General features: G+C 34.7%; 3 protein-coding genes across 27 annotated transcripts; 1 reads left to right on the forward strand and 2 right to left on the reverse strand.

Moving 5' to 3' along the window:
- Window positions 1–5,645: 5,645 nt before the first annotated feature.
- On the reverse strand, window positions 5,646–27,575 carry NAF1 (nuclear assembly factor 1 ribonucleoprotein). 2 transcript variants are annotated; one of them, XM_051965203.1, is made up of 9 exons: window positions 27,476–27,575; window positions 26,163–27,094; window positions 22,534–22,684; window positions 17,300–17,393; window positions 15,650–15,732; window positions 15,176–15,333; window positions 14,956–15,007; window positions 13,627–14,425; window positions 5,646–13,305 (listed from the first exon to the last, which is right to left on the reverse strand). In XM_051965203.1, exons 2-9 carry the CDS (start codon window positions 26,666–26,668, stop codon window positions 12,893–12,895), a joined length of 2,256 nt encoding a protein of 751 aa, XP_051821163.1. In that variant the 5' UTR covers window positions 26,669–27,094; window positions 27,476–27,575; the 3' UTR covers window positions 5,646–12,892. The 2 variants fall into 2 exon arrangements, with proteins under 2 accessions (XP_051821163.1, XP_051821162.1); XM_051965202.1 differs by lacking the exon at window positions 27,476–27,575 and adding an exon at window positions 27,268–27,366.
- NPY5R (neuropeptide Y receptor Y5) lies at window positions 27,316–191,913 on the forward strand. 24 transcript variants are annotated; one of them, XM_051965191.1, is made up of 10 exons: window positions 27,316–27,414; window positions 27,946–28,171; window positions 33,001–33,070; window positions 36,230–36,328; window positions 68,580–68,637; window positions 91,969–92,100; window positions 168,320–169,632; window positions 175,702–175,778; window positions 177,420–177,535; window positions 188,750–191,913. In XM_051965191.1, exons 8-10 carry the CDS (start codon window positions 175,760–175,762, stop codon window positions 190,973–190,975), a joined length of 2,361 nt encoding a protein of 786 aa, XP_051821151.1. In that variant the 5' UTR covers window positions 27,316–27,414; window positions 27,946–28,171; window positions 33,001–33,070; window positions 36,230–36,328; window positions 68,580–68,637; window positions 91,969–92,100; window positions 168,320–169,632; window positions 175,702–175,759; the 3' UTR covers window positions 190,976–191,913. The 24 variants fall into 24 exon arrangements, 10 of the variants coding, with proteins under 10 accessions (XP_051821151.1, XP_051821154.1, XP_051821150.1 ...); XM_051965194.1 differs by lacking the exon at window positions 27,316–27,414 and adding an exon at window positions 40,559–40,584 and having other exon boundaries at window positions 27,800–28,171; XM_051965190.1 differs by lacking the exon at window positions 27,316–27,414 and having other exon boundaries at window positions 27,800–28,171; window positions 168,320–168,531; window positions 169,452–169,632.
- On the reverse strand, window positions 162,707–177,493 carry NPY1R (neuropeptide Y receptor Y1). The gene is made up of 7 exons (XM_051965204.1): window positions 177,396–177,493; window positions 167,868–167,968; window positions 167,581–167,662; window positions 166,907–167,026; window positions 166,008–166,146; window positions 164,602–165,405; window positions 162,707–164,479 (listed from the first exon to the last, which is right to left on the reverse strand). Exons 6-7 carry the CDS (start codon window positions 165,295–165,297, stop codon window positions 164,033–164,035), a joined length of 1,143 nt encoding a protein of 380 aa, XP_051821164.1. The 5' UTR covers window positions 165,298–165,405; window positions 166,008–166,146; window positions 166,907–167,026; window positions 167,581–167,662; window positions 167,868–167,968; window positions 177,396–177,493; the 3' UTR covers window positions 162,707–164,032.
- Window positions 191,914–288,358: the final 96,445 nt, after the last annotated feature.

Genomic DNA, 288,358 nt, shown 5'->3' on the forward strand with positions numbered 1-288,358 from the left:
AAAAATGTTTCTAGGTAGTACTAGCCATTTCTCCCTCCCTTGTTTTGTTTCTTCTCCCTTTATTAGAATGTTGGCCCTATACTAATTGCTCAAATAAATTTACCTTACTAGGTTTCTATGGACTCTTGTGTTTGTATTTCTAAGTTCTTTTATTGAAAATATTTAGAAAACATTTTTAAAATAAGCTTTTATTTTTCCCATGTAAAATTATACTCAGGTTTGCTAGGTATTATTTTTGGTTATAAGTCTTCAATATTAAAAACATTTTTAAGTACCTACTATATACCAGAAAGTGTGCTAAGCACTGAAAATATAAAGAAAAGTCAAAACAAACAAACTTGTCCTTGATGTTAAGGAGCTTACAATCTAATGGGACAAACAATCCATAAACAACTCTACTAAATGTATAAACAAGATGTAATGAAGGATAAATTAGCTATAATCTTAGAGAGAAAACATTAACATTAAGGAGTGGTGGTGTCAAGGAAAACTTTTTTTAAATTTTAATATCTATATTTTCTTGTTGTGTAAGAAAAATCAGACCAAAAAGGGAAAAATAACATGAGAAAGAAAATAAACAACAAGATGAAAATACTATGCTTCAATCCATATTCAGTCTCCATAGTTCCTCTAGATGCAGATGGCACTTTTGAAGTCAAATCTATTGGAATTGCCTTGAACCATCTCATTGTTGAAAAGAGCCAAGTCCATCATAGTTGATCATCACATATTTTTGTTGCCATGTACAATGTTCTCTTAGTTCTACTCACTTCATTCAGTATCAGTTCATGTAAGTCTCTCCAAGCCTCTCTGAAATCATGCTGCTGGTCATTTCTTACAGAACAATACATTCCATAATATTCATGTACCATAATTTACCCAGCCATTCTCCAACTGATGGGCATCCACTTAATTTCCAGTTCCTTGCCATTAGAAAAAGGGCTGCTACAAATATTTTTGCACATATGGGTCCCTTTCCTTCTTTTATGCTCTTTTCGGAAAATAGAGCCGGTAGAGACATTGCTAGATTAAAGGATATAGCACTTTAGATGCAGTTTCAAAATGTTCTCCAGAATGGCTAGACTAGTTCACAACTCCACCAACAATGCATCAGTGTCCCAGTTTTCCCATATCCCCTCCAACATTCATCTTTGGTTTTTTCCTAACATCTTAGCCAATCTGAGAGGTATGAAATGGTGCTTCAGTTGTCTTAATTTGCATTTCTCTAAACAATCGTGATATAGAGCATTTTTTTCATGTCACTAGAAAGGGCTTTAATTTCTTCATCTGAAAATTTTATGTTCATCTCCTTTGACATTTATCAATTGGGAGATGATTTGTATTCTTATAAATTTGAGTCAGTTCTCTATATATTTTAGAGGTGAATAAACAGCATTAGCCTTAAGGTCACCTTATTACCAACCCTTTATTTGTGAATTCTGTGACCCAGCTTTCAAGAAAGAACATGAGAACTTCTGGACAGAAAAAACTTCTTGGAATGAAGGGGGTGGTAGAAGACAACAGGATCATAATTCTGACTCCAAAAAGAGCAAAAAACCTAAGCCATAGCATGGGGAACTAAAGTACTTGAACTTTTTCTCTGCTATTTCTGTTTGAACCTTGCAGAAACAATAGGAAACAAAAGTGACTCTAGCACATTCACGATTTATTTCCTTTTTAGGAAAGTCCAAATCCTCAGGGCTAGGTGGGTTTCTGGGGTGAAATGGGACTTTTTAATGTCCATTTTACAGTTGAAGAAATTAAGGCAGAGGTTACACAGCTATTTAGCAGCTGAGGAAAAAATTGGATTTCTTGATTTCCCTAGTGTTCTATCAACTGCACTACCTATCAACTGTCTCTGGTTCCTAGGGAGGTACCCCTTTATCAAGTTTGAATCACATTCTTTCCATCTACAGAGTGTTTTTGAGTAAGGATAAGTTTATTATGTCTGGAGGAAAAATGCAGAATTCCATTGATTGTGAGTTCCTTAAGATACTATATGCCTCTTCCACCTTTTCTGTGGAATGGAATAAAGAACATACTACATCCAATATGCATTAATATGATGAGTGCTTTTATAGAAGCTATAAACCCTCTATAGGAGCTGAGTTTCCATCTATGGAGGGTTAAACATGAGATATATTCAAGCAATATTCTGATACTTCACAGAGACAATTCTGGTCACTCTTGAGATTAAACTCCAGCTATATATGAGAAAAGGCTTGGAGAACTTTTTGATGGGTTATATTATATTTTGGTTTTTATGATAAAAATACTATTCTTCTTTTTTTCTATTATAGCTTTTTTTTTTTTTTTACAAAACATATGTATAGGTAATTTTCCAACATTGACCTTTGCTAAACCTTCTGTTCCAATCTTTCCTCTCCTCCCCCCTACCCACTTCCCTAGATGGCAGGTAGTCCAATACATGTTAAATATGTTAAAGTATATGTTAAATCCAATATGTGTATACATATTTATAGAGTTATCTTGCTGCACAAGAAAAATCAAATCTAGAAGGAAAAACAAAACCTGAGAAGGAAAACTACAATGCAAGCAAACAATAATAGAAAAAGTGGAAATACTATGTTATGGTCCACACTCATTCCCCATAGTTCTCTCTGGGTGTATGGCTCCCTCTCTTCATTACTAAACAACTGGAATTGCCAATTGTTGAAGAGAGCCACATCATGAGTTATAAATTAAAGGGTCATCATAGGATCCCTATGATTAATAGAAGAGGGGTTGATTTATTCTTTAGCCATTGAATCCCTTCCTTCTTTTGAAGAAAGCTTAAAAAATTATTTCTGTTATTCATTTCTGTTTTCATATATCCAACCTTATTCTCCCAGGTTTGGAATAGTCTTAGCAAGAACTGAGGTATAAATGATCCTAAAGAAACTTTACAGAATAATGTGTTGAGCAAGATCCACCCATTTATAGAAGCTCTGGATCTGCACATGAGATTGTTAATTTGGAGATCATTTAAGAACTGTGCATTGGAGACACTGATGAAAACTCTTTGGGAGGGGGATATACTTGGAACTGGAGAAGGCAATCAGGAAAGAGGTCAACTATTTCATTTTGTGAACTGCCAGAGAACATGGAGCTTTCTTTCTAGGTTCTCGGAGATGGAAACATATAGACTGAATAGCCCTGAGAAAATCTGGTTTGATTTTTAAGACATGCAAATTATAGGAAGCTGATAGGTGAAAGAGTTAATCAGAAGAGTTCTTTCATCATCTTGATGTGGTTATGGGGTAGTAAGCCCAATTTTCAAGCTTTGCTTTCCCTCATTAAGAGAGCACAAATATCTATTTAGTCCAATTGAAACTTACTGGGATTTATTGGACATGTTTTGTTTAACTTTCCTATTGTGAAGCAGAGATATCCCTTCATACTGAGCTCATAAACAGATATAGTCATCTAAACCACAGTATTTTGTCTTTTCTCTTTTAAGAGGACACATCTGAATATACCAAAACTAAGTTAGAAGTGGGAGCTTTCATACTCTGACAGCTGTTAATTCCTGCCCTGGGGAAGAGAGATTTGCCTCAATCATAAGACTTAAGTGAGTTCTTCTACTCTAAATGTCTAGCCATAGAGGACAGAAGCATGATTCTTTCAATTATGTTGTACGAGCAGAAGGAAACCACATTGCCAGGTGGTAAGAGTTCCAGACATACAGTCTTCTGTTTTTGGTTTTTGAGAGAACCAGTTTTTTATTGTCTCATTGGCTTAAGTATGAGTTCTAGAGTTCAGCCTTCCAGGGAGAGAAGAAGCTCTCTGGGTAGTATTATCCAGTTGGAAACAAAAGAATAAAGTATGTGGGTCCACAAAATGAGGAGTATCAAGGAACTAAAACCATCACAAAGGAGCCAAAGATTTGGACTTTTGCTTACAATAGAGAATCTTTTGGATTCTGGGGTCAAATAGGGAAGGGAACTGTCAGGCTAAATGCCTATACAGGTATCTGGAGTGAAGTGGGATTCACTGGCCATTACTTGTCTAGAGATGCAGGTGTATTTCCCCTCTCAGAAATCAAATCTCTCGGAGAATTATCATGAGGATAGAAGCCTGATATATTCATCAGGCAAAAAAAGGACTCAGTAATGTAGAAGTTCCTCTAGCAAGCAACTCTAAGTTTATTTCCCTTTTGAGGTGAGGCTAATTCACAGAATGGCATTGAGTCCAGAGAACAATAAGAGCTCTAGAGAAAGTGGACTCTTCTGGGAGGGGCTAGAATTCTACTGACTTTTTCATGACCAACAAAAATGGTCATTTTCTGTGGGGAATAAAAGTTATACTGTACCCAAAATATACTATTACCTCGAGTGCTTTTATGGGAGCCAGGGACCAGGTGGAGATGTACCCAAGAGCCAAATTTCTTATGTTGTGATTTCCTAAGAGTACCTAGCAACTCTGAGTACAGCTATAAGCCAAGGAGCTATGATTTTGAAAAATGCTCCCAAGATTGGATCTGGACCATGTGTACCTAGAGAATAGGATTCTAGAATAAAGGAAATATTAACCACCAAAGTTTTGCAGTGGGCAAAATATAAAATGACAAAGATAAGGGAAAGAGTAAAGCTACAGCTGTTTCCTAAGAAGGAAAAGGTGTGTAAAGAGGCAATAGGGATGGCAGCTGACAAGCCATCGTCATCTTTGCTACTGATTTTCCAGGCTAGGCAGTGGGTGTGAGCAATCAATACACCTCACCGCAAATGTTGATATTTGATTTAGGTAATGGCCACTGTATCCTGGGTATGCTTCCATTCATGTCAGCCCTTGGGTCAAAACTGATTGCACCAAACTATGGCTCTATGTCTAACTCACAGGATAGTAACAGTATTTGCCATTGAACACGAACAAGACAATTTGGTGATCCTTAGATGAACTGGATTAAGTTCATTGCTCCATTCTCTAATGTTAGGTTCTTATGGAGGAAGCTTTATTAATGTGTTGTTTTGTTCTTTTTTAATCTACCTACATACTAAACTATAGGTTAGTCTCAGATTCTTTTTCTCTCCCACTAAGGAAATGAGACAAAGTAGAAAATGATGTTCCCATTATGCTTCCCAGGTCCCCAGTGAGAAATCAACCTAATATGCATGAGCCCTTACCTGTTCACAAAAAACCATTTCTTCCCACAGCCTCTACTTGAACATCTCACTGTGATTTCCATGAGTAAACATTGTACTGTCTGAAACTGAACTGTACTAAGTATGACTTCAATGATGCAATCAAACATTTTGGGACAGATACCTATACCATGTTAGCCATGACCTCCTTTTGTAGATTTGGAATTAAGAACATTAACCAGAGACAGATGTAAAATAATGTTTCAAAATTTATGGAATTTTCAACAAAAAAAAAAAGTTCTAATAACACTAAAGGTCATATTGTGTGGTATGAGAGTGGGAATGAGATATTCTTTGTTCAGAGAATTTTTATTCATGACCTTTCTAGGGATCAGTTTTTAACTAGTATTTTAAAAATTTGAAATTAAATGAAAGTATCTGAGTAACATTAAACTGAAAAAAAAACTTGATAGTTATATTGGAAAACTCTCCATTCAACTGAAGATGAACCAATTTGGACAAATGAGAGAGAAATCAAAAAAGCATATAAATGACTCTACTCCATTTCATTGATTTTGTGAACATTTATTTGAACATTTATTTAACATTTAAACATTGATAAACATTTAAGATCTCAACATATACATGCATAATATAATTGTGTTACGGCACGCCACAACAGATTTACGGGGACGATAACTTAGTTGGATAACTAAGTCGTTTACGGCACAAATTTCACCAGCACCAATCGCGATGTAGCCCTTAGCCCCAAATGATTTTTAACTCTAGAGTTTCATAGAGTTTTACTCTATAGTTTTACTCTACAGTTACTTATTCTATAATTAAAAAGAGAAATAACATCAAATAGAGAAAGATACATTTAACATAGGTATTAGTATCAGTTTAAAGATTTATGTAGCGCCAAAAATGTATTAAGTAGCTACTGACGATCTAGAAAGACAATCTAAGAATCACTTAAAACTACTGGCGCTTAACAAGAACATTGAAGGTAAAGATATAGAGGGTTTGGGGGTTGTTTTTTTTTTTTGTTTGTTTTTTATTTTTTGTTTTTTTTTGGGCATACTTAAAGAACTACATTTACTCACAGTTTTTTTTTTTTTGTTTGTTTGTTTTTGGCATTTTTACAGTATTACACATCACAGAAATACACATTATTATCACATGAAGGGACCATAGACCCTTCTTTTACAGATACACAATTTACATTTGACACATTAACATTGTGCCAATTTCATAGGACCCTGAGGCCCTGAGAGGTGCTAAGTGATTTGAGAGAGCTTTTGCTTCACTCAGCGATCTTCACTCTTTGCTCCTCTACAAGGACCTCCACTTCAGTATGTTCCCAAAGGAAATTCTTAGACATGATGCTAAGGAAAATTGAATGTCTAAGACTTGACACCCACTGATCTCATTTAGTTATGAGAATGGGACATCTGAAAATTGATTTGAAGTCTTTGGGGAAAAGGACACTCCATAATTATTTGAAAATTACAAAAAAAAAAAAAAACAAACATATTTCAGAGCTCTAATTTGGACTAGCAGTATATGAGACATAGGCCCGAGTTACTCTGCCTCAAATCAACTGCTAGAGGTTCCATAAAATAGGAAAATGGTTTAAAATATAATTCAACTCAATTTTTTTCTTTTGTATTCAAGACACTAACCATGTTTCCTTTAAATGCATCCCTCTACTTCAGAGAATCTTGTTGTCAGAAAATTCTAGTCCAGCCCACTACTTCACTTTCCCATTCAACAGGACAAGTAGACTCCATTAAAAAATGAAGTAAGCAATCTGCATCTGGGATCCTAGTTGCCTAGCAATGTTGTTAGAAGGAGCAAAACGGCCCAAAGGGAGCACCCAGGAAGATACTCACTGATTCTCTCTCTCACAATCTCTTGCACACAGCCACCTTCTGTGAATGGATGATTATAAAGCCTTTGTACAACCTCTCAGCACCAATGCAAATCTTTTAGAGTTTGAGATCACAAAAATGTTAGAATTAGCCAATAAATTTCATGGAAGGGTTAGTATATTTAGTACCAATTTAGGTGCTGTGAGGTTATATAGAGAAGTACATGTCTGGTCCTGACCCTCAAGTAGTTTAAAATCTAGTTGGGGAAAAAAGATACACACATACATAAAAGATTAAATTACAACTCAGAACAATGAATAAATCCTTGTGAAGCAGCATACCCTTAAGTAAAAGAGGAACAGTGTGAAAAGTGTATTATGAGTTTGCATAATTGTCCTTTTTTAATAGTTAGAAAAGGCCTGATAAAGAAAGTAGGTTTGGGGCGGGCCTTGACAAAATGTAGATTCGAAGGGGAAAAAAACTTACTGTAAAATATTTCTGAGGTAAATAGTTTTGATATATATTCAAACATTTTATTTGACAGGCAAATTCCTAAGAATAACTTTTTATGCATGTGACATTTGTCTAACATCAGATTTAAAGGACAAGAAAGGAGGAATGAGGAAAAAACCCAATAGCTGTGTCAGTGTTACATCTACTTAAGAATATAATTTATCAGGATTCAGAAAAGCTTTTTGATCAGCAGACTTTTAAACAAAATTTGGATTTCTTTATTTGTATATTTTTTTCTTTGGGCGTAAACTTAATTTTACAGATAATGCTTTCATTTTAGAATTCTTAACATTTTTTATTTGTTCTAGAGATCTAAATCTGTGCAATCTTTGGCAATAAAGTAAGACAATACCTATAAATATTTTTCTAAGTATGATGTAGAATAATTACATAAGTAGAACATTAATTTGCTTCTCGATTTAAAGTCTCCCCTTTTATAATCATCAAACTAATGAAATTAAGACACCACAGATGCTAGGAAACTGAATATGTCGATGAATATTAAAGAATACTTCTAAAATTGGTACAGTGAGGCATTAGATTCATTGCTATATAATTGATTGGCTTTGACTGTGGGTACGTATTAAGAATATGGAAAGTTTACACTAACAATAAGATATTGGGTCCAAGCATTCAACTGAACTCTATTCCTCAGCAGCAGACTGATGTTTCATCTGAACTAGAGGCATCTGTATACTTACATGCAAAGTTTTCCTGACCACTTTAGAAATCACACAGCCAGTCACTTAAAAGCTTCTAATCAAGTGGATATAAGTCACACTAACTGAATATGGCTGAGTGGCTGCCATCTATGAAAAAAACGACTGTACCCGGGATTGTGGTATTATGCATTTTTCTGATTCAATATATTTACAAACATACAAAACTTGACAGTATTGATCAAATTAATGCCTAGCTATTTTCTTTAACTTTTAAATATTATTAAAATTCATTTGATTACATATACTCTACAACATACTTAATATTGTAATGTTGGTATTTACATTTGGCCAAAAAGAAAATTATACGTTAAATAAAAATCGCTTAGCTTTGAATGGGTAGCAACATTCATCACAATCTGTATATGTGAACTTAACGATGTCAAACCATCTCTTAGAAGTGATATTGTTCGACAGTGCAGGCAAGTCTATCTTAACAATAGCAGTGGGATGTAGAATAAAGCACATTCATGCCAGAGGACTATTAAGAACCCTTTAGAGTTTTCTTTCCCCAAACTTGTTAGAGACCACCTTCACCTATCTATCACTCTTTAATTGGGGTTCTATGCTAACAAGCAGATTTTTTGCTTTGGGCTTGTTTTTTGTATGTTTTTCTCCATTAGTATCTGACTTGCCTATGATCCTAAGATCATCTTTCTGTTTGGTATGGCATCTGTCTCCACAAAACAAATAAACAAACAAACAAACAACAACAAAAAAAAAACAGTGTTATGAGAGAGGTTATCACATAAGCAACAGAATAACTTGGTTTTTATTCTTCTGAGTTCACACATGTCACATTTACTTCAAAAGAAAATTTGATCATGGAATACTATTCTGATTTTGTATTTCCTTTTCCCTCTGGTATGCGCATCTACATCTCTAGTACTTGCTCATACTTAGTATTTTGTTCTAATATTATATGCAACCAAATCTCAACTATCCTGATTCTGCTAAGATTTGTTCACAGTGTAAACATTTCTAAGGTCATTTTATTTATCTTAGAGTTTGGAATCAGAGCCCCCTTTCAGGAATAAGGGACCTGCTGGTTAGATTAACTTTTGATAGGTTTTGTTTGTTTGTTTGAACCAGATAAAATATTGTTTTTCCAATACAGATATTTCTGATCCAGCATCCACTCAACCTCATAAACAGTCAAAAAGTTGGCAGCTATGATACTCAACACATAAACCAAGATGCCCCTAATTCTATAACATGCAAGAGTATAGTTGCTAAGAAGTTCAACTGACCATCCATTTTAAAAGGCGTTAAATAAACTGGTACAGGTTAGGAAATACACTTAATTAGATTAAATTGAAGTTATATATTGATATGATTTCAATCATTAAGGGAGAGTATTGAGGAAATCACTGTTAAGTCTCAATTTGTTTTGCTGTGATTTTAAAGGTTTTTCAATTTTACTGGAAAATAATCATACATGGTAGTGTTCAAAAAAAAATACATGAACTAAACTAGAAGAGTGATGGAGTGGTATGCATTTGATTAAAATTAGAACTGATAATTATTAATAAAATTTTATTCTAACTGCTTAGGAATCAACGGAACTATAGGACCTCCTTACATTTTAGGGAATTACAATTGGAAATATGTATGCATGGCATGCCATTTAACTGTCTTCCCACTGCAGCGTGAAGAATATTTAATATAGACTTTTAGTTAATTAGCCATTGTGTAACACTTTATGATAGTAAGATTTTAATTGCGCTTATGTAATCTTTGGACCCTCACAACAACCCTGTGAGGTAAGTACTACAGGTATTAGTATCCCCATCTTAAGGATGAGGAAACTAGAGGCTTAGAGAGGTACAAGATGACTTGCCTCGCCTCTCACAATGCTCTGATGACATTAAGCATTTAGCACGCTGTAGTACCACCTTAAGGATATACTCTTTCCCATGGCATGTTCTAAAAAAAATTTTTTTAATGATGGTACAGTGAATAGAAAAGAATCCAAAAAGGATAAAAGCCTTTTAAAATAAACAATATATAATATTTGTGAATTTCTCAAAGGGAGGGGATGTCTAAGAAGTATTACTTGTGAATTGTCAGATTTTAAATTTAATCATAGACCTTGAGCTCTCCTGTTAGATTTTTTAAAATTCATGTCCCATGTGCATATGGGTTCTTAAATGATTTCGTTTGATTCATTAAATGTTGGATCCTGTAAAGTATGATTAATTCCATAAAGACTCAACCAACAATTTGATTTGCCTCAGGATAATCTCACCTCATCAAGTTTTCTCTTAAAGATGGGACTTGGTAGGAGTAAGAAGGTCTCTTTTTAATTAATAGAATACAAATGAAAGTATCTTACATGGTTAACCTCTAACTATCCAAGATCAATCCACTAATTTTTTTTAACTTTTACATTTTTCTTGTTTATTCCTTTTCACCTGTGCTATAGACCAAGTTGTGAAGTAAATTCTATTAGGAATGCCAAGTGAAATGTTGTATACTTGTAAATGAAGATGCACTGTACATCTGGGATTAGGGGAGAAGTAGTTGAATGGGGAAAAAATCTTGCATCAAATTTTTCTGATAAGAGTTTGGTATCCAAGATATATAAACAATTAACAGATATATATACATATATATATATATGTTTTGTAGATCAATGTATGGAAAAACAACATTCACCTGAAAGCACAATTCGGCTACTACTTTGCTGCCTTCACGGATAATGTAAAAAATGATTTACTTACCTTTATAGCTGTGCATTTACCCTGCAAGGATTCAAACTGGCTACATTCAGCCACTTTCAGCATAAATTTTCCAGATCTATGAACCCATAACTCATGTTTTAAAAGAAAATATTTGCCAGATTTTATTTGACTAACATTTTAGTAATATGGTCTTGTACAGGGTTTTCAAAAATTCCTTGTGGAACTTTTAAATTTCATTATCATAGAAATGGTCTGTAAAAACTGATTTAAAACAAGTCTATTCAAATTTAGGACAATGGCATTACATGGCTGGACTCATTATAAGAAAAAGTATTCTTATTTCAGATCCAATGATGAAAGAAAAAAAAGGTTACCGTAGATAAGCTATGCCAAATTTTAGTCTGTCTTTTTAGTATCCAATGGTTCCAATGAATGGAGTATCTACATACACTGTGAATGAATGGCAGATCTCGAGTTATTTTTCCCCAAGATAAATTATTTGGTAGAAGATCAACTGTACTATGCTCTAATCATTTCCTTTCAATTGGGGGTGGATGGAGATAAAAGTAATTCTGCTAAGAACACATTTTTTTCCCATAGAATTTAGAATTAGAATTGCTAATGCAATGAACCTTCAAGAAAGCACTAGTCACAGCCTGTCTGGGTTACAGATTCTTCAACTCTAAAATGAGAGGACTAGACCAGATAGATAATTCATGAAGCTCCATTAGGATCTCGGATCTAGAGCTGGCCAGAAACTACCTATCTGCAATCTCATTTCACAAATGAGACTCAGAAAAATTAACTGACTTGTCCAAAGTCACATAGGTAGTACTATTTGGACTGTGGTTTCTTGTCAGATTTAATTTTTGTTTGTAAGTTTGTTTGCATAGATGTTGTACTACCTGTGTGACCTTGGGCAAGTCATTTAACCTTCCAGAGCCAGTTTTAACATTGGTAAAATGAGAGCATGTCCTAGATGGTCCTGTGAGGGCTCTCACAAATCTTGAGGGGCCTTATCAATTACCTCTCAAGTCTGACTGTCATTTTCAGTCTGAGGAACCTGAAGCCCAGACTGGTTCTGACTACTATTAAAGCCTCTGATTTTATACCTCACATGTGTGGTAAAGTAATATTTATCATAAGAATGCTTAATGAATGGAAGATAGCCAAATAAGTAAATTTTATAAAGATTCTCACTGACGAATGGATATTACACAATTTCACACTTAGAAGTTTTTTTTTTTTATTTTTTATTTTATTTTATTTTTTTTTTTTTAAGACTGGCCAACTTAGTAAAGATGAAGATTCTTGTACTTATCCTAAAATCAAGTTATGTCGGCCACTGTATTTGAGCCATAATACCTAGTTATCTTTAATTGCCAAAGAATGCATGGTTTTTCTTCTGTCATCTTCATTTGCTAAATTTTAAAAATCAATGTGGTTCAGGATTTTTGAAAATTTTATGATCGATCTACAAAAGCCATTTCCAAATACGTATATTTAGTTTAAAATACACAAACAAACTTTATTTATTTTCCCACATATCCTCAATGGGACTTCAAAATCTTATTTTGCTGAATTTAACACAATTGTTCCAAGTCAATCAATGGTTCAACATGATGAAAATCTGTTTAATCTCTGATGAAAGGTAGTCTATTTCTGCTATTTAGATCTATACTTTGGGGGGAGAGGAAGGAAAAAAACTCTTTAGGATTATAATCAAAGGGTTAAGTGACACATAATAACACATAACTTAAAAGTTTAAGTTGTTAGAGAGTTTTGTTTTGGATTTTATTTTTAGTTTTCTTTTCAATCTGAGATATAATTTTTTGTTAGGAGAGCATATGTCACTATCATTACAGTTCACAAATATTTGCCAATTGAATAATGAATTATTTTACAGTAAGTGTTTTAATCTTTATCAAGTTTGCTTTCTTTAGTAACTAGACTAAGGAATCACGTTTTTTTAAGGAGCTCTGTCATCTGTTTCTGTAGTGAGCTCATGAAACATGATCTGTCTAGTAGTAGGGTCTATAGTGGGAGCAGTGCCCACCACCCCTAGCGTGATGGCCCTGGAAGTGCTGATAATGTGCATTGTGCACATGCTGAGACAGCCCAGACCAAGCCACAGGCTGAGAGGGGTGAGCCTGGTAATGGGGCATGTCAAAGTACTGAGGGGCCAACTGATAGGAAGGCTGCATGAGAGAATTGTCTTGCCTGGGCTGAGGAGCAAACAGAGAGGGAGGGGCATCCTGGGCCAACCTGTGCTCAGCATTGTAAAACTGCCCCGCTGCCTGGGACCTGGAGTGGCTGGACTTGTGGTGTCTGCCCCGGGAGAATTCTCGGTGGTACTCGCGTTTGCTGTAGCAGCTCCTTCCAGCCTCTCGAGGCTGGGGGCACCAATGAACAGGTGCCTCTCCTCCATAAGCACCTAGCAAGGGAAAAACAGCCATATACAGAAAAGCAAAAACAAAACAAAATTCTAATACAACTAAGATACATATAAATATATAGGCATATCTTTTCTCCCCAGTGGACCTTCTGTACTTACTCAAAAGGCAACAACATTCCAACAATTCGTTGCTATCATTTCCCATATCCAGCAGTTACAGAATAGAAAGCATATGGGTTTAAAACATTTGAATGAAAAAGAATTCAAGATAGCTCTGGATTTTTCGTATTACTTTTTTAAATTGCTGTGAAATCCATTTTCTGGACTAAGCAATTCCCAAGTAATGTTACATTTACACACCGAAATTCTGATAGTCAGGCCGGTACTCAGCAGCAGGTCTGTACTCCTGGTTGTACTCAGCAGCAGCGGTGGCAGCTGTGGCGGCAGCGGCAGCGGCAGCAGCATGATATTCCTGTGGGTATTCCTGAGGGAATTCCTGGTATTCCTGGGGGAATTCCTGCTGCCCATACTCTACCTGCCCAAATTCTGCCTGGCCATATTCCTGACCCCCAAACTCCTGGCAGTATTCCCGTCGGAACTCCTGCTGGAGAAGCTGCCTATGATCATGCTGGACCATCTGCCTGCGATCCTGCCTGCGATCATGGCGGTTGGAGTGCCTGTGATCATGTCTGCTAGATTTCCTCTGATCCTGTCGGCCACCTTTCCTCTGATCTCTGTGTGCACCCTGTCTGCTTTCCTGGGTAGTTGTTCGTTCCCGGGCACCCAATCTGGTGTCCTGGCGGGAAGTCTGCCTACCCTCCTGGCGAGAAGCCTGCCTAGTCTCCTGGCGAGAAGCCTGCCTGGTCTCCTGCTTCTCCTCCTGCTTCTCCTCCTGCTTCTCCTCCTGCTTCTCCTCCTGAACTTCCTCCTGAGCCTCCTCCTGAGCCTCCTCCTGAGCCTCCTCCTGAGCCTCCTCCTGCCTAACATCCTGGATGGCAAGATGCCTGGATTCTGATCTGAAACCCTTGCGACCATCTCTGCTGTAGCTGGATCTGCTCTTTGACCTATGCTCTGCCCTCTGCTTCTTCCGATTCCGTCCGTAGTACTTCTTCTTGCTCTTAGCTGCTTTTTCTTTTTCATCGTCACTGAAATCAACAGCCTGTAGAGTGAAAAAGTACATTACCCTAAACTACATGATAATCCCATTGATTCCTGAAGCAATTAATGCATATTAGGGATTCCAGATCTACATTAAAAAAATGCTTCATTTTAATTAAATACACAAAATTCAAGTTCACCAAGTTCAGGAATGTTCATTTTGGTTTCAGTAACAAAAACTATTAGTTTGTTGATGTTGTGATACTTGTGCTAACATTTCATAATGTTTGGTGATGAACTGGCAAGATAAGTTTCAAACCATCTTGGAAATCCATTAACCTACCTACGTTGCATAGAAACATGACCTTAAAGTCAGGAACACTTGGCTCCACTTTCTGCCCCTCACACATACTAGTTATGTTACTCCTGCCAAGATTCTTAGACTCTCTTGTTGCTTTAAGGCAACTTTTCGAGGTCATGAAGTATCAGAGAAAGTGCTGACTCTCATGTTTATTCATAAGTTGTTAACATCAATGAAATCACTGGTCTGGTTCCCTAAAAGTGTGATAAATCAGAAAAAAATGGACTTACTTCAGGTGGTGGTTCTAGGTCATTCTTCCAAGAAGCATCAGAACCCCTATCCCTAGAAAGGGAAAAAAAAAAAAAAAAAGCAATGCTTATTGTGTAACGATATACCCTCAAGGAAGAGAGAAAATAGAAATAAAACAAACAGCAAACATTATAAAAAATGCAATCACTAAAACCATGAAATGTACTTATGTCAATTAAAATTATGCTAAGAAATACTTACCTAATCCTGTCTGTGAATATGTAGCGAGTGAAGTGTTGGATCGAGGGGGCAAAATACATGATGTCCCGGATTTTGATATCCTTTCTCTTGATATGTTCCATGCAAGTGAACCGCAGAACATAGAAGGGATGTGCAACAGGCCCAAAGATTTCAAAAATCTGGAGGGTAGGGCATTAGAAGAGGAGTGAACATCAGAATGTACAACAACAACAAACATGAGAGTCAGCTTAGCTTTAAACTCAATTTGATAATATTTCTAGAAGGAAGATTTAAAGGTAATTGTTAATATTAACATAATTCAAATAGAGTGTTCAAGGAAGTAGGTATGTTATTGAAGAGACCTGTATCCTTACTGCTATTCACTCTGAAAATTACAATGTCTTTTTTCAGTTATAGGAGGAGGGGAAAAAATCTGTCAATATGACACTGTCAAATACACTGGGCAAAATTTTCTTTTTAAAAATCCATACAAACCTTTCCAGCAGCATGTCGATTGCTCTTAAAGATCATGCTATCTTCACAAACTGGTGGTAGGTCAGTCACAGATTCAATTATCACTGAAAAACCAGACCAAAGAAATAATTAGCTATATTTAAAAGAACCTTTAGTCAAAGGTAGTTTAGATGTAAATGTAAATGTAATGTTAAAGCTGATAATTTCAATGCAAGTTAAAACAACAATTGAAGGCAGGATCTTATACCTTAAAACCTATTCTTGGATATGGGAAGTATACTATTAGCTAAGAAGAGGTCTTGCTGTTTAGAAGGCATAGCCAACCCTACAAATCACAAAATTTTTAGAGGTATGAATTCAAGCATATTACATATCAACAAATGTTAGCTTTGGACATTTACAAAAGCAAGAAGAAAAACCAAAAAAACCAAAAAACCAAACAAACCTGAAACATTTTAGAATATCAAAAAACCCTTCATTTTTAGAAATTCTTCCTACATTTAAGACTTTTGCCATTCCTATCCTCATCCTCATCCCCATTCCCTCAAGTATTTCCTTTTATCCTGCCCTCAGGCATTATTTGATGACACATGAAAAGCTTTTACAGGATTCTTCTGCTGGCACAGGTGGTAGAGTAGGTATGAGTTGCACAATAATATGGTCTTTTTCATCACAGCCATCTCTTTGAACTTCCCAGATTCTATTGATCACATTGTACTTTTTTTTCTTTAAAAAAAAAAAAATTAATCTAGACCCACTGGAATCTCTCATTGATCTAATACATCCTAATACTGATCTAATAAAATCCTAACAAGAAAATGCAAAGAAGAAATAATACCTTTACATACATATTTGGAATAAGTTAATCCATTTGAAAATGCAATTAATTTTGTTAGATGAAATACAATTAATTTTGTTAGATGAAATATTTATGTGTGGTAATGTACCCAATTTATTCACAGGCAATAAAATCAGCCAATTAACAAATTTAGGGTTGGGTCTCATGGAGCCAGAAATAAAATTGAGGATGAGGAAAGAAGCATTTTGTCTTATATGACAAATCCAATGTTTTTATATTTCTTAATTTGGAGGACTCTAGATATTTATCACATCCAAATATGTAAAGAAATCACTAGGTACCGAAAGCCAACTTGTGATCCAAGACTGGTTTGAGCCTATGCTTTTCATCTTGTAAATAGTCTTTTTTCTAATGACAAGGAACATAAAAGGGAGAACTCCAATTCTTGAGATCTGAATTCTATTAACTCTGATTTTACGACATGATTTTATTTAAGTTTCTATGCTTCAACATCAATGTAATTATGCACTTCTTACCTGACTCACAGGTAACTGTGATGACAAATCACTTCATTTAGTATTTTTCTTCATCATATTTTGGGCTAAATGGTATATTAAATTCTTACGTATTTTGAAATATTGAAAATCGTGTAACTTTATGTAAAGTACTGATAAAACCAAGAGAATCCAAGAATTTCACGATTCCTAAAGAGCAGTACAAAAATCACAGTACTTAAATATAAAGAAAATCCTTTTTACCTTTTCCTTAATTGTTTGCAAGATAAAATAACAAAGAAAATATAGATCACTAAGAAAATGTGTCAAATAGTTAAGTATAAATAGTGAATATAATTAACAAAATATTTTACATACCTAGTTTTTCGATAATACCTGAAACCCTCCCAAAGGGCTGTAGGTCAACACTTTCAGGCAGAATGAGAGTCATATCATCTGCTGGAGCGGGTGCCTACAAATAAAAGTATTAATTTAGCAACTAACAAAAAAGGGAAATCTACTACTCACACTTATAACAACACTTTGATGTTTACAAGACTTGTATACATGATCTCATAGGAATTCATATGAATAACCCTAACAAAGTAGCAATTCAAGTCATGCCTCCTCTTTTTACAGACATTTTCCTAATGACATGATGAGAACTTTCCTACTAGAGATAGAGTTGGATCCATATGACCCTGGAGAATGCATGGAGCTATGGGTCAATGACTTGTTCCCATCCTATCACACCCAAAAACTGGTTTTAAAAAAAACCCACATTGAAGAAAGAAAGAATTAAGTCTGGACTTTGTATTTCAACTTTAACTACACAATTAATCTTAATTTATCAACAATTCTAGAGAGCACTTTAATAAACTCCCTTGGAAAATCCCTTGATTGTCTAGACACCATCATCAAAAAACATTAATTAATTAAATGTTTAATTGTGCATGACACTGTTAGGCAGTGTGCCAATAGAAACATACTAAGCCATTAAATTTTCCTCTGAAAAGACAATGCTTATTATTTAACTTTTATTACCTCTCTCAAGAGTTCTCACTCTGCATTTTCCAAAATTACTGTCACTGGTCAAAAGGCCATGAGAATGTATTTACGAATTAGCTCACAAAAATTCAAAACAAATGTAAAAGTCCCATCTCAACAACAACAAAAGTAGTGTAACAAAAATAATTTAAAAGATAAAAAACAATTTTCTGTAATTCATTGATTTATACAATGTTTCTGAAAAACAACTTTTTCCAAATGGAATCATATTTTAAATGCAAAAATTTACTTTAGTAAATTAGGAAAATTATTGCTTTTGGACCACAGAGAATTATTGTCTAAATAATCCATTAAGAAAAATATTTTCACTGAGCAAGGCATGTCTGCATTTTTATTTTAAGTGGGACATACAAGGAAAATGTTTTCCCCTCTCCAAGTCTTTCTCCATTTAAGAGAGAATACCTTATAATAATAAGATATTATTATACCTTATAATGGACTGCCTAACTCTGGGTAGCAGGTAGAAAAATTTTAATCATCCAACCTGCTTGTTTCAATTGCAAAGACTACAAAATGTATAACTCTGATTAGGGCATTGTTTATATACCCATAATGAGTCGAATATATTTTTATACAAACACATCTCATAATTAATTAGGTCTTTTAAGACTTGTGCAGCATGTATCATTTCTATAGATCAGTTATTTCATGTTTAAAAAATATGCTTGCCCCAGAATATGGTTTGCAATAAACTAAGAAAATTGAGATTTGCTCCCCATTTCAGTGGGGAAAAAACTAACAATTAGCATTATTAGAAATGACATGGCAGCCACATGAAATGACTATAGCTGATTATGATTCAAACGACCAATAAATGTTAAACAAGTATAATCCTAGCACTAACTAAAAAAAGTTCCATTCTGTTTTAGTTGCTAGGTTTTAGAGGAATATGTGCATTTCAGTGTTATTTTTCTTAGGTCACTTTTAATTTACCAGAGTTGCTTAACTCAAATCTGACCCCATTTTAAAACACACAAAAGCCAGAATATTAAGCAAGTAAGGGTTATCCTATATCAAATGTTATGATCAATTATCCACTAGGGCTAATTTTCATTTTCCTATGAGGAATGGAATTTGTTCTTTTCTCTGCTAAGGGTACAAGATGTTCATGAAAGCTTTTGGTTAGAGATAAAATCTCATAGTATATTAAGCAATGTGATACTGGAAAAAAAAAAGACAGCAAGAATACAAGTTATATTAAGGTCACTCAAATGAACCACACCCTGAAAAATGATACCTGTCATTTAATCCCGATCTTTGTATTGTTTTGACAATTCACCAAAAACCATTTCCACATATATATATTATAATGAAATCCACATTTCTATTGTGTTTTTAAGTTTTCCAAGTGCTTTTCTCATAATAAAGATGAAACGTAAATATTATAACTTTTTCAGATATGAGACACCCGAAGCCCAAGTCAAAAGCTAATCAATGCCAGGTCAAGTGTCCTGACTTCATGTCCAAAGTCTTTTCACCATCAAAAATGCAATTTCCCACATTTAATCCTAGAACCTCATTAAGCAGGTAGGACAAGTACTATTATTGAGATTTTAAATATCAAAGTGTTAATGCTGATGCAAAACGTAATTTTTTTTTTACAGAATAAGGTGAATATGTACTTAGACCTTCATAAAAATTAAGATGCTTTTTTCATATAGAAAGGTGATGTTATTGACCTACCATAGGACTTATGCCCCATATTGATTTTGGGTTTTTTTTTTTGTAAGAATCATATTTGTTTTTTATTAAGAAATGCTGCTTCAATTCCATGGTCTAGTAGCTAATGAAATCAAGGGACTTGTGGGAAGGTCATTGCTATTTATGACATCATCTCAAGATCTAAAGGATGTAGTCTAAATATATGTTTTTTTACATTATAGAATTATAAGTTAGGCTATGAAGAGTGTGTAAAGGCAAAAATGTCTGGCTAAGCCATCTGAATTTTAATTTTAATTAGATCATCTAGAGACATTTAAGATTTCTAAGTAGGAATGTGATATTCATTTATGATAGGCACCCCACCCCCCCAATATCATTTCTAAAGATGGTCAAAATTTTGTTGATTTTGGGGAATAAAACACAATAGGCTTTATGGAATGATCTCCATTCAAAACAGATCCTACAGAGTAGAATTTTTGTTTGTTTCTTTTTGATCTGAATCCCCATGTCCTCATTTGTGAAATGGGGGAAATATCACATATTTAAAACTATATAATTTTTAGTGTTGTGGTGAGGAAAACAGTTTGCAAACTAAATGAACGCACCATCATTTTAATCATTCTTTCAACGCAACTGATATGCCCAGAAATGCAATTAAACATAAGTCAACAATGCTATCGCCCCTTCACCCTCACAGATGGGTAAGACCTGAAAAAATCATTAAAACACCTTTTCCCCCAAATAACCTAATTTTATCTTTCTGCTTAGCTCTCCTTTCTTTTACATGCACTGGTTTCTACAAATTTTGTTTTAAAGATCTTCCTCAGAAACCTCATTTGAATCCCAGACATTTACTTGTAGAACTCTCGCAAAGACACAAGCTAATTTACAATGTTACTATCTGGCCCTTCTACACATCATTTGTTTGTTTGGATTTCTTTAGATCAGTCCTTCCATCTTGGCTACTTATATCAGGAATTATCCAGTTCTCTTATGGGAAAATTCCCTTTCTTCCTTAGTGAGTACACAGCTCTTTTCCTCTTGCCTAAGATGGCCAAGTAAGTCAACCATCACCTCAAGGGTGGAAGGCATAGTTGGGAGGACATTCACTCTTCAGAACAAATAAGGATTTTATTAATTTAGTGACCAGAGAAATAGCCATAGTTAACTTTTTTCCAAAATTAAATCCATTTAAAAGACTTAAGTTTAAAGTTTAATAAAAACAAAATATGTTAAACAAAAAGGCAAAAACTCATCTTAACTTCTGATAGATTAAAGTGCACCTGAAATTAATATATAATTTAATTCAACAAGGATTCATTAAACAAATACAAGGTGCAAGTAGCAACCATGCCAGTAGCGATATAACAAGATAACAATCGAGATAACTAAATCATCCTCCATCACAATCATAAAAAAAATAAGAGCAAATAATCCTTAAAAGCAGGCTTTGAAATACTATCCCTAATCACACCCTGAACACCCCTTCTCCAACCACGGCACCAAAAAACAAGGTTCCAGATTCTCCCAAATTAAAAAAAACAAACAAACCATCAGGGACTTTATTAAACCATAATCCATTCCACTTCATTCAAGTAAACTCTCCATTAAGCAGTTAAGTAGCCTAATGGTTAGATTTTGCCACAGCCTCAGTGGCAGTGTACCCTGTGCAACAAATTTACTACTATCTTTCAAGTAACCCTGTTCTCCAAGGCAAAAAAAAAAATAGGAAACAGACCTAAGAAGATGAAATTAAGTTGCACTTATTTAAATAGAATTCCTTAAATAAACATTCCCCTTGTGAAGCTTTTTTTTTTTAATTAGCTGCTTATGTCATGTGTTCTGCTTGTATTTTTAAATACATTGAAGGAAAATAATGACAATCACATTAAAAATGCAAACAGTCTATCAGAAGCTTGGCTATAAAACTTTAAGGATATTATAGTAAAAACTATCTTGATAAGAAAATTCTAACTGGAAAAGGCTAGTCACATATGACAAAGACTGCTGTTTTTTTTCTCTTTTCAATCTGTTACTTTATGAAAGAAAAGGCAAACTTGAGATTTTTTTTTGGTTACATGGTGACTAATGCCTTTTTAGGACTAGTACAAGGCAGTCACAGATTAAGGTTGCTATTCAACCAAATTTTACGTATCAGTAAGGTCTGTAAGAGCCTAGATGTTTTTAACACCCCAAATTTCTTTAAATAAAAGAACCAGTTAAAGGTCTCTATGATTGCTTTTAAAAGATATACATTTTTATCTGGAAGTGTAATTGCAAACAGAGGCAGAGAGGAAATAAACAGCTTCATTGATGCTAGTTTTAATACTCCCAAAACAAAGAAGTAAAAGCCAGGACCACACTCTTGCAATTATATTGAGTCCTAGTCATCTCTAGACATATTCCAAGTCTCTTAAAAGACACTAGTGAAGTTTTGAAAAAAAGATAAATATGAACATCTAATCAATTTTCTGTTTGTTTCTTGAACTGTCTTAACTAAAAAAAAAAAAAAAAAAAAAAAAAGAATTTCCCATTATTATTGAGCCCAATTTCCCTACCTATGGATCAGAACGCATAGTGTGTTGCATGTAAATCTGTATGGGAAAGAGTCAGTAACAGTTAAGAGGCAGGAAGGATACATTTCTTTGCCTCAGCACTGGGAAATTTAGAATAAGAAGTATAGAATATCTGAACAGAATGGTCCTTAGAGATTCCCAGTCTAAATCAAGCCTCAATTTCAAAGATTAGGAAACTAAGGCAAATTCGGGGATATCAACACCTTTAAAAGGCTTATTTTTGAGCCTTTTAAGGTAAAAAGGTGGGAAATGGGCTCAGTGTGTTTGGGAAATTATGTTAAGAAATAAAGGGAACTCAGATCTTACATCAGCAGCAGGTATGTCTTTCTTTTTAAAGCAGAAGATGCTCTTCTGCTTTGGTGCACAAGCCTGGCCATCTTCTTCCTCATCATCATCATCTGGGCCATGAAGTTCTTGAATTCTACAGGAGGCTGCTGAGGTTTCAGAATCCGAGTCGCTGTCCGGAAAAAAAAAGTCACAAATTTAGTAAACTCTTTCCACAACACTAATATCAGAATATACTTTACCCAAATCCAAACTGGAAAATCCTTACTATTTCAAAAGTCCTGTTTTACTTCTTTTTCTTACCTTAAGAAGATTCCCTGAATTAAACCTCCTCTTAAAAAATGTACCTCCGGTGGCTATTCTAACAAACAGACTGGTATTCTCAGTCAAGAGAAATTATCTCTTGCCCAGACAGTCTTTGAAGTTTTTCTCCAATTTGCTGGGCACTTAATTAACACCTACCTTCCATCTCCTTTTTGCAGTCTTTCAGTTCTCTTTTCAACAATGTTAACTTCAACTAAATATAGTAAAAAAACAGAACTATGAGAGTATTTTCTCCCCTGACAAATACTGAGCCCCTTTCTGACGTATTTTTTCCTTATAGAGTTTTTAAAGGACCTTAACTCACCTGCTCTCTTCAGGGACTCGGATTCTTAAATAAGCATATGCACACCCCATCCCGAGAAAAGCAAAGGCTGTTGAAATTTCATAGACTTTACAAGGTACCATCGGTAGCATACAGAAATGCTTAAAAGGTCAGGGCTAGCCTAGTGAAACCTCACTTTTTTTCGGGTACCATCACATCGGCTAAGTTTCTGCGAAGTATTTTTGAATTTGCTAAGATCGAATTCAGAGCTAGAGGGAGCGTTAGAATTCATCTAGCCCAAGAATGAGGGAGGGATAGAGAAGGAAAGTTTCCTTCTCTTTCCCAAGAAGTGGAGTATGCTGCAGTATTGCACTGGCAATATATACTATCTCTAGCCCAGCCCCCTCAGCACGCCCAGCCCCCTCATCCTGCCCACCCTCCTCCTTGCACCCAGTCCGCTAGTCAATCAGGGTAAAGTGCCAATCCTGGACCACGCCCCCTAACCTACACAAAAAATCTATCTCTTCTGTGGTGTCAAGAGCACGGCACTTGGGAATAATAAAAAGAAAAATAAAAGGAAAAAACCAAAAATCTTGGGGTTCCGCCTCCATTATACAACACTTTTTATCAGGAAAAACTAAAAACAAATCACTTAGCTTCTCTGAGATAAATTTCCTCATCAAATGAGGAAACTGGAATCTAGAGGAATTATTATTATAATTATCAAAATAACAATCCTTTCCGGTAAGAGGAAAATGAAAATACATATGCAAAGCATTTTGAAAAAATAACTAAGTACTAAATAAGTACTAAGTACTAAATATGAATGCTGTCCGAAGACACTAAATCAGTGAAATTTTGCAGAAAAAAATATATTAACTTTCACCATCCAATATAAATTTCCAAGTAAAATTCAACTAATTTAGCAAAGGAGGAATGCTCCAGGTACTCAAGCACCGAAGGTTTCAATAGGGTTGGGCGCAATGTAAGGTTTCTGAAATAAGCTGCAAAAAAAAAATAAGTATCAATATCTTGGTTCCAGACTAGATTCCTCTCTCCCTCCTTTTCAATCCGCTCAAAGTATCTGCTACCATATAAATGTACAGCTCTGACTGAAGCTTAACCAATAACTAAGGGGAAAAGGGGAGGAGTTAACGATTAAGGATCAAAGAGCACTTTTTTTGGTGGAGGTAGAATCCGTTAGGAGAGTGCAAAATGACTAATTATCTTCCACTTTAGAGAAGAGGGGCAAATAGTCCCTCAGATTAAGCACTCCCCAATACCTTTTTTTTAGGGGTGGGGTAGAGTTGCTGCAGGAGAGAAAAGATTCATGATTGGGAGAGCTATGTAGGAATGATTTCCCCACTAAGAATCTATAACCCCCCTTCAATGAGACTTAAGAAGGGAGGGTCAAACATTATTGCTACATACACAAAACTTGGGGTGAGGGAAGATGAAATGCCTAATAACCCCACCACTTTTTATAATGGGAAATTAAAAGTCAAGAATTTGGGAGGAGCAAAGCGACATCTAGATACCCCAATAAAACATCACAGAGCAATTTTGGGGAGGGATAAAAGCACAGAAAAAAGGTTAATAATGAGTTGTAACTAAAAATGAGTACTGATCATTTAATTAAGAATTGAAAAGCAAGTTTCAAGAGAGGAATTAAATCAGGAGAGTAAAATACTGCTAAATACTCAAGACTTGGGAAAGAATAATTGCCCCAATTTAGGGTTGCAAAGCATTTTTGGGGAAGGAAGTACAGAGTATAATTAAATATCCCCAATTTGGAAGAAAGAAGAACCAACAGGTCATTCTGATCAAAGATCGCAAAACATTTTTGGAATAAGAGAAATGAAAAAAAAAAAGTTATAATTTGGTGAGAAAATGAGAAGATTTATCAGCCCAATTTAGGATTATTACAATGCATTTTTTTTGGTGGGTTAGATTGCAAACGCTGCAGGAAGGCAAAACAACATGTATTACAAAACAGTTATGCTGGTGAACAGAGGAAGAGTAATCACCCCATTAAAAATTGAAAAGCACTTTTGGTGTTGGGGCCAGTTAGGCAGAAACATAAACAATTATTGGTAAATTCCTGTGACTTTGAGAGGAAGATAAATTTCCCCAGACTAATTATGCCCTAAACTACGGGGTTTTTTCCCCCCTGGAAGGAATGGGTGTCAACCAATATTGCTAACATGTTAGGGGGAGAATAAGACTTTTTAACAGTAAAAAGCGCAACATTCTGACAAGAGAAGAGAGACTCAATTGTTCCAATTAAGGATTTACTGTACTTGGAGAAGAGAATTTTTGAAGGGGGAGTTAAAAACCTACTGCTAAATATTTATGTCATGGGGGAAAAAAAGTAGAGGACTCTTCACCCCAAAAGACAAGTATTTTTTGTTAATATAATGCAATCAAAACTAAGTTTTTCCTACATACTCAACCCTTGGAGGAGAAACATGCCAGACATCACCTCGATTTACAAATATGAAGCATTTTTAGCCGTGTAGTTGGGAAGGAAAAACTCGCCCCATCCGTTAATTTGTGACCTGGGCAAAGAGGTGTCTGGGCACAGTAATCCTGGGGAGAACAACAGCTTTGGAGGGAGAAATAAGTGTGGCAGGAGCCATTCAAAGCTTCTCCTCAAGACTGATGGTTTTGCGGGCAAGTCATTGAGTTTTAAAGCCTGCAAAGCCCTTTTTTCAAAAGTTACTGCTCAAGCCCAACAATTTAAGTAGGGAAAGAGTACAAGATGCTTTTTTTTCCCCCTGGAGACACAGAGATACTCAGAAACGCAAAAAGTTACAGAAGATCCTGCGCACTCGGAGACAAAGCGAGGTTCATCTGACACTTTTTAACCGGGGTTTGGAAGAGATGTCAACAGGTTGAAGGGGAGCCCGGCCTTGGGGAGAGGAGCCCTAGTGAGGAGCTCGCACCGGGACACTTTGCAGCATGCACCCCATGCCCCAACCCGCAGTCCCGCCCAGTCCTCTTCCCACCCCCCCCAGGCACACACGCCCATGCCTCAGGGGCTGGGGGGGCCTCTTTTTCATACCTGGCTGAGTCCCAATTGTGCAGGGGCTTGCCTCGGCTGGGTCCGGGCATGCAGTCATCATCGTAGTCCATGGGCTCTTCCTTGCCCACTTTGAGGGGCTGCTCCCAGACTACCAGGGACAAGTTGGCATCATCCTCATCCTCATCCTCATCCTCATCTTCATCCTCATCATCGCTGTCATCTTCGTCATCGTCAATGATCTTATGGCTCGGTCCCGGTTTAGGTTCACTCATTCCTGCCTTGGGGTCTCGGATTAGGGAGGACGGTCCCTCTCCGGGGTCGGGGTCGGGGTCGTCATAAGGGTCAGTTTCGGGGTGCTTGTCACTGGCATGGGTCTCACCAGATTCGGTGGACTCTACTTTAATGCTTTTGTTGTCCACCTCGGGCTCAGAGTTCTCCGTCCCTTTCTTCCCGTCCACCTCCTTCCCCTCTGTCCCGTCCACCTCCTTCCCCTCTGTCCCGTCCACCTCCTTCCCTTCTGTATCCTCCATCTCCTTCCCTTCCATCCCGTGCCCAAGTTGGGCCACTTTGCTTATGTTTCCCTTACTTTTTTGCCTATGCTTATACCCCACCCCCTTTAACTTTCTTATCCCCCCTTCTCCTTTCCTGGGTCCGGAGGACCCACCTGCTTGCCCTCGGACACAGACGCCCCAAAGTGGAACGTCTGCGCCAAGAACAAGGGGAGGAGGACTCTTTTAAAAGCTCAGGAGCTCACGCGTTCACCCGGTAACAGCCACGCGGGCAGGCGGGAGGGCGCTGGGGAGGAGGGAGGGCGGGAGAACAGGCGGGTGCACGCCGAGCTGGACCATGGGAGCCGAGCGCCCTCTGCCGGTCGCACATGCACACGCACGCCACGCGCCACACGCCTCACAGAAAGCAGCTCCACTTCCGGGCGGGGCTCAGAAGAGCCGAGAGATCAAACCGCTAGGAGCCTGAAGATAGGGAGGAGGAAAGAGGAAAAAGGGGGAAAGAGTTAGGAGGATGAAGTCAGGTGGGCTAGAACTTGGGCCCCGATGGCCTCAGGCTAAAAGAGTAAATGACCAAAATGCTCCCAAAAGAGGAGAAAGAATGAGAGAGGTAAACTAAGGAAAGCGGTTAGACTCACGAGGGCAGCAGGGTGGCCAGAGTCTCCTACACACCGCCTGAAGGAATGGAACCAGCCTCAACCAGCTCAAACCGGCCTAAGCACTAGGGGTAGGGAGGGGAGTTAAAGAAGGCGGAAGCGGAAACCTGAGAACCGGAAAGCATTCAAGTAGGTCATTTCAAGGAGTATTACAGGCAATTAATGGGTTAAAAGTAACCCGTAATGGTACCATAAAACACCAGTGTGATCTTAGGCACCAAAGAATGGCACTCGCTATCGTCGACTTTACTTCCTCTAAAAGTTTATGGCACCCAAGTTGCTAAGTTGTCCTGCCAGAAAAGTTTCCGGAAAAGATGACGTAGTGCATGACCTGGCGCAATATGGCTGGCCAGGCTGTTGCTGGGGAAATTTTGTATATAGAATACGCAGTACGCTGCCGCAATACGGCAATGCGTTGCGGTAGAACGTGGTGACGTAATGCCTGCTGAGCTGGCAGCACGTTACTGCTGTCCCCAGCGTAAGGTCACGTTGAAGAACGGAATGGCGTCATCATGCCAGAAGCTGGCGCTTCTGGGAAAGCGGGCAATGAGTCGGTGGATTTTTAGAGGCCTGATCGCTATGCTGTAAAACGTTTTTGTAGCTTATTTCATCAAAATTTTTGTGATGCCGCTATATTCACAGTGTGTACCTTTCTTTCAGAATCTATAAGAGAGGAGCAGCGGTGTCCGATGGATTGTTGGAAGCTTGCCGGGAGTGTGGAGAACAGTAGGCCGCTTTTTTCCAACGACCCCTCTTACGCAGAATGGGTGGGATGCCATTGCCTAGGAAACGTAAATATGGACGCTTAGCTGGGGAAGCTGAGAAGTGCTTACGTGGTGAGGGCAGCACTTTCTGGTTCCCTGTCAGGGCATCATTCCGGCCACAGGTATGTCAGCGACCACAAAATGAATACTTATTGAGCGCTTATTCTGTGCCCAGCTTTGCACTGCTGAGGGGAGGGGGAAATTGAGGAGACGCATAAAGACGTGATTCTTGGGTAAATTAAGTAATGATATGGGGAAAGAGAAAATTTTGCGATGTAGACTATAACGGTGTGGGGGTCTTGAGGAACTAAGGAAAGGGGCTTCCAAGAGCTTCATGGAATAGTAAAGAGTTGTGTTTTTGTTTTGCTTTGCGTAGAAAAATTGCTTCTCAGTCAAAAGACTTTAAAGAATGACTAGAATTGGAAAAGATGGGGAGAGTCGGGTTATTTTGGGTGAAGAAAAATATCCTAAGTAAAGGCAGGACCAAATATAGCACATTCATGAAATAATGAGAACAAGCCAACTGGAGTGAAGGCTTCCTGTTGGGAAATAGTAGTAAATAAAGCTGTCCTCCCATCAAAGGATGGGTTGGGCAAGGTTATTTAAAAAAAAAAAAAACCCTAGAAAGTTATGAAAGGGAGGTTAGACTTGATGCATTTTCAGTAGGTTATTATAAATTATTGCACAGGTGAGTGAATGTTTCTTTCAATTAAAATTTCGGTTTTACCAAAATGTATGAAATCTTTAGGAACTGAGGGGAATATAAGCTGATGAAGTAATAGGAATATGATGTGTGATTTTGTAAGAATAAAGTGAAAATAAAGTGCTCTAAGGAAATTATTGTTTGCATGAGTTAATGAAATGACGGATTGGAAAATTGTGTCTGGCAAAAGATTTTTTTCTGGATTAGAGGAGATGGGATGGTGGATAATTCTAAGGTTGGTGATGAAATCAAATAGGATTTCTTAAGATTTGAGGAAATTGAGACTCAAACAGACAACTATGGAATGAAAAAGAAAATTTGAATTTTAAAAAGTAACTATTCATATTTATTGTTAAGGTATTGGATTTGTATATGCTGGAACTGCTGTTCAGTGACTATAAATGTTTATCAAAAATAAGAGCAATAATTAAGAGATTTATATGTGACAAAATTGGCATTTGTAATCCTTGAGGAAGAATATTCTTAGTGGCAAAGATTTTTTTACATTGCACCTGCATTAAGTTTAACTCTATATTTGCCTTTGTTGTGTGTGTCTTGGATTTCTAGTTAAATCTTTTGAATGCCACCCATTGAAAAGCATAAATAAATCAACATCATAATTGGCTTCTTAAAACCTCTAGAATCTCTGGTATTTTGTTCCTCATTCATTAGCAAACACAATTTGAACGCAATCAATTAATCAATCAGTGATTGATTAGCATAGATAATTTAAAAGATTTAGTAGATTTGAGTGGGAAACATGAGTATAAAATAATTCTAATGTTTATCTAGCATGTATTAAGCATTTGTAAGAAAAAAATGCTTTTTACAATTAAGAACTTAAATGGAGGCTTGCTGTTTATGTGTTAAGGCAAAAAAAAAAAAAAATCTATTGTATCCTCCTTTGGGTCCTGTACTCTAAAGAATATATGAAATTTGCCATTCTTACTATTCAGCTTACCTTTAAAGGTAAAAGGAGGTTTGATATTTGGGAGTATTTAGTAAGAGGGAGGTGAGGTTTGTATTGTTTGTGATGCTTATATAAAAATAAACGTAAAGCAACAGGTAATTCATCAAGTACTTGTTGCTGAGTCTTGGGAAACATAAAAAAGATATGATAGTTCCTACCCTCAAAGAATTTATAGCTTAGTAATGGGATAAAACAATATATATAGTTATAATTCATATTGTTACTTGATATGTCCTGCATTTTTTTAAAAAGTGCATGTTTTACAAAACAAATGTGTGTGATATGAGGGGGGAAATGTTTAAAAAAAAAAAAAGGCTATTTTGGATAAAATGATATTTGAGTTCAGTCTCAAAATATGTTAAAAAGTGTAATTAGGCAAAGAAAAAGAGAATATGCTTTGATGAAGAATAGAATAAGGTTATATTTAAATTTAAAGCCATGACTGTAAAGGAGACTTGTTCAAGGTCAGAAAACTGATATATGATAGGGCCTTGAAGGCCAGGCTAAGGAGTTTAAACAATGGAAACCATAAAAAGGTTTTCAAATATAAGAATAGACTGAGCAGAAATCTTAAAATACATCTGGCAACCAGGTATTCATATGGATTGGAGTAAAGCAAACCAGTTCAGAGACTGTTATACTCATTAGGGTCTGAAAAATGGTGGGGGAAGTGAAAAGGAAGAGATGAATTTCAAGAATTATTTCAGTAGTACAATTAGTTGGACTTTTTAGAAAGGAAGAATCAAGAATTGCTCAGTATTGAAGTATAAGGGTTGAATTAGAAACCAAACTTTGCCCCACCCTGATTTTCCTCTCTTTTTGGCATTTTATGGTTTTTGAGGATGATATGTGCTAAAATAGTTCTATATTTTTTAAACTGAATATTCATTGAAAACTGCTTATGAATCATGTTACTATAATTCTAGAACTCTTTAACAGTAATAAAGGTGATAATACAAGATTTCTTAATAGGAAGAGATTTAAGTCTCTTAGAAACCCCACCTAGATCATTGATCCTTATATAACTCAGTCGTTTGGACAGAGCTCCACTAGAGTGTACCCTAGTTCCGTTAGCTCCCTTTGGTAGGAACAACTGATTTACTCTTTGGCGTTGAATACTACAAAATGTTGTGCAACATTTGCTAGACATATATTTCTGTAATAATATCTTGTCCATGTGTAGAGAAAATGGTGGTTGGTTAATCACATTGTAGCCTTAAATAAATTGTACAGTTTTTTTTACTTCAAATGGACATTGTATTTGTTGGAGATAATTGTAGATGAGGTTACCATTCAGGTAGGGTTGGTTTATATAGCCACTGAAGTCCTTTACTACTATGAAGGTCTGAAATTCTATATTAAATAAGTCATTATTTGTATCTTTTAAAGCTTTGTATATTAAATATTGAGAGGAAATGAATATATGAAATCAAGGTATCCAAGATGGAGGCAGGGATGAAGACTGTGGGGGCGTTAGACTGAGTGTTTACCAACCGTCTGCATGAAATTCAGGAGAGGGCGACATGAGAACCTGACATGCATATATATGTGCTTATGTAACCAACTGCAGTGCCACTTGTTTCTCACCAGCAAGTCCTTACCTAACCCTTTACCTGTTCCCCCCAACCCAAAATCCTCACCCCAAAAGTTACCAAAGCAGATAAATACCTTAAATTATATTTCATAGTTTGTAGAGACTTTAAAAATAAAATACTTCCAACCTTTTATTGCAAGCTATGTCATCTTATTACCATTTAAGCAACTGCATAGCGCAGAATGAAAATTGCCACATGTGACAGTTATTTTTCTGGATACTGTACTTTGCTATGATTAAATGCAACAAGTTTATAAATGAAGGTTTTGTTTAATTTAATTTATTTACAGTCATATCTGAAATAAATATTTCCCTTCCTCTTTTCCAAATGTGTTAACAGATCTGTCTCTTAGAATTAGCCTTTCCATTATTGTCCATATTTCATATTTGCAGTTATATAAATGGAACTTTAAAAAAAAAAGATTTTATTTTTAATGAGATGGAAGTTGTATGAAGCTGAGCCAATAGTGTGAAATCTTCAAAAATTAGGTGATTATTATACAGATGTCAACATTTGTTGCCCGTGAAAGAAATATTTTAAAGCAAATGCTTTGTTCTTGTCAAAGACGACCATTTTGAAAGCATTTGCTCAAATTTGTAAGGAAGACCAAAGAAGAGAAGGATTTCTTCATAAATACCTTGCCTTTCTGTAGTTGTCCAATAAAATAAATTCATTAGCTTAATACAATTCTTTGCACATAGTGGGCATTTGAAAATGCTTATTTTATTTAAATGTCTAAATCTAAGTAAATTGACAAATGTGTTCCAGTAATTATTTTTTTATATAATTTGCATCCATTTACTACTGGATTAATCTTTCACATTTGATGAATACAATGTTTTTAATCACTTCTTATGATAATATATTGTTTTTTAGTTTTGAATTTTGACCTCTACAAGATTGTTTCAGTTTGGATTAACACTGTTAATCCCTATTACTCCCTATTACTATAAATGTATTTAAACTCATTTTCAGGGAAACTATAATTGTAAATAACTAGATTAGCTAGTTATTTCCATGCTTCCATTAAACATGGAAGAGATGACGATCTCTTTGTTATTTGTAAACAGATAATATGAAAGAGTACATATTTTACAATCCCATTGGATTCATACATGAAGTAAACAAATCTACATCTTTAAGATTATATGCAATATATATATATGTGTGTGTGTGTGTGTGTGTGTATATATGTATATACACACACATATAATCCAAATAACTCATTTTAGTGTTTATAGGAAATATTTGCAAAAGGAACTAATGTTGACAATACTGTGCTTTTTAATCTGAACAGTTTTGCTTTTATCCAAATGTTATATTATAGTTTCTGCAAAAGATCTTCATTCAAAGATTTGAATTGCCTACCTTATACAATCACATATAAAGCCAGTCATAACAATCTGTATGACATAAACTTCTAAACACACCTTCTCAGATTTATGTCATAACATTTTAGTCTATGCCTAAAGCTTAATATTTTAAAAATGGCTTCCCTAATTGCCAGAGGAGGAAAATTAGTTGCCCAAGGAAATATTTTTGCCAGTTTCTTTTCTTCAGCTGCTTATTAAAAGAGCTAAATCTCTGAATTATCAATATCTTAAGTTTCACAATATTTTTCAAAACTTAACAAAAGCGAGGATAATTATATATATGTGTGTGTGTTTTTTTTTTTCTTTTTAGGCAATTGCACTTTAATACAGACATAGGAAATCATTCAGGAGGAATACTTCGGGAAATTGTTCTCATTTAGGTAGGTGTTTTCTACCCATCTGCAAATAACCACAACCAAGTTTGGGGAAGAAATTGTATATTTACTGATAGAATTTATATTTATATTTATATGTTTATGATTAACAGTATCACTTAATTGTTATTATGGAGCTATGAGTGTATGAAGAATTGAGGACTCGAAGACAATCACACACACATAGAATCTGAATTCAGTGGTCTTTTTAGGCTTAGTCTAGCCATTCCATATTGGAATTCGGTTAATTATATTTTTCTTGCAAGCAAAAGTCATGGGCTATGGTGCTGTCTGGATGATTAGAGTTGGAGAATAAATTGGTTCTTTCATTTGTGTAATCTGACGTATTCCTTGGTGATGTAATTTTATATATATATATAAATATATATATTTATACACACACACACACATATAATATACATATGGATATATATATATCACTTTAAAGTTAGAACACTTAAAGATATAACAACACTATATGTTACTCCTAGCTTATGTAATGTAACATTGAGTACTTGCTATAGTATAGTTGTTTCACAACATTATATCAAAATGTAGAGACTAAGAAATTCTGGAATTCTTGATAGCCACACTGAAAGGTACCGTTTGATGCCCTCAAATACGCTTTACAACTCTTAAATCCTGTGGCCTTGGCTTTTATTTGGCTGACCTTGTAGACCAGCACTGATCAATTTAGCCTCATCATTTGACAGCTTACAAAGCAGAGACCCAGAGAGATGAAATAAGTTATTCAGTGTCCCCAACTGGTAAAACTTATGCCAGATGCTCTTAATTCCCAGCACAATAGTCATTCCACTCTTATCATTATTGTAGTTTTGAATATGCTCTTTTGAGTCTCCCCCCAAATCTTTTGAAATGTTCTGTGCATGAAAATCATAAGTTTTATCATATTTTAGTTGTTAAAGTTATTTTATACCTAATGAATACTGTCTTAATTTCCTATAAATGTTTTACAGAAATCGACCTATTTGTCTTTGTGTTACTACCAATTAATATTTTACATGTATTAAGTATTCATACACATAGGTCATGCAACACTTTGATAGTTGTTGGGAACATGAAAATGAATAATAGAGTCCTTGATCTCAAAAGACTTAAAATGTAGTAGGGAACATGAAATACACACAAATAATTGTAATACAAGTCTTTTTTTTTCTTTTCTTTTTTGCGGGGGAGATATGGGTTCAGTAGGGAATTACTTGTGAGGAAACTTCCTCGACTCACACATATGCTCAACACCTCTTCAGTTATTTATTGTCTTTGAGTGTTGCTTGGTGATACTAAAAGCCTACATGAATTGTCCAGGGTCATACAGCTGGTATGGATCAGAGTAGAACTTGAAGTCAGGTCTTTCTGACTCCAAGGTTAGCACTTGAATACATAGGGGAGAGGTAAGTGTGGCATGAAAAAAAAATAGAAGAACTTACTGCATCTTGTTTAGAAGGGATCAGTATCAAAGAAGATATGATATTTGAACCACATTTTATGGGAAAAGAAATATTTTAAAAGATGGGATTGTATTGTACATTCTGGGTTCAAGAGAGGGATGGAGATCCATTTCAAACATGGAGGCACTTTGTGGGAGAATATAGAATAAGATCTGAGAATAGCAAATAATCCAGTTTGTTGGATCCATAGAAAAGAAGGGGAGTAGTATAGGAAAAAGCCAAGTTGGGAGTCAGATTGTGGAGGGATTTGAATCCTAAGGAGAACATAATAGTGTTCTGAAGACCCTGAGAAACCAACAGTAGTTAAGAAGGTTATAGACTGAGAAAGAAGAAATGAAGACTTAAAGGAAGATGGTAGTAGTAATAGAAGTCAAAAAGATGGGATGGACAAGAGAGAGATGTGAGAAAGAATCATTAAGACTTAGCAAATGATTATATGGTTTGGGTAGGAAAGGAAGTGGTAAGGAAGATGAGAAAGTCCAAATTTATTCAGAGGTCTGTTCTTACCCCACAAGCAATTAGCAGTGTAGAAGCACAAAACAAAGTTTCCCAAGGCTGAAATTATGAGAAAGTGAACAATGAAATGTTAAAAGAGGTAGGGATTTAAGAATGAAATAGAGTCATAAGCAAAATACATTAAGCATAGTTAGAACAATGGTAATGACCAGGAAAATAGAGAGGGAACCGATAGTCCTAAGGAAGGCACAATGAGTTCAAGAGGAATACGGGTGTGAAAGTTGGAGAATAAGACACTGATTAGTCAGTCAAAAAAAGAAAAGAAAAGTAATTCGGAGATTCAGTAGTTTTAAGTGTTACCCCATTAAATAACTGGAATACAGTAAAGATGGAAGTCAGTAAAATTGAAGAGGTTGGGGAACAGAGACTGAAGTATTTGAAGGTTTACTTATATGATTAGTGAAGTCACCTAGGATGATAGTGTATAGCACAAGAAAAAGTGTATTAAAAGTGAGAAAGTGATTTGCAGGTTAGTTGGTGGCTGTGACAAAGATCAGTATGGTTTAGTTGAATAGTTTGAAGAAAAAGAAGGTTTTGAGTGTTGGTCTAAACCAATAAAAGTCTGAAAATAGCAGTAAGAGAATAATTCCTTTTTCTGGCACAATGGGGCAAGGGAAATAGGAAAGTGGTCAGCACTGGACAGTCTGTTAAAGGATATTGGGGGGGAGGAGATCCTATCTGTGTGACCCTGGGCAAGTCACTTAATCCCAATTGCCTCAGCAAAAAATAAAAAATGATTTTCCTTATGAAAAAGCCAGAATTTGGCTAAAAAAAAAAAGTCTGAGAATAAAATGGAGTCTGTTATTAACAATAGAATAGGTGTTGCAGAGGGCAATAGGGAATTTGGAGGAGTTTGCTAAGATGGTTCATGGTATACTATTGGAAAAAGCAAAGAGGGAAGTAAATATTTTGGATAAGATAAGTAATGGGGAGTAATCTTTTGGAAAAGCTGTACATTTTGAATAAGAGTTTAAGAGGAATAGAAGCTAAGTAATGGGGAGTAATGTTTTGGAAAAGCTATACATTTTGGATAAGAATTTGAGAGGAATAGGAAATTAGGAAGTAAGCTGGAGAAATTCCTTAGCCATAAAAAAATGAAGAACAGTGGGTAGACAGTAACAGCTTCACAGTTCTAATTAGATTGTCTGTATGATGGAGCCTTCACTAATCAATTCCCCAGGTGATTGCCAATGGTTTGATCGCAACCAAGAGAGCCAGTGATTTGGGCTCTGGAGCAGGAGCTGAATTGGTCCTATACCTTCAGGAATGGCTTCTCCAGGTAATTGTTATTGATTGTAACTAGGCAGGACTAAAGGTTTTGACTCCTAAAGAAGTGTATTTATACATATTTTTAAGAGACTTAAAAGAAGCATTATTTAAGAACTTGAATAACTTGATATTATTATATTTGTCTACCCAGATAATTAAACAGCAGCTCAAAATATTGAATCTTGATCAATGCAGATACTATCACATGATTTGGATCTAGATCTATCACCTATTCCATAGATTTTTGGGGGTTTAAAACCAAACCAAGGGCAGGCAAATTAGATGGGATCTAGAGCACATCAAACAATATAAAGTATAATATGAGAGGAATTTTAAAGTAATTCAAAAGATCTGTAATGTCATCGGTATATATGGGTACTCCCTCTAGTGATGTGAGTTATAATGCTAGCCATACTTTAATAGATGGCTTGATGAGCTAATGTGGCTCCATCCCCTACAAAAGCAACTGGCAGCCATCTTTTCAAGGAGCTTTTCTGAACTTAATTCATTCTCAAAAAGGAAGACATGGTGTCCATCATTAGCTCATATTCAAAGCCTGTTTATCTTGCTAGAACCTGCCTGAGCTTTTGTTCCCTGGATGATCTTCAAGAATCCAGGGTCTGGTATTTAATGAAGGGTTTAAATATTAATGTTTGTAAATGCTCATACTTTTTAATACCTCCAAATTTCATATTCCATCTCATGTGTTACAGTGAAGACTAAAAGTCTCCAAACAAAAGCATATAGGTTTTGAAATTTTGTTTGGAGTATTTGTATGTCTTGTCATCTTTGTTAAGAATCCATGCTTTTGCCTGTAAACCTACCCTTTCTTTTCAAAGACTTGAATGAATTCAATTCCTGGTCCATGCTCATATGAGAAGATTTTTTATTATTTCCCAGCCCATTTAAAATAACCACAATGATCTATTGTGATTCATACTGTGATCAGCACTTAAATTATCCAGAATTCTGCCATTTAAAAGAGATATTTTAAAATAAGGAACAGCATGGTATAATACATAAAGAACTGGCCTTGGAAACTAGAAGTCCTGATTTCATGTCCTGGTACATATTGGCTTAGTGGCTCTGGGCAAGTCCCTTAACCTCTCAGTGCTCCAGGGAATTATCTAAGACCAATAAGTTCCAGTGAATGGAGCTGATTGTATTATTAGAGGAGTTTTCTCATTACCAATGTAGTCTTGGCATGTTCCCTATATAACATAGTATAAAATTGATCTTATATTAAGGGATCATTGAAAGTTGATGGTAAGAAGCAATGGTTTTACAAACCTTTTTTTCTAGAAAATTAAGTAAATAATCTTGAACCATTAAACAATTGCTTTTAATGACCAAATACAAAATTGATAGACGAATATCAATTGTACACATTGACAAAAGGAAGAAATAATTTTAAGATTTTTTTTCAGTCTCATTATCATTGATCATATTTAGGAAAATTCGTTCAGGTATTAATAATAGAGTTAGAATAAAAGAAGGGTTAGTAATTGGATTAAAAGAGGAGTATCAATTAGTTTTATTTATGCCTTAAAAAGTATGTTGGTATTCTGGCAATCAGTAAATATTTAAGGTTTAAAATAATTTCCATAGGTTGCAATAACTTGCTTTAATATTATACCAAGTCAAATATTCTAATATTCTAAAATATTATTCTCTATTTCTCTGGAATTATGACCAACCTATACAATTATTATCTTGCTAAAGCGTAGCTATGGAAACATGCCATGCAACAACAACAACAAAAAAAAAAAAGTGGAGAGTAAATCTAGCTAAATTGGAGAAAGGCTTTGGAAATTTGGAAGTACACATTTCTTAATTTCTTAAGAATAGCTTAACTGTTTGTATGCTGACAAGTGCCCGATTTACTCCTTTCTGACATTCCTATGTAATTCAGTAAAAGGATGATCAATAATTTAAAAAAAAATTTATAGATTATATATAGGTGCCTTGTTGCTGCTTACAGGCAGTTCTAAAATAAGTACTTCCTCTCCCCCTCAGTAAATCTGTATATTGTCATTACACTTAAATTATGTAAATTATACTTAAAATTAATATATTTTAGTAACTTTAAATCAGCACAAAAGAATTACAAATAATTTCTTTTCACCAATATACTTCTCCAATTTTCTTAATGTCACTAATATCCTAGTCACCAAGATTAGATATAAGGAAATCATTCTTGACTCTTCCCTCTCCCTCAGTCTTACATTTTATTTGCTCTTTATCTTATAGCTTCACTGACACTACCCTAATTTAGATTTTCAAAACCTTTCACTTACATTATTATAGTAGCCACTTCACTAGTTTCTCTATCACCAACTTTTATCCTTTGCAATCCATCCTTTTTGCCATGTTAATTTTCCTAATGTAGAATTATGAAAAGATCATATCCCTGTTCATAGAGCTGGATAGTTAATTCCTCTCCCTCCCACCCCCCAGTAGTCAGTCTCTGGCCTTGTTTTCTATATTTTCTATTGCATATTCCAACCAATATCTTTTCTCAGATCTCAATTAATTCTTTTCTATGTCTATTTCTTCATCCATATAATGCTCTAGGCCTGGTACATCTCCCATCCAATAAAATCATTTTCTATTATTACTCTAGATATACTTCAGGTACCACTCCCTTCCTATATTTCTGTAGTCAGAAATGATTCCTCTCTGTCTCTTTCTTCTCCTATTTACTAACCACCTTCATCAAATTCTCATATATATCTTAATAAATTTAAAACTTTTCTAATTTATGCTATATTTATTAAAATACAGATCTTATCTACATAATGAGATTATAAGATCCTTAAAGGTGGGAACTATGTCATTTTTAATATATGTGCCTTGCACATAACAGGTATTTAATAAATTAGTGTTGCTTTGAATCAAAACAAATGTAAAGAATTAACAAGTACTTCTTGATACTTATAGCTTACAAAAAACTTTCTAAGGATGCTAACTAAAAAGTTGAGTGTTTTGTTAGTGTGCCTCTTTATAAATGTTCATCTTTTCATTTAATAATTATTCATGTATTACTAATTTTTTCTTTAATTTTTAAAAGCAGCTATTTGATGGCTCAGGAATACTAACTCCATTTTCTAGAAAAATTTTATAATATAAGGCCATTGCTTTGTCCTTTATGCTTACCAACTGTTTACTTTGCTAATGACTTTGCTAACCAACCTTAAAGAAGAAAAGAAGCATTCCTGGTCTCTAATATGATATGGAGTCTATATGTTATTAAATAATCTGTATTAATTGGAAAAGTTCTGGGTAGTTTGAGTACTGTTTACAATAATCACTAAAATTCATTAAAAAGCCTGAGGTTGGTTCAAATGGAATGGGCAGTATTAAAAAAATTTTTTTAAGTCTGCAGCTATTCAGGACATGGTTCCATATCTTTTCAAGGAAAAAGTGCTAGTTTATGGGTTAAAAAAATGAATTCCTAGTAGAGCTGGAAAGCAAAATTATATTGCCCTGTATGTTCCTGTCCTGAAACATGGAAGGTTTTTATTTGATTTGACTTATCACAAATAATACCCACATGCTATAGAGTATGAAATAACGCCTACACACATATATTGCTGGGTCATTTTATTAATCATCTTTGTTGAAAAATCATGAATATTTCTACTGTATAGATATAGAAACTCAAAATGTATTCAAAATTCAGATAAATAAAGGTGGATATTATAGCACCTGTAAACATGAGGTCAGCAATTACTATTAATATAGTTAAGTTCATTAATTCAAAAGATATATTTGTAAATTTTATCTGATAAATCTAATGGTAGCAGTACATGATCAATGGCAATCTCATACAAAACTAGAACATAGTTTATCATGCTTAAATAGTGAGTTTGCTAATTGTACCAATGAGAAGAGAGTAAAATGCTAAAATATTCAAGGTAAATTATCATTTTAGGTCATCTGAATATCATAGAGTTAAGGTAAAGTTCATCTCTAAATAGGATCCTACTTGGTTGAGAGCAAAAAAAAATTCAATTATACACTGAAGCACTTTTTTTTAAGCTTTTACAAACACATAGAACTACACAAACAGATCAGGTCATTATTACTTCCACACAAGTCTGTTTTCAAGCACTTCATATGAGGGCTTATGGTAGATAAAGGTGAAAACTTAATGGGGCTCCTACCATCCTCTAACTACCATTTGACTTTCCCTTCTTGCACTCGCTCCAAACCATCCACTACTTCAAACTATGTGGAGGGAGAAGAGGAGTGAAGGATGAAAAGGTAAGGTGGGAAAGTAGGGTCAAGGGAGGGAAAAGTAGAAAATGGGTTTTCTTGAGGGGTTTACTCTAATAAATGGAAGAATAGAATAAAGAATAACAGAAGAAACTGAAGAACCCTGTGTCATTTGTCATCTCTTCCTTTGTTCCAGTCTGAGATGAAGAAGTGGCCCTACTCTTTGCCAAGGCTTAAGCCAGACATTTATTGCCTTGATCCCATCCCTTCTTTTCCCTTCTGGGGTCTTGCTATATCAGTGATTCATTCTCATCTCAATTTCATCCTCTCTTAGCTCTTTCCTGCAAATAATTATACTCAAATTTCTTTTATCCTTTAAAGCAAACAACAATCTTCCCTTGATCCTGTCATTCCCTCAAGATATTGTCCTACATCTCTCCCCTACTTTGCCATTCACTGCTAATCATAAAGAAAAATTAATATTCACTTGCTGCTTCCACTGCCTTGCTACCCACTTAATACTCAGTCCCTTAAAATCTGACTCCTGACTTGACCTAATACTGAAACTGCTTTCTCCGACATCACCAAAAACTTTCTAATTGGCAAATCCAATGACCTTTCCTCAGTCTTCATCCTTAACTGTTCTGCAGCATTTGACAGTCCTTTCCTCTTTTTTCCCCTTAATTTTCTATAATACTGCTTTCTTTTGATTCTCCAACTAGCCTGATTACACTCCTTGGTTACCAAAGTGACTTTTATTGTCTTTTTTCTGAACTCTTGAGTATGGGTGTCCCTCAAGAGTCTGTCCTTATCTCATTTCTTTTAATTGTCACCAATTTTGAACTTATTTGTTCACCTATCAGCTCTATATCAAAATCTCTATATTCAGCTCTAGTTCTTACTGAAATCCTATTCCAGCATCACCATTTGCCTGCTGTACATCTATAGCATAGATATCTGAGTTGTATCTCAGCCTGTTTAAGATAACTTATCTTTCCCTCAAAACTGTCATCCTTCCCAGCTTATTTCAAGACATCCCTATTTTCTTGGTCAACCAGGCTTAAAACCTCCCAGTTTTATTTTTGACTGTTTCCTACTTAGTTACTACTCATAATCATTTAGATTCCCCTTTCTATGTAAGTGAACATCACAGTACTGGGGAAATAGCAATGAATTTTGAGTCATATAACCTAATTTCAACTCTGGCTCTGGTCCTTACTAGATATGTGACCACAGAAAAAATTAACCAACCTCTAATCCTTAGTTTCCTTACCCATGACATGAAATTATTAGACTAGTTTATCTGTTATATATTTAAGGTTGTTGATCATTTTGGTCATGTAAGTCTTGGATTTGAACCATAAGAACATAGATCTAGAGTGAGAAGGAGCTCAGGGTCCATCTAGTTTAATTAACTTTCTCATGTGACACATAAAGATAAATAGCCAGAAAGATTAAGGCTTGACTTGTCCAGGTTTATACAGATAATATGTATGTTATCTGAAGCTTACTATCCATGTAATTTTATACAGTTCTCAATGTATTCTTTGTAAAATAAGGGAGATGGACTAGAGCACATCCAAGAGTACTTCCAAGTTCTATATCTTGTGATTTCTTCTATAGCTCCTTGTTAGACCCTCATCTCTACTGACCTACTGTAATAAATTCTTATTTCTTATAGTCCTTGTCTCCAACCATCATTGACACTACTTTCAAAATAATTTTCCTAATGGATATCTCTAAAAATATTGTCTGGTTCTGACCATTTTCTTCCCATGTGGAAAAATCTTCTATGTTTTAGGAGAGGTAGTAGACTACTGATGCATACTGATGCATGTTGTTGGTTTGTTTTCATTAATTGCTTGTCTTTGTTACAAGGGAAGGTTTTCTGGGGGTGGGGTTTTTGGAAAGTGACAGCAATGTAAAATAAAGCTTCAATAAAACATTAAAAAACAACTTTCATTGTTTCCCTATTGCCTGTAGAATTAAATAAAAATTATGTATCTTGACATGTAAGGCTTACTTCAATTTGGCTCCAGTCTCCAAACTTCCTTTTTCATCATACCAGTTGCACATTTCAGTTAGCTTGAATAGCTAGCTGATCCTTGATTTCATTCTCTACTTTACCACATTTCACACATTTTTTTTTGTGATCCTCCCTTACACCTCAATTGCACTTGCTCATTTTAATTCAATTCATTTTAAGTATCATAAGTACTATTCTAGCATTTGGCCATGTGCTGAGAATATGAAGACAAAAATTAAGCCCTGTCTTCAAAGAGCTTGTATCTATTACATTTCTAATATTGAAATCTTTATCTTTAAGAAGGCAGGTCAGGTTATACCTCCATGAAGATTTCCCTTCAAATAAAGTCAATCTCTATCCTTCAATTTCCCAATGGCATTTTGTCAAGACTTCTCCTTTACCCTTTTGACAAAGTTAACATTTTCAAGTTTATCTGTTCCCTCTTAATCAACTCCCTTATCTTGAGAGATTAATGCTAATTCATAGACTGACAAACATTCAGAGTTGGAAAGAACCTCAAGAGTCCATCTGGTCTATAATCCATATAGGAACCATTCTCAACAGTTGAATTATTTAGCTAACTTAGTTTGAAGACTTTAACTGACCGTGAAAACTATTACATCTCCCAAAATAGTTCATTCTACTTTTGGATATTACTAATCAGTAGGAAAATCTTTCTTAAAGTGAGCCAAAATTTGCCTATACAACTAATAGCCATTGCTCCTATTTCTTACTCCTCTTTAATTTCATTTTACTAGATTTGGCTCATTGTACTAGACAATCAAGATCTTTTTGAATTCTGACTTTCTTGTACAGTGTTATTTCCCTGAAATAGAGCCACTCACTAAAGCAATCTGAATAGACACTATTTTTGTGAAATCGTTTTATTTAAGAGTATATTTGATGTTTCCCCAGTCACATTTGATAGAAGCATTTCCATGTGAAAAATTAACATTCACATTCAGGAAGGAAAAATGAGAAAATGCACATAAGATTTTCTTGTCCAAGTAAGATTTAGGAAAGGGATTTTTCAGTGGATGAAGGCCTCCATAGGGGTTTGTAAGCTTATATAGATCTAAAGTTGGAATGGGGACCTCAGACTATCTAGTCCAATCACTTCCTCACTTTGCAGGTGAAAAAAAAAAAAAACAGCTTCAGAATGGTTAAATAGCTTGCTTAGGATCATATAACATGCTGAGGACCAGAGGTAGGATTTGAATTTAAACTTTCTGACTCTACAACCAATGCTTTTATTTTTACCATTTGTAAAAAGGTGGTGTGAATCTTAAATCTTTGGCTAAACAAGATAGCTTTCCAGCTTTTCTCTTTTGTATTATAAAAGCCCTACCTAACATACATGGTCTTGTGCCCAGGGGCTTTAGGGTGCTAATTGGTGGAGAAGATGTCATCTGTTATTACCCTTCCAGCTATGTTCTTTGTGATCTTGGAGCATTTGGATGATTGATGGAAATGAGATATGATTGGAAAACTACCCAATTCCCCTACTACTTGATCTCTTCTAACAATAGTGAAGGAATAACTCAGATCCCTTTTCCCAGATGCTAAATGGTCACTGAGACCCTCATACAACATCTATGAAATTATAATTAAGGAGACAAGGTGGGTATAGGCAGGGCATCTCAGATGATTATATAAGTACAAGCAATAGAACTAGAAGTAATTGTAACTACATATGTATCAATAATATTGTAACCAGTCATTATGGATATGAGTATGCCCAGAAACTTTTTTCCCTCTTTTTTAATTGCCTACCAGCTGCCAGAGAGATAGCCTTAGATTCCTTAAGATAAAAGGAATCTGATAAAGGCACTTACAGATTTTTTTTTTTGAACCAATTCAAATTCTACAAGAATAGGTAATAGGCTTCCAGTTCACCAAAGCTCTGAGCACAGGTGAAAAACATTTATGCATTTTCTAGCAAACACTATCAATGTATTTGAATTTTAAGAGGAAGAATGACTGAAAAAAATTCTAGGAAGGAAACAATTACACATAATAAAAATCATGACAACTACCAAACAAATTATGGCAATTATTTTAAGGGATCCTACAATATTCTAACTTCATATCTAAAATTTTTAAAAGCTTAACATGCTTTCATTCAGGTCTTCTAAAAATATTAACTGTAGTAAAATAAAATTAAAGAAATGAACTGGCAGGAAAGGCATGGATTCTCTCTATTTGCAGATGTTGGTTTACCTAGAAAATCTACAAATTATTGAATAGAATAGAAATTGGAATTTTATTTAGGATTTTATATCAATAATTTTATTTAGGATTAATAAAAACTAAGCAAACACTGAATTAAAATATATCTGTAAATTAACATAAACAAGGTTTATGTTTAAAAAAAAAGACAATTGGAAAAGATATTGTTGGAATCCTTACAAACTGATAACTAATTAGATTTGATCTAATCTTACAAGAAGATGTTTTGGGCAGAACCTGAAACAAGGTACTAAGTAGAACTAATTAATACAAGGCTTGTGTTCACACCTTTACTCATTGGAGTTCACAAGTATGCCAGCTTCACAAAGTAAACTTTGTAACTTTGAGTTCACACCTCCCTTGAAGCTCTTAGGGCCAGAGAGCACTATGGGAGAAAACCCATAATCCCTCTCTCGTATCCCACAATTCCTCCCTCTTGCATAAAAGAAACAGACAGAGGCTCTTGGAGAGATTTCTCCAGAATGACATGAAGAGTGGAGCTGGCTGGAGGCTGAAGAAAGCAGAGGCAGAGGCTGAAGGACATTCAGAGGGAGCTCTTGGAACCAAGCAGAGAGATAGGCCTCTAAGCTAACTGGGCTATATTGGAGATAATAAAAGATCTGAACTTTTATCACCTGGCTGTGTTTTGAGAAGAAAAAGCTCACCACATTTTGGCGCCCAACGTGGGGCTAACAGACACCCCCCCCCCCCCCCCTCAGTGGATTTCAGTGGAAAAGCTACGATCCTGATTCAAGTGGAAAAGCCTCTGATCCTGATCCAGTGGAAAAGACTCTTCAACCCAGAAATTAGGGTGAGTGCAACAAAGAAATTTTGTTAGAAGAGTTAAAGTAGAATTTCATCTAAGATGGGACAGATATTTAGAAAACAGCCTGTTTCTGTTCAAGGAAAATGTTTAGAGAGCATTGTCAAAGTTATGGAAAGTCAAGGTTTAATTATAAGTTTACAGCAAATCACTGAACTTTTACAAACTGTAAAGGACATATGTCCTTGTTTCTCTCTTGATAAGGAATTAAATCTAAATGAATGGAAATTGGTTGGAGAGGATCTTTGTCAATTCTATGATAAAAGTGGGCCTAACTCAATAATTAATACATGTAATGTAATACAATTGGCTATAAGAAGTTATTTAAGTGATAGAATGATGAAAAGGAAAGTACAGGAGGAAGAAGTGCCAACTTTACTAGGTGAAAAGGAGGACGAATCAGATGAGAATGGAGTTAATTACAATTCTGAGTATGATACTTCACAACAGGAGGAATTAGGTGATTCCACATCTCATGACCCTCCCCCCGCAGTTAACCCTTCATGGGTGGAACAAGGGGGAGGGAGAGAGACAGAAACACAGTCAGCTTTTCCTGTAAAGCAGAATTTGACAAGATTAGAAAAAGCATTAATTAAAGCAAAAAATGAAGGAGAAGATATATCTGATTTTATAAACGCATATCCTGTGATTGAAAAGATTGACTCTTCAGGTCAAAAAGAGAGAAGATACACTCCTTTTAATTTGGGAAAAATTAAAGATTTGAAAAAGGGTTGCACTCTTTATGGGGCTACATCATCTTATGTGAAGATGTTACTGGATAATTTTTCTTATGAAATCTTAACCCCGAATGACTGGAAATCCATCGCTAAAACATGTCTTGAACCAGGACAAAATTTAAACAAAGATGCTCCTTTGGAGGAGATTATAAGACGCTGTGCCACAGTGGGCACAAATGCTTATTATGCCCAAACTATGATGAACATGGAAAGACAAGGTCCTTCTTGGCAAAGGAATTCTAGAGAAACTCGTCGATGTTTTCAATGTGGAAAAATTGGACATCTAAGAGCCCAATGTAGATACAGAGATACAATGAGAAGATAGGGTGAGAAAAAACCCAAAACCCCATGTCCAAAATGTAACCGAGGCTTTCACTGGGCCTCTAAATGTATATTGACCCAGAGGAAGGAGAGGCAAGGCCCAGCTCCAAAGTATCAATCAAAGGACAGGTGGGGCATGATAGCAGCTGAGGTTACACCCAGAGAGACTTTAGAAATTCAGAACTCTGATGTCATCAACCAACAGAAAAGCAATCAGCATTACAGTTGGGAAGAATACAGGCCTTTTAAGACAACAAGGCAATATCCAGTGCAAACAGCTCCAATGTAATTACCAGGTGATGAGGAGATCTGAACTTTTATCACCTGGCGGTGTTTTGAGAAGAAGCAGCTCACCACAAGATATTAACTCTTTGGTTAGATTGCTCATATAAAAATAACAATAGTATTTAAAATGTATATGTGTGGTGCTATATTGACCAAATTACAAAGGAAGTACTTGATAGAGAAGCCACACAAAAGCTTGGAAGAAAAAATTTCTGTACTCGAAGAAAATGGGAAATACTAAGAAAGATGGTGAATCATTAATTTCAAATTACATTAAAGCAGTATGTATTAGGGTAGGAATAGTCTAAGCAAGAATCAAAAAGAGTTGCCCAGTATTTGACAACCAAGAGCTCATTCAAAGCTTAACCAAGGAGCATGAATTACTTAGACCCAAGAATTTCTTTTTGAAAAGAACTGTTGGGAAAATTGAAAATAATCATATGTAGACCTATATCTTGCACTCAAGCTCAAAATGGTTGTGACCTGACTTAAAATGCTAAAACTCTATTTAGAAAATTAGAGAAAGAGATCAGGGACCTTTCACAACTAAAGAAAAGGGTATCATAAAAGATAAAATGCATGATTTTTATTATGAAGACAAAACTAAGGGCTCTTGACCCAAACATCAACTCTAGTTTAAGAAAAAAAGAATTTCAAACTATAAATGATCATCTGAAATGCTACAAAATAATAATTTAATTATTCAATGCCATTTTCCAAACAGTATATTAAAGGATTATTTTATGAAGAAGCAGATAGATAGTATTGTAGATAAAATGTTGAACCTGGAGTTAAAAAGACGGGAATTCAAATGTGACTACAGATATTGTCCTTTTCAGTTTCCTCATTCTGTAAATTGGGAAAAATAATAGCACCAATTCCAAAGGTGGTTGTGATGATGGAGTGAACTAAAAGTTGTAAAGCATTTTGGAAACTTTAAGGTACTATTTAAATCCTAGTTAATAAAACAAGAAAAAAAATGAAATTTAGGGGTATAAAAAGTCAAGAATCTTTAGGAAAAAATTGGGCCCAGCAATATCTCAAATTAACAACAAAGTAGCAATCATCATTTGATGATCATCATCTATCAGGGCCTGGTTAATAAATAGGCTGATAAATGGAACAAATTAATTGCATGGTATGCAGAAGCATATTAACTCAGTAGTAAAATGTTCAGTAATTCCAAAGACTCAATGTCCTGTGGTAAGCACTCAATCTTTAGAAAAAATTATAGAAAGGCTAGAAAGCAGCCTTGTAGAAATTATGTATGGACCAATATATCACACCATGTTAAGCACCAAATGAATATATAACTTAGGGGAAAAAAAAGATATAGACAATTAGAGGGAAAAGGATAAACTTTTTCAGATTTATGGATAGGAGTAGAGTTCTTCACCATACAAGGGATAGAGATGATAGAAGATAAACAGACTTTTCATTACTCGATATTAAAAAAAATCTACAAAGAAAACCAATGTAATTAGAAAAAAAAATCTTTGTAGGTAAGTTCCTTTGATAACTATCTCCCAACACGATATATAAGGAACTATTTCAAAATTTTCGATTCCAAAGCCATTCCCCAAAGAAATGGTCAAAGGATATGAAGAAACAACTTTCAAAAGACTAAATTTAAGCTATGAACAACCATATTAAAAAAAGTTCCAAATCACTAATAAAGAAATGTAAATTAAAGCAAATGAGATTACACCTCATAGTCATCAGATCAATCAAATGTGGCTTCTCCTAAAAAGTTAGTTGTTGCCATGGGTATGGGAAAAAAGGCACAGTAATTCATTTGGAGTTAGGAATTAACCTGATCATTTTGGAAAACAATCTGGAACTATACTCCCTTCCTTTATACTCCCTTCCTTTCTCCAAGTCACTAAACTCTACATGTCCTTTGGCCCAGCAGTACCCCTACTAGGCTTATAACTGATGATATACTAGAACCAGTTTAAATTAGCTCATGAGAACCAGTTGCTAAATTTTGTGTGAGCAAATTGCCAAGTGCTAATAGATCAGACTTTGCTTTATTGTTTAAGGGGGTGGAAAAATGTTAATGCAGATTAAACTTTAAAATGTGTCATGCATGCATATAGTTTGAGAGCCAAGTGTTAAACCGGGCATATCCCTGCCTAGATAGCTCATAGAGATAAAGGAAAATAAAGACCCATAGATACATTGCTTTATAGCAATTCCATTTGTTATAGTAAAGAATGGGAAACTAAGGAGAATGGAGATGTCAGTTTGGATATGCGTGGCTAACAAATTATATGTGAATCTATTAGAATTATCATGCATTATAAGAAATAGTGTAATAGATCATTTTAAGAGACAGGAGAAGACTTGCATAAAGAAATAAAGAGCAAGGTGAACCGAACCAGGAGAACATTTCATAAAATAATAACACCGATATAAAGAACAATTTTCAAAGGCTTAAGAATGCTAATAATTGCAATCACCAATCATTCCAGAAGACTAATGATCAAGTACAAAATGACGAAAATAATGATGATTTTTGGACAAAACTAATGTGAGAATTTCTTTTGATTAACTATGCTATAAGTTTCTCTTCATCACCCTCCATGAGAATTGATGGGAAGGGCTGTAAAGGATAGAGATGGAGTGGCAAAATTGGGGGGGGGGGGAGTTTCTTTGCAAGTATATAATAATTCTAGAGTTTCATATATGTTATATATGTAGAAATGCCCATTTTATTTTATGCTTAAATTACAAATTTACACAAATATATACTAGTAATAAACTCAGATAAAACAGCTTTGAGATTTTACCTCAGATAATGTAAACTTGCAGATATAACAAAAGATAAGAATAGTAAATGTTGAAGGAACTGGGGGAAGATAAACATATATATAAATGCATTTCTGATTGAGCTATGAAGTAGTCTTACTATTCTGGAAAGTAATTTGGATCTATGCAATAAAAGCAATGAAATGAGCTGTTCTTTTGGGCCCAAGAAATCCTACTATTATAACATACAACAGAAGGAAATAAAAAAACAAAGTTAACCACATGCATAAAATCAACATATGCACACTCTTGTAGCTCAGAAATAGACAAAGTAGGTACCCATTAATTGGATAATGACTGAAAAAGATAATTAATAATATGAATGTTAGAATATTGCCATGCAGTAAGAATTGAAGATCTGAAGAAGTCAGAGAAATATGAAGAATTGTACAAACTGATGCAGAACAAACAAGTCAAATGAAAAGAATATGTGACTATTAACAATGTAAATGAAGATATTGCTAAAAGAAAAATCAGACTTTAGCTAAAAACCTGTTAGAGGTACTGGAGACTAGGCAATGAAACATATTGCTTTACAAATAGCTTTTTTGGTGGCGATGTGATTTGGCCAAATCATTCTTCAAAATAATTGGAATTGTACAAATAAAATGAGCAAAATTACCATATCCTTTGACCCAGAAACTATTGCTAGGCATATAATTAGAGGCACTCATTTAAAAAATAGGTCCTACATATATGAAATATTTGTAGCAGCCTTTTTTGGTAGCAAAAAAAAAAAAGTGGAAGCAAAATAGATATCCATCAACTGGGAAGATAAATTGTGGTACAAAAGTAGAAATATTACCATGTTATAAGAAACAAATAATGATGAATACAAAGAAGAATTTATGGAAAGATTTATATGAACTGATATATCTTGAAGTAAGCAGGGCAAGGAAAATTATATACATAATGATCACAACAGAAATAAAAAGAATAGTAGCCACAAAACAATTAAAACTGAATGTTGTAAAAAATAAAGAATAGGTCCCAAAAAAGAGATGTAAGAAGATACCTCTCCCCATTCCTTTATAGAGTTCAAATCTGAGGCTGCTGAACAATGCATATATTATCAGATTTATTTCAGTGTTTTGATGGATTTTACTGTTTTTTTTTTTTTTTTTAAACATTCTTTCCCTTTTAGAAAAAATCTTGGTTATAAAGATTTTCTAGGAGGAAAGGGGAAATTCTGGGCAGGGGGAGATCGAGGCAAGGTCCAAAGAATTTAAATAAATCAAAATTATCTTAAGAATCATTTTGCCCTCTTTGTGGCAGAAAGACTAGAACTAAGGACAGTTTATAATATATAAACTTTGTTTTTGATTATTTTGTTACAAGAAAAGATTCATTCTAGAGAAATGAGATAAAATAACTAACGTAAAAAGATACCAATAAAACTTTTTTAAAAGAAAGGTGTTTTCTCTGGAATGTCATTTTCTAAATGAAACTATGTTGGTTTTTAAGGATCACTACTTCCTTTTAAAGTATTCACAAACAATCCTTATAATAATATATTCCACAATTTCACTTAGAATGTAAGCTCACTTTCTCTGTGGTTTATAGACTCTTCCCCTGTGAGCAAAGATATTGTTTTTTTATGTTTATATGTCAATTGTCTAAGCTATTGCTTACACATAGTAGGCTTTTAATAAATGTTTATTGAATTGAATTCTTCTGAATTGAAAATATTGCCCTTTTCTCTCCTCTGCTGCAAAAACTTTCTCAACCTCATTATTGTATTGTAATTATAAAAGAAGAAATGTTTCCAGGAGCACAGCATACTCCTGAATGCACATTTCTAAAAACAGGAATAATGTATGAATAACAATTATATATATGATGAGTAATAACAAGTACTTGAACAGTAGTTTATTTTGCCACTTTTAAAAATAGTTCCTTTGCTAGGGTTATGTAGGACCCTGATTGCCTGGTATAATATAAAAGGGAATAAAGAGAACACTGTTTTCTCTTCTTTAACAGCACAGCATAGCTTAGCCTTCCACTAAAAAGGGTCTTACTGGTAATAATTAGAAATGCATGGTAACAGCTTTTCAGTATCTCAAGTGGCTTGGTTTATATAAAGTCTATCATCTCCTATTGCTTAGGACCATACATAGTTTCAGAAGTGGGGGAAAGTACTATGCTGAAGAGTCAGAAAACCTGAATCTTATTCCAGATAGTGACTAGTTAAGTAAATAATTTTAGATTCAGTTTTCTCATTTATTAATGAGGGAAACCAAATCATCTCCTAAATTCCTTCTGTGTATCACATCCTCTATGAGAAAAGATCTCATCTAATCAATTGTACCATTGTATCAATATAGAAGTTATCAGGGCTATGCCACTGGAGCAGAAACTTTTTTTATACTAAACTAGGAAGGCCTCCATTACTGGCAAGAAACAAAAATGTACAATTTGTCCAAGAATCAGCCTAGCTAACTTTTGAAAGACCAATCACTAGAACGTTGCCACTAGGTTTTTCTAGCCATATAATTTATGACAACTATTAGGTCATAAAGAGATTATGATATTGTAGAAGTACTGCCCACATAGTATTGAGTACTGAAATAATAATGTCACAAATGCCTACTAAAAACAAAAGAAAAAAAAATCAACCTTCCATGCCTGTAATGGCTTCTGACTTTCATCAGTTGAATATTCCCTTATTCCCTTATTTAGGATGCTAATTTGTTTTTTTAATCCCTAACTTTAAATAGAACAGGTGTTTGAAAAGGATCTTCTATATTTTTAAAATTTTTCAAAACTTAGAAATGTAAAAATTCTTTTCCAAAAGCAAATTTTCTAGTTTTGCAAAAATTTTTATAGTGACACATCTAAAATTTTTTTTAATTTCTGTCATTCCACCCTGGTCCATAATACATACACACCACACTCTGATTTATTATTATAATTTTTATGAACAAAAAACCAAATATTTATCACAAATGGCTGGATCCAAATAGAAGAAGAAATTTAGACAGTCCTCATCTTATTTGATAATTCACATTTGGTATATAGCCAGTTATTCCCATTATCTAATTTTACAGCAAGCATTCAGCACACAGTGACTTTAGGTCACTTAAAATGTTCCTAACGTGTTATGCTTCAGACTCCCCCTGGCTATCAGACTGAATATGGCACCACGGTTTCTCTTTTATACTGAATAATTCCTCTCCAAGAATATGTTCAGCAATACATTCTGTGGTCTTTTTTGCCTATTTGCTCAAGTGGAAGAGGAAGGTAGAAGGGGGGTGGAGGGGTATAAAGGTAAGCTGAATTAAATGAATCAAGTAGAGATTTATTGAGGATATTGAAGAAAGGAAGATACTATTAGTTACTTATTTCTGATATTGGGAAATTCTAAAGGCAATTCTAAAAAATGCATTAAAATGTTTTGAGCAATGATAGCAACATTTGAATAATTAGCACCTCCCAAAGGGGAATTTAGATTTATGAGTTTTCATTTATTTGTTTTTACAACATCCTTGTCATTTCATCATTTTACAGCCACACAACTTCTTCTTTAAAATGATTGATAAAAGAAAAATAGTCTTCTAGTGAAAGTTACAATTCAATATTAGATGATAAAGCGCAATACTTGAGAAATATTAACATTGGATTTCAAAAATCAGTCAGTGTTGGGGCTTTGTTTGGTCGTCATTTAAACACAAACCATGAGACTTATGAAGCCAAAAAGTAGTGATTGAATATATAAAAGGATAAGAACTTCAGAATAAAATAAGGATTATTCCATGCATTTTAGAGACTGGTATTCTTGTTTAACATCTGAGTAAAAGCCAAAGAGTAACTCAAGAAAGAGTAACTCAAGAAATTCCCAAAACTATTGAATAACCAACAATGCACTACTTATGCTTTTCTATAGGACAATGGAACAGTTTTTGTTTTTTAATGCTATCAAAATGTTCACAAAAACTGAGGGACTTCTAAAGTCTTTAAAGATGCCTATTCAGGAATCAGTCACTCAATTCTTCCATATCTGAATATGATAATTGAATGTATTTATTGTTCGTTCACATTCTCACTTACTGGTTTTGATACTATAATTCAAATTTGATTCAGCCAAGCATTATGTACCTACTGTGTGCAGGGTACCATACTAGGTGCTAGAAATATAAACATAAGATAGAAAAGTAGCTCTTAAAAGTTGACAAGATCCAGAGCTAGAAAAGATGTAAGAGATCTACTTCAAACCTTTGTTTTACATGAGGAAACTGAGGTCCATAAAACTTATGACTTGCCCATGATCAAGAGTTTTAAATAGAGTAAATAAATTTTATGTGCTTGGTTACCATTTTGCCTTATTTGATTTGTATATACTTTATATGCATATTTGATAATATTTATTATATTTATTTTCTGTTTATAATACAAATATAATATAAAATGTATTATAATAAATATAACAAATATAAATACTTTATAATTATTATAATATATTTAAAAATATTTACAGATGACTATTGGGGGGGGGTGATTTTGATAAAATGTTGTATAGTAGGTCTTAGAAACAATCCTTTTTTGCACTGTTTTGATGGAAAAATTGGATTGACAATTTCCATTACCTTTTCTAAGAACCTAAGTGAAAAAAAGTAAGGACTACATGTATTTGTTTGAAAAGTCTTATGCTATATTAAGTAAGACCATTTTTTTATAGTGCACTAATACTTAGGACTTTAGCCAAAGCTGGATAGTAAAAAGTATTTCATGTAACCAAAAATCAAATTTCAAAAGCAAAAAATGTTGTGAAAAGAAAAAGTTAGTAACTGTCTAGTGAGGACAAATAATTCAGGTCAAGATCTTTTTTTCCTCTTAGTTAATATCAAGGGATAAAACAATGTTACACCATCTTCCTCTACCTCCATTTAGCTAAATAACTGTGTCCATATAGATCTGACCAGATAATAAAATAATGTTTGGTATCTAGATAATATTCCTTGAGGCTAGACTGTCTTGTTATTTACTTCCTGAATGTGACATAGATGTTACTAACTGGTATCTGTGTCCTCAAATCAAAGTGTCAAATAATATTAAAATTTGGAGGAAGGTGGAATGGTAAAGATCCAATATTAAAATGTGATTTAAAATAAAATGATGCTCCTTCGTTTCTTCCCAACCGAAACCTACCCATTTTCTCCCATAATTTGTCCTTTTTCCCTTGTGAGTCAAGTATTTCTTGACTTCATACTATGTGGGTACTAAGAGTCCTGTTTTCATGATTCCAAATTTCATAGTCAAATGGTACTTAAAGAACATCTACACTTAACCTTCATTACACTTCAACATTATTATTTTTCAGTTTCACTCAACTCAAAAACTAAAATGGATGGAGTTGGAATGTATACAAGTTAGTTGTCCCTCTAACACAGCCAAAACATTTTTTTCCTCTTAAATATTTCCATCTGGTGTCAAAAGCTATTAATTTCAGGGTTATAAAAATGTCCATTTCACGTCAAAAATCCCATGATTTCATCTGGTATAGATGTTCCTTTCACCAATGCATTTCATAACTCCTTCATGTAATAGAAAGCCTTTATTTTTTATTCATTTTTACTGTGATCAAAAAAAGTCATCAGTTGTGGTCCAACTTCTATTGAAACGGGTCTTCAAACTGTTGGTTGGTCAACAGAACTACTCTCAAAGCCTTTTGTTGGCTTTGTGGAACCTGCCAGAGTATGTTCTGTTTGCATAGTCTTCGAGAGCCACGGTCATCTCCATGCCATATTGAAGAATCAAGGTAGGACTTTAGTAGAAGAAATAATTATAAGGAAGCTAGAAATCAACTGTTATCATTGTTTTCTGCTTACAGTGTCCAGGAATACAATTTGGAGGAAAGTGAGACTTGCCTGTAATAAGATACGATCCCAGCTTTCAAAGATTTTGTGTACTGATATAATAAAGGAGACAGTGAATACATACTAGATTCATACAAAATACATGAATACAACTAGAAAATGAATATAAAGAAGTATGTAATTATATCAACCATATACACTTGATTTCCCAAATAGTTGTCACTTCTAGGATCATATGCTAGATCTAGAAAGGCTCTTAAAAATCAACTAGTCTAAACAATTTGTTTAGGTCAAGGAAGGATAAATGACTTGCCCAAGGTCACATAGGAAGAAAAATATTTGAGATTTAGAATATTCTGTCTCTTTGTTTCTATAAACTGCTAAAATGTTATAGATAGCTTAGGTGTTTGAAAACGAAACATCAGTATTATAAAAAACAAACCAAAAAAAACCATTACAAAAGCTTGAAAATTACAAAAGATGGAGAATCAAATGAAGAAACATCACAATTACTCATGAGAATGATGCATAATAGCCAGTAAGTATTCTGTAAGTCTAAACTTGTGTACATAGTTATATATATAATTAATAGAGGGTCTACTTTTTGGGGTGTCTATTAGACACAATGTTTTAGTCCTAAAGATTGAATACTGTCCTGAAATTGTGAAAACCCCAGAAATTAATGCCACAAAGCAAAGATAATAATGATGATGAATATTTCCGGGGGCCATTGTAGGTAGTTTCTCTTTGTGTAATTGGAAGTTACTCAAAGTGTGGTTAAAATTATTTAATTATAAACTTTTAGACCAAAAATAGTGCCAAGTGAAAAGGAATGTACTTTTAATGGGTTTCTGCCAAAAACAAACAAAAAACCTTTCTCAAAGAAACATAACAAAGAACACATTAACAGTTTGTACCTACTGTGTTAATCATTTGCCAACATTTCATATATTCAAAGAGCAATGTTTGTTGTTAGTTTTGAATAAAAAATGTCTTTTTAAAAGACTATTCCTTGAAGATGAGACATTGCAAAGAAAGCAGTAAATATATGTATATATCCACACATACCAACATGTACTTTTTTAAAAAATCTGATGTTTAGGATATACTTATTTGGTAATTTCTTTTTTTAACTTTTTTTATTTGGTAATTTCAAAGGTTCTAGCTTAAATGTTCATCGGTATGAATGATAGTGGCAAATATGCTCAGGTTTATACATTATAAAGATAACTTTGGCAACAGTGGGAAGGTTAGAAAAAAACAGGGCTTAAACTTTCTACTTGAACCCTTAATTGCCAGAGAAATTTTTACACGACCTGGGGTAAATACATAGGTATTTGAAATAAGTATACAAATCAAACATTTATTTATAATGAATCATAAGTTTATTTTAAACAAGTCTTTGGTATTCATATAATTTTACCATTTATTAAAGACAAAATAAATTTTCATAGTAAAGAGATCCATATGCTTATTTTTATTTAAAGAAGTAAATTTTGGAAGAATATTGGATACTTTTTACTGTTTTTCATGACTCTTTCCTGAAAGTTAGAGAATGGATAGGCTAGAAGTAGTCCAACTAGGTGGCACAGTGCATATAGCCTCACCTTGGAGGCAAGAACACTTGAGCTCAGTTATAGTCTTAAATATTTACTGGTTGGGTGTGATCTTGAGTACAAATCCTGTTTGTTTTAATTCCTCATCTTTAAAATGAGCTAGAGAAAAAAATAGTAAACCATGTAATATCTTTGCCAAGAAAACTTCAGATGGGGTCTTGGAAAGTTGGACATTGACTGAAATGATTTAAGACAGGAAGCAGGATAACCAATAAGTAAACTTTCATAGTCTGGTTCCATCCTCTCTTTCCAGACTTCCACAATCTTAAATTCCAGCCATACAATTCTACCTTCTGTTTCATGAAATCAGTATTTCACCCCATTTCTGTGGCTTCATATTGGTTGTCCCATCGGCTTCCCATTCCCATTCTTAAGAATATATAAGAATATAATTTAGTCACCTCCACTGCTTAAAAGTCTTAGTTTCTTCCTTAATGGTTTAAGTGATAACTTTTTATAGAAAACTTTTTCTAGTTCTTGTAGATATTCAGAACTTTTTCCTCCTCAGATTACATTTCCTTATCCTGAATTTTTGAGACTAGGCACTATTTATCCTTTTTAAAAAAAAAAAAAATCATTTGCTATCCTGAATAAAGCATTAATAAAAGCTTATTGAATTAAATATACCTGGCTGGAAGGGATGAGAAATAGAACTTGGGTGTTTGTAGGAGGCATTTAATAGTAGGGAAAGATATAAAATATTTCACAGGTAGAATCCACAGGGATCGACAAAAGAAAATTCAAAGACAATTACGGATTTGAGGCTGGATGACAGGGAGAATGGTGATGCCATCCACAGAAATTGAAAAATAAAAAAGTAGTTTTGGGGGAAAAAACAAATCCAGTTTTTTGGACATATTAAATTGTAAGTACTAGTGAGATAGCAGGGTAGAGATGTCCAGCCCAGATTTTGAAATATCCCTAGAACATAACAGAAGTCAAAGGTGCAGAGAAAAATTTAGAAGGAGTGTATATGAAATGATTGCCAAATAGAGGGCCAACCTTGGAATCAAGAACACCCGAGTTCAACTGCTGACTGACAAATACTGGTTTTCTAACTCATTACTGCTTGGACTCATTTGATCTACTTGAGTTTCAATTTCTTTATAAAAAGAAAGATTTTCACTGGATGCCCTTTTGAGGTCTCTTCAAGTTCTAGACCTATTACATAATCCTTGACCTGGAGCAAGTTACCTACTCTCCCACTGTCCCAGACAACTCTTCAAGACTAAATTCAAGATCAGTTATAGAACTGCATTGTTAAGAGTTTCTTCATTTAGATTTTCCTTTCTAAGCCAATGAAATCATAGCTATGAACCCATTTAATGAATGATAATTATGTGGTATATTCACATATTTTGGGGGACTTTTTAAATGACTTTTTAATATTGTAAAACTTCATATAAACATAAAGGAAAACCAAAAACCCCATCTTTCTTAGATTGTGTATTTAAATTTTCAGAAAATTTGGCTATAACTAGTGTAATATATACACTAGATTATGTACATTATTATGTTTGCCCACATTATATAACATGTAATTATTATTATAGAATGAGTAAATAGTGTGGGCTGAAGGAGTAAGAAAAGGCTTCCTAGAGAATTTGAGATGACTGAGCCTCAAAAGATAAATAGGATTTAAATAGAAAACAGGAACAATGGAGGGTATATTAGACCAGGGGATCTAATGACAACAGATTCAGAAAAATAGTATCTTTGTGTGATGAAGACACCAGCCATGTTAGCATGGAAGATACAATCAAGGAATAGGGATGGTGTAGAGGAAGGGAAGATCTTGGACTAAATTGAAAGAGCCAATAAGAACCGATGGGGTAGAAAATTGGGAAAAAATATTTACAAGACTTTTAAGGAAGAGAACATGATATAAATTGTTTTAAAAGATTAGTCTGTACTGGTGTGCAAGACTGGATTAGAGAGAATCTAAAAGCAGCAATGTCACTAGGATGATTTTGTGATAATTCAGGGTTAGTCATAGATGGATTGTAGCCAGAGAAATGGACAGAAAAGAACAGATGCAAGAAACTGAAGGAAAAAAATTGCAAGACTTGATGATTAAAAATGCATGAGGGAGTTGAGAACAGATATAGTTGTGGTAGATAATAAATGAAAATAGATTCTCAAGATAGTTGAGATAGAGAAATGGACTTATAAGCAGAAAGCTCTGCCCTCAAGAATCTTCCATTTTAATGTTGAAAACAACACATGAAAGGGGCAAGACCTTGAGTAACTTGGAAAAATAGAGATTTACCAGTGCCAGAAAGATGTTGGAGGAAGAATACTCTTTTAAAAAAAATTGGAATGGTAAGGATAGATGATAAATTAAATTTTGATCACTTTGAGTTTAAAGTGATAATCCCAACAGTTAATTTTTATTTGCCCCTTCCTCACTCCCCAGTTGGTCCCTATTTATCCTAACACACAAATGGCTCTTGACTTCCATGTTCAGATTGAATACAAGGAGAGATGAAAGAGAATGATATCCATCTATTTCCTTGTTTGTTTGTTTCTTTGTCATTTGTTGGCTAGGAGGAAAAATTTAGAGCAATGGTTAATTCAAATAAAGTTGATATTCAAAGTGATGTTGCAGAAAGTAGATTACTAATTAAGATATGATGATTTACTCTTCAGAATCAGGGAATAGAAAAGTTCCTTCCTACATGGCAATAGTTATGTCTCACAACCATTTGAATACCAGGAAAAAAATGCTATACTTAGTGGGAACGCTGCTCTTGACATAGCATTGTGGATTTAGGCAAAAATTTGCTCAAAATCCCATACCATTTACATTGTACCATACTGCCTGCCTATGCATAATTCTGTTTTTAAAAATCTTTTAAACCTTTTAAAACCTTTAAAACCTTTAAAAATGTACATTAATTATATATTGGAAATTATAAAACATATACAGTTTTATACTTAAGCATATTTGGTTCAGTAATCATAAGATACCAATTTCTTTTTCTGGAGATATTTCTACCTAATAATTACTTTCTGGTTTAAGAGTCCATTTATGTTCTTCAGAGAAAGAGAAGGAAAACTTTTTTCTACATGAATACTTACGAAAGGTCAACATTCAAACAGAAGTTCATTAAAATTTATTACCTATTTTAGAAATTCTTTATATGTGATTACAATGAAGTATATAGTATAACCCATTGTGTGACAGTGGGGTTAAGGGACATGTGCTAACAATGTAACTACTATAATTAGGCAGTCACACAGGTTGTTTTGTTAACAGAGAAGGGTTCTTATATTTGAATAGGTTAGAAACTACTAGGCTAAATGATCTCTTGAAGGCTCACCCAAATCTAAATCCTGTAATTGTGAGTAGCTAATCTATCATCATGGGTCTGAAAATCAAGTTCATCATAAACAACTACTGTTGGGACCAAAGCCATTAATCCATGGAGCCTAGGCTTCTCAAGATGAGTCTCAGAAATAAGATTCTATAGCCTAGTCCCAGATACATCTTTTATTTCCCAAAAGAGATAACACAGTGTTTTCCCCCTCCCTCACCAGCTCTGACAGTTACTTATTGTGTGATCCTAGGAACATGAACCTCAATTTCTTTATATGTCAAAGAACTAGAAAAATGCAAATCATTTTCTGCTGTTGTCCATAACCCTTTGCTTCTATTTGATCCAAATGTGAATCCTTCTGTAGCTCCAGTGTTGGCAGTGATTATGTAACAGCTTCAAAATCAGTCCACTAAAAGAGATCTTCTAATGATTATTTGGAAAAGAACTCTTATTATTAGACATGTCCCTTTTTCAGCTTCTCCAGTGATTATGGGATCCTAACTGATTGTGCTCTTAGATTTAACATGGTTATGATGGGTAGCCATTACTCATCAGTGCACCTGTAGAAACCCAGTCAAAATTCATTTAAGGATCATTTTCAAGTTCACTATAGAAGTAATTTTGATATTCTTTTAATTCTCATTTGATTTTTTTTAAGCTGTAGGGTATAATTTTGGTTCATTTTTGATAAGTGGGTAGGTTTTATTGATTTGGGCTTTTTTTTTAATCAGTTCACAATCCATTATAGAAAGGAATATTTGGAAATGGTAAGTTCATCTATGTGGTTCATTCTGGTTTGGCATTTACATTTTGGTTTACATTCTTGACCACCTATGTTGTATTTTCTTTACTTTTTTTCATTTATTGTATTAGGTATTAAGACATAAAAGACAGAATGAGCATGTTTGACTGAGGTGAATTATATAGATTGTAATTTTTAAATAAATCAATACATATGCTGCTATGAGTATCCTAAATGTAGTATCTTGAAGTATGAACTCTTTTTTTCCACTTTGAGCTCTTAAGATACATATTTTAGGCAATGGGAGAAATTTTACATTTCTATGGAGTGCCTGTCATTTGAAAGCTGTCAAAAGATCCTTTGTCTCTGAATGCTTCCCCCCCCCACCCCTCCACACATGATTTTCCTAAAATTTACCTGAAAATCTTATCCATTAGAAGGTGGATTGTTGGGGGTTGTTTTTAGGGGGGTGATTTTTTTGCATCTTTTTTTCTTTTGATTTAAGTTTGATTCTAATAATTCCCTTGACTTAAGTTTGATTCTAGTAATTTCCAGTTAAATATAAACACTTCTAGAGGGGTATACTTATTGCCTTGAATTGAACTGAATTAGCCAATTAACATGGATTTTGTTCTTTTCAATCATTGCTCCATAAATTACTAGATTAAATGTGGGATATTGGGAGAATAGGAAAATTAAAAAAAACTATAATAACTCTTAAGATTTATAAACACTTCATTTGATCCTCACAACATTCCTATGAGATTGGTAGTACTGGTATTATTATCACCATTTTACACACAAGGAAACTGAGACTTGGAAAAATGAAGTGACTTGCTCATCACTATATATCAAATTAATATCAGAAACAGCATTCAAAAATAGGTCTTTACTGACTCTTATCTAGTTCTCCCCAGATCACACTGCTTTTTCAAAACAGTTTTCTGAGGCAATAGGACTCAGGACAAGCAATTTCTCGTGTTGAGGAAGGAGAAAAGAGATCTTGAGCATAGATACTGTTGAAGGGGAAGCTAGAATCTGGAGGTGGGAAAAGGGGAGGACAGCAGCATCAGAATACCACCTGGAGGAAGGAAAAATGTACTATCATAGTAACTTCACAGAATTGATATATTAAAGAATTTGTTATCGTTTCGAATAAAAAAAAAGACACTTGAATTTCTGCATTTTTTTTCCCTGAAATTTCAAATAAAATCAGAAAAGCAGCTGGGTCCATTCTTTTATATAATCAGTCTTTAGTAACCTACCATATGTTCTGAAGCATGGAAAAAGGTCATATTGGATATATAACTCCATTGTTTTTTTCATTGAAGGGCAACCTGTAGTGTTCTCCAGATGTGGAAAACAGCCATTTCAGTAGACAAGTATGTCTAAGATTCATTAAATTCAGGGCTTTATTCTTAGGCTAAACCGTTTTTTGGGGGGAGGGGAGGGGAGAAAAATACACACCTTTTTGTCTATATTAAACAATTTTTAAATAGAATATATAAAGTAGAACAAAATTCAAGAGCACATAAAAAAACTATGATTTCCTTGTTTTTATTTAAAACAAATGTTAACAAAAATATGATCTATCCAATTATAGAGTATTAAAGGAAATTATTGAAACATCAAAATTGGAATTAGAAGGTTTTTTTGATATTTGTAAATTTCTTGCCCTTTTTAAGGGCAAGCTATCAAATTGCAAAAAAAGACTTGGAGGGACTATCCTTAAAAAACAATCTGAAAATTATAATCAGAACATCTCCTGCTTAGCTATGCCTGCACTACTGACCAGGAGAAAACTCTGACTGAATAATCTTGCAAGTATGCATTCTCTGCAGACATTGTTTTATTATCACCATCTGTTCCAAGAGAGCTCAGAATTTAGGTTCCCTTATGTGATTAGGTGTCAAAGAATCAAAGATCTCAGACTTTCTCTTTTTCTCCTTTCCTTCTTTACTCTTCCCCTTTTTTTCTTTCCTCATTTGATTAGAGAAAAAGGACAACTATCATATCTTATTCTTCTGTAGACATAAAAGTAAATTTAAAGGAAAAACTTCACCAATATAGCAGGAATACTGGATCCATCATTTCTTAAACTCTTTCACAAAATAGTGCATAGACAGCATCATTAGGCATATCCTGAACATTACTTCAGGGTAAATAAAATGTGCAAATTTGTTTTTTGAAAAAAATTTATCTAATGTTTATGCATTACATATATTAAGATCAGTAAATATTTCTTTTTTTTGAAGGGCCTGTATCATATTGTCAATTGTTGCTTAAATTGGCATTCCAATATCACCATTAACCAGGCCTAAAAGAACATAGTGAGGGATTCTTTTGTTGGCTCTCATGGAAAAAAGAGTTATGCATGTACATTTTCTTTTTTTGTACAATTTTTAAAAATCCAATTATTTAGCATTATAAAAAATAGGATTCTGAATGCTCTCCCACCAATTGAGAAGGCAAGAAATGTGATATCAATTATACATTTCCTTAGTATCCATGCTTCCCTCCCCCAAAGCAAAAAAAATTAAATTATGCTTCAGTCTACACTTATATTTCATCAGTTCTCTCTGGAGATGGATAGTATTTTTCATTATGAATTCATTCAGAATAGTCTTAGATCACTGTGTTGCTAAGAATAGCTAAGTTGATATTATCATATTGCTGTTCTGAAATAGTGTTCTGGTTCTGCTCACTTCACTTTATCAGTTCATATAAATTTTTCTGAAACCATCACTTCATCATTTCTTTAATTTTTAAAATTCAAAAATTTATTTTTTCCAATTACATATAAAGATAATTTAAATCCTTGTTCTTTTACAATTTTGAATTCTGAATAATTCTCTCCCTCCCTTCACTGTTAAAACAAACAATTTGATAAAGATTACATATGTGCAGTTATGCAAAACATTTCCATATTATTTAAAAAAAAACAGACAAAAAAGACTCAAGAAAAACAAAGTTTAAAAAGAAAGCCATGTTTCATTCTGCATTCAGACCCCATCAATTACTTTTCTGGAAATGAATAGCATTTTTTTGTCTAAGTCCATTAGAACTGTCTTAAATCTCTGTATTGTTGATAAAAGGCAATTTACTATGTACGGTGTTATATCTACTCAATTCTATGTGCATCAGTTTATGTTTTTCCATATTTTTCTGAAAGCATCTTGTTATTTCTTATAATATAATCATGTACCTCTACTTGTTCAGCATTCCCCAATTGATAGGCACCTCTCAAATTCCTTGACAACCAAAAAAAATGCCATATATCTTTTGGCACATAGAACACAAGTGATCTTGCTAAGTCAAAGGATATTTATCATTTTACATTCCTTTGGGTTTAGTTCCAAATTGTTCTCCTTAATGGTTGGAGTAGTTCACAATTCCACTCATTCTTTCCAATATTTTTTATTTCCAATCGTTTAATACTTGAAATAGTCAGAAGTGTTACAATTTATAGCTAACCCTTTATGTTGTCAATTGTGTAATAATAATGCGCACTTAGCACAGTCCTTGGCACATAGTAAGCATTTAATATTTCTTGACTGCATCACTGATAGAAATATTATGTAGTTTGAAAAGTGTATAATCAGAAACCTCAGGCTACTTCTGAATAGATGGATTATCAATTAATCAGCAAGCATTTATTAAGTCTACCTTCCAGACATTGGGCCAAGCACTTGAAAGTATTAAAAAAAAATATTAAAATCTTTGACCTAAAGAAGCTTGTGTTCTAATGGGTACCCACTTATACAGAATATATTCACAATGATCATGGAATAAACGACGTAGAATTTTCCTACCCAACCCAACATTAAGTACTAAGACTTCTGAGTGGCTCATATTTCCAGGGATAATGCAAAGTTGATCTTGTCCCAAAGGTACCATTGCCCCAGATTTGAAGCTAACCCCTTCTTTGTATTGGCCTAGAATATTTGACTTCAACATAATGATAACAGAGCATAATGTTCTTCAAAATTTGCTTGATATTTTAGCACAAATATAAAAAATTTGAGTAACTATTTTCAAATAACATACACATATACAATTTATCTCTATTTAGTGAGGGAAAATTTGTTTGTTTTATATTACTATTTGACCCCAACTTGTCCCGCCCCAAGTCTTCTCATTAATTCCCTTCTTGCCTGTATCATGACAAAATTGGCTTATTGGTTTTAAACAGCATTTTATCTGATGTCTCTTTTTTCCTTTGAATAGGCTTTTCTAGTGACTATGGCCCTCCTCACCCCTGTCATATTATACTATCTCCTTATGACTCCTAGAATTCTTAACTTTCTTCAGTTTTTAACTCATTGATGCCTCCTGTTGGAAAGCTCTCCTGATCTAGCTAATTGATTGTAATAACCCCTTTCTCAAATTACATTTCATTTATTTAACCTGTGTATATGTTGTATCCTCTCAATAGAATGTAAACTCCTCACTACACTTTTTCATTTTCTTCTCACACAAGTATCTAGACTAGAGCCTCTCTTATAGCAGATGCTTTATAAATATTTGCTGAATTGAACTTAATGAGCCGGTAATGTTTAAGACCAATTAATGTGCAGATCACTAAATGCTCACCATAAACAAAAACCCTGAGATGAAATTAAAATCAACAATATTAAGAGATTTCTATGTGTATAAGCAGTTGTGCTAGATTGGAGATAGAAAAAAAAATTAAATGATCTCTTTTCTTAAGCAATTTACTGGGTTTCCTGCCATACCTATCAAATTGGGGAAAATTATAAAAGTCAGAAATAGTCTTTGTTGCACAATATTTGGGAAAGCATTTTGATAACCCTGTAACCTTAATATCCCACCAGAATATCTGGTAGCAGTACTTTTTGCAGCAGAAAAAAAAAAAAAAACACACACAACAACTGGAAACCAAGTGGATCCTGTCATTTGGAAAATTATTTTTTAAAAATATGGTATAAGAATATAATGACACTGTAAAAAATTGTGAATATGAGGAATTCAGAAAACAAGGAAATTTGCTTGAATTGTTACAGAATGAACTTGAAAAATGATGGTTACAATAATGTAGGTGAAAATACCCCTCTCCCCCCACAAAAAAGCCAGTGTGAATTCAGAATAATTGCAGTGTTGCTCTCAGACAAAAAAGGCTCATTCTATCCTGGATTGTACTTTGAGGGTTATGGTTTACAAGAAGAGTGAAGGGGAAATCTCATTGTATTCTGCCCTTATCAAATTTCACCTGGAGAATTATAGTTAGTTGAAAAAAGAAATTGATAAGTTGATATAGCAACTAGGATGGTGAAAGATATGGAGTTGTATTGAAGACCTGGTTAAAAACTTAAGTATACGTACACATGTCAAGCCTTTAATCTTAATATGATTAATATTTTCTCCATCACTTTCTTAAAGCTAAATAATCAACAAAATAATAAACCAAATCCTGATTTGTAATGTTTGTTAGTTTCTGAGATATATATGATCACATGAAAATTTAACAGTGAGCCAGTCCACACTTCATTTTAAGAGATTTTTTAAGCTGCTTTTCAGAAATAGAAATAACTCATTGGCCTTTTCCTGATCTATCTCTAGTTATTGTATTGAAAAAATGGAATTAAGTTGATATTGAATTATTTATTTCTAGTGAATCCATGTTATCTCCTAATTATTGCCATTTTCTTGTCTATGGGCTCACAAACCATATATTATGGAATTTTTCTAGAAAACTGTTGTTTTCCATTCTCTGGTTTATACAATCAAGCTATTCCCACTGAAAATTCAGCTATTTTTCTATTTTCATTTCAGTGAGATCTAACTTGAGCTGCATAATTTTCCAAAGATCTCAAAGATGCATGTTCTTTTATATTTTATATTATAATTCATCTGAGCAAAATTACTGGAGTTATTTCTGGCAATTATCATCTCTTCTTGGTGTTTATGGAAAAGTTTTGAATGCTATAGAGAAGTTCTCTTACCTTGCTTGATAGTATACTTTCTAGGGATGCGCATACTGATGATGAGGTTGACACACATCGCCAGAGCTAGCTCAGTGTTTGGCAGGCTCTAAAGGAAACTGTGGGAGAGGAGAGGTATTAGACTGACTACTAAAACTGAAGATGTACAGAATTGTTGTGCTGACTTCATTATTGTATGCCTGTGAAATCTAGATGGCATGCCAGTGCCATGCCAGGAAACAGAATCACTTCCATTTGAATTGTTTTAGGAAGACTCTGAAGATCACCTGGCAGAATAAGGTTCCAGACACTGAGATCCTTTTTCAGAGTAAACTACCAAGCATTCCAACTGTACTGCAGAGAGCACAACTCATTGTTCAAATGCCAAATGTACAATTACCAAAAAGCCTCTTTTATGGAGAATTCACATAAGGCAAGCACTCACAAGGTGGTCAGAAAAAATGATACAAGAACACTCTCAAGGTCTCTTTTAAGAACTTTAGAACCAATTTATGATGTGAGAGACACTGGCATAGGACTGCCCAACATTGTGTGCCCTCATCAGAAAAGGTGCTGTGCTCTATGAGCAAAGCAGAATTGAAGTAACTCAGAAGAAACATGAGATGCATGAAATTAAGAGTATCCACCCCAAATGTTCCTAGGGATTATTTGTGTCCAACCCAAGGCAGAACATTCCAAGCTCCTATTGGTCTGATCAGCCATAGTTGGATACACTATAACTCTTAACATCAGTTTGATCCTCTATGAGAACAAAGGACAATCACCAAACAATTTCTACACTTTTCTTAGGTTATGGTTTTCTCTTAATCCTTTTAGCTCTACTCTTTTTAGTTTGGATATTATTGTTTTTGATGAGGGGATAAAAAAAGTAGTTGTTGGCTAGTTCTACTTTTTCACTATAATATTGTCCTATTTATGTCTTGTTTTTTTTTCTCCTTTCTCTGAGAAAACTCAAAAAAGCTTTTTTTTTTTTTTTGTCATTCTTAGCCTTTTTTTTGACACACTTCTGCTCATTCTTGGTTTTAGCCTTCTTGACAATATTTACATAGGCCTTTCCCCTTAAAAAAAATTCTTACTGGATCTGTATAATTCCATCTATTGTACTTGTTCATTTTAAGCAGCTATATTGTATGGGGCAAATCATTGAATTTGGAATTTTAAGACACATTGGTTTAAATCATAACTACAATGTATGTTTATAACTACACCTCTCTCTGTCTCCATGCCCTGATCTATAAAATGATGAAGTGAGATTAGATGAATCTAAGACTAAGGCTTAAGTTATAATAATCATTAGATTGCTGGCTATTTCTGTTACTTTCTTCTCAGATTATTTCTTTTTCTATTTTATGTTTAGATTTGACCCTTATTCAAGATGGCTGAAATTGATGAAAGTCTGATTTCTGAAAATTAAGGTAATATGTGTAAAAATATTTGGTTTTAAAGATTACCACTAGTCATTTCTATGTTTCTATATTCTGCAAAACTATTTTATTTTTTCCTCCCCATTGATCATAAAACCTGAGTTTTGCACAAATGTATTCAAGTGCTCCGATTACTTTGCTTTAATTTATATTTTTTAGACAACTTGTCACATTCCTTGTTTTGAAGAGCTTAAGGCACTATGTAATAATAACAATAACAACAACTTGATGTATATGCCTAATGCGTGCCTTTAAGACTTATTCTCCAAATTCTCACATTAAATCTTAGGAGCCAGTTGGGTAACAGTGAAATTTTTCTATCTCTTAAAAACATTATTTATACATATTTAGGCTAGATGTTTCTTTCCATGTTCAAAGATGAACATGTTTTCCTGTGTAAAAAAAAAAAGAAAAAGAAAAAGAAATAGCTCAAGGATATTTACATTATAAAGAGTTGTTTCTATATATGTAAATGTGACTTGTTTCCAGTGAACAAAAATATCTGAACTTAATTTTTAAGGTCTTTAAGCATCTAGCCTCAGTATACCTTTTCAAACCTATTTGAGTGGTCCACTAAGAGTATCATCAAAGTGGATTAGTAGGCATTTTCCAAGTATGATCCACATTCATCCCTTATTTCTCTCTACTCATGCTTTAAACAACACCTGTGTATCTACCCATGAAAATAGTACTCATTTCTCAAGATTCAAATCAAATGCTACCTTTTTCATAAAGAAGTTTCCATGATCTTTTTAAAATCCATTACATGTGACCTGGATCTGAGATATGATTGTATGCTTGTTCAATTTAAGTCCTATTTTAGTGTGATTTTTTTTGACTGATTTTTAACTGGTCTAAGAGTTCCTAAGAGGAAATGTGACATTAACCAAACCTTTAGAAGTGTTTATACAATTAAGATAATAAATCAAAATTGAACTCAGGAGCCAAGTAAACATTTTTACATGTTGAATACAATTTCTATAGTCCCTGGATGTTTTAGCTAGAAACCTTTAAATTTGGAGATTCAGTGCATCAGAAGAAAAATTAAAATATACCCTGTGCCACAAGAGAATGAATTAAACTTTTGAGATAAGTGCACTGTCAGTCATTAGTGTATATGAAAGGCAGTTTCCCCTTCCCACACAATCATTATGATATTGTAAAAAGAATACTTCATTAAGTATACTTACCCTACTTCTTTTCATTCATCTTAAGTGAGACCATCTACTCAATACTTAACAATAGATAATTGAAAATACACACTTGTCTTTTTACAATTTATGTAAGAAAATTTATGTAAGACCAACCCCTGCCATCAAAGAAATGACATCTTTTCTTATGGGAATTTCACCTTAAAACCTATTAGCAAAAATCAGTTTGCAAAGCTCTTGCAAATTTTGGTTATTGGTTTATGACTGCTTTTCCCAAATGTATGCATTATCATTCAAAAACTCAAAACATATTCTCAGGCTTTTTAGTTGTAAAATATGAGTTTCTCTATAAACTAGAAAAACTACTGAAGAATCTTGGGTCCTGATTTTTACCGAGTCAAAAAGTGGAATCCAACTGGACACATTAATTGTTGGCTTAACTATGTATATGAAACTGGAGCGATTGTTGCAAAAAAATGATTATTTTGGTACAAAATTTGAAATTTATCATATTTTGCAAGGGGAGATGTCATTTCTTTTTCAACTACAAAACTATTATTTATATTGAATTTGCAATGTTTAAATTAGAAAGAAAAGGATCATTTGACACTTTCTTTAAAAATTGTTTGATTCTTTTAAGATACTCTTAAATTATACTCCTAGGTCCTTCTAAGAATTTTCTTTTTCCTAAAAGAGTGTAGAGTTCAGGATCCAGAAAAACTTGTAGACATCATCCAGTTTGCCTTTCTAATTTTGCAAGAAAAGAGACTGTACAAGACTTTGTATATTTGCCCAGGGTCATTTAATAGCAGGGCTTAGGTCTTCAGATTTAAGATGCAGAGTTGTTTCCAAGTAAGTGGCATAAAGTGACTCTGGAGTCAGAGACCATGTTTTAATCATACTTCTGATGCTTATTGCAATTCATTTAAGCTCCCATTGCCTCGGTTTTTTCAGTTACTTAATTCTAGGCTTGAACTGTTGGTCCCTTTCAGCTCTATAGCTAAGATCCTGTGCTCTTTGTACTCTAACCATGGCAACTGGATAGAGTGCTAGGTCTGGAGTCAGGAAGACTCCTCTTCCTGAGTTCAAATCTAGCCTCAGACATTTGTTGTGAAACGCCAGGCAAGTCACTTCACACTGTTGGTCTAAGTTACCTCATCTTTAAAATGAGCTGGAGAAGGAAATGGCTAACCACTCCTGTAACTTTGCCAAAAAAAAAACCCAAATGGGATAACAAAGAGACAAGACTGAAAAGTTCTTACCACTGTGTCACATCACAGAAAATAAATTTATCAGGATTCAGCAATTTATTAAATTTTATCTTGTTCATTGAAGTGACAGGATCATACATTTTTAGCTAAATGGAACTTTAGACATTATCTAGTCCAGTAGTCTCAGTTTTTGATGACCAAGACACAGAGAGGTTATGTCACATGCATAGTGATTAGGAGAGTGAGGACTTTCACCTAGGATTTTGGGCTCTAAATACAAGGTTCTTTGCAAAATAGAAATATGCACTTTTGGACAGTTAACAAGTTTGAGATACCTAAACATCAGTAATAATATTTCTTTGCAAGAATAGACATTCCTATCTTAAAAAAAGAGTCAATAAAATACATTTTTTAAAAGACCTGCTACTTATGGTGTTCATAAAATGTAAAAAGATCTTGAGAAAAGGCTCGAATATATTGAGTTGGGTTTCTGTATAAAAAATCTGCTTAAAAACATGAAAAAGAATGACATAAATTGAAGGGATCACAAAAGGCACCCCACAAAAACATCATAGATCCATTAAATGTTGAAGAAAGATAACCTTCTAGCTATAACATTGATTTATTCTTTCATCTGAGCTTTTCCAAATTAATAAATATTTAAGGCTGTGTATATTATAAAAAGGAGCTAAAGCAAAACTCTGTTATCTTTTCCATGAAGAATTGTTTGGCTTAGTTTAGTTTTTCGGAGTAGTTGTTATTATTCCTTTGCATATAGTTTGCTTTCTCCCTGGTGTGACCAATGCCAGGATTTCATTTTCCATTTCCTCTTTTATATAAATAAAAGACAAGATATCTTTCATATGATAGGTTTTAGCCTGCATTTTCTATCGTGAATATTCTTTTTGGCTTAGTAATAATTTAGAGTTAAAAAATAAAAGTTGGGGCAGCTAGGTAGCACAGTGAATAGAGCATCAGCCCTGAAATCAGAAGAACCTGGGTTCAAATGTGACTTCAGACACTTAACACTTTCTAACTGTGTGACCCTGGGCAAGTCAATTGCCTCAGAAAAAAAAAAAAAAGTTAGCAGAGTAAACTCCAAGGTATGGATAGCAAGAATAAGAATGAACTTGTACATTCACTTAATGTGGGTTGATAAAGCCTAGCGTCATAGCTTGCAAATTCTTAATGTCTTAAGGGTTCTACACTCCAAAATTTCTATTCTAATTTAGCACAGGTCAAGATAGTGAGCCACCAACAATACAGAAAAGTCCCAAGACTCAGGAAAAAAATTATGATTATAATTTAGGGAAATTATATTCTTCAATTCAGTGTGCATAAATTAACCAGTGATGATGGCAAAAAGCTTCCTATCAACTACAGCAGCATAAAATGATTCCCTGAATTCTACCTTATATGAAAATGTTGGCAAAAATGAGCCAATTGACCAAATTGCAAAAATGCCCATTTTTAAAAGTAGGAAATTTGAGAAAACTAAGAAAAAGTAGATAGTTGGAAATTTCTAATTGATCCTGTAAAGATAGGCATGAATCTACCAACCATCGTAGGTTTTTGAAGTGAGTCTCAAGTTTAAGGGCTGGTTTAGGAAGAGAGAAAAAAAAAATCTCGACTCATTTGCTTTAACTTTATCTAATTACAGGATTTGTAAACATTTTGGGTCTATTTTATTATTTCTGATTTTTAAAAATTGAGTGTCATAAACAACAGTGAAATAGAAATTTCTTCCAAAAGTTGTAGAAATAAATAGGGGAAATATTTCAAGAAAACTTACCTTCATTAGATTTGCAGGCTCCCAGGACATACACCCTCAAAAACATCATCAGTAGTGGTTCAAACTCAAAACAATAGGCTGGAAATAGGCACTGCATCCAAGGGAGAGCAATTAAATCAATCCCAATCACTTTTTGCAGCTGCCTTTTCTCATCCTCCCTAGGAGGCTCAGTTCACTTTACACATCTCATGGTTGGGGGTGAGAAGAAGGTATGAGGAGAAGACAGGGACACCTTAGAAAGGGAGAGTTTGAGGGGGAAAAAACTGTAGGATTTGCTTCCTTTTTCTTGTGTCATAATCCTACTGTCCTCTCAACTCAGTAGAATATTGAAAAAGAAATCACCCATCCCTTCCTTGCCTCTTTATTTTAGATATAAGTAAGAAGAGAGGGGAAAGAGATATAAAACCACCCAAATGGACATTTATTTTATGTATTGAAATTATTTTGAATGTCTATAGGAAGTTTAGTTGATTATGTTGAAGTCTAAAAATATTAAGTTTAAATAACACTAAAATTTTAAAAAGAAGTTAACTGTTTTCAAGTTTGAAGTCTCTAACAACACATGTTCACTCTTACTTTGAATTTAAGAAAATATATATCATCACCAAAACAACTGTTACCAATTTGTGTTGTTTGCATTTGCAAGCAGAATGCAGTTTTGCTTTAATTGATACAAATGCAGCAATTTAGCAACATGGACCATAATCTACTCTTTGCAATAACTGAATTTCTAACAATCATGCAAGATCTTTGGTATTTCTCAGACAAGAATGCCTTTGGAATTGCAATTTTTTCATACCACATATACCATTGTTCTTTTGTTTAGTAAATGAGCATCACCAGGGTCTTACTGATTTGGAACAATCAGTCAATCACTACATACTCATTAAGCACCTTCTGTGTGAACAATAGGCATTTAAGCTATACTAGACACTTGAGGAAAGGAAAATATAAATAAGATGGAGCTTTCATCCTGGAGAAGTTTATAGTCTAGTACAGGAATGAGATAACACAAATATTACCATGATGTATGATATTAAAGATAAAAATGGAATGCTAAATGAGGCCCAAGGTTGATGATCATTACCAACAAGAGAGATCAGGAAAGGTTTCTTGTAGGAATGACATTGTGTTAGGTTGGGCATGTATACAGAAAAGTGAAGAAGGACATTCCACATTTATGAAACAATTAGAACAAGGGCATGAGGCATAAGAGTAGAGTGTATATGTTTTGAGACCAGAGTTGACCAAAGCAGGGAAGAGAAGAGAGAAATATGAAATAAGGCTGAGAAGGTGTGGGAGAACTAAAATGCTCAACAGAGAGAGACATTTGAACTGTGTGAAATAAAGATTGTTTTGCCAGCTGTAGGAACATCAATTGGAAGTAGTTCAATAAAAAGACCTTTACAAAGGCCTTTGTGGTAATCTGCCTTGATTAGTAGTAAGGAGAATATAAACAAAGGGACAGGAAAAAATCAAAAAGAATTCAAGCCGTTTTTGTTTAAAGGGTCAAGTGATACTAAGGATATAAGGAGACTCATATAGACAGAGATCTCAAGATTTAAGAGCGAGTCTACATAATATAAATGAAGACCAACTTTACAACTATCTAATAGACATTACTAGCTAATTCATGTAGCTAACATCCACAAGAAAAACGATAAGGAACAGTGTTGGTCAAATGAATTGGTAGAATAAAAAAAGTTAAAATCTAACAATCCCAATGTGAGAAAAAAAATCTACATATATTATTACCATGATGATAAGAAGCAAAGATTTTGTGTTTTTTGAGTTTGATGTGATCATTAAGATATCCTTTGGTCATAATATGCAACTCTTATGTATATTATTATTACAAAGTAATTTACAACTTTTTGATTGGATGTCAAATCTTTTTCTGGGCCTCTTTCTTTCTCTACACAATGAAGGAGGTAAACATCAGGTGATCTTTAAGGATCTTTTCATCTCTAACATTCCCATAATTTCTATGACATAAACATAGACTGAAAATCAAAACCTTTTTATCAATATGAAGGAAAAATATTAATGAAAAGACAGCAATTATCAATCTTAGATATAGCCAAAACAAATTATTTTGCCTTAAATGAAAAGGTAATAGTTAGAAAGGTCAGTGACCTCTGGTTAGGAACTGTAAAATTTGATGAAATGAATATTCAGTTGGATCACTGTGTATGTATATATTTATGTTAAGGAAGAAGTAACATGACTAATTGTGACACGGGTAAAAAATACTTTGTTCTTTTTTGCCTTTAGCTCAGAATCAAAAGAATGATTTCTTTTGAGATAGTATAAACCATTCTATTTCTGTTCTAAAAGTTAATTTATAATTCTAAAAGTTAATTCATTGATCCATAAAGCCCACAAGTTGGAAAGTAAATTTGAATTGAAATAATTACTGTATTTAGATTAAAAAGAAAGTGTTTAAATTGTTGCCTAAATATCTCTATGCCCATTTAAACTTGTTTAAATCCAGGACCTTATTCAGGTCTGTGACTGTTTCTCCTATGTACCTGTAGAGGGCTGAAGATAGTGGGAGAACTTTGGGTAAGGTATAAGACCTTGTAGCCCAGAGAGAACCTGCTGACAATGTCTGGTTTGGCTCCCCATCTTCCCTAAAGATTATAGGGCTTCCTGAGAAGTCAGGGAGGGCATGATCACCCGTGTTCTACTAGAAGCAAGGGATACTTATAGTAAGAGGAATTTATATATCTATAGCAGGGTGCTTATAGTTAACACATGAAAGCACAGTATATGTTGGCACCCCAATTTGGGGGCTCTAGAAAGCACACTACATTTACCTGTATTATGAGTGGCATTTTATATGATGGTGATTGGTTTATTTGCCTTAAAACCCCTTACTAGATTATAAATCTCTTGAAGGCAGGAGTGACTTCTTATTCATCTACTTTTCCTCCATAAACATAGTTCTTTACCCTGTGATTGGTAGTAGACATTTGAATACATAGACATTTACAAACTCAAACTTACTTATCTCCTCATGGATTACCAAGAGTGTTTATTGCCCTAGGGCCCCTTTGTGATTTGGACTGTGCAATGGTGTCCCACAGGTCAGAATAGAGTGTGAATTTGAAGGGGAAAGAGATGAATAAAATAAATTCATAACTGGGGAAGGGGGGAGGTAAAGATCAATTCAGAGAGAGTTCACTCTGTCTTTCTCTCTCTTCCTATAAAAATGTGTGTGTGTGTGTGTGTGTGTGTGTGTGTGTGTGTGTGTGTGTGTATGTGTTATAAAGTCCAGAGCTCAAAGGAAGTTTAGATATTCAATAATTTTAAGCAAGTTAAACGAACAGTATGACTGTATTTAGATTTGAATTATTATTCCCATGTGTAGAAGGATATCATATTGTCATTTAACCTATAACTCTTTCATAGTGGCCATGTGTCTATGAGTATGATTCCTAAAGCTCTGGAATAAACCAGGACTGAAACTTTTAGTTAATTCATTTTTCACCAGACTCTGGAGCACACAAGTAATGGGAAGAGGATATTCATAACCCTAAAATGTAACACACTATATAGAGGATCACACAGAAGTCTCAAAAACCAAATGTTTATATTTTATCTAATTTTAGCCAAATATATATCATCCTAATCACAGTTTCATGAATGACATAAAGTATTAAAGTTGTTAGAAGCTGTAGGATTGCTTTATTTTTGTTCTCAAGGATAAGAATGAAGATTAAAACAAGGAGGTAGAAAAATCAAGTCTTGTCTGTTTACATTTTGTGAGATGTAATCTTTAGCAATCAAAGGCTGATTTTTTTAATGTTTAAATTGTAATTGATGTTTTGTTTTTATATTACCTTTGTTTATGACTATATTCTTCCTCAGTTTTTATCCTCTTAATTTTTTTATTCTGAACTCAAAAGCCAAAAAAGAACATTTCAAAATATAAAAAGAGAATTCTACATGAAACCAATCTCCATTTTATTCTGTTTTCCTTTGGCAGATAACAAATTCTTTGTTACTTTGAAAATTATCCTGTTTATCTGTGCTTCCTTCTGAACTTTATTTTGTGCTCATCTGTCCATATTAAAAAAAAAAAAAAAAGCTTTCATTGCCCCTTTTTCTTTTTTCTTTTTTCATCATTCTTGATAACTCCCTGCTCTTAAGCAAATAAATTCATTTACATATAATAGCCAAATCTAAACAAGTATGTCGTTTTATTCACCTTCTGTCCAACCTTTCTCTGTCAAAAAGTGGGCAACATGCTTTACCATAGGATCTTAAGAAATATGGTTAGCCATGCATTGATTAGAGTTATTAAATATTTCAGTTATTTTTCTTTACACTATTACTGTCCTTGTATAACTTTTCTTTTTTTTTTCTTTTTTTGGTTCTGCTCATTTCTATCAAGTAACTAAAGAGGATTTTCTAAAATTATCTATTTTATCAAATCTTATTTCTCAGTTTTATTCCACTGCATTTATATATTACAATGTGTTTAGCCATTCCCATTTCTTTTCCTCTTCACCCCACCCCCAATTCATTTTTTAAAAAAATTCCTCATCAAGATCAGGAAGTTTATTTTATTTGTGATTGTTGTCTTCCTGGCAATTATCTTACCTTCTAACTCCCTCCTTTGTAATTTCTCCTATGAGGTGTAAATCATAATTGAGAATAGAAAAAAAAATGATGAACTAAGTCAGAAACCTAATTCTTAAAAATGACATGGTAGAGAAGTAAATAATTCTGCTAAAAAAAAAAAGGGTATCCAATTTGACAGTACAGGGGAAAAAATTAAGCTCTTGCTCTCTACATAACAAAGTGACAGTATACAATTTGCCACATTTTCCGCAGTAGAATGCTTTCTTAGACAACTTATTTCACATTCACATATACATTGCTTGTAGACTTCTTACACATTCTAATTATAAGAAATAGTTATTTTACCTCCATTTCTTTCTATATTCTTTCTTTCTATATAGAAAAAAATATTTTTTTTTTGCCCTCCCTTCCCTTTCTCTTTCTAAATCTGCATAACAGAACCAATTCTTCAGGAACTCTTTTTTCTGACTTAACTTTCCCCAGTACTCTTTGAAATTGTAAAGTCTCTTAAGGATTTATTTCTTTTTTCATGTTGGAATGTTTCATCACTATGAAACTCTTTTCAGTTGCTCAAATTAATATACTTTTTTAGATTTCTCTTATTTGTATTTGCATTTCAAAGTTCCTGTTCAGCTCTGACCTTTTTTCATCAGAGATGTTTGAAAATCTTCTACTAAAGATCCTTTTTGAGGTAGAATTATGCTCAGCTTTGCAGAGTAAATTATTCTTGGTTGTAAGACTATTACTTTTGCTTTTTGGAATATTTTTATTCCAAGATTTCCTTTCTTTTTAAATAGAAGTTTCATGGTTTTATGTGATCTTGACTATGATTCCTTGGTACTTGAGATGCTTCTTTCTGGACAACTTGGAGTGTTTTTTCTTTGATTTTGGGAACTCTCCATTTTGCCATGAGATTTCAAGGTTTTTTTTCTTTTGGGGATTCCTTTAAGGAATCAATTGGTATATTCTCTTGTTGTCTTTGCTTTTACCTCTCCTAATACATCTGGCCAGTTTTTATTTCTGATTTCTTGTAATATATATTTAGGGTTTTTTTTTCCACCCATGGATTTCTGGAAATCTAATGATTCTTACATTTTTTCTCAAACTATTTTCCAAGTCAGTTTTTAATGTCAACTTGCATTTACTCCCATTTTTTTCATCTTATTTTATTTTTGTATTGTTACATGAAGTCATTGGTTTCTTATTGGTCATTCTGGTTTTCCGGAAATCCATTTCCTGGATAAGATTTACCAATTTCTCTTTTAACCTCTCTATGCTCCCTCTAATTCTTTTTTCCAGAACTTTTATTTTATTTTTTTCTTAATTTCTTTTAAATATTCATGAGTCCTTAGATAAAATCCTTTTTTTTTCCTTTGAGTCTCTCCTTGCAATTAAGGAATTATGAACTTTTATTTGGCATTCAATATCTACAGAACTATTTTTTACTGCTACTCAGGGACTTCTTTGGTTTACTCATCTGTTTCTTTAAGTTCTTAAATGTGGAGATTGTGTCAGAGTAAGGTCAGATCCTTCTATGCCTTTTTTAGATGAACTGATGCTGAGTGAAATGAGCAAGACCAGAAGATCATTATTTATTTACTATTATTTATTTACTTCAACAACAATACTATATGATGATCAATTCTGACGGACGTGCCCACTTCAACAATGAGATGAACCAAATCAGTTCCAATAGAGCAGTAATGAACTAAACCAGCTATACCCAGGGAAAGAACTCTGGGAGATTACTATGAACCACTACATAGAATTCCCAATCCCTCTATTTTTGTCTGCCTGCAATTTTGATTTCCTTCACAGGCTAACTGTACACTATTTCAAAGTCTGATTCTTTTTATACAGCATAATAACTGGTCATGTATACATATATTGTATTTAACTTATACTTTAACATATTTAACATGTATTGGTCAACATTACATCTGGGGGAAGGGATAAGGGAAAGGAGGGAAAAAGTTGGAACAAAAGGATTTGCAACTGTCAGTGCTGAAAAATTACCTATGCATATATTTGTAAATAAAAAGCTATAAAAAAAATCAGAAAAAAGTAAAAGAAAAAAAAAAGAAAGTAAAAAAAAAATGTTATTGGCCATGTCTGAGCTTATCATGCATTTCTTTGTTGATTAATGCCTTTCTGGGGTTATGACCTTTTAACTATTTGAGATTCGGAGAACTGGGTCTCTAGGGCCCTTTATGGCATATAAACACAAAGCACTTATTACCTCGGAGTCCCCTGGACCCAGTCACTTATTCCCTGAAGATTCCAAAGTCCTAATCTATCTTGTCTGGTTTTCTCCTTTCCTCTCCTTTCTTCTCCTTTTCTCTCTTTTTCTCTCTTTTCCTCTTCTTTCTTCCTTTCCTCTCCTCTCCTCTCCTTTCCTTTCTCCTTTCCTTTCCCCTTTTTCTTTTTTCCTTTCCCCCTTTTTCTTTCCTTTTTCCTTTCCTTTCCCCTTTCCTTTCCTTTCCTTCCTTCCTTTATATCTTTTTTTTTTTAACTACTTTGAAGCTTTCTGATTTTCTGCTTCTGGACACAGAGCTTTGCAAGCTAGAAATTTTTCTGTCCTGTCTCTATCACTCTTAGAGTATATCAACTTGGTCCCCTGCCTAGGACCTGGCTTTGCCAGAAGCCCACTTTCCTAGTGTCACTAATCTAATAAATGGCTTTTTGTGGATATATATGATTTGGGGCGAGATACTAGTCAATGTTGTTTCTCATTGAACTTCTTGATCATTGTAAGTTTTAAGTTTTTGCTGGAGGTATGTTGGACTAAGTTGTCTGCTTTTTCATCTATGCAGCCATCTTAGACTTAATTCCACATCCTATTCAGAGACAATAATGAAATTCATTACTTTGTGTACAGTATCTGCCTTTAAGAAGAAGCTAAAAGAACTATAGTTTTTTTTTTTTATCTTTCACTATCCCAGGAAATAATTAAGAAATGGTTAAAGAAGCTCACATCACCTACTGTTTCCCGATTGTTAAAAATAAATGGTTCATTATGGGATGGGATGGATGTGAATTTCTCAACATTTAAAAGAACGTGTCCGGGATTATTTTTAAAGCTTTGAAATTATAGTAGCTTTCTCTTTGAGATTTAAAAAAAATATTTTGATCAATTATTTTTGAAACAAGAAAACACTGTTGATTCAACTCTACAGAAGCAAAACAGTTCCTTTTTTTATTATTCGTTTTTTGACATTCAAATACTGTTTATTTGAATAGTTTGGGTATTTATTCTTTAGAGCAGAAACTAGTGCCTAACATCAAGAAATTTCAAGGGTGCTACAGCATATGTATGCCTTTAAAGAATAAGGAAGGAGATAAGAGTCTGGTAACAGGATGCTGTTCACAGCTGAGAAGGAGGTGGCTCCTACTGGGGAGTAACTCTGGCTCATTAGAGTGGGGACAAAGGGAAGAAACTGAAGTTGGTAGGACTTGAACTCCAGGCAAGGAGTGAGGGCCAATGCTTTTAATTTAAGCAATTGACAATGACAATGTACCATCCAACACTAGACTAAAAAACAGCACATATGTTGACTATCTGTATAACTACACCTCGAACCTCATCTTATTCCCCCCCCAATAGGTCATATTCAGGTACCTTATTCCACTTTCTGAAGTCAGGGAGCTTGGGGCTAGATTGTACCTGGGAAGAATAAAGGGGTCCCCTCACTACTTAGCTGCTTCTTTTTAGCCATAAATCCAGGGTCTCTTATTTTGGAAGCAACATCATCCTTGAATACGTTTTGCTCAGATCTCAAAAGATCAGATTTCAGCAATTGGACTGAAATAAGAGTACTTTACCAGGAATCAGGACATTTGACTTGTAGTTTTGCTTTTCTACTAATACTGGAGCTCTGTTTTCTCTGTAGAATGAAGGAGTTAGACAAGATAGTCAGTCCTTTACAATTCTAATAATCAGTGAATCTTAGATTTTTGGCTCCATTTGACTAGCTCAATAATCAGCTTCATTTCAGTAATAATTGGTCAACTCTTCTTTGAGACATTGGATAAGTACCTTCCTTTCTTTGGGATCTCATTTTCTCCCTTAGTAAAATGAAGGAGTTGAATTAAATAATATACATAAAAAAATCTCTCCAAACTCTAAATTTTAGCTGTTCTTTAAAGATTATTTTGTGTTTGTTTTGTTTTTTGAGGGGGGAGAAAATAATAGACTTCAACCTTTCAGCCCTCTCTCAAAAAGCATTGTTTTTTTTTCAATAGGAGTTAGTACTGTACCCCATAATTGTCAGATTCCTTAATATCAAATGTGGAAAAAATAACAGACTTTAATATCTGATTTTCAAGATTTATTTTAAAAAAGAAGCTACTACATAGCCTGTTTTCTTCACTGCTTATATGTAGCATGTACTATGTAGCATGGAGTTCAGCTCATTCTCTACCTAAGAATACTTTTTGAGACATGTATTATGTTTGCCCTAGGTGCAAATTAACTCATGTATGGCTTTGCTAATTTTTCTATAATTAAGAGACCAAGTAGTTTGACTTATAAGTCACCCCAATTTTAAGTTCCATTCTTTACCAGCCTTGGGCTCCTTTTGCAAGTATTTAGGAATCATAGCCTATCTGTTTGTCAGGTACTAGGTTCTACAGTGCAGTATATTTGGGTCAATAGAAGAGCTCCATTTGCAAAATGTAAAAATTACATATTGTGTTTAATTTCTGGTTCTTCATTTATCACTGTGCTGCATTTCATATGGTTTTTTCTTCATATTCTTTTATGCTTTTCTCATGTCCCTATCTTGGCATCTGATATCATTTTTTTTGACATTTCAAATAATAGCTTTTTATTTTCAAAATATATGCAGATAGTTTTCAACATTCAGCCTTGCAAAACCTTGTGTTCTAAAGTTTTCTCCCTTCTTTCCCCCTACCCCTTCCTTAGGCAGCAAGTAATCCAAAATATGTTAAATATACACAATTCTTCTATATATATTTCCACATTTATCATCTGTACAAGAAAAATTCTGGTATCATTTAACTGAACATGTCTCCTACATTAATAGTCATCTCTTACTTGCTAAATCTACTGGTCTTTTTTCAATCCCGTCCTTTTGCTTTTTTGTAATCTGTGACACTGTTGATTGATCCTTTTCTTCTGTATAATTACCCTTTCAGTTTTTGCAATATTATTCTATTTTGGTTTTCCTCCTAGCTGTCTGACTACTCCTCAGTCTATTCCTTGCTGATTTTATATCTGCCATGCTTTCTCACCATGGTTGTCCCACAGGGCTGTGTCCTGGATCCCCTTCATTTTTTGTTCTAGTCTCACTTGCTCAAATCATCAGATCATATGAGTTCAACTGTCATTTCTATGCAAATGATTCCCACATCTATATATCTAGCACTTATTTCTTTGAGTTATAGTCACATTTCTTTAACTTCTTGAACATCTTGAACTGGAGGTTCCCCAGACATTTCAAGCTGAACATATTTAAAACAGAACTTGTAATCTTTTCCCCTAAAATTCTGTTCCCCACCTTCCAAACTTTCCACTTACCTAACTCTCACCCCACATGCCCAGTACATCCAAATCATGTCATTTCTATCTTCACATTTTCTCTCATAAATAGTCTGTACTTATCACTCCTACAACTACAACTGTAATTCAGGCTCTTATATAACCTCTTGCATAGATTGATCCAGTAACTGGACTTCTTGCCTCAAGTCTTTCCCCCATCCAGTTCTTCCTTCTTCAGATGCCAAAGCGAATTTTCTAAAATGTAGCTCTGACCGTGTCCTCCAAGATCAAATACAGTCCCCTGTTTGACATTAAAATTTTTTTACTGTCTGGTCCCTTCCTACCTTTCCAGCTATGTCACAGGTTAACTCTTTTTTTCCCCTCATTCTCTGTGCAATTTAAATATATGGAGACATATGTGCAGTTCCCCAAAAGCAACACTCCATTTCCATGCCTTTGCTCTTTTTCTTCCTTCTCTTTATTTGACTTCCAGGAAGGTTCAGCATTCATCCACTTGATGCAGAATGAATTTCTTTCCTAATCACTCAATTTGCTAAGAACTTTCCCATTCAGATTACCTTCTTCTACCCACAGAACTCTTCTGTGTATCTCTCATTTACAAATTTTTTCTCCAATTATGACATTCACTCTTTGAGGACAAGGTTTGCTTTTGCCTTTTGTTTCTATCTATCGTCAATGCTTAACAGGGAGTAAATAAATGCTTCTTGATTGACTAATTGACTAAATTGTTAAATGACAAAGTGGCATGGTTCAGTAGGAAGAATACTGAATGCAAAGGCAGTTCTTCTGGTAATAGGATAATGCTAGGTTGGAAGGAAAAGAAAGTAGATTTAGGAAAAAAGGTGATGTTCAAAATTCGGATAAAGATAAGAATGAAAACTTAGAGAATTTAAGTTCTCTAATAAATAAGAATTTAAGATGGGAGCATCATTACTTTTCCACTTTTCCCTCTTTAGCATAGACAGATATTGGGATGCTCCATCAGGTGATAGTCACCTTACTGATCAGAGACATTTAAAGAACCATTAAAAAATGAAAATTCAGAGTTAGAATGAAGAAACTGAGAGCATCTCAGAAATGGGATGTGACTTCCCTCACAATTGCCCTATGAGATTGTAGTAAAACTGAAACTAAAAATGTGGATGCCTGTAGTGTCCTTCTGGAAGTCCCTGTTCAGCCACCAAAATGCAATGTGTGGACTAGCTCTCTGGAGGATCTCGGAGACCAGCCTTGATCTTAGTGGAGGAATGCAGGAGGCAGGAGAGCCAGTAGGAGGATGGTCATAAATGGGATGTCTCTATTTCCAGTCCTTTCAACCCTTAAATACCTTAGTATGATTACATCATTAGAGCACACTAAGTATGTGCGAACTAGAGAACCATTATATCACCAGTCACATTGAGTAAGTGCTAACTGTAAGCACCCTACTGTAAGTGTCTCTTGTTTCAAGTAGAATACAGGTGGTCATGCCCTCCTTGACTTCTCAGGAAGGAAGGTGAGAACACCAAAGGGAAATAGGGAGCCAAACTAGACATTGCCAGCACGTTTCCTCCAGGCTGAAGGGTCTTATATCTTACCCAGAGTTCCCCCACTATCTGTGGCTCTCTACAAATGCCATGCTTTATCTTGCTTTCCACTCTACAACTCAGCGTCCTTCAGAAGGTAACATAGTATCACACCAGCCTCTTGGTGATACTTTGTCCTATTCTTAGACTCATTCTAATGATTTCTGTATAAATTTTCTAAAGCAATTTGCAAGACAGACTTAATATATTTGGATACTTGAGTTATTTGTGGAAAGACTCTTTTACATATATAATTTAATATGTAAATTTTTCTTGAAAATGTATGTGTTTGATCTGTAGATCAGTCAATGACAAAATTCCTTATGAAGGGAAAAACTGGAAAATTTCCAAGGCTGAATGAATGTGGAAATATTTCTGTTAAGAAGTTTAAAACTTACTGAGCCACTCTGAAACTGATGACTTGATCATGTTATTTGTCAAGTTAATGTCTGGAGAGCTTAGTCTGTGAAAGAAAGTGATGAAATAGAAATGCAAATATATACACAGTCTCATACATGATGAGAAGTAGGCTCCAGACAACAGTGTCATAATATGTAATAGTGGTGCTTAGCGTTTATATAGTGAGTTTAATCCAGGGAGCTCAACGTGAATTTCAGATATCTGTTAATTGAAAGGTGGTAATATTATTTTCCCCTATGTATGACTTATAAAAGAAAGAATCCTTATGACTTCTTAGGTAAAAGCTAATAGATAAGTTTAATATTTTTCTCTGAGAGCAAACACTTTTAGTCCTCCTGACCATATTACTGCAAGGAATAATGGAATCAGTTGATTAAAGTAATATCAAACATTGGGAAATGACTGAATAAATTGACATTTTAAAGTAATGGAACACTGTAGTGCAAGAGATTGATCAGTGTGGGATATACAGAAAATTTGGCAAGACATGAAGTAACAGTGAAAAAAACACTACTTATATACACAATATCTAAAAGAAGAGATGGATACAACAAAGTATGGATTGGAGTAATTGCACAAAGAATACTGAAAAGAACACGGACAATTGTTGTAGTATAGTTATGAAACTTAGATTTCAGTCACTTTATCTTGCTAGATTTTGTTTTCATCATATAGTAATATAGATTGAATGTTCTTCAAAGTACCTTCTAGCTTTAACATTCTATGGAATATTGAGATAGTAATGGATATCTCTCATTTATATTCCCAATGTGAATATAAATTAATCTACCTAGGATGATCTTCAGTACTCCCATTGAATCTGTGGACTCTAATGTGATAATGCAGCTCAAAATCTATGCGGGCCTGCCAGGGGATCTATCCAATACTCTGTTCTCTGTATATGAAGGGAATAACTACATAGTACCCAGATTGTCCATCCCTCTTGTTATGTAATCCACTCAGTTTACAAGATTATCATTATTTTAAAATGTATATGAAATTGAAATGAGATCAAAAATTAATTAGCTCAGTTTTCAGCCATTTCAGTGATAAACTAATTAGTTAACATACAATTAAACTAATTAATTAACAAACATTTATTAAGTGCTTACTGTATACTAGGTGATAGAGATACATACATAATAATGACAAAGATCTTCCCTTCAAGAGGCTTACTAGATTCTATGATCCTAAAACAAATGCATAGACAATATCATTGAAATACAAAAATTGGTTAACAAGAAAGCTGTTTTTTTTTAATTTTCCAAACTAATCAACTTATATTTTCAATTCAGAGACCACATATTTGTAATTGGAAAGTTATGAAGTGAATCCTAGTCATTGCACTGAGAAAGGTCAGACTTTAAGCTCCTTTATAGAAATCTAAAGACATTTTTTTTTTAATTAAGAACTATCAACTACCATCCACCCTGTAGCTAAGGAAACTAAAATAAAAAGGTATGGAACCAGTAAAATTATGTTTTAAAAAGAAGTTATGAGATAGAAAGTAAAATTTATGCCTGATAAAAAACACAGAGCTTTTTCTCAATGGCCCTTTTCTATCCTTATAGTTTGGTACATTACTCTGAATCTACATAATGAAGCTCCATGAGAACAGGCAATGCTTTTTTATTTTGTCTTTGTATCTCCAACACCTGCTGTCTTATATGTAGTAGGCACTAAATTGCTTATGTTGTAGTGGATTCAATAGTTTTTGAGCTTTTAGTTACTTAGAAATGATCCAGTTTAGATCCTTCATCCTATAGAGAAGCAAGCAAACTGAGGCTTACAGAGAGGAACTTACTTTCCCCAAGTGACAGATTGTTTGCAGAAGAATGGGTAACAGAATGTAGACTTCCCGATTGGCACACTTTCTATTTCACCAAACTACCTTCACACTACTAGAATGTTTTGATGTCCTTACTTCTCTACATAGCTGCATATCTCCAATTGTCATCTGGACTTTTCCAAGTGGATATTCCATTGACTGCTCCCAACTCACCATGTCCAAAACAACTCACTTTTTTTTCTCCAAAGCTTCTCTACCTCTGGAACTTTCTTATTTGTGTTGAGGACATCTCTATTTTTCCAGTCACCTATATTTAATCTCCATAATCTGCACTTGGAGTTCCTTCTCCTTCTTGTCTTCCCCATATCCACTCAATTGTTAAATTTTGCAGATTCCACCTTTACAGTATTTCTTGCTTTTAAATTCTCTTCACAACTCAATCTAAAATCACTTTAGGATTTAAAAGACCACAAGGTATTAGAAATACAGCTGTTTATAGGTGTGTCATGCAAAAAGTTAGAAACTCTTTCCCTTGATGAAACCCATTCTATTTTTTGTCTAAAGAGGATCAAATAATTTAATACCTAGAGTTTTGTAAGAGTGGCCTAATTAATCTTGCTGCATCCAGTCTTCCTTTTTCCATTCCATTTGCCACAGAGAAGGCAAATTGATATTTCTAAAGAACAGGTCTGACCATATTATACCTCCACTCAAGCAGCTTAGTGACTCTTGGATAAAATACAAACTTTCTCTATTTAGCATGGAAAATCTGCCTTCAAACTCTCTTCCCAGGCTAAAATTCATCATTTCTCCTTTATGCTCTCTCTATTTCTATCCCAACTGGCTAGTTGCTCCCACCTTGCTATCTTTGCAACAGGCTAGCTATGGCAGAAACATTTTCCTTCCTCACTTTTGCTTCTTAGAATCCATAGTTTTGTTTTGTTTTGTTTTGAGTTTTAGTTCATTTACTTATTTTTATAAATGCAGTATTCCCTGACCCCAAGAGAACGTAAAGTTCTTGAGGATAGTGATAGTTTTGATATTCCGCCTGTCTAGTGCCCTAGCAAAAGTATTTGGCATGAGGTAAATGCCTTGTTAATTTGTTGTTAAATGATTCTAGATTAGAAATAGAATGGGTCCCATCAAGGGTAGAGGTTTCCTTATATCCTTTGGTGTGGGACATTTCTACAAATAGCTGTATTTATAATACCTTGTGAGCTTTTTAATCCTGAGAAAATAAAAACTGTAATTTGTCAAAAAGTTGCATAAAATTGATACCAAGGTTGTATCTTTAAAAAATTATTTTAAAAATTGACCTTTGCTATATTATAGTTACTACTTTATTTGTTAGTGTTTTATTAAGTTTAGTGATATACCTTCATCTTTGAAGAAATGTATTTTTATCATGCATTAATCTTCTGAATACAAAAAACTGCTAAATTGTTTTTGATTTTTCATTTACAATTTCTTAGGCACATATTAATCAGGGAATTAAGCTAATGTTTCATTAAGCAGAGATTAACTGAGAATACATATTTTGTCTGCTGCTATTTTCTCTTTGGAAGTTTGTAGCTCTCTGATTGTATCATCTTCTGCTGAGCCACATCACAACTTAGAAGTAAGGCTCTCTCTTTTCCCTACAACTTTGAACACTTGATTATTGAACAATCCTCAAAAAGCTTTCTCTCTCTTATCTTGCACCATGCCATCATTGTTCTTCATCCTCTTAACCTAGATCCACGAGCTAGGTGACATAATGAATAGAGCACTGGACCAAGAGAAAGAAACCCCAAGGACAAATTTGGGTTCAGACACTTACTAGCTGTGTGACATTGAGCAAGTCTCTTAACCTCTGTCTGCCTCAATTTCCTTATCTGTACAGTGGAAGTAATAATGATACTTACCTCATGGCGTTGTCATGAGAAAATATTTGTAAAGTTCTTTACAGACCTTAAATAAATACTACATTAAATTAAATAAATAATTATTATTTATTTCGTAACTTGGCTTCTTAAGTATGCTGAGCCAGGTTTTCAGGACATTTGCCACTACTTTAGAATCCTTCCTCCTTTAGCTTTTTGTATTTTTCTCTCTTGCTAGCCCCTTTTTTCTTTAATAACCCCTAATGTGTTGTCAGAGGATCATAGCTTTAGGATTAGAAGGAACCACAGAAGTCACTGAATCCAATACTTCCTTTTATAGATATGGGAAATTAAACACAAAGAAATTACAAGACTTGACCAGGGAACTCAGGTCTTCCTGATTCCAAATTCAGTGTTCTGTCTACTATGCCATCCTATGTATAATAATAACTAAAATCTAAATAGTAGAATAAAGTTTGTAAAATGTTTGGTATGTAAATCATGTATATATTTTATGTAAATAATATATATGTATATACACACATATGCATGTATATATACATATACAAGATATGGGTGTGTATAATTTGACACAAGAAGCACTATTAAAAACCTATTACAGATGGGGAAACTGAGACTGAAAAAGATTGAATAACTAGTTTAGCTAAATAAGTGTCTGAGAATGTATTCACACTAAGGGCTTCTTGACTCCAGATGGAGTAGCAAGCTATCCACTGTGTCAACTATTTACTTTTGAGTCCTGGCTTCCTGAGTGTTGCCAAGGAAAAATAACAATAACACAAAACTCTGGTTACGTAGATCTACAACAAATTTTTGTTATTTAATTTCATTTTTATTCATTTCTTATTTGTTCCTTTTGACATTTCAGAAAATGGCCATTCAAAAACTTTTCCAGTGTAATCATGTAACTCCATCTCTGAAAACCCTCAAACTTCAACCTCATTAATATCCTTACTGAAAAATGTATTGACAGCCAAATAAAGTTGATTTAGTTTCATTCTTTTGTGATTGATTTAGAGATAAAAGGGACTTTAGGTATCTTCTAGTCCAAGCCCTTCCTTTTACTGATGGAGAAACTCAGTCTTCCACACTCAAGTGGTTTGTGGTCACATAGTAAATGATAAAGCCAGCATAGGCCATTAGGCTTGCCACTGCTCTTCCTCCAAGTTTTTCTGACTTGAGTGTGATTCCATTTTTATTTTGCCCAAGATTTCACTCATCATTTATTCATTATTCATCATTTCACTGGATCTTCTCAAATTATTGGTTATTAATAATAATTTCTCTCTTCTGTAATATATTCACCTAAATAATTAATTGATTGAACCTCTCTGTACCTATTCTGTAAAAGTTGGAAAGACATCAATTAGATGATAGTAGAAGATAGTAGATGGATGTGAAACTAGTCATTCGTGATTCAATGTCAAGTCAAAGAAACATGGTTCTGGAGTCAGATGATCTGAGTGCAAATCCTATCTCTGACATGATTTTTATAATCATGGCAAGGCACTTAATTTCCCTAAGTCTGTTTCCTCATGTAAAAGGAGAGTGTTGAACTAGATGCCATCTAAGTCCTTTTTTGACTTTAGACTACTGGCTTGACATTAGAGGACCTGGATGGAATCCAACTGTCAGTTACTGCTTGTGTGATTTCAGGCAATTCTCTTAGCCTCTCAGAAACTCATTTTCCTAAATTGTAAAGATCCTTTTTGGCTTTAAAGCGATGGATCTTAAGAAGTTGTCAGGAGAACTCCAGTGAAGAATTCCAGGAATCTGTGCTTGACCCTTTACTATCCAATATTCTAATTAATGGTTGTCATTAAGAGGATCAGCATTGGTAGAGTGAATCCCTATTCACTGGGCCCTATTCAGCTGGCCTAAAAGCAAATAAGATTTGGATTCAAGTCTTGCTGATGACATACACTGGCTGTATGATATTTGACAAGTCATTAAGCCTCCTAGTTCTTTGGATAACTCTGTAAAAGGTTACAGAGAAGGTACAGACCTGTAGGGAGACAGTTCACTGGGTACTCCCAAAATCACAGACCCAGCACTCATTGACATGAATAAAGGTAAAAAGACATGTTTGTACAATTTTCAGATGACTCTTAAGCTATTACAGTCAGAATTCCATAAGATCCACAGTCTAAAACATTGGAGAATATCAATCCAGAGAAAATTTACATTGGAATAAGTGCAGAATTCAACATGTGGATTCGCCAAATCACCAAATCAAGTTTATGACAAAGAGAGACAGATATTGTTAGAAAGTAACTCAGTTGAAAAAGATCTGGGGCTTTAGTGTATTGACTGCTGATTCAACAATATGACCTCTCATAAGAACATGGGCGTGCCTTCTGGGAATAAGGAGATAATGGAATCATGTAGTCTGCTCAAATGTGATCGGATCTGGAGCATCCTAAGTGACATCAGTAAGCTTACAAGTCTTGAGAAAAAGGCATCTCTGAGGGCAGGATGGGCCAATGGTGTATGAGGCTTATATAAAGAAAACAGGGAAAATGTTTAGATCTTCCTCAAGTATTTGAAGGACAGTCATATAAAAAAGGGGATTTGATTAATTGGTTCCAGGTATTAGAGTAAAAAACAATTTGTACAAGTCAGAAAGAGACCACTTTAGGCTTGTGAGGAGGAAATTCCTATCAGAGCTCTGCATAAACTGAAGAGGCTATCTTAAGAGGCAAGAGAGTTCTTCTCACTGGGAGATCTTCAAGAGAGGCTACTACTGATAATTGTTGATTGTCACAGAGAAGTTTTGGAATGTACTAGATTGTGTTCTCCTCTTCTTTTGTATAATATAATGGTTCTCTCTGAGAGCAGGTTTCTTGGGGAGGTTTTCTGGAGACAGCCTTAGTTTTGGTTCAAAGTAATAATCACTTCAAACACAGCCAGGAGTTAAAATCCAGTCCTTTATTGTGTCCTTCCAAGTCTTGAACATCAGCCCCTAGCTTCCTCCGAATGTCTCCAGACAGCACAAAGATGAAATATGAAATGAATCTGTCTCTGCCTCCGAGAGTGGGGTTTCTGTATCTCCCAGAGTGCTCTTTGGCCCTGAGAGAGAGCTTCTTGCTTCTATGCTATACACTAAGTACACACTAGTCATTATATCACTGGGAAACCATTATTTGTTGTAGGATTAAATCAATTCTAAACTAGATTTAAACATTTTCTCCTCAATTCCACTTAGTACCTTTTTTTCAAGTTCTGGCTCATAACAGCTCCTTATAAGATCAGATCAATCATACTGAACCATGCTAAATTAGATAATTATTGTCTCTATCAATTCTAATGACTTAATACTTTGTAAGGATTCCAACACTAGATGACCACTGAAGTCCCTTCAAACTTTACAATGCTATGAATTTTTGATTTTTTACTTCAGGCTAAGATCAGTCATACCTGGATTGTACTATTGGACCACCCGGAGGATACCCCATCACCACTACCTGCTAGGATCAGGCCCTGCATCTCCAGAGCTGGGTTAGAACTGGACTGTCCTTGAGTAGGAGGTGAGGTAAGAACATTCTGGCTTTTGTGTACAGATTAATCACATGAGCTATGATTAGCAGGGCATGCATTTCTACTAGTGGTTTGGGATTTAGACTGATTGATCAACACTCACAACCAATGGCACATATTTGACCCACAACTGGTTTGGGGTTTAAGGCTAATAGCTAATTGGCCTATACGGAAATCAACTAAGCATAAACTCTAACTGAATCAATGATGAATCAAAATTATAATAACAACTCATTTTATACAACAGGTTGCAGTTCACAAAGCACTTTCCTCATGATATCCTTGTGAACTTAGTATTATTATACCCATTTTACATATTAAAAAATGGGAGATTATGAAGTGAAGAGATTTAACTCAGGTCACAAACTAGTAAAGGGCAGCTGAAACTTTATTTAGTTCTTCTGGTTCCTTATCTATTGTCTCTTTTCACTACACTTTTGAACCAAAATATCATATTGTTCCATAAAGTACCTTATAAATTATAATAAACAATCTTGTTTTTAGATAGAACTTAACATGAAATATACTTTTTGTCAGATAGGACAAGGGAATGAATGTAGGTATGGAACAAGGTAAAAATATGATCAGCCATGTTGTCATTTGATTTTGTTTTAAGTGTTTTTTCTTTATGATGGAAAGGTGCAGTGATTAAGGGAAATTATGGTGGTATAAAAAGAGAAGGCAACAATAAACTTTTTATTACTATTAAAAATATTTAAAAGGCTCTTAGACCAGAGATCAGTTACCTTAGGATGAGATTAAAGCTTAATAAAATGAATCTTTGGGTCAAAAGTTGCCACTACTAGTAGAGTCTGCCCCTCTTTTATTACCTTAAATATGACTTCTTTAACATTAAGAACCATTGTATCTTCAAGGGCCACACTGTATTTGAAATGGCATTTGAACTTCAGTCTTATATGAAGCCACTACTTTATGCTAAAGTTTCTCTTCTTAACTCTACTCTGCTTCTCCCTCTAGACTAGTACAGGGTTCTGTATGTAGTAGGCAGCAAATATTTGTTTTTGAATTCTTCAAATCAAAGAAGTAGTATTTTCAGTGTCTGATTTGAACTAGATGATTCCTAAACTCCTTTCCAGCTCTAAATCTATAACCTTGATAATGCATTTCAGTGTCTTGGAATCTTTAAAAGTCAGGAAATTCTTCTTTAAAATTTGGTTTAGCTCTTCCTGCTACACCCTATATTGAGAAGCCTCTTTTTTTTTTTTTTCTTTTCCAATCTCTAGAAATAAAGGAAAATGTCAACACCATCCTAAAATATAGAGTTTTCATATATTTGAAAAGTGATTCACATAACTCTGGCCCCACGGAATAAGTATGTCTACAAAGGAGAGTTTTGCTTCTAAATCATCTGCATTTAGCACTAAATTTGAAGACACCAAATAATAATTAGATATGGTAAATTTTGCACATGGTAGATATTTTGAATTTCTATAACAGACTTTTTTAAAAGTACATTTTCAGGGTGGCATAATTAATGGCTTCTTTTAGAACTCAAGATAGAACTACTAAACACATTTACTTAGTGCAATTTTTTAAAAGCATTGAACTGGCAATTCCCATTGTAATTCTAGTGGGCTGGAGTCTTGGACTTGCATTACACTTTGCTTAGGGGAGTTAATTAAGAATTAATTAGAAGAGGGCAAATCACAGCTTCTGATCTTTCTATTAAATCAGTTGCAATGATGTTTGTCTATGAATGAACAATTCAAGCACTGACCATGAAAAACATGGAGAAAATTGTGAATGAGACTTCTCTCAACAAAGTTGCATGGATTAAAAATTCATTTTGAGCTAAAACTTTAACTCAAATGGTTCCAACACTGCTATAGAGTTGATGTGAGTTACTACTCTTTACAAGAGGAATTTTTTGTAAAATGTGATATGCCCCCTGGTGGTATTGTGACTAATCCAATCAAAGACTTATTTGCATAGTATCAAAATAAACACTACAGGGTGGATTGGATAGATAAGACACATTGCACCTTCTTTCATATCTTTATTTTATGGCTGCAATTTGATGACATTGTTTTAACAGTCTTGATTAATGCAATGGATTATATATCCTTGCTTTTAAGAAGTAAATGGGATGTAAAATAGGAAGCATTCTGATTTTTTCTTCCCATTCACTGACATTAAATTTCTAGATTTTCAAAAGGAAGAATAGAGATTCATCCACACTATGGAAGAACCTTTGTAATAAAGAGACCTGACATTTTGATCCCAACCTTACCTCCTGGGGAGCTTTAGTCAGATCCTTTCTGAATCTTTTGAATAAAGAAATCTGGCTAAATGTTCTCAGGTCTCTTTCTACTCTTAAATTTGTGACCCTAAGAAGTTACTTAATTTTTCTGAGTTGTAGTTTTTAGTTGTTCATCCCTTTCAAATTACCCTTCTTACTCTAAATCGTGGGAGTTGCTAAAGATCTAGAAAACACTTTGAATAAACTTAAAAGTTTTGGCTCTTTCATTCACTTGGGAAATTCTCCTTGTTCCTCATTTCTTAACCATTTTGTTTGTTTGGTTGAGTTTTATTATAAAAACACAGCAAAGCCCAACTTGAATCATTATACCTAGTGCTAATCTTCTAGGATAAGGAGAGTAGCAATATAGTAATATAGTGAATGTGAAAGAATCCAAAGGTAGAGAAAAGAATGACTACATTCTGATTAGAAAGAAGCCCTTAGATTCTTAGGTAATATCAATTAACATATTATATATGGGTACCATTAATTTTAGAGCTGCAAATGCCTAGGTTCTGTGCCTTCATTCAATTAACAAACATTTAGTAAGCATCTGCTATGTGCCAGGCACTATGCTAAGCACTGTATTTTCTTCTAAGATGTTCGAAAATTCACATGCACTAGAAAAAGGATCAAAATATTAAATTTTGTAAGGTTGAGAGTTGATTTGGTCACTGGTGAAAAGGATAGTAGTTCTAAAAAAGTGCCAGTGAATATGGTATAGTAATGAGTTCCTTCTTCCATGGGTTGAACTTGGAAAAGATGACCATTGGAAATTGCCATGTCAGATCAAAGACTGGTCTTTCTCTTTGAAATATCACTCCCTTCCCCCAAATCCCTTTTTAGATCTTATTAGCCCTATTCCTATAGCTCTTTTAGAATCATTAATAGTTTTCTCTACATAAACTATTATTGCTACATTTAAATATAAATAGATTTCTCCATTTCAATAAGTTCTATCTTATTCACTCTTGTCATCTTAAAACTATGTTCTCTTCTTATTCAATTTACTTGAACATGCATTTTATTAAGTGCCTATTATGTATCAAGTACTGGGCTTATAAAGACAAAAATGACAAATTCTAAGGAACTTACAATCTATTAGGAGAAAACAGGTACAGAAACAATTAAGAATAGGTTAATTTCTTAAAGATAGATACAGGTCTAATAAAATAAGAGCTCCAATGAGATTGGGGAGTGCTCAATAGGAGTAGCATGAAGATTTATGAAGGAACATTCTGAGAAGTCTCTGTATTCTTTTAAAATTGGATCATAAATAAATTAGATCTTGGTTTACTTTATCCCCTTCCTCATTCATATCCAGGCTTTACAAATAATCTATACATTCCTACTGTTTCTACACCTGCTCCACACCTTTTTCTTCTTGACTTCTTTAATTTCTATTGGCATATGCCAAATTTGTCTTCACAAAGACAGCCTCTTTTGGCTTCTTCTTGACCCAGACTTTTCCTCAAGATTTGATCAGGCTTGAAATTTTTTCTTCATAATTTTTATGTCCTCTTCTACTTCCCCATGCAATCTACACAGAAAGGACAGATAGGAAGTTATATAAGCTGTCATTCCTAACATCGATTTTACTTAAAAAGTGATCTTTCTAAAAACTAGTTGGGAGAGATAGACATTTTTGAAAAATGGCAGACAGTATGCATTGAAAATAAAATATTGGATTGGTAGCAGACATTTTATAGACTCCGTACTTGCGTAATCTTCTTCTTCTTCTCAGAGAAACTCACATAGCAGAAATAGCTCACATAGCCAAATAAGGGAAAAGAATAGAAAAAGCTACCCATCATGCAGGAGGATACCCATGAGAGTAAGCAAAATAATTGAAAGTCCATCTCTTTAATTGGTAGTCAGAGTTTAAAGCCAATGACCTTATAAACAAGGAGTTATGAGTTCAAATGCCATTGAGGCCTGAAGCTATGACAATTTTTGAGAGATAATATGATATAATGGGAAGAGTCCTAGATTTGTAGCCAGATCAACTGAATTTGAATTCTTTTACAATCTATTAACCTTGCCACATTAGAGAAATCACTTCACCTGATACTCACTTTGCTCATCTGTAAAATAGGGTAATAATAATACTTGAACATTCATTTAACTTCTTTAGGCCTCATTTTCCTCTTGTAAAATGAGAAGGACATTTATAAGGTCTCTTTCAATTCCACGTTTTACATTTGATTATTGTGAGGATTATTGTGAGGATCAAGTGAGGTAAAGTGCTTTGTAACTGCAATGTACTCTTTACATGTAAGCTGTTATCAATATCTAACCGTGAAATTCAGAATTTTCTCCTAAAAGGGGGGTAGGGGTAGGAGATGGGGAATAGATAGGGAAATGAAGAAAAACCTCTGTGATCTGATAATTTCTATACATTGGCAGTTGTGGATCAAACTGTTATTTTCTAATCATAAAGTCAACATAAACTCTGAAAATGTGTGTTTACGTGTGACTAATTGGTAATGGATTGCATATTTTCATGTTAAGGTTGTCATTGTTAAAGAGTGACATTGCATGTGATCAAAGTCAATGGCTGCAAGTGCGTCCTTACAATCCATGGAACAGCTCAATGTTTGCAGACCTTATGTCTTAGGACAACATAGTCTAGTGGAAAGCAGCTTGGGCCAGGAATGAGAACACCTCAGTTCTTGTCTAAACACTTCCACTAATAGGCTGTGTGACCTGGAACAAGTCACCTTCTCTCTAGGGCCCTCAGTTTCTCCTCCACAATAAAAGAAATTTTAGACTTTGAGCTGGAAGGCATAGCAAGGTGAAGAGACTTGTTCTTGTCACACCCTTGAATACCTAAGATTGCCAATCAGTCACAAGCATTTCCTAAGCACCTACTATATGCCAGGCTGGTACTACGCTAAGCATTCAGAAGATAACGACAAAAGGGAAAGAAACAGATCTTGCATTAGAAAAATGACATAGAAACATACACAAAAGAAGGACAAAAGAGTTTTGAGAGGGAGGACACTGATAGCTCAGGAAGAGGAGGAGATCAGGAAGACTTCATGTAGAAGGTGCAATTTAAGCTGAATTTTGAAGGAAACCAGGGTTTCAAGAGGTTAACGTGAAGAAATGAATTCCAGGCCTAGGAAACAAGAAGTGCAAAGGCATGGAGAAGTCATTTGAGAAAAAGCAAATAGGCCAGTATGTTGGGACCACAGTTTATGGATGGGAATAATAACTGGTAATAACTACCCTACGTCAGAAAGAAAACATGGCAATATGGCAAAATATCCATTATTATATCCATTATTTCAATTCATATGGGTATTTCCTCCTGTGGTAGGGATTCCTCCCACCTAGCCATGTATGTAGATTAAGCTAGCTCTTGCTATGAAAGTCAAGTAAACAGTCCCCAAGACTTTATGGTTCACAGGGCCAAGATTCAAATCTTGGCAGCTTTCTAATAGCTTCAAGCCATAATCTTATGGCTTCCTGGTCATAAACATCCCATGTTATGGAATCAGGGTGCTTCTGACTTGGCAGATATCCCAAACAAGACCACATCAGTCATCATATCCTGCACTTCTGGTTTTCTGTATGGAGATGAAGGGGGCTCATCTATCCAGGCTGAGTTCTGTATCCTTTCTATGTTCTGGCTTGTGTTAACATTTGAAGGATCTATCAGTATCTCATTTTCTTTTTCCAGTATCAGACCTAAAGTACCAGGGGACAGACGTGAGGCAGACTGAGTCTACCATACATACCTCTCTACTGATATAGAATGGTATAATGAGCTGCAGTGAGCCAGACTTCTCATTGTTGAATCTCTCCAAACATAGCCAGACTGGGTCTCCATGAACTGAGAGCCTACCAAAGAGCCATCTATGCTCCACTGGCATAGTTTTCAAAAACCCCAAGTCCATAACCATACCATGATGAAGGAGTTTGGTGAAGTCATTGCAAAAATAATAACACATGCTTTAGAAGAACACTATTGTCTAGTGCAAGACATATAATCAATGGACATCTTATTATCATGAAACAAAAAGATTGAGTTAATCATTGTGCTCAAAAATTCAATTCAATAAGGATTTATTGGTTATCTACTCTTATGTAAGGTACTCCTTGAAGTTAGGAATGCAAAATCAGAAACAGAACAGTCCCTGTCCCCAAAGTGTTTATATTTGATTACTTGTGCAATGAGGGGAAGGAAAATATGTATATGAATAAGGAAATGAAAAATACAAAGTAATTTGGTGGGAGAAAAGATCTACTAAGTAGGAGGATCAAGGGAAAGTATATAAGATAGTTAACTTGAGCAGAGCGTTAAAGTCTTCCATTCCTAAGGATTTCTGGAAGTGAAGGTTTGTGACTAGATCTAGGGCAGTGTGTGCAAAAATCAGGGCAATAGAAGGAAGGTTCTATTCGGTAGATCAGTTAAGTTGGAATGTTGTTTGTGAGGGAGGAAATGTGAAATCAATCTGGAGAGGGTGTTTGGAGCCACTACAAGGGGTTTAAAGCCAAATACCTGGTAGATGATCTTGAATTTTATCTTTGAGAGATGATAGGAAAGTACTAGCGAGCTACTGAAGTTTCTTTAACAAGAATGTAGTGTTTTCTGAATGTGACAAAAGGCCAGAGTATAAAGTGGTGGTTGGTGCTAGCTATTACCTAAGTTTATATTTTTGTAACAATTTCCTTTTTTTTAGTCTCTTCATACCTATCACAGTAAAAACTATATAACTGCTTTTGTTTTACAGTTATTTATATTACCTTCTTTCTATTTAATACCTAAAGTTATTCATGATTTAATATGAATTAATTTTTCTTAAAAACCCACAATTCATATAGTTGTAGTACAGGGAACCTAACAATTTCTCAATAGGGTATAAAACAACTAAGCATTCCTTGCTTGATTTCAGTCCTTGACTGCCATATATATTTATAAAAAACATGAGCCAGGCAGCATGACTGGTCAGCAAAATGAACTGAAAATTCAGATTCAGAGATATAATCCCTTGTCAATCACTATTTTAGCTAGTGCAAGATGGTTGTCCGATGTTCGGTGATTGAGCAAGTGGTTTCCATCTCAGGACATGGGTTCCGCTTCCATTGTAAAGTGGTGAGCTGAATTTGTTAGAACATCACGCTAATGAGTTTGAGGGTATGGGATCAATTAGCACCCGGAACAATTAGTTGTACTCTCTTCATTAGATTTGGGCTGGAACTCAAACTCTAAAATATGTGTCCTTGGTCACAAGAGGGATTAAACCTGAAAAGTGGCATAGATCAATGAACATCCATTGCTACTGATTAAAGGTGGGTCACCTTGCAATGGAATGGGTCAGTCCCCACTATAGTAGAATGAGAAGAGAGACGGAGAGGTCTGGGTCTCTCAATACAAGTTCTCAGGAAGAAAAGAAGATAGATTCAGTAAAACTCTTATTAAGGACATGTTAATTAACATTTAAATTCCTAAAAGGCTCCTTTTAAAGTAATATTTCCCCCCCTATAAATTAAGAGATATATGCCAAGTGGGTAAGTGGACTAATGAGTAAAGAGTCCAGACTTCTACTTCCAGTTCTGCCTCTAATTAGTTGTGTGACCTTGGACAAAGAGCAATCCTTCCTAGCCAATTTTCTCATCTGTAACATGAGGGAGTGACACTAAATTATCCCTAAAGGTCTTGCCCCACTCTGAAAAATGAATTTATGGTTATGAAGGATAGGAGTTCCCTGTATACTTACCTATTAAATGTCAAGATTCATTGATGAAACATTTTAGGTCTGAAAAATTTGCCTTTAATCTTCAGCAACACCTTGGATTCCTAGTATCTCAGGAAGACTAAACTGATCCCATTAAATGGTTTTGCTAATATAGTTTATGACCAAGTGCTTTGGTTGCTTTAGATAATGTTGTGCCACTGTTGCTAAGATACAGTCTTGTAAATAAGTTATTAAGTTATTTTAAATATATATGTCTTTGTGTGGGGGGAAATGATAAAAGCAAAAGAAAAATGTATAAGGAAAGCAGTTAACTGAGAATAATAAGAATAATAAAGTAACAGGTGCTAGGAAAAGACCTTGGGAGACATTAAAGCCTTGCCTTTGAATGAAACCTTGAATGCTATTTTTGTTTAACCCTGAACAGACAATCGGGATTCTGCTGGGCTACCATTCTGATCTTGGGATGGGTGAGTTTGAGGCTAGCTCTTCCCAGACAGATTGATCAAGTTGAAAGGAGTTTCCTATAACTCTGGTATTGGTTCAAAAAAGACAGCTGTTAGAAGATAAAAGCATTAATTTACTAAATAAGCATATGTTAAGAGCCTTGGTGTGGCAGGCTTCCTGGCAGGCCAGGAAGATAAAGTGAAAAATGAAATAATTCTTTCCTCAAGAGGGATACATTCGATTGAGGAAAAAGAATAGGCACACAGATCAATATCACATATAGACAGACAGGAGGGGTGGTATTAGCAACAGAAATGATGGAGTTAGCCCAGGGGAGTAGACTTGGAGTGAGGGGAGTCTGGGACCTTGACAGAAGGGACATAAGTCCAAAGTCCAAAGGTCTAGCTTCAGTCTGACTTCAACTCTGACTTTCTGTAAGTCATAAACTTAACCTAAAAGAAAAGGTCAATCTCTCAGGGCTTCTGATTCATTATCTAAGATTTGAAGGCCTCAAATGATCCCTTATTCTACAGCTCTCTATTCCATTCTTCCCTTTCTTCTTCATTCAACCTTCCTTCATTTCTTACCAAAGGAAGACCAGTGAAAGCCTTATCAGAGACACATCCACTATAAACAAAGAAGGCTGGTGTCAGAGATGCTCCCAGTGCCAGTCTGTCTCCTAAGAGTGACTTAACCTGAGGTCCTCCAGGTTGTAAAGGACACAGAGAAATCCAGCCTGTCTCTCCATGTCAAGTTTGGCGGCACAGTTCTCTCAAATGAAGGGGTGGTTGCCTCCTTGGTAGGATTTGAGAAGCACCAGGAAGGGCTTCCTCCTCAGAAGTAGCTGTCAGCCATAAATTAACATTTGCCTGGGAGCCAGCCATTAGCACTTTAACCTTTTTTAGTGTGTCAAATGTGACCTTAGGGTTGCCTACTAGTTGTGAAAAAGCTGATCTAGGGGAGAGAGGAGGAATCAAGAGAGCAGAGGAGAGGGCAGAAAGAGAATAAACCTTTCTAGAACACGTACTATAAGCCAGGAACTGTGCTGAGCTTTTTACAAAGTTATTTGATCCTCACAATAATCCAGTAAATTAGGAGTTGCCATTACCCCCATTTCATAGTTGGGGAAACTGAGGCAAATAGAGGTTATGTGACTTGCCCAGAATTACTTAGTGTCTGAGGCAGGATTTGAACTTATGTCTTCCTTACTGCAGGCCTAGTATCCATTGAGCTATTAGCTACTTGGATGTTAGGAACCCCTAATTCATTGTTTTTAAATGCATTGAAAAAAGCTCTAGGTTCTACATTTTTGTCTTTTAATAGTCATATGGATTTAGGCAATTTTGTCACACTTTCCAGCCTCATATTCCTTATGTAGACCTTGTATTTTATTTTGATTCATTTTTTTGCTCTCCATGAAACCTTGAAACTTAAAATCCCCAGACCTCAGCTTTCTCTTTTGCAAAATGTGAGGGGCTCTACCAGATGATTTATAAACCAAATGAATGTGAGCCTGCATACTTACAAAGCCTGCCTCCTGGAGTTATTGTGAGGATTTGAGAGAGCAAAGGGGAGTCCTGTGATGTTTCTTTGAATGTAACGTCACAGTTTTGCATCTGGTACTTATGGTTTAAAAGTGGTAGGGCTACATAACTACAGTTTTAGTCATACACAAATCATCTACAATAAAATTTCATTCAAAAGACTCTAATATCTAAAAAAAAATTAGAAAAAAGACTTCTAGAATCAACATCTTCATAGCAAATATTGTCTTAGACTGGTAAAGTGGCTAATCTAGGACCACACAAAACTGGATAACCCAAATAAATCAATAGGGCTTTGTTTTCTGTCTCATAAAATCATGAGGGTCTTATGTAATCGTCACTGTAGCAAGTTTTAAAGCATCATTTCAGTTTTTATCTACTACCCAGAATTTTCACAGAAATCAGTTTGGTATTTTTGAAAATACTTTTTTATTAAATAACTATACTATTTAATTCACCTAAAATGTAGTTACTGATGATTTTCTGTTGCGCCTCATGTCACCTGGGGAATATTCTTCCTCAACCATCCAACAGTAGTCAGCCCAATATACTTTCCTGGTATTACTTTCCTACTGTGGAGATTTCCTGATAGAAACCTTATCTGTGCTTATCACTAATAGCAGTAGGTTTTCTGGGAAGAAATCCAAGTGTGAATCCAAGAAATGGATCTTGAGTGACATATGTTGCATCCCATAACTTTACAGGACTTTAGGGGAGTCATTCATAATTTCTTGGTAATTTTCTGCCTTATAGTCTTCCCCCCAAAAGTTTTGGTTTCCTTTTTTAAATGATTTCTGTATAGGTCCTTCAACTTTATTCAACTGTTCTTCAAAATGTTTGTCTTTCATCACTTCCCTTACTTGAGGACCCACAAATACCCCAACTTTGTTTTTAGCCTCACTGATTCTTGGAAATTTATTTTTCAGATAAAGAAAACCTGCACCATTTCGATCCATCGCCTTGACAAAATTTTTCATTAAACCAAGTTTAATGTGCAACGGTGGTAAGAAAATTTGTTCAGGACTACTAGTGGTTGACTTACCACATTTTTCATTTGGGTATTTGGTTCTTTCTTTTGAGGCTAGTGCTTTTTTAATGTAGTGGTTATTTCTGTCACTGCTCTCCCATTCACAAATAATCCAGCAGAATTTGGCACACTAAGAACAATCACTTTCAGATCCCCATAAAAATAACAAGAATATTTTCCTGCTTTGTCCTTCTTGACAGAAATGACATGCTTGGAACATGTTTTGGTGCCCTCTTACAGGATATTCCATCTTATTCTATAGAAACTACAGATTTAGTGTGATTTTTTTTTTTTTTTGGATTAAGATCATGAGTAAGGTCATTAGGTCTGCTTAAGTTATTAAATAAGGATCTAAGGAAGAAAAAGTGACTTCAGTGGGGGCATCACCATGTTGCTGGTCTCCTACCTTGTCATGCTGAGCCTCATCAGTACAGTCTGATTCATCGGTTTCATCTTCATTCAAGTTCCAAGTTTCTGGTGGTTTTGATACATGTAGTTCTTCACTTTGTAAAATAGAGATCTTATAGCTTATGGTAGATTTGGAGGAAACTCCTAACATATTTGTTAAGTGAATATAGTAATCTATTGAATGGTCTTTTTGTTCTCTCCAAATCATAGGAATTGCAAATGTTATATAACAAGATCCATGTATCCAGTCAGTTAGTAATTTAACACAAAAGATACAGAATAAGTGAAGAGTTCAAGCTTTATTCTGAGCACCTATTTTATAATCTTAATAAAGTTCATATGCTTTCTTAACTAGACTAATCAAGTTTCACCTCTGGAGTTACAAGATAGCTGTATATTGATTCAGATGATTAATGCATTTGTGAGGCCCACATTTGTAAGAATTTAATAAGTGTATATAAGTATCTTCAAGCTACAAAACACATTAGAAAATGGGTAGAAAAAATAACTGTTTACCAAATGATACCTGGCACACAACTGACTGAACAATCTGCTACATATTGAGAATTTCACTGCATGATTGGATGTGCATGAGCCTGTCTTGCCACACAGCACATAAGCTGGGCCTTCCTACAGCATGCAAGAACAAGCCAACTTGTGACTTCACCACCTCCTCAGCCCCCTTCAAAAAGCCACATGTTGTTACTACTGCCTCGTATTGCATGGTATATATTAAGATTCATGTGTCATTCAATAGTGGGTGATAGAAAAATTTTAGATGCAATTTAAAATTTTTAGCATGAAAAGAACTTAAAATCCCCAATAAATTTCCATGCAGCAAATTTATGTTAGAATGGTAAAATTAATTATTTGCAGAATGGGGACTAGAACTCAGATCTATGTGCTCTTCTTTGTTGCTTCTTCTGTATCTACTGGGAACATATTTTTCCATGCCCAAAATCAGAATTTGTGGTCTGACAAAGGAAATTACTTGGTAAGCTCTAGTTAAAAGTACCCATTCTCTTCTTGAAGTTGGGACTGTCCCAGGAAATCTGGGACATATGGCATGGTAACCAAATTGCACTGCCTCTTTCCCAGACAGCTTCCTTTGCTCCCCAGCATACACCCAGTTGTTTCCCTGGCCTGTTACCAGTCAGTGTGTGCTTAAGGAATGAAAATGAATTTTAACATTAGCCTAAGCAAGTTATAATTAGAAAAGTTGATCTGAAAAAAAAAATTAATTTGTTCCAAAATCATTCATACTTGTAGTGACCATATATCTTGGATTTTCAAGGACCATCCTGAGGTCAGAAAAGGAAAAGTGTTTTTAAATATATATATGCAATGGGCCAGAACTCTATATACACTTTGTTGGGTCATGTAGCCTGATTTTGGTTCAGGAAGAAATAAGTCAAGTTATGTCTATTACTTAGGTTTTTACAGATTATCCATAACCAGGATTTCTTTCATTGTTGCTAAACTGACTCTTAAAAGTTATCTTCAGTGCTTATGCACCTTGGATTTTCTAGAATAGTCCCAAGTTTTTTTAAAAGCATCCTTTTAACTAAGTTTTATAGAGGAATGTCCTTTGTCAGACTTGTCTATCCCCTGTTTGATGATAGTGGTGGTGGTGGTGGTGGTTGTTTCATTCTTGTTATTGGTGTTTCTTGTTGTTGTTGTTTTGGACAATAAAGTCATTGTAGAAATAATCCTAAAGCAGAGTTCCATTGAACATGGGGATAGATATTGGCATAGGAGGGGTGAGTCTTTCTATCTTCTCCAGACCTGAGAAATGGCTGTCATTATGAAACACAAAAGAATATATTGGACTTTACAAGTCAACTATCCAAAAGCAGAAGGCATTGTAATGCTGGAGAAACTGAGGCAGGAGAGAGATTAGAGAGTTTTTAACATTTTATTAATTGGGAGAGCCATTAGGCTAAAATATTAGCTCTGACTGGACAGGTCTCTCATCTCAAAGTATCCAGTCAGACAGAGATTAGGGATCGATTCAGTAGTTTATTAAATGGAGAGATATGCTGGGACCAATGGATCCATGTTGGTCCCAGGGCTGGACGAGTCTGTAATCTCAAAGAATCCAGCGATCATTGGGAGAATCCCAAATCCTTAAATACTTTTTACAGACAAAGAAGGGGACAGAAGCAGAAAACTTCTTCACAAATCCATTTGGTTCTGTCAGGATGGGGGCAAGCTATAAATGCTTACTAAAAGCCAGAGTCAGGATGTCTGAATAAACAGAAGTAAAGATGTCAGTGAGGTGTCCAGGATAGTCTTATCTCTTGGAATATTTTAGAGGGATAGTGTCACAAATTCCTGAGAGCAGAAGGAGCCAGGAAGTCTAATCTCCCCCTTATCTTGAGTCTTACATTGACGATTTATAACCTTAAAGCAAATGGTCCTCAGTCTTAATGGACCAGAGGGGGATTTTTACAACTAAGGGGAACAGTTAAGGAAATTGAGACAAGGGGAACTAGTACAAGGAAACTGAGGTACAACAGTTCAAAAGAGACTGTGGCATAACAGCATCACCCTGTGATCTTATGGTCATGTGATATAAGAATGAGGATGTAAAAGACATCAAAGATCATGTGGTTTTGCATTTTTAATGTACAGGTTTGACCAGGAGAAACTGGCCTACTTGAAAAGGTTCAGTCTCATTGTATGAGACTTTTCCCATGGAAAGATGGAGGAGGACCATAGGATTTTGATGATGCCTCTTTGATAGGTAGGAAGAGCCTCATTGAAAGATTCTTTTTGTATCAAGGATGATTTGATGGACTCAGGCTCAGGCTTAGAATCAGATCAGAACTATCTTTTTGAACTATTCTTCTAAATTAGGAATATACACACCTACCAGAACTAAACTCAAGCTAAGAATAAACTGAGGCTCCTGTATTAGGGGTTCATAGGCATGCTGCATGATCTTATTTCAGGTTGCTACTAATGACAATCATGGGGAAGCAGTGATATCCAAAGCCTTTTCTCTAGAAGGAGATTAAATCCATGCCTCAAGTTGTGTAAGAGGCAGGTTGCAATTAAATATTTCCTCTGCTGTATAGCTGAAGACCTGAAAGATGACAAAGACTGGAGAGACAATGATAGAGTAAAGAAAAAGCCCAAATCAGCCTTCAAAGGAGAATAGGCAAGTGCCTGCATCCAGTTTCGTAAAGAGAGAAATAATCTTTTAGCTAAAAGTAATAGTAGAGCAGGATAAAAATCTGAGGCCTTTTTACTAGAGAAAAGAAATGAGTGACCCTGGATCCTCAAGTGATCCATGGAGAAAAGCAAATGTAGATTTGGAAACCCACTAATACAGTTATTCATGGGTCACATATAAAGTGGATTGCCCCTTAAGTAGTCCCAGATTCTTTTTCTCCTATTCCTCTGTGAAGAAACATATATAACAGATTATTGTCATTTCGTATTCACTCTCTCTTTGGGGATGTTTGCCCTATCCAGGAAGCACAGTTAGAGTCTTTCCAACTTGTCCCACACAGTGGCCTCTTTCCTTTAGCCTCCTCTAGTTGATGGGGTTCTCCAGATCAACCTTCTACATACAATATAGGAAAATGGTCACTTTACAGATGAGAAAACAAAACAAAACAAAAAAAGCCCAAGTTAAGGATAGAGCCCAGTCTACAACTCTGACTTCCTGATTCCCAGTCCAGGTATTTTCCTCATGCACCACTACCTCTAGAAGAGCTATCTAGGAGAACTAGTAGGGCTGGAGAATGCTATCATCAGCTTTTATTCATTTATTTTTAAAATAATTTTGTGTTAAGCAATAAAAAACAATGAAGACCCAACCCTCTGAAATGGAAATTCATTAAGGTTTGCTAAATGCTCAGCATTACTTAAACCCTAACCCACAAAGTTAGACTCATCTTCTTGTCCTGCTATTTAAATTGTCTCCATCCTATTTGTCTGAGTCTCTGTTCCTTTCTCTGTCCCTGTCTACTTTCCTCTTTCTTTACTCTTTCCTTTCCCTCCCATGGAACTCCTTCCCTGACACTTCCTCTGATTACAGCCTTACGATAGGGAATCTGGAGCAGTGAGAGTGAGTGAGTGAATAAAAAAGGGAAAAAACAACAAAGAAAAGGTGGCTATTTGCTATAAATAAAAGGTTAACTTGAAAATTGCTTGAGTCTGGTAAATAGTCTATGTGAGCATAGAAATCACAATCTAGCTATGACTCTTGGGGGAAAATTCAGTAGAATGCCTGGTCATAATAGATATAGACTGTTTTATGAAAGCAAAACTGCAGACAAAACTAACAGCTTTCAATTTCAAAGAAAAATGAAGGATATAAAACTTACCAGAGAAGGAGAAGACTTTGGGAAACAGGAAAAAAAAATGATAAAAAAACTTAAGTTGGTCAAAGCTCCCTATTCCCTCTGCCTGAATGCTTCTAAAGATATGGCTCAGTCATTACTTGTGTCCATTCTTTTATTTCTTCAGCATTCTTTATAATTATCAGTAAAATATTAATATAGGATAATATCCATTCTTAAATTGCTTTAGGGTTTAAAAAGCCCCTTTGCAGTTCATTTGAATCTCAAAGCATTGTTCTGAGGTATAATACTATAAATATGACTTCCCATTCCTATTTTACAAATTAAGAAGTTGAGATTCAGAGATTAACTGATTTTATAGAATGTCTCATAGCACGTATATGGAAGAATTGAGATTTAGCCCCAGGTTTTTGGACTTTTTAAGTCCAGCATTTTTTTAAGACTATAGAGGGGTTCTGAGCCCCAAAAGTTTGAGAAATCCTTCACTACAAAATGCTGCCTTTCTATGCTCTAATAAAACATTTTCAACAGGTAGATTCTGTGTCTTAATCATTTCCAAGAGAATAAACAAACCAAATTTATGTAAAAAAAAATACCATAAAAATGATACATACACACCTCTTAGGATCTCACTCTACCAATAGCTGTGAGATGAGATCTATTCTAAATAATAATGTATTTTTTTCATTGTTTCTTAAGATTTACAAAAAGCTTTCTCTCCAGCTCTGTAAAGTAGTTAGTGCAAAGATCTCCATTTTTCAATTGAGTACATCGGAGGTGAGCTTTTGAGTAGCTGGCATAGTACAATCACATAGCGGTAAATAGCTGGAGCAGCATACTTTTCCCATACCATGCATTTGGGGTGAATAGAACAGATATTCATAGTTTGAGCCATTTCTCTTTTCCCTCAAGTTCCTTCCCTCCTTTCCCCACAAAGAGCTGTCAGTGAGGAATACTCTCAGTGCCATCTGTTCTACAATTCACAGTCTTCATAGCCTTTCAGGTTTCCTGGAGGATAATAAGAACCAAAGTGAGTTGCATGGGGTTATTTTTAGGCATGAATTGGACCCATGTCTTCAAGACCAGCTCTCTCATCCATTTTGCCAGGATCCTTCTCTTAGTTTTCCTCACAGTTTCTAATTCTATGGGTAAAAGGATATAGTTTTCACATCCCCAAACTCATACCTATCTTTACAAAAATATAAGAGGAGGATACGAAAATGTTTACATTTTCTGAAGCATTTCCCCTCCCCCTTTTCCAAATATGAGTTCATAGATAGGGACCTAAAATTATTCACATGAAGTCATTTTGTCTGACCTCTTCCTTTAATAGATGGGGAAACTTTTGACCTAGAAAATAAAATGACTTACCTAATGTTCCATAGCTAATAGCAAATAACAAAGCTGGGATTTGAACTAGGATCCTCTTGATCCATGTCCCTAGTTTGGTACCTAGTAGGCCATTGCTATGCAGGTTCAGTTACGGAAAAGCTCCCAGACCCCAGTCAGATGCATGATTTTTTGATCATAGGGCTACAGTAGCCACAGCTACATCCCAAAGGTTGTAGCCATGGGAAGACTTCCCCTCCTCTTTTTTTTTCCTAGTCCCTTCTTTAAATTTATAATCTTTAAGAAGGGCAAAGTCATACTGGTAAATGGTGAAATTTTTTTTTTTTTTTTTTTAAGGGAAGTCTTTATAAGTATCCATCCTTTCAGGATAACCATTCATATGTAAAGGCATACTTAAGTAAATCCTATATCAGGTGGGAGGACTACCTGGGGTTTCCATAAGACTAACAATGGTGATCAAATCAAGAAAACAACACCCCCTGCCAATGCACAAATCCTGTGCTGCCTAGAACAGGAAAGGTTCACATCTACAAGAGGAGTCAACTAGTTGGAAAAACAACAAAACTGATGTTTTAGGGTCCCATCCACAAAAATATGACTTCACATTTTGTCTCCTCTTCCAGTTTTTCATAGCAATTTTTTTTCTTTTCCGCCTAGAAATTATATATCCATTTTATTTATCTAAAATGTATTTATTGAAGATATCTACTGATATTTCACTTATGGAATGTCCTGCTTCAACATTAATAATATTCAGCTAAGATGCCCTGTTTTGCTTTTCCATTATGAATATTTCTTGATGGAAGCTTTCCTCTTATTCATCTCTCTTTAAAATCTAGGTTTTCTGGAAAGAAATCCAAATATAAGTCCAAGAAAGTAAATGTAAAAATATAAATCCCACTTTGAGGGATATGTTATATAGTCAAAAGCTTTAGAGTTTTGAAGATCATTTATAGTTAGTTTCTTGCTAATTTTCGATCTTTTATTTTTCCCCTCTCCCAAAAAAAGTTTGGGGTTTCTTTTTAAAATTATTTCCGTGCATCTCCTTAAACTTTAATTATTCTTCAAAATGATTGCATTCTATCACTTACCTTATTTGAGGACCCACAAATCTTCCTACATTGTTTTTAGTCTCACTGATTTTGGACATTTATTTTTCAGATAAAGAAAACCTGCACCATTTCGATCCATCGTCTTGACAAAATTTTTCATTAAAACCAAGTTAAATGTGCAGCAGTGGTAAGAAAACTTTTTCAGGATTAACCAGTGGTTAACTTACCACATTTTCCTTTCTGGGAATTGGTTCGTTATTTTGAAGCCAGTATTTTTTCCTTTTTTTTTTTTTTTTTTTTTTTTTTTTAGATATAATGGTTATTTGTCACTGTAGTGACAGAAATAACCCTTCACAAAACAGCAGTGTTGGATATATAACATACATGTAATGTATATGTGTATGTATGTATATATGTATATATATATATGTGTATATATATATAAACCAAATTTTAATCCTAGTTATTAAAATAGCACTCACTTTCAGCTCTCCACTGATATGCCAAAAATACTTTTTAAATTTATTGATCCTTGAGAGCTGCTTCATATTTGAATATATTTTGGTGCCCTCTTTCAAGAGATTCCATTCTTTTTCTTAAAAGCTAGAGGTTTAACTTAAAAAAAAAAAAAAAAGAAGAAGAAGAAGAAGAACATGACTAAGATTATTTAGATCTGCTTGAGTTATTAAATGAGGACCTGGGAATAAAAAGGCTACTTCAAGTGGGAGAATCACCATGTTGCTGTTCTCCTACTTTGTCCTACTAAGCCTCTTCAGTATAAATCATCAATTTTATCTTCATCCAAGTTTAAGGTTTCTGGTGGTTTCAATACAGGTAGTTCTTTACTGTGTTTAAATAGAGATCTTACAGCTTATAGTAGATGTGGATTTGTATAGTATGTTTAGATTTAGAGGAAATTCCTGATATATTTGTTAAGCCAATATAGCAATCTGTTGAATGGTCTTTCTGTTCTCTCCAAATCATAGGAACTACAAACGGCATGTGACAAGATCCATGTATCCAGCCAGTTAGTAATCTTAACACAAGAGATACAGAACAAGTGAGGGGTTCAAGCCTTATCCTGAGCACCTATTTTATAATCTTAATAAAGTTCATATGCTTTCTTAACTAGAAGAATAAAGTTTCATCTCTGGACTTAAAAGTTAGCTTATTATAATATATATATATGTATATATGTATAATACATATGTGTATATAAATATATATGTATATATGATAAAAATCATTCAGGTGATTGATGCATTTGTGAGGCATACATTTGTGAGAATTTAAAGAATATGTATCAGTATCTTCAAATGACAAAACATTAGAAAATGGGATTGGAAAAAATGATTACAAAGTGACACTTGGCACTGACTGAACAATCTGCTACTTATTGAGAATTTCACTGCATGATTGGACGTGCATGAGCCTGTCTTGCCACACAGCACATAAGCTGGGTCTTCCTACAGCATGCAAGAACAAGCCAACTTGTGACTTCATCTTCATCACTCCTGACATAACCACTTTCCCGTCCATATTCAACTCGACCATACTGTTTTATTTCCTTGTATTGCATAATTTATATTAAAACTCAACATGTCACTCAAAAACTGTGAATGATAGAGAAACGTGTGTTCCGTTTTTAAATACATATTCAGAAATACTTATAAGATGCTAAGAAATTTCCACATGAAAAAAATTAATGAATAAGGAAGTAGGCACTAAACTTGAGGATAAAGTTTTAACAGGTGTATTTAAAAATTATCAAAGGTTATGGCTGTAAACTTAACTAAATTCTTAATTACCTCCCCTTGACTTCTGGGCAGGTAAACTTGGTAGAAAGAGAAATACAGGGTTGTGTTGACCTCTGTTCCACAAGCCAGTAAAAAGATTCTTCTCTGGGCAGACTTTGAGGATGTTATGAGCCTTTGCAGGAGAAGGACAAAGATGGTACCTTGGTTAACCTGGCAATCTGGCTTTCATCCTTGCTCTTCCTGGCTTCTCTTCCTCTCCCTCTCTAGAATAATGGTTCATTTATCTGCATACCTTTAAGTATATCAAAATTCCTTCCTTGGAACAATTCTTGAAGTAGTTAGTACAGAACTCTTCGCCAGATGAAATAGAATTAGTGTGTTTAAGTGACATTCTCATGATCACACTGGTTGTGAATTGCAGAGCTAGGATTTGAACACAGGACCTGTAATTCCTAATATATTTCTTTTCCCACTGCAATATGCTGCTTCAAGGTTTCCTCTGTTGATCATTCTGGTATAATCTGATCCAGAGCTAAATGATAGAGAAGTGACATGGTGCCACTTTGGTTTTTATCTTCATTCCTTGTAGTACACAGCCAGCCAGTCTCCTGTTCTTCGCTTCCCCCTTTCCCTTATTCAGTGTTGGAAGAAAGGCATCATGAAGTATGGGGGCTGTCAAAATGTCCCCACCCCTCTGTGGATAATTAATGATTTTTCATCATGGAAATGTCAGCTTTGGGGTAAGTGCTTGAATTCCTTAGAACAGCCTTATCTATGCAACAAAATAGTTTATTCTTGTTAGATTACTAAAACCTTTGGTTTCTTTGAATTCTACCTTTTCATTTTGCATTCTTCCCTTTTTCATTTTAAAGAAGGGGGAATGAGTTGAAATTCATCTCAATTAATTTGATTCTACTTTTAGTCCTTTACCTTTTGGGTGATAGCATATAAAAGCTTCCAAAGTAGAAACTTTTTCCTAAGTGCTATCTATAGCACTTTACAAATCTTAAAGAACTATAGAAATATTATTGTTACTTGTATCTTCACTACTTAACACAATGCCCAGTACATGATAGGTACTCAATAAGTATTGATGATTGATTGAAAAAGGAAATCAAAACAAATGGCTAAAATGAAAGATGAGAAAAGATGAGGACAATCTAGGAGGATAACTCATTTTGCATAGGTAATTGAAATTTGGTTCTGTTTTCTTCAATTTGCTTTTCAATAGGTTGCCATAGCTTTTCTGGCTTTCCCTAAATTCCAGCTTTCTAATTGGTGGTGTTTAACTGCACTGTGCTTGAAATCATCTTAATGAGCAAAACATGGGGATACTTGTAGAGCAAACCAGTATTATCTGAGCGACCCAGTGGGTTTCATGGGCACAAACACTTCAGTCCTAAGTCCATCTCTTTGGAGTTTTAGTTTCCCTGGAGTTAAAAGGAGGTTACTTTATTCTACCAAAGAATTAAGTCAAAGATGTCTTGCACTTCAGTCCAAACCTAGGAAGAATATAGAAGACTGAACAAAACTGGAAGAAAAACGCACACAGAATCTAACTGAATAATGGGAAGTATAGAGAGCACGGTTCATTTTATAGTTGTTTAGTTGAGTAGGATAGAAGTGAGCTTATAAGAAAAAAAAAAATGCAAGCAGCCAAAGCATAATTAAAACTTCTTAACCGAATTATACATAATTGGTTGTTACTCCTAAAATCATTTATTGAATTGAATTGACTTAGTACACAGGGGTTTATGAATATACTTTTATTTCCTCTTCCTACATGTTTAAGTAAAAGGCATTTGGGGCAACAAATTAAGGGAGAGATGAGAATTTTGTAAAATTTTGCCTGTGGCCCTAAAATAAAAAATTATAACAATAACCCACATTCACATGGTGTTTTGTGTTTTACAAAATGCTTTCTCTACAGTCACTGAGAGGGAGGTAGTGTTATCATCTTCATTTTTTTTTTTTTTTAGGTAAGAAAACTAAAGATTAGAATTTAGTGACTTGTCCAGTCATATAACTAAGAGCTGGAATTTAAACAAGGTCTCTAGATTTCAAGTCTATATTATTAACTACCACACCATACACAGAAACATGTCATTGATTAAAAAAAAAAAAAAAAGTAAATTTTGGTGGTAATTCTGCGATTTCAAAACAATAGCAAAAGATATACTAAGTAAATGGGATGACATTTTTTTAAATGAACGAAATAGCCAAAGAAAAACTGAGGGGTATCACAAAAAGACTTAAAACATATAATCAAAATGCAACAAGCATTTATTAAGCACTTAGAAAATTTTAAGGTACAGTGTGGGACTTGAGAAAGTACTTGTAATTCAGTTTGGAAAAATAAGACATAGTAAATATTCCTTGGTTATTGACTCCTTTAGTTTATATAGTCCCAACTATACATCAAGAATTACAAGATCAAGATTAAAAGTCAAATAGTCCTTATCTTCCTTGATAGAATACAAGTGTTCAAACAAGTGCAAGAAGAATGGCAATGATAAGTTTTTAAAAGTGCTTTAAACATATATCTTATGCTGGCCTCACAACAACCCTGTAATACAGGTTTGACAGGTTTTATTAGCCTCATTTTACAGGTGGTGAAAATAAGGCTCTGAGAATTAGGTGACTTCCCTAGGGTCACATAGAATGAATGAGAGGCAGGTTTTGAACTTGGTTTTTTTTCCAACCAGAGTGATGAGATCTGAAAGTCTCTAAATTCTGAAGGTTTGCTAAGAGTAATTGTAGAATCTTTTTCCTATTAAACCTTTCAAAATAGAGTAAATATTCATTGTTCTGGCATAATTCCAGTCAAGAGGACAAGACCACCTTGGAGGTTTACTCCATAGTAGCAAGGCAGTTTATTTTCCTCTGGATCATATCTTTTAGAAAAGTATAGCTAAAGAAATTTTTAGACAGTTTCTATTTACAATTCTGCAGCAAGTAATATGATTTCTAATGATTTTTAAGCATCATCAGATATTTTTTCCATTTAACAGATTAGAAAATCTAATAGATAAACTGCAGAACAAATCCTAACCTTTTCATGATTAAGGGCCCTAAATCAGGTCTAAACTATTTGGTGTTAACTTCCTTATTTGGATTTTTTGCATACTACTGAGTGCATATATTTGTTCTATTTTGGATTCAGTTTTGTTTTTGATTTTGTGTTTGGTTTTGCGAGTTTTTTTGGTGGGAGTAAAAAACTTTAAATTAGGACAATTTGATCATTACTATAAAAAATTTCACATATGTGTACCTTCTGGTTAGGGATTTAACTATTTGTAAATACCAGAAGTTGATGAATGTATAACAGAAATTTATGATTTCTTAAATTAATTTAAATTTTTTCTGGTTATTTTCTCATTATTCTGTTCATCTGATCATTAAGCATTTACTAAGCACCTACTATGTGCCAGTTATTGTGCTACTGTTTGGGGATACTGAAACAAAAAAAGAAAGTCCCTGACTTTAAGTATTTTTTATTTTAACTGGCAAGACAACATAAGCACATCACGTACAAAGCAGAGACTGCGCAACTTTGCACAGGAAGCACAAGAAGATACTAGCAGTGAAAGGGTCCAGACATAGATTTTCTGTATAAAGTGGCACCTGAAGCCAAATTTTAAAGGAAGCCAGGGGTGACAGAAAGAGGAGAAGGAGGGAAAAAATCCAGGCATGAGTGACAGCTAGTTGAATGGCTCATATGGACTGGAGATGATGTTTCATGTGTGAGGGAGAGCCGGTAGGCTAGTGTGGCTAGTCTGCAGTAATTGGTTGTAAGGAAACTTGGAGAGGCAGGAAAAGGCCAGATGGTGAAGAACTTTACATGACAAATTGATTTTAATCTGAGGTCAAAAGGTATTTAAATCCTTGTACTTCCTAGTAAATATAAAAATACAATTTATATTGAAAAAGGAATTTGAAGTTCTATTTTTATTTTTTAAGTCCATCATTATGTAAGGTTTCATAAAGGCTTTCTTTTACAACCACCATCCTGTTTGCCCTAAAGAAAATTCTTGGCTACGATAGTAATTATTACAATATTGCAATACACACTTTGAATTAAAATACCCTGAGCTCAAATATCTTCAACATTTCAGATTTTCTGAGATGGAAATGATTGCAGAGATGACCTGGCTTAACACATATCTACAAAGGCATATCCTCTGTATAACTGATAAATAATTATTCAGTCTTTAATTGAAAACTTTCAACAGGTTCTCTCCGACATAACCCATTTCTACAATAGCCCTAATTCTTAGAAAGTAGTGCTTTAAACCAAATGCAAATATGTACCTACTTTTTGCTCATTCTTCTTTTGGGGCCAAGCAAAAGAAGTTCAATGGCTCTTACATGTCACAACCTTTCAGATACTTAAGAGGCAGCCATCATTTCCCTTCTAAAACTTACCTAGTTCCTTCAACTGATCTTTATGTGGAATGATCATCAGGCCCCCTTTTTTTAAAAAAAGTCTTGACACACCAAGAGATTATACATCCATGGTCTAGGTGTGGCTGGGATTTTTTTTTCCAATTAGGTAAACCAGGTTTTTAAAATTTGTTTTTATCTCATTTGATAAAATGAACTAGACACAGGGATGGCAAAGCAGTGTAAATACAGCTACTTAAAACTTAGGACTCTTCATCCTTCAATTCTGTGTCTGTAAGAATTCCAATTTATATAGCTTTTAAAAGATTGCCAGACTTGCTCCCTACAACTTCGATGGTATAGGTATCCTTATGTGTCATTTTCTAGAAAGAGAAACTTAAGTTCACTAACCATCTGAGCTGGCTTCTAACCTAGATTTTAGAATTCCAAGTCCAATCCCCTTTCATCTATATTGTGTTGTCCCAACTTCTGTTATTTAGATGATACTTTTGATATAAAACTTTAGTTTTCTACCTTATGTAAATTTTAAATTGACTTTAAGAATAAAATAGTTCTTATGATTGGCAACTTAATCTTTAGGAAAGTAGAAACTTTTCCTTTTTTTTCACTAGACATTTGAGGAATCAATCTATGAGTAGTAAGTGTCTACTATGTGCCAGGCACTATGCCAAATATTGGAGATATAAAGACATTAATGAAAGTTTTTTCTTCAAGAAGTTTACATTCACAGATGCTATTTATTGCTGATAGAGTATAAACTGAATTACTTAGGAAGAATTAATTGATGGTCTTCTCCCTCCCCCAACCTCTTTTCTCCTCCTTTTCTCAAAGCTGCAAGACTAACAGGTGAGTTCACCAATTATACCTTTAATGTTGTTTTTTATTCTTTTGGACATCAGATTATTCTAGTCATACCAATTAACTTCATGAAGAGATTGTAAAATATAATGAAAAAGAATAGTGGCTTTCAATAAGTTACTGAAGCTTACTGGATTTCATTCTTAGTACCTCCTAAAAGCCAATCCGTCATGATTCAGGCAGAAGCAGGAGAGGTCTGCCTACAATTCAGGGTTATTTCATATTTGGCTTTTGTTCATTTTTGGCATCCAATGCATTCATCCATCTGTGGATTCTCAGTCAGTGAACTCAGTCTACCACTAGGACCTTGCTTGAAGCCTTTCCAGCATGACAGAACTCTATAGAATTTATATTATGATTATAAGGCATCTTATGTGCTTCCATGCATGGTCTTTGAGAATCTTATGTCATACCCTTGCCTCAGGGTAGCACTTGAAGTTAGAATAACTCAGTAAAACCAGTTAAAATACTATAATAAAACCTCAATCAGAATGCCAGGCAAATGGGAGGTTCTGGTCTCAGTTTATGAACTAGACAAATTTTTTAATAACCGTTCTGAAAATTTTTTTCAAAAATTAGTGGGGTTTTTTGCCTTTTTTTGTCTTTGAAAGATCTGCTATCAGTGAAGTGTGCATCAATGCAGATCAAAACCTTTCTGAGGTTTTAATAATAGATTAGCATGGCCAGCCCCCTGATGCTTAGGTTCTCTTCGAAGATCATAGTTCTAGAGCTGGAAGGGGCCAAAGAAGCTATTTTGTTTAAATCCTTTATTTTATAGATGAGGAAACTAAGGCCCAGAGACATGAAGGAATTTGCTTAGAGTCATGTAGTGAAAACACAGATTCTCGGATCTAGAGTACTGACTCAGGAACTCTTTCCACTGAATAACACTGAGCCTGTGAACTACACTATACTGGTTCTGAGGTGACACACATAGTCTATTACTGGTCTTGTATGTATTTGAGCCCTTTTCTGTTTGGTATGACTTGCCAAAATGTAGGCTCCATTGACATAGATTTTTAAGACCCTACAATTATCACATTCTGACAAAAGATTGGAGTTGGACTGCATGGTAGAGAAAGTAGAGTATTCTGACCATAACTGAACTTTTCCTAAATGTTGAAGATGTTGAAATTTCCCCAGCTCCACATTCTGAGTACAGTTGTCATCACAGAATATGTCATCATAATGTGTTACATACTCTTCACAAAAATGTTGACATAAGTTGTACTAAACATTTGTAGACCCCAAGATGTAACATGAAAAAATTTTCCCTCATATTAATGCAATTTTTCTTTGTCCTTAAAATGTGGTAACAAAAGCCTTTTGGATAATTTAAGAAGTCTACTTAAACAAAGGTCAATAGAATTTATTTTAGATATAAGTTTAAACTCTTTGATAAAAAGCCAAAAACAATGGAATTATAACTAATCTATTCCTATCTGTTAAATTCTGTATTATCAGCTGCCATTATAATCTTCTTGAATCATAGCTTTAATCATAGCAATCCCTTGCTATAAACAAAAGTAAAAAACAATAAAACTTAGTTGTTTTTTTCTACTATGTAAGATTCTCTTCTCCAACCTTATCCTCACTGTTACCATACACAAAATTATAGGTTGTCAGATTAAGAAGGAATCACAGTACCTGAAATAAGAACCCCTCTATAACATCCACTAAAATTTATTCAGTTTCCATTCGTTGCATTGCATGCATGCATCCAACTATTTGACAATTATTTTGTCTAATAGATATTTAACATATTGTCATGTAGTATAACCTGTATACAGAGCACTGGGCTTTGGAAAAGATACATATTTGGTTGGGATCCCTGTCCTCCTGAAAGTTAGAATCTCTAGGAAACTCAAACAGAAAACTAACATAATACATATGCCATTTATCAGAAACTCATAAGAGTGTTATTCAAAGGGAAATCAGGGAAGACTTCATGAAGAGTTGTCATTTAAGTTAGGCATTCACATATAGGTAGAAATTTAAGAGGAGAGGTAAAGGAGGGAAAAAATTCTGAGCACAAAAACAGAAGGTAATAGGGAGTCCTTCCTACTTTTTGATAGAAGAGCGATGCAATCAGACCTAATAAAAGGAGGGTTGATTTGAGTGATTTAGGAAAAAATGATCAAAAAGAGTAATAAATAGAAGTGGATAAACTTAACTGGGAGCCATTTTAATAGCCTCAGTAGATAGTAATGAGAGCTTCTATTTGAGTTACTGTCAATAAGAATAAAGTAAACAGAAAAGAGATCACAGATTTCAAACTGAAAAGGCATAGTAACTATTTAAATAAAAAATGTGTGTGTGAGAAAGAATGAATAGCAGAAGACAAACATATCACCAAGGTTTCAAACCTGAGACTGGGTAATTACTAATAATAGTTATCATTTATATAGTGTTTTAAGATGTGAAAAGTACTACATAGACATAGATATATTCCCATTTGAATAGTGGTGCTATAGACAGAAATAAGAGTCAGAAGGAGATGGAGCTTAAGGGTGAAAGAGAAAAAGCTTAGTTTGAGATATGTTGATTATTTGAGATACACTGGGCTAACCAGATGAAGATGAATGTGCTTTTTTAAAATAAAGAATTCTTGGATCTCTTCATTATGGTAATTGTATGATTAGTATCAATTTATTAGGAGGGAAAAAATGTAATGCAAAAATTTCCTCTGAATTTAGTTTTTTTTTTAATAAACTTTTTTCATTAATCTCAATCAGATCATAGATTTACAGCTAGAAGAGATCTTAGAAGTAATTTAGAGTAGACCTCTCATTTTGCAGATAGGGAAACTGAAGCCCAAGAGGTGAAATGTTTAGCATATAGTATTGGACCTGGGATCTGAACACAGCTCTGATTCCAAATCTAGTGCTCTTTCCAACATCATTTCCTTTAACTTCTGTTTACATTGAAAGTTCTTAACTTGGGGCAAATAGATCCCTAAGGTATACATAGATAGAATTTAGAGAGCCTGTGAAATAAATAAGAGATATAAAATAAAGGGAATTATGTCTTTTATTTTCACCAACCTCCAATTGAAATTTATTTATTTAAAATTTATTTAAATTTATTATTAAGTTACTAAATTTATAATATTTAATTATATAATATATATAATATGTAAATAAATAATAGAATTATGAAAATAATTGAATTATTAAAAATTATTTAAAACTTTTATTTTGAAAAGAAATTCATAGATTTCAACAATTCTAAAGAGGTCCATGATTCAGAAAAGGAAGCCTGGCCTACATGCATTTTAAAAATACTAATATGAACATGTGTTAGATATAGTTTGTTTGGTATATTTGCCTATTTAGCATACTGATTTATAGTGCCCAATTGATTGTGGTTAAGTAAAGGTGAAATTTTAATGTATGGTGAGTATGTGGTTTTGTGGGCCTTGAAGCTCTTCAGGTTTTTCAGAGCCACAGGTTTTACATTTAGGTTTAAAATAAAACAACTAGCCAATTATATAGGCAAACAGATATACACATGCCAATAAATGATGGCTAGATGATAGCCAGCTAGATATATTTTCTCCCACAACAGTACTATCCCATACTCCTCCCTACCCCTAGCATTGATTCATGCCATATAACTCAGAAAAATAGTTAAGAAAAAATGATCAACCAGATACCCCCATCTGATAGCATATGGCATATTCCATATCCATAGTTTTCTACTGTTACTAAAAGAAAGTAAATATGCCTGCCTCATCATTTATTCTTTGCAGCCATGATTTTTCAGTTTAATTTTCAGAGTAGGGATTACTTCATTCTTTGCATATATATCCCCAACATCTAGGAGGTAGTGCCTGACATATGGAAGATTCTTAATTTGTTGACTGATGTGAATTTAGTTACATTTTAGTGTTGATTTTATTTATAACGTAAAAATATATATTATGTTCTTGATTACTCATTTTTCCCCATTATGTATCAATTCATGCATCTTACAAAGTATAAATATTAAAGGATCACTTATAGTGATAAATAATTCAAAGCTCAAAGAAAAATCTAGCAATATATACAAAGAAAAAAAAGCTTTTCAAGAAACACTGAATTATAACAAAAATATCTTCTTCCTGGGCTATTTGCAGAGTTCTTCAAATGTTAGCAATATCAAAAAAAATGAAAGAATTTAAAGACATAAAGATAGAAAAAGAGGAGACAAAACTATTCAAATTTGCTGATGACCTATTTGCTAATTCCTATTTAGGCAAACCTAGAAAATCAGCTGATATCAAGATAATTCATTAAATTAAGATTAAAAAATGAATTCCCCCAAAATCACTTCTTTGAATTTCTAGATTGTGGATTCTGTGTACTGTTTTACTACCCTACAATTAGACAAATTGAAATATCTATTCATTGAAGATCTTCTACTTAATTCCATGTCATAGCTTTGTTGATATTATTCCATTCAAATGAAATGCCATGCTGGTATTCTCCTTTCCCCTTCCCCTCTATTTCTATTAAAATACTTCCCTTTATTCAACACCTATTTTGAATGTCATTTTCCTCATAAAATTTTTTTCTCTCTCTTCTCACTTCATCTATTCCTTATTCCCCTCATTGGATATAAATGTAAATTCTACATTGACATATTTATATATGTATCTGTTTTAACTCCTGTTTTAAATGGTCAGCTCTTTGAGGACAGTAATTGTACCTTTCTCATATTTTTAACCCTTCAAGGTTGGCATAATACCTTTCAATCACTCAATAAAAACATTATGATATGATCCACAAGAATGATTAACTTAAGATTCAGGAAAATCTGGCTCCATTTTCCCCTCCAAAGCTTACTAAATATATGATTGGACAAGTTCCTTATTATTCTTGTTCCTCAGTTTCCTCACTTGTAAAATAGTGATAGTGATATTGGCAGTTCCTACTTCATAATATTGTCATGAGGCTCAAATAATATAATGCATTATCAATCAATAAGTATTAAGCACCTACCATGTGTCAGGCATTGGGGATATGAAGAAAGGCAAAAAACTTCCTATTCTCATGCAGCTGACAATCTAATGATATAAAGAACTTTGAAAATGTTAAAGTACCATATAAAGGTCAGTTGTCCCTGTTTCAGTTATTATTAGCCTGCCATCTAAGCCATTTTACACTTTCTTCCATAATATCTGGTCTTCATTGTAGATGCCAAAATGTTGTTTCCTCACTACCTCCGTCTTATATAGATAAAGGCTATATATTCTCAAGTATTTCCTTTATGATCCAAACTTTTTTGACAAATAATATTCAGAACAATGTGAAATTTTAATTTAAGTTCCAAAAGACATGCGAATTCAAATAAAAGTCTCTCTGAGAAACAGATTATTCCTCAATTGTTTTTAATGTGACACTTTAAATAATTGAGAACAGACCAAACATTATCACATGATGCTTTGATGAACAAATTATAGACGGCTAAAAAACTAAAGGCAGTAACTGAAAAATCATCCACTATCCATAACAAATATAAAACATTTACTGGAGACAGAAGATTTTTTAAAAATAATTCTTTTTACCCCACTCATCTGAAATGGACAACGACTACCATTCTATTTTTTTTTCCCCTAAGCAGTCCTGGGAGGAGAATGGTGGGGAGAAGGGGGGGAGGTCTGGCCTTGAAAGTGCCATTAACATCTGCAGCAAATGAACAGAAAGTTCTTGCATGATCTGAATTGAAATAGCGTTCGTTTAACAAAAGAATTAAAAAAAAATCATTTTGGTGCCAGTTGAACAAAAGTTTTCGAGGTGTCCTTGAGAGGTTGTGCTTGGTTTTTCCCATGAGGAAACCATGAGTTTCTTTCAGCCTCAAAGATAGAGAAAGGAAAAAAATGAAAGAGCACTAGCAGCATCCAAGCTGAGGCTGCCACCTGAATAGGGGGTTTCAGTCTCCAAAGATGGCAGGGAAGAAATACCCTGACCTGTGATGAGGTTAGCAAGTTAGGGGCCAACCAAGGCAACCTCATCTTGGTGGTTAATAACTCTTGAGCTGCTAAACCTATAACTTTGAGATTCATATTGAGGAGAGAGTTTAAGTCAAAAGTTAATACAGTTTGTATGGGTAAATTACTTGGAGACCATTTCAATCTCAAGAGCCAAGCATCTTTGTTTCTAAAACCTGGCAGTCCTATTTGTGGTTTTTTTCCCCCTTCCCTCACTCAGAACCTGATCTCATGCTACCTCTTCAATTTTGCCCATTATTTATTTCTCAGCATTAACTCTCCAGTCCAAGTCAGTTCAGCCTCCTCTCCCCTGAATGTGAACATTTAAAATATTTTATTCCTGCTATTCCTACTTCCTACCCAAAGCCTACCTGGCCTAATACTCAAATATCACCTTTTTTCTTTGAAAATGGTGTTTTGATTTTTTTTTTAAACATCACTTCCCAGCTCCTTTTCTCCATTACTATCAATAGAAATCTACCTTGTCATAAATACAGGTAAGCAAAGTATGAGTGATTGCTGGGTACAGTGGACAGAGTGCTGGATTTGGAATAAAGGGATATTCCAGTCCCAGCTGTGCCATCTACTACATATGTGATGTTGTGCAAATCACTCCTGCTCTCTTTCTTCATTTGCAAAATGAAGTATCTGGACTACATGATCTCTAAGGTCCTCAAATCCTATGATCATATGAATGAATAATTGAAGGAGTGAGTAAATGAATGAATGAATGAATGAGTCAATGAATGAATGAAAAATATAAAAGCTCTTTGGTTCAAAGACTGGCTTATTCCATCATCATCATCATCATCATCATCACCACCACCATCTTCACCACCATCATCTTCACCACCACCATCATCATCACCATCATCGTTGTCATCATCATCCTTTGATCAACATCGACATTGTCACCAGCACCATCAAAAAGGATTTAAATGTTTCTACATCTTGTTTGATGCTAGTGCTGAAGTGTAGCATTGTGTAGTAAAAAGAATATTTGATTTGAAATTAGAGGATATGTAAATGCATCATGTTAATTTCCAGAATTCAGGGTACTTGGGGAAGTCACTTGAGGTCTCTTAAGGGAAGAAGTTGGATCAGATGGTCTCTCGGGACAGTTATATGGCTTTTAGTCTTATGTATAAACCATTCTAAATGGACATATTTTTATCTTGAGGAGCTCACAAATTGCAGTGACCAATATTAATGGGGGTCATCCAACCAAAAGAGAGAAAAAGATAATTAAACAAACATTGATCTTACACCTAAAATAAATAAATTGTTGTTTAGGCAGGACAGTTAGTCAGTGAAGGCTTTTTTTAAAGATAAAATTTCAGAACTGATGGGTAAAGAAAAGGATTACTAGGGGTGGATTCTGGGTCTTAAGAAAAAGCTCCAAAGTAGAAAGTACAATAACTAGATAAAGAAGCCTTGATCAGACATGCTGAGGGGAGGCAAATCATAAAAGCTTGGGGAGAGGTGGAAATAGGGAGCAAAGAAGAAGAAAGGGTGAGAGGAATCTGAAAGAAATATGTAAATTAAGGCTTCATTGCACAATACCAAGGTTGATATTTGCTTCCTGAGTCATCTTGTGACACATTCAGGCAATTAACTTGGGAAGCAATTTTACTGTGTAGGTGAGAAAGTAGGTGGAGATTGTAGGGAAGAAAGATGGAGGGAAGTGGGGATCAGAAAATGAAAGCATGGGAAATGAAAAAGCAAATTCAAAAGCTTACAGCAAGAATAGAAATAACCCAGAAAGTTGTTCAAGTTTCTCATGTCAAGAAAAAGGAAAAATGTATAAGGGTAGAGAATTTGAGAAAAGCAGCATCTATCATTGCTCAGACCAGCTCAATTAACAAGTTAAAATAAATGGCCTTTATTGTAACTGTCTAGAGGTAATTGGTACAAATGGAATGCTCTCTTCTTCGGGGCTATATTAATGTCAAATTGTGGATTTTTTGTAATATACCAAGGGCTACATGTTTTCCACAGACACCCAAACCTTCTTATATCGACTTCACTTTTCTTGCACTAAAAAAGACTAGAATCAATCCTGGTCTTTCCCAAGGAAATGGAACATATTAAAAAAGGAAGAAAAGTTGCCAATGAGGGATAAGGAAATAGTCTTAGAGGAATAGCAGAGAAACTGAAAGGTAAAGAAAGAGATATACTAATTACATTTCTCCTAATCTGTCCCTCCTCCAAATTTCCCTTTCTTTGGAGTATACTTCAATCTTTCTACATTCAGCTTTGTAGCCTTGCCTCTTCCCTCTCCCTTACCTCTATCCAATCAGTTTCCAAGTCTTATTGGTTTTGCCTTATATTTCTTGCCTATCCTCTTCTCTTTCTAGACACCATTCCAGTTTAAGCCTACATGACCTCTTTCATGGATTACTGCAGTCTCTAATCAATCTCCCCGTTTCCAGACTTCCCTCTCCATTCTATTCTTCATAGGTAACAAAATGATTTTCCTAAAATACAACTGTGACCATATCATTCCTCTACTCAAAAATCTTTGGTGGATCTCTGTTGCCTATAGGATAAAAAAAATACTGAGTCTCCAAACAGAGCCTTCCACAATCTAACTTCTACCTAATTTTCTATCACATTTCACTTCCTGCTTGCTCGCTCCTCCCCCCATCATGATTTCAACATTTCAGGGATCTTCCAGTAAGGAAATTTTCTCTACCCAAACACATCAGCATTTTCTTTGCAGCTTATCATTTTAGTGAATTACCACGTGACTTTTAAAAGAGTAATTGACTTCTTTAGGGTTACACAGCTAGTAAGTAAGTGTCTGAGTCAGGATTCAAATTTGAAGTCTTTCTGATTATAAGTCTGTCACCATCTAGCTGCCTCTTAAGAGTACAATGCCTTACATATTTTAGGCACTAAACTTTTTAATTTTTTAAAAATTGAATTGATTTGCTTTGGCTTAAAAGACAAACCTTAAATTGGACAAGAAGAGCCCAAAGACAGAATGATTTCACTAGTCTCTGCCTTCAGAAGTCTTTTTTTTTTTTTTCTATCTCTCAAGAATAGGAGTGATAGACCTAAGCAACTGAACCACATCTCATATCTAACTTGTGACTCCTTGGTAATTGGAAGAAAAGTAGAATATAGAATCAACAGTCAACCAATAAACATTTATCAGATACCTACTCAGTACCAGGCTGGAAAGACAAGGAAAGATAAAAGACAATCCTTGATCTCAAGGAACTTTCAGTCTAATGGGGAGACAACATACAAAGAATCATGCTCAAACAAGCATCATTCAGGACAAATAGGAAATAATAAACAGAGGGCAGACACTAAAATTAAGCAGATCTGTTCTAACATCTAATAGTACATGTTCTAATATCTCATTGTAGCTGCATTTCATGCAAAGACTTCTTGATTCTTAGGGTTTAGAAAGATTGGTGATATTTGGAATTGTCTCATAGCCAATATCCAGCATCCTTTAGCAGAAAGATCTGCTACATTATTCCACCAACAGTAATAACAGGATAGAGAGAACGTTAGCGGAAAGGACTTAGAGGCTATTGCCTGACACATGATAAGTAGTTAATAGAGGTTGATTCAAATTGAATTCAGAAGCATTCTTTCAACATGAGAAAGAAGAGTTTGCTAAAGAAATACTGCCAGTAAACATAAATAAATATTGTTTGAGCACCTTCTGGTTTCAAGACACTGTTACACCAGTGTATTTGTACCATTCACCATGGAATACCTTTGGCACTTCAAAAAATGAAAATCCATAGGACTCTTCACAGAAGTGTAACTAGGGTAAGTTTATCAGGGCTTTGATTCAAGATGTTAAATTTAGAAGACACTGACAGTGCTTGCTGTCTTTCAGAAGTTAGAAGTCACAGAGCTTAGCATCTAGTTAATAAGAATAGTTAAAACAGAAAATTACAGGATAGCCACTAAGATGAGCTCCTCCTCTGCTATACCCTATTTCTTCTTCATCCCTATGAGCTTCCTAACATCTTTGCACTACTGTCCAAGGAAAGGCCTCTGTTTTTAAGTCTTAGGGTGGTGTTTGGTCCTCTCCCCTACCTTTGTTATAACTTTCACTGCAGTTGCCTTATTCCAATGTTCTGTGATCTTTTCCTTTTTAATTGAGGTTACTTTGCATGACAGTTGCCCCAACTAGTTATGTAGTGCCTTGTGCATAACAGTTCCTAGTTGTGGTACCATGCCTTCATACACTCAGATGGCAGAGTATCGTGCTGTCATTGTTATGGGGAAAAAATCTATTAATCCAATCCTTAGTGACTTCACACACCATTCCTGTAGTTTTCCAAATCAAAATATTTCTTTCTAGCCACCATCCCCCTCTTTGTGTTGTCTTTCCCAGTAACATGGAAGTTCTTTAAAGGTGAGGTCATGTTCTGCTTTGATATTTGCATCCCTGATATTTAACACAGGGTTTGGCACAGAGTAGGTGCCTAACATATGCTTTCATATTCATTCATGTATTCATGTGCTGATAGTTCATCTCAATCAAGAGCTAGCTGGTTCTCTGGTCAGGTCAAAGTGAAGACAAGTCATTGGTGATCACTGTTATGGTAGAAGGTCCTTCCTATCCATTTGAAGGGGAAAAAAGGATAGTTTCTCCAAAACACAAGCTTTTGTCAAATTTAGCAGTGCATTGATGAGCACATGTGAAATAAATTACCATGATTAGCTTTTTTTCCATTCCTTCTCCTTTGCCACTGAATAGATCAATATACTAGAAAGAATCATAGACCTTATTCTCAATGGCACTTTTCTATCAAAGTGATTTTTGTTAACAAGTGGGCACTGCCAAAGGTAATATTATGATTTGCAGTTTAATGATATTAATTAGAGGAAACCAGAATGTCTTTTACTTTACCAACTCTTTTTAGTGAAATGTCTTGTAATTTGAACACTGCCTAGCTCTCTGTAAGGACAAGATCATTATTATCCTGGATATATGAAGCCATTGTGTCCTTTGGGTTATTGATAAAAAACATTCCCCCTCAACCCTTTCTTAGATACTTACATTTAAGTGGGCTTCAGTAGAATTTTCTGAGCAAATATAATTTCCATTTCTATAATTTTATTCCCAGTGCTAAGAACAGTGCCTTTCACTCAGTAGTTGTCTAATAAATATTTATCAAATTGAATGGAACTTCACCTGGGCCCCCAATAACATATAAAAATTGCTCTGTGGCCTTTTGAGGTATAAATAAAATACAATCTGTTCTATTTTATATTTGGATAAATTAGAAGATGACAATCATGCAATATGTATTAGGAACTTTACAAATGAACACTAAGTAATTGAGGGAAATGAAACCCATATCCTTTTAGTAAACCATACTAGGATGATGGGTCACAGTAATATGTTGGGTAGCATGGCATAATGGAAAAGGCACTTGGCTCGACAGGAATAGAACCCTTTCTCAAATACTGATGAGCTGTGTTAACTCAGACAAATAACCTCGCATAGTCTTATTTTCTTCATCTTTAAAAGGAATTGATAATAGTACATATCTTGTCGTTGTTCTCTTGTTTAAGTTGTCCTTGACTCTTTGTGCTCCCATTTGAGATTTTCTTAACAAGGATACTGGAATGGTTGGCCATTTCCTTCTCCAATTTATTTTATAGATGAGGAAATTGAGGCAAAAGGTTGAGAGATTTTCCCAGGGTTACACAGCTAATAAGTAGGCCAGATTTTAACTTGGGAAGAAGAATCTTGCTGACTATAGGTTCAGCACTCTATCCACTGACCACTTAGTTGCTCTACCTCTCAGGGTGTTTATGAGAATCAAATAAGATAGTGTATATAAAGAATTTTAAAAATCATAAAAGAGCTATATGAATACAAATGATTATTATCCAACCTCTCTCCATCCCTTCTCCTTATGAATGCAGGCTCTCATCATCATCATCATCATCATCACCACTATCACCTTCACCATCATCATCATCATCAATATCATCATCATCATCATCATCATCATCATCATCATCATCGCCATCATCATCTGAAGATGCTATAAATCCAGACTATAATTATTATCTCCTGAAGATACAATGAATTCTACCTGTGCAATTCTAGATTGATATCTGAGAGCCTCAGTAGCCAATTTAACATTTGATATGGAATTGTTTGTAGCATTTCTGATTTGTGTTTTGGTCACACAGTTTGATGCATTGGATGGGGGCATTCCCAGGCAACTTTAACATTCAGGAACTATGGCAACATCTCACCCCATTCCCCATTCCCTTGAAATGATTAAGAAAAAGCCTGCTTTGGAGGCTCACTTTTTCATTCACCCATATGTCTAATTGTTTGAATTGTAACTTACTATAACAACCTGAATTCTCTAAAACAATCTTGGACTGAAAGGAAAGACATAGTCCTGGAATAATGAAAAGAGAACTTCTAGTCAGATCACATCTAGAATATTGTGTTTCATTCTGAATATCACAACTTAAGAAGGCCATTGTTAAGCTTATGGATATTTAGGAGATGGGGCAGTTAGGTGGTACAGTGGATAGAGTGCCAGACCTGAAGTCAGGAGAACCTGAGTTCAAATCCAGCCTCAGATACGGAACAATTCTTAGCTGTGTGACCCTGGGCAAGTCACTTAACTTAAATTGCCTTAGGGAGGAGAAAAAGTATATTCAGGGAACAGACTAGTGATTGGTCTTGAGTCTATACCTTATACTGGTTGGGTGAAGAAATTGGGAATGTTTTTTTGTTTGTTTTTTTCCTGAGAAGATTCAGAAGAGACATGATAGCTATCTTCAAGTATTTGAACTGATGTTATATATAGGAAAAATAAGAACCAAGAACAAGGAGACAAATTCAGGCTTGAACTAAGGAAAAATGTCTTGATAATTAGAGCTCTTAAAAGTGAAATGAGTTTTCTTAGGAGAAAAGTGAGTTTTTTCCTCATTAGAAGTTTTTAGGAGAGGTTGGATAGCTACTTATTTGATATGTTGAGGTAATTCTTTTTCAGGTATGAGTTGAACTAGATGACCTCTGAAATCTTTCCCAACTCTAACGTTCCATAATTTACAAATCCAACTTAGTCATTCTCATAAAGAGTGAGTTGACAAGTAAGGTAAGACAAGGGAGGACAAGGAACCCCATAATTTTCCTGTAGTTTTTCATAAAAGAAGGCAGGGCCATTTATAGATATTTTAAGCCAGCAATTTTGTGAACAATTCCCATGATTCATTAAACATAATTAATTAAAAAAACTATACATTTAGTTCCATATATTTGATAATTTTTTAAGCAACAAAATGTATTCATTCCTTTTCCTGCTGGGACATTTTTAGACTGGTTTGGTGATCTACATTCATAATTTTATATTTGGAAAAATGACAAATTATTTCTAGATAAACTATTTTTCTCTGGCCCATTTCTCAAACATGATACTTGTTACCCTTTTCTAATGTCATGAGCAGATCTTTGGACAGATATTTCCCCTTGAAAACTTGGTCTGTGTATTAACTATTCACTTATTTCATGAAATAGTGACTCTCCAGATGCAAAAATCAGTGTGACTCTTAAGGGGGAAAATTATGTTCCAACCTATCATTTATATCAAATGCACTCTGTGCTTCTTGACAGATTTTTTTTTGTGAAATCAACCATTTTGCTTTAAAGACTGTAAACATTTCAAGACTATATATGGTAGTTTGTAAAAATTAATTCAAGGACCATAATTAAGTCACGAATTTTGCCTGAAAAGTAAAAAGGCAGAGATGGATTTTGCTATTTCGTGAGTCCTTTAAAGATCATCTCGGAAGGAGTTTGAAATAGCATTACAAATGTTTTCTGCATTTGTATATACTCATTTGATCAATTTAATGGATCTCCCATATTTAATTCATATAGAGATCTGTTCTTCCTATTGAGTATGTGAATAGTTGTGGCAGAGTTGTTTTAGGGTTTATGGGGGAAACATGCTATTATTATTTATTTGCATTGCTACTTCATTAAACTGTCTTTGTTATGAGATGAGCATGTTATCTGTTATACTAGTAAAGATTGAAATACATTGGATAATGCTCATAATCTATGGTTTAAATAAGATTTTGACTGATGGGATAGATAGAACCCAAGGCTACCAAACATCTATCCATAACAATTCCATTTACCAAGTCCATGATCAGAGTAGCTGCTTTTGAGCTTGTGGCTTGAGACCTGGGAACTTGGCTGTCACTATAAGCTTTTATTCTACTTTTGAGCTTCTGGTCCTTCTCTGTTATTGTGGGCTAGAGCCAAAGTGGTCTTGGGATATGTGTTAGGAGCCAAGAAAGCAGTCTTTCTATTGTAGGCATCCAGCAGAGATAAATGGAGCCATTCTGGACTGGTTAAGAGTGAAGTTACTAGAACTTGGGAAATTAGACAAGCTAATCACTTGGTGCTAGAAACTCAAAATAAATATAAAAAGCATAATCCTCCATTATATGATGAATAGGCATTTATTGCCTCTTTATCTCTTAATATTTTTTCCTTTGTTATCCTTAGAGTAATATTTAAATTCCTTCAAAGTAGACTCTAGTGTTATTTTTAATTTTTATAGCCATAGTACCAGTAATCAGTCAACTAACATTTATTAAGTGCCTACTATGAGCCAGGTACTGTGCCAGGAACTGGAAATACTAAGAAAGGCTAAAGATGATCTCAGCTTCCAAGAAGCTCCCAGACTTAGAGAGAAGACAACATGCGTACAACCATGTATAAATAAGAATAAATTGGAGATAATCTCAGAATAAAGGCATCAGAATATAGGAAGACTTCCTGCAGAAGATGGGGTTTTTACCTGAGATCTGAAGGAAGCCAGGGAAGCTAAGAGGCAGAGATGAGGAGAGAGAAAATGTATTCTAAATATGAAAAACAGCCAATAAAAATTCCCAGAGCAGGAAAAGAAGTATCTAGTGAGAGGTACAGCAGGAGGCTAGTGTCATTGGATTAGATTATGTGAAGAATAAATTGTAAGAAGACTGGAAAGGTAGGAAGGATTTTAAAAGCCAACACAAGATTTTAGACTGTTAAGTACTCAAATAGAAAAGATAAGATAGAATAGTTATCATGGTATTAATAATAATCCCTGGGAATCTTTTAGGGTACAGAATAGAAAGATTGGTGACTTCTATCTTGCCCTTGAAAGATTCAGGCTTTCACCACATAATAAAATAAGCTGAGAATTATTATGCCATAATTTAGGTGATAGACATTCAACCATTATCCCTTTGAGAAATCACTAGCCGCCTTCTAGAAAAACATATGTACTGAGCCAATTAGTTCTCTCTATATGTTGGTGTTATGATTTCTAAAGATGTCTAATTTACAAAAAGGAATATAATGGGCCCTATAAACATCTGGATAAATGTATTTCATCATTTTTTTAGCATAATTCTTGATTCTATGTTAGGCCTAGCCCATTTCTGGCACTCAGAACTTGTTACATGTCTGTGAGATAAGGAACATTGAAGATTATATCCGTTCCCAAATGAACTAAGTTTTTCAAATGAATATTTCTCAGTGAAGGACTATACTTTCAATAAATACTCTTTCCATCATTTTACATTCATATTTAAATTATATTAAGCCTCTGTCTTATGAAACTTACTGAGATAATTACCAGTCTTTAAGAAACTCATAGTACGTTGAATAGAAACAACATATGCAGAAGTAACTAAAATGTCAAAAATGAGGTGAAATGGGCAAAAGAGAGTAGAAAGAGGTTTTTGAATAATTTATTTAATTCAATGAGTACCTACTATATTTGATGAACCATGTTTAGTGCAAGGGCTACAAAGACAAAAGTGAAAGGAGACTTCAAGGAACTTCTGTTTGAAGTTGTAACACATAAACAAATAAGTAAAAAAAAAAAAAAAAAAAAAAAAGATAATTTGAAAAGAGGGATAGCACCAATTCCTCAGGTTTCCTTTAGGAGGTAGACCATCAAATGGTGGTCTTCTGTAGTGTGAGGTGGGGAGGGAGATAGTACAGAATTTAAAATATTATAGAAAAAAGTAAACAAAGAGGGAGAAAGGATGCCGATCACAAGTTGAATGCATTGAAGAAAGCTTAAGGATTCTAAAAAGGTGAAGTAAGGAAAGAATAAATTCACTTCATAGGAGACCAGAATTTTGCATTGGAGATGGAGCTCAGCAAGTTGGCCACTTTGGATGAGCCTGAAAGGGTAGGCTGAAGCTATGTGACATGCTAAGCTGAAGAGTTTATATTTTATCCAGAGGCAAAAGTGGACCAGAAGATACTTTTAAGCAATGAATGACTTGATACTTCATATATACTTTAAAAAACGACTTTGTCAGCTGCATGGGGGATGGATTAGAAAGAAACAATAGTGAAGGCAAGGAGAATAATTAGAAGGTATTTGCAATAGTCCAGGAGAGAAGAGATAAGGATTTGAATGAAGATACGATACATAAATGGAGAGGAGATGAATAGTACCTGCCAAGGTGACACTGTTTGTCCATTTGCGTCCATTTTTTCCCTTGTCATTATATTACTCTTCCACATTCTTTTCTGATTCTACATTTCCTTAATGTTATCCATTACACCACTCCTTGAGTTTAGTTTGGCATTGTAAATATGCTTTAGTCTACTTCTATCCACAATATATCTACCTATTGTGCTTTCAGTATATTCATAATTTTGATTTTTTTAAGGCTATGATGAATCCAAGATTCTCACCACATAGCATCATCAAGAGAATATTTGTGGGAGAAAATGGTCTATGAGCCAGGGAACAACCTGAGATCATTAAAATCTCTATTCAACTTTTCAAATGTAATCTAGCTTGCTGTCTTCCTTTTGTTCAATTCTGGGGGCCAATTCATTGCCCATCAACAGTTCCTGTCTCAGATAAATACTGATATATTTACTTAGTAGATTGGCCATCTAATGCATGTCACAATCTGGACAAGAGACATTTTTCATTCATTTAGTTTCCTTGTGTGGATTGTTTTCTGATTAAGAATGGATCTCATTGACAAAGTTCTGTAATGGTTGGGGTAAAATGCAATCAATACAATATTATCCACAAAGAGGAATAATTGAAGAACCTTACCACTCACAAAAAATCTCTTTTCTATTTGATTCTTACTCAGGACTTCCATGTTGATAGCAAACACTTTTGCTAAGCATATATTTTTTGGTATTGTGCTTTGCTTGGCAGCAATAATGGGAAGGTCCCTAAATAAAATTATCTCAATAGTTGCATTTATCAAACAATCTTGTATGATTTTCATATATACACAAAATACTTCTTATTGAAGGAGGGTCTTTAAAGATTATGTTTTGCCTTATAGAGTCAATTTTAGTTTTTGTAATAAAAAAGGATGCATTCAATTGTGTGACTACAGATGTGATTTGCTGTAAAGAATCTTTTCTGAAACTTTCCTATTTCCAAATTATATTTTAATTTAAAATTCCCTCAATATGCATGTAGAACAGTTTTTACAGAGACATTATCAACTGAGAATAATATATGAGTTGATAGATATTGATATTCCCTTTATTAGGTGAGTTTTGTTTTGTTTTAGAATTAATATTTATAATTTTTCTTCAGTCTTTTGGTGTCTTTCTTTGCTTGTGATATTTTATAAAATAACCTTACAAGGATTTCTTCTTCCCTAAATATTTCCTTGTATAACATATAATTGACCAAGATATTAGAGCCAAAATTTCAAGATTACTATGATATTTATGATAAAAATAAAACATCATAGAAATTAAAGAAACATTATAGAAATCAGTTTCATTTTTACATCTATTTGGTGTATGCTTTCGCTATTGCTATAGAAAGCAACATCATCCTTCCAGTTCCTCAGGCTTGCAACCTAGGAGTCCTTCTTGATTCCCTAACTATCTTTCATTTTCCCACCTTTATATTCAATCTCTTTCCACTGCCTATTGATTTCACTTTTGCAAAATTTCTCCAATGCCTTCATTTAAAAGCAGGCTGTTATGCATCATCTTGTGCCTGAACTAATACAATAGGCTACTGGTAGATTTGCCTGCTTTAAGTCTTTCTCCACTTTTTCCTCCATGCAGCTACTGAACAGATTTTCCTAAAGTAAAGATCTGATCATGTCACTTCCCCAACTCAAAAATCTCTAGTGGTTCCCTTTTACTTTTAGGATCAAATATAAATTCTGTTTTATTTTTAAGGTCCTTCATAACCTAGGTCCCTCTTATCTTCCTAGCCTTCTTGCACCATATTCTCCACCATATGTTCTGGCCTCCTTACTGTTTCATTAACAAGATTCGCCTCTCAGCTTTGGATATTTTCTCTGACCATTCCCCTTACCTGGAATGCTTCTCCTTCTCATCTTCACTTATTGCCTTCTGGCATCCTTTAAGTTCAAACAAAAATCTCATCTTTATAAGAAGCCTTTCCCACTCCCTCTTAATTCTAATGTCTTCCCTTTGTTAATTATTTCCTATTTATCTTGTATATAGCTCATTTGTATACATTTATCCCTTAGTTGTCTTCTATATTAGACTATGAATTCTTTGAGGATAAGGACTATCTTTTGCATCTTTTTTTTTTTTTTATCTCCAGCACTTAGCATTGTGCCTGGCTTGATAGTAGGTGCTTAATAAATGTTTATTAATTAATTGATTCATCTATAAATGCTTTTAGGTCAACATAGTTCATTCAGATTACATGCCAAATTTTCTATATGTCTTGTTTTTGCTTCTACTGCAGTCCTCTTTTAATGAGATAATACTACTCATAAATTTCTGGGATCCTCTTCCTTAGTGTTTTACATAAGATTTTACAAATAAGTTTGAATTACATGCTAATGTTGCTTTTGCTTGCAGTGAAATAAAATGTTTGCTGGCTAAAGAAGTTTCTTAGCTCTTTTAGCCTCCACATTGTGATGACAGCTTTATATCAGTTAAACTTTTCTAGAAAATGATGATAATCAAGTCAAAATCTTTGTCTTTTTCCAATTTTTATTTGACTTGAACCATCAAAGTCTTGAATCATCAATGTCTGTTTTTTGTGTTCAGACATTCGACAAGTTCAGAATCCAGCTATCTTTTAGCTCTCCATGTTGTTTATAAGGATAGTGTGAGATATTTTGTCCAGTCTGGTACCTTGTGAAAAAGAATATGATATTAAGCTAGAAAAACCTTGTGATTTGCTGTATTCTTGATGAAGTCATGCTGAATCTGTGATCACTATTAAAAAAGACATTCACTAGTTATTACTTTAAATAATATATCCTAGGATTTCCCCAGAAATCAAAATCAAGCTCAATGGCTTATAGTATACTCACTTTAAATGAAAGAAGATTCAATCTTCTCAGTCTTGACTCATTTCTCCAGTGTGGTGTGATGCTAAAAATCACCTAGATTTTTAGCTAGATTTAAAATCAGAATATCTGAATATGAATCTTAGCTGTTATTTACTATCTCTGTGATCTTAGGTAATCTTTCAAACTCTCAGATCAAAATCATCACCTATAAAATTAGAGTTGAACTAGATATCTCTCAAGGTCTCCTCCAGCTCCGATAGACAGACCTGAGAGAAGGTCAGTGAGACAATAAAGCATCCATAGTGACAGACTGAAAATTAGCCTCTTAAGAAAAAAATAAAAAAACTAATTTTGTGTAACCTCGATTACAGCAGGTTGTAGAGTAATGCAAAATATCTCTGAGGATAGGAGAATTAACAGTGACAATACTAAAGATAAAATAGGAAGAACCTCAGAAGATGTTCCAGAACTCTGAGGAAACTATAAAATTTAACACTGAAATTATAAACATTCTTTCAGGAATAAAGAATAAAGATGGGTTCAGAGGCAGGGGAATGAATTAGAAGACCTCTTGATCTCTCTTCTAGCTCAGTGAATCTATAATTCTATACAAAACCTTCCAAGAGAAATGGCTGCCCTTGTCACCCAACTGAAAAGAGATGAAGAATGTGGTCAGTCAGTCTTGGCGGGACTCCCCATATGCCAATAGCCTGAGAAAGTTCTCCCTGAATCAACTCTATTGGCAGTCTCCCCCACCCTTTCTCCTTTTTTTGAAGCTTCCTAGAAGGAGTTTCAGTGAAGATGACTGGTGCTAAGAGCCCATTTCTATTGTAAGTCTTCTGGGGCAGCATGGAAACAAAACTCCTATTCAGCAGGGGCTGATTTCCACCCCTTGGGTAGAAAATGGCAAGAACCTCTTACTGATTCTAATTTTCTTGGAAGAAAAAAGAAGCCATGGCATAATTCCTGAGAATCTGTAAAGCTAACTAGGGGCTTCAAAATCATGATCTTTTAAAGAATTGCTTTCTGCTTTTAGAGAAAAAAACTTTGTTATATTCTGCCTAAATGTGTTTTTAATAGTTAAGGTTGGGGAGTGGGTAATGAATTGGCTCTTTGTGAAGTGTGGGCCAAAAACTTTAAAAACACAAGCTTGCAGAAATTAAGAAGGTTGTTGAAATACATTTAACTAATTGTAGGAAAAATAATAAGCCACAGAAAGTAAAGGTCAGAAACTTAGATTTAAAACAATTCATATATCTCTGCATTCCTTATACTACCACCAATCCTTGTATATGTCATATATTCAATAAATATTTGTTGAATCAATGACTATACTTATATTTGTGCATCCAATTTGTTTAAGCTAGGACATAACTTAGAGACCGTCTAGCCCACCTTCCTACCTACCCTCCCTCCCACCATTTTTTTAAATAAATGAGAAAACTAAATCCCATTGAGGGAAAATAATTTATCCAGGGTCACAAAACTCATGAGCATCAAAGCTAGAAGTAAAATCTAAATTTATGATTCTATTCCCATTTCTTTCAATTTAGATCACATTGCTTCCTATTGGTTTTTCATTAAATATTATTCTAAAATGCACAATTATTTTAAATATATCACCAATAGATGGCAATTCTAGATACCTGACCAGTCAGGAAACAAAAATACAACAATAAACAATCCTGAGTTCCAAACAATTGCTCAATTGTTTGGGCAAATTATTTAATCTTCAGTCCCCCCTGTTAACTGTCCAGTGGTATGAATTGAAGAGAAGGGGCCAACCTGTATCTCATCTGGTACAAAAAGTTTCCTCAGTTCATGACAGCAATGAAAACACAGGTCTTGTATCACTCCATCCAATTTATTAACATTAGTAATTAATTTAAAAATAAATATCTGAAAATTAAATAAAGAACTATAAAACTTTATGATTTTAGTAAAGAGTTGTATTATTTATTCAAACACAATAACTAACTGGCATTGTGTGTTCCATTCTGAGACCCATTAATTGATTCCTAAAGAACATATGACCATTTGGACCATGAAGTTATACCTAAACACTGTCAGTCAACTAATGGTCTCTTAGGCACAGTGCCTAGGAGAAAATAATCAACCCCATATGTTGGAACTTTAAAAATTCTAACTTATAAAATGATAGTCAAGATAATGGTGCCAAGAAAGCTAGAGAACATTGTGGATAGAAAATCAGACTTGGAGTCAAGAAGATTTGAATTCAAATCTAGCCTCAGACAGTTTTTGCTGTGAGATCCTGACTGAGGAACCTAACTAACTTCTGTTTGCCTTAGCTTTCTCACCTCTAAAATGGGGATAATAATGTATCTGCTTACCAGGATTGTTATGATGATCAAATGAGATAATATTTGTAAAAGGTACTCATCAAGCACATAGTTCATACAATAGGTACTTAATAAATGCTAGTTTCTTTCTGCTCTCCTCCCTTCAAAAAAAGAAAAAAAAAAGATAGTGTTTTGTTTTTGTTGTGTTCCATATTGCCTGTTTGATCCACAGTGTTTAACCAGTAAATCATTAACAATATTGATTGAGTATTCACCAATGCTATAGTGTACTCCAATGTAATGTACTCTAACAAGGACTCTGACTTGATTTGAAGTGGGAACTTTGCCATATACTATCTATGACTTAAATTCTTAGAAAGCTCTATAATTCTCAGAGTGGCTAAAACACTCAATAATGGTCATACATCTATTCATTGTTAGAGGCAGGAAAAAAAATGGAATCTTTCTATTATGTGAGTTCAACTATGACAATCTGATTTTTATGTTCAGTGTTCAGTATTCCAGAATTTTTTGGAGGTTCCAAAAGCTTAGAATTTGCCTAAAATCTGAAATGGGATTTTCCTCATAGCTAATCATCTGTTGCTAAGACTCTTGAGGATCTCCCCACTCTAGTTCATTCATGCTTTACCCATTTGTTAAACTAAATTTCCTAAAGTAAAGATATCATATCTAACACCACCACCCCCATTCAATAACATCCAGTGATTACTTACAATTTCTAGGATCAAATATCAAATCCTCTGTATGCAAAGTCTTTCACAATCTGACCCCACCCTACCTTTCTTGTCTTCTTACATCTTACACTTTCTCTTACTCCCCACCCCAGTTAGGTGGAACTAATGGATAGAACCCTGAGCCTCTAATTAAGAAGAACTGAGTTCAAATCCAGCCTTAGATACTCATTAGCTGTGTGATCCTGCGAAAGTCATTTAATTGTCTAGTTTCCTCAACTGTAAAATGGAGATCATAATACCATTAATTCATGGAATTGTTGAGAGGACTGAATGAGGCAATATTTGCAAAGTGCTTAGGCACATGGTGGGCACTTAATAAATGTTTATTCCATCCCTTCTTCCCTTCCCTACCATGTACTCTGTGATTCAGTTAAATTAGCTTCTTTACCGTTCCATGTATTTTTACTGATTATCCCCATGCTTGGAATGATCTCCTTCCTTGTCTCTGCCTCTTGGCTTCCCTGGCTTCCTTCAAGTTCCACCTAAAATCCACTTAAAATTTTTACAAGAAACTGTTTCTTAATACCCTTAATATTAGTATTTTCCTCTAGTGATTATCTCTAATTTATCTTTTCTATCTCTTGCTTGTCCATAGTTGTTTTCATGCTTATCTATCAAATAATAATGTAAACACTTTGAAAGCAGAGATTTTCTTTGAATCCCAAGGGCTTAAAAATGTTTACTGGTTTAGCCAGAGAATGAAGTAAGTGATAGACGATAAAGAAATCTCATACTTATAAATAAATGGTTTTTAAATCAGAAAAGTTCAGAAGGCATTATGTAAAATAAATAAAAATAAAATCATAAAAATAAAGTTGTTATATCTCAGTAGAGCAAAAATATCTTATAACAGATAAAGATGGGGATCTTCCCTAAGTCAACTATCTATCTTTTTATATTTAGAATGTTGATTTTGTAAGACAAAGATCAAACGTAAGAAAAAAAAGTGAGAAAAAGATGATTTTCAATCAAGATTTCTATCTGAACTGCTTAATCAACTTTTTGATAGATACAAAAAGATAACAACCAAGAGCATCACCCTGTTACAATATAAACTCATTTGTAAAAATCTAACAAAGAAGGATTTTTGGAAAATTATGAGCAAAACTACCTGATAAAAGAAAAACAGCAAGAAGCTATAGGGGTAAAACAATCTTAAAGGAGTTTGGTAAAATCTTTCCAAGGTCATCTCAGATATAATTAGAAGGACAATATTATATCATAAAATTGGAAAGGACATATACAGATGCTCATAACAAGATCTTTTCCCCATCAAGAACAGGGGTTCTAAACCTTAAGGAAAAAAAAAAGATATATTGTCGATTATATTTCAATAGCATTCCCTTACAATCCAATGCATTTTATTTTGTTTATTTAAAAACATTATTCTTAGAAAGGAGCTCATAGTCTTTACCAAACTGACAAAAGAATCTATAATATAAAAATATATTTAGAAACCTTGTCTTAAGTGAATTTAATGAGAGGCTAAATAAACAACTTAGAACCAAATAGCTAATATGTGTTAAAAGAAAAACCTGAATCTTTCTGGTTTCTAGATTAGCTCTCAAACCACTTTGCCAATTATTAATATCAATTGAAAAAAGGATCAAGTGAAATATGCACTCACCAAAGTTCTCACCATTTTGAAAAGCATCTAGTGTAGATTCCATATTCAAGAAGGATTCTCTATAGGTGAAATTTTCTAGATCCCTTTATTTACAGATGAGATTGTGCTGAATATATAAAGATAAGCAACTGCAGAACCTTATATATTTTATTCATTGTCACCAAAAAGAGTTTGATCTAACTTTCCATAAAGGAAAACCAAGTAGCTGAAAAATCAATATTGTCTAGAGTATGATATGCAGTTCATTGGACAGCTTATTCATGAATACACATATCTTAGATAGACCCTGAAAATGAACTATGAACTGGGTCCTGAAATGAATAAAAGGAAGTAAATAGGCTGGATTATCTTTGGAAAATTGGGCAATGTTCTTAATTCTCTTTATTCCCCAATTTCTTCCTGAATCAGGTGGTGTATATTTTAAGCACCATTCCTTTTAGTGACATTGTTTGACTTTGAGTCATAAAAAACTATTGTTTCTGAAGAATTGAAATTGAGGATTCTCCATTGCGTAATGGAGGAAAGGCACATGATGGATGTGAGCAGGTGGCAAGACAATACAATTCAATATAAGAGAATTATATTGAAAAAGTGGTGTATAGGATGTCATCAGAGATATGTGCAAGTGGGAAAGTCAAAGGTGATTTGATCACAAAGCAAGAGTGAAAAATAGCCAATGAATAGTTCTGGTAATAATACCAATACCAATACAAATAATAGCAAGAAAATACAAGGGAGGTCTCCAGCCTTCTGGAAGGGCATGGATGAGAGTTCCACAGTATGGCAGGCAAGGATGGTTTGCTATCTGCATTGTTGAGGTGAATACTGACATCAATAAAGTCATTTAAGGCACTGGAGTGTATTGATAAACCAAAGTGTCTAAGGGCAATCAGAACAGTAAAGAATCTTTAATTCATTGCATATAAAAACCAGACTTAAGGAAACTGAGATATTTGGACAGCAGAAGACAAGATGTAGCGTGAACATGATATTTGAAGGATTGTTGAAGGGAGGGATTAGAATTTTTTGGCATGGATGCAAAAAGCAAAATCAGGAGCATTTGAAGAGTCACAGAATTCAGAGTTATAAGGGACTACAGGAGCCAACTATCCTAACCTATGATTGCAAAATAATTCCTCAGTAGATAGATCCTCTTGTGGATATGAGATGTTTTCAATTTGGTTCCCATCTTTTCTGATAGGGCCAATTCAAAAGGTAGTTAGACAATAAATAAACCAAGAGAATAGGACTGGGTTACTTCAAAGGTCTGTGATCCTGTGTGTCATGCTTTATTGGAAGCTGAAAAAAAAAAAACTTGTTTATTAGTTGCAGAATGAGCACAATTGACAATATAATGGAAGAGTAAGGAATTAATGACCAATTATTTGATAATTTTAAAGCTAATGATTATGAATAAAAAGTATACCATTGACAAGTAGAAAAAGAAAATAGAAATATCACCTGTGAAAAGTCCACTTTTCATTTTTTTTACATATGCTTACTAACTTCAAGGAAAGTTGAACAAAACTAAAAACTTTAGAAAGTGGTTGTCACTTTTAAACCACAGCAAGTTCTAAATTATAATACATGGCCACTAAAATACAAGCTCTTCCAATAGAATGTAAGGTCTTTAGGTCAGGGAGTTTTTTTCCTTCTCTCTTTTTTTTTTTTCCTAGCATCTAGCCAAATGCTTTGCCTATTACTGCTGAGGGAATTTGGACTCGGATTTGATCCGTATAAGACATTCTTATTGAGAAAATTCCCTCTACTATTGTTGATTCTCAGCTGTTCTGTATTTGAGAGTTTTTTGGATGTAATAAGAACTTAAGTGACTTTTTCAGGATCACAAAGCATATAGTTTTAGAGATAGGGCTTGAGCATAAATGGTCCTGACTCAGAAGCCTGCCCTTTATCAACTACACCAAGCTGCCCTTGATCTCACACATAGCATGTATTTGCTAAGTGCTTGTTGGATTGGATTCGATAGAGGCAAAGGAAGTGATAGCAGTAAAATCAAATTATACCACAGGCCAATTACATACATGTTTACATTTTAGGATGGCCTCATGGCATAAAAAGGAAAAGGGAGAAGCGGTTTGTTATGCTATGATCACTTAGTAATTCACTGGTGCATTTTTCTTTTGCTGATATGGAAAATGAGCCGACACTTCCAGATAATGCTTTAATTTTAGGTCCTGAAATAGGCATTAAGTAAAGCTTTAACAAATCACTGTCTACTAACAAAACAAAAATTTATCATGAAGATTTAGGAGGTAATTGATAAATGTTTAGTTAACTTCTCAATGAATTAATTGAAAATTTCAAAAGAATAATGTGCCCATTCATTCTATATAAACAAGATACAAGCCCCTTTAGAATCATAGTGTGCATAGAGCATAGACCATATACCCCTAGGGTCATGGTGAAAATTTTAAATAAAAGTTTATTGAACAATTGCTGCTAGCATAACTCAAAGATCCCCACAGCATTCAAACTAAAAGATACCTCCATCCTAATTTCATATATAGTATTGTTTAGAGGTCAAGAAATATGACAAGAATATATATATGCACACACACATATATTTGTATACACACATACCCATATATATATATATATATATAGTTCTGTAATTGACTTGAATGTTTGTCATATATATGGGCATGAGAATTCATGATCTGAATCACCATAGTTCTGAGATTTTTGTTTGGTCCAGACTTTTGATTTAATTGGTGTAGCTAATTTCATGTAATGAAACTCTCCCTACCAATGAAGTTAGGAAACTTCTCTGAAACTTCTAATTTTAGAGAAAATTGCATGGAACACTGAGGATTTAAGTGATTTGAACAGAATCATACAATCAAATTGTATTCGACGTTGGTAAACAAATGTCATTACGCACATACACATACACATACACAAATTAATAAATGAATTATCAAATTCCCCATTCAAACATCCTTCCCTATTTAATACTAGCATCTATCCCTGCCCATTAATTTCTTACTGATTGTTGTTAAGCACTTCAAAAGAGAATGGTTTTAATATTAAAGGTTTTTAAAGAGGCCCCTGGGAAAATTGATAAAGCTTTTGAATATTTTTACAACAATGAGCCTCTTTCTGATGTCAAATGTGAAATGAAGAATATCTTACCATGCTATCATATCATTTCTTTGGAAAAAATCATTCCCCCCAAATAAACACTTGTGTTCTTTGTTCATCTTAAGAATTGGTACATAATTGCAACTGTAAAGTCAATTTTGTTAAATAGAAGATTGGTATTTACATAAATTTTGCTTTTTTAATATAAAGTCCTAATTAACCCTTCTATAAATTTATTACTATGAAATATTGTTCTCCATTTTAAGTTGATTCACTTAAGTGTTTTTTTCTCAGTATCAATTATACTAATATAACAAGGACTTCTCTTAATCTCCTTTGTGTAAGATCTTCATTAAATTTCTGTTCTAATGCTTCACTGTGATATGGAGCAGCTCTTGGATTAGGCAGTTGAATGCAAACTTTGCTGTTTCTGACAAGCTGAAAAGTCTTGGGAGTAAAGCAGGAAACAAACTACTGTCCATTAAAAGACCTTTTAGTTTGTAGAGGCTCATCTCCAGATAACTGCCTATCCAAGGATTTACAACTTTTGTCACAGTGACTCACAGCCTGTTTACTAACTGGCCAAGAAACTTTGCTATGAAAGTAATGATAGCCCATCCAAATGAAAATACTGACTTCTTAAAGGTGTTAAAAGTATGGTTGAAAGGCACTATTCTAGGAAACATGGACACAAACGCTAAATCAGACTATTTTTTACCCTCAAAGAGTTTATAACTTAATATGAAATACTGAAAGATTGATATTAGAACTTGCAAGTGTTTATTTTGAAGGCAATCTATAAAATCTATACATTTAAAAAGTCTTTTCCTCTGGGATGGAGGCCAATGATTCCTTCCCAAAATTCTTGTTTTAGTATACTTCAGAAGAACTTTATTCCATCTTTTTCTACTTTCTGATTATTCTCAAAATCAACCTTAACTAAGGTTCTCTCCTTAATATGAAGAGGAGAATATAAAATGTGATTCCATTCCATGGGAATCTCGTGTAGTGGTGTAATAGGAAGATTGTGGGATGTGAGATTCTACATTGGGGAACAATCTAACTTTGGACCAGTCATCTATTGCTAACTACACAGAGGTCTTTACCTGTTATCTTGTTTAGATTAGTTTCCTCATCTGTGGAGCAAATGGGTCAGACAAAATGATTTCTTAGATCTGTTCTAACTCTAAAATTCTGTGATCTTTTTCATTTGAAAATATATATCTACTAGAGAGAAGAATTCTGTGGTAATAGCCTGTGCCCTCTGCACAAAATCTGAAAGTAGAAAATCAGTCTATCCTTTTGAAGTTATAAAAATTATTCAACATGAAGGAGCTATATATGTTATAGATGAGAAACAGGAGTATCAGTAAAGCTCTGAGTCATTATAGTTTTACTACAGATTTACTTTTCTCTTTATTCTTCCCTCTCCCCTCTTCAACCATGTATTTTACATTCTAGGATCTATCACTTTATGGCCAGCTGAGTGAAAGTCACACTGGCACATGGACAGTAATGGGATTGGGCTAACGAAGAAGAGTGAGAAATGGAAATCTAGTTAAAGAAGGCAAATTGTATTAAGCTGAGAAAGTAGACAAGCATGAAGTTCAGGAAAGAGAAGACAGGAACCTTAGGGACAATGTCCACTTTCTGAGATATCAGCAAGAAGAGTGGTAGTAAATGAGGTTGGTGAACTCTAATCCTTGAGTTGAGACTGTTTGGTGATTATTTTATCTCTGGGCACACATGTGTTGATCATGGCCAGAAAGAAGCCTGAACCTGCATAAAAACCTGATTGATGCATGGAGAAAGACTACCTCACACCAAGATCGGGGAAGTAAGTATGGAGGGCAGTACTTACTGCCAGAGTGTCTATGGAAGGAATGATAGGATGTTAGAAGTTAGGGCATTTTACAGTTCCATTTTACACTTTCATTTTATAAATAGACCAAGATCCTTAGAAATAATTTGTTCAGATCACACCATTACTAAATGGCAAATATGGAATTTGAATACAGATCCTCTGACTCTCAACTCTAATGCTCAAATATCACACTATTTCCCAATTTGCATAGTAGTCTGTAAGTTGAGTTCACTTTATTTTTCCTACTTTGAGTAGGTATTTCTTAATACAGAGTGGAAAATCAGAGACAAATGTAATATTTCTGAAATTTAAGTGTGATTTTTTTTCATAAAAGTCATCTTGCAATGTACATTCCCTAATAGAATACTTACTAGTTAGAAAGCAAGACATCTAACCACAACCAAACAACTGTATCTTATATTAGATGCAACATTTCTTACCAACAATCTTATAACTCTCTACCAAGGTCAAGGAAAGCACATTTCATCTTCTGTTTTCTCTGGGACCAAGAATGACAACCCATTTAAGCTAAATTCAAATGCATTTTAATATTACTTATTATTTGTGTAATCATATAGTCTCAGTGTATGTATAATATTCTCCTGATTCTACTTTCTTTGCTTTGTATCAGTTCATATATGCTTTCCTTTGAACAATTCATATTTGTCATTTCTAATAATATTCTATTAATTCATATGTCACAATTTATTCAGCTATTCCCCTAATCTAAAAGCACCATATTTCTAGTTTTTTACTACCACAAAAAGTGCTGCTAGGAAAAATTTGATATGTGTGATTCTTTTCTTCTGCCTTTGGCCTCCGTAGGTTACATGCCCAGTAGTATGATCACTGAGTCAAAGGGTATGACTGTTTAATGGCTTTTCTCAAATTATTTTCTAGAATAGTTGGACCAATCTGTAGCCCCACCAATAGTGTATTAGTGTGCCTATCTTCTTACAGCTCTTCCAACATTGACTTTTTCTGTCTTTTATCATCTTTGTCAATTTGATCACGCCTGGAACTTTGTCTAATAGTTTATCAACAATGGGATTTGCTGGCCCGATTTGTGGAGGTGGTCCAACTCCTGAACACAGGAACCTATGAAGAAGGATCTTTGGAGAACTTTTACTTTCTAGGCCTGCCATGGATTTTACGGTATTTCTCTTCTTCCCTCCTCCTCACCCACAATTCAAAATAAATAAAAATTCTACTTCATTGTTTACCAAAAATTTTGAAAAATGCCATGGTCAGTCTTTTTCCCTCTCCCCCTCTTTGAAAAAAATCTATTTCAGATATATTATTGTTTTTTCTGCTCTTTCATGAAGTGTGAAATTGTTCACACAGCTTTGGTTATGCTTCTTGGAGCTCTGGTCCATTTTTAAACCAAATGCGTAAGTATACCTGATGAGAATACCTAACCACAAATGATTATTCCTTGTAGCCCAGACTGAACTGAAAATTTCTGTAGAAACAAATCTGACTTTCTCAGACAAATGGATTTCAACTCTCTTCTTTCTCAAAACAGGAATCCTCTGCTAAATTTCACTTTGCATGCCATCAATAATTGCTTGGACTTCCAAAAAAAAAAAAAAGAAAAAAGAAAGAAAGAAAGAAAAAGGTTTCTTCTTTTCCGTGTTGTCAGTGACCTCTCTTTCCATTTCATATGTAAGTTCTAGGAGGGAAAAATTCATTGTCATGATTCAGATAATCATTTTGTTCACTCCTATAGAGCAGTGGGAATTTTCTCGTTAGGGAAACAAATTCTTTGGACTTTAGGTGTTGACAGAAGAATTCACCTAGGAAAAGAAAAAAGAGGCTAAATGATCAAGATTGTGGTTTTGTTTTGTTTTGTTTTAAGGAGAAATAGATAAGTCAAATGAAAAGTTAGCCAAATAGTTGCCTAGATTTTTTTGTCTTGTTTTAAAGAGAGTTTAGCATCATAACTTTGAGTTGGGGGGGGGGGGACTCTTAAAAACTAGCTAGTTCAACTTTCCATTTTACAGATGAAGAAACTGGGGCCTGGAGAAGTAAACTGGATTGCCTAAGATCATACAGATACTAAATGTCAAAGTTAGAAATTGAATTCAGGCCATCTGATTCTCAAGGCAGCTTTTTTTTTTTTTTTTTAGCAGATATAAGAACAGAAAAATTATTTTTAATGTGCTTCTAGGCTTACACATAGTTTGTAGAGTTAAGCCTGAAAGGAATTTTAGAGGTCCCAAGCCCATAAACATTAAATGATTGCCCAGGGTAATACAGGTAGCAAAACTACTGTGATCTAGTAATTGCCCCAGCAATTTTGAAATTTTTCCTTTGGACACCAAATTTCAAAGGAAATATTTCTTTGATGATGGAAAAATTATGTGCTTCCATATGCTGTATGAATTTGTTCAAGTCAATTTAGCAAATATTTATTAAGTACCTACTGCATATTGATACCACATTAGGCACTGGAGATGAATGAAGCCCAAAACAAAACAGTATCTTCCCTTAGGGGATACACAGATAAGTCAATGAATACTTGTATAATTGTATAAAAAATAGTACAAAGCAACATCAAGGGAAAGAAAATTAACTGGCTGGGAAAGAATTGGAAACAATCAGGAAATCCTCAATGATATTAATAACAATAATAGTATCTTATAGCACTTTTAGTCATTTACACATATTAATTTATTTCACTGTCACAATCACTCTAGAGGAACATAGTATTATTATCCTACATTTATACATGTGAAAATTGAAACTCAAAGAGGTTATGTAATTTACCCAGAGTCTTACCAATAAGTCTCTAAGGTCGGTTCTCAGTTTTTATGTTCCTGACTTTGTCTAATAAGTCACCAAGCTACCTCAAAGCATGTCTTAAAGCACTAGAAAGCTTTACTTGATTTGCTTATAGTTCTGAGAGCATACACAATGACAGATGGCCTCAGGGTTCAAGGTTTCCATTGGCCAGGAGAATGATGCTTTTAGTTTTATTTGGTAACTTTAAAATAGGGCATTAAGAAGAAAAAGGTAAGTCTATCTTTTTACAAAAAAAGAGAAATCTCAAGACATCAAAAACAGATATTTCTATTTTTCTGTTCTCCTTCTGAAAAAGGGTGTAGAATGCTATTAGGATACCCATGAAGTACTGAATTAGATAAAGACAGGATTTCAATTTATATTGTTTTAATAAATCTATTTTTCAGTATGTTTGTTGATATAGTTCTCATTTAAAGTGTCAATACCTTTTAATATTGATACTATGTACTCCCTAGTTTTATGGCCAATATGTTGTCATGCTTTTCATGATTTGGGTTTTTTTTTAAGAATTTGATAATAAGCCATTGAAATATATTATTATTCTCAAATCCTTTCCATGAAATAGTACATGAGAGAATTAGGTTAAGTCAAGTGATAGGCTTCTCTTCAATACCTAAGACATTGAGAAGAGGAGAGGAATCTAGGAAAGGAAGACTTCATACATAAAAATATTAATAATAGAATATGAACAAGGGAAGTTGTGAGAGTATAATTTATGCTCAAATAAATACTGATTAAATAAAAATTCAATTCATCTTAACCTGATTCTTCTGGCTTGATAATTCCAAAAAAATCTTTATTTCATCTTGGAGAGTCCTCCCTCCAGCAATGGAGATCAATTGCAATTTCCTCTTTTCCTTAGTGAATGGTCTTCATGACTTGTGACAAACAACAATAAAACAAAATAAAACCAACCAAAACAAAAAGTAAATCAATCCTTCAATTTAGCAGAAATGTTCAAAACTTGTGATTTACTGGAATAGCCTTTGATGAAAGAGCCTTCTCTACATAAAAGCAGGTCTTCAGTGTCTGCAAGAGTTTCTTATGACTATGATTTGAAAATTCAGGTCATAACTGAAATCAGGAATCCCCCTATGTCACCAACATGCCTACACCTATGACAGTGAAGAGGAAAATAAATGATGCAGAACCCATATTTTGCACAGAGGAGAATACTCTGAACAAAAAGATGGTAATAAAATTGTAAATCCATGTACCATTCCAGCAGTAATTCAAAGTTCTGTGATCTATTCACTTTCTCTGTTATCCCTGGGAGCTTGATTTGAATCAACATCACAAGCAACACACGCAAATATATTTGACTCCAGGTTGATAGAGGAATAAACACCTCCTTTGAGATTTAGCTCCAAGATAATTGAATGAATGATGATGATTTAAAAGCTCATTGAGGGAGTCAGATTAGACCAATTTATTATTAATCACATTTTATAGATAATAAATGACCTAGCTGCCAGTCAAAATCCACTTAAGATTTTCAGAAGGAATGACAACAAGAACAGAGGTCAATGAAAAATGATATCCTGTTCCTTTTGGTAATTTTGTTTGGAGTTGATCCAAACAGAAAATCAGGGAGAAACCAATAGCTTGGAGCAAAGTGTAAGTAAAACATTGAGGTAGATATATGAGGGCTAGCCAGGAATGGTGCTAGCAATGATGCTAATGATTACTCACATTTATATAAAGTGCATTAAGGTTTGTAAAGTATTTTCTTCATAATAGCTTTGTGAAATGGATAGTTCAAATATTATTCATCCCAGTTTGTAAAAAAAAAAAAAAAAAAGAAAGGATTAGGGAAGGCAGGAAGACTTAAAGAATCCAATAGCTAGTTAAGTGTTAAAGCCACAGTAAAAACCCAGATCTTATGATTTGAAATACAATACTCTTATCATATCATATCATTATCATATATTCTGCTTTTAATAGTCTGTTGTGCTTCTTTTGAATCACACTCAATTTCTTAGGAATAGCTTCTTGTTGGGCAATGTGGGTGACTAGTCTATAAAACAATTAGCAGAGAAGAAAGAGTGACCATTTCTACAGTTTATCCTAATTGGACACCATTAACTCTAATCCTTATAAAATTCCAACCCCATCATTGCCTTTCCCAGAAAACATCTGGATTATGCCCCACATATCGCTTTTATCTACCCCATTTCTTCTGCTATCTCAAATGGAAGCACAATTTAAAATAAATGTTTCCTAAACTACAAAAACATCTATAGACCAATAGGAACAGGAAAATTTATTTGTTGGTTGGAAGATGCTCTGGGAGGGAAATGGAAGCTCTTCTTTATTTTATTAAACTGTATTCATAAATTTTATTTTGACACAACAAATACTTCCTGAAAAATACCTATATATTCCTTACCCCTAATATGTTTCTGAAAAATGATTAGCTTGATTTTTAAACTCTGACAGTGTGGTACTAATACTGAATTTTGTGTTTGTGTTGTTGCCTCTTATGCATGATTTTATTTATATTGTTGCAGTCATTTTGTATATTATTCTTTTGCTTTTGTTTTCTTCATTCTGAATTGCTTCATACAATCTTCCCATCTTCTCTGAATTCTTTTTATTTGTCATCTTTTCAGCATATTTTTTTCAATCCATCTTCAATCTTTGGGCACATATATTGTGTCTAACTTTTTTTTTGTCATACATTGTCTGCTATCAACGGTTTTTTTATGCATACTTTCTTGCTGTCAACAGCTTCCTTAGGAGTCTGATTATCTAGGGTGAACTCTGAGCCAAAAGTTAAGAACAATTTAGCAATTCCACATAGTAATTCTTATTCCAAAGTACCCTTTGCCTTTGACAGTGATTATATAAATTTCACAATTGCATGATACTATCCAAAATGTATAATTCAGCAATCCAAAACATAATTTTCATGTGATTCCCAATTTGCTTTCAAGAATTGTTCAATCAATTCATGACTCCACAAGTAGTAAGCTGGTTTGTCTGTCTTCTCATAGCTTCCATATATCAATGAGATTCTCCATGTTTTAGCATATTTTCTAATTTATGTATGTAAAGATATACTGCAGAGTTATTTTAATTTCCATTTCAGGGATTTTGAACATTGCTTTTTCAGATGAGAAGTTCTTATTGAACAAAAACTGTGAACAAATTGCATAAGAAGCAAATTTGGGGCTCTGTCGTGCCCTGTAGGATTGGTTAGTTGACCACACAGCCATCCAAGAATTAGTTAATTTCATTAGGATCTTTTGAGCAAGTTTCTCCTAAATGCAATTCACTGTCCTAGATCCTCTGGAGTACATTCCCAGCCCTTCATCATCTTACATTCTGCTAGATGACTCTGCATGAGTAACATAACACAAGGTAGAATATAATTATAAAGGAGGGAAAGATCACATCTAACCTGGTGGATCAGAGAAGCCTTCATTGAAAAGGTAGGAGCTGTTTGGGACTTTCAAATATTGGCAGAAATTCAAAAGGTAGAGACTGGATGGTGGATGGAAAGTGGGAGATAAGTCTTGAGAATGTTATAAGCAAAAAGCAGTAAAGTGGGAAAACAAGGAAAAAATTTGAGAAATGTTAAATTATACATTTCTGATTGAACATAGCATGGGTAAAGGAAAGAAATGTGACAAATTAGAAAAGTAAATTGGGATCATACTATATATCTAGCATATTACTTACCAAAATAAGGTGTTTAGACTTAATTTCATCATGAATGAGAAACCATTGGAGATTTTTTTTTAAGAGAAAGAATGTGCTTAGACTATTCTTTAGGAAAAATTAACCTTCATAGACAGACAATAAAACAAACTAGCTACTGGGACAGAGGAAAAGCCTCTGGTATCTTGACCCATTTTTATTTTTCCTATTCATCTCTTCAACTCTAACTTCTCCAGCCTTTATGTCTAGACTTGATTCCATGAGCTATAACTATAATGTTTTACTAGCCAATACCTGTGATTAGATTAAATTAAATTAGAGTAGATTAAAAAAATACCAAGATTTATGAATTTATTTTTTATGATAATGTCATTTCATTATAATTAGTTTTCTTTGTAACCCCTGTATTTCATTTGTGTATTTAGAAACATTTTTCTATTCTGAGAATGTGTCTATAGGCTTCATTGGATTACCCAAAGGAATCTGTGATAGTAAATATTTCAGAATATCTGCCCTAGAATATCCTGTTTCTTAAACTTTTCTCTGTTCCCAATCTGCTAATTTCCATTCCTGGATGACCCCCAGGATCTGATTTCTTGGCTCCCATAGGACCATTGAATGTCACTGGAGAAAATCAGGAAATGGATGCTGATTTCAATCAATACAAATTTCTAGTATATAATTTCTGTTGGGCCTTTACTGCAGCAAGGCAATCTTTCTATTATAACCTTATTGGCTCTTTATGACTGATGCTTTGTGGCAATGACTCCAATCTTTTTCTTGTATCTTCAACCCCCTAACTATACTATGACTATTTCCTATTTCACTCAGAAGAAAATGCATTATATTTAGAGTCAGAGGGCTTGGGTTGAAATCAAGCTGTGGTATATGTTCTTTTGCATGAAGTTAGGCAATTCAGTAAAATGCGGGCTTGGGATACTTGACCTAAGCATTCTTTTTGTCTCTAAATATAAATATAAATTGGGATGGGAATATTCTTAATTCCTCTCTTCTATTTCTTAAAATTTCTCTCTGTTGACAACACCAGCTTTCTTCTAGTTGCAGAAAAATAAATATCCCTATTCTATTTATTGTAGAGAAACAACGGAACAAATGCTATGCAATGGGAAGCGACAGAGGAGCAATGTGTTGTTCAAAGCAATAGGTTTTGTTGCTGATCAGTAAACATTATGGAGATAAAGATGGGGACCATGACTGCTTCATCCAAATTCATTTATACTGTTTCATTGTGCTAGCTAGCTTTGGTTGACTGCTGCCTGACTGAGCTAACCCAGTCAGTTATATGTTATATATATATATATATATATATATATATATATATATATATATATATATATATATATATACACACACATATATATATATATACATATATACATATGTGTATATATATATATATGTATAAAACAGTTAGATGTTAAAAAAAGATATAGCTCTCTCAACCAGGATTATATGTTCTAGCCATTGTAACTAAATCATTGGTAGAAGAGAGCAGCTGCTGACTCTAAAGAGCCTAGATAGTTGAAGCTTATTGAATATGGTGGCAGTGAATACCTCAGCAACCTAAAGTTTATCAGAGATGTTTAACAAAGAAGTGCTATCTTTCCAAATCACTAAGGTTAATCTATTTCCTTGTATCATTGATGAGTTTTGCTCTTGCCTTCTCTAGCATCTCCCTCCAATAAACATCTTTTTCATGTATCTTCAATTTCTCCTTCTCCACTAGTTCTTTTCCAACTATGCCTTTGTTAACCATGGGTCTTATTCTTCTATAAGATGATAATTCTATGAGGGAACAAACTGTCATCTTGCCTCAATTTATTTGTGTCTCTCTCACCACATAGCACCATTTCTTTCAGAGTTCATGCTAAATATGTTGTCTGAATTAAAGCTGCAGGTAGGGAGTTAGTAGTTACTTACATGGAGATGACAGATGAATCCTTGAAATTAAATGTTTCTGCCTGTAATAAGTGAAAGTGTGTTTGAATTTCACAAGTTTTATCTTTTACAAAGGCCATCAAAACTCAACAAGTATACTTTTATGAATCAATAAACAAGTATTGTTGACCTCAACTCTGTTTCTTTAATTATGTTAGTTTGATTATTACAAGCTAACTGATGAAAGGCAGAAGCCAATCTATTAACTTCAAGAATGGAAGGTTAAACAAATACGCATAAAGTGTAAACAAATTTGATTTGATAAGTCTATTGGTATTGACCATTGACTAGTACTTTCTTTTATATATCTTTGACTGATGTATATCATTCCAGTAGTATATAAGTTCCTTGAAGACAAGAACAATACATAATTTTATCTTTGTAGTATCAGTACATAATATAATGTCTTACACATAGCAAGTACTTAGAAAATGCTTGTTGCATTGAAATTTCAAATCTTTCCTCAACTAATACATTATTAAATGAATCAAGGGAGATGTTATTTTGAAAGCAGAATGTACTAAGAGATTAAACAAAAAGAAATAATAAAACCACTTTAAAATCAACCTGAAAGATGAATTCAAGGGCAAGTACTGAAGAATTAATACAAAAGAATAGCAAACTCTGATTAAGAGTAGTGTCAAGAGCATGAAATTTCTAATCGAACTGAGGCAAGCAAATTAGATGACAAAAGGTTTTGTTGTTGTTATCGTTAGTCGTTCTGGAGATAAAAAAGAAGGTTTCATGCGGAGAAAGGATTTGCCAGAGGTAGATAGAATGATGATAAAATGCTGAAGAGAAGACAGAATTACTTAGTTTTTATTTTTATCTTATTTTCCTCTACAAAGGACAGTGTTCTCTAGCTTGGAAAGAACAAAAATTGGCTAATAGGGAATATGTAAGGAGAGTCAAGAATCACCCAGTTGCCTTCAATGAGTTCAAATTATCTGATGCAGAGAAATATCATCCCTTGCTCTATTGTTCAATCACCAAGGCTTCCATCGATGCCTTGATGAACCTCAACTCTGGGTTACTTACCCCAGTTTCTGCTTTCACATGCTGCCTCATGAGACTGGGAAAAGTCACCCATCCATGAGTGTATCTATTATTTATTTCAGTTATCAAATATAAACTGGGTCTTTTTTGAACATGGCAATTCTTTAGTAAAAGGATTGACTCTCTCACACATTCTCCACAGTGGCTTCAAACTTGTTATGTCACCTTCTCCCCACTACCACTCATCTGAAGAATTTGCTTCCTATTTTACTAAGAAAAGAGGGTATCTGCCATAAGCACCGTTTTTTTTTTTTACTGCATCATTTTCTATCCACCCTTACTCCAATCATCCTCATTTTTGTTGAAGATACTATCATCTTTCCACTCATCTAGGTTTCTATCTTTTGTATCTTTCCCCCACCCTCATATTTGATAATTTCTATAATTTCATCAATTAAAAGGTTTGATTAATGAATAGGTGGATGGATACTCATCATTTTCAGGAAAGCAACAACTTCTTTTGGTTGTTTTATAGAAAAAGAGTATAAAGACACTGTAGAAAAAACATAAAAAGATTGAAGACAAGCTTCTTACCCTTGATGAATTTCTCATCTAGGTTAGGAAATTATATACCGGTAAACTTCAATAACATTTATAGGATAACAAAATTGCATTTCCTTATGAAAGAAATGAAATAACATGAAGGATTGGATTATGTCATTTTCAGGGTTGAGTCAGAGTGGTGAAGGTGAAAAAGAGAGAGCTTCCATGTGGGGCTACATTTAAACTTTCAACCATGAGAGCCAAAAAGAGACTCTTTTTTTCTTTTTTTACCACCTCCAATGAAAAGGTATTTTCCGTCTCCAAAAACTAAAATGCAAATGTAACTGAAAATGCAATGACCCTCCACTAAGAGGTTAGCCCTGAAATCTTTTTTTAAAATATTTTATTTCATTTTATAATGACTTTATATTGACAGAATCCATGCCAAGGTCATTTTTTTTTTACAACATTATCCCTTGCACTCGCTTCTGTTCTGATTTTTCCCCTCCCTCCCTCCACCCCCCCCCAGATGGCAAGCAGTCCTATATATGTTAAGATATGTTAGCCCTGAAATTTTAATAGGGGTTCCTGATCTTTATTTGTATTCCTAAAAGAGAATATATTTATTTCAAGGAACTGAAACATGAAATAAATGATAGAATAGCAAGAATACACCTGACTTCTCTAAATAATTTTGAACCATCTGTAAGGAGGTAAACTTGACTTAATGGGTATTTCTGAGACTTGATGGAATGGAATTCATGATTGAAATAGGATTCTGGAAAAATATGACTTTGGAAGAGTATGAAATGATATTTTATGATATAGAGAATGACTTTAGGGATAGCATAAAATTTGGGTGAGGTTCCTTGGAAGTAGAAACAAAAATGGTATTATTACAGAGATATACTAAAGGTTACTTGGATAAATGGAAAAAATAGAGGAGGAATTCAAGAACTACAACCTAAACCTCTTATGGAAGTATAATATAATAGTGAGGGGGAACTTCAGACATATGGGATAGGTAGGTGCTCTAACGCAATAGTATTAAATTCAAATAAAAATGGATCTCACGTATTTACTTAGAAAACCACAAATTAACATTATCTGGTATATTATTTTTATTTATTTTGCTTAACATTTCTCAATTATGTTTTAATTTGGTTAGCTGCACTGGAGAGTTTAGGATGATATTCTGTTCTAGTGGAGAGAGTGTTGTTTGTCCTTCCTTCTTGAAGAAGACCAAGGACATCAGAAAGATGATGTCTTGACTTGTAAGAAAATTGGATTTAAGTGAGCACACTTGTACAAAATCATCAGCCTTACTCTCTAGTCCTCCAGGGACATCCAAGTCCAATGCCAAGACATAAATTGAAATGATCCCAAATGCAGCAGGATACCACGTTCATTTTAAGCTACAGTCTTTCCCAGGTCTCAGTTTGTCTGAGGCAACAACCATTTAGTGATTCAAGTTTAAGTAAGAAGTGAGACAAAAAATAATAGTGAGAAGACATTTTGCTTTTGTTTTCTCTTCCAAGGAAATTGGCCTTTTAACTGCAAAGAACAGAACAACAACAAAAAAATTATTAATAGGAAGCTCAAAGCTCAAATAAAGGAAATGGTAAGAGAATTCCTAGTTACCCTCCATAAGTTTATCTGGATACTGAAACAATTGACAGATATGATTGCTGAATGACTTGGAAAGCTTGAGGAGATGTACCATAGAATTAGAAGGTCCTAATTTACCTAAATTTTTTGGCAAAATTCTATAATGTATTATTAAATAAATAGTTTATGAGAAATGGAAGCAGTAGTCTCTAAAACATCAAGATGGCTTCATTAAGAACAAGACATGACAAAATAATTTCATTCCATATCTTAAAAACTGGATCAGGGAAATACTGTAGATACATTTAGATATTTATAAAGACTTTGATGACTTATTCTATCTTTATATATGAGATGAGAGTATATAAACTAGGTAAGAGTACAGTTAAATCAGTTCAAAACCTAATTCAGACCCAAGGAGAAATTAATAATGATTTGATGTTACCTTGGAGATGAATCTTTTGAGAAACACAATCGGAATTGGTTCTTGGACTTGTGTTAATAAATTGTTTTTTAAATCAATTACTTAGTATACCTAATATATAATTCAAATGTGTAGATTAAGTGAAATTGGGAGAGATAACCAATAGATGACAAAATTAGTATCCAAAAAGATCCCAATCATATTTGACAGAAATTGGTAAATATAAATATCAAATCATCATAGATCAAGAGCTAGAAGAAAGCTCAGAAGCCATGTCAGTCACCACCACCACCACCACCATGCTGATTATATAGTTGATGACACTGAGATCTAGGGAGTTTATGTAAATCACAGAATAGTAAGAATCAGAGATGTGGATATGAACCCGGGTTCCAAAGCCAGTAGACTTTCTCCTATCTAGACTGTCTTATTTGTGTCAAAAAAAAATCAACCTCACAAATAGAGTATTAGTGAAGGTGATTATATTAGATTAGAACTAATGATGGGGGAAAGACCTAGAAGTGATAATGGATTAGACTGCAAACTAAAAAATATCAAATATGTGATGTAGTGTCCAATCCAACCTGGTCTGCATTAAGAGAAATCTAGAATTTAGAATAAGACAAGCAATTGTCCTTCACTATACTTTACCTTTGTGAGAGTACCTTGGAGTTTGTGTTAAGTTCTTTGTATTATTTGTACCCCTAATGGTTGTTGCTCTATTTAAGGAAAAACATAGATACACTGAAGTACATCCAGAGGAGGGCAAGAAGAACAGTGGTATGTCTTGAGAGGATTAGTTTTTAGAATTAAGGTTAGTTATCCTGGAAATAAAAGACTAATATGGGGAACATAATTGTGTCTTCAAATGTAAAAGATCATTTTACAATTTGTTGTAAATGGTTGTCAATGGAAAGGATTACATTTGTTCTATTCAGTTGCAAAGGGCAGAAAAAGGAGTAAATGTGAAAGTTCCAAGAAGGCAGATTGTAGTTTAACATAAAGAAAAAGTGCTAATAATTACAGATGTCCCCAAATGGAATGAATGAATTGTTTTGAGAGGTGGTTAGTTTCTTATCATCTAATATGTAAATGTAAGTAATAATAGCAATAAAAAAGAATATGGACTCTTTCTCAATTATATATATATATATATATGTATATATATATATATTTATATATATATATATTTATATACACACACACACACACACACACACACACCACACACACACATACAGGGAGAGAGACAGACAAAGAGAGGGAGAGAGGGAGACAAAAACAGAGAGAGGGAGAGAAGAAGAGAGAGACAGAGAGACAGAACAGAGACAGACAGAGAAGTGGATACAGAGGGAGAAAAGGAGAGACAGAGACAGACAGAGAGAGGGAGAGACAGAGAAGAAGAGAGGTTTTTCATTTTGTTTTTTTGTTTTTTTTTCCTTAGCTTTGTTGTACCAGGTGGTATAGTGGATAGATAGCTGAATTTGGAATCAGGAAGATCTGAGTTCACATCCAGCCTCGGCTATGTATTGATTGTGTGACTCTAAGAAAGTCACTTCTGCCTATTTTAGTTTCCTCAAATATAAAAGGATAATAATAACAGCACCTATCTCACAAAGTTGTTGTGAGGATTAAATGAGATAACATTTATAAAGAGCTTAGTATAGTGCCTGGCACATAGATACTTAACAAATGCTTGTTTCCTCCTTTCTGTAAGCCCCAGCATGTATTTCTCTAGATTCCCTTATCTTAAACTCCCAATGCAACCCATCTTTCACACAGTTGACAAAGCAATTTTCCTAAAGTTCAAGTATGATCATGTCACACACACACACACACACACACACACACACACACACACTCCACAAACTCCCTTTTATCTTAAGGATCAAATATAATTTCCTTTGTTTGACATTTAGAGTTCTTCCCAAACTGGGCACTTTCCTATTTTCCCAGTTCTTCTTCCCTTTCATCCCCTGCCTCATACTTTGTGATGCAGACATACTGGCCTCCCTGCTGTTCCACACACAGGACACTCCATCTGCTATCATCTCTCATCTCTGTGCCTTTGTACTGACTGTCCTTCAAGCCTGGAATGAACTCTCTCCTCACCTCTGCCTTTTGGAATCAAGACTCAGCTCAAGTGCTGCCTTCTTCAAGAAGTCTTTTCCTGATCGTCCTAGCTATTAATATACTCTCTCTGAAAACACCTTGGATTTTGAACCTATTCAATATATATTTCTGTGTGTACTCATTGTTTGCTTATTAGAATGTAAGCTCCTTGACAGAAGGAATTGTTTGACTTCTATCTTTGTATTCCCAACACCTGGCACAGTGCCTGGCACATAGTACATGTTTAATAAATGCTTATTGATTGAATAATTGGTTGATTGATAGATTTCACTGACTTTTGGGGATTGAAGTCAACAGCAAACTCCATTGGAATAGAAACTTCCTAGAACTTCATAAGATTCCTTATTTCATTTAGAATGGTACTCATTTTACTTTGGAGAATCAGAAATTAATAACTAACTTTTCTCAGTAAGCAACTGAGAGAATGAACATTTCAAGACAAAATCTTATGTTATTTTTTGGTTAAGCTATTAGAAGAGACAAAATGGTATAGGATATTAAGAACCAGCCTTGGAGTCAGGAACCAGGATTCATGTGAACTAGCATCTGACATAAACTGGTTGTGTAGCCTCATGCAACTTTCTAATATTATAAGTTAAAAAGGAATTTCCCATCTGCATTTGTGAAGGAAGTTTCCACAATTAGAGTTCCTCAAACTGATGTAATCATAAAGTTGGCCAAAAAAGAAAAAACAATGTCTGTATCTATATCCATATATAAGATGAAAAGAAAAAAGTCCCAGTCCCTAGCTATTTCTTAATATTATTAAGGCATATTGTTGGCCAAACAAGAAATGTAAATAAGTTGCTTGTTTGGTGTTTTTCTTTTTTTTTCTCAAACTCACTGGATCTCAGTTCATGAGCTTGAAATTGTTCCTTTGGCATGCTACTGGGGATAGGAGATCAGAGAGAATGGGATGCACTAGTGAATAAAAGTATCAGAATAAAACATGACCCTCCTCCAAAGAATTTAAGGATCAATCCTTGTTTTTGCCAGAAAGCCTGAGTCAGGAAAGCATATAGAACCCAATGACACCTTCCACTGAGGATGATAAGTATGGTCTTGCTCATTCAGCTGGGAGTTTAGTGAAAAGCCAATTTGAATTCAGAGAACCCTCAAATGTCATTAGCCCAAAGCATCAGTAGTCTTAACTTTAAAATCTTTTCTATTTAACAGCATAAATTAGACCCTTACTCTTTTTATGTAGACACAAACTTTTATTTTGATAACTCTATTACAAAGTATAAATATATTAATTTTTCCTGTTTTGCCTAAATAGTTGTGTAAAGAACAGACGTTTAAAAGAAAATGCAGCACACTTTAATATGAGCTATACAATAGGTATTTCCACTAAGAATGTATCTCAAACCTACTGTGAATAATTATTAATTATTATTTTAGAATCACATAGTTGAAAAATTATAAAGGACTTCAGTGATCATTCCATTCAACCTATTAATTATATTGAGGTAAGAGGAATGTGAATGTCCCCAATTTTTTTCATTTAAATCTCTTAAAGTGGGAAGACACTGTGAATATAATTGATCATTTCTGACGTTTGATCTTTCCTTCTTTGCCTCTGATAACCTGTGTTCAGTATTATATAACTGAAAGAAAAGTAGACTTAAATATCAAAGATAAGGTGTCTTCACTCTCCCACTTACTAAACTTATAGGGCACCTTAGTCCGGTAAGTCATTGTTCTTATTTATTCCTTGTTTCAGATGATTGCTGTGAGTGCAATGCCTTTCCGTTGTAAAATGAGCTCATAAAAGTGAGCTGATAATAATGTTAATCATATTCAAGCTTTTCTAACCTGCTAAATCAACAATGCTTGAACTTAAAGAGAAGTATTTGGTAGTTAACTGTTCAAAGTTAAGGAGCTAGTTGCCTACACCCCTGTAACTTGGAATGAGAATCCTAGAAGTGATCACCCCCCCCCCCAAGTGAACTGACAAATAGACACTCTGTAAGTGCCACACTCAATTAACAATTTGTTACCAAAGGAAAAAAAAAAAGAATTCCTTATTAGTACTTTAAATTAGAACTATATTAAGTACTTTCAAATTCTAAGTTTTGATAGGGGAAAAGGCTAACATGTTCTGCCAGAATCAACATGTCTAAGTCAGTATTAGGTTTTTAATTTTAAATTAGCCAATATTTTATCTGAAGACCAGACTTTGATTATTTTCTATGGGGATAAGAAAGTTTCTGCAGTCATTATGATGTAAGGAGATACATAGTTTCTTCAAATTACTACAGCTATCCTGTTTAGGGTGAAAGTGAATTCTATATAATAAAACAAAGACTTGATTTTTTCAAAGATAAAAATATAGAGATGGGTGAAATCAGTGTGTTTCTTAAAAAAAGAAAAATTTCTGTTCCCCTAAGGAAAAAAGTGCCACCAGAATAAAAGAGACAAACTACTAAGTCAATGCAACATCAATTTTATTAGAATTGTCCAAGATTTTCAAACCAAACACTCCAATGTTTTACAGGTTGGCTATATAAATAACTTGGGATGTGTGGTATTCTCCCAAGTAAATGTTTCTTGATTTCTTGATGTTCTGGTTTCTTAAGTTCTTTACTTCTTAGTTATTTAATTTCTTTATTTCTTAGTTTTAATAATCATTCCAACACAGAGATACATCAATTAGGTATATGTTGACAGGTATACATCTATTGAGTATATAGGTATATATATTTATCAGTTGTTAACATAGTCATTTTAACATTCAATAGAATATATTGTTTAGAAGTGCATACAAGATAAGATGAATTTCAATAATTTTATCTAATTATCTTACACCCTCGATTGAATTACTGTATCCAAGGGTCCTTTACTTGTCCCTAAGTGTTACATGATACTTGGTGTTTCAATGTAATAATAGGCACCCTTTCTTATCATTTTGTAACATTACAGGCTTTTTAGCAAATAGCAAACAAGTTCTACTGGAGGAAATCTCTTCCATTTAAATGTATATGTTTGTATATTATTTGTAATTATAAGGATTTAGATATTATTCCAATTATTCTGAAGAATTTTTGTAGTCATTTTCCCAAATAATCTTGAGTCATGGAAATATTTCATTTAATATGTGTCTATGTCCTATTTTTTTATGCTAACAGTTGAGAAATGGTTTTGTTTTCTTTTTCATGAAATGTTGCATCAGATTCTAATCAATTAGTATTAAAGACATGGATATTTAGATGGGTACTAAGACCAGTCTTAACTGGCAAAAAATAATCTCTCTCCTAAAAAAAAAAAATCTCACATTCTGGATGCCAATGGTGCATCTCCTCTGCAGTAGTCTACGTTATATGGTTTCAAAGTCAATGAACTCTTTTCAGGATGGTCCTCCTTATCTCCTTTACAGGGTGTAGAATCATTAATGAAAATATTATGATGTTATTAATATCTATCTATCTATATATATGTTGGTAATCAAGTTTTTGTTAAATATTCCATTGAAGTAAATGTAATCTATGTCTTATATATTCCTATATTTGTTTCACAAATACGTCATACAACCGTAAGTATTGAGAGTTTGGACAGAAACAACTGACACAAGTAAATCCAAGGTCTGCACATTCTGAGCTTACTTCAATTACAGCCACAACTAAACCATCAAGACAATATAGGCAAAGCCACACATCCTAGAGGAGGAGAGGGTTACAGAATTGTGTGACAGGTTGTGCTTGGTGTTAAAACAGCTGTCACCTGGGTTCTGTAACCCTCACCCACTTCAGATCCTCTTCAGACTTCTTCTTCCTCCCCAGGACCCTGGGAGGCCTCACCACAGGCTTGCCTATCAGACGCCTTGGAGTCATCCGTATTCATGGTGGACATAGCGATGGTCTCGTAGTCTTCGTTACGGGACCTGAAATCACAGAAACGAAAGAGAGCCTGCAAATCTTTCTGGAAATTCTTGTTAAGGAACCCATAGAAGACAGGGTTGACGCAGGTGGAAATCATCGCCGTCAGGTGGCACAGGAGGAACAGCATGTTGTGGTGGCAGATGGAGATCAACTTGTGGTTCCAATCAAACACCGTGTTAAAGATGGTCAGAGGCATCCAGCAGATGGCAAAGGCCACCACAATGGAGAAAAGCATCACGTTGATCCGGCGGGCTTCCTGGGCTCTATGCTTGTTCTCTCTGATCCTGTCCATCATGTCGTTCCTCTCCTTTAGTCGAATATAGATCTGTAGGAAATAAAACAAAAACATACCAATGTTCTCCAGCTCAGGCAGAAGAACTGTTTAGTGAAATTAAGGGGGAAATGTAGATTAAAATAAATGCTTAGGGAATAAAAGTATTTTATTACCTTGAGGTAGCAGACAAGAATGAACACCAGAGGCCCAAAGTACTGCAGCACCAAGAGAATAGTGGTGTAAGATAGCCTGTGCACATTAGAAGGGAAAAGATCGAAACACACGTACTTGTCCTTGAAGGTTGGGACAGTGACATTGTGGAATGGCTCATCAGTCAGCACCTGGTAAATCACAAAAGGCAGGGAGGCAGCCACAGAGAGGAACCAGATCAGGGCAATTGCTAAAAATGCGTGGATATTTGTGGGCCTCCATCCTCGGGGGTTGACTATAAGCTGATGGCGCTCCAAAGCAATGAGAACCAGAGAGAAAATGGAGACAGTGATGGAGACACATTGCACGAAAGGGTTTAGCTTGCACATGGCCTCACCAAAGATCCAATGATCCATTAAGGTATAGACAAAAGTGAAGGGCAGACATACAAATGATACCAGAAGGTCAGAAAGGGACAGATTAACAATCAGAATGTTGGTCACATTTCTCAGCTCCTTTTGCTTTAGGATAATTCCTATCAAGGCCAGATTTCCAGAGACTCCAAGGAGTATGACAATGCCATAAGCTAATGCCATTGTAAATACCATGGTTACTGGTACACGGCATTTATTCTCTTCAATGGGTGCATATGGGGGGTGGGTGTCTGTATGGTTAAGAAAAGATTCGTTGAAAAAAGAGGGATACAATGTGTAATTCATTTTGGTGCTAATTGGTTATCTTTCTTTATAGAAGTTCAATCTTCATGTAAAGTATGTTTACAAAAACTGGCTGTGAGCTCTTCATTTTCCTCGATAATCTTGCATAACCTGTAAAGAGAAAGTATGCAAATTTGTTACTAATTTAGATTTTTGTGGTTGGTAGTCATGCCAAAGAATGACTTCTGCTTTTTTTTGTTCTTTTTTCGGAGTCAGTGTTTGAGCAAACCAAGATTGTATAAATACTTGCACCCGTATTCTTTCAAACAGGAGTTTGTCTTTTGCATACTAATTATTTGTGCTCCTTTTTTTCTTTGTTTTGTATAGGTCATAACTCTACCTTTTCTTTTTGTTTGTTTGTGAGGTTTTATTAGGTTTGGATTGCTTTAATGGTTGGTTCAATAGATCATGGGATCTGGGTTCAAGTCCCATTGCTACCATTTATATTCTGTATAATCTGGGCAAGTCACTAAACTTGTGTGATGCTTCATTTCCTCATCTGTAATGTGAGGGAGGTTCAATCCCTTTTTCCTAAATCTATGATCTTAACTCTTACAGGTAAAATGGCAAAGATGAAAGAAATAAAGTATATCATTACCTATTACGATTGTCAGTAAAAGGGAAAGTTTATGTGGCATGTTCTGTGATGAATAATTCTTTCTGTATTGAATGAAAGTGTATCTATCAATGAGAATATTTTTGCTATATCATACCTTTTAGCACTTGTCCATCTTGCTGATTAAATCAACAATGATATTGGGTTAAAAGTGAATCTTCAACTCAGGATAATTTCAAAGAGAATTATCAGGAAAAGCAGAAAGAGTGGGAGGGGAAGGGACATATTTCACATTCCTGAAAGAAAATAACATAACATATACATTTTAGAAAATAACATATCAACAACAAGAGAAATAGGGAATGGGATAGAGAAATGGGGGGGGATGCTTTTAAATCCCATGTCTTTAAATCAATTAAACATCATGATGTAATTAATCCTTGGGAAATTTAAAAATAAAATTATATATAATCACAAGTTGCTAAGTCATCCTGAATTTACAGGGGCCTTTTTTGATGAACACCCAAGCTGAATAGTTCACCATTTACTTGTTTAGGAAAAGATAAAAACAGTAAAAGTCAATTAAGATGCAAAATTGGGGCTACTTTATTAGTTACATAATATTCTATTACTTTACTGTAGGAGAGAGAATTAGTTCAGCTGACAGTTGGTTCTGAACAACCAAAAAAGACAAGTATTTACTGTAGCAACCAAAACCCCCAATTATATAAACAGACAGTTAAGATCCTTTGGAGGTGAAATTTGAGGAGACTTAAAAAAAATACCAACTGAACTTTATTTAACAAATGATATTTTTCCATCTGGGAACCTCAGACTTTGTAAACTCCAGATCTATTGCCTACATGCACACCCCACAAATTAAATTGTCTAACCAGACCTAATACATTTGTCGATTCATTTTCAATCCATAAAACGAAGGAAAATATCTCTTACTATACCAGCCTCCCAATTCCTCACCTTATTTCTCTTTCCTCATGATCCCTTTAGCAGCCCCCAAAGAAGAACAAACACATTGAGCACAAATAATTCACTTACCCATCAAAAGGTAAAAACAGGTAACAATGCACCTGAGAGGTTATTTTCTGGAGAGCTCAGGTCTCTGTGATGACAGGGATGACACCAGTGACAAGAAGATAATGAGGAGAGGTATCAGATCTGGAAAGAAGCAAAGTTAAGTTCTCTCTATTTAGCCAAGATTAACCCTGAAAACACCTTTGGCCCACCAGCTCATCTGGGAAGGAACACCACTGGGTTAAATATCCCTGTTATAACATTCCCATTTTCATCCCATCCCCAATGGCTAACCTGGACCACTCAGGAGGGCACGGTTTTTCTGGGTGGGGTTGGCGGAGATGAATGGGGCTAGACAGAAGCACTAGCTTTCAGGAAAGCCTCACTCTCCTCAAACTGTCAGCTATAGATGTCAGGTGACTCGATTTGCTCCCAAAGTACCCCCCACACGCCCCCAACTCAAACATCTGCTAAGTTGCTTAGAAGGGGAAAGACCACAGACTCAGTTTCCCCAAAAGCGATCAGGGGATGCTGCCCTGGGGTTTTAAGAGAAATAAAAGAGAAATTGGGACAAAGTGAAGTGCAAACTAAGAGCCACATTTAGTCGCGCCTGGCAGGGCTGCCCTAAGTTCTCTCACCTCTCAAGTCCTTCCTTCACCCCCAGAGATCAGAAGAGATTTTAAACAACTTGCACAAACCTTCAAGCTGGACAGCTCAGGTCCCAACCGGGACCAAGAGCAGTGTCGGGAACCCCCGAGCCCGGGAGTCAACAAAGCGCAGCTAAAAGCAATAAAAGCAGATAGACCCCTTAGGTCGAGCCTCTAAGAGACCCCAGCTCCCAACTTCAAGCTACTTTAGCTACCCCACGGCTGTTCCCCAGAGATCGCCCGCTTTCTCCTCTCCCCTTCCTCTCTTGCCTTTGCTTATCCCGCCCGTCCGCCCCGCTCTCCATCAATCCCCTTTGAAGGGAGATGGGAAGAGTTACCTCCTTTTGAAGAAGATCTGTCCAGCTCTTTCCAAGAGAACAAGATGGTGAGGACTGGAGAAGGGAGTAGGGAGCCGGGGGTATTTCTTCGGTTCGGGAGCCTAAGGGAGATTGATGGACAGGTTTGGGAACGCCCCCTTAAAGCTGAACTCCTCCTTACCAAAGTATCGCAGGATGCTGCAAGCACCGGAGTGGTGCCGGAAGATCCCGCAACAACCTCCCCCCTCCCACTTTAAAGTACATATCTGGGAGGGGGAGGGTTGCCTAGGAGTTTTGGAAGAAGTGCAACTGAGAAGAGAAACTATGGTGTCAGTTATGAACATACATGAATACACGTAGGAGAAATGGGCACAAACCATCCACATCCCCCTGACTCAGAGACAGCCAGGCAATTATTAGGAAGAAAATTTAGGATTTTAATCAATTCTACTGTATTTCCATTTTGTTTGCAGGTCGATGCCACCTTGTGGCCGAAATTATGAAGAACTGGGCAACTTGATGCGCATAGTAGAGTGTTTACCGACCGCAAAATCCAGGGGAATTATCAGACGGATAATAGTAAATAAGATTTCTTTGCTTGCAATCGCACCTCTGCATATCGTACTTCCCCTCGGCTGTCGAGCCCCAAACACCTTTGGCTCTCCGAGGCTACCTCTCGGTCAAGGTCAGTAAGGCGCTCACGCACACTGTGACCGCCACTTCCTAGCCGAGAAAAACGGACCCTTGAAAAGTAAGGGCAGTGGACCCAGGACAAGACATCTCTCTTTTCCTTACTAGAACCAGAAGGCCGAATTGACCCCAGGGCGTATTCTTAGCTGCAGAGAGAGGGACCGACTTGATTTTTGTCCCTTAGCGTAGGTGCTTTACTTTGGGGAGGAGGGGGAGCGCTGTAAATAGGAGGGGTCCCTCCCCGGGCAGGAAGGGTTAAAACGCGCTCCTGCCGGGGTATACAGTTACGAAGTCCTGAGGACAACCGAGCCGATTGTACTTCGAAGACACTTGAATCGGCAAGCCCCTCCTAAGGGCAGCCTGAGTCCTCTGAGTTAGCACTGGGCAAGCACCGCAGGCTTTTTGACAAGTCTTGACTGCAGTAGGAAAAGTCAGAATATGTGTGTGTGCCATGCCGAAAAGGAAGCCCTAATGCCCGATGACTAAAACAAACTGCCAGGAAACCGAATTGTCAGAAAAGGCTGGCTGCTAAAGACATTGCAGCTCAGAGTGCTTTTCCGGGCTCTGAGAGTGAAGGGCTGGCTCTCTTGTCAAAATTCTCCCCGTTGTGGTGGTTCTCTAATCAAGTTTCCACTTTTGTCTTCAAACCAGGAAAAAAAAAAGTTTCCAAGAGACATAGGACTCTTACGGCTTTGCATTGCTAAGAAAGACATCCTACTTGTCTTTTGAAAGCCCAGCTGATCATTGAACAACTCTTTAAGTCTTACAGCTTGTGTTTGTATATATATACATATATATATAAATATCCCTTATATATATTTTTCAAAGACTAAGTCAGTGTAGTGTAAAATCAGACAGGTCCTTCCAAGGTAGAAAGGCTTGAGGTCCCAGCCCTGGACTCTGGATCTCTCTTAGGGGGACCAGCTTATCTAACTAACAGAATTCATAAAGGCTCTTCAACAGAAGGTTCATGACCCCAGGGTGATGACCTTTCTTATCCAAAGCATCTCATGATATTCATTAATAACGCATGGAGGAACTTCACTTTGTGCTCACCTGGAAAAAGCTCCCATCTTTGATGTACTGAAGATTTTCAGTAAGTAAATCTTTTTTATGTAGATAATGATGTGTATGCATGCATGGGCATATATGTGTATATTTGTACGTGGACTTTTTTATTTTTTACAATTATCTTTCTTTAGGGTCCAGCAAATGCATTTGCAATTGGACAAATCTTTCATGGAATAGAAAAATAGAATTATGTACAGAACAGCAATGTATATATAAAAATGCATAAAATCTAGAGATAAAGAAACTTTGAAAATTCAGGCAAGGGTTAAACAGGTAAAAATGACAGATTCCTAATTGTAGCCAGAAAAGCCTTCATAGCTGATGAAAATCCAGGCTACATTTGGGGACCCTTAAGTTTTCTAAGACCAGATACTCAACTTTTACTCTTCTATTTATTTTTTATTTCTTTAAGTCATAGTCTAGATTTTGAAGCCATCTTACCCCATATTTCCATCATTAAAAGTTAAGCATATTTCAATCATATTTCAGTGATAGTTTTCAGCTTTCATGTTTAAGTTTCAAGGAAAGTAATTTCTAAATTTTACTAAAATGCAACTTTTATATGATATGTTGCCATATTTCTAGAAATATTTGGAATTCAAGAAGACAGTTGGGTGATTATTTGACTTTCAAGATAGTCCAATGCTATTGACAGGCACAGAGAAATCCTTATAATACTGCTCTTCTCTTGCCATTTCATTAAAAGTGAATCTGTTAGTTATATAAACAACTCAAAATGTATAACAAGTTTTATTCCTAAACTTTGGAAGTAATACAACCAGTACCAAAATGTGATATTCTCTGAATGAAATTCTGTGATAGAAATGGAGATACTGATATACTCAACCAAAAGATTGTCCATGCCATGAGAAAATTAATCTTTTAAAGTATTTTGAAATCCATTTTCCTTTTTCCATTGATTATATGATCCCTAAGAGAGATCATTTAAGACTTCCCATTTGCAAATTAAGGATAATTCAATAATTTGATGCAGAATAGCACAGTATATTTATACCATGAGTTGGTATGGGAGAGTTAACATAAATAAGGTACTTTGAGCTCAGAAGAAACTGACTTTTAAATAGGATCCCTGTTTCTAGAGTAAGATCATTAACTTCTTTAAAACTAAAGAAACATTCAGGTAAAGCCTCATCAGACTTTGGAGCCCCAAAGAGTATAGGAACATATATTCTGGAGCTACAAAATGAATTAAAAAAACCTCTCCCGGTGCTTCTGCAAAGGGAAGGAAAAAAACTTCTCAAAATCTCTGCAAAAGCCTAGAGAGCATTTCCTTTGGATTGTTTATAAGGGTCTGACCACTAAACCTTGTACAACAGAATTAAGCTGAATTAGGCCAAAGTAGACATTGATATCTTTAATTAAGAAGTTTTTTTTTCTCTTTTTCTATTAGCTTCAAGTTTTACTATTCTATCCTCTGTGAAAATTTCTTTTGTTGGACTTTTTTTAAAGGACATGTCTAAATGTCCTTTCTTGGGCAACAGTCTAACTAATTTTTATTTACCCTAATAATGGGTTGTGCCCACTTTAATTGAAAGTTTGCTATTATGCTCATATCTATTATTTCTCCCTTCAACTTTTTTTTAACATCTCAGTGATGGATCTCTGCTGAAAGACAGCCGTGGTGTTAGGCTTTAATACAAGGGCATGATTAGCTAAGGGACCTACACAGTGAAAACCACAAATGAAGAAAGTATTGATATTAGAAACTAGTCTGGTCTATAATAGTATATCTGAAGATGGCCAGTGAGTCTTTCTAGACTGGTTTTGTTGGAACTTATTGGGTTATTTCAGTCAAAAACTGCTCTGACTGACTTTCTAACTAACTTTACTTACCTAGATAAACCAATAAATTAGTTGAGTCAAAATAATGCATTAAGCATTAATATGTTCATATATTCAACTTCAAAAGCATCTCCCTTATATATATGGAAGACCAAAATTATTTGTTGGTTTTATTTACAGTTGAAATGATGAAAGGGGGCTTTACTTCAAGAAAAAATATGACTAAATATTTTAATATCTCACAACCATATTTTTAGTCATTTTCTATTTTCTTCTTTATGTTCCTGAATTAGAGTTTTCAATTGTAGAATGGTAGGCAAAAGTATTAAGATCTTGAGTTTATTCAGTAGCCTCAGCCTTTTTTCTTCTTTATCAAATAACTAGTCTAGCTCCAGTTCCCTTAATGAAAGCTCAGTAGATAATATATTGATACTGTCTCTTAGAATATCCAATTAAAGAGTATAGAAAAAGTAAATCTTTGCTTAAGGAATGGACTATTTTGTGTATCAGTAAAAGAGTTCCGAAAGAGACTAGACATGGCATGGGACATATCAAGATTTAACCTCTAATCAAGTACTTGATTTTGCTACTTTTTTCTATTTAAGACATATATATATATACTTAACCCTTCTTACTGAAGCAAATCAGCAAAGAAAGTTACCTCTACCTATCAAAGAGATATCAACCTTGTCCACATAATGAACTAGTCAGAAAAAAACTTCCAAGTTAATCACTCCAAATTTAGTGCTCAATGAAAAGAGAAAAGTACAAATAAAAATCTTCATTTTTATAGCACTTGGCTACATTTATAAAGCATTGTATATACATTACTTAGCCTATCTCCTATATGATCCTCACTACTTGGGAAGATAGGAAGTACAAATATTAACTCCATATACAAATTAAGAAGCTTGGGTTATGGAAGATCCAAAAATTCATTCAAAGTCAAACCTTCTAATAGGAGTCAGAGCCCATCCCAAAACTCAAGTCTGTTGATTCTAATGCTCTCTCTACTGTACCAAACTACTCCTCCAAATAAAATAACAAAAACAAATCAGTTATGACTATATAGATATAGATTTTCAAAATTCCAGATTAAAATGACCTGTTTGCTTTACTTACTCAATTTTTGAATGTTTTTACAGCAGTATTTCTCCCTGTGTTTATAATACATCTCACCTATATTTTCATTGTTTCTTTTGAGCTTTTCTAATTTTATATGTTTCTTCTATTTTCTCCCTTGATACTTGCATCTTCTCAAAGCTAGGGACCATGTTTTCTGCTTGTTTTTAATTAGATGCACAATCTAATGCAAAGTAAGGGAACTGATTAATTGATGTCAATATGTGACCATAGCCTTATATGAGTAAACATATATATTCAAGGTATTTCTGGAAGTGCAAATTGCTTTAAAGAATATCAAGCTTTGAATTCTGGCTTATCTTTTCAACAGTACTTCTCTCTGCCCAGGATTTTTTTTAAACTAAATTCTATTCAAAACTATGTTTTAAAACTTCATTCAAAAAAAAAGAAAGAAAGAAAGAAAGAAAAAGAGAAAAAGGAATGAAAAAAAATTTAATTCTCTTGCCAATTATAAATAGTAAAGTTATTTTTAGGCTAGCATAAATTTTTAGACTTGTAAACAAATTTTAAAAACATGTGAAAATTTGAATCTTGAAAAATTAATGGACTAAGGAAGTTGATAAAAAAAATCTGTAAAATAAACAGATTTTTTTTTGGTTGTTCAGTAGCAGGAATTTTTTTTAGGGTATTTTGGATTTCAGCTAAGAGAAATACCTAGCCAAATCAGAGAAGAGGAGGAAAAGGGAAAAGCATAGAAATCCAAAGCCAATAAGTAACTTTTTCTTCATCAAATAACTAGTCTAGTGCCAATCCCAAATACTAGAGAAGAAAGTATTACAAGGATTCATCTCATATACATAGGTATATATTGATATGCTTTTATATAAAATATATAGGAAATACATGCATGTATATTTACATAAGGAGAGATATATGCAGAATAACTGATATAACAATAAAAGGCTTATTTACAGATAAACTATTCCTTTCTCTTCAATCTCCTTTTTACATGTATCTATGTATATATAAATTATATATATGTACATATATATTATATAATATATTATGTCAATAATACTAATACCAATACCTTTTTGGAAGGAGATTGCAGAATGGAAAGGTTTGCAAATTAGATATGGGAATTCTTTAGGGCTTTATTTAAAAAGTTTTTATTTTGTTAAAAAAGATTGTGATTATGGAGAGTTTATCTTTTTGCTGGGTTATTATATTTTGGGGAGATGGGGTAAGATCATGTAACATTTATAGTACCCAGTTAGAGCTATAGAATTGATACTGGATTACTTAGAAAAATAATTCTGAGCATATAAGGCATGAGAGGGTCTTTAAGAAAATTCTATTTTTCTCCATAAAACTACAATAGTTGTCAGTTTTAGAGGTTACATATATATGTTAATAAGACAGATTTTTCTGTCTCCAAGGAGTAAGTATAGCAAAATACCTTGTTAAAAACCATCTTTGAATTACTGATTGAATTGACCTTTTCCTATTTTTTTTAAGTATTAAGGATATTTGGTAATAAAATTATTGGAAAACAGCAGAAGTTTAATTTATATAATGCCTTTTAAAATACCTTTCATATTATGTTAATAGTCTAAGACTTTTAACCCTTATTTTACATATGAAAAAACTAAATTTAACAAGTTAAATAACTTTCTTAAGGTTATAGAGCTGGTAAGTGCTGAAACTGGGAAAGGTTTCTACTATCCATTACTTAGATTTATTATTGTCAAATCTCTCTCTAGAAATAGTTCTGAGCCTACCAAATAATTTTCATAGTATCATATTGTTCTGTCCAGTTTCTGATCATATAATCTCCCTAAACTAAGAGGATTTTTCTGTCTTCAAGTTGTGTTAAAATGAAAGAAAATATTTAACAAAAGTTGTGGGCCCAGTTACTCATAAATTTAATCCAAATTTAGATTTTGAATATGTTTTGTTGAATAGCATCCAAAATACTGAGAATATTTTCTACTTTTCTTAAGGGTCTGAAGCTACCTTCAAAAGTAATAAGATCTTTCAAGCTTTCTTTCCTATCTCAGGAGAAATCAGAACATCTGGAAAAAAGGCTACCTACCTTGCAGGACAAACAGGATTCAAACTAATTTTTCAAATAAAAAATTTCTAAGACTTGAATGGATATAGAGAGTAGAAAAAAATAAATGTTCATTTTGTGCCTCTATCTCATTTGAATTTTACTACATAAACTTTTTTTTAAAAATGAATTCTACAAATGCTGAAGGTTTGGGGTTTTTGTTTTGTTTTGTTTTTGCAATTCTCAAGGAAACATGAGGTTAGAAAGCAAAGAAAAAAGTTATTTGGTATATTTTTGCAATTCACAAGTTTCATTTTTTTAAAAGAATCCTTAAGTTTTGATTCCTTAAGTTCAATAAACAAATTATACTATCTTTCTAAAGATTTAATTTGAAATCACAATTTAGATCATTTCATTTATTCAAAAGTATATGTTTCTGTGATGGGGAAAGTGGGTAAGTTAATTTATATTTTCATTATGATAACTTTTCCTTTTAATGCTCTAATTAGCACAGTGCCTGGCATATATTAGACACTTAATAAATATTAATTGATTTGAATTAATTAATATTTGCTTTATCTTTAAAAGTTTATAGAAGCAAAATAAAAGTTGCATGAAGAAGGGGGAATGTTACCTTATAGATTTAATATTCTAGTTTCTATGATAGAAAGTATTTTCTTTATGATGAAATTTTTCATTATAGTATTTTTAAAAATCCCAAAAGAATGTTAAAGAATGCTTGTTACATAGGATGATATGGAGAAGGGAAAGACAGATTTCCAATGAAATTCCAGACCCCCCCCCAAAAAAAAAAAAAAAAACTCTATATCAAAGGGAAAACAGTATACTGAGAACCAGGGATGGGCAGAAGGCTGCAAACTGAATCCCATGTCTTATCTAGTCCAAGTCTACCGGTATTCTGTTTCTCTTTGCTGCAGGTGGTTTTTCTCAATGTAATCCACCAAGCTTCCCCTCACTTCCAATTCTAATCGATGACAGTTAAAAACTGTGGGAGACAGGGGGCTAATTAGAAATAAAACATTATAAAAGAGGGGTAGAAGTGTCAGAGGTGTTTAAAACTTCACTTCCATGCCTTTGGTTTGATCCGGTACCAAGTCATAAAGTTGGATTTTTCTGCATGATTTTATCTAACAGGTCCCCACAGATGATCTGGGGAATGGTAATCACTTAACCAAGCAACAAGAGACTCCTTATGCTGCGACGACTCTTCGGTAAGAACGCGCTGCCGCCGCAGGTTGGGTCACCCCCAAAGATATTGGGGGACTTTGCATTTTTCCCCCGCGGGAAATTCCTCCCGGGGTTTGACAACTCGCCAGCGTGATCTCTCTGTCCCAGGGCACATATACGCGGCTTATGGCAGGCTTCAGAACTTAAGTACAAGACAGCGCCCATCACTTGGTAAAAGTTAACGGGCAAAACAAGCCTCACTTTTTTCCCCGGGACTAGGGGGTCTTCACGCTCTAATATCCGCTAGCTGCGGGGAGGGCACTAAGTCACTTCACTTTTCTAGCCTCAGTTTCCTCAAGTGTAGAATGCGGGGTTAGAAGAGATCTCCAGAGCCCTTTCCATCTCTAAATCCTATAGTTCTAAGGCTGCCCACCCGAAACCCCTTTCCTCATTTTGCGCAGCCGGACGCACATTAACATGACGCCAAAGTCCCGGTCAAGTCAGGACTCGCTGCAACAGCGAAACCGCACGGAGACAAGTGTTCATAGCGGGCCGATCCCGGCGAAACCCGCAACTCTAATTTTTGAGCTTTTCTTTATGCCCCCTTTGCTACCCCGAAACTTGCACTGGAAATAGTCCCGGCAAGCTTCCATCACACCTCGGCGACACTTTCTGCCGGACTACGCTAGTGTTCGGAATCCTAAGAATAATTCGGTGATCTAGACTCTCGCAGACTCTGACTTGGGTACCCCCTCACGCCGTCCTTGCGTGTTCTAACCAGATCCCGGCCGTTTAGACTGGAAAGCGGGATCCTTCTATTAATGCGCTTTTAAAATTAAGAAAAAAAAAAAAAAGTCTTAATCACAAGCTTTAGCTTTGGATGCCTAAAAGCACTAGGGGATCCCATCTTGGCGCGGGACTCTGAGGGTATCTTATGCAGACCCTAGGGTGGCAGGGGGGATGTGGAAGGCACGTAAGAGCTCCCTACTGCTAGCGCCCCGAAAAGTTAGACTTGTTAAGCTACTTGACGCAGCGATGCAAGGGCAAGCGCTGTGCTCTGCAGGTTGCCTTAGGGACGTGGATACCTGAAGGACTTGAACTCCCCTTGCCCAGTGGCACCCTGTAAACCCCCCGAGCGGGATAAGGGGAGCATCGGCTCCTCGGTGACAGTCATCAGCCTCCTCCCGAGAATCCCAAATCTTCAGGAGGAGGCTGCCGTAGCGGCTACAGCCGCAGGGTGCTGGGATTTGGGAAGTGATTACTGCAGAGCGGGCTCCCCGCAGAGGGTCCCTGAGGGTCCCGGGCAGGGCAGCGGGATCGTGCCCGCAGAGACACCTTTCCAAATCGTGCGCCCGCCCCCTCCCTCCTCCCTCCTCCCTCCTCCCCCTTCCTCTCGTCTTCCCCCCTCCCCTCTGCCTCCTCCTTCCCTCCTCCTGGTCCTCTCTTCTCCACTCCGCTCGTTCCTCCCCCCTCCCTCTTCCCCCCTCCCATCCTCCCACTTACCCCTCCCATCTTCCGTCTTCACCCCTCCCCTCCCCCCCTACTCTTTATCATCCCCTGCTCCTCGACTTTCTCCCCACATCCTTCTCCCTTTCCTACCATCACCACCACTACCTCTCCTTCCTCCCCTTCCCCTTCCCCTTCCCCTCCCCTCCCACTACCTATTTCTCCGGCTTCTTTTCCAGCTGTCTCCGCTCCTGGAGAGCGCGGGAGCGAAGGCGCATCGGCCACTCTGGATCCGGTACCCGGGCAGCTGGAAGACCTCGCGAGCGGCTGGGGGCGCTTCGAGGTACAGTCTCCTGTGAGTCCCAACCAGCCACTCACCTTCCAGGCGGGCAGGAGGCTGGGGAGATGGGCTCCGGGAAGGTGGTAGAATTGGGAGTTCGGAACCACTAAGGGAACAAGCAGGCATCGCAGCCTGGGGAAAAACGGCTTCTGGTCGGGGAGGGGCAGAAGGAGCTCCCACCCCTCTGCCGGTTCGGGGGCGGGTGTTTGGGCTTCGGCAGGAGGGAAGACCAGGATAGAGAAGGAGATCTGGGGAAAATAGAGGGATGAGACTGCCCGAGGAGGCAAATGAAGAAAAAGCGAGAAAAGACTGGAGAAATAACCAGTTCGCAGATCTCTCAGTGTGGGAAGATCGCACCAGTTATCAAACTCACCAATTGCAATAGCGGGGCGGGAGCGCCAGAGTTCCCAGAACATTTTTAGCGCAGGTAGCAGTTTTTCCGCAAGAAAAGAGGGGGGGTATGATAGAAATCGCTTCGGTGATAGTAGCCCCTCTTTGCAGTCTAAATGCAAAATCCCGGTAAAAGGGTCAGCGGGGCATCAGTAGCAAGAGCGCTCTCTCTAGAACCAGAGGATATGGGTTTTGCTACTTCCGTGATCCTGGGCAAGTCACTTAACACTTCCTGAGCCTCAGTTTCCCTATCATAAAATAAACGAGTTGGACTAGATGACCCTAAAAATTGCGTCCAGCTCTTATTCCGATGAGTTTGAGTTTATTTAACCGCCCCCCTACCCCCCCCCCCAATAAAAACCGAAAATGCCATCCGCTGTCGCGGTGCCAACCCTCCAGGGGTTCCAGCTGAAAACCTGTCCAACGTCTGGATCAGGATTGAAAGATTGTCTGTCCTGCTTTACAAAGCAGCTGACAAGTGGGTGCCCACAAATTCACAAGCAAATTGTGAAAAAGGGAACCCGAACCGAAAACTTCAGAGCTTTTCAGTATTTCTTTAAAATGAAATTGGCAAGAGCCGGTAAGAATAAGGCGCACTGAGAGTAGTCTACCAACAGAAAGTGCTGCCGGCTCAAAATTAGATTGAAATGTCAAATATCACTTAAAATATGCAAGGGAGCACTTTTAGAAATGGGGAAGAGCAAAAAGAAGGAAAAAAGAGGTGGTGGGTTGGTAATTCTAATCTTATAAATGTATTCCAGTTCAAATCTCATCAGTTTTACCTTTCAAAAAAAAGGCTGCATACAATTTGGGGGATAAAATAAAATGCTAATGTTTGTTTGTTTGTTTGTTTTATTAATGGGGTAATTATCAAAAAGAAAAGAATGTAATATATTTGATTACTTTTGCATGTTTGACATTTTTATGAAATAATATTTAGCAAATAATTATCTTAATCACAGGAACCTGCTTATTCAAAGTAGCAGGTTCCTGTGATTAAGATAATTACTCAGAGTTTCTGAGTAAATTCAAGTCTGATTCTTTTCTCAGTGCTAACTTCTCTTATGATATACTTGAAGCTTTTTCAGGTTCTAATCAGGAAAACCCCATTCATCTCAGTATCATATTTAGATTCATTCATAAATATTGAAATACAACTGTGGGAAGCCACAGTTTAAAGGTGGTTTTAAAATATTTCTTTCACTTTCATTCATTCATCAACTATGTATTGATCTTTTTCTATGCCTGAGACTTTTTTCCTCCTCAGTATTGAAGGGTCTATGTAAACTGAGTAATGTCCTGATATTAAGTTAGCATGTGAAGACTGTCTGAAGATTAAAACGATAGCATCTGATTGTCTTGACTTTGTTTTCTCAGGCTGGTGATTGTGAATGTAGGGAATAAAAAGCATAAATGAGAAGGGAAATTGAAAATTGTATGTCAATATACATAAAGGTATTGGTATATGGGACAAAAAAAATTGTTGAAGTGATATTTCATGTGTTTAAATCCTAAATTGTACAGAAAAGTTCATATATCCATCACAATATTTTAATTAACTTCAAAATATTTGTTTCATCATAGTTGTATTAATGTGTGGCAAAAATGCCCCCACCCCAATAATTGTGACACTTTTTGGTGATCATAGGATTGTGATATAGAAGACTGTAAAAAAAAAAATCAGCATGACTTTTTCCCATATTGATTTTTAAATTGTAATTTTCAGGAGGAACAAGTCATGGGGTAAATTTAAGGGGGAAAAAAAACCCTTTAGATATTTCTAAATTACAAGAGCAAATAAAAAATTTGCTGTTTTCCATTATGATAGTTCCCCTTGTTTAAAATTCCAATTTACAAGAAGATGGACTTTAAGACCACAAACTTTCATGAAAAGATTAATGAAAGGACTTTCATGAAAAAAAAATCATAAATTAAACAAAGTTCTTATTGAACAAAAACACAGATTCAAAAAATTGATTATTTGGGTGGGGCTAATCAGGGAAGTCTTCCAGGAAGAGGTAAAATTGTTGAATATGTGGTATTCTAGTTTCTCTATCTTTTGGGACAGATAATCCCCAGGATCTAAGTATACTCCTTCCAAAACAGGAAGAACTTGATATGAGTCTTTTTTGGTACTATAATTGCTTTATTTAGAGCATTCACCAAAAATGTATTAAGCACTTATGTTCAAAGTGCCTAGCTATGTGTTTTGCATACAAAGGTGAAATATCATGGCACCTCCTGTCAAAGAGCTGACAGTCTATTAGGGGTCATGAAGAAGTACAAAAAAGGTAATATAAAATAAAATGTGAAGTGATTAACAGATCAATCAAAAAACAAAGAAGATGATATGAGAAGTTTCAAAAGTTCATATCCAATTGGGATAATCATGGAAAGCTTAAGAAATGGGGAAAAAAAATATTGACCTTGGGGTCAGGAGACTTGTCCCAGATACTAGCTGTGTGACCCTGGACAAGTTATGTCAGCTCTTGGTTCCTTAAGTTGTTTATCCTTAAAATGAAAATAGTCCTTGATAAAATATCAAGCTTATGGAGTCAAGAGAAAAGAGCTTTGTAAAACCTAAAGTATTGTGCAAATATGAGCTATAATTGTAATTCTGCATATATTATGCCAAAGTAATCTTGAATAAGCCATTTTGTACTTTGTATCTCAATTTCCTCATTTGTAAAATGAAGGAGTTTGTCTAGATTTTCTTTACGATTGCTTCTAAGTCTAGAATCTATGACCCAGAGTGATAACAATAATTGATTTTATATATACATATATTAAATATGTATACATATATATTATATGTCACTATATTATTGTGATAAGGAAGTTATTAGTGACTTCAAAGAGAGCAATTGGTTCTGTGATACCAAGTTATTGTCTGTAATGAGTTAATAGAGCTTGAAAAATCCTTGATTTTAACTGGAGAGATTGATTTATAATTTGGAATAGTCTAATTCTATCTCCCATTATTAATAAAAAAATTCTAGGTACTAATTGATATAAAAGGAATCAATTTGATTTAATAGCAATATTAATTTAATATTAGCTCTTTTCAATTGACATTGAGGATTCTTAATATGGATGTAAGAAATTGGTTTTTAAAAATATTTTGGTAACTGTATTTTAGTAGAATTGGTTATGTTTATAATTCTATGGGTTTAATTTTATGCATTTAAAAACACTCTGAGAAGTGATCCACAGACTTCAATAAACTACAATGGAGTCTCTGATTAAAAAAAAAAAAAAAAAAAAAAAAAAAAGCTTAACCCCCTCCCTCCCTCCATATTGAAAACTTTATCATGGGTTTCTTGCCAGTGTCCTGTGAATTTTAAAATTTGTTAACTTAAGGAATAGTTTTCCAATTGAATTTGGCTCTTTGGTGATTAGGCTGATTCTGTTTGTATGGAGAGATAGATAAATATATATATAGACGTAGATGTATATAAATGTATGCACAGACATACATTTGTTTTTATATTTCTTCAATTATTCCATAAGCATTTGCTATGTGACAGGTATTATGTTGGAAGTGGGTTTACAAATTCAAAACTGAGATGATCTCTTTGATCAATGTGTTTTCCTTTTATAAGGGCAGATATTCTTAAATTAAAGTCATTGAACTTGGTTTTTAAAAATATTTTGATAATTGTATTTCAATATGATTGGTTTCCTTTGTAATCCTATGTATTTTATTTTGTGCACTTAAAAATATTATTCTGATAAGGAGATCATAGGCTTCACCAAACTGATAAAAACATCCATGAAACACAAAATCTTTGAATAACCCCTCTACTAAAGGGGATACAATAGGTTTCCAATACCTAAATGCACCCAAACTGTATAGCAATGGGCGTGAGTGAGTCAGCATTAATGTTGATAGTGATTCAGGATATTATGCTCACTCTAATTCTTTAAAAAACTGATTTCCGAGGTGTGCACCCTATGACCTCTGAGCAGATTACCACTCCTTTTGACTTTAGTAGGTATTGTAAGTTGTTGTGGCCTGAGAAATTCATCACCCTACGTCCTTCCTGCTGATGAGCCTCTTCCAAGTTAGCTAGATTGGTTGTCGGACAAGAGCCATACAATTCTTTTCATACTGGAAGCCTTTGGGGCTTACAAAGACTTTTTCTTTTTAACTTATGTTCTACTGGCACAATCTTTAGAAGTCCATTACACCTCTAGCACACAATGAGACCCTAAAACAATATTTTAGTGAAAAATATTCATCATTCCCCATTTAAAAAAAGTAAATGGTGCTCCTGCCTCTTCATTTTCCCTTTTTCCTAATATTTGTATTTAAAGGGAAATCTTGGAAAATCTCAAGTATCATATGATTCTAGGATTTAGACTAGAAAGGGACCATCTTTAAGATTGGATTTGTCCAAGGTCATAGCAAAATCAGTTTTTCTACTGATAAAATAAATTCAATGTTTTTGTTTTGCCTACACCATTCCAAATAGAAATAGTAGGCAAGTTATTAAAATAATTATTTTAATATAAAATAAATTATTCCAAATGACAATTTGTGTTGCATTCACTTGTATAAGACACATTTAATTTTTGGATCAGAAGTGGGTCAAAAAAGGGGCAACATAATAGCTTACATTCATATAACATTTCAGGTTTCCTAAAACTCATCAAAGTAAGTAATTCAGATACTATACCTTATAATGTCTTACACATTTTAAAGCATAATGTTAATGTCACATAAAATCTGGTTCAGATCCATAATTATGTTTCAGAAAGCATGTGGTAACATATTGGATCATATACTTTATATTTGAAAATTTTAAATTCTATCATTTGTTTAATAATTGTTTAATTTTCAATATTAACATTTTATTAATGCAGATTTTTAAGGAATACAAAATACTTCCCTTACAATAATTCTGTGATATAGATAGTGTAAGTATTATTATTCCCATTTTACAGATGTGGAAACTGAGGATCAGAGAGGTAAGTGGCTTGTCATAGGTCACACAGCTTATAGATGTCAAATTGGAATTTGTACCTACACCTTCCTTCTCCAAAGTCCACTTTTTTTTTATTACACCATCTTGACAGGGGGAAAAAGAGAAGATGAGTAGCGTAGCCTGACATTTCTAAATTTCTAAAAATAATCTGAATTCTGCAGCTATTTCAGAATAGGTATTTTCAGCCTAGTTTGGGAGAGCTGAGAAACTACAACAATAATCATAGTTTTCATTTGTGAAATGCTTTGTGATTTTCAAAGCACATTGTTACACATTTATCATTTAATCCTTTCAGAAATTCTGTAAAGTAGGAAGAAATGGCTATTATTATGATTATTTTTTAATAAGTGAGTAAACTCAGACAGATTAACTATCAAAATTCCAACCTAGCAAGTGGTACACCTGAGACTACAGTCCAGGTCTTCTGGCTTGGCTTCTTTTTTGCTTTTGAAGTCAGCAAAACTATAATGCTTATTTTTGTGTTTTATAATATATATTTACATACATATTTATGTTTATAGTTTGTCTATTTTTCTCCTCATATTACTAAAATGATTAAATAGACAAATAGCATTCCATTATTCAAATTATTTCATCGAAAACATTGACTATTGAATTTTAGCCCCTTTATATAATAGATAACAGCTATGTTTTACAAACTAAAGCAAAAATTATCTAGAATTCTAAACTGTTAGTAAAGTTAACCATTTCTAGAGAGAAGACATTAAATCTTCTCCTGAATCATATTCATTGATGGTGCTTTAATCCTGTGCTTTAAGCCAAATTGTTTATTATTACAGCCACTTTACATTTTCTCTATCTTTTGACGGCCATTAATGTTTTTCTGTCTATATAAGGAACATCACCAAATCATACAATCAAGCAGTCTCTAAGTCTATCAGCCTCTGCAGAATATTTACCTCATTTTTCTAACCTACCATCTAGATATTAGCTCATTTCTTCAGTGTTTTAAAAGCTAGAAACATAATATACTTTTATTCTAGATAAATAAGAAAAGAGAAATGGAGCAATTATCCTATTAAAAAGAGAATTTAAGTGAAAATTAAACATCAGGAAGATCGTAAATTAGTTCAAGTCTAGAAGGTCAGCTGAATTTTGGAAATGAAGTTTAAAAATTTTTCATATCAGTACTATTTATAAATTCATTGATGACCAATGAGTTATTCCATTAATAGAAACACAGAATGTTTAGAGTTTGATAACATTTTATCAATACAAAGAATTGTATATAATACAAATACATACAAATAACAATAACAAAGAAAACCACTTTTAGGATCATTTCATCTAACCCAAATATTTTACAGATGAGAAAACTGAGGCTCAGAGAGTTTAAGGGAGTAGTATGACTATGTTGCATAGTGAATTCATGGAAGTATACTTCCACAGAAGCAATCCACCTTCCATTTTACAAATGAAATTTTTTTAGAAAAAATTTTATAGAAATAAATAGCATGAGACACATGTGGCATTTCATATTAAGTATAAACACATGTCTAAAGTTGATGTGCAGACTAAAGCCAGATTTATTTAGTCAAAAAATGAAGTATAGAGATAGAAATTATTCAATGAGTTTGATTAGATAATTTTGGACAAATATTCAATTTTCTATTTTGTTAATGACTAGGACTTGAACTATTTCAAAAATCAAATTACCAATCTTTACATTATATTAAACATATGTGGTCCATAGAAAAGAGCTTTTAAAAAATAAGATTTAAGAACTCTTTAGCATTTTAAATTTCTTTTGATATAAGTCATACTTTAAAAAAAAAAACATTTAAAGCAGTGACAATGACATATACTGCTTAGTTTGAAATGGAATCCAAGGAATCTATGAGTTAATTTGTCTCTGACCAGATTGTAATTTACTTCCAGAAAGTTACTCATCATAGAATCAGTAGAAATAATGGTATGTAATTCTACTATTAGAAGTTCCCAAACCAACTTTTCCTAGTCCCCTTCTCTCCAAATGACTTCTCTTATCTTCTATGTGACAATTCGTTACTGGGATTCTGACCATTAGAGAGACTTAGATTAGTTGATTTCACAGAGGCTCATCACAGGAGTGCTGGTCATTAGGAAATGAATTCCTTGGCTACAACTTGATCCAAATTAAAAAAAAAAAATGGTCTCCAGTCTATATAACCTATTTTTTTTTATTCTGCAGTGATGATGGTGGAATAATAGAGAATGAATCGAGTGCTAAGAATCACAATTTTAAACCCTTTTATAAGCATTAATTAATTTTTATACTCTAATTGTGAGATCTTTATCTTAAACCAATGAATTGATGTACTGCTGGAAAACTGAAATACTAATGTTGACATTTTCACTATAAATGAAATCATGAAATGTAAAGAATTTTCAGCTAAATGGAAGATTGATTTACAGGTTTTCTTTGGAGAGGAAAATAAAGGAGTTGGTGGAGTTGGTTTCTTTGTGCATCACAGGCCATAAGCAACACCATTTCATGGGAAACTTGGTCGTCTTGCCTTGCAGTGCTCATGATGAGTGTAAACAAGAACACCGTGAAGATAATTGCATCTCCTGCACCAACATCTGTTGCAGAGGATGAAGAGGTAGAGAAATTCTATGAAGAACTTGACAGGACCCTCCAAACCAAGTCACATATACCTTGATACTTGGTAAAGTCAGTGGGAAGGTAGGCACAAGGGAGGATGGTGGCAAAATAGGCTAGAAAATGTGGTTTAGGGTTAAGAAATTGAAAAATCCAAAGCCCATAGACTGCAAAATGTGAGAATGATTTAAAAATCTGCTACATTTATGCAGTCAAATCACCAACCAATTGGAGTAAAAGCCACAATTAATGCCAAATTAAATTTTGATTGGTGAAGGGATAAAAAGGACAAGAAGACAGTGCATGCAATTTTAATAGCTCTAACTTGATCTATTCCAGCAAGCATTTGGCCCTGAAAAATAGGAAATAGAGGTAAAAATTAGATTTTGATAATAACCATTTCAATTATCAAAGTTTAATTCATCTAACATAGTAACTATAGTGAAGAGACCCTAACTGCCCAGAAATTATCTGAGCCTCTTATTACCAATGTGACTTTGCATAAGTTATCTAAACTTTCTGGAGCTCAGTTTCCTCATTTGTAAAATGAGTGAGTTGGATTAGTTCAACTTCTTTTTAATCTCTAAATCTATGATCCCCTTGCCCTTGCCGAGTGGAGAAACATGGTAGTCATACCAATTTAGCATACAAATTAATTTGAAAAACATTACAAGTTTAAGGCCCAAGGTTATGAGGAGTATCACCTCATATAACAATGAAAAGCAGAGAAAAAGAAAACAAGATTGCAGAAAGCTGGTTATGAGTACCAATTAAGACAGACATCTCAGGAGCATTTATAGATGGATTGGGAAGGACAGCGTCATGTAGAAAAAGAAACTGCTCTATCAGTGTTTCTATAGTAATCTGTTATCACTAACAGTGGGGTCACCATAAGGGAACTCTAAATACATCAGTACTTGAAGGACTATATAAGGAAGGAGAAATGATCTCTAAGAAGATGAATTCAGGAAGAATGAGTGGACCAGATTCAGGTACACATAATACAGATGAAATCTATGCTGGAAGCCAAAGAATTTTGTAGTACTTGGCTCAGTTTTGAAGGTATTTCAGAGGATAGAAAAGAGTAAACAATGAACCCCCCCCCCCCACACACACAAATAGTATTATTACCTCTCCTCCCCAAACAATAGTCAGGAGGACATCAGGAGCTGACCCATATGCCTATTTTTTTCTCTTTCTAAAATCTTTATGAAAATGAATTCATAAAATTATAAAATCTCTAAGACAGAAGTTACCTCAGGAATTATCTAGTCCACAGGTTTTTTAACCTGAGGTCCATGAAGTTGTTTTGTCAAATATTATGATGATTTAAAAAAGTTAGTTTTATATCTTTTGTATGTATTAACCTTTCAACTATTTAAAGATAGCCATTGGGTCTACCTGTCTGTTCTCTCTCTTTCTATGCTATCAATTTGCTCAACATACACAGGTAGTAAGTGGTAGAGTCAGAGTTTGAACTCAGTTCCTCCAATCCAGTGCACCATATGGACAAGAATCATACAGGATAAGAAGGCATGGATAGGTTACGATCTTCACGATTGAAGGGAGTATCCACAATGATGAGATCCTGGATCCACTGAAGTTTCAAAGTAATATGTGCAACACAGAAGTCTATGTCATTTGTTCATGGATATGCAATGTACCAGGGCCTAGGAATGGAGACTATTGGACTAAGAATTTTGTTCTCTTTTTGGATGCATCACTGGCTTGCTTTATAATCTGAGCAAGACCATTTACTTTAGTAGACTCAGAAGTCTCTTCTTTTAATATGTTCTTGCTAGCTATATGTATCAAAATGTGGTAAAAGCAAATCAGTCATTCATTTGTTTGTTCAATGTTTATTGAGTGACTTCAGTGTAAATAACGTGGAGATCCTTGGAGATGGATGCTAGCAAGGTGGTGGTGTTATAAAAAGAGAATTGTCCTTCTCCCCCTAATTCTCATTCATATTGGAATGATATGTTCTATGCAATTTTAGTTCTCCACTTGTCAGGATTATTCATATGAACAATGTATACACAATTCAAGGAATATATATTTAATAATGTACCAGTATTAACTTAATTTGGAATCTTAAAACAGTATTGGAATCTCATATTGATGTTAATTTTGTATCCAGTTTTGTTATGGGCTATTTTTCTTATACCAAGTTCAAATAAAAAGTATAGGAATACAGTTCAGGATTATGCAGAAGTTGTTAAAGGCCTACTAAGGCCTCAGATTTAATTAATTTAGTAATTTTTGACTGATTGAAATTGCTATATAAACAACAAAAAGGCTACTGTATGACAAAACTATTGTTTATGGATCATACTAACATATGATGTGATTATAACTCATCAAGATGGACTGAGTAGACCAGTCACTGAATGGTTTTTGCCATCTTGCTATATGCTTTTCAGGCCTTATTACTGACATAGCCTAAATCTGATAATGTTGATGTTATTGGTATTTTTATGTGATTCCATCCATCCATCCACCCATCCATCCATCCATTTGTTGCACAAGACACTGTTGAGCACTGAGGGAAACAAAGATGAACAAGACTCTGTTCCTATCCTCAAAGTGCTTATTATATTTTAGTAAGGGGTCGAAGACAAGCACATGAAAAAGCTATAATACAATGTAGAATGTGATAAATGCCACATGAGAAACACTAAGTTCGTGGGTTTGATGGAGAGAGATCATATCTGATTTGGGAGAATCACAGAAGGTTTCATGAATTCAGTGTAACAAGCATTTGTTAAGCATCAATTGTGTGCAAGGAAGTGACATCTGAGCTAGGTCCTGATTTAAATAGATATCTACTGATTTTGCTAAAAATTAATTTATCTATCTGGGACCTATAAATATTGGTTCTGTTGGTCAATGAACTATCTTAATGAATGCCTGAAACATCTTTTTTTTGTGCTATCTTCCTACATATATGCACACACACACAGACTCAGTGTCATTTCCTATGTACTTCAAAAGACAATGGTGTATCCTATAGTGTCACACATTAGAAAAGATGAAAGACTTGAACTTACTATGATTTTTCTTGGCATATGTAGCACTACACTGAGGATGAGTTAAAAGTGGTCAGTGATTTTGCCTGCAAATTTAACAAAGTACTGGCAGGAAAATTGAACTAAAGTGTTTTGTTTCACTCTGTGGATGTAGTTTTATAGTCCCGTAAGCTTTTTCTTTTCCCACCTTACTAATCAGTGTCTTTCTGGTTTCAAGCAGGGCTACGCCATGGATCTAGAACCCGAAGACTATGATAACCGAACTCTCACAAGTGAGAACGGCACCGAGATGGCCACAGCATCCTATGATCCTGATTGGGGTGGTGGTGATAATAAGACTCGCCTCGATGATGTGCAGGTCTTTGTGATTGGGCTTTACTCCACCATAAGTTTGCTTGGGTTCATGGGAAACATGCTTATCCTTATGGCTCTTATGAAAAAGTGCAAACAAAAGACGATTGTAAACTTTTTCATTGGAAACCTGGCCTTCTCTGATATCTTGGTCGTGCTATTTTGTTCACCTTTCACGCTGTCTGCCCTCCTGCTAGACCAGTGGGTGCTCGGTGAACTCATGTGCCGTCTTATGCCTTTTCTCCAATGTACATCGGTGCTGGTTTCAACTTTAATCTTAATCTCAATTGCTATTGTCAGGTACCAAAGGATAAAATATCCCCTTTCCAAAAGTTTGACCATCAGACAAGGCTGTTATTTGGTTGGCCTTTCTTGGGCCATTGGCTTTGTGATTTGTTCCCCTCTTCCCATCTTCTACAGGCTTGTAGAACCCAATGGGAATAATGGTACAAATACCACTGACCCTAAGTATGTGTGCATTGAGAATTGGCCAAAAGAGTCGTATAGAATTGCTTTTTCTCTGTGTTTGCTGGTGGTTCAGTACATACTGCCCTTGATTTGCTTGATTGTGAGTCATACTAGTGTTTGCCGGAGCATTACTTGCAAGATGTCTACTAGGGAGATGAAGAAGAGGCTCGAGGAGAAGGAGAAGAGGGAGAGGAAGGAGAAGAAGGAGAAGGAGAAGAAGGAGAAGAAGGAGAGGAAGGAACGAGAGAAGAGGGAAAAGAAGGGGAAGAAGGATATGGTTGAGACATTGGAGATGAAGGATATGAGGGAGACCAAAGAGATGATGGGCCGAGACATGAGGGATCCGAGTGACATGGAGGATGACTATGATGATGACTTGGATGATATAGACGACCTAGAAGGCACCATGGACATGAAGGACATAATGGAATTGAGAGAGCTGAAGCGAGAGCTGAGAGAGAGGAGAGATAGGCGAGAGAGGATGGGCAGGAGAGGACGGAGGAAAATGAGAGAAATGCTGGAAGTGAAAGAACTAGAAGACATGGATGACGTCCAACAAGTGATGGACTTGACTGAAATGATTGAGATGAGAGAAATTACCACCCCGAGGAATGTGAGGGATATGAGAGATGTGAAGGATGCAGAGGAAATAGAAGACATGATAGAAACGAGAGAGGTGAGGGATGTGAGAGTCATGGAATATATAGAGGACATGAGTGACACAATGGAAATGAGAGAGATGAGGGACCCGAGAGAGATGAGGGACCCAAGAGAGATGAGGGACATGAGGGACCCGAGAGAGATGAGGGGCAGGAGAGACATGCGGGACCCGAGAGAGATGAGGGATACGAAGGAAAGGAGGGGAAGAAGCTGGAAAAGGGGAAGGAGGGGAAAGAAGGGGATGAGGGAAATGGACATTGAAGAAATTGAAGAGATTGAAGAGTTGGGTTCGATGTATGGGATGTATGAGATGGAGGAGATGGAAGAGATGAATGAGCTGGGTGAGCTGAATGACCCAAATACTGGAGACGATGATTTGGAAGACATGCAAGGTTACGCGGCCAAGAACAGTGGACACCACATTCAGCTCCCCAAGTTCCAAAGATGGAGCTATACACTAAGCCGAAAACACCGCAAATCCAACAAGAAGTCATGCGTCGTACCTGTTTTGCGACATCCTCCTCCTCCTCCCGAGGTACCACCCAAAGAGATCGAAGAAGAAGAAGAAGAAGCAGCAGAACCTGAGAGAACCAAGCTGACCAATGCCAGTAAGATCATACCTGGGGTGCCCATCTGCTTTGTGATTAAACCTGAAGAAAAGCAGCTTGAAGAGCCGGAAATGTTGACCATATCCCGCTCCATCTCGAGGATCAGAAAGCGATCTCGCCGAGTCGTCTATCGTTTAACCATTCTGATAATCGTGTTTGCTGTCAGCTGGATGCCTCTGCATCTTTTCCATGTTGTTACTGATTTTAATGCTGGCCTTCTATCTAATAGGCATTTCCGATTAGTGTATTGTATTTGTCATTTGCTTGGTATGTTGTCTTGTTGCCTTAATCCTGTTCTATATGGGTTCCTTAACAATGGCATAAAAGCAGATTTGATGGCTCTTCTGCGCTGTGCTTAAAATCTGCTATGTTTAGAATCTGCCATTCTAAAGATTGATTAAGGAACAAGCTCCGCTTCTCTAAAATATACATATATATATATATTTATGGCTGCTTTACAACAAATATATTTTATTGCATGCAGATTTATTTATGCAGGAGAAAAAGATGCTCTGGATATGAATTTATTGGTGCCTAATGAGTAAAAGATCATTTATTGACCCGCTATATAATATGACCATTTCATGTAGATATTGTGTGACAGAATCGTGAATGTCAATCAAACTGCAACTTCATTGTAAAATGTTGTCCTATCGTGTATTATTTCATCTGTACCTCACAAGCGCTGAATATTGTCATCATCCCAGGCTTGGAGAAGAAAGAAACCTGCAAAATATTTAATGGACAAAACGTGAATTTATTATTATTGTGATGTTTAAATAAGACTTCTTGTTTGTGTATTTCTTGATGTAACAACTAAAGATTGTGTGTTTTTGTGTCTATTCTGTGAAAATGCATAAACTATTCAACTCTTGCCAGTTGAATCATAGCCAAATGAGACGTCCATTCTTTACGAGATGGTACATTGTCTTGACTGTTAGGGGATATTGTGGAAACTCCTAAAAGGAAAAAAAAATGTTTTCCATCCCTAGAATTGTGCTTTTAAGAGATGGTACATTGTATTGACTGTTTGGGGACATTGTGAAAACTCCTAAAAGGAAAAAAAATTGTTTCCCCCCCTTAGAGTTATGGTTTAAGTGATGGTACATTGTATTGAGAGTTAGGGGACACTTGTGGAAACACCTAAATGGAAAAAAAATGTTTCCCCCCTAGAGTTCTATTTGTGTCAGATGGTTAATTTGACCTTATGTTCTAATGATGTAACCTAAAGATGGACTAAAAAGTCTCTGGCTATATATCTGTACAGAAATATACTATTAAATGTTACTGCAATGAAGGTCATGGTTTCATGTGTGCCTTTTATTCTCCAAAGTCTTAGGACCAACTACAATTTCATACTGAATCAAGTAGTTCAAAGCACTAAACACCTGATATTCAAACATCAAAAGGGATCTGGAACATAAGTTAGCTCAAGCACTTTTTCTTTCTAACCCAATATAAAGAGAGTGATAGGCATATTTCATACTATCTTTAAGTTGTGCATAGGAAAAGTAGATTTTCTTCCTGGAAACATAATATTAGGGTTTTTTTTTTAAGTCAAAAGGACTTCCTTTGGTCCATGTTATCTACTACTCCAGCAAATTTCATTGCCTTTGAAAAAAATGATACTGGTCACTTTCAGAAAACCCTAAAGCAGGTAATTTCATAGAGAATGACAGATAAGTTCCACCAGACTAGCAAAATTGAGTGGTCCAGAGGTCTAAAACTTTTTAATATCAGAAATTCACTTGACTTCTATAACCAGTAATATTTAAAGAATTTTAAATATCCAAATATTAATGAGAAGAGTGTAATAGAGATCTTAAATAACTCTGGGAATATTTAGATGTCTTTCCCAACTCTTTTAAGTCAAATGAACTAAACAGTTAAAGTCAGCTAAAGAAGGAATTTTCGTACAATTTTGTACAAAATGGTTGTTTACTCAGACCCAGTTATTCAAGGGTTATTGTTTGTGCTTTTTCCTTTCTATTCTTTCTTGCACCCACTTTTATTTTTGTTCCTCCAAATCTTCATGGAGAATTTATAGGAGGAATATGTAAAAGTGAAATTCAAACAGTCAACTTTATTCCTTTTGAAAAACTCTTAGCTGATTTATTAGGTATGAAGATCTAAATATTAGATAAATTGAAGTTTGAAGATTATTTACATTTTCATGATGAAATACAATAAACACTTCATATGCCAGGTACTGTGATAAGCACTAAGATACAAAGTAGGATAAAAGATAATCCCTATTTTCAAGGAATTTATAATCTAAAAGGGGAAATAACATACAAAAAGAAGTTTAAAAGAGGAGGGGGGCTTGAGAGTTTGATAGAAACCCACAGATGAATGTGAAGTAATGAGATACCTGTCCTTGGCAGCCTCCTTAAGAAAAGTATATGAGAAGAACTGCCCAATCTTTCTAGCTACTACTCTTTCAATAAGAAGTAGAGAGGGGTCCCATGACATGTCAAGGGTAAGGGGGGTACTGAGGAGTTGATGAAATCTTATAGAAAGACAGCTATAACATAGACAATTAAAATATTTAATATCTAAAGAAGGGAACCAGTGCATCCACTTCATTACTTCCCACCTGATATCCTGAATTTCCCCAGTCTCTAGAAACTTATTATCTATGCTATAACTGTGTCCTATAATTGTAGATCATCAAGAACTGGATGAAAAAATACATAAGTCCAGAAAAAGGCCTTACAGTGATCAAGGGAGTTGGGTAGTCTTCATGGGAAGAAAGGCTGAAAGCTCAAACTCTTAAAACTCTACAATATGGGGAATCACAGGGAGAAAGAATAACTAGAAATCATTTCATCTGCATTGTACTGGGGATTTTAATAGACTGCAAACCTTGTATGAGACAAAAGTGTGACAGAAAAGTTAAGAAAGTATGCATCCTAATCTAGACTCCATTAAAAGAAGCAAGAAGAAGGAAGAGATAATCCTGTTTTACTCTGCCCTGGTTAGATCATATCTGAATAAAATCATATTTTGTTCAGTACAAGACACCATATTTTAGAAAGAACATGAGTAAGTTGGAAAGAATTTAAATGAGGGTAACCAGGAGAATAAAGGGCCACAAGTTCCCGTCACATAAAGATTGGTCAAAAAAAACTTGGGATGTTTAAAATAGAAAGAGAAAGACTGCAGAGAAACTAGTTATCTTCAAATATTTGGAGGACTGTGATGTTGAACGTTATTTACATCTATATTGTTTGTCCCTCACAGGAAAGAATAAATGCAATTAGCGAAGATTTCACAGAAGTAGATTTAAGTTTTGATGTAAGAGAAAATTTCCAAATAATTAGTTACAAAAAGAAAAATGAGTTCAGTTGGGAGAGTTGGAAAGTAATGAGTTTCCTTTTATCAGAGGTCTACATAAAAAGCTGATGGATATGTTTGAGAGCTCTTGGTTGGACTAGATGTTCTCTTAGGTCCCTTTCCAATTCTTAGATTCTGTGATTCTGTGAAGTATTACTTTATAGACTCATTATTGAGTTTATAAAGACAGATTGCTAAAACACAAAAGTTTAATAACAAGTGGTAGAATAATTTCAGGTTATTAAGGAAAACGATCAAGATTCAGTCTTAACTTTTCAGAATCAACATCATAGATAAATTACAAGGGAATTCTGGAAAGCAATGTTCAAACTTATTTAACCAAAAGATAAATTCTTACATTTATTTTTTGGCACCACTCATTATCAGAGGCAACACTTGGAGCAACCACCAAACTTTCTCTGATTCTTAGAGAGCTTCCTCTCTCCCAATTCCATGGGAGACAACTCTTCATGTCATCCAAGGACTTGATGTAGGTTTGCCTAATCAGATCATGGTTTAGTCCTCATTCTACTTCAAGTAAAACTGTAGTCCTGGTCCTATCCCTGCGCTATTTCAATTAATAAAACGTCCAAAGACATTATTGTATTTAACTTTTCAATTCCATATGCAAAGGAAATAAAAACATATTAACACACTGAATGCAAGCATCTCCTCTCAACCAAAGTGATCTTCAAAACAAGTTCATCTTCCCTTTCTGCAAGTAAGGCAAAATATGCAGGAGCTCCAATTATTCTTCCCAGCTCCTCTGATAGGGAGAAATGTCAGCCACATTGAGGATTTTCTCATTTTGGCAAGGTTTCCCAGCAAGTCATTGTCCAGCTTGGGGCAGTGACTTGGAAACTTTCTGTTTTTGTTTCTCTCTCTTTGTATCTTTCTGTGTCTTTCTGTGTAGCTTTCTGTCTTTTTCTCTGTGTATGTCTCTCTGTCTCTGTCTTTGTCTTCTGTCTTCTGTTTTTATCTCTGTCTTTTTTGATAAATAGAAGTGAACAGATTCTTTATGAAGAATTCATTTCTGTGCTCAATGCCTACTTACCACTAACCCCCTGAAGGAAAATAACCTAAGCCAAAGCTTCTTAATTTTGTTTTATTGAACCCCTTGGCAATCTGGTGAAATCTATGAAGCTCGTCTCAAAAAAATGTTTTAAAATGTATAATGTAGAATTATTTATTTCAAGGGAAACAAAAAATGTTATTAATTTTTTAAATTCATGGATCTCAGATTAAGGACCTTGATATGAGGCAACGTTTCTGAAAATGAGAAGCTATTTATATATTTAGTGGATTTTCCACATTCATTAGTTGTAGCAGATTTTCCACTTTCATATGCAAAGGATCATAGAATTTCAGAACTTGAAGGGACCGTAGATACCAGATCCAGTGGATATCATTTTTCAGATGAAGAAACTGAGACCTAGATAAGTAAAATGATTGACTCATTATCAGTGTTAGCCAGACTAAGATGTTTAATAATTGCATCTTCTTGAATTCCAATCTTTTAGACTTTCTAGCACACATACTAGCCATTGAGTTGCTAAAAGACCAGTACTAGCTATTCATCATGTCAAGATCAGCATACCAAGACCATCCCTCTCTTTTTACTATTAGGAGACACTCTCCTTTCCAGAGCTAAGTCCCAGCAAGAAAGCTGTTCCTGAATTTGTCATAACAAAAATCATTTGTATGCACTCCAAGAAGGAACAGCCACAGTGAAATCCAGAATTGTTTCAGAAGGTGATCTCTGAGCTTGGATGAGCATCTGTGACATCCATGTTCCAGACATGAAGCATGCTTACATAAAACTCCTCTCATTGTTGCTATTACCCATCATTGTCAGGGCTATAGCTCCCTGCATAGCTACTATTAAGATTTGCCCACACTAACTTGGGTTTCCTACTAGAGGGATTCTTGACACCCGAGTCTAGTTTTCTTCTTCTTCTAATAGAATAAAGGGTTTTTTGTTTGTTTGTTTACAACTACTGTTAGTTCTTTGGTTTTATTTTACTTTTAGACTTTGCTACAGTTTTGATAATTTGCATGAGTTCTCTGTTTTGTTTGTTTGTTTTCAGTTAATAAGTGGTTGCAAAACCTTGCAAATGACTCTTTGGTCATTTGTTGTTAGAGGTGACAAATGTTAACTTTTTTTTTTTTTTAAAGAATTGTCATTTGAGCCAAGATGGTGGAGAGGAGACGCACATCTATTTAATCTCTGTCTTGCTCTCAGAATACTTTACTTCATGACAAGGCCTTGGAATTAGTGCTTGACTGAAAAAACCCACAAATAATTACCAATAGAAGATATCCTCAAAATTCCCCAGAAAAGGTTTGTTTTTGTTCATGGGTGGGGAGAGTTACATAGGGTACAGAATGCAGGCGGCAGTGAGAGTACAGAAGGCAGCTCACACTGAGCAGATTGGAAGGGGGTGGGGTGTAATCTTAGCCATTTCTGCAGGGAGAACTTCACCATAGTGTGGCTACTTTGCCCTGGTGGCAAGCCAGTAAATAAGCAGAGAAGATATAAACACAGGGTGTAAAGACTATAAAAAAAAAAAAAGCTAGGGTCTCTCAGGACTTGGTCACATCTACCTGGAGTGTCTCAGCATGCTCTCAGAGTCTCAGAGCACAGACTCAGCACAGTCATTGCTGTCCTGGTAGTGCCTCACTGCTGCCCCCTGCAGCCTGTAGAGGAAGCTTGGTAATACCATCCACCCCCTCCCCTAACCCTCACAAAAAGCAGACTGCATTTGCTTTTTTGGTTAGTTTGTTTTCTTTGATTCTTCTTTGACAAAATGAGCAAAAAATTAAAACGGGCTCTAACTATTGATAGCTTCTATATGAAGAGAGAGCAGACTTTAAACCCTGAGGAGACTAAAAACAGACCGTCAACAGATGAATCCCCAAAAGGGGATATGATCTGGTCCTCAACACACAAGACTCTCATAGAAGAAATTAAAAAGGCTCTCACAAGAGAGCTAGAAGAAAAATGAGAAAAGGAAAGGGAAGCTTGGCAAGAGTCTGGATAAATCATCCCACTCATCTAAAGATAGAGTGGATAAAGAAATCAAATCCTTGAAAAACAGAATTAGTGAATTGGAAAAAGAAAATAGTTCTCTAAAAAACAAAAATTGGTGAAGTGGAAAAAAATTCCATAGAACAAAACAACTCACTTAAAAACTCAATTGGACAATTAGAAAAAGATATTTTAAAAGTGAGTGAAGAAAATAATTTATTAAAAATGAGAATTGAACAAATAGAATTGAATGACTCGGGGAGACACCAAGAATCAGTCAAGCAAAACCAAAAAAATGAAACAATGGGAAAAAATGTCAAATACCTTTTTGGGAAAACAACAGATCTGGAAAATAGATCTAGAAGAGATAATCTGAGAATTATTGGACTCCCTAAATAATATGATGAAAAAAAAGAGCCTGGACACTATTTTCCAGGAAATTATCAAAGAGAACTGCCCAGCTGTTATAGAAACAGAGGGTAAAATAGATATTGAAAGAATTCATCAATCACCTACTGAAAAGAACCCTAAAATCAAAACTCCAAGAAAGATAGTGGCTAAATTCCAGAACTATCAGACCAAGGAAAAAATATTTCAAGCTGGCAGAAAAAAATCAATTCAAATATAGAGGAGCCATAATAAGGATTGTTCAGGATCTAGCAGCATCCACATTAAAGGACTGAAGGGCCTGGAATCTGATATTCTGAAAGGCTAAGGAACTTGGTACCCAGCCAAAATGAGCATTTTCTTCCAGGAAGAAGATGGACATTCAATGAAATAGGTGAATTTCATCTATTTCTGATGAAAAAACTGGAACTAAACAAAAAGTTTGATCTCCAAATATAGGACTCAAGAGAAACCTAAAAAGATAAAAAGAAATCTTGGGAACTATATTTCTTTTATAAAGATACATAAAAAATACATGTATAATTTATTTTAGAAACTAGAGGTGGAAAGGAAATTGTACCAGAAAAAGGGTAAAGTGGGGATACTACATCTCACAGAGAGGAAAAGGAAACCTATTATATTTGAGAGAAAAAATGTAGGGGGAAGAACATAGTGTGTATCTTACTCTCAGAGAATTGGCTTAAAGAGAAAAATGTTAGATATATTCAATTTATGGTGAAACTTCTCCCACCTTATTGAAAAGTGGGAGGGGAAAAGTGAAAAGGGAAGGAGTAAGCTAAGTAGAAGAGAATATGGAAATTGTGAGGAAAAGGGGTCAGAAAAGGGGAGGAACTCTAATGTGGGGGGAAGGATACTAAAAAGGGAGGGCTGTGAGAAGCAAGTGGTGCTCACAAGTTTAATATTGGGGAGAGGCTTAAGGGGGAAGGAAAGGAGAAAAGGATAAGCAGGGATTAACAAGATGGCAAGTAGTACAAAAATAGTAATTTTAACCATAAATGAGAATGGGGTAAACTCCCCCATAAAGAGGAAGCAGTTACCAGACTGGATTAAAAGCCAGAATCCTACAATATGTTGTTTACAGGAAACACATTTGAAGCAGGGTAATACATACAGAGTAAAGGTAAAAGGTTGGAGCAAAATCTACTATGCTTCAAGTGAAGTCAAAAAAGCAGGGGTTGCCATCCTGATCTCAGATCAAGCAAAAACAAAAATTGATCTAATTAAAAGAGATAAGGAAGGGCACTATATCTTGCTAAAGGGTAGCATAGATTATGAAGTAATATCAATATTAAACATATATGCATCAAGTGGTGTAGTGTCTAAATTTTTAAAAGAGAAATTAATAGAGCTGCAAGAAGACATAGATAGCAAAACTATAATAGTGGGAGATCTCAATCTTGCACTCTCAGAATTAGATAAATCAAACCACAAAATAAATAAGAAAGAAGTCAAAGAGGTAAATAGAATATTAGAAAAGTTAGATATGATAGATCTCTGGAGAAAATGTAATGGAGACAGAAAGGAATACACTTTCTTTTCAGCAGTTCATGGAACCTATACAAAAATTGACCATATATTAGGACATAAAAACCTCAAACTCAAATGCAATAAGGCAGAAATAGTAAATGCATCCTTTTCAGACCACAATGCGATGAAAATTACATTCAATAAAAAACCAGGGGGAAATAGACCAAAAAATAATTGGAAACTAAATAATCTCATGCTAAAGAATGATTGGGTGAAACAGCAAATCATAGACATAATTAATAACTTCACACAAGAAAACGATAATAATGAGACATCATACCAAAATGTATGGGATGCAGCCAAAGCGGTAATAAGGGGAAATTTTATATCACTAGAGGCTTACTTGCATAAAATAGAGAAAGAGAAGGTCAATGAATTGGGCTTGCAATTAAAAATGCTAGAAAAGGAACAAATTAAACCCTGCCCCAGTCAAGCACTAAACTGGAAATTCTAAAAATAAAAGGAGAAATTAATAAAACTGAAAGTAAAAAAAAAAAAAACTATTGAATTAATTAATAAAACTAAGAGTTGGTTCTATGAAAAAACCAACAAAATAGATAAACCCTTAGTAAATCTGATTTTTAAAAAAAGGAAAGAGGAAAATCAAATTGTTACTCTTAAAAATGAATAGGGAGAACTTGACACTTATGAAGAGGAAATTAGAGCAATAATTAGGAGTTACTTTGCCCAACTCTATGCCAATACATGCGATAAATTAAATGGAAGAATACCTTCAAAAATATAGCTTGCCCAGATTAACAGAGGAAGAAGTAAATTGGTTAAACAATTCCATCTTAAAAAAAAGAAATAGAACAAGCTATTAATCAGCTCCCTAAAAAAAAATCCCCAGGACCAGATGGATTTACATGTAAATTCTACCAAACATTTAAAGAACAATTAATTCCAATGCTATATAAACTATTTGAAAAATACGGATTGAAGAAGTCCTACCAAATTCCTTTTATGACATAGACATGGTACTGATACCTAAATTAGGTAAGTTGAAAACAAAGAAAGAAAATTATAGACTAATCTCCCTAATGAATATTGATGCAAAAATCTTAAATAAAATATTAGTAAAAAGATTACAGAAAATCATTTCCAGGCTAATATACCACAACCAAGTAGAATTTATACCAGGAGTGCAAGGCTGGTTCAATATTAGAAAAACTATTAGCATAATTGACTATATCAATAACCAAATTAACAAAAAACATACGATCATCTCTATAGATGCAGAAAAAGCATTTCATAAAAATCTAACACCCATTTCTAGTAAAAACACTTGAGAGTATAGGAATAAATGGACTTTTCCTTAAATTAGTCAGGAGCATATATTTAAAACTGTCAGTAAGCATCATATGTAATGGGGATAAACTGGAATCTTTCCCAGTAAGATCAGGAGTGAAACAAGGTTGTCCACTATCACCACTATTATTCAATATTGTGTTAGAAACACTAGCCTTGGCAATAAGAATAGAGAAAGAGATTAAAGGAATTAGAGTAAATAATGAGGAAACCAAATTATCACTCTTTGCAGATGATATGATGGTATACTTAGAGAACCCCAGAGATTCTCCTAAAAAGTTATTAGAAATAATTCACAATTTTAGCAAAGTTGCAGGATACAAAATAAATCCACATAAATCATCAGCATTTTTATACATCACCAACAAAATCCAACAGCAAGAATTACAAAGAGAACTTACATTCAAAATAACTGTCTATAGCATAAAATATTTGGGAATCAATCTACCAAAGGAAAGTCAGGAATTATATGAGCAAAATTACAAAACACTTTCCACACAAATAAATTCATATTTAAATAATTGGAAAAATATTAAGTGCTCTTGGATAGGCCAAGTGAATATAATAAAGATGACAGTACTATCTAAACTAATCTATTTATTTAGTGCTATACCAATCAGACTCCCAAGAAACTATTTTAATGACCTAGAAAAAATAACAACAAAATTCATATGGAAGAACAAAAGGTCAAGAATTTCAAGAGAATTAATGAAAAAAAAAATCAAATGAAGGTGGCCTAGCTGTACCTGAACTAAAACTATATTACAAAGCAGTGGTCACTAAAACCATTTGGTATTGGCTAAGAAACAAACTAGTTGATCAGTAGAATAGGCTAGGTTCATAGGACAAAATAATCAATAACTATAGCAATCTAGTATTTGACAAACCCCAAGATCCCAACTTTTGGGATAAGAATTCATTATTTGATAAAAACTGCTGGGATAACTGGAAATTAGTATGGCAGAAATTGGGCATGGACCCACACTTAACACCGTATACCAAGATAAGATCAAATGGGTCCATGATTTAGGCATAAAGAACGAGATTATAAATAAATTAGAGGAACATAGAATAGTTTACCTCTCAGACATGTGGAGGAGGAAGGAATTTGTGACCAAAGAAAAACTAGAGATCATTATTGATCACAATATATAACATTTTGATTATATCAAATTAAAAAGCCTTTGTACAAACAAAATTAATGCAAACAAGATTAGAAGGGAAGCAACAAACTGGAAAAATATTTTTACAGTTAAAGGTTCTGATAAAGATCTCATTTCCAAAATATATAGAGAATTGACTCTAATTTATAAGAAATCAAGCCACTCTCCAATTGATAAATTGGAGATAAAAACAGACTATTTTCAGATGATGAAATTGAAACTATTTCTACTTGTATGAGTGTTCCAAATCACCATTGATCAGAGAAATGCAAATTAAGACAACTCTGAGATACCACTATACACCTGTCAGATTGGCTAAGATGACAGGAAAAAATAATGATGAATGTTGGAGGGGATGCGAGAAAACTGGGACATTGATGCATCATTGGTGGAGTTGTGAATGAATCCAACCTTTCTGGAGAGCAATTTGGAATTATGCCCCCAAAGTTATCAAACTGTGCATATACTCTTTGATCCAGCAGTGTTACTACTGAGCTTATATCCCAAAGAGATATTAAAGAAGGGAAAGGGACCTGCATGTGCCAAAATGGTTGTGGCAGCCCTTTTTGTAGTGTCTAGAAACTGGAAAATGAATGGATGCCCATCAATTGGAGAATGGTTGGGTAAATTGTGGTATATGCATGTTATAGAATATTATTGTTCTATAAGAAATGACCAGCAGGATGAATACAGAGAGACTTGGAAAGACTTACATGAACTGATACTGAGTGAAATGAGCAGAACTAGGAGATTATTATATATTTCAACAACAATACTGTATGAGGATGTATTCTGATGGAAGTGGATCTCTTCGACAAAGAGAAGATCTAATTCAGTTCCAATTGATCAATGATGGACAGAATCAGTTACACCCAGAGAAGGAACACTGTGAAATGAATGTGAACTGTTTGCATTTTTGTTTTTCTTCCCAAGTTATTTTTAGCTTCTGAATCCAATTCTTGTGCAACAAGAGAATGTATGGTTCTGCACACATATATTGTATCTAAGATATACTATAACATATTTAACATGTATAAGACTGCCTGCTATCTAGGGGAGGGAGTGGAGGGAAGCAAGGGAAAAGTCAGAACACAAGTGAGTGCAAGGGATAATGTAAAAAATTATCCATGCATATTTTCTGTCAATAAAAGGTTATAATAATAAAAAAGGGAGAAAAAATATTGTCACTTACTAGAGTGATTAACTTTGTTTAGCTTGATCTAAGGGATCAGAATGAGAACCAATGTATGAAAGTTGCAAAGAAGTCAATTTAGACATGATTTTTAGAACTAATAATGGAAGACATGACATTAGGAATTGTGTGTTCTCTCCAATTGGTCATCTGAAAGCAAATACTGGATCAGTATTGTCAGAAATGTCATAGGGGAAACCTAAAAAGCTTTGAAATTCCCTTTCAGTACCTGATGCATGATTGTCTGATCCCATAATTTATTAGAGATATCTGAATGTTAATGAAATTCATATCTATTGAATTACACATGGTTTGCTACAATGATCTGAAAATTTTAGATCAGAAATTTTTTTTGCCTTTTCTTATGTAAAGATCCTCTCCAGGCTTGGGATAAATGCCTTGAGGAGGGACCTAAGTCATTATAGACTCTTTAAGTTGGATCTTTCCCTAGCTCAGTAAAAGAAGAAGAAAATGCTGATCAGATATTTAGTAACTTGGCCCATTCTACCAGGCAATTTAATCCAAATCTAAAGAAGTAACATACCTTTTAGAAGAGACCCAATAGTGTGTTTCCCTAAGTCTGGTAATCAATAGATACACAGAGCTGATCTCAATCATCTTTCTGTACCACTTGCAAAATAATTCACATCTTAAGATGGAAAAGTCCACATCTCTAATAACTTAGAAACAGCCAATGTATGTCTTTGTGAGAGAAACAATGCCATGGAGTTTAGAAAGGACCAGTGTTGTGGAATCAGGAAATCCTGTGTTCAAGGAGGTTAACATGATACCTTAGAAACAGTGCTAAATTTTATTGGAATCTGAGCTCAGAGATTCAGAGTATTCGTGTCAGATCCCAGAAGGATACTCTCAGTTATTCAACATGATCAGTACAAAGATCTAGCAAATGAAACAGAGAAGTGATCAGAGATGTAGGAGAAGAAGAAGAAGAGAGAGAGAGAGAGAGAGAGAGAGAGAGAGAGAGAGAAAGAGAGAGAGAGAGAAAGAGGAAGAGAGAGAGACAGACAGAGAGACAGAGACAAAGACAGAAAGAGAGACAGAGACAGACAGACAGAAGGAGAGGAAGAAGAAGAAGGAGAAGGAGAAGGAGAAGAAGAAGAAGAAGAAGAAGAAGAAGAAGAAGAAGAAGAAGAAGAAGAAGAAGAAGAAAGAAAGAAAGAAAGAAAGAAAGATAAAGACAAGAGGAGGAAGAAGAGAAGGTGGAGGAAAGGGAGGGGGAGGAAGAGGAAGAAAGAAAGAAGGAAGAGGAGGAGGACAGGAGGAGGAGGAGGAAGAGAACAAAAGGAGGAGGAGGAAAAACAACAAGAACAACAAGGGGAAGGGAAGGGAAAGAAAGGGAGGGGAAAAGAGAGAAGAGAAAGAAAAAGAAAGAAAGAGAGACAGAGATAGAGAAATGTTTTGAAGGGTCTTTGTGGTGAGTAGAATAATGAGTAAATTAGCATAGTTTTTGCCTAGTAATAGAGAGAACCCAGATGAAGTTATTTAGCATAAATTTGCAGTAGACCCAGTAAGTATTAACATTTCCCTCATCACTTTTTTAAGTTTAGATGATCAACAAATTATTAAATCATGCTCTGATTTGTAATATTTGCCAATTTCTAAGAGGCACATGCTCATACTAAAAATTTAGCAATCAATTTTCCTAAGCCTGTGAGCTGATTTCAACACACTCCTGACATTTGTCATTTTCTCTCTTCTTAGCAGCCCCTCCCTCTAAGAAGCAAGTCCTTCTCCTTCTTCTTCTGCCTTGAATGATTGCATCCCACTTAATCATGACCGCAGTGGAAAATGTCCCAACCTTAGTTTTTCTGGAGCATTGAAGCTTCTTGTATCAAGGGTCTTCAGAATAATTTCCTGACTTGCACAAGATGGTCAGGAAATTATTCTGCACAAGTAGAGAAAACAAAGCTGATGTAAAAAAAAATCAATAAACAAACCAGAAGATGAAAAGCTAATAAACAGAGGAAATAAAGAGCATTGAGAGAAAAAGCCCCACTCAATATGCAAGTTAAAAACTAGAGCTATATTGAAAATTATCAAGAGAAGTTCCAGGGTCAAAAGAAGCTAAGAAAAAAACTTAAAGGAGTGAAGATCAAGTTGACAATTTCAAGTCAGTTTTTAGGAACTCAACTATGATTTAATGGTGTACACCATTTAATGGCCAGGCTTGTATATGCCAGGCATATTTTCTTTCGTTCCTTAAAGGGACAAGGGTGTCAAACATTGGGACACATGCACCATCTTTCCCAGTATCTATCTATTGGCTCATTGAATTTAACTAAATTGAATTATGTGTCTCTGTGTAATGAATTCTCCTTTTAATATAGGAAGCAAGAGTTTCTTCTAGATACCGAACTCCTCTTCCCTCTAGATCAGCTCAGTACCCTCTCAGGGAACATAAACAGATCTACAAAACATAACCAGATCTATAATAGTGATAAAGATGATGTTTGAGGATATGTCCAGGAAAGGGGCAGCCAACAAAATTTCTAAGAAAGTTGGACAGGCTAATATTCCTCTTAAGCAGCAGAGGAACAACCAGATGACCTTAAGAGGATATGACTTTGGATTTGAGAGTGAGGACAGAATTAGGAACCTTAAAGGGTTTACTTTCACCTCTAGAGATCAAAGCCCAAGAAGTGTCTGGAATCTTGGTGATAATGGCCCTCTCTAGTGAATCTAAGCCACAGACAGATGACTCCTCAGAAATGGAAGGAAGGTTCTAGTCCAGGTACATCTCAGCACCTTCATTTGTCTAAATATGATCCAAAGTCAAGTCCCAGGACCAAAAAAAGTGGTGATAACATAGTGTAGTGGTAATAGCTCTAGATTAGCAGTAAGAGGACCTGGGTTCAAATTGTGCTTCTGTCATTTGAACACAGGAACTGCTTAATTTTGAACATTATTTCAGTACATAGTATATATTAGGTGCTTAATTGTTAAATTGAATTAAAGAGCCTCCTTTTGTTATTGCTGTTCATTTGAAAAAGTGCTTCTTATAAAAAGCCAGTTGCAAATACAGAGATTTCTGCAACAATCATTTGTCTTCAATATTCTTAGGCATTCTACCTTTCCTTTGTGACCTTGGGCAAGCAAATTAATTTCTTTGGACCTGAGTTCTACATGATCTCTTAGATTCTTTCCTTCTCTGACTCTGTGATCCTATGAACAAGGAAAGAAGAGAAGATGCAGATCGATCCATTATGGAGAAAATGGGATGGAGAAAGAAGAGTAATTGTTTGGTTTCTATCCCCTTCTCTCCACAGTAAGGCTAAAGATGAAAAAGGTGTGTGAGAGGGAGGGTTGTAAAAAGGGCAGAATTGGCAAATAAAAGAATATCAAAACAACTAGTGTAGTGAAATAAAGGATGCATAAAAGAATTTGTAGATTCTGCAAAGACTCATAAATCCTAAGCAAGCAAGAAAGAAATCCTGAATCTCATTTAAAAACCATCCTTGAACTCTTGTTTTTCATAATGGTAGACTGCTGATATATTTTTAATAACTGCGTAATCATCTGAGAAGTACATTTAATTGATTCTTTTAAAAAACACTAACAAATAAGCTTTTAAATAGGATGTCTTGACATATAAAATATAGATATCTCTTCTCATCTTGACATTGAGTACTTAACAGAGTATTAAGATTAAAAGACTTTCTTGGATTTGAGACACAAAAGTAAGAAAGGAAAAATTTACAAAGGGAAACCTACAAAAACCTACAAAATATCTATCAATTAGTAAAGACATTCCCTAAGAACTCCTCTCTTTGATGAGTTCAAAGTATAAAGCAAGCATAATCCATAGATTATAGTTTGTGGCAGCAGAATGATGTTCAGTTCAAATTTTAAGTGATCCATGAGTTTACGTCCATTAAAGGCATTTATCATTATTATTGTAATTGTTATTCTGCATATGCTTTTCTTATTAGACTCATTATGTTAAAGAACGTTTAAGCCCAAAAGGACCTTAGAGATCATGTAATTCAACTTACTTATTTACATTTGAAAAAACAGGGCCACAGGCAGGAATTGACTTGTCCAGGTTCTATAGAAAGTACTAGGGTTTAAACTCTCCTTTTTATTTCACTCTTTCCACTATGCCTCTCTGTCTCCAGTAGGAAATGCTATTAGAACCCAGGAATGGATCACAACTTGAAATGAAAAGAGGATTTTCAACTTGATTTTTTTTAAAGCACTCACTATATGCTAAGTACTGTGGGGATACAATGACTAAAACTAAAAAGTCCCTTTCCTCAAGGAGCTCACAATCATATAGCTTCTCTGGGCAGGACACATAGAGAATGAATGATATTAGGATAAATTCAACACCTACCAGCTGGTAAATTGAAATCTCAGGACTTCATGTAGAGCAGACAGAAGGAATTCTCTAAAGATACAGAAAAAACATAAAGACCAATGTGGTGGTACACACTGGAAGCTAAAAACAAAACAAAACAAAAAAAAAAACCCTCAGAAATTAATAGGTTAAATTGAAAGTCAATAATCTGGAATGAAAAAGCAGAAATTGAAGGAAGCCCATGATTCTTAAAGGCAAAGGTAATAACTTACACTAGCTCCATGAGTTCATGGATAGTATCTTTGTGGATGAAATGTGAAAGGAATATTTATTGTATATCTAGGACTTTGCTTCACACCATGTACACAGTGTCATTATCAGATAATTGGATAGTAGAGAGTTAAACTCATGAAGGCACTAAATAAATACTTGATTGAGTGACAATATTTTTAGGTGGAAGCAAGTAAAATTTACATTTCATACCTTGACTCTGATAAAGGATTCATGAGAAGATTCAATTAGCTAATGTTGAGTGTGTCCTTCATGATCAGAATCAGAACTAGGATGGGATGACTGGAGCTTTGCCCTACTGTACTGAATAAAGAGGATGCTGATAGCACCTTCCATCCTTTAACAGTATAGAAACAACAGAGTTTAATACTTAGCAAGAAAAATCAGTGAAAATAGAAAGCTACCAGATAATGGTGATCTTATCTCCTACCTAGCCTTGCTTCTTCCACTCCCTACATTCAGATTCAAGGGCATCTTTAGGAGTAGTAGTGTGCTAGCATCCCAGCATCATTATGTTCCACAGACTAGTGTCTCTATTCCTTGTCCTTACCTCCAACTTATACTTGTACCAAGCATTTGCTATACTTACAGCAGGTCCAAAATATTTTAAAGGTTCGTAGCTTTATGTCCCAATCCCTTTTGACTGCTACATGCAGGAGAAGAGATGAGCTGCCTGGGGGGGAAAGATGTTTATTGCTTGCAAAGAATTCTCCCTAGTTGAGTTCTCATCTCCTATCAGGAGTCTAGTTACATAATGATAACTGACATTTATATGGCCTTTTAAGATCTTGAATCAAATCAGCTGATGTGCTAGGTAGAGAGATGGCCTCAGAGTAGGACTTGATATTAACCTATACATCCTATACATATTGACAGTGAGACTTTGGGCAAGTCACTTAATCTCTCAATGCCCCAGGTGTGAGTTAGAGAAAAAATGCCAATCCATCAATATTGGTAGAGTAATTTCCTCTGAGATTTCCCTAAGCCAATGAAATCACAGGTCTTATGCCCCATCCCTTCCTTTAAAAACATGTTTTCAAAGCACTTTAGTGATTTACTAGTATTTCTGAACTCTAGTTCAGGGCTCTCTACCCATTAAGATGCCCTGTATTTCAATTTACTAATGAATTGATGTGGTTTCTTCTAGCCTTAGCTTCTAGGCTTTTTTCTTAGCTGCCAGCTTGGATAAGAACTGCCTGAAAGTTTCCTAAGGAGCTTTAAACTAGTCCCTTCCTTAATTTAGCTTTTGCTTCTACATGTTTCCATTTTATAGAAAGCAGGTAACAATTCATCTACAGAATACTCATTCATTGTAGAATATAAACTGTCTTATTAATCTTTGTAATTATATTATCTCACATCTTAAATAAGTTTTCATTGATGCTACATTTTTTCACATAATCATAATTTCTCTTACTCTTCCTCCCCCTTTTTTTCCCAGAGAGTCTTCCCATAAAATAAATAGTATTTTTAAAGACAAATAAAGAGGAAAACAAAATCATTTATGTACATTTATACATATATAATCTATAAATTACATAAATATATCAAAGTCCAAATATTGATATGTATTAAAAATGTTAGAAAATATGAATATTTCACAACACGTATAGCCATCCCACCTCTGCAAAGGGGTGACTTGTCATCTCTCTTTTTTAGAATGATGCTTTTTAATTGCAATAATTTACTTATAATTTTTTGTGATTATACTTTGTTTACATTGTAATCATTGTGCATATTGTTTTCTTAGATATGCTCACTACAATATGCAAAGGGGATGTGGGGTGTCATCTAATACCTCCCTTCTTTCAAGTCATGTTTGTTCTTTATAATTGTGCAATATTTACTTATAGTTTCTTTAGTGATTATTCTGTTTACATAAGTCATTGTAGATGCTATTTTTTTTACCTCTGCTTATTTCATTCCACATCAATTCATGTAAATTTCCTATATTTTTCTGTGTTTATCATATTTGTCATTCATTCATTACAGTAAAGTAGTATCCCATTATATTAGTGTATCACAATTTATTTAACCCTTTCCCAATTAGTCACATTTATAGGGTACTGTCTTAATGAGCAAACCTTTGATGTAGTAGTAGTAGTAGTATACTCTCATTTAATATATAAGTAGACTGAGGTTCCCCATCTCCCCTCACAGACTAAAATTGTGATTTCATCCATTTAGGGAACTCTCAGTTAAAGAAACACTCCAGATTGGTAACTTTTGTAATTTTAGAGTTACCAGGGTCATTGAGAGATTCAGCACTTGATGAGACACATTGCTGTTTATTGTTTGTCTTTCTTGAGATGTCCTCCAGTGACATCAGGTATGTCTTGGTTTGCAAGTGAATTGAATTGAAGTGAAGCAGAGCTGTGTAGAGTCATCAGTTTCAGTTTCTTCTCCAGAACCATTAGAGTCCAATACATGGGTGAAGATGAATGATGAGAAAACAGCCCTGATGTGTCAAAGGTAGATTTGGAAGCAAGTCTACCTGATTCCAAAGTATTCACTTTTCACCCACATTGAGAAACATAAAAGTTAAATGACACTTACTAGCTAAATGATGTTAGAAAAACTCAGGGTTAGAACGGACTTGAGGAAAGGATTTATATTTTCTCATGACAACATCCATATTTTGCAAAGATGGATTGGTCTAGAGAGATTACTGGCTGATCTAAGTTATTTAGTAAAGTAATAGTAAGTAAAGTAAATCAAGGTTTGTGAGATATCTTAGAATAGTCAATGGAGAGCAAGAGTACTGGAGGGCTGGGTTCAAATCATATTTCAGGTATTTATTAATAGGTTAAGCTTGGGAAGGTTACTTAACCTGCTTCAATGTTTCTTCATTCTTAAAATAATGGAATTAGATTCAATGATTTCTAATTGACCCTTGTAAGCATCTCAGAAAAAGGAGAAGACAGTGGATAGAGCTCTAGACCTGTATTCAGCAAGATCTAAGTGGAAAAGTAGTCTCAGAAACTTACTAGTTGTGTGATACTAGGCAAGAAAATCTTTGTATCAGTCTCTATATCTGTTAAATGGGGATAATAGTAGAACCTATTTCCCAGGATTATTATCAGGATCAAATGAAATAATATTTGTAAAGCACTTAGCACAATGCCTGACACATAGTAAACTCTTAATAAATGCTTGTTTGTTTACTCTTTGATCCAGCAGTGTCACTACTGGGTCTGTATCCCAGAGAGATCATAAAAGAAGGAAAGGGACTCGTATGTGCAAAAAACGTTTGTAGCAACTCTTTTTGTAGTGACAAGGAATTGGAAATTGAGTAGATACCCATCAACTGGGGAATGGCTGAATAAGTTATAGGATATGAATGTAATGCAGTATTATTGTTTATAAAAAATGATGAGCATGCTGATTCAGAAAATCCTGGAAAGGTTTACATGAACTGATGCTAAGTGAAGTGAACAGAACAAGGAGAACATTATAGATAGTGACAGTGAGATAATGTGATCATCAACTATGATAAACTTAGCTTTCCTCAGTAATGGAATGATCCAAGACAATTTCAATAGACTTGGAATACAAAATGCCATTCACATCTAGAGAGAGAACTATGGAGACTGAATGTGTATCAAAGCAAAGTATTTTCACTTTTTTTTTTGTTTGCTTGCTTTTTCTTTCTCGTGGATTTTTTTTCCTAGTCTGATTTTTCTTGCACAACATGGCAAATATGGATTATACATGTTTAACCTTGTCTTTGAAGGAGGGGAAGGAAAGGAGGGAGAAAAAATTTGGTGCACAGAATCTTACAAAAATGAATGTTTAAAATTATATTTTCATGTATTTGAAAAAAATTAATACTAGTGAGAATAAGTGTTTGTTTCCTCCTTCCTTCCTGCCTTCTTTCTTTCCTACTTCCCTTTCTTTTAGCTTTAACTCCATGACTCACATAAACCTGACTTCTCTCACTCCAACCTGAGGACTCCTGTGACTATACTATATTGAAGTGATAGCACCTCATTTTCCCCCTGGTAAAATTACAGGATATTGTTAGATCTCTAAAGTACCTAAGGTTTACTTTCTGCAGTTTGTACACAGCCACAATTATTGTCAGAGATCAAATTGGATATTTTTTAATGGAAAAGAGCACTTTATTCGTGTCAGGAGGTCTTTTTTTATTTTTAAATATAGCTTTTTATTTACAAGTTATATGCATAGAGTAATTTTACAGCATTGACAATTGCCAAACCTTTTGTTCCAATTTTTCCCCTCCTTTTCCCCACCCCCTCCCCCAGATGGCAGATTGACCAATACATGTTAAATATGTTAAAGTATAAATTAAATACAATATAAGTATACATGTCCAAACAGTTATTTTGCTGTACAAAAGAATTGGACTTTGAAATAGTGTACAATTAGCCTGTGAAGGAAATAAAAAATGCAGGCAGACAAAAATCGAGGGATTGGGAATTCTATTTAGTGGTTCATAGTCATCTCCCAGAATTCTTTCGCTGAGTGTAGCTGGTTCAGTTCATTATTGCTCTATTGGAACTATCACATCTAATATTCACTTTGAGTTTTAAATTCAATTCCCCCCACCCCATTATCACACTGTCTTCCAGTATTTTGCACATAGTAGGAGTTGAATAACTATTTGTCCATTTGAATATAATTAACCAAGTTATCATTACCTACTGAGTAGGTAGCAGAATCAACATAGTAAACAGTTCCATGGACAGGTTCTCTGCATAATTTTATCATTAACATATCTACATAAGAAGCTGTAAATTTTAAAGATAATTTGGGATTTGAGGAGGGGAGACTGGTCAGAAAAGTTCTATTTTACACTTGGACTTTTTGACAAGACTGTTACTTCCTATCTTCCATTCAGTTCCTAGGACCTAGGTTTCTCAGATCTCATTCTAGATTAGCCTCTTTCCAACTAGGGAGTCAAATTGCATCACTGACTGTTTTCTTTTGGTACTTTTCCTGCATCCTTTCCTTTCTTTTTATATTTGTATCTTGATTAGAAACTTGTACAAACTGCCCCCTGCCCTTATTTTGATGATTTTCCTCAAAGAATAGTAAGTCTCTCACCAGAGAGCACTCACTTCCCTGATTCCTGAAAGAACATGATAATGAAAAGATAACACTTTGCCCGTTGGTTGAACATGATAACCCTGTTTTCATTAGAAAGTCTTGATCAAAAGCAGTGGTACCTTTCACTAAAACACATAGTCCCAGCTTGGGCTCATATAGTAGTTACTTGTCTTTTGAGAGACCTTCCTCAATCTTTCTTTTAGAAAGGACTTCCACCTTTTCAGACCTCATCATGTCCTAGCCCAGGTTTAAGTCCCTTATCTTTCAAAGGCCCACACCCTACTGAAAAGCAGACTAATGTGGGAAGAGATAGAAGAAGATGATAGTTCTTCCTCCTTCTTTCCTCCCTTCTTTCTTTCATTCCTTAGTTTCTGCCTTCCTTCCTTCCTCCCTCCCTTCCTTCATTCCTTATTCCCTCCTTTCTTCCTTCTTTCCTTCCATGTCAAGTCTCATCTTTAAAACTATGTGACTTTAAATATATTGTTGCCACTTTTAGCCTTAATTTTGTCATATGTAAATGGGATAATATCAAAAAGTTGCTGTGAACAAAAGACAATAGCTACAAAATACTTTGTGATATATAAATTTCTGTTGTTCATGCTTTGATCACACTGATTGAGCAATAATTTTTTTTATGTGACTAGTTCAGAAATTTTATGATGTTTATGATGTGACTAGTTCAGAAATTTCTTTCACAGACTTGAGAATTGTCCAGGGCATGAAGAAAGTGAGTGTCTTATCTAGCATTATATATAACTAATAAATGCCAAACTCAGGTCTATCTGACTTCAATATTGACCATACTATTTAAGTGCAAAAAAGTTTGCTTTTAAACTAGATGTATGATTTTGTTATCCTAGGGATATCACAGTATAAGTAGGATGGTGAAATACAGGCAGCAGCTCAGCCTAACTCTCCCAAAATTCCAAATAACTTTAAAATAATTCCCCAAATCAAATTGTAGAATGTAGAGCTAAACAAAAGATCAGGGTGAGGTATCTTTTTTCCACTCAAGAAACTTAAGAGATAAGCAGGAAAAGTCTGTGACACTAGGGTGAGTATTAACCCAGAGGACTCATGGAAGAATACCAGTGGTGAGCCTTGGAGGCAGCTGTGGTAGAAATAACAGCAACTTTAGGAGCTCTCATCCCAGGGACAATATGGGAGTTGAACAACTTCTCAGAAAGAGATTACAGGGGTCCATGTTGCTGACACTAGATGTGGAGCACAGGGTCTGTGTTTGGCAACTATATTGCCAAAGTTCTGGATTGCAGTTACAGGAAGAAGAGGAGTACTGGAGGTCAGTCAAATCTAGGGGAGGAGGGGACTTGGTCTCAGTTACAAAGCTAAGCAGAGTGCTGATATTTCTGGGTACAAGGAAACAGGGGGTCCTTCCTGGGTAAAGATTATAATGAAAATCAGGAGAACAATGGCCTCGGCTCTCCCCAGATCACATCATCTTGGGAGCATTGAAAACTCATGAAATTCCAAAATTTGGAATCATTGAAAACAGCAGCACAAAAAAAAATCCTGAAGCCTGAGACAATTAATTCCCATGCTCATGTAAGCAGAGCCTAATTTTAACAAAGTTCAAAGTCAAGAAATAATCTGGGACAATGAGCAAACAACAACAAAAAAAAAACTTGATCTTAAAAAATCTATTGTGGTAATAATAAAGATCAAGACACAAACTCAGAAGCAATAAAGTCAAATTAACTATTAGCAATGGCTTAGAGAAAAATACTAAATGGACACAAGACCAACAAGAACTCCTGGAAGAGTTAAAGAAAGAGATAAGAGTGGCAGGGGAAAATGGGAAAAGAATTGAGATTGATGTAAGAATATAATGGAGATGGGGGGAAGAATTAACAACTTGGTGAGAGAAGCACAAAACAATACTAAAGGAAATAACATCTTAAAAACAGAATTGGTCTAATGATAAAAGAGGCACAAAAATTTTCTGATGAGAAGAACTTTTTTAAAAAGCAGAATTAATCAAATGGAAAAAAAAGAGGAACAAAATATCATTGAAGAAAATAATTCCTTGAAAATTAGAATTGGACAAATGGAAACTAATAACTCCCTGAGACATCCAAAAGCAATGAAAAAAATGTCAAAAGAATGGGAAGGAATAGGAGAAAATATGAAATATCTTTTTTTTTTTTTTTGCAGAGTCAATTGGTGTTGTGACTTGCCCAGGGTCACACAGTTAGAAAGTCCCACTGTGCCACTTAGCTGCCCCAATATGAAATATCTTATAAGAAAAACAACTGATCTGGAAAACTGGTTGAGGAGAAATAATTTTTAAATCATTAGGCTAACCTGAAGACTGTGATTTAAAAAAAAAAAAGCTAAGACAAAAAAATGCTTTAAAGAAAAACTACCCTGCAATCTTATGTCCAGATGGTAAAATAAAAATTAAAAGAAACCATCTATCACCTCTTGAAAGAGATCTCAAAAGAAAAATTCAGAGGAATGTAATAGCCCAAATCCAGAGCTCACAGGTAAAAGAAAAATTATTGCAGGAAGCCAGAAAGAAACAATTTAAATATCACAGGGCCACAGGCAAGATCCCACAAGAGTTGGCAGCTTCTCCATTAAAAGAGTAGAGGACTTGCAATAGGATATTTTGGAAGGCAAAGGAGTTGGAATTATAGTTGAGATTGACCTATGCAGGAAAGCATAGTGTAATCCTTCTGGGGAAAATGCATATTTAATGAAATAGAAAACGTTCAAGCATTCCTGATGAAAAGACCAGAGCTGAATAGAAAATTTGACATTCAAACACAGAAGATAAACATAAAAGAGAAACCATAAGAGACTCAATAAGGTTAAACTGTTTACATTACTACATGGGAAGGTGATACCTGTAACTGTTGAAAACTTTATCATAATTAGGGCAGTTAGGAGTTTACAAAGAGGTTATAAATATGAGCCAGTTAAGTCGGGATGATTTTTTTTTTTAATGAAGGGATGAGAAAGAGAGAGAGGAGGAAAGGGAAGGAAATGGGGGGGGGATTATATCATGAAAAGGGGTGTGTAAAGAAGAGCTGTAATAGAGAAGGTAGAGTAGAAGAGATGGTGGACAATGCTTGAACTTTACTCTGATAAAAATGTGTTCAAAGAGAGAAATACATACACACACACAATTATAGATCTTACTTCTCAAATATAAAGGAAACTGAGTTAAATTTATAAAAATAAAAGCCATTACCCAATTGATAAATGAAAAATTACATGAACTGGCAGTTTTCAGAAGAAATTAAAGATATCTCCATTCATATGAAATAAGGCTCTAAACCCTATTGATTAGAAAAATGCACAATAAAATAACTTACCTCATACCTACCAGATACAAAAGCATGTGGAACAGTGACCCTTACCCAAATTAATGAACAAACAACAACAAAAAACTTGACCTTAAAAACAACTCTTGTAATAAGAAAGATCAAGACACAAAATAAGAAGACACTAAAGACAAATGAACTATTAGCTAGCAAAGGCTTAGAGAAAAATAATAAGTGAACACAAGCCCAATAAGAACTCCTGGAAGAGTTAAAAAAAAAAAAGGGAAAAGTTAAAGAAAAGTAGGGGAAAAATGGGAAAAGAATTGAGAGTGATAAAAGAATATTATGGGGAGGGAAGAATTAACAACTTGGTAAGAGAAGCACAAAACAATACCAAAGGCAAAAAGCAAAAAAGAATGTATAATAATCTCACAAAAAAGGTCAACTCCCGACAGACAAGGTGTCAATAGAGGAGTGCAAAGCACAAACACAAAACACAAGATTATATAGACACTAATGCAGAAACACTCCCACTCCTGATCTTTCCTCCCCTTGTCTAGGGGAGTCCAGACTATACCCTAAAGGTAGAAATCTATCTCAGAAACAAAAGAATACTAGTAAATAACAAACTCTTTACTCATTAAGTATTTAAATGCTAATTAAGAGGTAAAGAGAACAGGAGGAGAAATTTTTGTCCAAGATAACTGAACACCGGAAGCTTTTTAGCTATATCTGTTTGTTATTGTGGAGCCTCAAATCACAATTAGGGCATAAGTTAAGGCCACATTCTTATGAGAAGTCTTCACTCAGTTTAAAACATTCAGTCCTTCCTCTTCATTTATTAAACTTTGAAGACCTCTCATAGCATTCTTGATACATTTCTTCCATCTTGTTCTCAGTCTCTAATCTCTCTGGACCTGGTTTGTCCTTTTTTTCTCTACTGGAGTCCATCTTCATCCTTTTAATTCTCCAAGTCTAACTGAACTGCCCCTCCAGCTTGTTCAGTCTTTGCTTTGTGAAAATCCCACTTATGTCCTTAAGGTTAAATTATATAAATCTATAAAACCTACTTGTAGGTCATCTCATGATTGCTACCTTCCTTTAAGTCAGCCCACTTACAGCATTCTGCCTTGTGGTATCTTTTCCCTTCTCCCATGACTCATGATATCTCCCCTAACTCCACTAACCTTCTCAACCCCACTTCTCCTCCTTATACTTAATTATCTTTTTTAGGGTGATAAGTCCCTTTAAGGATTTATCCTGCCAGCTAAAAACGTGCTCCAACCTCATGGGTTACTCCTTTTCTACTGGAAAATTATGAGTTCCCCTGAAGAACTTATCTTTCTTACACTCTCCCAACTCTATCACATATTTACAATTCCCGGTATCCATTGAATTCCTTCATTTTATTTGTAACTTATTCCCCTAATAAATATACTTTTTGCCAAAGAGAATGGTCATTATAATTCTTCACATGACAAAACTCCAACTTTTGGTGTCTTCCATCATTTGGTGACAAACTCCACAACATAGATCACATCAGTGAGGACCACATCTGAAATGGGATATGGGCCAATTTTCTAATGTCTTTGGGAATTTTCCTTACTATCTGTCCATTATCATCAATTTTCACAAAGTAAAAATTTAATTTCCCACAGCAAAATTTAATTTCCCACAAACTCTACCTTTTTTTGGCTAAAAAGTAGTCTAATACCAATCTATGCTGGAGTACTGCTTTTCTAGTCTGAGTAGCCTGGTCTGCTAACAGATCCAGTGTCTTTGTCATCTGGCTAGTAATTATTTCAACCATGGCCTGGAGTCTAATGAACATATTCAGCATACAAATTGGGGTTCTGTAACTCCAACTCCTATCTGGAGCCATTTGTCATCCCAACCATTTGTCCACCCAGTAATTAGAGTAGGTAACTCTCCACAAATAAAGATGCCTATCAGGAAAGTCAGCAACAACAAAAATGCTAAAAGTAACAGAACTGCCTTATGCATCTAGCAACAGATAGATTAAGGAAACTGGAAGATCTTACATACTTGAATTGTGCTTACAGATTCTACTGAACAGTTGCCCTGATTATAGAAATTTTCTATAAGAGGAAAAATCAGGGACATGATAAGAATAGCATTAAAACTGGTCCTTCAGGTCTCACCCTGAGAGCACATACAAGACTGGATAAAACATTCTTAGCTAATTGTACACAATAACAATTCCATCTTATAGCCAGATTCAGGAATCATCAGGTAGGTTCTGATTCAAAGGAGCAGTCAGAAGGAAATTGAGTCAGAAGGATCCCACCTTAAGCAGAGGCCAAGATTATCCTTCCAACTTTTGCTCAGATTCTAATCTCCACCTCTAACAATTCAGGATCACATTCTTCTGAGTTGCTTATGACATATTCCTTTCAGATAGTGGATTACTGGCTTGATGATCCATCAGATAATCATATATAAATTCAAAGCTCCAAATAATATCAACTATAGTCCCAAGAGGTTTTATTTCAAATAATAAGTCTCATTAATCAAAGCCTCAAGGATCACATATCCGAAATAAGTATTGACTATAATCTTACATTGACAACAGTAAGAGATTCATCCTAGAAAGTTCACAGTTTATCTTCATATCTAAGTAGATGGGTTTTAAATTCAACATTATACTTTAAGATGTTCAATAACCAATCTATATCAAAAACATGTTCAAGTATTAACCATGTTCAAAGGGAAAAAGACATAGATCACTGCTCTCAGAATCTTTCTAAATAATGGGAACAGCTTGAAAATAATTCAAAAAAACCAATTAGAACTCTCATAGAATATAGAAGATACTGTCCTAATTTCACATGTATACTATCGGAATTAACATTAACAATATCTTTATCCTAAAAAATGGTAATTCAATTTCCTCCAAATGAGAAATCTCTATAAACTTTTCTGAAAATATAACAGGTACAACACCAATATTGTTAAAATTCCTCTCAGCACAATTAATTTTTCCTTCCACCAATACATTCCTAATTGCAAAGTCAATTGTAAAGGCTACAAATTGTCCTTAACAATCCATTCTTGAGGTTCCTTCATAGGTCCTTTAACCGTGATATTCTCAGACTCCAGAATACAGTCTCAGTCATCTGTAACATCTGGTAACTACTCTGCTTCTTCCAAAACTTAGTAAGCATCCACTCTTCTGGAATTGCAAATTCCAACACTTTTGGATTGGGTCAGCAATCCTTGCTTCTTAAGGGCTAAAAAGGGATGAGGATAAAAAAAACTAATCCTTTGTTTCAACAGAAGGTTATTCCCTTTTCCCTCCCAAATAAGATAAAGCAATCTTATGTGGGGAAAGACCTAAATCACTTCTTCGGACAGTTCTAATTCTTTAACAAGGCAATAGATAAATGTTTACTCCAAGGTAATTTAGTCTCTAACATCAATTCACTAATTAGTTTGTTAAGAGTTGGATTCATTCTTTCCATTTTCTCTGATAAGGGCAGATGCCTAGATATATGGAATTGGCACTCAATTTGCAAAAACTCCCCATTATTTCTTATAAAACTTTAGAATTAAAACATGTTACCAATCTGTTCCAATGTCATTCCACTAATCCCTCTTAAAGCAGCAAAGCTCAGGGGAAAGCTTCCACCTATCCCACTGGTGTCATTTCATTAAAATCTAACTTCAGTATTTTGGAGCCAGAGTCCCTTCCTCCAGAAGGACACCTCCTCAATACCTTTCTATTTGTTTTAGACATATTACACACTTTTTGTATATAACTTGTTCTGCAATTACATATATCCCTATATGCCAAATTTTCTTGCTTTTAGTTCTTTGTTAAAGGGAGAAAGCAAAACAAACATTAAGATTCAGAATATATGTAATATCTAAATAACTTTGGACCAAATTTCACAAAATTTATACCACATATCCAGTTGGGATGACAAAATGTTAAAGCACAGTTCATAGAATTTTTACAAATTGCCCATTGTGCAATTTAGCTAACAACATAGTAGCTTAAATGTATTTCATTTAATTATGAGATATAAACATGATCTCTTTGGGTAAGTCACTATTAATGCACACATATTTCTAAAATCTTGTACCAGAATAAACAAGTTCACAATTTAGCACTTATTAGTTAGTAGTAATTATTCATACAATTTCAGAATCAGAATTCCAATTTAAACACACACAGCCCCAAAATTTAAGGTGACAGGAAATCTTCCCTTTCAGTGTTTTAAGAAATTGGCAGACTTTAAGACTCTTAGGGAGAGGGTTGGAGAAATTTGGATCCAGGTGTCCTGCTGCAGGTTTGTTGTCCAGTGACTAGCTCACTTCCCTGCTAGAAATGCTGGAGGTGGGGGGGGGGATGTAGAAGATGTTGGGGCACCAGTGAAAACCTCAGAAGAATCCAGGCCAGCAAGGGATGCCAGGGAGAGAAGCTTGGGATATTCCAGAAAGGGTGTTTTTTTCCCCTTTTGTGGTTATTCTGTAAATATCAGATTCAGGCTCTAGGAAGGCTTTTAGTCATGTAAATTAGGCCTACTTAAAAATACAAGTTAACTGACTGAGAGATGGTTAGCAAATTAAAACTTAGTCTCAAGAATTCCAGAGTCTGCTAAAATGTTTTAGCAAATCTGTAACTTTAACTATTTCTGCAGACCCAAATTAGTCAGTTCCAAGTTCACAGAAATGTCAGTTTTTTTTCTTGTTTTTTTTTTTTTTTTTTTGATGGAACAGTTAAAAACTTGCCCTATCTCAGAATTGGTCCTTCCTCTCTCTAGCTAAAAGCTATTTGCATTAACCCTATTATATACAAAACAGAGTCTTTAAATCCCAAATAGCCAGATCTTTTCCTTTGCAATTTGGCTAAGAGAAACTCAAAAGGGAGGGGAGGGGAAAGAAATCAACAGTTCTTCCAAGTGGGGCACCTGCCCAAACAACAGTATTTAATCTCTATATATTTTGGTGCTTTTTTCCAGTTCTTCCTAAAGGGATCTCTCCTGGGACACTAGATAGGTTTTTAGAGCCAGCTACCTAGGATTGTTCTTTTCCCAAGGTTCACAGTATCTTATCCTTTTTGGTGGAAGACTCATCTGATCTTACCAAAGGAAAATGGAAGAAACCTTACAGATTCTAACCACTTAAAATTTCTTAATATTAAAGGGACATAGGAGCCTTTTGTGAGTTCCAACTGCTTAAATTCTTCCAATCCCAATTCCAGTCAGCCAGGAAGCTCACCAGTTCTTGGCACAGGGAAAGTATTCTTAATCACTTAGAATCTCTGCCCCCTCACTGGTTGCTTGCCTTGAGTTGTGCAAAACTTACCTAACTGATCTCAAACTTTTCTCAGCTGGCTTATCACCTCAGCTGAATTAATCCTCTATCTTTGCTAACCCACTTCCATTTTTTGCTTTCTCCAAGTTCCTTTTAGGGAATTTACTCCATTGAAGTAGGAGTTCCCTAGCCAAGTCCAAAACCACCAGAGAACTCTCCAAAGATTCCTGCCCAAGGATTCAGTACAGGAGAGACCTCTCACGAACAGGAAATATCCTGGACAAGCCCCCAAAACTGTGGAATAGGACCCTTACTCAAATTAAAATCAGAGACTCTCAAGGTAAAAAGCAAAAAAGGATTTATTACAATCTCGAAAGAAAGGGCAACTCCCAACAGAGAGAAATGCAATGCACAAACTGCAAAACACAAGATTATATAGACCCTAATGTAGAACCCCCACGTCCCCTTGGTCTTTTCTCCCATTGTCTGTGGGAGTCCAGGCTTATACCCTAAATATGGAAATCTATCCCAGAAACAAAAGAACACTAGAAGATAACAAACTCTCTACCCAGTAAGTACTTAAATGCTAATGAAGAGATTGGGGGAACAGGAGGGGAAATATTTATCCAAGCCAATCAAACACCTGCAGCTTTTAAACTATAGCTCAATTTATTACTGCAGAGTCTCAAATCACAAATAGGGCATAGGTTAAGGCCACATTCCCATGAGAATCTTCACTCAGTTTATGCCATTCAAAGGGGATGTGAGAAAATAGGTACATTAATGAATCATTGATGGAGTTGTGAACTTATTAAAGACTTTAGCTTAAAAAGGTCTTTCCTTTTCTTCCTTCCTTCTTTCTCTCTCTCTCTTCATCCCTTCTTTCTTTATTCCTTCCTTTTTTCCTTCCCTCCCTTGCTCCCTCTGTCCATATCATACCCTTACCTACAAATGCTCTTAAAATAATTTATTTCTCTTTTGTATTTTGGAACCCTATCAACAAATCTTGGCATTTACTGGATAGATTTCTTTCTTAAGGACCAAGCCATAAACCAAAACTAATCTGAGTCTAATTGGCCACCAATAGGTCCTAGGCCAAGCCACATTTGGTCATTGTTTGTTTCCTGACTGACTCAATTTGAATGTAAATAGAAGTCATTTATGTTCTTGCCAGAAACCCTGAGGGTCTTTTTCCTCCCAGATTCATTCATTTAGATTTTTTTGGACTGGGTGAAAGAGGAGATTCTTTGCCTCAATCACTACCTAGCTTTAACACTGAATAGGTGCAGCCTCAATAAAACTGAAACCTGTTGAAGACCTTAGCTTAAAAAGACCAATGTTTTCCATTGCATCCAGAGCCATCTCCAGTCATCTTGATCTATATTTGGCCACGGTACCCAAATGGCTGTGGAGGGGAAAGTGAGGCTGATGACCATGCACAGTCCTCCCTTATTTAAATCCAATTCACTTGTTATGACACCACATCCCTGATGTCCTGGTCCTCTTTGAGAACAAAGGACACACAACAGCAATGACCCAGCAACACCACTATTATGTCTACATCCAAAAGAGAAGAAAGAAAAAGGAAAAGAACCTAAATACATATAAATATGTATAGTAGCTATTTTTATTCTGGCAAAGAATTGGAAACTGAGGGGATGTTATCATTTGAGAAATGATTGAATAAGTTGTGGCATGTCATTGTGATGTAATACTATTGTTTTGTAAAAAATGAGAAACATGATGATTTCAGAAAACTCTGAGAAGACCTATAGAATTGATAAAAAGTGTAGTGACCAGAATCAGGAAATCATTTATACTGTAACAGCAATATTTTAGTGATAAATTATAAAAGACTTGGCTACTCTGATCAGTACAGTGATCCAAGGCAATTTTGAAGGACTCATGATGAAAATTGCTGTCTACCTCTAGAGAAAGAACTGATAAACTCTCATTGCAAATTGAAGTATAATTTTCTCACTTTGTTTATTTTTTGTTTTTTTCAAAAATGATGAATGTGAAAATATGTTTTACATATTTGTATGTAATATGTAAAACATGTTTCACATGAACAATGAATATTATATTGCTTGTTTTTTCAGTGGGTGGTGAAGGGCCTGGAGGAAAGGAAAGAATTTGAAATTCTAAAAAAAATAAGGTTAAAAAAAACACATTTGGGAAGAAAAAAAGAAATGCAGATTAACATCCACTCTGTTGCTTATCACCTTAGAGAGTCTCTTGGCACTAAGAATTTAAAGGACTTTCCTGTGATCATATAGTCAATATGTGTCAAAAATCAGAACTTGAGTCTGGGTCTTTTTGATTCTGAGATCAACTCAAAACTAATATAGTGAAAATTACCTCACACCTATCAGATTGACTTAAGGTGACAAAAAAAGGAAAGTAATAAATGCTGAAGGGTTGTAGAATAGAGGTACATTAATGTACTGTTAGTAGTGAAGTAATTTAATCATTCTAAGAAGCAAATCTAGAACTGTGCCCTTTGATCCAGTGATAATGTTGTGGGGAATAGATAAGGTGAAGAACTTACAGGAATGTATGAATTCTTTTTCTGTATTTTATTATTTCTGTGTCTCCCCTATGACCTGTATAATATGTGCAGGCTCATATCTACTTGAGCCTTGACCAGCTAGAAACATATTTACTTAACCTGAGCTGATGACATTTATTGGTATTTGACATTTATCGATATTTAGTCTATTAGCTGGACCACTGTCTGCTTGATTAAGCCTGAAGGCCTGACTTTCTGTTTCCCAGAAATCAGGAGATTTCAGGGAAACGGAAACCTACCATTCCAATCTCCCCAAATAGCAACAACCAATTAGATGCCTCCCCCTCCCCTTCTCAATGCTCTCTTACTTGTGATGTAATTTCTTGTATAAAAGCTATGTATCTTTACTACTTCTTTAGCCCTCCTACCGCGAGCTTTCTCTTTCTTATCTTGCGATGGGACAGCTTATCCTCCAGAGGTTTTCAATAAACAACTTTTCTGCCTTCTACTGAGTGATCTCTGAGTAGTCATTTTGGGTAAGGGTCTTCTACATCCCTCACAATGTTAAAGGATATGTATTCTAAAGATATATATATTTTTTTTAGCAGAGGAAAATAATTCATATATCCTTACTATTTATTTTAAATACATATAAATACAGCTCTTTTTTTGATAGCAATGATTTGGAATCTAGGAAGACTTGCATGAATCAATGAAAACAGAAATAAACAGAAGATGGAAAACAATTTATATGGTAATAGCAATATTATAAAGATAATCCATTTTGAAAAGTTTAAGAACTTAGATCAACACAATCACCAACCATAAGTCCAAAGGATTCTTGAAACATGTTATCTACCTCATGATAGACAGCTAATGGACTCAGAGTCCAAACTGAAAAATATTTTTTTCTTTCTTTTTTCTTTCCTTTTTTTTTTTGACATGACTAATGAGAGAGTTTGTTTTGCATGGCTATAAATATTTATTTGTAATGTTTTTTTTTTTCCATCTCAATAGATGACATAAAGGGAAAGAAGAGGAAGGCAAATAACTTGGAACTGAAAAATAAAACAAAATTGAATTTTTAAAAAGAGAATCATTGGAATCCCTAAAAACCAAGACTAAAAAATTAATCATAGACTCTACATATTAAGTTATATATGAAAACTTTTCAAATCTACTAAAATCACTAAAAGGAACCCCACAAAGAAAAATTCTGGTATTATCACAGGCAAAATCGAGAATTCCTAATTTCAAATAAAAATTATCAGAAGCATTTAACAATTACAACAAAAAAAAGCAGTTCAAGTACCAAGGAACAGTCAAGATCATACAAGACCTGGCAGCTTCTACTATAAATAGAGTACGTCCTGGAATAAAATGTTCCAAGAGTTTACAACCAAGAATAATTTACCCTTCAAAGCTGAATGTTATAGAACAGGAAGGGGAAATAAATCTTTAATGGAACTGGGAATTTTCAAGCATTTCTGATGAAAAAAAAAATACTGGAACTGAATAGGAGCACAAGAGCTAAGATCATTGAGAATGAGGGTGGCCAGAGGAGGAGTGATGAAAAACAGTGATGCTAAAAATAATAGGGGGAAATTGTAATATTATTTTGAATGGACAAAACAGAAGAGACATAAATTCAAAAAGGAAGCACAAACAAGCAGGACAGTTTTGAAAATAAGATGTGGGAAATATTTTGTGATTGGCTGAAAGAATGAGACAAAATGGTAATAGATATGTAAATATACACATATGTGTATATTCACATATCAATATATGCATATATTATACATATCTAGCAGCTGGGTAACAAAGAGAACAGATTACTGGACTTGGAGTCAGGAAGATCACAGTTCAAATATTGCCTCAAACACTTACTAGCAATATCACCCTGAGCAAGTCATTTAATCTCTCTGTGCCTCAGTTTTGTCATTTGTAAAATGAGGATAATAACCTATCTTACAAAGTTGTTGTGAGAATCAACTGACATATCATATGTAAAACACTTTGCAAACACTAAAATATCACATAGATGTTAATTAGTATGTATTCACATGTGTGTGTTTAATAGAAATATATATTTGTTTTGTTTGCCTATATTTACTTTTTTTTTTTTACAAGTTTCTTCTCTTTCTTTTCCTAAGTCTTTATATTTGGGGGACTCAATTAGAAATGGGAGTTAGCTATAATGATGTTTGAAAAAGAATGTCATTACTGGAAAACTTCATCATCCTGCAAGATCCAGTGAGTCCTGTTGTTATTATATGTACCTCTGATTGAAGAGTAAATCCATGATCTCCAAAATCTTCAATAAAGGGGGGAACTCTATTCATAATAGCTCCTGTTTCCTACCTGGCTGTACCACTCTAAGACATTTCTGATTTTTCCACCATGTCTCTAAGCTGGTTACCTTCCCCTTCTTACCCTCCTTATTTTTAGCTTCCTTTTTTTCGTGTTGTCTTCTCCCATTTTTTTTTTGTAAGCTCTTTGAGAATGGGGACTTTCATTTATTTATTTAGGTATGTGGGAATTATACTTGCCCACCTTACAAGAAAAACCATTGAAATAGAGCACTGGGCCAATGGTATTTTATTAAAAATCCATGGTCCTCTCTGATGAAGAGGTCTTCATGGTCTCAAATGTTTTCTTCTTTCAAGTCCTTATTTTTATAAAGGTCGATGCCAGATTTCATACCTGAATATTTAAGAGTAGCCATAAAAATATAGAATCCCACTTATTGATAGATCTTGCTTTGTAGGTCAAAACTGATACACCAGCTAAAAAATTAAATGTCATTGGGGGTCTTGTATTAGGTGTTTTTAAGTTCACAGCTCTGGGGCCTGATGTACAGAAGTTATAATCACTATCCCTATGAAATCATATCAAACTAATTAAAACTTATTGAAATAGAGTAGGTTCCAATGAATTATTTCTCACAGTATTTTGTATCCCTGATTTAGTATAGAGCCTGGCATATAGTTGGTACTTCATGATCACTGTTTATTGGCTATTGGCTATTGCTTATTGTAATATTAGAGAATACAAACACAAACATACATACACACACATACACTGATGTATACATATCTAAATATATTTCTCTTTATCTCTTTTCCTCCTTATGCTTACTTTAACCAACATTTTGTTACTTTGAATTTCTTATATGCAATACCCTTTGATCCAGCAGTCTCACTACTGGTCTAAGGGAAAAAGGACCTTTATATGCAAAAATGTTTGTAGCAGCTCTTTTTATAGTGGCAAGGTGTTGAGGGCCGCAGATAGTGGGGGAATTCTGCGTAAGGATAAGGCCCTTCAGCTCAGAGGAAACCCACTGACAATATCTGGCTTGGCTCCCCATTTCCCTTTGATGCTCACCTCCCTTCCTGAGAAGTCAGGAAGGGCTTGATCACCTCCCTTTGGTGTTCTCACCTTTTCCTGAGAAGTCAAGGAGGGCATGACCACCTACCTGTGTTATACTTGAAGCAAGGAATACTTACAGCATGGTGTTTACCCAGTGTGATTGATGAGATAATGGTTCTCTAGTTTGCACATACTTAATGAGTATGTAATGATGTAATGATGTAATCATGCTGAGGTGTTTAAGGGCTGAGAGGACTGGAAATAAGACACTCCATCTTTGACTACCATCCTGGTGTCTCTCCTGCCTCCATTCCTCCACTAAGATCAAGGCTGGTCCAGAGATACTCCAGAGAGCTATTCTGGACACTACATTTTGGTACCCAAACAGGGACTTTCAGAAGGACACTACAATCTTTATTTAATCAGTTTAGATACTTTAGCAACTGTTCTATACCTTGGAAAATGGTCTTTAATTTATTTCACTTTAATCAGTATTTAAGCACCACAAATATTCCTGAAATTGCTAGGTACAAGGAATTTATTTGTGTCTGACCCCATTAGGGATTTTCTTGGCAAAGATACTGGAGTGATTTGCCATTTCCTTCTCTAGATCATTTTATAGAAGAGGAAACTGAGGAAAACAGGGTTAAGTGAATTACCCAAAATCACCGAGCTAGTAAGTGGTCTGGGCCAAATGTGAATTTCAATCCTATTGACTCCGGACCTGACTATCTGTTGCACCACACAGCTACCCTACATGGTAGAGACACAAAAACAAAAATGAAATGTTTTCTACTATCAGAAAACTTAAATTCTATGGTGGGGGGTTAGGAGGAAATGTTATTGTGACCAAAGATATATGTTACCTGATATACTCACTGGGTACTATTTCTGACTATATTAAAAATTCCATAAGTTTGTATTCTTATTGCTGGAAACTGATCCTTATCCTCTAATCTCTCCATGCCTGCAGTCAGTTCATGATGGTGGGGGAAGGAGGATGGGAGGAGAGGGGAGGAAACAAGACAATTGAGATTAAGTAACTTGCTTAGGGTCACATAGCTAGGAAGTGTTAAGTGTCTAAGGCCAAATTTGAACTCAGGTCCTACTTCAACTCCTACCTGTCCCCTTTAGGCAATTGGGATTAAATGACTTGCCTAGGGTCACACAGCTAGGAATCAGGTGACAACATATGGCACCCGAATGTGGGGCACAAGAATCACAAGAAACAAAGTTGCAGTACCTGAGAGCTGTTTGTGAGTAGGATCCTCCCAGAGTTTCTTCCATAACCCTGGGGGAGTGGGAGAGGAAGGAAAGGGAGAAGATACCTGGTAATAATTTTTCAGTCCGGTTAATTAAATGGGCCAACACATCAAAGGGCTGAGCCAGAAGATTGCTGAGAGACTTAAATGCTTGTTCTGACTAAAGTCCTCTGCTCTATTTGAACGTTTGCCTCCATGACATCTCACAAGTTTCCACATCTGCTATAGTGCTGTTTGCACTCCCTAGCATGTGGACTCAGATATCTTAGCATGTGGCCTTAGATAACAGCTAATGCATAAATTTACTAACCATGCTGTGGGGGAAAAATAATCACATTTCCATAAAACAAACAAACAAACAAAAAACCAGAAAATTTTAAAGGACCATACTTAAGTGAAGGGGCAGATCAATTCTCCGAGAGAGCCTCCACAGCTGTGAACCATAATACTTGAAGGAATTGCAAAGCAGCCTTTGCAGATGTTCCTTATGGATTGGGAACGAAATAAATCCTAAGCAAAAGGGAAGAGGAGAGAAGTCAGACAATGCAACTGTCTCTCAGTTTCCTTGTATCATCATCATCCTCTCACATGAAGAGATCCATTCTACAGGTCTGAGTTAGACCTCCAGCAGCCACTGGCAAATGGTTCCCATGGAGGAATTGGAAACTGAGTGGATGCCCATCAGTTGATAAATGATTAAGTTATAGTATATGAATGCAATAGAATAATGTGATTGTAATTATTCTATAAGACATGATAAGCAGGCTAATTTCAAAAAAGCCTAGACAAATTTACATGAACTGATGCTGAATGAAGTGAGCAGAACCAAGAGAACATTGTACACAGTAACAATAAGATTATATGATATTCACTTCTGACTTGGATCTTCTCCACACTGTGGTTATTCAAAGCAGCTCTAATAGACTTGGGATGGAAACTGCCAATTGCATCTAGAGACTAAACTATAGAGATTGAATATGGATTTTCAACTTTTTGTTTATTTTTTTTTCTTTCTTGTGTTTTTTCTTTTCTTTTTCTTGTGTTTTTGTGTTTCTTGGACAGTATGACAAATATGGAAATATGTTGAAAAGAACTTGATATGTTTAATTTATATCAGATTGCTGTCTTGAGAGGGAAGATGAGGTAAGGAAGGGAGAAAAGGAGAAAAAAATAGAATACAAGATTTTTTACAAAAATGAGTGTTGAAAACTATCTTTACATGTATTTGGTAAAATAAAATACTTTTGGGGGGAAAAAGGAAAAAAAAATTCTTATATGCACACCAATTAACATTGAGGAGAAATCTTTAGATTTGTTCCATTTGGGAAAGGGACAGTGAGGGCAGATCTAAAAAAGCTGCCATATACTTATATTTGTCTATAGCCAAAAGTTAATTTCTTAGGCTTCGCCTAATTATGAATAATGAATATTATTCCAATTATTTAAATCTGACTTTATTTGTTCAGAATGTTTTATGTTTATGTTCATGTAGTTTCTGTGTCTGTTTTGGCAGATATACTCTCAGGTATTTTATGCTGTCTAGTTATTTTAAATAATCTAAAACAACATTGAATGATATTACTGACACAGTATAGTTTCTGTTTTTAAAAAAATTAAATTTTTCTTAGCTTTTACTTTGTCTGAGATCATGATTGCTACCCTTGTTTTTTTAAAAAACATACTAAATTCTACTCCTGTTCTTTTTTTGATCTCTGTGTCTGGAATAAACATATTGCTGAATTAAAATTTTAATCTATTATATCCATTTCTGTTTTATGGATAAAGTCATGTCATTCACATTCTAAGTTATAATTACTTGTTGTATATTTTCTTCCATTCTATTTTTCCTCACTATCCTTGTCCCATTTACTCTATTTCTTTCCCTCATACAATTTACTTCTACCTGCTGTCTTCCCCTCCTATTCCTTAATCTATCCATCTCTGTAAATGCTCTTCCCTTATCCTCTCCCCTTACTTTCCACCTAAATCTATCTTTCTAAGAGTTTCTCCCTTATCCCTTCCCCTTCCTAATTTTTAATCTACACACACTTCTTAAAGTCCCTCCTTTATCCAATCCTCTTACCTTGTTTTTTTTTTCCTTCTAAATTTAGAAAACTTTTATATCATTCTAGATGCATTTGTTGTTCCCTTTTTAATCCATTTCCAATGAAAGTAAGGTTCCAGTACCACCAACCTTTTACCCCGGTTGCTTCTTTTGTATCAGTTCTTCCTTTCATGCTTCATTTGTTTGAAATAATTGCTTCTTTTTATCTCTCTCTACAGTTTTATTATTTTTTAGAATCACTCTATCATACACAGCTCAGCTTAAGTCTTTCTATCAAACTACCCAAATAATGGTGATAGTCATAAGAGTTCTGATAACATTTTTCCATATAGGAAGTAAACAGTTTGACTTTATTGGGTCCTTTATAATTGGTCTTTAATGTCTGCCTTATATTTCTCTTGAATGTTACATGTCAAATTTTTCATTAAGTTCTTCTCTTTTTATCACAAATACCTCAAAGCCTTAAATTCATTAAACACCCCTTTATTTTTCTGGAGACGATGAAATATTATAAATAGAATGTTGGATTTGGCATCAAGAAGATATCATGCAGAATGTCTCCAGGCTAAAATTATAACTTACATTTTCATCTCTGTGTTTTGGGAACTGAATCACAGTCCTTTGTACCAGGAAAGAATGTGATTTAGAAATTTGCAAGCTTTGCAAATGAATGAGCCATAACAACAGGTAATCCAAGTAAAAAAGATGAATGTCTTCTGTCCACTTTGTCTACATTCCTGAATAGCTTTGATGCTATAGTTTGCCTGAAGAAAAACTTTATTGGTACCTGACATTTTGGGGGCAACTTTGAAAGTAAATCAGTAAGTTTGGAGTTAAACAAGCTTCCATTTTCTCATCTGTAAAATGGGGTTAATAATATACTTCCTAGGATTATTTTCAGGATCAAATGAGATACCAAATGTAAAGTAAAATATGAATGTTAATGACTGTTTTTTACTATTTATTTTCTTTTTTCTATTTTTTGAAGTTATCAAAATAAATTTTTATTTTAAGTTTACAAATCTCAGGTAGAGAATCCCTGTTAAGTCATCTCTCAAATCTTTCATATGAAGGATGTTCTGGCAGAGCAGAGATATACTAAAAGAAAGAGGGGGAAAATATGCTTCAATTTGCACTGTGAGTGCATCAGTTTCCTAACCTGGGGGATGGTATTTTTTACTACAAGTCTTTTAGAATTGTGGCAGAATATTTAAGTGATCAGAATAGCTTAAGTTTTCATAGTTGATTATTTTTATAATATTGCTGTCATTGCGTAAGTTGTTCTTCTGATTCTGTTCATTTCCTTTGTATCAGTTCATTCAGTTCAGTCTCCCCAGGTTTCTCCAAAGCCATCTGCTTCATCATTTCTTATAGCACAATACTTTTCCATGGCAATCATATATACAATTTATTCAGCCATTCCCCTTAGTTTCAAATTTTTTTTGGTCACTATCAAAAGAACTATTATGAATCTTTTGATACATAGGCAATCTTTTCCTTTTTATTTGATTTTTTTCTTGGAGGTACAGGCCTAGTAGTGACATTTTTGGGTCAAAGGGTATGTGCAGTTTTATAGATCTGGGGACAGAGTTCCAAATTGCCTTCTATCATAGCTGAACTAGTTTACAGATTCATCAAGAGTACATTAATGTACCTATTTTTTCAGATCCTTTCTAACATTTGTCATTTTCCTTTTCTGTCATCTTAGTCATTCTGATGGTTGTGAGCTAGCACCTCAGAGTTGTTTTAATTTCCATTTATGTGATTATTAGTGATTTAGAACATTTCATATTATTGAAAGCTTTGATTTCTTCTGTAGGCTGCCTGTCTATATCTTTTGATCATTTATCAATAAGGAAAAGACTCATAAATTTGCCTCAGTTCCTTATAGTTGAGAAATGCTATCTTTATCAGAGAAGCTCATTGTAAAAATTTCCCAATTTCCCACTTTTCCTCTAATTTTGACTGCATTGCTTTTCTTTGTGAAAAAAAACTTTTTTGTCTGATATAGTCAAAATTATTTATTTTACCTCCTATGAAGTTCTCTATCTTTTGTTTAGTTATCCATAGACCTGTCAGGTAATTTCTTCCACACTCCCTAGCTTACTTATGTCATTCTTTAGCTCTAAATCATGTATCTATTTTGAGATTATTTTGATACATGATATGAGATGTTGATCTAATTTACCTAGTTTACTTAGTTTTTATAAGTTGACTTTCTAGTTTTCCTAGAATTTTTTGTAGTAAGTTCTTGTCCCAATAGACAAGATATTTGGGTTTGTCAAATACTGTATTCATTTACTTCTATATATTTTGTATCTAATCTGTTGCATTGACTCACTACTCTCTTTCTTGTCCAGTACCAAATTGCTTTAATGATTATAGCTTTGGAAGTATAATTTGATATTCAGTACTGCTAAGTCCCCTTCCTTCTCATTAAAAAAAAAAAAATGATTCCCTTGATATTCTTTACTTTGTATTCTTCCAGATGAATTGTTATTTTTTTATCTAGTGTTGTAAGGTAATTCTTTGGTAATTTGATCGATATGGCACTCAATAACTACCTTAATTGAGATAACATTGTCATTTTTATTATATTAGCTAGGCCCAATCATTAGTAATTAATATTTTACCAGTTACTTAGCTCTTTATTTGTGTGAAAAACATTTTGTAACTATGTTCATATAGTTTCTGTATGTGCTCTGACAGACAGACATCCAAGTATTTTATGTTCTGTGCAATTGTTTTGGAATTTCTTTTCCTGCTGAGTTTTGTGGGTAGTTATATATAAATGTTAATAATTTTGTGGCTTTATTTTATGCCCTGAAATTTTGTTGAAGTTGTTTATTGCTTCAACCAGTTTTTAAGTTGAATCTGGGCTTCGTTAAGTATGCAATCTTATCATCTGCAAAAAGGGATAATTGTATTTCCTCATTGTTATTCTTATTTCTTCAATTTATTTTTCCTCTCATTTCTATAATTAGCATTACTAGTATAATACTTAATAATAATGATTGAAATGCACATCTTTACTTAGTCCCTGATCTTATTGGAATGGTTTCTAGTTTACCCCCATTTCATAAAAAAAGCTCCATTTATTCCTATGAGTTTTTAAATTTTTTAAAAAGTAGGAATAGATGTTGTCTTTTGTAAAAAATCTTTTTTCTGCATCTATTGAAATAATCATCTTTTTTGTTGTTTTTGTTATTGCTATGGTAAATTATATTTATAGGTTTTGCAATATTAAAGCAGTTTTGCATTTCTGGTATAAATATAGTTTGGTCATAGTATATGATTTTTGTGATCTATTCCTATAATCTCCTTGCTAGTTAGTATTTTATTTTTTAAAAAATTGCCCTAAAGAATGAATGGGTGGACTTCTGGTTAAGATGGCAGAGAGGAGGCACATAGCTGTGTAGCTCCCCGTTTTCTCTCACTATCCATTTCATTACAAGCCTCTGAATTAATGCTTGACTGAAAAAAAACCCACAAATAGTTACCAAGAGAAGCCATCTTTGAGATTCGCCAAGAAGGTCTGTTTTTACTGGAGAGCTGGGACGGTTTTAGATCAAGCACAGGCAGAGGGCAGCGGCAGTGAGAGCACGGAGCAGACTGGAGAGGGGCTGGGGAGTGATCGCAGCCGTCTCTGTGGGGAGAGCTTCGCTACAGGACTGGATACTTTGCCCTGGCAGTAAGTCAGCAGCCCAGCAGAGAAGCTAAAAACACGGGGGGTGAAGAATACAACCCCAAACAGCTGGAGTCTCTCGGGACCTGGCCACCCCCTTTCCCCCCCCACAGTGACTCAGCACGCTCTGGGATCTCAGAGCGCAGGCGCAGCACAGTCGGGCTAGTGCCTCGCTGCTGCCCCCCACAGTCTGTAGAGGAAGCTCGATAACACCACCCAGCCCCTCCCCCAAAGAAAGACTCCAGTATTTTCTTCTTTTCTTTGCTAGTTTGTCTTTGATTATTAGACAGAATGAGCAAGAAACTGAAGAGGACTTTAACCCTTGACAGCTTCTATACAGATAGAGAGCAGACTAAATCCTGAGGAGAATAAAAACAGACAGTCTCCAGGTGAATCCCCAAAGGAGGAGATCATCTGTTCCTCAGCACAGATGAATCTCATGGAGGAAATTAAAAAGGCTCTCACAAGGGAGCTAGAAGAAAAATGGCAAAAGAGCCTGGAGAAGTCAGTTAAAGAGAGAGTGGATAAAGAAATAAAATCCTTGAAAAATAGGATTGGTGAACTGGAAACAGAAAATAGCTCTCTAAAAAACAAAATTGGCGAAATGGAAAAAAAATTCCACAGAACAAAAGAACTCAATGGGACAATTAGAAAAAGATTTTAAAAGAGTGGATGAAGAAAATACTTCACTGAAAATCAGAATCGAACAATTGGAATTGAATAACTCAAGGAGACAAGAAGAATCAGTAAAGCAAATCCAAAAAAATCAAACAATGGAAAAGAATGTGAAATACCTTCTGGGGAAGACAACAGAACTGGAAAACAGATCCAGGAGAGACAATCTGAGAATCATTGGACTTCCAGAAAAACATGATGAAAAAAAGAGCCTGGACACTATTTTCCAGGAAATTATCAAAGAGAACTGCCCAGAAGTCATAGGAACAGAGGATAAAATAGATATTGAAAGACTTCATTGATCACCCACTGAAAGGGATCCTAAAATCAAAACACCAAGGAATATAGTGGCCAAATGCCAGAACCCTCAGATGAAGGAAAAAAATATTGCAAGAGGCTAGAAAAACCCAATTCAAGTATCAAGGAGCCACAATAAGGATCACCCAGGATCTGGCAGCATCCACACTAAAAGATCGAAGGGCCTGGAATATGACATTCCGAAAGGCTAAGGAACTTGGTATGCAACCAAAAATAACTTACCCAGCTAGAATGAGCATCTTTTTCCAGGGAAGAAGATGCACATTCAACGAAGTAAGCGAATTTCACCTATTTTTGATGAAAAAGCCAGAACTTAACAAAAAATTTGATCTACAAATATAGAACTCAAGAGAAATCTAAAAAGGTAAAGATTAATCTTGGGAACTATATTTCGGCTATAAAGATGTATAAAGAATACATGTATACCTTGTTCTAGAAACTGATGTGGAAAGGACATTGTAGCAAAAAAAGGGTAAAGTGGGGGTAGTACATCTCATGAAGAGGCATAGGAAACCTATTATATCTGAGAGAAAGAATGGAGGGGGATGAATATAGTGGGTATCTTACTACCTTCAGAATTGGCTTTAAGAGAAAAATTTTAGACATATTCAATCTATGGTGAAACTTCTCCCACCTCATTGAAAAGTGAGAAGGGAAAAGTGAAAAGGGAAGGAATAAGCTAAGCGGAAGGGAATACCAAAACTGTGAGGAAAAGGAGTAAGATGGAGGGAGGAACTCTAAGGCGGGGGGAGGGATACTAAAAAGGGAGGGCTGTGAGAAGCAAGTGGTGCTCACAAGGCTTAATACTGGGAAGGGGGGTAAAGGGGAAAGAAAGGAGAAAAGCATAAACCGGGGTTAACAAGATGGCAAGTAATACAGAATTGGTCATTCTAACCATAAATGTGAATGGGGTAAACTCCCCCATAAAGAGGAAGCGGTTAGGACTTCCGGTTAAGATGGCGGAGAGGAGGCTCACAGCTGCATAAGCTCCACGCTTTCTCTCACTATCCATTTCATTACAAGCCTCTGAATCAATGCTTGACTGAAAAAAAACCCACAAATAGTTACCAAGAGAAGCCATCCTTGAGATCCACCAAGAAAGGTCTGTCTTTACTGGAGGGCTGGGGCGGTTTTAGATCGGGCGCAGGCGGCGGGCAGCGGCAGTGAGGGCACAGGAGCAGACTGGAGAGGGGGTGGAGAGTGATCGTAGCCGTCTCTGCGGGGAGAGCTTCACTACAGGTTTGGATACTTTCCTCCGGCAGCAAGTCAACAGCCCAGCAGAGAAGCTAAAAACACCGGGGCTGAAGAACACAACCCCAAACAGCTGGAGTCTCTCAGGACCTGGCCGCCCCCCCTCTTCCCCCCCCTCAGTGACTCAGCACGCTTTGGGATCTCAGAGCGCAGGCGCAGCACAGTCCTGCTAGTGCCTCACTGCTGCCCCCTGCAGTCTGTAGAGGAAGCTCGATAACACACCCAGCCCCCCCCCCAAAGAAAGACTCCAGTTTTTTCTGTTTTTCTTTGGTAGTTTGTCTCTGATTAATAGACAGAATGAGCAAGAAGCTGAAGAGGACTTTAACCCTTGACAGCTTCTACACAGATAGAGAGCAGACTCTAAATCCTGAGGAGACTAAAAACAGGCAGTCCCCAGGTGAATCCCCAAAGGAGGAGATTGTCTGTTCCTCAGCACAGATGAACCTCATAGAAGTGATTAAAAAGGCTCTCACAAGGGAGCTAGAAGAAAAATGGGGAAAGCAGAGGGAGGCTTGGGAAAAGGAGAGGGAGGCTTGGCAAAAGAGCCTGGAGAAAGTTAAAGAGAGAGTGGATAAAGAAGTAAAATCCTTGAAAAATAGGATTAGTGAACTGGAAACAGAAAACAGCTCTCTAAAAAACAAAATTGGCGAAATGGAAAAAAATTCCACAGAACAAAAGAACTCAATTGGACAATTAGAGAAAGATTTTAAAAAAGTGAGTGAAGAGAATACTTCACTGAAAATCAGAATTGAACAAGTGGAATTGAATGACTCGAGGAGACAAGAAGAATCAGTCAAGCAAATCCAAAAAAATCAAACAATGGAGAAAAATGTGAAATACCTTCTGGGGAAGACAACAGACCTGGAAAACAGATCCAGGAGAGACAATCTGAGAATCATTGGACTCCCAGAAAAACATGATGAAAAAAAGAGCCTGGACACTGTCTTCCAGGAAATTATCAAAGAGAACTGCCCAGAAGTCATAGGAACAGAGGAAAAAATAAACATTGAAAGGATTCATCGATCACCCACTGAAAGGGATCCTAAAATCAAAACACCAAGGAATATAGTGGCCAAATGCCAGAACCCTCAGATGAAAGAAAAAATATTGCAAGCGGCTAGAAAAACCCAATTCAAGTATCAAGGAGCCACAATAAGGATCACCCAGGATCTGGCAGCATCCACATTAAAAGATCGAAGGGCCTGGAATATGATATTCCGAAAGGCTAAGGAACTTGGTATGCAACCAAAAATAACTTACCCAGCGAGAATGAGCATCTTTTTCCAGGGAAGAAGATGGACATTCAATGAAGTAAGCGAATTTCATCTATTTCTGATGAAAAAACCAGAACTTAACAAAAAGTTTGATCTACAAATATAGAACTCAAGAGAAATCTAAAAAGGTAAAGATTAATCTTGGGAACTATATTTTGACTATATAGATGTATAAAGAATACATGTATACCTTGTTCTAGAAATTGATGTGGAAAGGACATTGTACCAGAAAAAGGGTAAAGTGGGGGTAGTACATCTCATGAAGAGGCATAGGAAACCTATTATATCTGAGAGAAAGAATGGAGGGGGATGAATATAGTGGGTATCTTACTGCCTTCAGAATTGGCTTTAAGTGAAAAATCTTAAGACATATTCAATCTATGGTGAAACTTCTCCCATCTCATTGAAAAGTGAGAAGGGAAAAGTGGAAAGGGGAAAGAATAAGCTAAGAGGAAGGGAATACGGGAACTGGGAGGGAAAGGGGTAAGATAGGGGGAGGAACTCTAAGGCAGGGGGAGGGACACTAAAAAGGGAGGGCTGTGAGAAGCAAGGGGTGCTCACAAGCTTAATACTTGGAAGGGGGGGAAAGGGGAAAGAAGGGAGGAAAGCATAAACCGGGGTTAACAAGATGGCAAGTAATACAGAATTGGTCATTCTAACCATAAACGTGAACGGGGTAAACTCCCCCATAAAGAGGAAGCGGTTAGCAGAATGGATTAAAAGCCAGAATCCTACAATATGTTGTTTACAGGAAACACACCTGAAGCGGGGAGATACATGCAGGTTAAAGGTAAAAGGTTGGAGCAAAATCTACTATGCTTCAGGTGAAGTCAAAAAAGCAGGGGTAGCCATCCTGATCTCAGATCAAGCTAAAGCAAAAATTGACCTAATTAAAAGAGATAAGGAAGGACACTATATCTTGCTAAAGGGTAGCATGGATAATGAAGCACTATCTATATTAAACATATATGCACCAAGTGGGGTAGCATCTAAATTCTTAAAAGAGAAACTAAGAGAGCTGCAAGAAGAAATAGACAGTAAAACTATAATAGTGGGAGATCTTAACCTTGCACTCTCAGAATTAGATAAATCAAACCACAAAATAAATAAGAAAGAAGTCAAAGAGGTAAATAGAATACTAGAAAAGTTAGATATGATAGATCTCTGGAGAAAATGTAATGGAGACAGAAAGGAATACACTTTCTTTTCAGCAGTTCATGGAACCTATACAAAAATTGACCATATATTAGGACATAAAAACCTCAAACTCAAATGTAGTAAGGCAGAAATAGTAAATGCATCCTTTTCAGACCATGATGCAATGAAAATTACATTCAACAAAAAAGCAGGGGGAAGTAGACCAAAAAATAATTGGAAACTAAATAATCTCATACTAAAGAATGATTGGGTGAAACAGCAAATCATAGACATAATTAATAACTTCACCCAAGAAAACGATAATAATGAGACATCATACCAAAATGTATGGGATGCAGCCAAAGCGGTAATAAGGGGAAATTTCATATCTCTAGAGGCCTATTTGTATAAAGTAGAGAAAGAGAAGGTCAATGAATTGGGTTTGCAATTAAAAATGCTAGAAAAGGAACAAATTAAAAACCCCCAGTCAAACACTAAACTTGAAATTCTAAAAGTAAAAGGTGAGATCAATAAAATTGAAAGTAAAAAAACTATTGAATTGATTAATAAAACTAAGAGTTGGTTCTATGAAAAAACCAACAAAATAGACAAACCCTTAGTTAATCTGATTAAAAAAAGGAAAGAGGAAAATCAAATTGTTAGTCTTAAAAATGAAAAGGGAGAACTCACCACTAACGAAGAGGAAATTAGAGCAATAATTAGGAGTTACTTTGCCCAACTTTATGCCAATAAATTCGACAACTTAAATGAAATAGAAAAATACCTCCAAAAATACAACTTGCCCAAACTAACAGAGGAAGAAGTAAATATCCTAAACAGTCCCATCTCAGAAAAAGAAATAGAACAAACTATCAATCAACTCCCTAAGAAAAAATCCCCAGGACCAGATGGATTTACATGTGAATTCTACCAAACATTTAAAGAACAATTAACTCCAATGTTATATAAACTATTTGAAAAAATAGGGATTGAAGGAGTCCTACCAAACTCCTTTTATGACACAGATATGGTACTGATACCTAAACCAGGTAGGCTGAAAACAGAGAAAGAAAATTATAGACCAATCTCCCTAATGAATATTGATGCTAAAATCTTAAATAAAATATTAGCAAAAAGATTACAGAAAATTGTCACCAGGATAATACACTATGACCAAGTAGGATTTATACCAGGAATGCAGGGCTGGTTCAATATTAGGAAAACGATTAGCATAATTGACTATATCAATAACCAAACAAACAAAAACCATATGATCATCTCAATAGATGCAGAAAAAGCATTTGATAAAATCCAACATCCATTCCTAATAAAAACACTTGAGAGCATAGGAATAAATGGACTTTTCCTTAAAATAGTCAGGAGCATATATTTAAAACCATTAGTAAGCATCATATGCAATGGGGAAAAACTGGAACCTTTCCCAGTAAGATCTGGAGTGAAGCAAGGTTGCCCACTATCACCATTATTATTTAATATCGTATTAGAAACATTAGCCTCTGCAATAAGAGTCGAGAAAGATATTAAAGGAATTAGAGTAGGCAATGAGGAAACCAAACTATCACTCTCTGCAGATGATATGATGGTATACCTAGAGAACCCCAGAGATTCTACTAAAAAGCTATTAGAAATAATTCATAATTTTAGCAAAGTAGCTGGCTACAAAATAAATCCCCATAAATCCTCAGCATTTTTATACATCACCAACAAAATCCAACAGCAAGAGATACAAAGAGAAATTCCATTCAGAGTAACTGTTGATACCATAAAATATTTGGGAATCTATCTACCAAAGGAAAGTCAGGAATTATATGAGCAAAATTATAAAAAAGACTCCACACAAATAAAGTCAGACTTAAATAATTGGAAAAATATTAAGTGCTCTTGGATCGGCCGAGCAAACATAATAAAGATGACAATACTCCCTAAACTAATCTATTTATTTAGTGCTGTACCAATCAGACTTCCAAGAAAATATTTTAATGATCTAGAAAAAATAACAACAAAATTCATATGGAACAATAAAAAGTTGAGAATCTCAAGGGAATTAATGAAAAAAAATCAAATGAAGGTGGCTTAGCTGTGCCTGATCTAAAATTATATTATAAAGCAGCAGTCACCAAAACCCTTTGGTATTGGCTAAGAAATAGATTAGTGGATCAGTGGAAAAGGTTAGGTTCACAAGACAGAATAGTCAACTATAGCAATCTAGTGTTTGATAAGCCCAAAGACCCTAACTTCTGGGATAAGAATTCATTATTTGATAAAAACTGCTGGGATAATTGGAAATTAGTATGGCAGAAATTAGGCATGGACCCACACTTAACACCATATACCAAGATAAGATCAAAATGGGTCCATGACCTAGGCATAAAGAATGAGATTATAAATAAATTGGAGGAACATAGGATAGTTTATCTCTCAGACTTGTGGAGGAGAAAGAAATTTGTGACCAAAGATGAACTAGAGACTATTACTGATCACAAAATAAAAAATTTTGATTACATCAAATTAAAAAGCCTTTGTACAAATAAAACTAATGCAAACAAGATTAGAAGGGAAGCAACAAACTGGGAAAACATCTTCACAGTTAAAGGTTCTGATAAAGGCCTCATTTCCAAAATATATAGAGAACTGACTCAAATTTATAAGAAATCAAGCCATTCTCCAACTGATAAATGGTCAAAGGATATGAACAGACAATTTTCAGAGGATGAAATTGAAACCATTACCACTCATATGAAAGAGTGTTCCAAATCATTATTGATCAGAGAAATGCAAATTAAGACAACTCTGAGATACCACTACACACCTGTCAGATTGGCTAAGATGACAGGAAAAAATAATGATGAATGTTGGAGGGGATGCGGGAAAACTGGGACACTGATGCATTGTTGGTGGAGTTGTGAATGAATCCAATCATTCTGGAGAGCAATCTGGAATTATGCCCAAAAAGTTATCAAATTGTGCATACCCTTTGATCCAGCAGTGTTTCTATTGGGCTTATATCCCAAAGAAATACTAAAGAAGGGAAAGGGACCTGTATGTGCCAAAATGTTTGCAGCAGCCCTGTTAGTAGTGGCTAGAAACTGGAAAATGAATGGATGCCCATCAATTGGAGAATGGCTGGGTAAATTGTGGTATATGAATGTTATGGAATATTATTGTTCTGTAAGAAATGAGCAGCAGGATGAATACAGAGAGGACTGGCGAGACTTACATGAACTGATGCTAAGTGAAATGAGCAGAACCAGGAGATCATTATACACTTCGACAACGATATTGTATGAGGACATATTTTGATGGAAGTAGATTTCTTTGACAAAGAGACCTAACTGAGTTTCAATTGATAAATGACGGACAGAAGCAGCTACACCCAAAGAAAGAACACTGGGAAACAAATGTGAACTATCTGCATTTTTGTTTTTCTTCCCAGGTTATTTATACCTTCTGAATCCAATTCTCCCTGTGCGACAAGAGAACTGTTCAGTTCTGCAAACATATATTGTATCTAGAATATACTGCAACATATTTAACATATATAGGACTGCTTGCCATCTAGGGGAGGGGGTGGAGGGAGGGAGGGGAAAAATCAGAACAGAAACGAGTGCAATGTTGTAAAAAAATTACCCTGGCATGGATTCTGTCAATATAAAGTAATTATTAAATAAAAATTAAAAAAAAAAAGAATGAATGGTGAAACAAAAAATCATAGACACAATCAATAACTTCATCCAAGAAAATGACAATAATGAAACAACATTTCAAAATTTGTGGGATTCAGCCAAAGCAATTATTAGGGGAAATTTTATATCTCTAGATGCTTATTTGCATAACATAGAGAAAGAGATCAACAAATTGGGTTTACAATTAAAAAAGCTAAAAAAAAAAAAAAGAACAAATTAAAAATCTTCAATTAAATATCAAATTTCAAATTCTAAAAATAAAAGAGGAGATTGATAAAACTGAAAGAAAACTATTGAATTAATAAATAAAACTAAAGTTTGATTTTATGAAAAAAAACAATAAAATAGATAAACCTTTAGTTAATTTGATTAGAAAAAATTGCATCAATAGTAATTAGGGAAACTGACCGATTATGTTCTTTCTCCATTTTGACTCTCTCTGGCTTTTAGATCAAAATTATATTTTTATCAGTATGAATCTGGTAAAACTTCTTTACTTATTCATTCTAATAGTTTATATATTGATAGAATCAATTGTTTTTTAAATGTTTGGTAAAGTTTCAAAGATATTAGATTAGCTAATATAATGGAAAGAAAATGACAAATGTTAGAGGAAATGTGGAAAAATTGGGACACTAATGAATTATTGGTAGAGGTGTGAAATGATGAAGTTGTGAAATGATTCAATCATTATGGAAAGCAATTTGGAAGTATGTTGAAAGGGCTATTGAACTGTGTATATCCTTTGACCTAAGAATACCACTACTAAATCTGTATCCTAAAGAGATTAAAGAAAAAAGAAAAAGGACCTATATATACAAATGTATTTATAGCAGTTCTTTTTTGTAATAGCAAAAAATTGGAAATTGAGTGAGTGATGATCAAATGGACTTGTGATATATGATAGTGATGGAATACTAATGTGCTATAAAAAATAGGAAAACTTATATGAACTGATGCAAAGTAAAATAAGAAGAACCAAGATAACATTGTAAACAGTGACAGAAATATTGTGCAATAGTCAATTGTAAATGACTTATTTTCAGCAATATAATGATCTAAAACAATTCCAAAGAACTCCATAAAAATGAAAAGCAACCTTCCTTAAAATTCAAGTTGTGCTAAAAATATTCCCAAATATATCAATCTTTTTGGATAAAGTGGCACTTTCAAAACCAACATTATAGCAGAATTGACTTATAGATAGATAGATAGAAAGATATAGATATACACATATATACACATACATGTGTTTTTACACACACACACATATATGTAGTACATATATGTACGTTACATACATGGTATATAATAGCTAATAAAATTGACCTAAAATAAAGGTTCTTAACCTGAGGTATGTGAACTTGGGTTTTTAAAAAAATATTTGATAGTTACATTTCAATATAATTGGTTACTTTGTAATTCTATGTATGAAAAATAAAAAATGTTAACCCACCTCCAGAGAAAGAACTGATATCGGAATACAAATTGTAATATGAAACATTTTTTTTTGACTTTTGCTATTATTTTGTTTTTTAATTTTTTTCTTTTTTTGGTGTCTGTTTCTTTTGCAATATAGTTTATATGAAAACGGCTTCATGACTGCAGATATAATCTATATCAAATGGTTTTCTCAAGGAGAGGGAAGCTGCAAGGGAGAGGAAGAAAACTTGGAACTCATTTTTAAAAAATGAATGTTTAAAATTTCTTGCTTATAGATAATTGAGAAAATAAAATAAAAACTAAATGTAAAAAGCTCCCTTGAAATATTAAATACATTTTATTTACAAATACTTAAAAAATAAACATTGTATAGAATTTACTTTCATATCATTTTGATCCTGAGAGATTTTTCCTCCCTCAGGTAATTTATTTATGATTAGTTCAATTTCTGTTTTCTCTTTGGCTAATTTTAGCAATTTCCCTTTTTTGCAAATATTCATCTATTTTATTTAAATTGTTACTTTCATTAGCATATAGTTTATTAAAATAGCTCCTAAAATTGCTTTTATTTACCTTCATTGATTTTGCCTTTACCTTTTCCACTTTTGATATAGGCTATTTGATCTTCTTTATTTAAAAAAAAATCAAAATACTTGATTTAGCTATTTTTTAAAAAAAAGTTCAGTTTTATTTGTTCAATTATTTTTAAATTTTCAATTTTCTTACTATCTTTTTTTTTCAGAATTTCTATTTTGATGTTTAATGAGAAGAGGGATTAATTTGTTTTTCTAGTTTTTTTAATTGCAAGCCTAATTTATTGAGCTTTTTCTTTCTTTTATTGATGGAAGAATTTAGAGGTATAATTTTCCTGCTGCTTTGATAGCAGTCCCCAAATTTTAGTATGTTGTCTAACTGTTTAAAATTATAAATAACAGATCTCCATCCATGGATGGATGAAATTTTCATTCCAAGATTTTTTTATATCTAATAAACCATTGATTCAGAATATCTGTGTGTGTGTTTGTGTGTATATTTCCAGCAAATACACACACACACACACACACACACACACACACACACACACATATATATATACACACACATATATATATATAGTTTGCATTAATGCATATACAGTCAGTTATATAATAACAGGTCATATATATTCCCTGAAAAGAATCCCATTATGCAAACCAATACAATAAAAATCACTAGTCTTATACGAAAAATAGGGTTTGGGGTACAATATTGTGCACTGATGACACAATGCTCATTAGGAGAACCCTTTTGAAAAGGATAGAAAACTAATAAAAAGAAATGGTAGCATAGTTTTATCCATGTTAAAAGGTAAAGAAATTCAAAAATACTACAATAAATAGTGACAGAGTCCATGGATTTCAGCTGTCCACAGTTTTGGGTAGCTGCTCAGGACTGGCAAAATTCTCTAAATTTTGGGTGGCCCGAAGATAGGGAAAAGACCAACCCTTTTCACTCATAGCTCAAATGACAGCAGGAGATCTACACCTTGAGAAAGATCTGAAATTTATTTATGGAATGGGTACCATTGGGAATGTTGCAGCTTGTGAATTATTGCAAAAAAATGAAGTTGTCAGCATTCCAGCTGTATCTTGAGAGAGAAATCAAAAGCAAGCCTCCTTGAAATTCAAGTTGTGCTAGAAATATTCCCAAATATATCAATCTTCTTGGACAAATTGGCATTTTCAAAACCTACATCGTAGTAGAATTTACAGATAGAAAGATATAGAAATACACACATACATACATATATACATACACACATATATGTTTATACACACATGGGTCATATCCATAGTATATAATAGCAAATAAAATTAACCTGAAATAAAAGTTCTTAACTTGAAGTGTGTGAATTTGGGTTTTTTAAAAAAAAGTTTGATAGTTATATTTCAATATAATTGGTTCTTTTTGAAGTGTGTATTTTATTTAATGCATTGTAAAAAATTATTCTGAAGAGGTCATTCATGGCACAAAAAAGGGTAAGCACTTCCTTTCTAAAAGAATAAAATCTCTTTTAATATGTAAAGACTTTTATTGAGTCAGAAAAGTGAAAAAAAAATTAGATTGCCTGATTCCTCAGTTGTTAAGGCTATCTCCCTCTTCAAATTATATTGTCAATTCTTATCCACATACAAGTTGCAAAGCCCAGTAGCAAACTTAAGAGTAGGTTTTCTTTTTATCTTTTTATCTCCAATGTCTAGCATATAGTTGTCATTTAATAAATATAAAATTAAATTGTTATTGTTATTATTGTAACTCTTACCTGTAAAATACAATGTGCCATCAAGGGCTCAATATTCTATTTCTGTTAGCTCAAAATTCTATTTCTGGTATTTGAGAGGTAACAATATAGTGGAAAAAGTACAAGACTTGGAACCAGGAATTCTGGGTTCATAATATTGCCTCAGATACTCATTAGTTGTGTAGTTATGTGCTCTCAGAAACTCAGTTGCCTTATCTATAAAATAGGCATAAAATATTTGCACTAACTACCTTACAGATTTGTTTTGACACAAGTAATTTTGAAAGCCCAATTTTCTACAAAATAATAGTTGCTCACTATTGTTGCTATTTTCACTGGAGTTAAAAAATACAAAATTTATTTTCTTTAGGAACTGGAAGATCTGATTTAATATCCTGCTGAGTCAAGTATATCATATTGGGAAAATCACAACCTCTCTGGCCCTCAAATTTCTTATATTTCTCTTTTTATATATGCTGTATATATAAAACAAGATAATGTTTTAGATCACATTAAACTCTTAGAGTCTATTACTATCACTATTGACATTTTACTTAAAAAAATTGAACATTTTTTAGGATTTTTAGAAACAGTAATCTCAGAACTCACAGTGACCTGACCTGAATGTATACTGATTCTTAGTTAACCATATAGTTCAGAACATGCCTGATATACAGAAAAATGCAAACATGTCCTTTTGAGTCCTAGCTGCATCTGTAATGGAACTGTCCATAGAATTTGGATTTGGGAGAAAGAACCAATATAATAGTAATATTTCTATAGGTTTTAAGGTTTGCAAAGTATCTTACACGTGTGAGGACAGGAAACTACTTATTATTCCATGCATTTAAAAATAATTATATTTGAGTGAATCAAACAATTGGGACCTTTGCCTGTATATCTCCTATAGTCAATCAAAACTGTGTGAGAAACTAGTTAACCCCTAAAGAAGTTGTCTAAAGGAAAAATTATTTCAGAAAAAGAAACAAGGATCTACTTTCAAAAAATTGGAGCAAATATGTAATTACTAATTTATTTTTGAGGAGCAAAGGAAGGGCTGGCCTATAGCAGAGAAGAGAGACATCGAGTAGAGTCATTGACTCTCCCAAAATCTCAATGAAGAAGACCCTAACGAAGAAGACCCTAACTAAGAAGACCCAAGCTGAAGGAATTCTCAAGAAAAACTTACTCCCTTTATTAATTTCCCTACCTTTCTGCTTGTCTTTTTCATCTTGATTTATACTGGATTGAGATGATTCTGGAGGAGAAAGTGAGGCTGGTGAACTTGCACAGCCCTCTCTCACTTAAATCCAATTCACTTATATGTATGATATCACCTCCCTGACATCATGATCCTCTTGGAGAATGGGGGTCAAACAACAACAATCTTTCTACAGCCACCATAATCTCATCTACTGTTCTATTACTCAAATGATTCCAATAAACTGAATTATGTATTAATCAAAAAGAAACCAAAGGTTAGCTAAAAATTGACATAAATATAAAGTTAGGTGGGAAACCTTACCTCTGCCTAAATGTTGGGAATGTACTTAATGGAAGCTCTAAGTAATTGTTTCTGAGCTCAGAACTTTTCATCTAAAATAAACTCCTTCAATCCAAAGAGAAGGGACAGGATTGAATATATTATATTTCTACTAGGTTGAAATGAACAAATTGTTGTAAGGGGATGATTATACATTCTACCTCATTTGAATGTCAAAACAATCTTGGGAGTTAAGAATAATTATTATGCCATTTTACAGATGAGGGATTTGAAGCTAAGGGTACATGTCTACTAAGTACAAAATTCTACTACCAAATGTCCTAATTCTAGTTCCAGCACTAGGCTACCCAGCTGCCCCATGATGATAGCTAGAAAAGAGCACTGGCCTTAAAAAATATTGTCATAAACAATGCTTAAATTACCTATTTTTGTGAGAAAAGACTTAAAATTTTAAATATAATAAAAATATATGTTTTGTCACAAATACAATCTTCCTTTTGTTGAATTCTGATGCACATTTAAGAAAAATGGTTTTTAAAGACCAAATATAATATTGCAGAACTATTCTCAAGCTCCTGAAGAGCCTGAGGCTAGTGGATCCCTTGAGCTTGAGCATTGTGAGAGATAGTGTATTATGTGATTGCCTGCATCTTCTTTGGCATTAATATGGAAAGCTAGGGAATGTTTAGGAAAGAGGGGGATTGCCTCAGATCAGAAGTAGAGCAGTCAAAGCTCTCAAGTCCATCAGTCATGTGATTTGTCTGGTTGATAATCCCCATACTTCCAGCTTAGGCTAGAAGAGAAGTCTTATGAAGGGAAAAAAAAGGAAAGGATTTTTTAATAACATAAATAAATCTGTAGGTTTCTTGACAATTTTGAAAAAAAAAACTTGCAAATAAAAAGATGTAGAATTTTTTTCCCAAGCAGCTTTTATTTTATTTAGATTTTATTAGATTCCTTCCATCATAGATGAAAAGGATCTTAGAGGTTATTTAAACCAACACTCATTTTATTTCTGGACAAACTAAGTTTCAGAAAGGTTAAGTAATTAAGTGACATGGATTCAAACTCAGGTCTTCTGTCTTCAAATCTCTTCTCCATTTCACCAGACTGCTTTGGGAATGCCTTTAATTTTTGTCATCTTAAAACCTTTTGCTTTTTTTTTTTTTTTTTTTTTTTGATATTTGTGTTTGCCTGGAGATTACTCTCCATGGTGAAGCTTTTCAACAGACTATCCATTTTCTTTCCCACTGGAAGCATCTTTCAATCTACTTCCGAAAGAATATTGCTTTTGAAACATTTACTTTGGAGGAGTCCCTTATGTAACACTTGGCTGAATCTTGGACACAGTTATCCAAGGATTCCCCCAAAGTCAAGTTCCACAAAAACGTATTATTTGCATTAGTCTGATTTTGTCCACTGTTTATTACAAATCATTTCCCACCAAATGTCTTTCCCTTGATGAAAAATTCTTACTTTAGAAGAGGATTTTTTAAAAATGTAGTCAGGAATGTTGAATATTTTAAGATCAATTTTCATGGTAAACAGTTTTTAAAAAAAACAAAACAAAATATATTTTGTGGTTCAAACCTGGAGGGGAAAAATCATGTAATGAAAACTAACATTTATATAACTATTTGAGCTGTGCAGAATTCTTTGTATGTGTTATCTCATTTGATCTTCAAAACAATCCTGTAAGATAAATACTCTTAGTGTTATCATCATCCAGTGTTACCAGATCAAATAGCTTGGAAGTGTCAAAGGTAGAAGTCAGAGTTTCCTGACTCCAAGCCCAGAATTCTATCCATTCACTCCTCCACATTGGCAACGCACCAATGCCAGCTGAAAGTATCATCAAGCCAAGCATTTATTAAGCACCGATTATATGCTGAGTTCTGTGATAAAGCACGAAGGATATAAAGAAAAACAAGAAACAGTCCTAACTTCAAGGAATTCACAATCTAATGGAGGAAAATTGTCCTCTCTGGGCTGGATTTATGGAAGTTTAACTTTTAAGGTACTAGTCAGGTAAAGAATTTCAAAGAATGCAGATAGTGTCATACCTGCCATAAAGTAAACTAACTATGGGATTTACTGAGCAATATGAAAAAAACATAGATGTACTCATGCAAGAAAGGGCTTAAGAAGATAGACATACTTTTGGTCCACCTTACTACTGCCACTTGTTAAATCTATCTGGCACAGGAAAATCAAGCTACATGCAGAACCATTCCCAAGAAGTTGTTTTTGTCCAGATAATAAAGATCCAACCATTAGATTGTCCAAAGATATTATGGGTTATGTGCTTTAAAACCAAGGTAGACAAAGGGAGACAGAGCTTCTTACAAATGCACCAATCTTGGGGTAAGAAGACAAAACTAAACACAATAGTAGATAAATACAATAGTGGATAAAGAGCTCTGCCATCAGATGCTGGACTCATGAATTTCCATGTAACCCAGTTGTTTTCATCCATATACATCCCCATCTCTGGCAAATAGTATCTGATGCCTGTATTAAGGTATAACTTCCCATATTTTGCAGGACAGGAAACAAAGTTAGAAAGATTCAAATCATGCAGTTATTTACATAGATGGGATAGAAAGCCTATTTGACACCAAGTTCAGCAATTATTCCACTACTCTGAATTGTCCATTCTTTCCTTTTTAAGTAATTGCTGTCTTAAAATATTTGCTAAAGAGACCATTTGTTTACTCCCAGGCCTTTTTTCTTTACCTCTAGTTGTTACTAATAGGTCATTAATGAAGGTATAACTAGTATAGTTAAACTGAATAGATGGCTCTGAGGAGAGGCAGTCAATAAAATCAAGGATTTGCCACTACACACTACCATTCATAATAACATAACAGAAAATGGCTAATTCACTTTCAACTGGAAACCATACAATAACCAATAGAACAAAGAAAAACAAAATTTCTAAATACAAAGCATGACAGTGTTACTTTACAACTAACAATGATAAATTTTCAGCTGTAATATATGACATATAGTATTATAGAGTTTGTTCCAATTATTTCTAATTACCACCCTCAGTCTGTCTATAGGCAACTGACAGCATGAGTAAGAACACTGACATATTTAAAAGAGAGACTATTTTACAGCAAAACTAAACTATTTAATATAACAGTTGCAAGTTAAACAAACAAGAATCTTTGCCTTTTCCCTTGGTTGCTCAATATTAATCCATAATTTCACCATGAATATACCACTAGGGAAAAGTGACTAGCTTCATAATTAAAATTAACTTCAGGTGTCCTTATGAGGGTACCTACAATGCATAGAATATTTATGTAATAAAATTGTGATAATCAAGAAATTTGAGAAGCAAGCTAATGTTTCTATGACTCTGCTCTCTCTTGGGTCTCCTCTGCCTGTCTGATGACTCCCTAGCAGTGTCTGCTATGGGGTAATCATCCTTTCATATACAAATGTGGGCTCTGTCCTAGGTCCTGATCCCTCTTTACAAGCTTTCATTTTATACTCTTAACTGCCTTCTTGGGTTCAATTATCATCTGCATTGTCAAATTTATACATGCTACCAGAATCTACATTCTGAATTCTAGACTCATACTTCCACCTTCCTCCTGGAAATTTCTGTCTCATTCAGCATGCCCAAAATGGAACACCATCTTTCAACCAAAATAAAGGAAAAGAGCAGCAACAATAAAAGATACCTATAATTCCTTGCTCCCTCCAAATTTCTTAATTTTCTGTCACAGTTAAATCCATCCCTCTAGTTAACAGGATTCCAAACTCAAATTGATTTTTTACATTTTTGCTTTCACTCATTCATATATATAATCAGTTGTCAAATCTTGCTTATTCTACCTCCAAAACATATCTTCTTTACACTAAATAATAATAGCTAGCAATAACCTAGTATTTTCAGGCTTATAAAGCACTTTACAAATAATATCTCATTTTATCCTTACAATCACCCTGACTGGTAGGTGCTATTATATCCTCATTTTACAGAAGAATAAAATGAGGCAAACAAAGATTAAATAACTTGCCACAGTCACATAATTATTAAATATTCTGAAACTGGATTTGAACAGTTTTTCTTGACTTCAAATCCTCCAGCCACCACTTAGCTGCCTCAGGCACACAAATGCTATTCTAGTTCAGGGACTTAACATTTCTCATATGTATTATTGTAATTATTTCCTAATTCATGAATGCAGCTGGGTGACCCAGTGGATAGAATACTAGATCTAAAGTCAGGAAGATTCATTTTTGCAAGTGTAAATCCAACTTCAGACACTTACCAGTTATGTGATTCTAGGCAGAGTATTGAACTTTGTTTGCCTCAGATTTTCATCTACCAAATGAGCCAAAAAAGATAGTCTAATTTCTTTTCCAAGAAAATCCCAAATGGAATCACAAAGAATAGCATATGGGTGAACAATGACAACCTAATTGATGACTGTACATTGTAGCTTTCTATATAACTTATTTGAATTAATCGTCTATATTCCTGGTAGAATATAATAGCTCTCTGAAGGCATGGAATGTTCCTATTTTTCTTTATATCTCCATGCTAACTATAGTGCCTTGAACATTATGGGTACTTAATAAATATTTGTTGAAGTGAATTCTACAATTGTTTTTTTAAAAGGCCACCTTGTCTGGTCATGTAAATTTCTAATATCAATTGTGTACACATGCAACTTCCACTCTCAGTTCTGTGTTGGATCTATCTCCTTCAGCTTGGGAAGAATTAATTTCATCCCAATATCCTGCTACAGTAGAGAGACATTAAAATTTTTTTGCTAGACTAAATAGCGCACTAAAATAAGAGTTTTGTGTAATAAAAACAAGTAGAAAACAATGACCTAAATGCCTAAGCTTACTTCTTTTCTAGTTTAAATTATTTATATGCTAAACTCTAGAAGATGTTGGGGATATCTACCTCAAAATGAAATTCTGGTCTAAAATTGAGATCTATGATCTCTGCTCAAACATGGAGGTAGTCTTTTTATTTTCTACCTCCATGTTTAAGCAGAGATCATAGACCTCAATTTAGTTTTAGCCTGTCTGTTTTGCTTAGTTTTTGTTATCTGGGTGTTGTAGTTATGATAAAAAGTTCTCCACTGGTTTTTTGGGTTAGATAACTTGGGTCTTATGGGCAGAGAGGCAAAATCAAGTACATTATGTAAATACTATATTTGTATGTAAGTACTAAATTTCCCTAATTTTTATTGATGGAATTTAAAAGTATAATAATAATGTTGTGGTTGTTTAGTCATGTCTTACTCTTCATGATCCCATTTGGAGTTGTTTTTTATTTTTTCCTCAAACATATTTTTTTTCCAATTTCATGCAAAGATAGTTTTCAACATTTACTTTTTGTAATATTTTGAGTCATTTGAAATTTTCTTGGCAAAAATAGTGGAGTAGTTTGCTATTTATTTCTTCTTCCAATTCATTTTATGAATGAGGAGTGTCTGAGGTCAGAATTGAACTAAGGAAAATGAGTCTTCCTGAGTGCAAGCCTGATACTTTATCCACTGCGCCACCTAGCTGCTCTGCTACTAATTACATTTAAAATGCTTATCTATGAATAAGAAAAATAGAATTCTTTAAAGTTTTTGGGGGAAGGATAACATTTTAGTTAATTGGGGATTAAAATGAATGTTATCTAGCATCAAAATCAATTACAAATATTCAGTTGTTAATGTTGATCTGTAATGAGATTTTACTCATTTCATCTTTAAAAATGTCTTTTTACACATAGGTAGTATCAAATGCTGACATCAGTTCATGAGTATATTATTTTCATTGAGTATATTCAATACCTGTAAGACATTTGATAAATTCTATTAGATTATTCTCTTGAACATTTCCTTATAGTACATTGCAGATTACATAGCAGATTAATTATTTTCAATTGAAAGGTAAGTGGAAATTCTAAAATTGCAAAATGAATTTTGAAATATGGAAATTTCTCAATGCATTTGTATTGAGATCTTAAGAACAGTACTAATACTGGAACCATAGTTTGAGATCAGAAAACATATCCATTAAAATTTTGTGTGGCAATGGAGAGCTTGTTTTAACTTTTGATGTATATGAAATATATAAGACAATTCAAACAATGTAAGTTGCCATCAAATTTACTATACCCCCCCAGGATAAGTTTAGCAAATAAATGCTATTTTACCTTATCATTTCAGGTTGAATTCATTCATTCATTCATTCATTCATTCATAATTTCAGGTTGAATTCATTCATTCATTCATTCTTTTATTTAAAATAATAGGTTCTTATTTTCAAAATGCATGCAAAGATAGTTTTCAGCATTCACCCTAGCAAACCTTTATGTTCCAAATTTTTCTCCCTTCCTATAACCTCCCTATAACCCCTAATCCCTTTCTATACACAACAAATAATCTTATATATATATTAAACATATGCAGTTCCTCTCTACATATTTACACATTTACCATGCTGACAAGAAAAAATCAGATCTAAAAGGAAAAAAAATGAAAAAGAAAAAAAGCAAGCAAAAAAACAACAAAAAGGTGAAAATACTATGTTGTGATCTATATTCAGTCCCTACAGACTGGGGAGCCATCTCTGGGTGTAGATGGCTCTCTCCATCACAAGTCTATTGGAATTAGCCTGAATCACCTTATTGTTGAAAAGATCCAGGTCCATCACAATTGATCATCACATAGTCTTGTTGTTGTGAACAGTGTTCTTTTGCTTCTGCACATTTCACTTAATATCAGTAAATGTAAGTCTCTCCAAGACTCTCTGAAATCATTCTGCTGATCATTTCTTATAGAACAATAATTTTCCATAACATTCATATACCATAACTTATTTAACTATTTCCCAATTAATGGGCATCTATTCAGTTTCCAGTTCCTTGCCACTTTAAAAAGGGCTGCTACAAACATTTTTGCAAATGTGGGTCCTTTTCCCTTTTAATGATTCTTTTGGGACACAAGCCCAGTAGAGACACTGCAGGATTAAAGGGTAGGCATAGTTTGATGGCCTTTGGGACATAGTTCCAAATTGCTCTCCAAAATGGTTGTGGATCAGTTCACAACTCCACCATCAATGTATTAGTACCTCACTTTCCCCACATCTCCTCCAAAATTTATCATTATTTTTTCCTGTCATCTTAGCCAAACTGAGAGGTGTGTAGTCTTATTAGGTTGAATTTATTAAGAACCATTATTAGCAAGTCTTCTGCAAAAGCTAATTCCAAAGTCATTCAGTATTCAACAGTGGTTGATGATATTTCTCATTTGGAAAAAAATTTCCATTTTAGCATATGTAATTTTCAAATATCTTTACCTTTATTAAATCTAAAGAACTTCTCTAGAGTTCTGACCCTCTACAGTTAATTATAGCTGGATGTGTAGAATAGTATTTAATAAGACCTAGGATAAAAAAATGAGGAAAATGAGTTATTAGCAAATAAAAGTTGTTAGAAATATGAGTTAGCATTTTAGTGGGGAATAAGAGGATTAAACCAAAATGTTACTCCATGGACCACAATAAATTCCTTAAAGATAAATTATCATCATCATCATCATCATCATCATCATAAAATACCATGGAGAATAAATTATTGTAAAATCTTTTATAATTTTGGAATGGATATACATCTTTAATGAATTGTAATTCAGAGGAAATTATGAGATGCTAAAGAGATAAAATTGATTATGCAATAATTAAAAAAAAACTTTCATACAATTATAAACAGTGCATCCAGAATAAAAAGGAAAGAAATAAACTAATGGAAAAAAGGTGTATCAAACATTTCTGACATTCCTGACATATAAAATATATAAAGAATTAATGCAAACTGACAGATTAAGATGTGTTCCCCAATTGCTAGGTGGTCAAAGGAGTATTTTTTTAAAGAAAAAAACACAAACCATTAAGAATCACATTTTTAAAATGTTCCAATTTTCCTATAATAGAGAAATGCACATTAAAACAACTCTTTAATTCTACTACTTCCCCTCCCCTATCAAATTGCCAAAAATAATAAAAGGTGACAAAATTCAATTCAAGAACAGCTGGGGTAAAAACAAGCATGTTATTATACTGCTGAGTTTGTGAATTAGTCCAACCTTTTAAGGAGGCAGTATGGAATTATATGCTAAGTTACCAAAATTCACATACCCTTTGACTCAGTTGTTCTACTATTATGATTATATTCTTAAGGAGACAATTGAAAGAAGAAAAAAAAGGTGTCCTATCTGAATAAAAATATTCCTAGCAGCTTTATTTGCTGTAGCAAAAAACTATAGACCAACTGAATATCTACCAATTGAATTAATTATAATCTATAACTGTAATGGAATATCATTATGTTTTTTTAAAAGGCCAAATATGAAAAGACTTACATAAAGTGATTAAGAAAAGAGAAAATGAACTTAAAAGAATACATGTTGATTACAATCATGAAAAAAACAAATTCATTGTGTATATATATATATATGTATGACAAATAACAGAAGACATAGACACATAATCATTAGTGATCTTGGAGTTTGTTTTGGTTGATTTCAACTTATGCGCCTGTTTTAATATTTTCTTTTCTAATGCTTTTATTGATATATTTAAATACCTGTACTTGTGAATGGAAGTAAAAACAAAATCTATATTAAAATATTCCTATGGGATAGAAGAAGATTATGAGTAGTATTGCTTAATAAAAAAGTGAGAAGTATGAAGGAAAAACAAGCTTACAGAAATCTTGGCATAAGACGTTAAGCCCTGTCATCCTAAGAGCACTCAAAGGTGAAATTGGACAGAGAACAATAAACAGAAAAAAAATTTTGAATGGATTTGGCAGTATTTATATAACAAATTATTTTCTTCATCAATGACAGTGCAACTATCACACTTACACTCCAAAATCTTATTTCCTTATGTGCTAGATAAAGAAGTAAAAAAGACTATGAAGAATATTGATAGGAAAATCAGCTGTATCAAATTAAGTTTGATACAAAAATAAATACTCACATATATCTATGTATATGTATGTATGCATATCTATATATGTATACACATACACATATATGCATCTAACAAAGGATCATATGACACAAATTTAAAAACACTGAAGACCTGAATTTCAATATATTTGAAAAAAAAAAAACATCCAGAAAATAGAAGATCTTTATAACAAATTATGGGAAGTATTACTACTGAAAGAAATAACTCAAAATGAACTATCATTCTTATTCCTTTTTTTTATTATTATAGCTTTTTTTATTTACAAGTTATACACATGGTTAATTTTACAGCATTGACAATTGCCAAACCTTTTGTTCCAATTTTTCCCCTCCTTTCCCCCACCCCCTCCCCTAGATGGTAGAATGACCAGTATGTGTTAAATATATTAAAGTATACATTAAATACAAAATAAGTTTACATGTCCAAACCATTATTTTGCTGTACTAAAAGAATCAGACTCTGAAATAATGTCCAATTAGCCTGTGAAGTAAATTTAAAAAAAATATGCAGGCAGGCAAAAATATAGGGATTGGGAATTCAATGTAATGGTTCTTAGTCATCTCCCAGAGTTCTTTTGCTGGGTGTATCTGATTCAGTTCATTACTGCTCCATTGGAACTGATTTGGTTCATCTCATTGCTGAACATGGCCAGGTCCATCAGAATTGATCATCATATAGTATTGTTGTTGAAGGTTCTGCTCATTTCACTCAGCATATCATTCTTATTCCTTTAAAAATCTTTATGAGAATCATATGTATATGTGCATTTACATATATATATATATATAAATTTACAGATATATCTCAAATGTATCCTTGATGAAAATATGAGAAAAGAACAGGAAGACTTTTTACCAGTGGCATTTAACACATCTTCACATAATTGATTGGAAGATAAAAATAACACATCGAGTCCACAGTACAAAATACAGCATTAAATATGTTCCTCGAAATAATGTCAGTCCTCTAATTTTCAGTATCATGAGATGCAAATCAGGAAAATGCATGCTCACCAAAGTTGTGCCCTGCTGTCATGTAAGTTGTCCACTGCAAATTCACAGCATTCAGAATTTCTCCATTTGCTGTAATTGATGATTCCACATATGGATGGTGTGGTGTTGGATGATTTTTCTTAGTATTGATTGTTATGCCAAAATTAGCACAAGCAGCAAAGAATCTCTTCCATACTTTGTTGCATTTCAGCTTCAGAGACTTCTCTAAGGGCACAATTAGCTACAAACAAAAAAAATCATGCACCAACTTTCCCTCTACTTTAGTTTTTGCTTGTAGCCTTTTCAAGTTGAAGAATTTACTATCAGCGGGATAACTGACTTTGATGCCATGTTTGTCCTCAATGAAAGCATTTGACATTCTCAAGATCTTTCTTAATAACTTTAGAGTTTATTGTATGATGTGGGAGACACTGGCATAGGACTGCCAAGCATGGTGTGCCCTCCTCAGAGAAGGTGCTTTGCTCTATGAGTGAAGAAGTATTGAATTGGCTCAGAAGAAATGCAAGATGTAAGACAATTCAGAGAATCTACCCTAAATGTTCGGTGACTATTTATATCTCATCTGTGACAAATCATTCTAAACCCATATTGGTCTGATCAGCTATAGTTGGACACATTTACTTGACTCTAGCCTAGTGATTTCAGTCATTTTGGTTCTCTTAGAAAATGAAAGACAATAACCTTTGCAAATGGAAGAGGAATTCCCTACAAATGAAGAGGTCTTCCAGATGGTCTTTGTAAATAAACCGTGCTTATTGTATTTAATACACCCCAGATTCTCCTAACAGAGAAGCATAATAACACCAAATTTTAAACTAACACCCATCTCAGATGTAAAAGTGGGTGGAAAAAATCCACTGTTTTTGTTTGACCTGGATGTAAATTCAAACCTGTTTTTCAGATCTCCACATAAAGTTGATAGTTATCACACACATTTTGAACAGAACATTACAGACATATACAAGATGTATGCAGGAAGAAGAGAACGAACTTGATTGCTTTGACAAAATTATGTAGCATTTTTAATGAACCCAACCTACACCCTGAAATGAAACACATCTTTTTTAAAACTTTTCTAATGATGCTCTATAGCTGCAGATGATGATTTGTGGAGAATTAAAATGATCAGTGATCCAAAGTTTAACTAAGAAACATTTTGTGTGCATAAGTATGTTGTAATATGTTGTCAATGATGACTTCAGCTCAGTTGTCATATATAAAAGTTGTCAGCTAAGAGATATATGTCCAGAAAAGGAACTACGTTGATCATGTAATGAAAAGGAGGGATAACAAATGGATGATGGGTAGCCAGAGGGCTTCAGTGTTTATGAGCCTCAGAGAAAGACCTTCTTATGGAGGTCTTATGGTAAGGCAAGAATTGAAGTCACATTTAATAGTCTGCAATCAGTGCCATTGAAATTAATGTAAATATTAATAAGTCCACTCATTGATTGGTATTATGAACTATAATACATACTATTTATCACATATAATATTATCAGGACTCAGCCATATTGCTGACCATATCCAGCTCTGACATCTCCCCTGAGTACTAGTCCCATATTCTCAACTGCCTGCTAGGCATGTCTACCTGAATATCCCATAGCTAACTCAAACTCAGTCCTGAAAATGGGATTCTTTCTCATTAAATTTTTTAAAAATTTTTTTCTCTTAAGAATAAATTCTCTTCTTAATTGTTCTAGTTATTGAGCTGCACAATGTTAAAGTCATCTTTTATTCTTCCTTCTTCCTTATCTTCTATATATTAATTAGGTATGGTCTCAACAGTTCTCCCATTGCATTTTTTATATCCATTCCATTCTTTCCATACATATGCTATCCATCCTACTTGAGAAAGATAAATATATAGACAAACAGAAAGATAGATAGAACATTTATCAAATGCTTACCATATGCCAGATATTGGGCGAACTTCTAGAAATAAAAATAGAAACAAAGGGCACATATCAAAACACATTCTAATTAAGCAGCACATAAAAGATACCTGGAAGGAGGACATGATTTTCTGTTGCAGGTAAGGCTTCTGGGGAGGAGGTGGGAAAATTTAGAGAATGAGAAGTGGAAGTAGGCATGCAATAAGAATGGACTGAGGAACTACTGTAATGGAGTTCATTAATTAGCAAAAGGGATCACAAGCAGGATGCATATCTCAAGTGAAAAGACTTCTGATTAAGAGAACTCCAGGGAGTGAAATAACCTTCACCTAAGCATATCATGAAATAATAGTCAGGTCACACAGCAGAGGAATTTACAGGTGAGAGTGCTTTTCAGGAGGAGCTGGAATAGTCCAGTGAGTAAGAAGTGGAGGCCAGAATCTGGATTACTTGGCCTCAAACAGCCTCAAATGGCCTTTCTCTTCTCAGTTTCTCCCTTCTCCAAGCCATCCTCCACATAACTGCCAAATTAATTTTCCAAAAGCATAATTTTGTGACATTTCCTTGCTCAAAAAATCTTAAAGGGTACCTTATTTCCTATTGGATAAAATACAGATTCTACTATCTGTATTTATTTAAATCTCTCTACCATCTGGTTCTCACTGACCTTTCCAGGTTTAATTCCCATTATTACTCATTATATACTCTATGTTTTAGCCAAACTAGTCTATTTGCTGAACTCAGCTTTCCATCTCTATAATGCCTAGATTCATGCAAGCTGTCTTCCATCTCTGGAATGCATTGCATACCCTCTTCACTTTTTTACCTTTTAAAGTTCTTAGCTTCTTTCAAGGTTCTTCTCTGTTTGGGTATTACTCAAAGCTTTCCCTGATAATTCTGGCTGTTACTGTGCTTCTTTCAAACATTATCTTGTATAATAAATTCCTACAATATTAAGGCATCTAAGATGAAGATCTAGAAGATTTCTTACAGTAGATTGCATTATCCATCAGATTCATTTTGTAGATTAAAACACAGAAACAAAAAGATTCACACCATCATAAAGTTAGTAAATTGTTGGACTGGTTCATAAATCTAGGTGTTTTGCCTCCAACTTCAATGTTTTTTTCTATCATGCCAGAGCTGGACCAAAACATGCCATCGTTGGACAAGGATAACCTGACTTGAAAGTAATTTATGTGAATTAAATGTGGGCATTTTCATTGTTCACAGATTCATTCTGGACCAATAGTCTAATAGCTCTGGGCAAATCTAATGTATTCTTATACTGTATTAATAGAGATGTTAATGGATAGATGTATATGGCTATCTGGAAATCATGTTCTATGCTGTTCAGACTAGACTTAAAATATTTTATTCAACTCTCAACATCGTATTTTAAGAAGGTCATTGACAAGCTAGAGGTGTCTGAACTAAGATGATTAGGATAGAGAAGAACAAAAAGTATGTCCTACCAAGAATGATTCATGATGATGCTTAAACTACAGAAGAAGAGACATATGATAGGTATTGCTAAATGTTTGAGGGGACATTACAGAGAATGCAACCATCATATTTCACAAGTCAGAACTAGAATTGATTAAGTTGAAGTTGTAGGGAGGAGAATTTTTATTCATTTTTATGATGAATAATAAATGGGTATTATTATTAATAACAGCAAGAGTGGTAGCAACCTCAGTAATATCCAATATAAGATTTTAAACTTACAGACAGCTAGAGATTTCTAGCAAAGGATGGAGTTGCTTAATTATATGGTCAAATTCCCATCACTTGAAATGTTCAGTCAGAGGCTTAATGAATATATGTCAGTAATTATCAAGAGGATTCTTAGATTCAGAGAAAGGATGGACTTCATGACCCCTAAAATTTATTCCAAATGAAATTCAATGGTTCTATGGTTTTATAAAGGATTAGACTGGATACTTTTCTGGTTTAGGAGTACAGATATAAGGAATTATACTATTTCCTTGACTGGGGATTATCTTTTTTGGGAAATGAAAATACCTAAAATTCTAAATGTTTTTGGAGGATAATAAGTCACTTTAAAAATTATGAGGAGGAAAACAGAAGAAAATCAAAGAGCATGAAGGTAGAAAGTGAGATATTCAGAGTAAAAGGGGAGGAAGAAAGAGACAAAGAAAAAGATGGAGGAAAAATAGCTAGAGAGTTTTCTTTTTTCTTTTTCTTTTCTTTTTTTTTGCCGCTTGAGGGTAGACTGAACCTTTAGTGTACTCTGAGAAATCTAACACACCCTGACAGACCCACTACCACTTCTAGTGAGTGACTAAGAAATCCTCTCAATGTATCAGAGAGACTATAAAATTTAATAGGAAATGGTTATATTTCCTAGGGTGTTCTTCTATTATGCTGAAAATACAGAGGAAGTAGAGAGAATTGATATTTTCAACCTGGAGATTAAAAGTAGGATTCTTTCAGGTGTTATGAAAGTGATTCTTTCCTATTATTTATCTTTCATTTCTTTTGTAACAAATTATCTTCCCCCCCTTTGCTATCATTTATATAGGCATGGCATGAGTTTTTCTGGTAAGTTTCAAGAGGTAAATTGGGGCTAAGATCAGGGACCCAAAACTGAATCCAGGATCCTGTGTATAAATTTTAGGCAGTTATAGGACTATTACATTTTATTTGCAGTGATTTGGTGCAAGGGCAGGATGATATCATAATAGCTAAAATTCAACTCATAGTATCTGATTTTATATATTGAATTTATAAAAGTAAAATAATTATACACATTGAGGTTCTAAGTACAGTCAAACAACTAAAGGACTTTAGATCAAAGTAGGAAAAACTAGTTCAACTGCTTGAACCAACTGCATATGGTGTTGAGGGTCTTTGGTGTACTTGTACTTGTGTTCTTGATTTTTCCTACAGATGTCTAGAATACAAATTGGGTGAAATTTCACTAAGGACTCAAATTTCTGCTGGAAGAAAGTAATGCAGACAACAAATTGGAATACAGTGTGATAAAGCCAGCAGGGGGAGCCAAAGAAAGGGGGTTGGGAAACTTGGGGATTGGGAAATTAAGCCAGAGACAGTAAAGGAATAATAACAATGATGACGACAACTAACAAAACTATGAAAATTAATCATAAAATCTGGGTAACTCCCACCATGGGTCTCCTTGGCTCCATCCCAAAGGGACCAAATGTAACTGTAGGAAAGTCACTATATTACGATAAGTGGGCCCACATGATGTCTAATACTAGTAGGACTCCCATGTGCAACAGTCATTTTATTATCTCTTATTGATTCTCAGTCATACCTTCTTTATTCTTCTCAATATCCCAACCCAATTCTCAGTTGTTTTTAACCAACCTTTTTGTGTATGTCATAGACCCTCATGGTAGGCTGGTGAAGTCTGGGACCTCTTCTCAAAATAATGTCTTAAAATTCAAATATATAGAATTACAAAGAAGTTAATTATATTGAAGTTTAGCTATCAAAATTCTAAAAACAAATTAATGAATCCTTTGAAATCTAGCCATAGAATTTTGGGGAGTTTATGGATCCCAATTCTCTTCACAACTTGCTCTCAGAAACTAATCTCACTTCCTATTCTACTGAGAAGAGTCTGAAATAGCTCTATCAATCCCTTTACTCTATTGTTCCTAAGTCTTACAGTGTCCTCATTCATTCTCCAGGACTTTCCTGCAGTCTCAGTATCTTTTCTTTCTAAAGCTAATGGCTACCAAATATCTTTAGTCCATTCAGACACATAGCTACATGTCATGGACTTTCCACACTAGTCACTTTGGTCTACTGAGAAGTTCCCCTTGCCACAGATTCTATCTCCCATTGTGTGTGTGTGTGTGTGTGTGAAGCATCTTGGTATAATCTATCCTCAGTATCTGAATGGCAGTCTCTATTCCCTTCTTAGATTCCCTAATGTCCTTTCTTTTGAGCATAACTTAGTATCAATTCCTATCTAAGAGTCCCCCTGAAGGCCCAAGGTATTAAAGCACTCTAACTTCTTAAAATATATTGTCTAACCTTTACAGATACTTTTTAACATACTATCTGCACAGATTATGTGTGTACCCACTATCTCCCTCCAGTAGAATTCAAATTCCTTGAGGGCTGAGATGATTTCATTTTCATTTTGTATCTCTAGAACCTAACAAAGTAAGTGCCTGGCACATTGTAAGAGTTTTTTTTTTTTTTTTTAATGTTTGTTGAATTGACTTGAATCATACTGGATTGAATTCCTTCTACTACCCAACTCTTTCATGATTTTGCTAAATCTATCATCCTTCCTCAAGTCTTTTCAGATTCCACACTTCTATTGTCTCCTTTCCTTCAGGCTACAAACATACTAAGGTCTCTTTTATCCTTTAAAAGGAAAATCTTTCTCTTGATCTTTCCTGCCATGCTATTAAGTTTTCTCTTGGCCCTTCCCCTAAAATCTAGTTACCCTGGCCTTTTCCCCAAAATCTAGTTACTCTGTGTTTCCTTTTCCCCCTGTCCTGGGCTATCTCAGAATTCATTTGCAATTGGCTGAACAAGAAGAATGCCATAACTGAAGACGCTTCATTCATTTCACTTCTTGGGCTTCTTGACTGCTCACAGAATTTTAATGAGGTAGAAGTCAATGATCCCACTTTTCTAATGAATTGAAATATTACTAGATAGTTAAGTGGTGTGGGAGATGAAGTGTTGGACTTAGAATCAGGAAGACCAGAATGCTAATCTTGCCTCAGAAATTTATTAGTCATATGAATCCAAATAGGTCACAACTTCTCTCAGACTCGATTTTTACTTATTATTAAATGATTAGTACATGCAAAGCATGAGGGATACAAATGGAAAAAGTCAGCAAGCCCCTGTTCTCAAAAAGTTCACATTCTAATGGAAGAAACAGCACATGAAATGAAAATTAGCTATAGGAAAGAACTAGAAATCGCAAGGCTTCTGTCGCGGGACAGATGCTAAGTCCAGAATTCCTTAACTTAAATAGGTGTAATAAGACCAGAGGGTGGTAGGGACAAAGAATCAGTATATATGATAAGATTTGCAGGATATTAGACGACAGTAATAGGGCAGTTGGTAAGGCCCAGTAAAAAACAATATCTGGGATTATGGTTAATATATATGTATATATATATATATATTTATAAAAAGCATTATGTAGTGCTTTAAGATTTTCAAATCTTTAAGTGTTATAGCATTTGAAAACAAATCTGGGAGATAGGCACTATTATTATCACCATTTTACAGATAAGAAAATTAAGCTTTGTCTTCCATAGTTTCTCCATCTATAAAATAGGGATCATAATAGCACCATGGTTGTTATGATGATCAAATGAAATGTTATATGTAAAGTATTTAGCACAAAGCCTGGCACTTAGCAGATGCTATTTAAATGTTAGTTATTACTATTCAACAGTGTCTCTACTGGATCTGTATTCCCAAAAATAATCATAAAAGAAGAAAAAGTACCCACATGTGCAAAAATATTTGTGGAAGCCCTTTTTGTAGTGGCAAGGATCTGAAAATTGGGTAGATGCCCATCAGTTGGAGAATGGCTGAATTAGTTTTAGTTTATGAATGTTATAGAATATTATTGTTCTATCAGAAATGATGAGCAGGCTGATTTCAGAAAAGCCTGAAAAGACTTACATGAACCAATGCTAAGTGAAGTGAGCAGACCTAGAGTACATTGTACACAGCAACAACAATATTATATTGTAATCAACTGTGATGGATTTGGCTCTTCTCAACAATGAAGTTATCCAAGACAATTCCAAAAGGCTCAGAATGGAAAATGAAATGTGTATCTAGATAGAGTTTCTATCGTGGAATGTGGATCAAAATATGGTATTTTCACCTTTTTTGTTTACTTGTTTTTGCTTTCTTATGGTTTTTTTTTCCCTTTTGATCTGATTTTTTTTTGGCACAACATGACAAATATGTTTAGTACGATTGTACATGTTTAACACTATATCAGATTGCTTGCTGTCTATAGAAAAAAATTGGAACACAAAATCTTACAGAAATGAATGTTGAAAACTATCTTTACATTCATTTAGGGAAATAAAATACTATTGTTGGAAAAATAAAAAATAAAAATTATTGTTATTAGTAATAGCAGTTGTATTATTTTGATATCTTGTACATAATCTTTCTTAATCCCCGCAGTTGATACTGTCATCCCCAAATGCCTTCTATTTAATTACCCTATTTTTTGTATATATTTAGTTAGTCTACAGTATCATGTTTTCTCCCTAGATAGAATATAAGAGAAAGTCTGACTCTGAGTCAGGATTATTTTATTCTTTGTATTCCCAGAACCTGGCATGAAATAAGTGTTTAATAAATATTTGCTGCTTGATTGATTAACTTATATCCTTGCCTCTAGTTCATCCCCAACTCTAGTCTGAACTAATGCCCAAGTAACCTACTTATTGGATTACTTATTCTTGTTATTCTATTTATAAACCTTCATTGAACCTCCATTCAATACCCTACTGAATTGAATATAATACATTAACCCTCACATTCAAAGAACATTTTCATGGTCCAATTCTAAACTGCTCATCCAGCTTCATGTCTTACTACTCCCCTTCAGGGAATATTTTCTACATTCTAGTCAAACTAAATAACACTATATTTCCTATTTCTGTTTTTTTCTTTCCAAGCTTTCATTTATCCCCTATACCAAGAATGCATTCCCCTAAATGTCCATTTAGGAATGTTCATCTTTTTATGGCAAAATTCAAGTAATATTTTCTTCATGACATCCCTTCTCCTGCCCCATATAAAAGTGGATTGTCATTACCCAGACTTTCTCTCCATTGAGCCTCTTTGAACTTATCTGATGGTAAAATTCAATATTCCTAATGGCTGATCACACTTACAAATTACCTAAAGGAAATATTGGGATAATTTCTTGTTGATTCTCAAGTAGTGTTGGCTAGTAAACTGTTCCCTGGAACAGTTGAAGAATAGAACAATTGTTGAGAGCATATGGAAAAAATGAAAGCTGGACACTGGGGTAGTGAATCAATAAAAACATAAAACTCCCAGGAGAAAGTGTATGACTAGAGCAATTGTTTTTAACCAACCTTTTTGTGTATGTCATAGACCCTCATGGTAGGCTAGTGAAGTCTGGGACCTCTTCTCAAAATAATGTTTTTAAATTCAAATATATAGAATTATAAAGAAGTTAATTATATTGCAGTCTAGCTATCAAAATTCTAAAAATAAATTAATGAATCCTTTGAAATCTACCTATAGAATTTTTGGGAGTTTATGGATCCCAAATTATGAATATCTAAATTAGAGAGTGAGTTGTAGAAGGTAATTAGGGATAGACCTCTTATATTTTGAAGATGTGGTTAAGCATAAATTCTAAGTATGACTTCTGGTGAAGATTCCCAGAGGATCGAACTTACCTCTTAGTTATGACTGAGTGAGAATGGGGAAATTGGTTGTTAGATCTTTGCCCTTTCTTCTCAAAGAGAATCAAAATGACAATATTGTGTCAGGATCAAAAACTACACTCTCTGACTGACTGATCAGACCAATCGAAGATCAGACCAATACCTCTACCATAAGTGAGGTATAAATAGTCCACATAAGCATTTGGAATGGGAGATATCTCTGAATTTGCACATCTCCTGTTTCCTTTGGGCAATTCTGTTTTGTTCATAAAGTGTGGCACATTCTTTGATGAAGGTATGGCATACTGGGTGGTTCTGTGCTAGAATCTCCCATTATATAATCAGTTCCAAAATTTTCAGAAAGACCTTGAGAATATTCTTATATAACTTCTTCTGATCTCCATGTGAGCTATTGTCTTGTATGAGTTTTCCATAAAATAATCTTTTAGGCAAATGTACATTTGACATTCAAGTGATGTGGCCAGCCCATCAGAGTTGCGCTTTCTACAATGTAGTTTGAATGCTTGGCTATTTAGTTCAAAAAAAGATCTCAGTATCCAGAACCTTACCTTGCCAGGTGATCTTCAGAATCTTCTTAAGGCAACTCAAATGGAAGTGATTCAGTTTCCTAGCATGATAGCGGTAGATAATGAAATCAGCATAACAGCTCTATAAATCAGGTAACTTAATACCTCTTCTCTCCCATACTTTCCTTCAGAGACTCTCAAGCACTGAGTAGCACTGGGTATACCAGCCTCAACATCTAGTTTATATTCCTGGAGAATTAATTGTGAAGTAAACTTATCCACAACACTCAAAATTTCTCCATTTACTTTAACTGATGTTTCCATGTATGGATGGTATGGTGATGTTTCCTTGGTATTGTTAGGGCAAAATTAGCACAAGCAGCAAAGAATCAAGCCCTATTTTGTTGTTGCATTGAGTGTACAATCACCTGCAAACAAAAAGTCATGATTAACTCTCTCTTTCCTTTGGTCTTGGCTTGTAGCCTTTAAGTTAAAAATTTACTATTAGTGTGTACAGCACAACTTGGTGCTATTTTTGTCCTTTTTGAAGACATCTGATAATATCACAGAAGATATCATGCTCAAAAGCATGGAAGCAAGCACACAGACCTGTTTCACTAAATTGATGACTAAGAAAGCAGGAGATTATTGTCTATTATCTAGACCCCCAAGCATACCTTCATGAAACTGATGTAAATTATTGATAAACTTCTCTGGGCAACCATATTTTGCCATAATTTCTCACAAATCCTCATAGCTGAGGGTATCAAAAGAGCAAAGCTATGAGATACCCTTTAGAAATCTCTTCATGGTGAAAAAAAATAATGCTTGAGTACATATTGAAAATTTAGAAATTTGATTGCAAACTGACTGTGCTTGAGTTCTTGTATTCAAGCATACAAGCAGGCAATAAACAATTATTAAATGCTAATGTGTACCACATACTATATTTTTCCTTCTTCTCTGATAGAAGGCTCCTTGAGAGCCTGTGTTGTATCTGGCTTTGATTTACTAGTATCAAGCACAACATATTCATAGTTTAAGGTTTTTTGCTCAAGCTTTATGATTTCATTGTTCTAGGAAATCCCAGGTAATATAGAATTATATTCTTATAGTCTTAGAGTTGTCTGGGTACACTGAGAAGTTAAATGATTTATTCTGGATTTGACAGCCAGTATGTGTCAGATGAGGTCTTGATCCCATGTATGCCAGGCTTCTATAGCTCTCTATTTAGTATGCTTCACTCAAAAAAGCCTGTTGAATGTTTGTTCTTACTAAACACGATAATGGTACCTCCCATTTATAAAGTATTTTGAGCCTTGCAATATGTTGTATTTTTATTTTTTATTTTTATTTTTCTTCTACAATAGCTCCATCAGTGAAGCTTAGCTAAAAGTTGGGTGTGGGAAGGTAGATAAATCAAAGCTCCCTGGCAATTAAGAGCTTTGACAATAAGTATTTAAGTGCTTAATATGTGTCAGGTACTATGCTTTAAGCTAAGTCCTGTGGCTATAGACAAAAGGGAAAAAAAATGTATTTTGTGGGGTAGAGCCAAGATGGCAGAGAGGACACATGTTTCTTTTTGACCTTCTCCTACTACCCTCGCACTAATTACCAAATTCAGCCCCTGAATTAGCTCTGGACTGGCAGAATCCACAAATATCAAGAGTGTAACAAATTACCAGCAGAAGGCAATTTCAAAGATCTCCAGAAAAGGCCTTTCAATCAGGCACAAAGTGAGGTAGGCCAAGCGCAAACAAGCTGAACACAGACTCAATGTAGAGTCCCAGGGTGGTGTGGGCTCCACGTGGTGGAGAAGCTATGGAGAGGAATCTATCAGCAGTATTGCTACTCTGCCCTGGTTGCAAGCCAGTAGATCAGCAGAGAAGTTATAAACTACCAAAGACAAACACAAAAGGTAAATAGTTGTAGAGGACTGAAACTCTTGAGTCAACGCACTGAGGTCGGTTTGAGCACTTAAGGCTAATTACCAATTGGACAATAATCTATGGGGGTGTGTTTGGGGAATGGCCCTTCCCACTACCCTGTGCTGGCTCCATAATTGGTGTATGCAGAGAATTGTTGGAGGGACTAGGGGGTGGAGTAAGACTAGCCAGAGTCACTTTGGCAGTAGACAAGGAAGAAGGAGATAGCGGAGATTCTGCTTCCATCCAATTCAATCCTACCTCTAAAGACCAAGAATAAAGACTTGAGGATTTTTGTTTATCCTGACTCCTTCTGATTCTAAGGTATCCAGGGTGCTTAAGGTAGTCATCACAATTAGTGAACCCTCAAACGCCAGAATCTCACCGGATCTTGCCACGCCCACTAAGCACCAGGAGTGAGTCAGCACTAACTCATCGCAACTGCTACTGCTTGTAGAGGAAGCTTGGACAATCTCCCTTGCCCTAAAAAGACATCTCAATTTAAAAAAAAAAGAATAATAAAGCAAAAAGAACTCTGACCTTATAGTTTTTATGGTGAAAGAGAAGAACAGATTTCAAACCCTGAGAAGACTAAAAGCATATTGTCTCCAGATGAAGCCCCAAAAGGTAATATAAATTGGTCCTCATCATGCAAAGCTCTCCCAAAAGAAATTATAAAAGATCTTAAAAGAGAGCTGGAAAAAAATGGGTAAAGGAAATGAGAATTTTACATGAGGATTTAGAAAAGGCAAAACAGAAATTATGTGAAGAAAATTCACTACAAAATAATGAAATGGAAAAAGCATATATATATATATATATATATATAGACTTAAAAATAGATTTGACAAAATGAAAAATGAAAACAACTCCAAGAAAAAGATAGAATTTGTGAAATAGAAAAAGAAAACAGCTCCCTGAAAAACCTTAAAGAATTGAAGGGCCTGGAATCTGATATTCCAAAAGGCAAAGGAACTTGAACTGCAGCCAAGAATAAACTATCCAGTAAACTGGGCATTTTCTTTCAGAGAAGAAGATGGATATTCAATGAAACAGGAGAATTCCATTCATTTCTGATGAAAAGACCAGAGCTAAATAAAAAAATTTGACCTCCAAATATAAAACAAAAGAGAAGCATAAAAAAGTAAAAAGAAAAGAACTCTTGAGAACCGTATTTTTATTATGGGTATACATAGAGAGTGCATATATAATTTGATTTTACCATTATAATATAAAAAAGAAACTAGAGGTGGAAAGGGAATTGTACCAGAAAAAGGGGAAAGTGGAAGTAAAATGAGGGAAATTAAATCTCAGGAAGAGGCAAGGAAAATCTATTATAATTGAGGGAAAGAAAGGAGGAGGATGAACATTGTGTGACTCTTATTCTCATTAGATTTGGCTCAAAGAGAAAATATTAGATATATTTGGTTTCACAGAGAAACTTCTTTCATCTTATAGAAAAGTGGGAGAAAGGCAAAAAGGGAAAGGATAGGCTAAATAGAAGGGAAAACAGAAGTAATAGGGGAAAGGTATAAGAAAGGGGGAAGGACTCTAAAAAGGGAGGGCTGGTTGAGGCAAGTGGTGCTCATAAGTAAAATACTGGGGAGGAGGGAAAGGGGAAAGGGAAGAGAAAAGCATAATTTGAGATTAATAAGATGGCAGGAAATACTTTTAACCATAAATGTGAATGGGGTAAACTCTCCCATAAAAAACATATTGTAGGATTCTGGCTTTTAATTCAGTCTGCTATCCATTTCTAGCAGATTGGATTAAAAGCCAGAATCCTACAATATGTTTTTTATAAGAAACACATTTAAAGCAGAGGGATACATACAGAGCAAAGATAAAAGGCTGGAGCAGAATCTACTATGTTTCAGGTGAAGTAAAAAAAAGTAAGTGTAGCCATCCCAATTTCAGATCAAGTAAAAGCAAAAATTGATCTAATTAAAAGAGATAAGGAAGGAAACTATATCTTGCTAAAGGGTACCATAGATATTGAAACAATATCAATAGTAAACATATATTCACCAAGTGGTAGAGCATGGAAATTCCTAAAGGACAAGTTAAGAGATCTGCAAGGAAAAATAGACAGCAAAACTATAATAGTGGGAAATCTCAACCTTGCTCTCTCAGAAGTAAATAAATCAAACCACAAAACAAATAAGAAAGAAGTTAAAGAGGTAAATGTAATACAAGAAAATTTAGGTATGATAGATCTTTGGAGAAAATTGAATAGAGACAGAAAGGAGCACACTTTCTTTGTTCATGGAACTTATACAAAAATGAACCATATATTAGGACATAAAGACCTCAAAATCAACTACAGAAAGGCATAAATAGTAAACACGTTTTTTTTTTTTTTCAAATCATGATGCAATAAAAATTACATCCAATAAAAGGCCAGAAGAAAATAGATCAAAAAGTAATTGGAAACTAAATAATCTCATCCTAAAAAATGAATGGGTGAAACAGTAAATCATAGACAAAATTAATAACTTCATCCAAGAGAATGACAATAATGAGACAATATACCAAAATTTGTGGAATGCAGCCAAAGTGGTAATAAGGGGAAATTTTATATCTCTAGATGCTTACTTGCATAAAATAGAGAAAGTGAAGATCAATGAATTGGGCTCACAACTAAAAAAAAAACCTAGAAAAAGAGCAAATTAAAAACCCCCAATCAAATACCAAACTTGAAATTCTAAAAATAAAAGAAGAGATTAATAAAATTGAAAGTAAAAACTAAGAGTTGGTTTTATGAAAAAAAATACCAACAAAATAGATAAATCTTTAGTTAATTTGATTAGAAAAAGAAAGAGGAAAATAAAATTGTTAGTCTCAAAAATGAAAAGAGAGAACTTTCCACCAATGAAGAGGAAATTAGAGCAATAATTAGGAGTTACTTGCCCAACTTTATGTCAATAAATTTGATACCCTAAGTAAAATGGATGACTATCTTCAAAATATAGGCTTCCCAGATTAACAGAGGAGGAAGTAAATTGCTTAAATAATCCTATTTCAGAAAAAGAAATAGAACAATTAATCAATTCCCCAAGAAAAAATCCCCAGGATCATATGGATTTACATGTGAATTCTATCAAACATTTAAAGCACAATTAACTCCAATATTATATAAACTATTTTAAAAATGGGTAATGAGGGGCAGTGGGATGGCACACTGGATAGACTACCAGCCCTGAAGTCAAGAAGACCTGAGTTCAAATCTGGTCTCAGACACTTAACACTTCCTAGCTCTGTGACCCCGGGTAAGTCACTTAACCACAATTGCCTCAGCAAAAAAAAAAAAAAAAAAATAGGTAACGAAGGACTCTCACCAAATTCCTTTTATGATACAGACATGGTACTGATACCTAAACCAGGTAGCCTGAAAACAGAGAAAGAAAATTATAGACCAATCTCCCTAATGAATATTGATGCTAAAATCTTAAATAAAATATTAGCAAAGAGATTACAGAAAATCATCCCCAGGATAATACACCATGACCAAGTAGGATTTATACTAAGAATGCAGGACTGGTTCAATGTTAGGAAAAGTATTAGCATAATTGACTATATTGATAACTAAATTAACAAAAACCATATAATTATCTCAACAGATGCAGAAAAAGCATTTGATAAAATACAACATCCATTCCTAGCAAAAAACACTAGAGAGTATAAGAATAAATGGACTTTTTCTTAAAATAGTCAGTAATATCTATTAAAAACCATTAGCAAGCATCATATGTAATGGGGATAAACTGGAACCATTCCCAATAAGATCAGGGACAAAATTCACTATTGCCATTACTATTCACTATTGTATTAGAAATACTAGCTTTGGCAATAAAAGAAGAAAAAGAAATTAAAGGAATTAGAGTGGGTAATGAGGAAACCAAATTATCACTCTTTGCAGATGATATGATGGTATACTTAGAGAACCCTAGAGAATCAACTAAAAAACTATTAGAAATAATGCACAACTTTAGCAAAATTGCAGGATACAAAATAAATCCACATTAATCATCAACATTTTTATACATCACTAACAAAATCCAATAGCAAGAGATAGAAAGAGAAATTTCATTTTAAATAACTATCAAAAGGATAAAATATTTGGGAATCTATCTGCCAAGGGAAAGTCATGAAGTATATGAGCAAAACTACAAAACACTTTCCACATAAATAAAGTCATATCTAAACAATTGGAAAAATATCAAGTGCTTGTGAGTAGGTTGAATGAATAGAATAAAGACAATCTATTTATTTAGTGCTATACCAATTGAACTCCCAAGAAACTATTTTGCTGACCTAGAAAAAATAACAACAAAATTCATCTGGAAAAACAAAAAGTCAAGAATTTCAAGGGAATTAATGTGGGGAAAAGCAAATGAAGGGGGCCTAGGTAGCTTAGCTGTATCAGATCTAAACTATATTATAAAGCAGTGGTCATCAAAACTATTCAGTACTGGCTAATAAATAGACTTGTTGATCAGTGGAATAGGTTAGGTTCACAGGACAAAATAATCAATACAGCAATCTAGTGTATGACAAACTCAAAGACCCTAGCTTTTGGGATAAGAATTCACTATTTGACAAAAATCGCTTGGAATATTGGAAACTAGTATAACAGAAGCTAGGCATTAACCCACACATAACACCATATACCAAGATAAAGTGGAAATGGGTTTATGCTCAAGACATAAAGAGTGATATAAACAAATTAGAAGAACATAGGATAGTTTACCTCTCAGATCTGTGGAGGAGGAAAGAATTTGTGACTAAAGAAGAACTAAAGATCATCATTGATCACAAAATAGATTATTTTGATCATATTAAGTTAAACAGTTTTTGTACAAACAAAATTAATGCAGACAAGATTAGAAGAGAAGCAATAAACTGGTAAAACATTTTTACATTCAAAGGTTCTGGTAAAGGCCTCATCTTTAAAATATATAGAGAATTGATTCAAATTTATTAGAAATCAAAGCATTCTCTAATGGTCAAAGGATATGAACAGAATTTTCAGATGAAGAAATTGAAACTATTTCTAGTCATACAAAAAGGTGCTCCAAATCACTATTGATCAGAGAAATGCAAATTAAGACAACTCTGAGATATCACTACACACCTGTCAGATTGGCTAAGATGCCAGGAAAAGATAATGATAAATGTTGGAGGGGATGTGGGAAGATTGGGACACTGGTACATTGTTGGTGGAATTGTGAATGGATCCAACCATCCTGTAGAGTAATTTGGAAATATGTTAAAAAAGTTATCAAACTGAGCATTCTCTTTGACCCAGCAGTGTTACTTCTGGGCTTATATCCCAAAGATATCTTAAAGAAGGGAAAGGGACCCACATGTGCAAAAATGTTTGTGGCAGCTCTTTTTGTAGTGGCTAGAAATTGGAAACTGAATGGATGCCCATCAATTGGAGAATGAATGAACAAATTATGATGTATGAATGATATGAAGTATTACTATTCTGTAAGAAATGACCATGTCTTGTCCAGGTAACCTGCTCATAGTGCCTTGGCAACACAGCTGTCAGTAATTTTATCCCATGACTTCTTCACCCAAGTCACGACTTCTTGCAGACAGGGCTTCACAAAGTTTCCACGCTGATTTCTTTCCATTCTATTTTCAATGTAGTCATTGACTTCCAATGCGCAAATGGTCCTTGAATGGCTTGTTTATTGCAATATCAAGGGTCTGAAGATAGGCAGTCATTCCTGCAGGAATCATTACTTGATCTATTCTTCTCTCTGCAAGGAAGTTCTTCATTTCTTTAGCGTGGTGAGTGGCTGGCAGATTATCAGACTTCTTTGGTTACCTCGCATAACAAGTGGCAGCATTAAATCAATCCACTTTCTTATAATGGCTTGTGTACACCAGGCTTTTTCGGTTTCAAGAACGTAAATGCCTGATACACGTTCAATCTTATCTTTCTTGCCCTTACTGATGATTAGAGGTGTGGCTTTCTTTCCATCTAAATGAATTGCCAAAACACAGGTGACCCGTGCACTTTCATAGTCAGTGGTGAGAATGTAGATTGACGTTGCACCCCTGTGATGAATTGTTGTTTGAGATCCTTGTCCCATAAACACTGCAGTTTCATCCATAGCAATCATATTTCAGGTTTGGTACTTGGAGAAATGTCGATCCTATCAATAAAGGACTTGAATACAAGTGCACGTTTAATAACTTCAGCATCTTTCAGCTTAAACAGTGTTGTTGATCTTCTTAGGGACAGTTCATACTGTTGAAGGAAACCGTCCAACCAGTGTTGTGATGCTTTGAATCCTTCTGAGACCATTTCAAACTCTGGTGCCATTAAAAGGGCAAATGCTTGAATATCAGCCCTGCGCACAACCAAGGCCTTTGCTTTCCTGTCAGCAATCCATTCACCAATGAGGATCTTCAAGTCAGAATATAAGGGTTGCTGACCTGATCCAGACCTGCGTTTTTTCCCTTTTCCCTCATCCACCTGTTGATTGAGGTTATTATGATCTGCTCTCCATTTTCTGACCATTCGAAGATCCAAAAGTTTTTCTTTACAGAAAACTGCAAGATTCTTGCCATGTGACTCTTCTACAATTGCTTTCTTGTACTCAACAGTATAGCTCTTCCTTTTTGTACTCATGTCTGGGGATCAAAACACACAGAATAATAAGATTATGACCATCAGTCCTTCTTTTCACTCCATCATGCCCTTCAATAATGTTTTAACCCCATCATGCTCCCTGAGTGCTCCTTTTATCCTCCATGATGCCCCCTGAGTTCTTCTTTTATCCTCCATCATGCCCCTTTATCCTCCATCATGCCCCCTCACTCCGCTTACATACAGGGTTTTTATGTTGTCCTGCCTCAGCTCTCCTCTGCGGCACTGCTCTCAATGACGCCAGCAAGCAAATCACTGGGGAAGAACAGGATGACGCACTCACTGCTGCAGCTCTGATTGGATGCAGCTTGGAGAGCGGCGTGCGTTTCACCTGGGGAGTAGGGGGGATGGTGCATACAGAGGGTACCATAATGTAGCGTGTAGTGCAGAGGATCACCTTCACTATAGTAGCAATCTCAATGGGGCTTATTTTCGGGGGAGGGCTTATTTTAGAGGAATCTTACACAGTAAGGGGAGGGCTTATTTTCGGGATAGGACTTATTATCAGGGAAACACGGTATTTAATGTGTGATTTTCTTCAAATATCTTTTGTATCTCTTTTTCCATTTGATTTATTCTACTTTTTAAGGAGTTATTTTCTTCACACAATTTTTCCTTCCTTTTCCAAACTGTTGACTCTCTCATGCATACCTCTCAATTCTTTTCTCATTTTTTCTTCTCTCTCTGTAATTTGCCTTTTGAAGTCTTTTATGAGTATTTCCAAGAAGCTTTGGGCTTGAGAACAATTGAATTCACTCTTTGAGATTTCTTCTGTGAACATTCTGTCCTCATCTGAGTTTGTGTTTTGGTCTGCCCTGTCATCATAGTAGCTTTCTATGGTCAAGGTACTTTTTTTGTTTCTTGATCATTTTCTTTCCTTTTCTTTTGGTATTTCCTCTTTTTTTACTTTTAAGGTGGAGCTCTGCTCCTGAGGTAAAAGAGGCACTGTCCCAAGCTTCCTGTGCAGTTCTGAGCCATGGATTTGAGCACAGGTCCTTTGTGTTTGGAGGGGATAGCTTTGCCTGTTCAATGCAAGAAACAGCCTGGTTTCCCAGTTTGCCTTCTGAGCTGGGACTTGAAGCTACCCCCTTGATTTATTCCTCCACTAAGCTAGGACTGAGGGTCTTAGTTGAAAATTTGCTATGATTAAGACCATCTCACCAGCTTTTTCAGAGTATCTGATCTGGGCTGAACACCCTTTTTACCCCAGTGAGACTGGTCTTTATTGAAGTTTTTTGTTCTGTCTTGAGCTGGAGAGTGTTTCATTGCATCAGATTCTGTTCAGAGGCTGGGTTTTATGGGACAAGGAAAACTGGGAGAGCTCAAGCAGCTTCTTGACTTTACTCTGCCATCTTACAGGAATTTTTTTTTTTCAGTCAATTTCAATGCTTCCTTTTCCAAGGTATTGACTTTTCCCAAAAAATCTTTCATAACTCTCCTGTAATGCTCTCATTTATTTTCCCCATTTTTCTTTTAGATTCTTTTCAAACTCTTTCAAGAGAGCCTTTTGAACTGGAGACCAGTTTATATGCCCCTTTGAGGCTTTACCTGACAGAATTTTTTCTTTGGGTTTGTTTTCTGATCTTCCTAATCTTCACAGTATCTCTCTATGGTCAGAGTTCATTTTGCTTTTTTGCTCATTTTTAAAGGTTAAGGTCTGCTCTCAGGGCACAGGGGAGATTATCCTAAGCTTCTTCTGAATAGTGACAAGAGCTTTTTATTGGAATGAGCTGGGACTGGTGATACTCCAGGCTTCCCTACTGTGTTGGGTGTGCCTGGCCAAGTCCAGCCTATTCTGCTAGGATTCAGAGACTCACAATTTTCCTTCTGTAGTTGTATTGGAGGTCTGATGATCTACTGACTTTCTTAACCAATAGCCAAACATTGCAACACTGGTATACTTTGTCTAGGAGCCTTCTACTATGTTCCCTGTGCTGGACCTCCCTGGACCATGCCTGTGCTGGGCCATGTTTTCTCCTCCCCATTTGAGACAAATCTATCTTTCCTGAAGTCCTTCCAAGATATCCTAAACTGGAAAATTATCACACTCCAAATGTTTGTGGGTTCTGTCATTCCAAAATTCATTCAGAGGCTTGATCTAGTATTGATTCTGAGAGAAGCTGTGGAGAGCTCAGGCAATGTCCTGTCTACTTTCTGCCATCTTGGCTCTACCCCCCACTTTGTAAATGTTAATTATGTTTGTATCATATTTTGAGGTTTGCAAAGCTCTTTCCTCATAGCAATTCTGAAATGTAGATTTTACTAATGTTATACAGATTATTCAGGTTGTTTTTGAGACAAATCTTGCATCTCTGATAGATAGATTAAATGACTTGCCTACAATTGCATAACATCAAATGGTGAGATGTAAATCCACTCCTGACTCTGTGTCCAATATCTTATCCATTTTGCCACATTTCTTTCTCTTGCTTATTCCATTCCATTCTTTTCCCTTTCCCCAAGGTACCTCTCTTAAAACATTATATACCTATCAATAAAGTTCATATTTGCTTCTATCAATACAGCAACTCTCAAAAACTTTCAAATTATAGAGAGAGTACTTTGAGAGAGGGAATTTGCTTACTAAGAGATCCCTATATCAAAGGAATCACAGGACTACAATAATCATAAGAGGAAAAAGCATTAAATGAAATGTGGCTTTGGTAATTATCCACTTAATTTGGTCAATATCAGTTTCAAAGCCAGATTATTTACACTGACCCCAGACACCCTGTATATGGAGGGGTCAGGGAAAGACAAAAATAATTGATTCAGCTGTCTAACATATAAATAAAGACAATTTTTGGAAGCAATGAATTTATTTCTGTGTAATCCCTCACTAGTATAGATTACAATCCCCTCTATGATTGACTTGGAGTTTTGATAAATTGCTAGACTTCTGGATTCCCCAAATTTAATTCCCTTATGACAAATGCTCTGAGGGATGAATTTCACTGACGCTAGTCAGGCTTATCATTGGATGAGAGACATCCTCTCCATCACTGGGACCATGACTGAAGCTTTTCCTGTTTGGTAGAATATCCACAACATGTTCTCTACTTGCCATAGCTTTCATGAACTCAGAGGCAGCTTAACACTAAGACAAAGCATCAGTTGAATTTTAGTTGAGATATTTTATATGTGTTGATAAAAAACCCAGTGGAAAAATTCCATTGACTTGAACTATACTTGGCTTGATGCAAAACCATAGAAATTTTACAGTGATAGTTCTGGTATCAAGTATCAGGCACATTCACCCATTTCTTGACTGCCTCACTACAAATAATTCATATACATTTTGCTTTAAAATTTTCAACAATGTTGTCATCTAATTTAGTATTCTGCCTTAGTATTCTGAACAGGGTTTTTCTTTGCTCTAGCTCAGCAGATCTTGAAAGACAGGGTACTTTAAACTGAAATAATTATCAACTTACCTATAATAATCTGTTGTTATTTCTGATCCTGCACACATAGAACTCATAATAAACTTATTTACATATGTTTAGAAAAATAGCATGTTATTTGCTACTACTTAGAGACCCTAGATTGATCGTCTTCTGAATTTGGGTGGTTTTCTCAGGATTATAAATGATTTTGAGAGCTGAAAAATGTCTCAAGGACTATTTATGGCAAAACTCTCATTTCATAGGTAAAAGAATTAAGGATCATAAATATTAATGACTTATTAAGTGACATCATAGGGACATAAATAGCAGAGTTAAATTTGAACCTGGATCTTTTAACTCCAAATCTGGTGTTTTTAATTTTGTATCACAATTGAATACCATATTGTGTTATGGGCCAGAACTCTGAACTTGAAACAAGGATTCTTACAAACTATTAAATCAGTGGAATTGATAGATACAATGGTTATCTAGTTTAGCATGGTGCTTAATAGTTCTCTAGTTCAGTACATGTACTTAGTACGTAATATAGTTCTACAAGATTCACACCTAGGATAATGTAATTATAAGAGAGCATATAAACCAGAAACCTCAGCCAGAGTGAAAGGAGAGAAAGGAGAGACAGTAAGAGGAGGTAGATGTTACTAAAAGTTTGACTAAGTAAGAAATAATAGCTATAGGATAACTTGAGGACAAAAAAGCATCTAAGTTTTTGGGGTTTTTTTAAGAATAGAAAAAATTGTGCATATTTGAAGGCAGTAGGAAAGGAATCAGTCGATGGGAAGAAGTTGAAAATTCAATGGAGGTAGGGTGGGGATAGTTAAGAATGTAATCTGCTAAAAAAAATTAGGGTGGAATGGGATGAAATACAAACAGTTCCTGCTCTCAAGAAATTTATATTCTGAGAGGCCAAAGGAAGCTATTTTGCTTGAACAGAATCAAATTGAACTTAATAGTCATTTTTCTGTGTCTGATATAATGGACCGAAACAGCCCAAGAAGAGTCAGAAAACAATAAAAAAGAGGATATGGAACCCTTGTTTTTTTAAGAAACTGGTATGTTGACAAGTTACTTAACCTTTATTTGGTTTACATAACTTCCTAATAAATGTTAAATTTGCTACTATATATCCTGGTAGAGTATATGCATATATTATCTTATTTGATATTTACAAAAACTTTGTAGAAGCAGCTATGTGGTGCAATGGATAGTCAGGAAGAACTGAGTTCAAATCCAGCCTCAGATAATTACTACTTATGTGACCCTGGCAAATCACTTAATCTTTGTTTTCCTCAGTTTCCTCAAATGTAAAATAGGAATAATAACAATATTTATCTTGCAAGTTGTCATGTCAGATGTTTTATCTGAAAAACATTAAGCACAATTCCTGGCACATATTATGTACTATATAAATGCTTATTCCTTCCTCCCTCTTATTCTATAGATATTATTCTCCCTATTTTATAAATGAGGGACCTGGGGTTCAAAGTTTTTAATAATTTGCCTATAATTGTGCAGTTAAAAAGTATTAGAATAGGATTTAAACCCATTTCTCTTGTGATTCCAAGTCTTACATTCTTTCCATTATATCATCCTGCCATCATGGAATTCCTACTTCTATTTCCTGTTCCCACCCAGATCCTTGTACCCAGAATTTTAAGAGTGGGATTGAATAATCACTTTGATTCATTATAGGAGCTTTTAGGAACCACTTTGAAGAATAGGAAAGGCAATACTACCTTTCAACAATATTCATAAGATCTACACCTAAGAAGAAAATGGTACAGAAGGACAAAAAGGAACGTCTCATTTCCATGTATAGTACCTCCTCTAGAGGTACTCCCCTAAACTTGCATTATTACTAGCATGTTGTATCCCCAGAAGGGCAATTGATACCTACCTGAATAGCTATACTGCTACTGCTTTAGCTCGTGATCTTTCATTAAAGTGTTACCTATTCAGAAACTTGCTAATCTGCTTTGATTCCCTATTTTCCTTTGGTGTTTTCATCTTCCTTCCTGAGATGGCAGGGAGGCCATGATCACCTCCTTTTTTGGTGTTTTCACCCTTTTTTTGAGGAGTCAGGGAAGACATGATCACCTCCTTTTTGGGGTTCTCACCTCCCTGAGAAGCCGGGGAAGGAGGGGGCGCGATATGACCACCTATGTTCTAAAACAAAAGAAAGTGGGAGATGTTAAGAGTCAGAACTCTGAACTTGAAAAAAGGAGTCTTACAAAATGTTAAGTCAGTGGAATTGATAAAGACAATGGTTATCTAGTTTAGCATGGTGCTTAATTGTTCTCTAGTTCAGTACATGTACTTAGTACTTAATAACTTCTACAAGAATATTGCACCTATATATAGACACTATATATAAGACACTACGGTTAGCAGGGGCAAGGATTGGGGGTGGAACTGGATCAGTCTGATAAGGCTGGGAAGGGCAGGGAAGCTAAGATAATTAGATAATTAGGACAGGCCATCTAAAGATAATGATGAGTAGCAGATAGAGCAGTTCACACTGAAAGGATGAATGCAATTTCTGAGTCCTATGATTAAGCTCCAGGTCAGATCACAGTGGAGGCAAAATTTATTGTTCAAATGGTATCAAGTTGGTTTTTAGAAGTTCATTCATGAAAGAGAAAATAAGAGTGGGTTTTTTTCTGTATAAAAATGTGTCAGGATTTAGAGTCCAAGCTGGGTATTAAGAATGTAATTTGGACCAAGGGAATAGGAAGAAAAGAAATAAGCATTTATCAAACACCTAATATGCCCAAGGCATAAGTACTTTACAAATTTTATCTCATTTGATCCTCACAATAAGTCTGGGAGGTAGGGACTAAGCAGACAAGTTAATTGACTTATCAGGGATCACACAGCCAAAAATCACAATGAACTCTAAAATAGCCAGAATTCAAGGCTGGATTTGAATTCATGTTTTCCTGACTCCAGGGCCAGTACTCTCTCTACTTTGCCACTGTATATATGTGTATATATAAAATCAATTTCTAGCCTAGTACCAAGAGGGTTTATAGAGCCCAGGACCTGGGTATTCTATATTCTAGTTTTAATTCCATTGTCTGGTGTGAACAGATGAAGGTGACAATTGTGAGGCTACTCTCCACAATAAGATTAAGCGCCATAGGTATTATTGACTGCAGCAGGGGTTTAGCACTTTTTTGTTCTAAAAGGACTAAAGTTGAAGTCACCTTCCTTGTTATTGAAACTTCTTGTATGATGTCTAGATTGTGCTTTGCTTTGAGAGAAGATGAAATGGATAGAAAAGTGACTAGATATTTTTGAGACTAGAACAAGAAGAGACAGAGTGGGGAGTGACCACATGAGGAATGAGATGGACATGAGGAGTGACCACCAAAAAGGGGATACAAATATGCCCTAGGAAACCATAAATCTTGTGTTTTGAAGAAGAATTGGCTGTTTTGGGGAAGGAGCAACTATCTACCGGTGAGGAGGGATCATCAATTCATCCAGAAACATTTATTAAATGCCTACTATATATCAGGCTATTAAGCATCTACTATGTGCCAGGCATTGTGCTGGGCACGAAGGATCTAAAATGCTCCTTACCCTTAAAGAGCTTACAGTCAATTAGGAGAGATGCTATATACATATATAAGTACATTCAAAAAAAAGAGAGAAAAATAAAATAAGTGGCTTTGTGGAGGAGAGCACTGGAAACTTGGGGATGAAGAAAGACTTCTTGAAGAAAATTGAACTTAAACTGAGTCTTGAGAAAGTAGGGATTTTAAGGGGGGAAGGGGGAAAAGCATTCCAGATTTGAGGGAAAAGTCAAATAAAGGCAGACAATAGAAGGAAGTATATAAAGAAGAGACATAGCCTGTTAGAGGGGATTATAAGGTTACAAATGGGAATCAAATATACAATAAGACAGAAAAGATGGGCTGGAGTTGTTGACTTTTTTGTGAGGCAATTGGAGTTACATGACTTGCTCAAGATCACATAAAACTAAGTGTTAGGTTGTCTGAGGCCAGGTTTGAACTCAGATACTCCTGACTTCAGAGCAAGTGTTCTATCACTACGCCATCTAGCCGTTCCCTGGCACTGGGTTTTGAAGGACTTTTATCATATTTCAGGATGCCGTTGCCAAAGGTGGGGCCATTGAAGGTGACCATCCATCTCCCACTTCCTATAAGTTTGCTTGAATGCACAGGAGATAGGTGACTCGGGGAAACATGTCCTGGGACTTTACTGTTATAACTTTCTAATGTTGATAATCTGGGACAAAGCTCCAGCGCTCCACCTTAATTATAACTGTGGTTTGTCAGTAGAAAGAGCACTGAATTTGGAGTTGAATTCTGACTTTGGCTATTTATTAGCTATGTGACTATGACCAAGTCACCCAACCTTTCCAAGTCTCAGTTCTCTCCTCTAAGAAATGAAGCAATTTTACTAGATGTGTTAAAATTGTATCTTGTTTTGGTCCCCTTGACCATGACAATAACTCCTAACTGTAATGGGCTGAGGCTCAGGTTGATGCACTGAAGTCCCAAGCACATGAGGCTAAATAATAATTGGACCATACTCTATTAATATATAAGCTTGGAGAAAGAATGGCCCTTGCCCACTCTTTGTGCAAGTCCTGATGTGTTGTATAGGAAATGACAATTTTGGTGGGTAGAGGCAGGGGAGTGGAAAAGGAAGGGGAAGGAGAGACTGCTCGCAGTGCTATTGCGACAGCCTTTCAGCTCAGGTCTCCCTCTGCTAGCTAACTTCCTGTCGCAGCTGCCCATATTGCTATTGCAATCCTTCTTGCCCATATTGCTATTGCAATCTTTTTTCACCTCTTTACTTCAATAAAGATTGAAGATTTTTCCCTCAACCTGAATTCCTGATTCCGGCTGATTTTAAATATGTGGTCATTACACCTAACCCCATCCCACCTCTAGTTTCTATAGTGAGATTATAAGTAGCCAGTATAAAGGGTAATAACAAGAAATAAGATTGCAAATGGGAACTTAGAAGTCACATACAAGGATCAAAGGAGCATAATTTATAAAATATATCATGTATTGCCAACAATTCACCTGGTAATTCATGTTGGATCAGAGAAAGCCTGGTTGCTTCTGTGAGGGGACTTTTGGTCCTGACACTATTTAAATTCCAGAGTCTTGCAGCAAAGACTATCAGAATTATCCAATGGTGCTGATGATTTTGAGATGATGTGGATATGTTAACTTTATAGTTTTGCTGACAACTTTAAAATGAATTGGATATTTAATGAACTAATCTCAAGGTGACACAGATAAGAGTCTGTTTCCCCCCAAAACTCTATAAAAATGAGAATTCAAACTCTTGCCTCCACCCTAGCACTCTTCCATCTTCTAAGGGTCAATCCTGCTCAAGTACTTCTAAAATCAGTCCTAAATTATGTGACTCACAACTCCATCCTCTTCTTCACAGGACCTGCTTTCATCACTCTGGTCCTCTATCTCCCTGCTATCTGTCTCTATGCTCCTTTTGCCAAGTTTCTATATTTTCTGTGCTTTTCTTTTTTGCCCCCAACCTTGGTGCCTAATTAAAGTGCAATTACCATCCTATTTTGTGCTGTCAATTTTGGTCTTTCCCAGCAAATACCCAAAGAACTGTCACCATTTTGTAATTTCATAGATTACCAATCCAATCACTGTGATTTCTTCTAGTTCTAAATCTGTGTCACGTGATCCTCTACCCTTTGGCGTCTATTGCTTCTCAGATTCCTCTCTGCTCACCTACTTACTGACCCATAGTCCCCTGTGCTTCTCTGGCCTCTGTCTTACTTGGCTCAATATTTCTTGTGTGGCTTCTGATCTACTGCTTTGTGTGTGTGCCCCATGGTTTCTGACCTGCAGATCTATGTTGACTGTCCGACAAACTCCAATTTTTCCTGGATCTGGTTCAGTCCTGTTTTTTTCCCTTCCCAATCTTGTGTGGTCTTTCCTCTCTGGATTCCAGTTTGTAGTCTTGTCATTATAATTCACTATTGTCTCACCCAAGATCCTGAGCACAGTGTTACCCACAAAAAGAATGAACAAATACAATTGTGGTTAAGAATGCAAGGGTTGCTTTGGGTCTGCTTTTTCTTGCATGACAGGACAGATATGGAAATATGCTTAAAAGAATTGTACATATTAAATTTATAACAGATTACTTCCTTTCTTTGGGAGGAGGTGTAAGGAAGGGAGGGAAAAAAATTTGGAACACAAAGACTTACAAAAAGTGACTGCTGAAAACTATCATTACATGTATTTGGAAAATAAAATATCATTAAAAATATTTTTTAAAGTAAATGAAAAATATTTTAAAAAATAAAAACACAGTAGAACATAAAAATGCAAGAGTTCTGTGTTTATTAAGTTATGTGTTTATTAAGGAGATATTATTTGCAGTGAGCTTTAAATGAAGCTAGGGAATTTTTAAAAGTGTAGGTTAGATGAATATGGATTCTTGGCATGATGGACAGCATGTGCACAAGGCAGAAAGGTCAGAAATGGAATCTTGCTTATAAGTCACAGTAATAATAATACTTAATGTTTATACAACATCTATAATATTGCAGCTACTATGCTAAGTGCTTTATAAATGTTATCTCATTTGATCGTTATAACAATCCTGCTACGTAGTTGTTATTGCTATTTCCATTTACTAATTAAGAAAACTGAGATACATGGAGGATAAGAGAGTTGCCTAAGATCACGTAGCTAATAAATATTTGAAAAAAGATTTGAGATTGAGATCGAAAGATTGAGATAGTATTCTGTCCACTATTCCAATGTTCCACTTTATAAGCTCAATTTTAAAAATACTTCAATTTCTATATGTATTTGGAAAAATAAAATACTGTTTAAAAGAATAAATAAATTAAAATGAACAACTTTAAGTGAATAATCATTTGATTATTATAAATATCTAAATCAACTATAAAAGACCTGCATCCAGAGAAAGAATTGATAAACAGAAGTATATATAGAATAATTTTCCATAGATAAACCTATTTGGGTCTAATGATAGCTATGTCTAGGGCAGGGAAGGGAAGTAAGGGGAAAAGGGAAAGAAAAAAAGAAATTTACATGGTAACTTTATTATATATTTAGAAGGAATAGCAAGTTGTACATAATAGAGTTACAGTTTCATGTTGAATCATCTTTTTGTTATTATTATATTATGTTATATAGAGAAAAAAAGGTCAATTTGGTTAGACCAGAGAGACTATAAATAATAGTAAAGTATAATTAAACCTGGAAAAGCAGGTTGGAGAAAGATTATGACTCCAATTGAAGTGTTAGTATTTGATCTTGTAATTTTAGGAGCTGTTATAATTTATTAGGCTGGGGAATGAAGTGGGTAGACATGCTTTAGGAATATTACTTTGGCTGTTCTGTATAGGATAATAGAGAATCATTTGACATCAAAGGCAATAGCAGGTTTTTTTTTTTTTTTTCCTGTGCATTTAGGAAGGACATGTCGTGGGTCTATAGACTGTTGCTCTCAGTTTGAAGGAAACCTGAATACACATGATGACTTCCCAGCTTTCCCTTTGTATATATACAGCAAAAATCTTACTTTGGTTACATATCAATGATATTTTGCTAAATTTTCTTTACTTTCCATAGGTTCTAAATTGGCAGACAAGGTCATAATTATTTCATTTATTTCTAGATATATTTAGGAGGGAATTTTTAAACATTAAAATTGGTTGAGAAAGGAGAAAATTGAGGAGAGAAATTGGGATTCTCTCCATATCTTTATCTCCTGATTTCCCTGGCTTACTTTAGGTCTCATTAAAAGTTCACCTTCTACAAAGAAGCCTTTTCTTATCCTCCCTATTGCTACTGTTTTCCTTCTGTCTATTATCTTCAATTTTCCAGGTAGATATTTTGTTTATACATAGTTACATGTTGTTTTCTCCATTAGACTATAAACTCCTTGAGATCAGAGACTGGGTTTTTGTTTTTGTTTCTGCTTGTTTCTGTTTTTATTTTGTTTTTCTTTGTATTCTCAATTATTTGTAGAATGCCCAGCACATAGAAAGCAATTAATAAGTGCTTTTTTTTTTTAACTGACTGACAAAGATAAAGAAGGTGGAGACTACTTCATTTTGTAGCTAACCAGGCAAATTTATTGTTTATTGCTTAGAGAAGGGGCCCATTGACATGGTCTTGGTCCAGGGTATGTGAAACATTTTCCTAAAGTGCTGAAATTCTCTTCTGCATAAGCAACCATTTTCTCCAAAAATTGGCTCACTGGGAGTTTGGATAAGGGGCCTTCTGACTTAGGGAGTGAAAGTTTAGTGAATGGTAAAAAGAACAAAGTTCCCTTTAAATTTACACACAGTATAAATTGCTGACTTAATTCTTACCTCTCTCAAGCTACTCTCCAAACAAGTTCCAGGGTCAAAAATTCTAGTCATACAAAGGAAAACCTGGACTACTACATTTGTGGGGTGAAAAAGAAAAGTAATTAAAATAATAGCAAAGAGCTGGAAACTAAAGGAGTACTCATCAATTGGAAAATGGCTAAACAAATTATGGTATATTAACCTGGAGAGTTCTATGAACTGAAATAGAATGAAGTGAGAATATTCTTAATTCTTAACCAGAATAATTCTTAAACAACAACTTTATAAAGATTTTGAGAGATGTAAAACTCTGATCAATGGAAAAACCTGTCATGAAAATGATGCAGGTGGGAAATGGAGAGTGGGTAGAGAGTCTCTACCTTTAAGAAGCTTACATTCTAATGGGGACACTAAAATTTAAAAGGCAGATAGAAAGACCTGGGGGGGTAGGACTGGAAGAAGCTACCATCACAAAAACATGGGAAAGAAAGTATAAGGAAGCAGGAGTAGAGTCTGGGAAGGAATAAAGTCATAGCTGACCTGGGTATTTTCCTTAAAGTGGAGGTCCTCTGAGGAACTAACCAATCAGAGAAAAAGGAGTTCTTCCTAGAGGAGAAGTTCAGGGGCAGAGTGAATTTCTGGAATGGGGAGGCTGCTCTAGAATGATAGGAAAAAAACAACAGTCAAGAATGGGTCCTGGAGGAGAAAGATAATTTAAGATGGCAGAAAGGTTATATGCTTGCTTATTTGTTTTAGAATGGTGGTGATGTGGGTATCTTGTAGGCATGAGTGAATGAATTATTATACAAGAAGAGATGAAAGGAAAGGGTAGGAAATGGT

Source organism: Antechinus flavipes, chromosome 6 (assembly GCF_016432865.1).
Source record: "Antechinus flavipes isolate AdamAnt ecotype Samford, QLD, Australia chromosome 6, AdamAnt_v2, whole genome shotgun sequence".
Taxonomy (NCBI): domain Eukaryota; kingdom Metazoa; phylum Chordata; class Mammalia; order Dasyuromorphia; family Dasyuridae; genus Antechinus; species Antechinus flavipes.

What these genes read in the sequence shown, in the direction of transcription:
- NAF1 (XM_051965203.1), bottom strand. Translation starts at nt 26,668, where the DNA reads ATGGAAGGGAAGGAGATGGAGGATACAGAAGGGAAGGAGGTGGACGGG. An exon ending in CACAATTGGGACTCAGCCAG is followed by an intron (nt 22,685 to 26,162) that starts GTATGAAAAAGA and finishes TTTTCCGGACAG; the next exon opens with CGACTCGGATTCTGAAACCT. An exon ending in AGGTATTATCGAAAAACTAG is followed by an intron (nt 15,733 to 17,299) that starts GTATGTAAAATA and finishes CTGGTTTTTCAG; the next exon opens with TGATAATTGAATCTGTGACT.
- NPY1R (XM_051965204.1), bottom strand. Translation starts at nt 165,297, where the DNA reads ATGAATTACACATTGTATCCCTCTTTTTTCAACGAATCTTTTCTTAAC. An exon ending in TTCTTGTCTGCTACCTCAAG is followed by an intron (nt 164,480 to 164,601) that starts GTAATAAAATAC and finishes TATTTCCTACAG; the next exon opens with ATCTATATTCGACTAAAGGA.
- NPY5R (XM_051965191.1), top strand. An exon ending in GCTTCGAGGTACAGTCTCCT is followed by an intron (nt 177,536 to 188,749) that starts GTGAGTCCCAAC and finishes GGTTTCAAGCAG; the next exon opens with GGCTACGCCATGGATCTAGA.